The 288358-nt window shown below is 46.3% G+C and overlaps 3 protein-coding genes, 1 long non-coding RNA gene and 3 pseudogenes across 9 annotated transcripts in view; 4 read left to right on the forward strand and 3 right to left on the reverse strand.

Annotated features, from left to right (window-relative positions):
• LOC150005655 (uncharacterized) overlaps nucleotides 1–3282 on the forward strand; it is a 7652-nt gene extending 4370 nt beyond the window's left edge. The window contains exons 2-3 of the long non-coding RNA XR_016511694.1: nucleotides 2533–2587; nucleotides 2870–3282. This is a non-coding gene — a long non-coding RNA (uncharacterized LOC150005655). The remainder of the gene's footprint in view (nucleotides 1–2532; nucleotides 2588–2869) is intronic.
• A 54301-nt stretch (nucleotides 3283–57583) lies between these two features.
• On the reverse strand, nucleotides 57584–80105 carry SDC1 (syndecan 1). Of its 2 annotated transcripts, XM_090280940.1 has the most exons (6): nucleotides 80022–80105; nucleotides 78900–79076; nucleotides 60806–60887; nucleotides 59360–59829; nucleotides 58591–58717; nucleotides 57584–58400 (listed from the first exon to the last, which is right to left on the reverse strand). In XM_090280940.1, exons 1-6 carry the CDS (start codon nucleotides 80067–80069, stop codon nucleotides 58231–58233), a joined length of 1074 nt encoding a protein of 357 aa, XP_090137066.1. In that variant the 5' UTR covers nucleotides 80070–80105; the 3' UTR covers nucleotides 57584–58230. The 2 variants fall into 2 exon arrangements, with proteins under 2 accessions (XP_090137066.1, XP_090137067.1); XM_090280941.1 differs by lacking the exons at nucleotides 78900–79076; nucleotides 80022–80105 and adding an exon at nucleotides 77382–77734.
• Nucleotides 80106–94122: 14017 nt separating this feature from the next.
• PUM2 (pumilio RNA binding family member 2) lies at nucleotides 94123–185018 on the reverse strand. Of its 5 annotated transcripts, none has more exons than XM_090280943.1 (21): nucleotides 184967–185018; nucleotides 160749–160817; nucleotides 153160–153268; nucleotides 148788–148975; nucleotides 148062–148231; nucleotides 144996–145266; nucleotides 144669–144762; nucleotides 140622–140747; nucleotides 137313–137455; nucleotides 135539–135668; nucleotides 126354–126497; nucleotides 125950–126243; nucleotides 121617–121853; nucleotides 107073–107340; nucleotides 105562–105691; nucleotides 103690–103824; nucleotides 99695–99832; nucleotides 98976–99101; nucleotides 98654–98775; nucleotides 97662–97854; nucleotides 94123–97073 (listed from the first exon to the last, which is right to left on the reverse strand). In XM_090280943.1, the coding sequence occupies exons 2-21, from the start codon at nucleotides 160797–160799 to the stop codon at nucleotides 96942–96944; spliced, it is 3201 nt and encodes a 1066-aa protein (XP_090137069.1). In that variant the 5' UTR covers nucleotides 160800–160817; nucleotides 184967–185018; the 3' UTR covers nucleotides 94123–96941. The 5 variants fall into 5 exon arrangements, with proteins under 5 accessions (XP_090137069.1, XP_090137070.1, XP_090137068.1 ...); XM_090280944.1 differs by lacking the exon at nucleotides 184967–185018 and adding an exon at nucleotides 184651–184762 and having other exon boundaries at nucleotides 103696–103824; XM_090280942.1 differs by lacking the exon at nucleotides 184967–185018 and adding an exon at nucleotides 184651–184762.
• On the forward strand, nucleotides 128844–129342 carry LOC150005658 (charged multivesicular body protein 2b pseudogene; annotated as a pseudogene).
• Nucleotides 185019–193934: 8916 nt separating the features above from the next.
• On the reverse strand, nucleotides 193935–194878 carry LOC150005659 (sperm-associated antigen 7 pseudogene; annotated as a pseudogene).
• A 22269-nt stretch (nucleotides 194879–217147) lies between these two features.
• Nucleotides 217148–225270, forward strand: LOC150005660 (b(0,+)-type amino acid transporter 1-like; annotated as a pseudogene).
• Nucleotides 225271–246429: 21159 nt separating this feature from the next.
• On the forward strand, nucleotides 246430–248743 carry RHOB (ras homolog family member B). Its single transcript, XM_090280947.1, has one exon. The coding sequence runs from the start codon at nucleotides 246821–246823 to the stop codon at nucleotides 247409–247411; it is 591 nt and encodes a 196-aa protein (XP_090137073.1). The 5' UTR covers nucleotides 246430–246820; the 3' UTR covers nucleotides 247412–248743.
• Nucleotides 248744–288358: the final 39615 nt, after the last annotated feature.

A 288358-nucleotide genomic window follows, 5' to 3' on the forward strand; every position in this document is an offset into this window, starting at 1 on the left:
TTTCGATTTCTGTCCCCACCCCAATCTGGTCTTTCCCATCTTGATAAGTGGCGCCAGCATGAGCTCAGTTTCCCAAGACTAAAAGCCGTCCAGGACTCCCCCTTCTTCTTCCCAGCCCCATGAGCTTCGGCACCCAGTCCTGTACGTTCAGCTCAATACATCCCAACCCCAACTCTACTCTCCATCTGCATCACTGCCACCACCTCACCCATGTGACCGTTAGAGTCCCAGTCCTCCTTGTGTCCCCTACAATCCCTTCTGCCGTGACAGCCAGCATGATCTTTGAAGGTTTGCAATAAGACCATGTCACTTTCCTATTATTATTTGAATTAAACTAAGATGCCTTGCCGTGGTCAAAAATTGCATACAGAATGAGGGTCCCTACCTGCCACTCCGACCTCAGCTCTTCCTGCTCTTCCACTACACTGACCTTCATCCTGTTGTCCCATTTGGAGATAAGGGCATAGTGCCACCTGCTTAGAATATTCTCCCCCAGAACTTTGCCCCCTTGAAGAGGCATTCTCTACCCCTCCAGACTGTCTCTCTGCAGCACCCTGATTGGTTTCATTTATAGAACTTATCATCATCACAATGATCTGTTTCACCTATTTGTTTATTTGCTTGTTTTCTCTCCCCCCCATTGAGGTGGACACTCCATGAGAGCAGGGAATTTCTCAGTCATGTTCATTGCTATATCTTCTGCATCTGGACCTAAGCCTGCTCCATTAGCAGGTGTTCTATAAGTAGCTGGTGAATAAAAGAACAAATGAAGACCAGGCAGTGGGGATAATGCAAAATAGAATCTCACACGGTCCCAGCCCTGCAGGCTCAACTCTAGAGGCATGACGGAGACACAGAATGTAAGCACTTGCGTAAATGCCCGGATGGGTGCTGTAGGGTACCTGGAAGGGGTCTCTACCCAGAGCGTGTATGAGCATGTGTGGGGTGGGCTTCCTGGGGAAGTCATGGCCAAGCTGAGACCTATCAGATAGTAAGTGGGTATCGGAGAGGAAGAGGATAATGTCTCAGGTGGGAATACTTGAACTGGCAAAGAGCCAGAGGTGAGTGAGAGCATGGGGGGAGGGGTTCCGGAGCAGCACCTGCAGACCACCTGGCCCGCCTGGCTGGGAAAGGGCAGTTCTGCTTCCTTTCTGTGCTGCTTGGAGGAGGGGAGCCTCATCCAGATCAGAACATTCAATCCTTCATTTATTTCACACTAACACTAACCACTGGGCCCCTGCCACGTGCCAGAGCCTGTGCTGTGTGCTGGGGAGGTAGACATGGAAAGGCTCAGGTCTCTGTGAACAAAGGGACAAAGCTGAGCTCTGAGGGTGCAGGAAGTGCCAGCCCAAGACCACACCAGGAGACCCCAGCCACTCAGTGCAGAGGGCACTTCTGGGTCCCTCTGCACACACGTGCCTGGGCCTCCAGGCTGAAGCAGGGACACTCCCGCCAGCCCTGCAGGGACTTGTCCCTGAACTGGTCCTGCTGCCTGAAGAACCTGTCTTACTGCTCATGCTCTCTCAGTGCACATCACCTCTGCTCTGGTCACATACACACACCCACACCTGCCCTCGTGACCTGATACAGGCATGCACATCCCACACACACTCACCCACCCCATCCCGGGCAGTGAACCCAGTCTGCAGACACTCACAGGGTGCATAATGCACTCCTGCCCTCTGGAAGCTCCCACGCTTCTAGGGAGGACCACGTGGGTTCCAGAAATCATCTCTCCCCCAACTGTTTATAATATTACAGAAAAACCAGTATAAGGTAATGTAATCTGAACTCTGTTGTGTGATGGAGTAATTTATGCAGGCCTCTTGGAAGAGGAGAATTTGAGCCAGGTCTTGAAGAAAGTCATGGAATGGTGAGAATAAAGAGAAAAGGATTGGTTTTGTTTTTTAAAGACACTGACTTAATCAGGCTCTTTGGGCTACAAAAAAGATAATGTATTGATTGACTCATGGGACTGAAAAGTCAGGCAGTGCTGGATCCAGAGGCTGGTATGATGTTAACAAGGCTCTGTGTCCCTCTGGAGATATTTCCCAGCAGGGTTCTACCTCATGAGAAATCAGACTGACCTTATCAATTCAAGTGCACAGAAACTGTCTTCCCCAAGAGCTCTAGGAGAAAAGGCTTGGAGGACTCTCACTGGCCCCACTGGAGGCCACATGCTCACTTCGGAACCAACCCTTGTATGGTCACAGATATGGAATTGCCTGAGGCATGTTCCTACCGCTATAGCCTCACCCAACCCACATGGAATAGGTTTCCTAAGGGCAATAGGGCCTCTCTTATCAGAAGAAGTAGAGAATGGGCACTCAACAGAGGTCAAATATCCCTGCCTTACACTCCAGTCCCTCCCTTAGTTACAGTACTCCGCATGTTTTAACAATTCCACACAATTTACTCGGTTTGCTTAACAGGAAATAATCTTAAGCCAGGTACGGTTAGCACCCTTGTTTTACTATAGAGCAAGAGCACTTCCAGACATTGAACTTGATTATTCTGTTCTATAATTTTCAGAGAATCATCAGTGGGCCATCTCCTCTAGAAGAACTAATGACCTTGGAGCCCTTAGGTAAAGTCTCCCTCAGGATGGGGACAGGTAGGGGATGGGTGATTAGTGCTCGATGCTCTAAGTTTGAGGTGCCTCTGGGATACCCAAGCGGAAGTGCCCAGGAAGCAGTTGGGTGTATGAGATTGGCATTTCCCCTGCGATGGCCAGACACCCACTGCCATGCTGAGAGTTCCTTTCACCCTGTGCATTAAAGTGGCCAGTCAGGGTGCCTCCATTCAGAGGGCAGGGGGGCCAAAGCCCTGAGCCGGAAGATCTGCCTGCACTTGCCTCCTCTGTGCCCAGGAAAGCCAAGATCAGCCCAGAACCTCCCAAGCCCAGCTGAGGAGACCCAGAGACCTGGATGTCTTGGCAACCACGGATCTTTTCTCTCCTCGGTGTCTGAGCTGCCACTTCTCACATGCCACAGAGCTGTGTAAGCTGGTCCGCAAAGACGGCCCCAGCGAAGCATACTTCCAGGCACTCACGCCTTGATGCAGTCCCCTTCTGCGCTGAATCTAGGCTGACCTGTGACACACTATTCAACAGAAAGTGGCAGAAGTGATCCTCTCAGCATTTACGAGGAATGGCAGCTTCTACTTCCTCTTTCTTAGAAGGTTCACTTTTGTGACCCCCGAGCCACCATGTGAGATGTCTGGCTATCCTGCTGAAGGGACCATATGGAGGGGCCACGGGGAGAGGAATATGGGCCCAGCTGACCCATCGCCATAACTGAACCTCCGCTCACAGCCTTTATCTAAATGCACCTTCATGAGAGACCCCCAAGCAGGTCCAGGAGAAGAACCAGCCGGCTGAACCCAGTCAACCCACAGAACCACCAGAGATGATAAAATAGCAGTTGTTTTAAAGCCACCGAGTTCTGGAGTTTGTTATTCAGTGATAGATAACAAAAGCAACGTCCTTGTTGGGGACATTAGCTGATATGCCCGAGTCTTCTGCCACCTTCTTCCTAGCCCTCAAACCTGTCACGGTCGTGGTTAATGACCAAGAGAATAATCACGTTGTTAAGCATTCTGAGAAGGCAGACCAGTTTGGGGACAAGAACAGGAAGGGGACCACACATGCTGTCAGATTCCAGGACTGAGCTTCCAAAAGACACAAAGAACCCAGGTCCCACAGGGCTGGAGACCCAAGCAGGGGGGCTGGATGGCTTCCCAGCTCCGTCTCTGGGTGCTGGCCCCGAGAAGCAGAAGGCCAGGCTCAGGAGTCTGTCCGAAGCCGTTGTGTGGCTCTGAGATTGACGCCGATGGTATGATGGGACAGGAGGGTTGACCCTCCTCCCAGTCTGGCTCATGGGTCAGGGGGCCAACAGAGCCACGCCCTGCCCCCTTGACCTCACCTAGGTTCCCCTTGTACTTCCTGCCTCAGCAGGCTTCACCTCTTTGCTGCAGGCTCCATACTTCGACCAGCTCTTGCCTGATTCCCATTGTTTGGTGGCCTGAACCGCCCCTGCAGCTGGAATCACATCTCTGCTCCGGGGAGTCTTTCCTTCTCCTTCCCCCAGATCTCCAGGAGTATAGGGTTGTTGCCATAGGTGGCCTGAAATGTGTCGTGTATGACTCTTGGCCCACTACTAGACCATGAGATTCTGGACAGCAGAAACTACGGTTCATTCTTCCCTCTAATACATTCATTATGAAGCCAGTCAGTCACTCATTCACTCAACAAGTCTACCATGTGCCACTGTCTCCGTTCATTACCGGGACAGGAAGTGAAAACTATCGTCCCTGCCCTGGAGTCATGTTGGTCCAGTGGACAGAGAAGCATGTAAATCGGCAATAATTACACAGTAATGTAGTGCTAGCACAGGCTGTGTACCCAAAGCACTAGGAACACAGAGAAGTAGCCACATCAGATACAATTTACTAGTGATTGTTGTATTATTCTAAGCACTTCATTTATCTGTCTTTTTATCATTTTGAAGTGCTTAGAAGAGTAGAGTACTATTTTAGCATAGGTAAACATACAGACTAGACAAAATTTCAAAAGTGCTAACGCCACACCCTGAACCTGCCCAGAGGGGCCCGTCCTTGCCCACATTTTGTACCTTGCAGACATTCTGTATTTCATGCATAAGTCTGCACATGCACATGTGCATACGCACATGCCATTTTTACGTTAGTGGGTACACAACTTTTTGCATCTTGTTCTTTGTTTGTGTTTTCACCTAACATATCACTGTACAGATACCTCCTTTTCGGCTCATGCCTGCAAAGTATCATAGTATTCCACCCTATCAATGAACTAGCGTTTGTCTAACTGATCCCATGTCAACCGTTATTTGTGCTTTTTCTAGTTGTTCACTATTGCAAATCATGCTCCAATGAGTAACCTTGTGCCTAGGTGACCTTGAATGGGTCATATATTTACAGCATAAATCCATATCCTGTGGAATTACTGGGCCACGGGTAGGTGAATTTTAAGTGTGAGCTGTCCTCCACGGAACATTTCGTGCTTAGTAACAAACCACCAAGATTCACAGAGCTTTTCTACTCACCCCCTACCAGCACGCCCTGCTGCTGCGGCAGGGAGCCCCCAGTGGGCGAGGGGGAGGAAGGACACAGCACTTTCTTTTAAAATGCTTCTTTCATTCCTTCTTTATCTTTTTTTTTTTAAGTTTCTACTTTAAAAAAAAATTATTTATCTGTTTATTTGTAGAGAGAGGGGAAAGGAGAGAGAGAGGGAGAGAAACATCACTGTGTGGCTGCCTCTCACTTGCGCCCCCAACTGGGGACCTGACGTGCAGCCTAGTCATGTGCCCTGACTGGGAATCGAACCTGCGACACTTGGCTCGCAGGCCGACGCTCAATCCACTGAGCCACAGCAGCCAGGGAACTCATTCCTTCTTTATCTTTTAAATAGAATATAACAATATACAAAATCATATATAAATTTCATATACGTATATATCATAAATTTCATATACGTATATATTCATATACGTATATGAAATTTATATTTTAAATAGAAATACAATTTAGTGATACAATAATACAAATATGAAATTTATATATATATGTATGTATATATAATTTAAATGTAAAATGCATCAGGGGAGCATGTAATCCTGGAGCCATGGGCACCTGCCAAGAAGAGGGCATAACACCCCGGCCAGGCGCCCGTGTGGGAGTCCTGGATAGAGTGTCGCCGGCAGCTAGTCCAGCCTTGGGTTGCTCAGTTCATAAGCCAAAGTGGCATTTTTGCTTTTGCCCATTTGGGTCGGGCTTTTTTGTCACTGGGAGAGCCTGCCTGATGCCACAGCTGGTATGGGAGACCCAGACGGAGAGCAGGGGGAGCGATGTTTCTGGATGGGCCACCTGGAGGGGCTGGAGGGGTCAGCCAGGCAGCCCAGGGCAGGGAACGGTGCCCAGGGAAAGAGCCAGACGCGCGGAGGTGAGGAAGCAGGAGGCGCGCCGAGGGCCGCCGTGGCTGAGGGTGGCTGCAGCTTCGCCTTCGAGGCGGGGGAGAGGGCGCGGCGTGCACCACGCAGGCGCTGCGCTGTGGGAGGAATGGGAGGCAACGTGCGCTCAGATGAAGTGACCAGAGTGTCACCCTAGCAGGGATCACAGGTGTGATTGGACAGTGAACTTGCTGCGTCTCTGCTCAGGGTTCAGATCTCTGACACTCACCCCTCGGCTCCTCAGTCTGGCCGCCCTGAAAGGCAGTCGCCCTTGGAGACCTGGCATCAGACAGACCCCGCAGGGCCACACCTGGGGCACCTGGGAACGGGGAGGCTGAGAAGGAAGGCTGCCGAGGAGAAAGGTCATGGGCGTGCTAGAACCCCTCCTGGTGTGCCTGTGTGTGCACGTGTGTGCGTGTGTGCCCCTGTGTGGGTGTGCGTGTGCACACACAGGATGCCAATTACCCTTTCCCAACTGAGCCCTCAGGGACATTCTCCAGTATTTACTATTCCTCCAAAGTCATTTCCTTATCTCAGGGGCCCTTTGGAGCCTTTGACCCAGAGGTGGGGGAGGCAGAGAAGGAAAGAATGGGGCTGGGAGAAGAGAATTTGCCCTGTGTCATGTCTTCAGTCTCCAGGCATCCGTGGGAGCAGACTGTGACTCTCCGAACTGCCACTGACTGGGCCTGAGTCACATCACTGTCCCGCACACCTGTAGCAGGCCCTCTTGACACGATCTCTTAATCACTTCCCACCAGTCCATCTCCCACCACAGGGTGCCCCTGAAATGTCACTGACCTGTGCATAACTCTGCCTGGGCTGCCCTTGGGCTAAGGCACCTTCTTTTCTATGACTTAGGAGACCCTTTGCAGCCCTGGCCTACCTGTCCAGCCTCATCTGTCCCCTTCTCCCCTCACTCTGGGCTCCAGGCACAATGTCCCACAGCCCCTCCCGGAAAGCACCAGGGCGCACGTGGTCGTTCCTCTGGCCGCCGTAACAAACTACCACGGATGTAGAGGCTCAAACCACACCGTCCAAAAGTCCCAAAATGGGTACTCAGGGGTTCTGATCAAGGTGCCAGCCAGGCTGTGTTCCCTCTGGAGGCCCTGGGGAGAGATGAATTCCCTTACCTTCTCCAGCTTCAGAATGCTGCCTGATTCCTTAGTTCATGTCCCCTACCACTACCTTCAAAGCCAGCGGCATGGCGTCTTCCAATCTCTCTTGCTGACCTCTGCTCCCTCGGTCATATCTCCTGCTCTGGCTCAGACACTCCTGTCTTCCTCCTGTAAAGGCCCCTGTGATTGCATCCAGGGCACCTCCCATCTGAAAATCCTTAATTTAATCCTATCTACAAAGTCCCCTACATAGGCAGCCTGTCCATAGGCTCCAGGGATTAGGACGTGGACCTTTTGGGGGGAGTTATCACTGTGACCTTTGGCACAAGCAGCCCCTTTGGCACTGTGATAGGCAGAAAAATGACTAAGAGGCCAAGCTGGGACTCAGATCCTGGCCATGATCTGCTCACCAAGCTCACAGGCATGGTGCTGCCTCTGCCCAGATGGGGCACCTCTGTCTAATTTACACAAAAGTATCATAGGGGCTTCTGCCCCTTCCCCCCACTGACTGAGAGCTACTCCTCCTTGAAGGCTCAGCTCAGTCCAGGACATTTCCGTCACATTGCCAGGTTCTCCACCCACACTCTCAGCGGGTTAGTCACGCCCTCTCTGGGCTCCCACTTCATCCTGTGCTCTCCATACCCTGGCACCGACCGCAGGACTCTGGGAATGTCTGTCTAAGCGAGATCTGAGCCAGACCTGGAAGCCTTCCCCTAGAGCCTGGATCCTCCGCTCTGGAGTGTTCCTGCTTGGGCCTCCTTTGTCCTCCCTGGCATCACACGGGCCCCGTGGGGCCATACCTGGGGCACCTCAAGGAAGGCTACAGAGCCGCTGTGAGGAAGGCCGGAAGGAAGCAGAGGTGACCCTCACCTCCAAAATGTCCCCAGCCCCAGGGGAACCAGCCCTCTACCCAGGGGAGCCCAGAGCACACAGTGAGCAGTCTGAGGTCCTGCTGCCTGAGGAACTTGGGCTCTGGCTGAAGGAGGATCAGCTAGAGAGGCAGGAAAAGATCAGGGCGGGGGGCTGCATGGAAGAGGCAATATCTAGGCAGAGGAAAGGAAGGAGCAGAGAAGGAGGGACTCCTGGCTTCTACCTCCACTGGGAGGGACTCATAATGTGGAAAATTCTCCAGACATAGGAAAAGTGTGCAGAAGCTGCAGGAAGGCCACAGATAAGACAGCTGCTATTAGAAGGGCAGAGCAAGGTGACTGGGTGGAGTGAGTTATTTTCAAGCCCAAGGCAGCAGCTCAAAAAGCAGGACTGAGAGAGCTGGGCTCCCACGGACTCTGGGGCTGGGCTGGGGTTGGAGCAGGATCAAGGGGGGCTGGCTCCTACTCCCCCTCCTTCAGTCCTGCCCGGATTCACTCGCCTAGCCTGGGACCATGGCTCTGAAGCCACTCTAGCTGCTCCACGACCCTGCAGCCCTGCCCACCTCTCTTCATTCAACTGGCCACCCCTCACGCCCAGGAACCGTGACTGTGGCCTTGGTTCTTGTATCTCCCATCTCACCCTGTTGCCTCCACCCCACAACCTGTGTCCTCAGGCCCAGATGCCTCTCCCGAGCCCCGACCAAGGGAGTGGCACCTGAGGACTGTCACACTGGGACAGCTGATGGAGGCTGTGGCGCAGCTGGGAGAAAGGCTTTCTGTATGTTGCACAGCACCTGGGGTCTGAGGACATGCCTGTGAAGTGCCAGGCAGAGCTGGTCCCTGAGAGGAGGGCTCGGGGCAAGTGCAGCCAGAGTTTAGGGAGCACCCGTGGCCTCTTCCGGCAGGGGGCCACCCTAGATGACGACCAAAGGGCATTGCTGGACCAGACTGTGCACAAAGCTTTCAGGAAGTAGGCACTGCTCCCCGGAAGTCTGTCTGTCCTAGTGGCATCACCATCCTATCCGGCTGGGGCTTTGATACAACAGTGAGTCAGGGCCCAGAGAGACAGGGGTGGGGAGAGGAGAGGCTGAGCAGGGAAGATTACATTCTAGGATGCAGAAGTGTTCAAGAGCTTCCGAAGGAACCTCTGGAAACAAGGAGAGGTAGGAATCACCTGTAGCCTGTTTCTAACTCTAACCCAGCCTATGAAAGAAAGTGCCTTGCATGTCCCCAGCTCTGAGACAGGTCCTGAAGGAGACAGGGGTGAAGGGGCCCAGCTCTGTCATCCTGTCACTTCCACGTCCACAGGCCTCCCCTGCCCACCCTAGATCCAGATGGGTGCTGCTGGCAGCCTCTCCCCATTAACTACAGCCCCCAGGCCAATGTGGGGCAGGCTGGGGTTGAAGAGACGCCCCCTCCTGCATTCCACGGATGTGGTGCCTGGGGCCAGGCAGCCGAGGCCCAAGGGCTTGGCATGGGCCACACAGAGCCAGCCCTTCAGAGAGGTGGGGCAGTGGGAATGAGCTCATTCTTTCCTCCTCTGGGCGCTCTGACGCTGCGCAAAGGGCTCTCCCAGTTTCGCTGGGATTATGGTTGGGAACTGCAAGAGGCTGACCTGGTTTCGGCTCTGGCACAGCTCTGCTCTGCTGCCACGTCACTCCCCTCCCTTCCCCACCCACTTTACGGAGGGGCTTGGCCTTCACCAAGGTCCCAGGGAGCTATGGCAAGAAAGCAAAGGGGTTTTCTGAGAGGGTCCCCCCCAAAAGCCTCTTCCCCAGAGAGGGTCTCCTAGGAGAGGCCCAGGGTGTCTAGAGAAGGGACAGCCCCTTTGAGTCACCAATTATTCCACGTAGAATCAGGTGTCCTCTGGTCCCTAAAACTGCTCGCTTTTACAGATGGGGACACCAAGGCCCAGGAAGAGGAAGGGAGCAGTCACAAAGTGGGGGAGTGGCAGAGCCAAAGCTTTGATCTGATTTCTGAACTGCCCACCCCATTCATGTCCCTGTGCCTCTATGGAACAGCCTGGGAAAGAATGAGCCGAGAGCATTGGGGAAGGGGGAGAGGAGACGGGGGAGGAGGTGCTACCCGCCCAGGCTGCCCAGAGAGAACAGAAACCATTCTCCCCATGTGAGGCCCCGGACTGGGGCCACCAGACCCACCGGAGTGGCCTTGCCCCTAACCCTCCCGGCAGTGGAGTGGAGAGGCCCAGAGGGTCAGCTTCCCAGTGCCCTGCACCCCAGGTCTCCTAAAGACCCCCATTCAGCGCTCCCCTCGGACACCCCAGGGCAGCGAGGAGATAGATCTTCCCACTTTCCTCTGCGAGCCATGGAAGCAGACAGGCTTCCCACCACCCGGCTACCCCAGAGCCCTGAAGAGTCCTTGCCAACCTCAGAGGGCCTCTCCCTGCCCACGACACAGCAGGTCTCAGTGCCTTCGAGCCCTGAACGCCCAGGCTAAACCCGCCTCCTCCAGGAAGACAATGAGGGGAGGCAGAGGCTTTGGAGGTCTGAATCCTGACTGGCCACCTACAGCTTTGTGATCTCAAGTCCCTTGGCCTTTACGAATGAACTTTCTCAGGCTGTCAGGTGGGGCTTCACCCCTCCCTGCAGGTCTCCGTGAGGACTGGAGGTGAGCTCACGTCGTAGGCTTGTTAACTCACGGTAGCTGTCATTACTAAAGAGTCTAGGAAGTCCCGGGACACCCCGATCCTCAGGTCCCCAGGCCCTGCCCTTCCCTGGGGTCACATGGAGCTGTCACTGTCTCCTGCATGCTCTCAGGTCAGGCTCTGTCCTCTCCCACCCCAACCGTCTTGGGCAGGAGAGAATGAAGAGGACCCCTGGGTGGGAGACGCACACCCTGCTTTCCTGCTGCTTTATCCATCACCTCCCAAAACTGGGAAAAGCAGCCATGCACCAGCCGGGCAGCGGACACACTGGGCCGTGCCCATATGAGGGAGTGATGCTCAGTCATGACAAGGAGCACACTAGTAACACACCCAACCACGTGGGGGCACCTCAAGAGCACGACACTAACATTTAGAAGCAAAAAGAGAGAAGACAGACACGGAAGGCCACAGAGAATGCATGTTCACATACATGAACTCCAGCAAAGGCCCAATGAGCTACAGAAAGCAGGTTAGTGGGTGCTGAAGGGGTGAAGCGGGAGTGGGGGTTGGTTGCAACGGGGCATGAGGGGATTTTGTGGGGCGATAAACATATTCAATATCTTATCTGCTAGTAACTATATGGCTATTTTCATTTGGGGGAACCTTCTCCAACTATATGCTTCCAATGGGAGCATTTTGCCCTTGTAAACTATACCTCAAGAGAGCTGGGCGGGAAAAGATCTTCTAGTGTGGGAGATAGGACCTGAGATGCAACCCGTATCTTCCTGGGTCATACTCTACTTTGAGAACTCTTGAGAAGTGTCTGGTACTTAACGGAAGTAAGACATTGAATGACAGGGGAAGGCGAGGGTGGATCTGAAGGAATACAACGCCAGGCGTCAGAGAACAGCTGGCCTTCGGAAGACCCCACAGACAAAGGGCCTCAAGCCTCAGTGCCTTTAAACTGCTTTTCTGCTGGAAGTACAACCTTGATCTCTTACCTGAAATCCTCACTCCCCCTCGCTCCACCTGAAGGAATCTCAGCCATCTTTCCTGAATAATAAAAAGCTGTCCTTTAATAAACTACTACATATTCTGTTTCCCTTGACCCAGCATGAGGACGCACTGGCATCACCAACCCAGGATGCAGTGCGTCCCTCTCCTGGGCCTGCTCCCAAGCCTTCTCCAGGCCACCAAGGACGAAGGGGGCCTGCTGTCCTCCGGGCCGGGCCAACCCCTGCCTTCTGCAGCTGGCAGCTCTGTCCCCTGCCTCGTCATCTGCCTTCCCTGCCCCAGGAATGACAACGCCTTGCAGCAACTTTCACTTCAGAGCATTGGCTCCTGGATGCAAGGTTAGCACTCGAGAGCAGGAGCTTGGTTCTAGCCGCTGCTTGTTTTCTCCCTCCTGCCTCCCCCTCCTGCCTCCCCTCCCAAGAAAGCCCAAGGACGCCTCGCTGATGCCGCCATTCACGCTGCGGTTCGCGCACCCCCTCTGGGGAGGCCCAGCTCCGTCTCGCTTCAGCCCAAAGAGAATGTGTCGGGCCAGAGAACCAAAACGCCCTGGCCTTTTCAGCCACATTTAGATGTAGCTGGATTCGGGCACGGCCACGGGACCCTCTCAAGAGCTCTCCTGCCATTGTTCATGTTTGCTTTCCCCATCTTTCCTCTTTTTGTCTCTCCGACCCTCCCAGCTCCACGTGCCTCCCTCCCTCCCTCCCTCTTCCCTTCCCCGTTCTCTCCCTGCTTTCTGTCTCCAACATAAAAAAGCCCTCATGCAGATGGACACCCTGGACAGAGCAAGTCTAAGACTTCACAGCACGGATGAGTATTTCATCTGTTATTAGCAGTTGGGTTCAAATCCTGCTTTCCTGTTAGATTTACATCCTCACAGTGCGTGACACAGGGTCAGGCCCATGACGACCCCTAGAGGAAGGATGTGACCCTTAGACCGGAGAGGTCAGAGTGGAAAGGGGAAGAGGTCAAGGTCAGGGATGAGTCAAGGCTGGGGAGTGGCTGCAGGGAGGAGGGCCCCTTGGCGCTGTTAATTCTCCCCCTTCCAGGGCACAAATAAACTCTGTACACCCTCTGTCCTCCCCATAGACCCCTGTACCCCAAGCAGCATCAGTCACAGAGGCTGGAGCTGCGGTTGGTCAGAATGGGGTCCTGGTCAGCATCAGCCTGGCTGATGCCAATTAAGACCCAAGAATCCCCTGTCCCTCAGCCTGGCTCAGATCAAAGACCTTCCCCCAGATGACCATAAATCTGCAGGACCCAGGCCTCCAGCTAATGAGCTGCTCTGCCTCGGGCCAGCGGGATCCTGGATCCTGTTTCATTCCAGGGACCAGCCAGCCCAAAGGGAGGGGCCCGTGAGGCCTGATACCCCAGAGCACCCCGTCCCCCACAGTGCCCAGCTTTGCTCGGTAAACCCTGGGGACAATGTCCTGCAGGGGCCCTGAGGAACCCTGCTGCGGCCTCGGGGCGCCCCTGCTCCCCCAGACCTCAGAGCTGCAGTTCTCGGTGCCCATTGTCTGGCCCCACAAGAATTTTAACCACTAACATCTGGATTCAGGAGACTCCGGAAGAGCAAATGTCTTCACCTCCTTTGATTCCCTTCACACAGAGGACTTTTTAAATTTTAATTTGAGGTGACCTCTGACCTGAGTTCCCATTCCCATAGATTCCAGATATTTCCTGTGGCCTCAGATAACCTCCCAAGCCAGCTCTCACCTGACTAGAAGCCCCTGCTAAGAGGCACTGCCTCCCCCAACCATGGCCCAAACTGGCTAGAAAGTGCCCCCTACCCCCATCCTGAACCTCTAGTTCCCTCCCAATACACCTCTCTCCTTTCCCAAGGGCCAGAGATGCCTGAAGCCCCCCAAACCTCTCCCCAGGGCTCTGGGTCCCACTCAGCCCAGCCCCCAGGAATCCACACTTGGCCCCTGCTGTTAGGATTCCTGGAACAATAATAGTAGAACCGTTGCTGGAACACCTACACTGCACAGGTAACCTGGCCACTCAGGAATAATTGCTCCTAACTTACACGTGAAGAAATCAACAGTAGAAAAAAAGGAGGGGGACAGAAATAACACAGAGCTCGGGTGTGGCAGAGTCAGAACCCTAAACAGGGTTGGTCAGTCGTGAGCTGCATGGCCCCTGGGAGGGAGGCATAGGCCTTGTGCCCAGGGCTGCTTGGTCTTGAAGCTGCTGGAGCCCGGGGGCCTAAGAGGCCACAGTCCTTTCACCTGGGTGCGACCCACTCACCTCAGCATGGTGACCAGCCCTCAATGCACCAAGAGTCTCAGCAGAAGTTGCAGAGGGCAGAGAATGGACTTGGAGGGGGCGGGTGAGGGGGGCAAGGATCAGGGCCAGTCAGACTCTCAGCCTCTACCTCTCTTTCCAATAGTCTCTGGGCTAGACTGGGGAGTTGCCTCTCTGTGGGTCCCCGCTGTGTGCCTTGACTATGCTAAGCTAAGCTGTACAGGGGGCCCACCATGGTGCGGGGGGGGGGGGGGGGCTCGGGGGCCGGTCCTGGTTCCCGTCTACAAGGCACTAACAGTCAACAAAGAAACAGGCACACACTGGTGGGAAGTGGCCCCGGAACCGGAGCCCAGAGCTGAAGGAGTGAGGCGGGCTCCTTGCCGTGGGGTCTTCCCCCGGGGCCTGGTCACCCAGGGGCCTCCCATAGGCCCGCCACAAGGCCCGGGATCAGGGCCCCAGCAGCCATCCCTGCAGCATGGCCACTTCCAAAGAATAGCTGCCGTCCTCCAGAGCACGGAGCCTTGAGGATCCAGCCAGAGTCATGGCGGCCCACTGGCCCTGCCCCCTCCCCCAGAGGCTAAATGGCAGCATGAGGCAGCCTCACTGGCCCCAAAGCCCAGCCCCACTGCCAGCCCCAGCCTTCTCACAGTGGTTTGACCACATGTCTCCCCATGACAGCCTCCCCTGGCTCCCCATCCGTCCTCATCATGCCCAGTGACTCAGCTGCCTGCCCAGGCCCGGCTCACCACAGCTGACATCACCCTCGCCCTCATCCCTTTTTCCAGCAAACCCTATGAGTCTCCTCTTGCCTTTGATCCATCTTCCTCCTCAGAGTCAAGAACTCTAGACCTGGAACGGATCCTGGGGAGTATCTGGGGTGGCCTCACTCACAGTCAGGGAAACTGGACCCTGAGAGGTCCAGGAGGCCGTTATGGTCCATATGCTGCAGTGTATTTAGAACTTGGCTCTTTGAGTGAAAGGGGTTGATTTCAGGCTCCATCAGGACATTGGAGAACAATCACCACTCTGCCAGGAACTAAGCTCTGCACCCTTACACCTGCCCAGCAGGGCCTGGAAACCAGACTCCCCAGGTCTGTGCCTGCCCTTGACCACTGAGACCCCAGGAGCAGCAGAAGGTCAAAGGATCGCCCAGTCCCTCCCACTGCCCAAAGGGGAAGTGGGCAGCTCTTCCCCAGAGAGATGATCTGTTTTGGAGACAGTCACGCAAAGGAGGAAGGGTGTAAATCCTGCCAGGAAGAGGACAGTGTAACACAGAATCACAGAGGCCTGGAGGGATGGTGGGTGAGGGGACCTTCCAAGGACACAGAACTGGCAAAGAGGAGCAGCCAAGCGCTGGCCAGTCCTGGGAGAATGCCTGTGCTCCAGGAGGCAGGAACAGCTCATGGAGCAGTGGTTTTCAAAGTGTGGTTGCCGGTCCACCAGCATCAGTGTCATCTGGGACCTCGTTAGCAGCACAAAATGCGAATCTGCTATCCCCACCCCAGACCCACTGAGTCAGACCCTCAGAGGTGGGGCCCTGCAAGCCCTCCAGACGATTCGAATGCACGCTCAAATAAAGAATAGCCGAAGTGATGAGTGGGTATGCTACCTGGTCAGACCTTGCCCATCCCAGCCCCCAGTGAGGCTCACTGAGACTCCCATGAGCCCCTGCTGCTTACCCTTGCTGTGGTCCCCTCCCACCAAATCAGGCAGGACTTCTGCAAGCGGGACATTCCAGAGGGGTCTGGAATGAGTCTTATGGCCAGATATGTGCCCTGTTGGCATGGGTAGCCCCAAAGGCACATCCGCATCCATCTGCCTGCGATGTTGCCTCTGTATTACAAAGAGGATTCTGCCTCAGTCTCCCTGCCTCACACTCCAGCTCACCACTGACCTTAGAACTCTTCCCTAGACCTCAGCCCGTTCCACTGGGACCTGTGCCATGTTATGCGCTGTGCGGGTCTCCTCACTGAGGTACCACATTCTGCTGCTGCCCCTCCCAGTGCTAACTGGGTCATCTGTGGACAAACAACCATCCACAGCTGTACTGCGGCCGCCACCCAGGGCCTCCACATACAAACGCACAGGGTGTTTACGGACAAGCGCAGCCGGCCAAAGGAGCCCGTGGACCGAGAAAACCCAGCTCACATTTCACTTACCCGTGTCCCCTAGTGCAAGGCGGCATCCACCTGGTTGGGGCACCTTTGTGCGATTTGCACAGGTGCATAGCATGGACCAGTGCTTGAGTGTCCCATCCCCCTTCCCCGAGGCTCCTCTGCTTCGGAGCTGGGCACCCCCCCAGCGCCCCATGTGTCCATCAGTCAGACTGCCACAGATTCCTCATTCTGCACCAGCCAGAACCCCACCCTCCCATGTGCCCTAACTGTCTTCTCTCTTTGGAGCCCCTTGGCTGGGTGAGCTGTCCCACCTCTCTTCTTACTGCTCATCCTCAGGGACTCTCCTGTCATGGGCAAGAGACATCACAGCCAGCAGACAAAACATCCTTGTCGACTGAAGTTTGAGGTCATTTCATTACAGCACCTCCTAACACATCCCATTCATGGGTGTGCTGGAAAGGCCTTCCTTATAAGGCCCGCCTGATGTGTTGTCCCTGGTAATCCTGCACATTAGGGCCCTGGGCCCCTCCGCCCCAGGCTGCAGGCCGGCCCTGACGAGGGCTGCTCGTGCCCACCCCTTCGCTAGTCCGAGCATGGCTCAGTCTCTCCCATCGCTGCACGCCAAACTCTGCTGTGCTGATTCTAAGTGACTTTTCCCAGACAGTTGCACGCACACCAGTGGGCACCTAACTTTTCTACTTTAATCATTTGGAATTAAGAAAAATCTTTCCCAAACATAATATATTCTTCCCCCGCTCCTAGAACAGATAAATGCAGACATAATAAAGCCTTTTCTTGGGACCTCTAGATAACAGTTTTTGAGCCACTGTAAGTGTTCTTAATAATTCCTTATTATCATCGTAAAGAAATGAAAAGCACAGGTAAAAGAAAATAAAAAATTATACCACCTGATATCTTACCAACTAGAGGCAATGACATGATTTTTCGTTGTATAACTAACTTTCTGGACTTTTTCCTCAGCAAACACAGTTTTGCAGTTTGGAGCACAAATTTAGTCTCTCCTATTACTCAATAATTGCTGGCTCTCCATATGCTCATATGAACGAGAAGCCTCATCCCACACCCACTGTTATGTACCACCTCCCCACCCACCCACAAGAGCACAGGGAGCACACTGGGTCCCAGGGGAGTGATTCTGATTGCAAATGGCAGCTGGAGAGAAGCTGGAACACCCGGAGGCCCCGACTCCCACTGCTCTGGGCCAGCACGACGGTATCTCTATGGAGTTGGTCTTGCAAAGCCTGCTGGGATCATGCCTCGCTGGGCCAGCCCCTTGCCCAGAGTCAGGCTCCAAGGTTACCGCTCTTACATCTCACACTCCCAAGTTCAGCCACGTTCTCAAGCTGAGTGTGACCCTGGCAGAGGCAGCTCACTTCAGGGAGCTTCTGGGCTTGGGCACAGCGAGGCCCTGAGGTTAAGCCAGGTCACCAAGTCTGATCTCCCTGCTTTGGTACCATCCCCTGGGGGCAGAGCGCTCTCCGCTGGGGCACTGCATCCCCAACTTCATCAGAGGATTTCCACCGTCAACGTGATGGGGCCTTGTCCTCATCCCTTTCTTGCCTGACATTCCTTGGCCCCAAGCAAATGAGCTCCCTGCTCCTCCACGCGGGCACTTAGGGGAGCCTGCCTTTGTCAGGCCCCCAGGAACCTCCTCTATCCTTTCCCGGGGAAATCAGGGCGCACAAGCCTAACCTGTGCATGACCTAGAGGGGCCACTCAAGGGACGCGTCCCGAAACAAAAAAGTCAGTTCTTCTCAGTTGTCTAGATAAAAAAATGTCACCAATAGCATGTTGCATTAAAAAGAAAAAAAGATGTTTTGACCTACCAGGTTGCCGTACACCCATTCTCCAGATAAGAACATTGACATCTCCGGTACTTCTTGAGAGGGCGTCAGCCTCTAGCACTGAAGATTTTATCCCAAGCTTTCCTCCGGAATTCCTCTCTTGTGGGGAGGAGCTGACCTCCCCTCTGCCCACAACCCTGGGGCCATGTAACCACAGCTGACCTTCCAGCACTGCTTCCTGGGCCCCAGGTGCAGCTGTGAACACTCCTCGGGTCTAAGGAGGCGGGGATTTTTCTTTCAGGCCAGCAACAACTGCACTTTGGTCCTCACTTCCTGGGCCAGGGAGACATCTCGTCAACTTAGGGACATGGCGGCAGCAGGGTTGGGACAGTCCACGTAGTCAGTGCCCCCCATGGCCACTGTGAATGCAAAGGGTGGGCAGATTGGCATGCATTTATGTATCCATGTTCTGAGGTTATTGGAGACAATTTAAAGTATATTTTTCCCAGATTGGCAGGGGGCTGGAGTGCTTGGGAGCCGGTCCTTCTGCTCTCCAGCTCCCTCTCCCCATGGTCCTGCCCCGGCTGCGGACCACGTGTTTGGCATTAGAGCACCCCTCTGCATTCTACCAGGAAGCACAGCCAGTGTTGGAGGAGGAGGTGCCTTCATCTTCCTTCCCCTGCTCCATTTCTTGGGCCAACACTTTCTGCCTGGGGGATCAGGGGACATGGAAGGCAAAGACCTGGTGCCACCTGCTCACCTAGGACACTTCTGAAAATTTGGGCACTGAGGCTGGCTCAAATTCTGACCTTTGAAGCCAAACACATCCCGTTTTGGGCCTTCGGCTGGGCGGACAGGTGTCTGTCTCACCTGACAAGCTCTTGGAGGCAGGAGGCAAAGGCAGAGAAAAGACATGGGCAGCAGTGCCTCCTGTGGATCTGGAAGCTGGAGGAGGCCGGAGGGCTGGGACCTCCCAGGAGGTAGAAAGTCTCAGGGCAGCTGGGACGGGGCAACTAGGACAACTGGAGGAGGTGTCCCCTCATGCCCCTCCCAGGAGGCGTCCTGGGGTTCGCACAGGTAACAAACCAGCAGAGGGAACGGTGAAGACTTCTTGCACTTTACCTGCCTTCTCATTTTCCAGGCTCGGGCCTCCCCAGATTCCTCTGCCTTCCGGCCTCCAGCCTCTCCCTGCCCATCTACCCAAGCCTGCTGCTTCCTTCATCTCCTTAAAGCACCACTTTTATTAGGTGTCAGGGTTCTGCTCCCAAACCTGCCCTGGCTCCCACTCTTGAGGAGGTGAAGTTCAAATCCCGTAATCTGCATTTGAAGGTTTGTTTGTCTGGGACCGTCTAGTATATACCTGCTGCCGTGGCATCATTAATAATAGACCTCCTCTCATGCAAAAATGTGTCCCAGCATGGACAATAAATGATGTGGTCAACCTGTCGACCATCTACTCCCAGCCTGACGCTCCAGGCTAGTGGCCACTGTCTCTGCTTGAAATCTCCAAGCCCGTGGTTCGTAACTGGGGCTGCTCATTAGAATCACTTGGGAGTTTCTAATAAATACTCCTGCCTGGGCTCACCCTAAAGTAATCTAATTAACACAGAATCTCTAGGGATGGAGCCCAGGCTTTGGTTTTTTTTTTTTTAAAGCCCTCGGTGACTCTGATATGCAGCCAGGGTTGTCAACAATTGACCTAAGTCACACAGGTGTCCTGGAATGCTGTCCCTGAGCCCGTCTCAGACATTACTGTCCCGGACTTGCTCACCATTTTTGAACCCTACCCAAGCCGCCAAGCCCAGTTCCAACGCTGCCTCCTCCTTCATCTGTCCCAAACCCTGAGCCGGAAGGGGCCGCCCCCTCCACCCTCCCTGCCCTCCCCCTCCACAGCTACGCTGTATTAAGCCATAACCTAGGTCCGTGTGCTGCCCTCTCTGTAGTCTATGAGTTCCGTGGGGTGGAATCGTGTCTGATTCATCTCTGGGACTGCAAGGCTCAGACCCTGGGTGGGTGACTATCTCTACTGATCCTGAACTTGGGCACCACCACCCACCACCCAGCCAGGTACCATGCTGCGTCTCCGAGTTAGTGTTCTTTTCCTGTGTCTGTGGCCCCCCGTTCATTCATTCATTCATTCATTCATTCATTCATTCTGCTTTGTGCCTGATGCCATCATCCCTATCCCATTGTCTTGATTCCCTGCACTGTTGGAGAACTCATCTCCACCCCCCGGGCAGCCCGTCAGATTGTGTTGCACATAAACGATATGTACTCAGTGTGTATTGATTGATACCAGCTGATTAATGGACAAACCAAATGAGATGTTTTCTTATAACAGAATATTGTTCAGCAACAAAAATGATGGACTAAGACACACGACAATAGAGATAAGCCTTGAAAACATTATGCTAAGTGAAACAAGCCAGACACAAAAGGCCGTAAATCATACAATATCATGTATATCAAATGTCCAGAATCGGCACAGAAACAGAACGCAGTTCAGTGGTTGCCAGAGGCTGGGAGAGGGAGAAAGTGGGACTAACCATTAACAGGTATGGGGTTTCCTTTTAGGAGGTCGGAAAAGCTCTGAAATTGGACCGTGGTGATGCGTGCGCAGCCTTGTGACTGTGCTCAAAACCACGGAACTGTACGCTTTAACATGATGAATTTTATGGCATTTGAATTATATGGCAATTAAAAAGAAATATTGCTGGTGGTTTTTCCCTCCTTGACCCTGTTCTCAAGCTTTAATATTCACCAGAATCACGCGGAATGTTTGTTCAAAGCCCAGCTTCCTGGGCCTCCACTTGGAGCTTCAGATTTCGCCGCCGAGGGCAGAGCCCAGGAATCTGCGTTGGACGGTGGCATTCCAAGTGCCACTTCCCTGCTCCCCAAAGGACTTGGGTCAGAGCATTTAGGAACCAACCTCAGAACCCCAGAAGACAAATGAAATTCTTAAACCTATTATTTTAGAAAAAAAAAGAAAAAAGAAAAAGCTGAAGATTTCAAACACAACCGAAACTTTGTTTTTAGTCTGCTTCTTATTAAAAACAGACTGGGACCCAAAGAAAGCCCATCAGGGGTAGGTAATGAAGTAATGATGATCACAATAAAAGAACAGAATGGAAAAACTGCCTGGCCCCGAGCAAACCGCAGAAAAATTGTCTTCTGCCTCCAGTGCTCAGCCGAGCCGTTCAGATGAAAAAAAATCCCACGAGCCACATGGAGAGCTTAATTTGGGAAAGCAGAACGAGACATTAAAGAGCACAGCTCACTGCCCCCGTACAGACACAGGGTTACGGACACCCACCCCTCCACAGCCAGAATCCTAAGTTTTGGTATGTGCTCCGTGATTAGGGCTTTCTCTGGGGTTACAAGGGAGCAGAGCTGTAAATCGGTACGAGAGTGTGATCAAAAGGAATGTCTGTATGCAATTATTTTGTTTTGAGGCCAGCACTCAGAGGAACCGGCTTTCAAGCTCTGACTGGGTCACGTGGCGAGCTCTTGCACACACACGCGCCCATGACTTTGGTCCCCACAAGAGAGGGAAGACAAAGACTTGGGTTTTTTTTTTTTTTTTTTTATCATTATTGCTGCTCCTTTGTTCCAGAACGGAGTCTCACTCCAATAGCTCAGAAAGGACCCTCTCCACCATCTCTCCTGGCTGGCCCTGAACCATTACAGGAGGAAGTCTTGTTAATAACCTCTTGCCCCGGAAGCTAGCAGTTAACGTAATTTGAGAACAGACATCCCTAGCTTAACATAAATTCACTTAACAAAACTCCAAATTGAATAAGGGGTAAGTGAGTAGAAATAACATTTGTGATGCACATCTACGGAGTTCAGGGTGCTCTGCTGGGCAATTTCACATCCATTTTCACATTTCACTCAGTGAGCCGTCACAGCAACCCCACCATGGAAGTATTATTCTTCCCCACAGGACAGCGGAGAAGCCGAGGCTCAGAGCGATCATATACAATTCCCATGGTCACAAGTTAGTAAGTGGCATTGTTAAATCAAGTAAATGACCTTCTCTCAAAGGAATAACAAAGGAAAAAACATCCTGGGAGCCCTGGCCAGCATGGCTCAGTTGTTTGGAGAGTCGTCCTGTAACCAAAAGGTTGTAGGTTCAATTCCTGATGCTTCTTTCTCGCCTCAATGTTTTTTTCCCCTCCTTTCCTCTCGCTCTAAAAACAATGAAAAAACATCCTCGGACAAGGATGAGAAAACTTCTGAGGAAGGCGGGTGTCCTATGAGTCCATCTTGTGGTGGCTGGCTTGCTAAGGCTGCTGCCAGTTAGGCCTGCATGGGGAAAGCAAAACCCAGTTTGTCAGACTACATCGGAAGCATGGAGCACTTGGCCAAGCCCAGGGGTCCACCTTCACCAGTGGATTGTGTTTGGGAACGGAACTGTTAGCACAGATGCGTTCTGGTGACTGCATTATTGCCATCCTGAGTCACCACGCTCTAGTCTGGGCCCTTGTCTACCAGTCCAGCCTCATCTGTAGCTGCCTTTCCCTTGTTCTCTGGGTCCCAGTCAAACCGCATGTGGCTGTCCCTTGAGGACACCGTGTTCCTTTCTGCTGCAGGCCCCTGGCGCCTGCTGTCCCTCTGATGGCCCTTCTCCTGATCCCAGCTTCACTCATCACTTGTTACTCAAGGGGAGCTCCATGAGGCCAGGGATGTCGGCTGGCTCCTTCACCACTGCATCTCCATAGTCTAGAACAGAGCCTAGAACACAGTCAACACTCAATAAATACCTGTCAAGAGAATGAATGAAGAATTAAGAGTGTTTCCGACCTCAGCTCACACCTTATTTCCTCAGTTCGGTTTCCTCTGCATCACACCCCCCTTGTTAAATGCTCCGATTTCTAACCTGCCATTTTCTTTCTTGTTACATGCATTTGCGTGATTATTTGTCTGATGTGTGACTCTCCCACGAGACCTCAGGGAAGGCAGGGACTGTGCCTGCTCTGCTCACCATGACAGGCAGTGACAGTAGCTTTGTAGGTGTTCTGTAAATGTGTGGTGGATGAATACATGGCCAAGTGTTTCTGAGCTATTTTTATAATAAAGTACTCAGGGGGCTGAAAAAAATGGGTCAAGAATGAATATAGGAAAAAAGCAGTAATCTGATTTTTAAGTGGGCAAAAGAACTGAATAGACATTTTTCCAAAGAAGACATCTAAATGGCCAACAGGTACATGAAAATGTGCTCTACGTTACTAATTATTAGGGGTGATCAACAGGGATCATCAGGATGACTATTAATTTTTTTTTTAAGTCAAGAAATAATGAATATTGGCAAGGATGTGGAGAAAAAGAAACCTGTACATTGATGGTGGGAATATAAATTGGTATGGCTGTTATGGAAAATTGTATGAGATTCCTCAAAAAACTGAAAGTAGAAGTACCATATGATGCAGCAATCCTATTTTTGGGTGTGTATCCAAAGGAAATAAAATCAAGATCTTGAGGAGATTATCTGCACCCCCATGTCCACAGCAGCGCGATTCACAATAGCAAGGATATGGAATCAACCTAAGCATCTGTGAATAGAGCAAGAAAATGTGATAATAATAATAATAATATAATATATATTTATAGTACATAATATATATTTATAACGGAATATTATTCTGACATTAAAAAGAGGAAACCTGCAACAACATAGATGAACTGAAGGGCATTACACTAAGTAGTCAGGCAGAGAAAGACAAATACCGTGCATATAATTTATATGTGGAATCTTCAAAAAGAAAAAGAAAAAATGTCAGACTCATTGAACCAGGAGCAGATTGGTGGTTCCCAGGGGCTGGGGTGGGAGAAATGAAGAGAACAACCTTTTGGTTATAAAATGAATAAATTCTGGGGCCTAACATAGGTAACAATAGTGTATTGTATACTTGAAATCTGCTAAGAAAGTAAGTCTTCAGCGTTCTCACCACCACAAAAAAAAAAAAAAGGAACTATTTGAGGTGACAGATGTGTTAATTAACTTGATTGTGGTAATCATTTCACAATGTGTATTTATACCAAATCATCACGTTGTACACTTTAAATATATACAACTTTATTTGTTAATTATACCTCAATAAAGCTGGGAACAAAAATCACGTCTAAATTGCCAATTATTTTTCTCCAGAAGAACACATTCCTGATTTTAGAGTGCAAATCAGTGGGAAAATGTGGTGCATTTCAAAGCCCATCACTGTGTAGCCATTTTTGAGAGAGTACCTGTGCCCCATTAAATTAGACGACCTTCAGGAGATTAATTTGATTTACTGCTCCTGCATTTCCTAAAGCACATGCGGGGGGGCAGGGAGAAGATGTGGGCTGTGAGTCTGGAGGGATATATAAAATCTTCTTAGCAGCCAAAGGCTGTTTCATTTTCATGAGTGAGTTTGCAGGGCCGACCCCGATGGCGGCCTCAGCTGCGCGCGGCAGGCTCAGAGCAGGGACATGTGCAGGCCAGAGGCTGGACTGGGACAAGCCATCAGTGACAAGTTCCCCCACAGACCACCCTGCCACTTCCTCTTTGCTCACAAAAGTTTTGTCATCTGTGCCCACGTGGGGACTCCCTTGGTCCTGGGTGTGCTGACGGGCAGGGGAACCCTGAGTCTTCTGTGGGTCTGAGTCCTATAGAGCTCCCAGAAATGGGCAGAACCTGCTGGAGCCCAGAGCATGCAGATTCCGGGGCGCAGGGGCAGCTGATGCCCACCGAGGGCCCAGGGCCCCAATCATCCAACCCAGCTACTGGCTCCTAGGGCCAGATGTCTTATTTGTCACCTCTGTTTTGGTGTGGACTGGGAAGAGGGTATCTTTGAACCCAAGATAGGTTGGTTTTTTTTTTTTTAACCTTCCCTAATAGACTGGGTGGGTCCTGCTGTTAGCAAGAAAAAACAATAATAAAATCCCCTCACTCTTGTGTGTGTGTCGGGGGGAAGGGGGATGGGGAGAAAAATATACAAAGCATAACATTTACCATGTTAACCCTTTTTAATTTTATAGTCCAGCGATATTAAGTACATTTACAATATCGTGCAATCATCACTGTTTTCAGATCCTTTTAATCATCCCAAAGAGAAACCCTGTACCCACTAAACAATAACTGCTTAACCTTCCTCTCCCCAGCCCCTGGTAAACTCTATTCTGCTTTCTGTCTCTATGAAATCTTCTATTATAAGCATGCTATGTACATGAAGTCATACAACATTTGTCCTTTTATATCTGGCTTATTTCATTTAGCATAATGTTTTCCAAGTTTATCCAGATTGTATCATGTGTCAGAATTTCATTCCTTTATAAGGCTGAATAATATTTCATTATATGGAAGCACTACATTTTGTTTATCCATTCATCTGTTGGGTGACAGTTGGGTTGTTTCAGCCTTCTGGCTGCTGTGAATAATGCTGCTATGAACATGGTGAGCAAATATCCCTCTGAGATCTTGTTTTCCCTTCTTTTGGATGTATACCCAGAAGGGGGATTCCTGAATCATACGGTAATTCTAGTTTTTTTTAAATACATACATGTTGTTGTTGTTGCTGTTGTTGAAGCGTTAAGCAAAGTCATCAGCTGGATGGGAAATGGGGAGGGGATGGAGGAGATGTAAGGAGAGAAAAGACACAAAATAATCATTTTAGAAAGAGAATATAAATTACTAGGGAAACAGTTTAGGATTACCAGGTTGTGTTTCATGATCATTTGAGGTTTGTGGTCAAGGATTTAAAATGAAAATCACCTACAGGAACTGTGTGTGTGTGTTTACACGATTGGGATCTATCCTTCTCCATGTATTACTTCTCCGCTTGCTTTTACTTCTCCCACGTGCTGCACACAGAGGATTCATGGAACTGCGGCACCGGCTTTCAGGTGACTTCCTCTGGTGACAGGCAGCCAGGTCATTTCCAGTTTTTCACTATGATAAGGGAAACTGTAGTAAGGCCTCTACGTGCTGCCGTGGGCACAGAAGACTCTCCAGGGATGTGCCAAGAAGCAGAGTTTCTGGGTCGTAAGGTAAATGCACTTTAAAGTTCAATAGAGTCTTCAATTGCTCTCCCACGTGACCCTACCAGTTTAAACTCTCTCCAACAGAATATGAGATGCTACATCCTTTGCGAGGTTTCTTGCCCATTTGGGTTTCTCCTCTTATGAACTGTCCTCTCATATCCTTTGTCCCATTTTCTTTTTAAAGTTTTATGTTTCGTATTAAATTTGTATTCCATTTTCAGTTGATTTTTGTAGAAGGTGTGAGGTCCAGGTCAAAGTGCATTTTTTTGTCTGTGAATGTCCCATCGTTCTGACACCGTTTATTTCAAAGGCTCTCCTCCCTCTCCCAACTTGCGTTTGCACCTCTGTCCAAAACCAGCTGGTCCTATCTGTGTGGGGCAATTGCTGGCTTCTCTTTTCTGTTCCATTGGTCTATGTGTCTCTCCCTTTGCCAATCTTCACACAGCCTTCATTACTGTACCTGTATAATGTCTGGAAGACTGAGTAGATTCATTTCCACGTAAGTTTTCTTTTATAAAATCAGTGTAGCTAGTCTAGTTTCTTTACATTTCCATATGAATTTTAGAATACTTTGTTTATACCTATGATAAAATATTTATCTCACAAGCTTTATCACAGAACCATAAAAATAATCTCCTGTGTTTCCTAATTCTTTTGTAGTTTTAAAAAAATTCTTTGCCGTTTAAGTAATCTACAATTTTGTAATGGTGCAAAGTGGGGATCAAACTTGCTTTTCAAGTGAAATAAAGATATGATTAAGATTCTTTTTTAAAAAAAAAAAAACAAAAAAAAACCCAAAAAACTTGCTTTTCAGTTTTGCCATCATTTCTCCCAACAATTTTAGTTGAATGTTTTTTCACTTATCTGAAATACTAACTTTATTGTCCATTAAAGTTCTGTGTATTCAAGGGTCTGTTTCTGCCCTCACTGTTCTGTTCTGTTGATCTGTTTGTCTATTCCTATGTTGTTGGGGTGTTTTATTCTTTTCTTGTTTGTTTACCTTTATTTTTACCAGTGCTTATTTATGCCAGCAGCACTTTTTCCTCTTTTTTCATTCTATAGCTTTAAAATATGTTCTGATATCTGGCAGGATAAAAGTTCCCTGTACTGTTCTCCTTTTTCAAAATAGATTTTTCTTGTGTATTTTTATGTAAATATTAATAATTACCTTGTCAATTTTAATTAGAAATCCCAGCAAGATGGTCAATGAGATTACACTGAATTTATAAATAATTTCCACAATGGATATCTTCTTAACATTGAGACTTCCCGATATAGATCCTCCTCTATTTGGGTCTATTTTTATGTTCATTATGAAGTTTTATGGTTTTATTCACATAAGTCTCTCACATGCTTTTTAGGACTTGTCTTAACTATTTTGTGAGTTTTAATTGTGTTGTGAAGAGGATATATTTTTAAAAGACCTATTTATTTATTTTTAGAGATGGGGGGTGGAGAAACATTGGTTGCCTCTTGCATGTCCCCAACTGGGGACCTGGCCCGCAACCCTGGCATGTAGTTTGACCAGGAATGGAACTGACGGCCTTTGGGTTTGCAGGATAACACCCAGCCCACTGAGCTACACCAGCCAGGGTGTGCAGATGATGTTTTTTCATATGTATTTTCAAACTGGTCACTATCCTATAGGAACAAAGCCTTTTCAAATGTGTGTTCCCATAGGATACTCAGAAGGACCTTTTTATGTAAGAAGAAACTAGCGCTCAGAGAGGAAAGTCTGGGGTCAAATGCAGGTCCTCGGTCCCCACACCCCAAAGGGCCAGACACTTCCCAGAAAGCTTTGGAATGGGGTGGGGGGTGCGGCAGGACTGCAGGGGTCTCCGTCTTGGTTGCTGAGCGGGGACATAGCAGACAGCTCTTGGCTTTGTTTAACTTGCTCTAAGAAGACTTAACTGAAGCACACAACCCCTCTGCCCTCGACCACACATTCCCTATTGCTTTGAAGCTGGTCCACTTCTACCTGATTCTGTGACCAAGTCCTGCTATACGTGGGTCTCAGGGTCCAACCTGAGAAATGAAGGTGAAAGGGTCATTACACCATGGGACTGGTAATAGGAGGCAGGTCACTGACCAACCCCTGCAGACAAGGTGAGCGGTGCGCATGGAGGAGCCTGATGGGAAGGGTCAGAACACAATGCCTGGCTTGGGTAGCAAAGGCGGCCATGAAGAGAGGAGATCAGAACCTCACATCCCAGGGCACAAGATGACACCAGGCAACGGGAGGCAAGCCTGTGGCAGGAACTGAGGGCCTGGCCAGCAGCTTGTGAAGTAGCCACCATAAGAGGTGGAGTGCGGGGTGGGATGGCCTGGGAGCCTGGGAAGCAGGAACGTGTATCAGAAGTGGGCCAGGGGAGCTTCACGCTGTGCGTGAGCCTTGGCTTCTCTTGTTCAGGATTCATCATGGAGGCGCACACTCTCCCGCTTTTCCTCAAATGAGGACAAGCTGGGACAGAGCTTGGGGACTCTGGGACGTCACCAGGGCTGCCTACCCTCCACCAGGAAGTTGGGCTAAAGCTAATCAGGAAAAGTGGAAGGTCCTTGGGAGGCTGGAGAACCCACACCTAAGAGCAGCCTGCCTTCTCCCCGACCCCAGGGATGGACTCTGAAGTCCCCTGCCTCCCCATCTCCCAGTGGCTGTGATGTGGGAGGGGCCCACAGGGGCCTGGGAGAGAGTGTTGCTGAGGCAGCATATTACAGGCAGAAAGGATCCTATGGACACACAGGAGTCTGCTCTGTGACTTTAAAGGCTTACCGCAGGGACCTGAGCCCATAAACACTCAGACGGAGAGGTTTTATGAGTGTTGGGGCTGAGCCCACCCCTCCCTTACTCCCACCCCTCTCTCTGTCTACATTGAGCCGGGCTAGGGAGTGTGTCCCATCCATAAAAGAGTTTGAGTCGGAACCAAGTACTCCTGAAGTACAGGGGACTCTAGATGTGTCACTTTCCCCTTTCACCACCCTCTCTGGCCCTGCTGAGCAGGACTCTCTCTCTCTCTCTCTCTCTCTCTCACAAACACACACACACACACACTGTCAACCCCAGCAAAGCACACCTCATCACTTCCGTTCACTGACTCAGCTCTCTTGGGGGAGGCAGATGGATCTTCAAATCAAGAGTTTCAAGCCATCACCCACATCTCTGGGATGACAGAGCAGCTCGTTGGTCATTCCCAGAAACACTCCCAGCAGCTCCAAGCAGGAAGACGTTGTGGTAAGTACACGGGCCTGGATACCTGATTCCCGCCCCTCTCCTGCTGCCTCTCTATACTTGCAGACCCCACTCCAACTTCCCAGACCTCCAGTTACACTGTGGGAGAGTTGGCTTTACATGGCTTCACTCTGGGCGGCTGGAGAACATCATAGTCTCTAGGGAGAAAGGTCTCAAAAATCTGCGGGTGCTCCTGTCTGGAAAATGGTGGCTGTGAGTCATACCAGGCCAAGAAGAAAGAGATTCATGAGCCCAGTGTGCCTTCTGCTTGTCCCATGGCGCTGTTTCGCCCCATTACTCACACCACAGACCAGGGTGACACAGCCAGTGGCTTGTACTTACTCAGACACCTCTTATCCCCTCGGTGTCTGGCCCAGAGAGATGGAAGCCCTTCTGTGGAGGAAGACCCTCTTCCTTTGTGGCCCCAGGGGACACAGTAAGTGCATAATGGTGGCTGCCTGCCCTGTTTGGAGCTTCTCTGGCATATCCTGTTCCAACAGGGTGCACGTGTGTGTGGTTGGGGGGAGTGTGCACACATGCACAGACAAACCCACACCCTAGTCAAGTTGGGGCCCCACCTCTGCTCTTAATGGCCATGCTATTATTGCACACCCTACGATCCATCTGTGAGACACATACGGAGAGCCCCGGAGCGGACCCACATAGACCTTAATTTCAGCGTAATGGCCTCAGCCCATGCCGAGGCCTGTGTGGGAAAGTTCTGCCATGGTGCCTCCTTTCCATTCCTCTCACCCCCTGGTGCTAGGGGGCCCCTCATGGGACCCTCCCCGAGTGGTCACAGGGAGCAAGCCCCTCCCACTCAGGCTTCTCTCTTCTGACCCTTCCCTCTTCTAGCCGCTCAGACCCAGAGGCGGATATAACAGCGGGCGCATCGGGCATACGCCCTGGGCCCCAACTTCTGAAGGGCCCCACAAAACCCCAGCTTTACACTTTTTTCTAATGACACCAAGTTTGATTTCATTACTACGCTGCATAAAATATGGTTAACATGTATTTTTGTTTTCCCTGTCTCTCTCTTTTTTTTTAAGGGGCCCAATATTTTCTTCTGCACCCAAGGCCTCAACTGACCTTAATCTGCCTCTGCTCAGACCGTTTGCTGCTGTCCCCCTGGCAGGTGGCTGATACTTGGTCCCTCCACCACTAGCCTGTGCTATCAGCTGGTCTGTTCTCTAAATATGGCCAGAGGGAGGGAGTCGCACTTCAGATCCCATAGATAGAGATCTTCAAGACAAATGGTCTGCTCACTTTACCATGACGGGACACCTAGCAGCATAGATCCACTTTGGGGTTCTGCTTGGCATCTTTGTCTCTCTTCACCTTGAGTTCAATGCCCCGTGGCATCGGCATCTACCAGGGAAACAGGTGTTTACCAGGCCCCAGAAACGAAGATGTGGGCGATGTGGAAAGAAAATAACTGATGGCTCAACATGGGGACACCTGGCCATGGTGGGCACGCAGCCCGCCCAGCTCATCTTGCCTGGCCTTCCGGGTCTGAGCATGAGTTATGTGTTCTGACTGAAGGGGCATGCTCCAGAAGACTTGTCCCCAGCCTTGCAGAGGAAGGAGGAGACAGGAGCGCTGCGGCTGTGATCAGCATGATTGGACTGAGAAAAACCCTTCCCAGCCTATAATTCTCCCCCTACACCCAAACCTCCTCCTTCCTGGGAGCTCTGCAGAAATTTCAGGCACAAGTTGGCCGGGAGCAGAGGGCCCAGAGGGTAGGAGAGCCCCCTCGGGAGCTGTTCCCCTGAGATGCCCCCCAACTCCCACAATCAAGTCCATGCCCTTGGGGCCCTGGCACTCACAGTTTCGGGGCATAGCCAGGTGACAAAGGGCCCTGGGATGGTTGTGAGCCACACGCAGCCAGAGAACCCCATCCTCCTTGCTCTCCCATTTCCATTCCCACTAAGAGGCTCCAGAGTGAACAGAACACCAGGTTCAGTCAATCGACTTGTACTTTGGCTGCACCAGCTTTGGATCACACCCCATTTCCACAAAGACGTGGTCCCTGTCTGAGGAGCACATGACTTCAGGGCCCTTTCAGCATGGGTGTGGATGGTGAGGCATGGGTGTGTGCACCGAGGCATGGGAGTGACACACAGCACGAGACTTACATGGCTTTCCATCAAGGGAGCTCCATGGTATCAGAAGCCAAGACATCTTTGTGTAATGGGGGTGGCGGGATAAAGAAGAAGGTGTGGGGATGTTAAAGATAAGACCACCACAGTGGGGACTGACCAGCTGCTGGGTGCTCCTCCAACAGCCCAGACCTGGGTCTGACAGGCTGCTTTTATGTTGATAGTTAATGTTTTATAGATATTTCTCCTGCAGCAAGTTAAATCGCATCTGCTCGGGCAGACATCCAGGCCCAGGGCAGGCGGGCGGATGGAGCCGGCCCTGAGGCTCTGGCGGGCAGGCCTTCCTGCTGTAAAGCTCTGTGTCTAATAGGAAATGCAGGCAGGGGGGAGGGCAGCCTGGGTTCCTTCCTTTATGGTCTAAGAGCCTCTGACGACTCAGCCTTCCATTCGGTAGCATCTTCACCTGGATTCTGAGTTCTGGGTCTGGGCAAAGCCCCTTCTGGAAAACCAGCAGTCAGAGCTGATATCAGACTGTGGCTTCTACAGCCAGCCAGGCAGGAAGATGGAGACAGTCACTACCAGCTGTGATGGGACAGGGGTGGAGGAGGCTGGCCTAGCAGGCAGCAGCAGTCCCTGCAGTGGACAGGGAGTTGTTGGGGAGCCCAGCCATGAGACCCCCATCCCACAGGACTGGCAGTGCTGGGTGGGCTGCTGCCAGAGGATTGGTCATGGACTATGGGGCACGAAGCAGGACAGAGACCTCCAAGCAGGGCCTGAGGTGAGAATGCTGCCCCTCTAGGTCTCCTGTCCTCGTGTGGAGGGTGGGAGGGGCTCCCGCTTCAGCTCTCGTGGGGCCACTTCGCCTCATGGCCACCTCTTGCCATGGGCCTGGGCTACCTGATGAGATGCTCGGAAGCCTTCAGCACACATCTGTCGGATAGCTAACTCATGCCGGTGTGTGCATGAAGTTCTGGAGTTACAGAATAAAACACAGTTCCTTCCCTGCAGGGCTTCCCGGTTGTGAGGGAGCAGAGAAGAGACGACATAGTTGTGTAAGGATAACAGGATGCATAGCCTGTCCTTGGAGGCACAGAGGGGGTCCCCCAGTGTTGGGGTGAGGGCACAGGGCACAGATGGCAGGAGGTCAGACTGTGCATCCTACAGGGGCCACCGTCACCCAGCCCAGCCTCAGCCCCGCTGCTCCCACGCCCTCCTTGTTCTCCCCACCCATTACTGGGCAGCCTACCATGGCTGACAGCCAACAGGAAAAGAACAAGAGCTTGTTTCTGATTGGAGGACAGAGCCCCCTTTCCAAAGAACCAGCCAATTGGCTGGGCGGGGTGACTGACCCTTTACGCCTCCAGAAGACCCAGAGTGACTTAACTTAATTAAACAGAACCCGTGCCAGGGAGTAGCTGGGTTACCCTGTCATGTGACCAACAGTTGCACACCTGAACCCACTTTTCAGGTCACACGTATTCCATTTTATTGAGCGCCTACCATGTGGAAGCTATCATGCTAGGTGAGGCTTACTACTCCCTTGAAGGGAGGCAGGGCGTTGGGTTATTATCTAGTGCTGCATAACTACCCGCCCTAAAATGTAGTGGCTTAAAACAACAGACACGTTTATTTCACTTGTGAACGCGAAGTGATCAGGGCTCAGCGGGGCCAGCTGGTCTCGGCTCCAAGGCCCACAGCAGTAGGCACCTGAAGACACTCGCTCCTATGCCTGACTCCTGGCTGGGATGACCCAGCAGCTGGGGGCAGGAACACCTGGGCTCCTCACACCTCTCTCTGTTTCCCTGCTGTCACAGCTCCTGTCTCTCTCTCCAGCACCCCAGCCTCTGGGGAGCCAGACTGACACCTGGCCACAGGGCTCCTGTGTGAGAGAAAGCCAGGCAGACGCCGTATCCCCTCTTCTAACCTAGAATCTGGGGTCCCACAGCATTGTTCCTGCCTCTTTTAATTAAAAGCATCTCATCAAAGCTGGCCCAAAGAAGGAAACAACAATTAGATTCTGCCTTTTGCTGGGCAGTGTGTCAAAGAATGTGTGAACATGACTGTGAACATTTATAAATTCACCACAAAGGGCAAGGGTTCTTGTCCCGTTTTACAGGGGCCTAGAATAAAGTGGCTTGTCCAGCTCAAGCAGTGCCATAAATTCAGAGCCAGGTGAGAACTCGAAGCCACGTCTTCTGGCTCTGAGCCCAGGCCCCCCTTCAACCTACCACCTGGGCTCAGTGACAAAGGGCTCAGAGTCCCTGGGAGCATCTGATAAAATCTATAGACAATTTTCCCAGGAAACAATGCATACATAAAAATTTGTGTCTGTGAATTTGCAGAGGCACTTCCTGTTTCTGGCCCACTGTGTAAGATGCTACAAGTCACGCCTTCATCCTAACAAGGAAAGGCTGGATGAACTAAAAAATCAATAGTTCTTCTTAGATTGCTCAGAGGTGGGGTTACTGACACCCCCCGCCCCCCCCATTAGAGAGACCAGCGGGTGAATGCAGAGAATCTCAGCTTGCCAGAGCAGAAACCCACCAGCACAAACCTCCGTGGGACTCAGGGCTGGGCCGGGAAACCTGAATTGCAACTGACAGACTGCTGGAACCTCCGTGAGAACGAGGCTGAGAGGGAAAAACCTACGGGGTCACCCAGTCACCAGAGGCCCCCACACGCCTGTGAGTTTTCCCTCTGAGAGCTCACGGGACTCCCAGAGTAAATAGCAGAGAAAACCCCCCTCCTGCTTCAGTCAGGGGAGGGGTAAAGGAACCATTTTTAAATGCCCAGAGCTCTTTGTTCTTCCTAACAAGGCCTGCCCTCAGGAGAAACTAGTTAAGCAGCACCCAACTGACCTGGGAAGATGGAAATGGCCATCTCCAGCCCACTCTAGCCATCCTGACCCACCAAAGGGGGGGAAATCCTGAGACGCGCACGTGAAGCTCACAGTGCACAGATACAGGCTCGATGAAAGACGGAGACCCAGTCACAGAGACAGAACACGTCCCTGCCCCGCACATCCGGAGCAGCTGGGCCAGGGCCCCAGGGCGGCCACCCAGCAGACCCACAGGCCTCTCAGGAGAGGTTTGGGTTCTGCGTTTGACATGGGGTGGGTAGCATGGTGGGTCCCCGCCCTCCTTTCCTTCTGCTCTCGCACCTGAGAAAGGAACACATGCGTCAGACGCGGCAGCCCGTGGAGGATGCCATTGCATCCGGTCCCCTGGGCTAGGTTTGGCAGCTGCGTGGAGAGAGGGGTTATAAACAAAACTGAAAATAGCTTTGCTTCACTTCATTATCTTGAAATAAAGGGCCTGGCGAGGGCCTGGACATTAGCAGCTTACTTACCTTAAGGCCCAGCTGACAAAATAGGTACAAATTGGAAGGAGAAAGGACCTTGACATGAGGCTCAGTCCAGTGCGGTCTGAAGGGAAGGCTGCCCTGGGCTGGTGCCCCCAGTGTTCCGTCGCTTTGGAAGGCAAGCAGTGGAAGGAGCAGGTGGCAAGGGGGCCAGCAGGTGTGGCTCATTCTTGAACACACTTGCCACACAGTCGGGGTGAGCCCGCACTGCAGTGAAGTCCTCCAGTGGGTGGCAGGGGGTGGCGAGTGGCTATGCCCTCATTGCCTTGCGTGCACCCTGAGTGTGGTGGGAGCTGAGGACTTTCGTCCTCCCTGGGACACTGGCTGAGGTTTAACAGAGAGCTACGCAGAGCGCAAGTGAAGTTGGGAAGGGTGAGATGGTAGACCTCACGTTCGGTTGGGGAGGTAGCGTTGAGCTACCGGAAGTGCTGAGACACACAGATGGAAGTCAGGTCACTCCAGGGGAAGGGAGCACCTGCTTTGGGGACATGAAAATGCTCCACCTGAGTACGGTCATCGTAAGGGTCCTACAGGAATATCATAGGACTCTAAAAGGACATTTCGTAGGGCTTCTCTGGGGTTGCTGTAGGGGTTATGCTGGCATTACTGCCGGTCTTCTTCTAAGGGAAGAAAGTGTCCTTAAGGACTGGCGTAGACAGCCTCTGAGGTGTGACTTTATTTCCAGTATGAGAAATGGGAAGAAGTTTGTCCTCAGACCCAACAGAGGCTCAGGGAGAGCCTGGGTGTCTGCTTGTAAGAAGAGCCAGAGAAAAGCTTACCACGGCTTCCTCAGGGTGCCAGGAATCAGTGCCAGGGCACGCCTGCCAGACAACCTCATGCCTCACCGCCTTGTCGAAAGCAGCGGAACCATGGCTCTGCCTCGCATCTGCTTTCTAGAACGCCTTTACTTGGCTGAATGGAATTTGCCCCTGGAGCTCTAGCTGCAAGGGAAGCTATTAATGGAGCCTTATCTTTCTCCCGCTAGTAAGTGGGAAGGCACCTGAGGAGGTGGGAATGGACGCTCATAGCCTATCAAACTGTCAGCAAATCTGACACGTTAAGTCTGCATTTTACAGATGGTGACACTGGGGCTTAGAGAGGAGTCACCTGCCAGCACCTGGCAGAGCCAGGATTAAAAGCAGTGGGGCGCCGGAGAATGTTTACAGACCAGTTCTCCGCATGCTGTTCTGCCTCGCTCCAGCAAAGATACGGGTGCTCGCCTATACTCTCTTCCCAGCTAAACACCTTTAAAAAAATTTTTTTTAATTAATTTATTTTTAGAGATGGGGAGAGGAGAGAGAAAGAGAGGGTGTCCTGGCCCACAACCCAGGCATGTGTCCTGACTGGGAATTGAACCAGCGACCCTTTGGTTTGTAGACCAGTGTTCAATCCACTAAGCCACATTTGCCAGTGCTAAACACATTTTTTAATAAATATTTTGTTGTTCTATTACAGTTGTCCCAATTTCTCCCTTTTTGTTCTCCTCTGCCGAGTCCTCCCTGCCCCCCACTCCCACAGTCAATGCCCACCCTGTTGTCTATGTCCATGGGTCATTCATACATGTTCCTCGACTAGACCCTTCCCCTTCTTTCTCCACCCCCCTCCCCTCCGCTGTGGTCACTGTCAGTCTGTTCCTTGTTTCTATGCCTCTGGTTCTGTTTTGCTTGTTGTTCTGCTCATTAGGTTCCTCTTATAGGTGACATTATATGGTATTTGTCTTTTGCTGCCTGGCTTATTTCTACACACGTTTTTAAACCATTATGTACTTCACCAGTGACCAATTCTCTAGAATACCTCTATGCTAACTAATGAGTTTGGGGGAGTAGACTTAGATAACTGTTTGAAGCCCTTGTTACCCACTCCTAGAGTGTGAATTTTTTCAAGTGTTAACTAATCACCCCTAGAGCATAAATCACAGTGAACTCACACACAGACACACTCTAGGAACAAGAGAGAAGAATCCAGCAAACCTGACACCCAGGGACAGGTGCTCGGGGTGTGTTCCCATTTGGTTCTGGGTCCCCTTCTGGGCCCCAGATCCCCCCCAGCTCTGATAGAAGGCTCTGTCTCTTGGCCAAACAGGATGTGGGCTGGCACTGCTGACGGAACAGAGGTTCATCTTCAGGGCACTAACCTTCCCCACACATGGTGGTTGGCACACCTCGGGACAATGAAGGGGATGCTCCCAGGCTTAGAGGAGAGGGTCAAATGACTGTTTGGGGGCCTATCTGTTATTAAAAGTAAGTCATGGTGGCAGTATCTGATCTGAAATTTGCTTTTATTGTCACTTACCTCCCTGTAGCAAGGGCATCACCTGGAGACTCATAGCCCCCCTCCCCGCACCTAATCCTTGGGGACACCAATGTTTACCTAATCCTTTAAACGGCCAAGTTGACTGAGACCTGGAGGATGATGTGTGCAGAGGATACCTTAGAGGGATTAGACCTTTTTCATTTCCTTCAGGAACTTCCCGATGTCTTCCTCGTCCCTCCCTGGCACCAACACCACATGTCACACCTCACCCCATCCTGCCAGGGTCTCCCCCATGCCTCCTACACCTACATCTGTGGCTTCAGCCAGGGCCAGGAATGGGCACTTTGTGCCTGAGCCACGTGATGGTAAACCTGCAGGAGAGCTGCCTGACCTAGGGCTAGCCTCTGGGGCTGGAATTTGTCACGGTGGCCAAGATTGGTTTCCAGCTTCCCCTCCTCTGCCTTCAGCTGTAGCTAGGCACAAAAAAGCTGCCTCTGTGTCCCAGAAAGCCAGGGGCCCTGGCTGCTCAGAGACACACTTCCTGCCCAGAGCTGGGCTCCCTATCAGAGGCAGTGGCCATGCCTTTAGGGGCCGGGAGTCACTCAGTGAACAGCAAGAACATCCGGGAGGGGCCACTAAAGGAGCCTTATTTTCAGTCATCAACAGCTCAGGGGAAGTGAGCTTAACAGAACATATTCTGAGAGCCTATCTGGCTGGAGAGAGCTGGGGATAGGAGCCCTGCGCTTCTGAGAGGGGGGAAGGTGGGCGTTGCAGAGGAAGGATGCCAGCACCCCAGGTGGGGGGGCGGGGACCAAAGAGCTGGCAATGCCATGCACTCCACTAACATCACCTTTCTGAAGAGTATCACTGGCCTCGTTAGTTGGTCCTCAGTAATGAGCATGAGCACGCACGCACACACATGCACACACGGAGGTCCCCGGGCTGCCTTAGCTGGCCCCATGGCGGCCCTTTCTTTCACAAGGCCTCAGGTTACATGTCTGATAAGGATGACATGGATTCTTCCTAGCTGCCCATCCCGGGGTGTGCTGACTCCCAGAGGGTCCCCCAAATGCTCCCACCAGCCGAGGGCAAGCTCCCTGCCTCTCAGCGCTCTCCCTTGAGGGGCGCCCCTGAAGGAGACAGAAGGCTCTGCAGAGCGTGGAGACCCTCCCTGGAGGAACGCGCTCCTCTGCCAGGGTCATTCGGCCGTGTCTTGGGTACGGTCCTGCTGTGGCTGTCTTTGCCTCCATCCCAGACAGTCACTGCACCATGGGAGGCTCGGGGTGGGAGGGGAAAGCGGTCCGAAGCCTCTGGCCATCCCTACAGCTCCCCTTCCCCAACCATGACAAATAAACACATACTGCAAAAAGTCCAGTATCGGCCTTCATGGCCCTTTTCCTACCAGCTGCCACCCAGGCCCGGCCTGTCTAGGGGGCCCTGAGGGCCCCCATATCCCATCCCACAGTGGCGTGTGCACAACTCTTCCTGTCTGCTCCTCTGTCTGGGGTTCTCTGAGCAGGAGGACTGAGCTGGCCATTGGCGATCTCTGTCTCACAGCAGGACTCAGCCCAGAACCCCGGGGCCCCGCCCCCACGCTCCGAGGACGGCAATGAAAGTGTGTGCAGAATTTAATTGCCTGACAAGTTCAGATTCGCATCTTTGATCTGAGCCTGGCTGAGCTGGGTAGAGGAGGGAATGCAGGATTCTGGCGCAGACAGACCAGGCTTGAATCCCAGCATTGTCACTTACACCGTGTGACCTTGGACAGTAGCTTCACTCCCCTGAGCCTGGTGTCTTCTTGTGGGAAATGGGGGCGGTCAGCTGTACCTCACTCCCGAGGGACCATGTAAGGGGTGATTGCACAACGTGTGTAAACAGTGGTGGCCTGGTGGCTGCAAAGCTTCCCCTAGAGGCTTAGCTGAGCCCAGCAGCGAATGGTTTAGTCTTGGTTCCAGCACCCGGGTTTCTGTGTTATTGGCCTAGTAAGCACTCTAGCCATATCTTAATTGTCACCGTAGTCCTTTGAGGAAAGTATCATCATCAACGTCAACAACAACACCTTTTTATAGCCCAGGAAACTGAGGCACAGAGAGGTTATAAGGCTTGGCCAAGACCACACAGCTGGTAGGGGGCAGAATTGCTGTTCAAATCAACGCATCGGGGCATCTGGGCTTTGGTGCCGGTCCCCCTAGCTGTGTCACTGAACCACTTTGAGTTCATGCTAAGAGAGGACATCGACAAAGAAACGTTCTTTGCTGAGCTCCCCCTAAAGAATTAGGAGAGGTGCTCCCAGCCCCACCGTAAGGCCTTAGGGAATGGCTCCAGCCCCAGGCCTGCTGGGGAGCTTTGCTGAGACCTGGCCCATCACGTCTTCCTCCACAGCCCGTTCGCCTGGCAGGACATTCGAACAATGATTAACTGCAGCGGACAGGCCGGTGCAGGCTGGGACGGGCATGGCAGGTGAGCTCACCCCTTGCACAATGGCTGCCACACCTGCCTGCCAGCTCGGGGGCGACTCATGGGGGCAGGGCCAGGCAGGCTCCCAGAAACTGGGGAAGTGGCCCTGGGAAGGGCAAGGGACAGCCTAGGTGGACGTGAAGCGATCACCGCCACGTTCTGCACACGCCCGCCCCCAGCCTCCCAGCTCACAGAGCCCCTTCTGGGGGCTCCTGTGCACCCCCGCTGCTTCAGCCACATAACAGAGCACCCCACATTGGACTGGAAGAGGCAGGAGCTCACCCTTGGAGCCCCTACCCAAGTTCCAGAGAGCTTGCCCCTCGGCGCTCCTCCCCTGGCCCTTCCAGGTTCCAGGCAGAGCTGTTCCCGCGCACGCCAGCCCCCAGTTCCTGGAGGGGCGGGTAGTGAATTCACACTGGACTGGGCCGAGCCTGACTGCAGACTCAGCCATGTCCCCACACCCTCGGCCAAGGCTGGGCCTCGACTTGTTTGTGGAATGGAGCCCTGATGTCCTTTGTCCTAAATAAACTCTGTGCCCGCTTCAGTTCTGGCTTTGCTGCCCCAGAAGCCTGGAGAAGTCTGGGCTGCATGGATGGGAGGTGGTGTGGGGGGCAGAAGGTAATTCTCCCTGCAGGTGGGAGGGGGCTGTTGGGTGCCACGGGCAGGGTGACCCTCTGCCCACCCCGACTCCCATTTCTCAATGTTCCTGAAAGGCCAGTCACCGCTGGTCTAATAAGGGGTCTTAGTGCATCTGAGGGGGTTAGTCAGCCTTGCTGGGTGCCCCTCAGAGAGCTGCCCCCAGCCTCGCTACCGTCCGGGCCCTAAGGGAGGCCTGGGCCTAGCGGGCCTAATGGGGTCGCTCAGCCCCTCCCCACAACCTAGGGACATTGTGACCCCAAAGACTTTTCAGCAGTAAACAAAGGGTGGGCGTCTCCTCACTGACAAGCCGGGCCTTGTTTTTGTCCTGGTGTCACCTGCACAAGTTCAAATGCCCCAAGTTCTGGACCGTGTACCTGGGGTACCACATCCTGTTTATTTCTTATAGGACAAACCCACCGCCCTGGACTAAGAAAGCCGGGCTCTCATCCTCTCAGGGCCACGTGAGACCCCTGCCCAGACCCGCCTACTCCGCCACACTCAGGAGCATGTCCTCATGGGGGAGACAGACACATGACAAAATGGCAAAGTATAGCTCTGGCTGGTGTGGCTCAGTGGACCTTTTGGCCTGTGAACCAGGTTCGATTCCCAATCAGGGCACACGCCCGGGTTTCAGCCCAGGTCCCCATTTTGGAGGTGCGCGAGAAGCAACCGATTGATGTTTTTCTCCTCTCTTTCTCCCTTCCTTCCCCTCTCTCTGAGAATAAATTAAATATTTTTTTTAGAAATGACAGAGAACAGGGGTGACATCCCAGTACGCAGGCCTGTCCCAGCTGCTGGGATCTGAGCTCTGGCTCCCTCACAGCACCTCCTGTATAACAGGCCCCGTTCTCAGCAGGTCACGTGGATTTACTCATTTCTGTCACATGGGCTTCACAGCAAGGCAGGAAGTAGGTGATGTCATGACCCCCATGGCAGCTGATGCGGGAAAAACCAAGTTCAGGGAATGGAGGGTCTTCCCCGAGGGTGTAGTAAGTAGCAGGACCGGGCACCCGCGCTCCACGGCCGCCACGCGGGGCCGCCTTTGAAGCCGCAGAGTTGAGAGGGGCAGTGAGCGGCAGCTTCATGGACCACCTGGCCTGAGGTGTGAATAGAAAATTGTCAGAGAGGCTGTAAGGGACAACCTAGACAGAGGAAGCAGGATCTGCCAGGCTGGGAGCTGTTAACAGTGAGCACCCCAGGGAGGAGATGGGGACAGAGGTTCCCGGACCCCCAACCCCTGCACGATTTGAGTCTCTAGTATTCATGTAATATAGATGAAATTGAAATGCACCCACAAACACAATGAAGACTGAGTCGTCGCCTGTCAAAAAGCAGCGCCCTGATGCAGAAGTTGGCAAACTCTTCCTGCAAAGAGCCAGATGATAAATATTTGAGGCTTTGCAGGCCATACTTTTTCTGTCACAGCTACTCAACGCTGCCGTCAGAGCCCAGAGCAGCCACGGGTACTATGTGAGCATATGGGGGATGTGTACCAACAAAACTTAATTTGCGGGCATTGAAATGTTCCATGATTTCCAAAATAATATTCTTTAAAAAATTTTAACCGCGTAACATGTAAACAGTGTCTTTAGCTCACGGGCTACATACAAACAGGCACAGGGAGGGATTGGCCATGGGCCACAGTTTCCTGACCTCTGCCCCCAAGGTCAGTGTGGCGGGAGCACACGGGGACTGCAGAGAACTAGCTAAGCAGACTGACCAGAGCCCAGGAGCCTCAGGAGTGGGGAGCAGGCTTGGGACATGATTCGACGGGGCAGAGACCACCCCGAGGGGTGCCTTCAGAGCTCTGAGAGGAGGCGTCCCAGCAGGGCCAGCCCCAGGCTCAGGGTCCAGTGTCACCAGACCCTGGCGGCGAGACCCAAGGGCCCACCTCTCTGAGCTTCAGTGACCTTGCCAAGTCCTGCACAGGGGACCAGGTACAGGGTAGAAAGGCAGTGGCTCTTGTTAATTCATACAATTGTTTTGATTATTCTTGAGATGTTTAGGTGGGAACTTGTTCAGACGTGGGTTTTGGAAGCAGCTCCCTGGGTCGGCACCTGAGTGACACCAGATCTGAATGACACCAACTGGCCACCAGAAGCACCCTCCACCCTTCTCCCCTCTGCCCTGTGCTGGGAAAACCAGCCTGTGTGGGCAGCATCAAAAGGCGACTCTGCCCTCCCACTCTAGAGGGACTCAGCCACTGGGAGACCCAGGAGGAGGTGCAGGGGAGAGGCCAGAGTGATGTTCAAGACATTCCCTCCTGCTCCCTCCCTGCAGGTGCCCACAAGCTGACCGCATCCCTTGGGGAAAGCCACAGCACAGGGCAGCGGCAGACTTACCTCTCTAGTTCTAGAGGTCTTCCTGCCCCTTGCCCACGTCTTCACAAACTCTTTACAACTTATCCTAACTCGAGTCCCACCTGACTGATTGATTCAAAGAGCATGAGACAGATACCTCTTAGGGGACGATTGCTGTCATCTTCATGAAGAAGGGTAAAGCAGGGAGCCAGGACATTGGTGGTGACTGGGAAGGAAGAGCTGGAACTGAGCCGATTTAGAAGCAAAACAGGTGGGATTAGGAGCCTGATGGAGGGATCTCTGGGTGTGGTGCATTTCTCACTTGGGTACCTGGGAGGATGGGGACTCTGAGAGAGGATGCCTAGGGGCAGAAGCAGATGTTCGGAATGGAAATACTAAGTCTAGGTGGTGATGATAGGAAGGATCTCCAGGTGTACCCCCCAGCTTTGATTTTTCTAACCACCCACTCCCTGCAGATGAGCCGTAATGTCAGAAAGGGCCCTGGAAAGTGGTCAACGTATAAATGGTGGCTGGCCTTTTTCTTCCCTTTCAGAAGCATGAACTTGGCTGGGAGGAGGGATGGAGGCATGCTGGGGTCCCCAGGAAACGCCTGGGAGGACCCCATCCCCAGAGGGGCTGTGTGTCACCTAAATCCAGAGCAGCCAGACAGTGATGCTGACAATGGCTGCTCTGGCCCATCAGCCAGGGAGGCTGAGCATGATGAGGTACCCCCACCTGGGGCCAGGGGGTTTAAATCTTCATTTTAATCACCCGTCTGTGTGGCTTGTGGGAGTCAGAAGTCAGATCCAGGCTTTCCTCCAGAATGGGTCCTAGTGTCGGGGCAAAGCCACACGTGGGGGACAGGGGAGGAACGAGCCCTTCAGACATGCCCAGGTCTCCATCTCCTCCCTACCTAGACCGCCTTCCGATGATTACATTGTCCTTCTCCAAACAAGCACTTGATTGAATATTTCTCCACTGAGTCACCGTTCCGGTTGCCCTCTCCCAGGAAATCAAACACTCTGGTGTTGCCTCTTGACGGTTCCGACCACAGCCGGGCCGTACGCTGCCCTGGGGCAGCCATGCAGGCTTCTCTGCTCTCTCCCCGCCACACACCACGGGGCAGTTAAAGGCTGATCTTACGAGCACCACCTTGGAGCGGGCCGGCATTGACACATGCTGTCCTCCATTTGCCCGCAGTGAATTACCACATCTCCTTCTCCTGAGAAGCCGGCCTGCCTTCCAGCCCCCACCGCCTCCCCTAGCCCTGGCCCAGAGGTCTGGTATTCATTAATGTCTAGTCAAGGCCTGATTCAGCCCATTGCTTCACAGGCGGCCCAGCGGGCAGACAGCTAATGCTTTCGGCAACGCAGGTCTGACCAGCCGGTCGGTCAAATCCGATGGTCACACAGCTTAAGAGGAGCAGCTGGATGGGTTCGGTTCCTCTAAGGAAGGGGGCACAGGGGTCCCAGTAGAGTGTGGGCTTGCTCAGGCATGCTCAGGGAACCCCCTGAGGCCCCCAGCAAGCCCTGAGTAGGGGGCCTGGGCCTGGGCTCCCAGGGCACTGTTCAGGAACTATTTTCCCTGAGGAGAGGGGATGTGGCACTGAAGCCACCTTCTGGTTGTTGGGATTCCCCTGTTGACATCCTGAGCCTCAAGGCCACCAGGCAGCCTTTGCAGCAGCAACGCAGACAAGACCGTGGGAGTGGGGAGCCTGGGATCTGGTGCCCCAGGGTGGGCAGGGCCTGAACGCAGTTCTGCTTGGAGAGGGGCTGCCAGGGCTCATGCCGACCAAGCACGGGACGCTTTCAAAGGTCAGGAGCCCCAGGGTGGTTTTGAACAGGAAATCCTCCGGTCCCATCAAATGTCCCATGTCACAAAACCCCCATTTAACCCCTTTTCAGGAAGTCATCAGTCTCACAGGCTGAGTAGGGGAGGAGCATGACATTGTGACTGTCACAAGTCTGTGGCATCCAGCTGTCCCTCTGATCAGTGCACCTGGCAAAAGCACCGGGTATCCGCACTGGGCACCAGCGGCTGGGTCCCCGCAGCAGCACCCCCAGCAGCACGGCGGGGTGCGGGGGGAGGCCCCTTTGGGAGAGGATACCACTGACCCTAACATCACCAGGGGCTCCAGGGAAAAGAGCGGAGGGGTGGCTGGCGACAGAGGCCCAAGACACTGCTGTGAGAGCCAGGAGGGCTCCCGTGTTCAGGGTGGTGAGGGCAGTGAGGACACATGGCCTCGCCCTGCCCATCCCTGACTCGCGCTCCCTCTGGTTTCCCTGGCAGTGACCAGACCTGAAGACCCCACCAGGCAGACAAAATTCTTTGTGCCCCAGAGAGAGAGCTCCTCAGTCTCGTCCTGCCTTCTTCCCACTGCTCACACTGCCACTCCACACCCTCGTGCCTGAAGGAAATCTGCGGGTCAGCATGACGGCAGGGAACGAGGGTCCAAGCTGCTTCCGCTCACAGCCTCAGCCCTCCCCTGGAAGGCTCCTAGAAACTTCTGGCCATTTCTAGAGTCACACACAGGTCCTCCTGCACTCCAGAATCCAGTTCAGTGATCACCTCCTCCTGGAAGCCCACCCTGTGAGAGCTGACAGTCTAGAATCCCCTGCTGAGAAAGAAGCACTTGGGATGAGGAGGAGGGAGAGGGAGAAGCCACAAGGTCCATCCTAGGGCTCTTGCTCCCCAGGAGGTTGGTGCCCCAAATCCTGAAGATCCCTCTTGCAGGTGGCCACCCATGGAGAGGCAGCAGTGAGAGGGAAGGCCCTCCTGAGAAGGAAAAAGGAGTGTCTAGAAGGTCCTAGGGAAGCTGCCTCCCACCCCTGAAGAGGAGGTACGGGGTGGATGGGCAGGGGACACATTTCCTATGCTGTCTGAGCTCCTGCCTGGGGGCACCCAAGAACTCACTAACCCTCACAGGAGGTCATCTGCAAGTAGGGAGGGTGCGCTGGGAGTCAGGACTCACTGGGCCCATGGCATCACGGTCCCCTGAGCTCGTCCTGTCCTCGGGGTGGCCTGCTCTGGCCACTGCACCAGCAGCTCCAGGGAAACTGCTCCTGGGGGGCCAGCACCCACGTCAGCACCACCCAGAGAGGCCAGGGACCAGCCCACCCCCACCCTATCACCAACTCACCTTCCCTGTAGGACCTCGGCTCCCTAATTTCCTGTGTGTATGTGTGTATGCATGTGTATACACATACATACATCTCTATATGGACTTTTTCCATGGGGAAATTCTTCTCGGCCAAGGGCAAGAAATCTGATGTGTCTTCCCAGCAGGACTGGGGACGAGGGAACCCCAAGTACAGAGCACCTTGTCCAGAGGGGAGCTCAGGGAAAGACCGATCCCTCAGCTCCAGCCCCTCTGCTTGCTACCCTCTCTCCACTCCCAACTCTGCTGGCCTGGGGAGCTGGCCCCCTAAGAGCCCCTGGAATTCCCGCTGTGGACTCAGCCCTGCTATGGGCTGTGCAGGCCCTGCGGCATCCCAGCTTCCTGCAGGCTGCACAAACCTGGGGCCTGGTCTTAGCCACTGACCTTCTGGGAGTTCTCGGCAACTTGGTGGTCACTGACCGCTGCTCCTTTCCTTTCGAGGGAGTGAGTCAGTAATGGGACAAAGGAGAGGTGGCCTCATGTGACAGCTACAGTCATGGAGGGAGGGGTATCTGCTTCTGCTTCTCAGGGGGGACATTCCCCTCCCAGGGAAAGGAGGTCCCAGGGTCCATGGACCTGCAGGCGGAAGAAATGGCTTTCCAGACAGGCAGCCTGAGCAGCAGGAAGAGTGCTGGGCTGGGAGCAGGAGACCCGGGAGGTCTTGCTTCCCCCTGTGACTGGCAAATCACTCTCCTTCTCTGAACCTCAGTTTCGAGGGTGTGGTGCCAAGAACCCTAAGAATCCTAACAGTTGTGAAGAAATGCCGAGGGGCTGGCCATGTCCTAGAGGGTCCCTTAAGCGGCGTGTTGCATGAGCCCCGGCTGCCCGGCTGGCACAGGGACCCCGTGGTGCTGGGAGGAAGCCTGAAGCCAGGCGGCTCTGAGTAAGGTCCCGGCTCTGCCTCTCACTTGCACATTCTGTAACTTTCTGACCTGAGGCCCAGGAGGGAAAGAATGCACCCATCTCTAGGTCGAGTCCCTGGGCCTACTGGCTCTAGCTCTGTGTTGGTCCCCTCTTTCCCCAGAGGACACACCCTAACAGGGCGATGGTCAGAAGAGGGCTAGGCTGGAATGAAGGTGACCACCTCTGCTAACCCAGCTGACAAGGCCAGTTCCTCTATCCCGGGGCATCTGTGGCTACGCTGGTGACTCCATGCGTCTGGAGCGGGGGTGGGGGCCGGATGAGACCTCTTGGCACCAGAGGGAATTCCTGGGGGGCCTCCCTGGTGGTGGTTGGGGCCTCTGTCCTGCGCCTTTCATCTCCAGATGCCTGCGCCGCCCCACGTGGTGCCCAGAAGGAGTGTAGGACTTCCCCTCCTGCAAGTGGCCTGGCCTTCTGCAGAGCTGTCAGCAGGAGATCCGTGGTTAGAATGGGGTTCCGAGTGAGCGACGCCTCCTGCAGCCCTTGAAGTGGGTGAGGATTTCTGCCTTCACAGCACTCGCCCCCACCCTCCAAGTCCCTGTCATCCTTTTCGGGGCTGTTTATTAACCAGGGCTGGAGTGGCCCATGCATGGGGGACGGGCAGAGAGGGAGGTTTGTGTGCAGATGGAGCCCTCACCTCCGGCTGCTGGAGGGAGTGCTGGGGCCGGTGGATGCATCTGGGTGCTCTGGTCGCTGCACAAGGGCTGCGTCTGTTTGAAGGAAGTGCTTCCATTCGAATTGCAGTCAAGGCCACGTCTACTTACCCTGCCGTATGCCCACAATGCTGGATCTGCCTAGAGGGGGCGCTGTTGCTAATATGTACAGAGATGCTCCCTGTGTCCCTGATGCCCCAAGGCTGTACCTGGAGTCACCTGCCCCTGGGCAGAATAGGGGTGGGAAGGAGGGCTTGGAAGGTGTACAACAGACAGAACTCAGCTCATAAAGTGACATTCCCCCATAGCCAGAACAGTCTTTTTTTCCGATGTCTGACCCACCTGGTGGGTGACCACTGGCACTTGCAACCAGGTCAGTCCAGGGCCTGGGAGCCCCATGGCTGCTTCTGTACCAGCTCTGAACCATCCTGAGAAGCCAAAGAGAAATGCCACCTGGTTGGAAGTGCCTTCCCACCCAAGGCAAGTCCTGCCCTGTCAGTGTGTCCCTCAGGAGAAGGGTGGGTGGAGGGCCCGGAGCGCAGCCACCTGCATTGCCACTCCAGGTCTCCAGAAACTAAAGTCTGCGGGTCAGTTCTGATCGGAAGGCCAGACGGGGCCAGGCCAAGCCCTGATGGACTCTGGGACCAGCCAAGCCTCCCCTTTGGGGTCTCGGACACTCCTTCCCCCGTGCATCCTGGGATGGGGTGCGTTGCACTAGGAGGGGACTCAGCTTTCACCCTTCCTGCACGCTCACAGATCCATCCTCCCCCACGCAGGACTTTGGGACATGGAGACCCAGAACCTAACCTGGTTGTGGCTCTGACACTGTGACCTTGACCAGAGCTTTCATAGCTGAGGCCCCTGCACAATCAGTGTGTTGGCTCAGGGATCACCAAAGGGCCATGCTCGGTGACCCCATCACTGGGTCTCCTTTAGCCCTTTCCTTCAGCGCCCATTCTCCTCACCCAGGCCCCAGCCCCGCACCGAGGAAACACTTAGATGAGCTGATGAGCAAGCAAAGGAACGGATGGAGTGCAAGGTCCTTTCTTCTCCTCCTCCACGTCCAGTCCCCTGATCACCCCCCTTCCCCAGCTCGCTGCCTGGCTGGGGCAGAGCCCAGGTGTTTTTCATTAAGGGTTTTACTGCGGATTCTCAGGCTCCGGCTGAGGAAGGCTGCAGGAGCTACCTAATCCTCTACCCCACCCCCAGGCTGAGCAGAGCAGCAGTCAGGTGACTGAGGGGCCTGTCCTCTCCCACTACCAGCCCTTCTGGGGCAGCCCCCCAGGAGGTCACCCAGGGCCCAGCTCCAGGCTCCAACGGCATCCCCTCACGCCCACCCTTCGCACTGCAACAGCCAGAGCGTCCTTCTGAGAAACAAAGACAATTATTTCACATGTTTCGTTAAAATCCACCAAAGGCTGCCCTTTTTGTTTTAGTTCTTGGTTGTGCGTGTGTGTGTGTGTGTGTGTGTGTGTGTGCGCGCGCATGCGCTAAACAATTGGTTCTGATTTGTAGTGCTTGCCAGTTCCCATGGTGTAAATATTCCCACCATGGCCAGTTCCAAACGACCAACATGAGGTCACGGGACTCCGGAACAATCAGCTCTCACAGCCGGGAGAGTGGCTCCAGTTCACCACCCCCTATTTCCTTCACCCTTGACCTTGACCTACAAAGCCCTGCTCTCCTGGCCCCAGTTGTCCCTCCAGCCTTATCTCTCACTGCTTTCCCATCCTCAGCACACACACTGAACACTGGATGGCACCGGTGGGTCCCTGAGTGTACAGGCACTTACCCAGCACAGCCCTCTCCTGTCCCCGCCTGGCCAGCTCCTTTGAAAATATTCTATTCAGATGTCTCTTCCTCCAGACCTTCCCTCTAACTCCTCAAACTGGACTAGTGCCCTTCATCTGTGTCCCTAGTACTGCCTTGGACATTTCTGTTATTTAGTAGTGTGTGTCTGCCCTTGCTGTAAAACTGGACTCTGCAGAGGCCAGGGCTGTGTTCAGGGGCCTCTGGGTCCCAGAGCTGACCCAGAGGGCCCTCAGGGATTGTGTTGAGGGTGAGATGCACGGAGTGGTGAGCTCAGGGCCCAGGGGTGCAGGAGCAGAGCTGCCTCAGGGACCCCAGTTGCTCTCTGGGGCCTTTCCTGGCAGAGCCCAGTGCCACCTCCTTGGCCAGCTTCCTAGGAGAGCTGCAGGACAGGAATCTGGGCACCTCCCATGCTTACCTCCCTTCTAGGGGAGGGGACACCCCCTAGATCCTGGATCTGAGCTGCATTGGTGTCACCCCCAGGCTGCCCTCTAGCACAGAGGGGCACAGAGCTGGCCAGGACTGCGGGTTGGGGGGTGGAGGGGAGTGAGCTCCACCCTCTCCCAGTTGTTTGTATCCTCGTGACCACGGTTTCCTGCAGGGCAGGTTATCATTATTGACTTTGGCACCAGCACCCAGGCATTTCAGGGAGGCCACTGCTTCCCATGCCTGGGAATAGCCTCAGGGCTTGCTGGGGTGGCCTTGGCCTAGGAGAGCCTCCCCCATATTCTGTCCAGGTGGTCCTTTGTGACCAGAACAGGTGAGACAGGAAACAGCAGTGTCTCGGGGGAGTGCCATGGGCGGCCAAGTAACAAAGACCTGGGTTTGCATGTCTGTGCGGCCACTCAGTAGTAGTAAAAAGTAACCACTTAGAGCCTCTATTTCCCCATCTGTAAAATAGGGTAGTAATACCTACCTCTCAGGGGGTTTGTGAACATGATTGGTGGCATGCTTGCAAAGTGCCCACCGCAAAAAGTGGGTTTTGTGGTGGTTTACTCACATTATCTTATGTAGTCCCCCCTCAGCCCTATGACATAAGCCGTTAGCCCCATTTCACAGATGAGAACACTGAGGTTCTGAGGCGTTTATAGTCACACACCAAGGCTAACCCTCAAGCTCCTGCTCCTGCCACTATGCTAGTCTGTGTCCCTAAAATCAGAGGGTAGGTGTGTGTAGGGCCTGGCACATTCTAGGTGTGCAGTAAATGGTAGCTGCCATCAGTAATTACCCCAAATCCTACTGTCAGACAAGTATTAGGAGATGGAATTTTTAAAAATCTCTTTCGAAGTCTGCCCTTTTTCTCACTTATTTTGATAGCATACATTTGAACATTAACAAATTTCAGAACTTCGTGGCTATTCCTAAAGCGCCACCTGTGCTCCGGGCCCTCTGCTTTGCACAGAGAAGGGAGCATGACCCAGAAGCCCGTGCTCACTCAGGGCCACCATCCCCCTGGCATGTCCTCAGCCCGCGCCACCCCCACCCTCAGCGTGCATGCGCAGGCCCAGTGAGGCCCTATTTCTTCTCTTTAGGGCTCTGGACCGCTTCAGCCTAACGCAGACTGATGTGGGTCAGTTGGCAACTATGTGCTGAAATACTGGAATTTCTGAGACGCTTCCAGCGTTTATGGGACCATAATATTTGAAGTGGGAACCTGGGAACCGTCCTTGACACCTCCCTCCTCCTTGTCACTCCATCCTGCTCATGCCTCACACAGTCAGGGAAGTGGGGGTTGGGGGCACAAACTACCAGGCAGGTGGCCCAAGGGGGCTCAGCCCCAACTATGTGGCTTATGAATGCAAACCCTGTGTCACAACTTTTGGGGAGGGTGACCAGCACACCCAAGTGTGCCCTGGACTGTTGCACAAAAAATCAATCCACTGGCGGGTCCTGTCAGCCTTCCTTCCTGATGGTCTTCCCGGCATCCTTCCCCAAGGCCACCGCTTGCTCCAAGCCATGCTCTTCATAGCACAGCCAGAGTGATATCTCAGAGACCAAAGAGACTCCCTCAAAATCATTAGCACACTGGGAGCCCGCGCCAATCCGTGAGGAACAGACAAAGGCTCATTAGAAAAATGGGCCCTGAAATATGCAAAAACAGCTCCCCTATGAAATAAATCTGAAAGGAACCACGTGTTGTCATCTCCCTCCTCCCCTGCTGTGGAAAAAAGAAAATGGAACTGTGTGGTGATACAGGTCACGGTGACTGGTGAGGGGTGGTCCCTGGGACTTCACAGGCAGTCTGAGTGTGGCGACAGGGGTGGGAAACTGGGGAAAACTTATGGAGGCTGATGACCAAGAACATCCCTTAGAGGAGAACTCACTGCTCGAAAGGCACCCCGGTGTAGACTCCAGAGAGTTCACTGCGTCTGAATCAGACAATGCAATGTGACAGCTACCTCGTTCCAGCACAATTCCAATAGCAAAGCCTGGGTAGAAGATGTGCACCCAGAGGACCACCCAGAGGGAAGAGCTGGGTCCATAACCTCCGTCCGCACTACTACGAGCCCCGCAGACAGCAGGAAGAATGGCGAAGGACTGCTACCCGTGCTGAAATGGAACCAGAAAAGGAGCTGCGTACAGAACTGTTCCTTTGCTTCAGCTCTTTAAGAGCAAAGCATAGACTTGTGCTCACAAGTATGTGCATGGAAAAATGTCTGGAACCACGGGACGATGGCCCGTTAACTGGAATTGCCTTTGGCGAGGGAGCCAGGTGGAGAGAGACTTTCACTTTTCACGGTTACTTTTCTGTCCGGCTTGGATTTCTCATCATGGGCACAGAGTATTTAAGTTTTTAAAATGGCACCAGGAATTATCTGGGTGTTGGGATTTGAGGCTGATTTTGTTTTCTTGTTTAGACTTTTCTATATCTAAAAGATCAAAATCAATGTGTTTAGATGTTGCAAAACGAAAACTTTCCCTGTCCCGGGAAATAAAGTCCATTTTCCTGAACTCATGCTGAGAGGACCTGTGGCCCAGCCAGCTGCTGGGTCCTCTCCTGACTCCTGCGTCTCCCACAGCTGCCCCCACCCACCTTCCCCACCCCAAAGCACCAGCTCTCCCTTGCCTCTGGGCCTTTGCTGTTCCATGCTGGCCCATTTACCTGGAGTACTCTGCCCCGATCTCCCCTTAACTTTAGCCTGATGCCAGGCTCCCAGCACCTGGGCCAACTCTCCTAGCTGCCATTAATAAATAGCCTTTCCACTGGTCAGCCGCCTCACTGTCTCACAACAGCCTTGAAGGTAAAGACAGTGCCTGGGTCACCGAGGTCATCCAGGGCTCTGCACCGTGCCCGGCACACAGCCGGCTCCACGAGTATGTGCCCACTGAACTGACAGGTGACTCCTGAACTGAGGGAACGAACAGCTGGCACCCCCGGCTCACCCTGAAGCCAGCCGATGTTGGGGAGGGATGCCTGGGCCGGGCCCCAGACGGCAGGCCTCGGGCCTCAGAGGCCATCTGGAGGGGCAGACGAAGCTACGAGGCTGCGCCGCCCGTTCGGCTCCAACGTGGCTTTTATTTCCTCTTCTGCGGGTGCCAAGTCCCTGAACAAATATTTTCCTGGAGTGGAGGAGCGGCTCCGCTCCCCGCCTAAAGTGCTGGAAACACCGCCGGGTCGGGCAGGTTCCAGGAACCAGAGGAAGAGCGGGGTCTGGCTGCAGCGGGACGGGGGGGGGGGGGGGGGGGGGGGCGTCAGGGCTGCCCGCTGGTCTGTGCCCACCCTCCCGGCTGGTGGGGGAGGGGCCTGCGCAGTGGCTTGCTCTGGAAGCAGTGGCTTGCTCTGCTCAGGGGACTGCGCACAAGGCTCTTGCCCTGGGCCTCTCTGCCCATAAATCAGAATCCTCTGGGATCCCGAAGAAAACGTAGGCCATGTGGGCCGCCCTCATTTCGGCTGAAAAAGCTACAGTGGAGTTTAAAGGAACTAATTAGAATCTCAGAAGTCCTTTTATAAGCTTCCTCCACCCCCTTAACGTTCTCATTACAAAATAGCATACACAGAGTGCACTCATCTTAAGTGTATAACTTAATGATTTATTTACATATACATACACTCTTGTAATCACCGCCTGTATCAAGCCAGAGGACATTCCAGAGGACCTTTCAGAGGAGGTTCCTTTGAGTGGCTGCCTGGACAATACCACACCCCCAGCCAAGGAGCCACTGGCTTCTATGACCATCCATTCATGTCCCCTGTTCCTGAACTTGATGTAAGTACACTTAAGCAATATGAGCTCCTTTGGATCTGGCTTCTTGTATTTAATATGCTGCCTGTGGGACTTATCTGTGTGGTACATGTAGCAATGGTTTGTCCCTTTTAATGGCTGAGTAGTATTCCATTGCGCGAATGTACCACAATTTATGTATTCGTTCTCCTGTTGATGGACATTTGGGTTGTCCTGCGTGTGGGATGGGATGGACGAAGCAGCTGTGAACACACTCACGCATGCCTTCCGGCAGACACATGCGTACGTTCTGCTTGGGTCGTTGGGCAGGCAGCTGTTCAGCTTTAGTTTCCAAAGTGCTCATCTCAATTGGCACGCTTCTGAGCCGCACAGGGGAGTTCTGGTTGCTCCACATACCCTCCAACAATTGTCCTTCCTGGTGGGTGTGTGGTGGTGTCTTGCACCATTAATAAGCTTCTAAAGATGATCTGACTTTCACAGCACCAGGCAGCCACAGCGAGCACCCCCATAGGCAAAGACTCCCAATGGGCAGTGAGCCCCTGCTTCTTGCTAGTTCGTAATAAAGCGTCTGCCCTCTAAAAGCATCCAGGGTAGCAGGAGGCTGGCGTGGAAACGGACACCGCTGATGACATGATGAGAGCTGCCCAGGAGTGACCCCGAAGTTACACAGGGGACTCAGTGCCTCTCTCTAGAGAAGCTCCAGGTCCACCCTGGAAGCTGAGCAGGCCTGGGGTACAGCATTGCCGAGGGCCTGGCTCAGGGGCAGTCACACTCACATCTGTACACTGAGTAGGTGCAAGCTGGCGGGGCCCAAGGGCAGGCTGGGGGTGCAGGGTGCTGGGGAGTGGGGAGAGAGCCAGGCCAGGGCCATGTCCACAGCCAAGCAGAGCTAGCAGAACCCCAAACCCCTGCAGGAGCCCCTCCCAGAGCCCTCCCCGAGTTCCTGCTCCAGAAAAACCCCGAGCTCACCTCCGCTCCCTTTTCTCTTCTGCCAGGCTAGAGAGGAAGATGGGGTGGGCTGAGCAGAGGTGGACGGGGCGTGTCCCTGGTGGGAACACAGCCCTGGTGCCCCTAGCTAAGGAGCCGTCCCCTGCAGGCCCATTTAACAGACTTCTCTCCCAGGTGCTGCTTGGTGGCCCACCTGTCCACCATCAGTGCCTACCCCAGGAGCGGGCAGGAGATGCCCTGTGGAGGGGCCCAGCTCTGGGATTCCTGTCCCTCCAGACCCACCGCTGACTGCCCGGCTCAGAGGATAGCCTCAGCCCAGGCTCCTTTCCCCTCAGGCTCCCCTCAGCGCACCTGTGGGGGAGGGGGGCAAAGTGCCCGTTCCACCTCTTAACTAGATCTCAAACCCAGCTTCTCCCCCCACCCCTCACAAGCCCCCCCATCCCTCTGCCATTCCAGGTCTCCCCGCATCACCCCATGGCTGCTGGCTCTGCGAGGCTCTCAGGGGTTCCAGGGAGGTGACCTACAGCTTTCTCCCCACATTCCAGCCACACCTGCTTTCAGTTGACATCCAAAAGGAAGCCTCTGGAGCCCCTACTTCTGCCAAAGCTGTGCCTTCTTCCTGGGATGCCTTCCTGCCCTTATTTGAGAGGCCCATTTCAATCTGTCCTTCAAGACACCTTCACAGAAGCACCACTTCTGTGACCCAGATGCCAAGCCGGGTGGGGTGCCCGTCCCCCCACCAGCACACACTGAGCGCTGGCACGGAACCTGCCCTCACCTGTCTGTCTGCCCTGGACCACAGACTCCCTGAGAAGGGGCTATACATTTTTGTTTTGGATGTAAAACCCAGTGCTGTCCCAAGCTAGCAAGGCAGATGGTGCAATTGCAGGCAGAAACTGGTCACAAATGAAGGCGTTTAGAAAGTAATTTAAATGAAATTTTAGTGGAAAACTCAGCGAGTCCCTCATCCCTGTACAATGCGGAACACACACCCAAGCCGCAGGGATAGGATCCAGAGGTGAGGGGAAAATGAAATTGCGCTCATGGCTCCGTTTCAGGGGCGGGAAGAGAGAATCTTGGGAAAGCGGATAAGAAGGGAGGAGAGAAGGTCAAGTCACGGGAAGCGGGACAGCAGATGAGGCCTGAGATGGGCAGAGGAGTTCCTCAAGGTCAGGGTGCCCGAGGGACTTGAAGACGGGGTTTAAACTCCTTCATAATTTTGGTCTCTACACTGTGAGTCTCAAACATTCAGGAAAGCCTGGGGTACGCACCAGCGGTCTGGGCGGTACCCTGGGGACGGGACCAGGGTGTGACCCAGGAGGAGCAGGAAGCGGGAGGGCGGATTCAGAAGAGAACGGGGTGGGACTGGGGTGCAGTTTAACCCGTTGGGATGCGACAGGAGCAGGCTGCCCAGAAGGCTGGGGAAAACTTGCTGGTGGAGCGGACGTCCTCCCCCGTCTAGTGCGACCTTCAGCATCAGTGTGTGCGTGGCCCATTGTGGCCTCAGGGGCCAGGCTGCCCTCGTCCCTATCCCGACTCCACGGCTCATCGGCATTTGATCTTGGGGCGAGGTCCTTCCTTTCCCCATCGCAGCTTTTGTCTGTCAAGTGGGGATCATTACAGCCCAGCCCAGCCCACCCCCCCACCCCCCCTGCAGAAGCAGGAGTTTTCGGTAGTGATTTAACTGGTCCAGGTCCCATGTCTTGGCAGTGCCTGGCCCATAGTAAGCTCCATAAAAGCACTGATTAAACCCAGGCAGCCTCTTCCACAACTGTGCCCTCACGGTCCGTCCGGCCCAGGGCCTGGCGGAAAGCAAGCACTTGGTATTTCCAGTGTGGGTGGCATGATCTGAGGATTCTGTCCCAGCCTCCAGCTGCCAGGAGCCTGCAGTCCCTGCCCCACCCACAGGTGCAGGGCCCAGGTACGGTCCCTCCCGCTGGGCACCCAGGTTGCACCTAAGGTCTGGCATTAGGGGCTGACCAGCCCCCAGGGCCAGACTTTGGGTCAGATGCCAAAGGCCCCAGGTAGGGAGACCTGCCCTGAAGGGACAGCTGAGAAGCTGAGTGGGGGTGTCTACAGCCTGCCCGAGACTGGGTCAGGGGAGGGCCGCCAGGTGTCCTGAGAACACTGGGGCTCCTGCAGTGTGCTGAGTTCTTTCAACGCCCCCACCCCCAGTCCCCACTGCAGTTTTTCCCTAATGTGCAGGCAGCTTTTGTTGACCTTTGTTGGCACTTCAGTTTCCTAGTGAGTTTTTAGGAGTCCCACAAGGAGCACACAGCACACTTGAGTCAGGAGGGAGCCTTGTGTCCTTGAAGAAGGGAATGACCTAGAAGGATGGAATAAGGCAGAGCACCGCAGGAGGGAAGATGGGGAGGGCTGACACAGGGCGGGGCAGGAGGGCAGAGGTGGCCACAGCCTCCCTTACAGCAGAGGGACCAGGGCTTAGATCACCCCAGAGCCAGGCGACACCCCCTACGGAAGGTGGCAGGGAAGGACATCGCTGGGCCAAGAAGACACTCAACCACCACTGCAGCCCGGAATGACAAGTACCGTTTATTAGTTACACAAATGGGCCCAGCCACAGGCTCGGCACTGTCCCAGGGACCAGCAGAGATGAGCACGGTCACAGACCCCTTCCCCACCCCCGAGTCACGTCCAGTCATACATTCCGGGCAGAAGTCCCAGCATTGAACACGGGGCACAGGTTCCCTTCGTTTGGCGGTGCGTCTGAGTCACAGAAGTCCCCCCTCTCAGAGCGGTCAACAGAAAAGCTGGAACGTTGTCAAATTAAATAAGCAAGTACAGGAGTTCCCAGAAGCCCCCGGGCTGGGGCCTCTGCTCCTAACAAAGGCATGAGCGGAGGCCTGTTCGCGGCGTCTGAGAGGCAGGCAGGCCTTGGCTCCAGGCCTCCGTGGGGCCAGCGGCCTCAGGTCAGGCTGTGCTGGGGCACCACAGCTTCGGCAGCCAGTTAGGAGACTGTGCTTTGAGCTTGGCAACACAGAAATTTACATCAGGACTTAGATAACCTTGGCTGAACCTACCGAACCTCCAGAAGAACATTAGTAGAGACAAAAAAACAAACCAACCAGAAAACCTCTGGCTCCAGAATCCCTCCCCGCAGGCAAGATGAGAACACAGAACTCTGAGTTTCCCAGTACCGTCGTGTTGACAGAAAAGCCTGGTCACATCCACTCGGGCAGCAGAGAGAAGCGAAGGCAGCAGAGTGCACGTGACTACTTTATATTAAAGCTTATTACATTTGGAGAAGCTACTGTACAGGGGAAAACCCATTGGATTAAGTAGACTTTTGCCAAAAGCAAAAGACTATCACTCTTTGGAACATTCCAGATTCCAGCCCAGGGCAGGGCCACAGGAGCTAATCAAACGTGAACTTGGGCCTTTGTAGAGAGGCTCAGTGCCAGGTGTGCCTGGGACCCTTCCTGTCACCTTCCAGGAGAAAGTGTCTCCTAAGATGGTGCCAAAGAAAGAGCTTGGCCCGTGGGAGTCTCTGGGCCCACTGCCACCTCTCACCCCACAGTCATCTCTGTCCCCAACCCGAGATTCCACGATTCAATTCTCACGTGAGCTCCTAAACATCGTAGCAGCCCAGGCCACGGCCCAGGCCACTGCCCCGGCCCCAAGTTCAAGGACACGGAAACTGCTCAAAAGAAGTGACTGCCCATGGCAGCCGAGATCAGCCCACCAACGGGGCCACCCAGACACTCCATACCCTGTTGCACACGTGAGTGACAAACTCAAGAGACAACACATAAACTATATTGGCTTCCAGATTTGGTTTTTCTAGTTTAAAAAAAAAAAGTCTTCTTAACCCTGATGCTGCATCCTGACTGTAAATTAGGGAAGAAAGATGGGGACTTAACCAAATCAACTTAACTTACCTCAAAAGTAATAACATCTACTGGGCTATGAACAAAGAAACTAGAGGAAACATGTGCAAAAACGAGTTGATATCTAAATTAGGCCTCCCCACAACACCAAGTGAACTCGGACGGAGCCCTGAACTCCTCTCCCCGCCACTCAGCCATCAACGCCCCCAAGACTGTTGATCTCTACCAGGAAGTGGTACCACGTGTCAGCCCTCAGCCCCCGCATCTTCCAGCACCAGCGGGCCATCCAGGTCCGAGGCAGCGGGGTCCTCTTTCCAGAGTTGTCCCAGGTTGGAGAAACTGAGTCAGAATGGTGAGATGCCCGGTGCTGGCTGTGGTGGAGAGGTCAGCTGCAGGAAGCCCCTGCGCCCCAGTCTCCAGGAAGAAGTCAAAGAAGCAGAGGCGAGCCCCCAGCACGCCCCAGGACTCTGTGGGGAGTGGGGTGGAGGGGCTGGGAGCATCGGGGAGGTGGCACAGAGTCAGGGGACATGGGGCCTGCAATTCTTCACGGAAGAGGCGAGTGGGGGCCTAGCAAGTGGCAGGGGGAGGGGGAGGATGGCCCCTCCCGTCAGGCGTAGAACTCTTCCTGCTTGCTGGGTTTCTGGTAGGCCCCGCCGTTGGCTTGTTTGGGCTCCTCCAAGGAGTAGCTGCCCTCGTCCTTCTTCTTCATTCGGTACAGCATGAAGCCCACCAGGCACACGGCAAAGATGAGCCCCACCAGGCCTCCGGCAATGACCCCTGGGGGGGCAGACAAAGGCTGGCTCAGCTTGGCTGCACCTGGGGCTGAGCAGCAGCCCCTCCCCCACTGGACAGCCAGCCCCCAGAGGGGTCTTGGCTGTGGGCAGCCCCACACTGGGGCTAAAGACAGCCCTCCACATCGAGGGCGGCAGTTTGCCCCCCCACCCCACCCACGTGAGAGAAAACTCACCTCCCAGCACTTCCTTCCTGTCCAGGAGGCCCTGGGAGGCCCCAGGATCCGGTGGGGGCCCATTCCGCTGGTCAGGTTCCACAGGGGACCCAGCTGTGCTTTCCCCAGATACGTCAAAGGTGAAGTCCTACAGGAGGCCGGGACAGGATCAGGGTGGTGTGGGCCACAGCCGGCAGCAGCATCTGGGTCCATTTCGAGACCCAGAAGCAGATCAGGCTTCCTGGATCAGAGCTGCCACCAGCTCAGACCCACCCTAAACTTAGACCTCTGAACCCCAAAGCTGGGCCTCTCTCCCCACATCATGCTGGGCCATCGCTGGACTACAGCAGAGGTATATCAAGTGATCTGAAGCACGCATTTTTATATGGAAATAAATAGGCTCACTTTAGTGTCAAGTGTAAGACCACCATGCTCCTATAAGGTAAACATAAAACTTGGTAAAACGGTTACATTTGCAGCAGGAGGCTTGCCAAAGTTTGGGAAGCCCTCTTCCTGGTGATCCCGAAGGCTCACTTGCTCTGGTCTCCTTGCTTTCGTCTGTCCCACCCTGGGTTCAGCCCTGGGGCAAAGGAAGGTGGGGCCTCATGACCCCGACTACAAGGTGGGGAACAGGACATACTCACAGGACACAGGGTGTTGGTTGTGCCAGTCACCTACCACTGTCCTCTGCCCTGAGGCACTGTGCTCAACCAGTCAACAGGTGCCACCAAGCCCACTGGTCACCCGTCGTCCCAGGAAACGCAGAGGACTACAGTGAGCAGACACTTACCGGCTCGCCAGAGCCTTCCCCTGTTGGGAACTGGGTGACCGTCCCATCCTCAGCAGCTCTCTCGGTGGCAGAAGGACCCCTGTCCTCCACGCTGGGAGTGTGAGGGCTGAGCTGACCAGCTCCTTCGGGAGCTGATATCTTAGGGTGGTCAGGCTGCATGTCTCTGTGGGAAAGGGAGGTGACAGGTGCCCGGACAGTGGTGGCTCTTGTTGACGCCTGGTGGGTGGTTGGATGAGGCGTGGTCTCACTGGGTGGCTGGGTGGCCTTCTCCCGGGAGGTAAAGCCAGGCTCCACGTTGGCCAGGAACACTGCACCTCGCTCCTCGTCCCCCTCAACAGCTGGCGGGACGGAGGTGGAGGCACTGACGGTATCGATGCCAGTGGGCTCCGGAGCCGAGGGCATGCCTGTCAGGAGCCCCATGTCCTTCCAGGTGGAGGGAGTCCGCGGTGACAAGATGTCTTGCAGAGCACCTGCAGGGCCGGAAGCAGAGCCTGTTGGGGTGCAGGAGACCTCAGAGCATCCAGCCCAGCCCAGCTCGGGCTGTGGGGACGGCTGGGTGAGGACCCGTGGCGCCCGTTCCCAGGCTCACAGAGCAAACTCCTCCCGTGAGAGGCTCTGTCCCCCAGGACAGAGCCAGCTGGAGCCAAACCTGACTTTGGAAAATGAACAAGGAAGACTGCCTTTCCCTGCTGTTGGTGCCTCAGGACAGCCTGGTCTCTGCAGCCAAGACACTAAGCACGTCTGGGAAGAAACCTTTCCTGTAACGGCTGAAGCCTGCTGCCTGGCTGGGGGCACCCTCAGGGGCCCGAACACCTTATCCCCAGTGCACAAGCCTCTCTGGCCCCCTCCCTGTTATGCCGGTTCTCTCCCCAGCAGGCCCAGGCTCCTACAGAACAGAGACCTATGTCCTAGCGCCCAGCTCCTGGGCCCCCACCTCAGCCACTTTCCCCATGGATGGCTTCAGCCTTCTGAGGTCCAGCTCAAAAGCACCTCCTCTGGGAGGCCTCCCTGATCACCTCTAGCTCAGGGACTTCATTTCCCCAAAAGAACTGGGAAATGGGGACGATAAGAGACCATTTATAAAGATACACAGCCCCTCAGGCTCTGTGCTGCCCCATAGCTAGTTCCCAACAAACTTATGAAGCCAAGATATTATTCCCATTTTACAGATGAGGAAATAGAGGCTTGGAGAAGTCAAACAAGCTTCCAAAGGTTGCCCAGTGAGTGCAGGGGAGAGCAGGAGCTCAGGCCTGTCTGCAGCAGGTGGCCTCCGGGGCCTCCTGGGACCCACAACAGCCACTCCTCACCCACACATTTTCTCCTTGCAACTCAGTCGCCTTCCTTTTCCCCAGCCTCGCCCTTTGGGCCCAGCCAGGGGGGTGCCTGACCACGGTCCCGGCCCACGGCCTGCTGCCATGTCAGGGTGAAGCCCTCATGCCAGCTCACCTGCACCCGAGCCAGAGAAGCTGTCAGAGTCGTCCCCAGAGCCATCCTGATCTTCGGGTGGCACATTTGTAGCCGCGACTTGCTGGAAAAGGATCAGAAAAGGGTATGAGGGGAGGTCTGCCAGGGGGCTGCTATTCCAGGGTCCCCGTCCCACACAGCTGAGTAACCCCCTACCCCTCCCCCAGCATAGGAGAGAAGCCCTTGTGGGTGGTGCCGGACCCTCAGCTCTGGGCAGCCCTTTGGTCCCCACACACCCTCTCGTGCTATGACAGCACTGCCTTGTGTCAGGTGCTGGCGGTGCAGAAGCACATGACGGCGACAGGGCCCTCGCCCCAGGAAGCTCTGTCTGCTGGAAGAGTCCCAGGCCTACAGGTATGTTGCCCATGGGACCCCATCGACCCACTGGCTAGGGAGCTGCGAGGTCTAAGGTCAGGGCTTTCAAGAGCCACAACGCCCTGTCTCCCAAAGGGCAGCCTCCAGGCACGCGGGGCCCCAGGGCGTGGACACCAAGGGCCTTGCGTGGGGAGAACAGGGATGGGCCCGGGATGAGTCGTGGGTGCTGAGGCAGGTCTGGCCACAACGCTCCTTGCCACCGCTGACCTGTTGCCTCATTCGCAGGAAGGACAGGGTCGAGGCCCACTTGGGAACAGACTAGGCTGGCCCAGAAGGGACCCTGCACCAAGGAGGGGCCGACAGACGGGCCCTGCACACAAACGGCAGCCCCCGGAATGCCGCCTGCCCGTGCCAGCGGCTGGAGGTGGCAGCCTTCCTGCGGTGGGGGCCGCATGGGCAGGGCTGGGCCGTGGGCTGGAAGGAGGCGGGACACCCTACATACACACAGCTGGGTGAGAGTGTGCAGAAACACGGGCTCCAGGACACGGGTGGCAGGACAGGTAGCTAGAATATCCTTGACCCAAACAACCTGGTATAATACAACCCATTCAGAGAGGACCCCAATGTCAGGGGCCCGACAGGCTTTAGAGAACTCCTGACCTCTGCCACTTACCAACTGAGTGGCCCTGGAGACATTACTAACCCTCTTCTGGTCTCAGTCTCCCTGTCTGTAAAACGGGGTGATAACCCTAGCTACGTTCCAGGGTTGATGCAAACTTTCAACAAGGCCTTTGCGCATGAAAACTTAACAGAGCCTAGCCCACGGGGAGCACCCCAGTAAAAATGGTGGCTGCCGAACTCCGGGAGCAAGAGCCACTCAGCATGGGGACCGGGACTCTGGGGCCTGTCTGGGAAGAGGTGAGATAGAGGTGGGTCGAGTTTCAGGAGCAGAGGGGGCAGGAGGGAGCCAGTTCACAGGAGGATCTGTGCAGACTTGTCGGAAGGCAGGCCCCACCCGAGGCTGGGCTCCTCAGGCCACAGGCCACCACTGCTGATTGGAGCAGTGCAGGGAGGGACAGACAACTCAGGTGGCCCCCTCAGGCTGCCTGGGGCAGAGCTGGACCAGGTGGGGGCTTCCCATCCGGGGAAGCTTCAGACACATGTAGAAAGTAGAAAGAGCAAGGCTAGAAATACCACCGAGCTTCTTTAGAAGTGCACAACCCAAATGGTTCCTCCCCAACCGCTCCCAAGAAAAGGGTTTTGGCCCCAGAAGGGTCAGCCCGAGCTGTCCTGGCCCACCTACAATGACCATCGTCCCTGACCTCCACCGGCACCCCAGGCCACATCCGATCTCTATCTGTTGTCCCCCAGTGATGCTTCAGATACCTGCCCTGCCTTCCCAGAGCCCCAGCGGCCCCAAGCCTGCCCCTTCAGTAACAAGGACGACAAGGCAGGCGCAGAGTGGGCACCCACCCCAGCACACTCCCACCCAGGGCCAGAGCCGACTACTCCCAGCCCTGCGCCTCTGCTCACCCTCCCTGTCCCCCGGGAGGCCCTGGGGGTGAGCCCCGACCCCACCAGCCTGACCCCCTCCCTCGGAGAGAAAGCTGGACCCGGAGCAGGCATTCCGAGCACAGCAGCAGCCCCCGCTACACTGTAAAGACCACAGGATCTTCCCGCAGACCCCGGAGCCAACGGGCCGGGCCCTGTTTCACAGATGAGGGAACCCCGTGCACTTGGAGGCACCACCGCGACCCAGGCAAGTCCCAGGGAGGCCCATCCTCTCACCTACATAGAGAAGCCCCAACAGGTTAGCCATTTCCCAAGAGCGGGGCCTCTCTCATGACTAGATTAACATTTTGGATCTGCCCCATCCCTGAAAACAATGTTTCCTCAGCTCTGCTCAGCTTATCCCTGGTGGATCTCGTTTACACAGCAAGCTCTTAAGCAAACACTTTCTCCACTGAAACCAGCTCCCAGGCCTCAGGGCAGCTTCTGCCGCCAGGGCTGGGTCTCCACTGAGGGGGTGCGCTACAGTGACCTCCTAACCCTCAGGCACCTGCGCCTCGTGCCTCCGTGATGACCTCACCCGTCCCTGGGGAGGAAGTCAGCAGAAACTGCTGAGTTTGAACTTGGATTGCAAGGCCAGCTGACTCGCCTTCGGGGTGACACTTCCGGTTTCTCTGAGCAGTCCTGCTGTGCTAAGAACCTGTGGCCAGCTGGCTCAAGACCTCACGTGGGGCTCTGCTCAGCACCGCCTCCGACCCTGGCCCTTCCAAGAGACCACTGGCCATGACTTGGGGCTGCTCTGGGATAGGCTGGCCCGGCTTGGAACCCACCAGGGACAGGAAAGGCAAGCCAGCCCATGTCTTGAATGGGACCCTTTCACCTCTCCAAATCCCAGGAAAATCAGCTTTTCATACGACAGATCTGAACTCTCATGGTAAGTTAAGGTCTAAACTCCCCACATGTTCAGTTTGCTCAAAGCAAGGACCTGTCCGCTACTTCCCATCCTCAGCTCAGGCCCTTGGAGGCCCACCATCCCAAAAGGACCAGGCCAGGTTTGGCTCCGGTGGGGGGTTGGGGCCGTGGGGCAGACACACGGAGGCTGGAGGACACAGGGAGTGCCAGTCCCCCTTCTGTCTCAGCCACCCTGCCCTCCAGGCCACGGCCAGGGCCGCGTGCAAAGGGCCTGCGTCAGGCCTCCAGGGGAACAGGGAAGAGTTTGAAAGGAGGGAGGCCGCCTCTGACACTGGAAACTTTCCACCTGCTCCCTGTTTTGTTCCTGCAGGGGAGACACGCAGGGCTGAGATTAGCACCTCCCACAGCCAAGGAACTAAGTGGGACAAACAGGGTCGGGGACTTGCCCAAGGCCTGTGGGCAGCGGCAGTAAGTGTCCGCAGTCTTCCAGGGGGCACCTGCTCTCCTCGCCCGCCCCTCTCCCTCTCCCCAGCCCCAAAGGACCACCTTCCCTGGCTGCCCCTTCTGTTTTAAAAGAAACTCGTCTAAAGCTTCTCAACACTACAGGCTCCATAGAGCGTCACTGAGTAAGAATTCCTGACCTCTGCCCCAGGAAGAGGGGACAAAGTGCCAGCCCACATTCCAGAGGTGGAGAGGGGATGGCACGGACAAGCACAGGGTCAAGGTCACCAGGAGCTGAGTCTTCAGCTGGAGAGGCTTGCAGAGAAGTGTCAAGAGGCCACAAAGAGGGCCACCGTCCTGGGGAACCTCACATGAGCAGAGCCCTTGCCCTGGCTGCTGAGGGGACCTGGGGCTGTTTCCCTCCAAAACACCTTGGCCATAAGAGCTCCTTGGTAGGGTCACAAGGCAGGACACCAAGAGTTAGAAGGAGCTTCTAACTCTGGACTGACCACTCCTCCTACTTGCCCCTTCCCGCCACTGTATCAACTTCAGCCACACCCTGAGTCACTACCGTGTCACATGCTGCTTGACTTGAGTGATGGATTAGACACAGATCCTCTAAAAAGCATCACCGAGTTCATAGGATTGTGTTATTTCTCAGCCAACACCTGCTGGTCTTCACGTTCAAAACTTGGGGGACTACTACCATCCAGGGGCTTTGGGGAGAAAGAAAAGCAGGTAAGAGGTGGTCTGCTCCTGGCCCTAGTGGACTCCCAGGACCCTCAGCCAGGTGCCCCACTCCAGGAGGCTTCCAGAAAGGGGAGCTACGGTGGTAGGGGCACAGAAGCCACCCTACAGGGGACACTAGGGCCAGGCCCTGAAACCCCCAGGTAGGCTGAGGATAGGACCCCACTCAGCCCAAGTTGCTAACTTGGACAGCATTGGGGTTCCATGGCATGACCGAGGTTTAGGTATCTGTCAGCCATAACCGTCCTCACCGTGAAGCTGGGGGACCTCCTAAACTTCTCAGCAGTTCAAGAAGCAGGCTACAAATGTCAGAAGCATCTCTCCTGATGCTCATTTGGGCCTCCATCCTGCTGGGCCGGGGCTGAACACCACCACCATGCAGTCTTCTTCCTTCTCCTCCTCCCCCTGCCCCTGCCCCCTCAGGTGTTCCAGGCAGCTGTCCTCCGGCCCCCTGGTCTGAAGCAGTAACCAGCCTACAAACAATAGGAACTATTGGGGCAGCAGGGGGAGCAGGTGGAGCCAGGGCAGGGCTAGGAGAAACGCAAGGGTCTCTGGGAAAGGGCCAGAGCCAGGAATGTCACCAGGTGGCTGTCCCAGGGTCCAGCTCTATGATTCCTTGCTGGGTGACCTGGGCAACTCTCTGCCTCTCTGCCTCTCTCTCTCTCTCTCTCTCTCTCTCTCTCTCTCTCTCTCTCTCTCGTCCCCTTTCCTACCTTGGATGGAGAAACCTAAACTCCCCTGGGGCTCTGATGGGCTTGGCTAGGATTTGGGAGCAGACCCACAATTCCTTATCAGGGGGGCCAGAGTGGTGTGCGTGATAAGTTGGTGGCAGACGGTCATGCTGGGGTAGGTGGGAGAGACAGGCTCACAGCCCAGGGCCCAGGAAGACACCCAGGATGTCCAAGTAGTAGTGGATCAAGCAATCACTTCCTCTCTCAGGCCTTCTTTCCTAACTTGAGAGCTGCCAGGGTGGCAAGCTTAGGCCACAGAGGAGGCACAGATGTCCAGCTTTGGCCTCCAGACCCTGAAATCTATCCCCTGCCGACACTCCCAGGAGGGAGGGCCCCACTGTGCCTCGGGGCAGCACCAGCATTTCCGGCTTGACAGGCACAGTGATTTATCAGTTCAGTGTCTCTTCATAGAGAACCAAGTCAAGCTGGGACCTGCAGAGGGGGGTGATGGGACTGGCCCAGGGCGGGAGGGGCCTAGGGACCTGGCAGGTAGGCTTCCACTTTCACCCTGAGAATGTGCTTCCGTAAGGGCACCAAAAAGGCCCCAACACCTCCATCAGCACTTTCCCTGGAGCCTCCTGGGCACCGGACTCCTAGCCCCGTGCACACCCATGACCCCGCCTCCGCAGTCCCCAGACTGCCACCTGGAAACAGACATCAGTGCTCTGGGGGATGCCAGGGCACGGCGGGAGTGCAGAGCAGCATCTGTACTTATATTTCTCATGGCACCGAATGCCAGGCTTTACAGACAGGAAACCCAAAGTCAAGGTTGCAGAGCCCTTGTCCCTGCCCCAGGTGGCACACTTGGGGAACCCCAAGAGGCCAGGTATGTGTTGAGAGGAGATCCTGGCAGCCAATGCCAACCCTGATGCCCAAACCGGGTCAAAGCTGCCATCCACACCCCGATCCAGCCCTCCACAGAACGGGCGCTGTGCAGCCCACGTGCAGGAACTTGTCCCAGAGTGGGCCCAGCTGAGGGCTGGGGGTAGGGCCAGGAGCTGGAAGACCAGTTCCTCTGCTTTTCCCCACCTGCCAGAACCTGGGTCGGGTTGGAAAAGATTCCGCTCAGTGTTGAGCAAGGCCGCCCAGCCCAGCCCAGTCCTGCCCCACGCTGCTCTGGGAGCTGGGCAAGGAGAGGCGGGGGCAAGTGACCAGACCAGGTCCCTGGAAAACCTGGTTATAGCCTGGACTCTGTCCCCAACTTACTGGGTGACCTCAGAGACGACTGCCTCGGATCACCCACGGGGATCCCAGTTCCAAGTCTGTGGCAGGGGAATCGAGGCCCACTCTTGAGGGGCAGCCAGATGCAGCAGCTACAGCAGACTCCCACCTGCGGTGGGGAGGGGCATCTGATCATAGTGCTCTCAGCTTCCCGAAGGGGATCACGGCCTAGACAGAGTGCTGGCGATGTCCCAAACCAAGCTGACCCTGGGGATGCTAACTGGCAACCCGCACACAGGATCTGAGAGATCACCACGGCCTCCAGAGCCTTGTCTCTCCCCAGCCCTGGCTGTCCCAACAAGACAGCTGAGGCTGGAAGCTCAGGGCAGAATCCCCCAGACAGTCCCCCATGAGGGCCCCTGGGACTGCTCTCGGGCTGATTAATCCCTCGACTCCGCCAGGCTCAGGGGGGCTGTCACCTCTGGCACACGGGCTTGTAGAGACATCCTCCCCCTGCTCTGGCTCAAGTGTCTTCCGTTTCCCGGGAGGCAGAAGCTTGGAGCTTCTCACACACCTGCAGCCAGTCAGGGCTCAGCCGCGTGCGTGTGCGCGCGGAGGAAGAGGCGGCCTTGATGGCCCGGCTCCGCTGTCAAGTGTCCCTGCAGTTGCAGAGTATCCCCTTTAAAATAAAAATGCATCTGGGACGGCTAAGTGAGGGGTACAGGGGAAGGGATTGCGAAAGGGACGCTGCAAGATGCCAAGAACACATTTTTCCACCTGCCTTGGAATGTCACTGCCGGCCAACTCCACATGCACACACAAAAAAAGGCTCAATGAACTCCCTTTGCTCTTGCTTTGAGGCACAGAGGTCCATGGCTTTTCCTCTCCCACACGCAGGACAGAGGGCTAGTGTGGGGACCCACCTCTGGAATAAAAGTATAGTTCAGACCAGTCAGCACACTGAGGCTGTTGGAAGCCCAGACAGACCCGGGAAGGGCAGTGTCCTTAAGGGGGTCCCACGGCAGAGTGGAGCTAGTACTTTCTGGCTTGAGTGACAGAAGACAGAATTTTCTAGAGTACATATGAAAGGAGGGCCCTTTGGATGGGCAACCCTTCATCCACTGTTCTAGACACAGCCACTGTCCTGTGCCCCCGGCTCCCACAGCCTGCCAGCCCAGCCCTCACCTCCTTTGGTCAGGAGCCAGCCGCTGGCAGAGGTCAGGCGGAGGCGAGCAAAGTCTGCCTGCCAGGGGAGGCTCATGTTTCTGAGAAGGGGCAAAAGCCACGTTTGCAGACCCTGTTACGTCAGCGCGCTGGGGTTAAGACCAGCCTGCTATTGACACAAGTGACTACAGGCCCAGGCCAGGTCAGACTGCACCCCGTCCTGGTCATCGGGGCTCTCCCCAGGGCCTCTCCAAGCAGAGTAAGCCCCAAAGCTTCCCCAGACTTGCTCCTCTGAGCCCAGGAAGGAAGAGGCTCCAAATCCTGCCACACACATGGTTTCACTGGATCTTTTCAAAAGCCCTCTGAGGCAAGACATGGAAAACCCCAGTTTACAGATGAGGAAACTGAGGCTTAGAGGCAGATGAGGAACCATGCCTCATGATGGAGTCTGGTAATGATCTGGGTGGGCCAGACTCCACGCCCTGTGCTCTCCCCAGCCCCCCACACAGCACCTCGCTCTGCTCCAGCCCCAGGTGGCACTAACCATGGCAGGCCAGCCAGCCAGTTCTGGGTCCCATCCTGCCTGCCCAGCCCCAAGGCTTCAGGACCCCAGTGCATACCCTAAAGGTACGCAGACTCTAGATGGGGGCCGATCAGAATACTCCTGTTCCACAGGGGGCAGAGGGGCGAGGGCATGAGTTTGGAGGCTCTCTGTTCCTTGCACAATTAATTCTCAGAGCCCAGGATGCCTTGGCCAGTACTTCAGACTCACCATAGAGACCTCAGGGCTAGCTTCCTGGCTGGAGCCTTCCCAGAACTTTATAACAACCAGGCCTGTCCCAGAACACCACACCTGGGCTCACCCTCCAAGCCCTGGCCCCGCTACAGTGCCTGTGGGGGATGGGAAGGGGAGATGGGGGCAGGGCCTAAAGATCCTGCTCAGCCCCAGTGGGTGGGCCCAATCCCCTGGCCTGGCCCACAGCTCAGCCAGTCTTGCTGCCCAGACCTCCCCATATCCATCCCAGAGATGGGATCATGATGGCAGAGCCACACCCCAGAGGCTCTCTCTGGGAGAAGCTGGAGTGACATCAGAGGCTCCTCAAACACCCCGCAGCCTGGGGCCCTGCAAGCCCAAATCTGACCGCATTTCCGCCTGGGACACTCCCTGGAGACCGGACACCAGGAACGCAAGTAGTCCCCCGGGCAGCAGGGATGCTGAGAAGCTAATGGAGAGGAGAGCCAAAGCTGCTCCTGTGTCCCTGCCATGGATTGATACAGTCAAGTGTCCAAACAGGTCAGGCAAGGTCCCGGTCATCTGTGGCCATCGAGGTGGCGTGGAAACAGCCATCCAAGTCCCCATGCCCTCTGGTGCCCAGCACATGCTAGGTGCTGGCAGTGAACGGGCTCACCTCAGCCCTCCAGAAGTCCCCTCCCATGTCCCCATGTACCCCCCATGCCCTGGGCCAGGCCCCAGATGGCACCCAGTGAGGGCCAACAGGGCCACAGCAAGTGCCAGGTAGCCCCAAGTAGGAAAGATGGTGAATACAACATCACTGGGGGGGGGGGGGGGGCAGTTCTCAACCCCTCTGGGGATCAGTGGCACCCAAGAGTGGTCCCAGAGCAGAGCCAGCAGCCTATGCTGCTCTGGCTGTCTCCATCAGGGAACCCTTCTCCCATCTTCCCTAACACTTCCCATGGCCAGAAAAACGCCCTGCCTTACAGCCTGAGCTCCTGATCTGAAACTGCTTTGGGACTTCAAGATGAACCCATTTTCTCAGGCTAAATATGACTGACCTTCGGCCATCGCTGCCCCTCTGTTCTGTTGCACAGACTGACCCTCCTATCTGGTCCCCATAATGGCCACCTTCTCTTACACGTACCCCTGGACCAGGCAAGGACCCCCTCCCTATCTGCACAGGGCTTTTAGATCTGGTCCAGCCAGGTAGGGCTCACGACCCTCATCCTTGGGGCAGAACTCTCCCGGGGCAGCAGGAGCAGAGGCAGACCTCGCCAGCCCAGACTCCCACCAGTCCTGTGCCAGGCGTGAGACTTGACAAACAGCCAAAGGTATGACCTCCCCGTGGCCTCTCAGGCCCATCCCTCCCATTTCACAGATGGGCGCAGTGAGGCCAAAAGAGGTCCACGTACCAAGTCACTCGGCAGTGAAGAGGGCCAGGGCTGAAAGTCAGGCCTCCAAGCCCTCATCTGCCTCACAGAGCTCCCCCAACCTCAGTGGGCTCGTGGACAAGGCGGGTTGGGTAAATCTCAGGGGAGGACCCGTGGGCCGGCACCATGACTCAGCTGATGAGCGGAGTGATAAACACATCCACCTTCCCCACTGCCCCAACCTGCCCGACATGGCTTCCGCTCCTGCTAATGAGCGGCCCTGGGGCAGGTGGCCACGAGGCCTGGGTGTGTGCAGAGCATTTCAACTGGCCCCCACCCCCAGCCTGCCCTTGCCCAGGGGCCTCCATCCACCTCTGCTTCCCACACTGAGCTCTAGGCTCACCTCCTCCAAGCAGCTTGCCCTCACTCCACCCCTACAAACGACCCCTCAGGTAGCTAGCGCTCCCCAGAGGAACAGTGGGGGAGGACACTGAGCCCACCCCAGGTCTCCCAGGGCCACCTTCTTCCTTTCCGGAACAAGGTCTCTCTGCAACCGCATGGCTGTCAGAGCTGAAGAAGGGAAGGGAAGCCCCTTGAGAAGGTGGGGAAACTGAGGCACAGAGGGGCAAATGACCTGCCCAAGCTGCACAGTCAGGGGCCAAACTGGGACTAGGAAGGCTAGGTGTCCTGGCTGCCCTTCCTAGTTGGAGTATCTCCTGCAGACCTCTAAAGCCAGGGATGGAGGAGAGCACAGTTGCAGTTAAAAAGGGGAAGAGACAGCCAGAAAGGGAGGGAAAGAGGAAGACAGCTTCCTGCTTTCTGAGGAAGGAGTTGCAGACAGGTGATGCCCAGGTTTTCCTACAACCTCGGCCTACCAGCAGGGAAGCCCAATGGCAGCCATAGTCGTAACCCATGCTACGGGCTACCCCCACCCCCACCCTGTGTACACGCGCGCGCGCAGCGCACGCACGCATTAGGGCCTCTCATGGGGCTGCAACCCCCAGGTGACTCACTGGGAAGAGTTTTTCCCAGGGCTGAAGGCCAGAGGAAGAACAGCCTCCATGTATAATTAGGCAGCCCACGCAACCATAAACGCCAGGAGAAAGAGACCCTCAAGGGGCTCAGAGGCAGGAGGGACGCATCTGGAAGCCTCCGAGGTCCTGAGTCAACAGGAAGCATGACTGAGCAGACAACTGAGTCCAGAGGCTCCTACCACCAGCCTCCCCTCCCCAACCCAAGGGCCCCAGGCCCCAAGACTGCCTACGGTACTTTTCTTCCCCGTAAGCCTGCCTCTCAACACTTTCTGTCCCCAAACCTGCACAGCCTGACAGGCAGCAGGACACTTTCCAGAGGAAGGTTAGGCCATGCCATGCCACCCCAGCTCAGACCCCAGAGCACCAAGCCCACGTGAGCTGATTTGGTGCCCCTGCCTCGGGCCTAGGAATGCAGTGGACCTTTTAGGGCCAACACCTCACCAGTGCAAGTATCCTGAGGACAGGCAGAAGAAGTCGCATCACAAAGGTACAGCCCCTTCTTCCTGCGACTATGGCGAGGCTTCCCTGTTCATCCAGAGCTGGAAGGGGCAGCTGCCGAAGTGACCCTGAGCGCCAGGTCTTGCCTCCGTAGCCTCAAGCTCTATAGCTTGTGCCCCAACAAGCCTCCTGCATCAAAGGAGGGATACAAGCCGGCCCCCCACCCGGCACTGTCAGGGCACCCACAGCCCACTCAGAGAGAGGTTCCAGAATGCATGCTCCCACCCAAAGCCCGGCCTCTGCTGGAACAGCTGAAAGGGAAATGACACCGTGCTGAATCTGTTCCAGGGTGCAGGATCCTGGCGCCAAAAGCCCTCTTTCCAGACTCCCTTAATCCCATTCCTTCTCTCTAGACACACTTCAGCAGGCCCTGGGGGGATGGGGGGGTTTCAACCCCAGACTCCAAAATCAGTTGTTGAAAAGGAGAAAATAAGGAAGTAGTTCACTCTGTAAAACTACCAGGGTTCTGGGACTAGAAATCATTCAATGCCCAATTCCTCATGTGGCTGCTCCCGCTGCGGGAGCTGGAATTGGAGGGGCCAGGAGAGGGAACCCAGCCTGGGAGCCAGGAGGCCTGGGTTCCGGCAACCCGGCTTGGGCCATGCACCTGGCTTCCAGGCTTAAAAAAGAATCAGCTAACTCTGCAGAGGCCCCCCGCAACCCCATGTCCAAGGGCCAGCAACACTGAGGGTACCATCCAAACATGGGAACTGTATGCCCCCCACACCGGGCCTCGGGGGCACGCTCCCCAACCTGCTCTCCTGGGTCCCACTGCTTCCTGATCTCACCTTCCTGGGATGAGCTCTAGCCTGTCCCTAAGTGACCATCAGATGAACCTAACCGAAGCCCAGGATGTTGCCTAAATCCTTGGTTTGCCTAAAAAGGACTGTTCAGGTCAGCTCAGCTCACCCCAGTGACCCGTCCATTCAAAACACACACATGTATGGTTTTTCAGGATGGAACAGCAAATACCCATGAGGCCTTGCAGGATTCAGCCAGCCCCCTACGCTGGGCTTCATGGGGAAGACCTGACAGCCCATCAATTTATTCATGCCATGCACGTACACACACACACACACACACACACACACACACCCTGGTTCTGCCCCTTGGAGGGGGCTCAGCTCTACAGGCTTCATCCACAAAGCGGGGGGCAAATGATATCGACTGTAAAGGTTTGGAAAAAAGATTAAATACGTTAGGAAAAGCACTGAGCACTCAATGGTAGGCACTCAATTAAGGGTGACTCTAATTACATCGACAGCTAACTTTCCTCTGGCACTTTCATTACCAAACACTTTCCAGCATTCATTGTGACATGAATACATAAATGACAGAATGAGGACAGGGAGAACAGGTATGTTATCCGCTTTACACAGGACATGAAGATTTGGAAGTGAAGTGACTCACCCGAGATTACGTGGTGAATTAGTGGCCAGGTTGAGACGCAGTCCCAGGACACTGCCGAACCTACAGCTGTTTCTGGCCTGCCAAGCGGTGTGGGTGCACAGAGCCGGGACCCAAGCGAAGAACGAGGCCTTGGCCAATCTGAATTTATGGCGACTTAGCCTCCCTGGGTCCAGGATACCTGTCATTGGCAAGTCACTTATAACTCAAGCTCCTACCCAGAGGCCATTCATGTCTGTTCACCAGGGGAGCCAGCAGAGACACTGCAGAGGTCTCAGCTGGAGTCCACGAAGGCCCAAGAGCCACACATCACAGATCAGGAGCAGGAATCACAGGCAGGACCCTTACTCGGGGCTGAAAACTCTTGTCTTAGAAATCTTCCTTCTACCACATCTGATCCGTTTCTTAGAATGGAGAAAAGTGAGCCCTGGCTGGTGCGGCTTGGTGGATGGAGCAGCGGCCTGCAAACCCAAAGGTCGCCAGTTTGATTCCCAGTCAGGTCACATGCCTGGGTTGTGGGCCGGGTCCCCAGTGAGAGGCGTGCAAAAAGCAACCGATCCAGTGTTTCTCATGCACATCAATCTCTCTCTCCCTCTCTTTCTCCCTCCCTTCCCTTCTCTCTAAAATAAATAAAATCTAAAACAAAACAAAACAGAATGGAGAAAAGTGCCAGTTAGGACTGAACCGAAAAGCTGCTAACTACACTTTGACTGCTCCCAGACAGGGATGGAAGAGGAAAAAACAAAAGCAGAATTCAAAATGTAGCAACCTGGGGGGCACCGGGTACAAGGGCAAAGTACTCTTCGGAGCTCAATAAACCCAGGAGGCATATGGTAGCCAAATACACTGACAACAGCGAGGACTCTGGTATCCAGAGATTCAGTTATGGTTAGTGTTCTTCTGTTAATAAAGGGAAACAAGCATTTCAGAGAGCTCTGCCCAAAGTAAGGATACATTTGAGGGTAATACAGATTCTTAGCTCCCTGAAAAAATCCATACACCTCATTCCCAAGGGCTTTCAGAATACCAAATTCTGCAGCAGTAGAGAAGAGTCCTCTATAAAATTCTCCACAAGTCAAGCTTTTCACTAATTCTTTCAAGGCCACTCTCCTTTCCCATCCCTTCCCCACCAATCTGGGTTAAGAAGGTTTTACTGGAACCCACCATGAGCCACAGGTAGAGACTTAAACCAGCCCCACCCTCCCTGTGGAGCTGAGGCCAGGAGTGACATCAGCTCTGGGAGGCTCTGAGCCCCGAGAAGAAACAGTTAGCACCTCCCCTGCCCCCCACCCACTCAGCCAGGCAGTGGGGAAATGTCTCTACTAGCCCCCATAATTAAGGCAAAAAGGAATTTTATGCCTTTCAAGAAACAGAAGAGAGAGAAGCAGCAAAAAAAAACTATTCCAGAAGAACAAGCTATTTTTCTTGCATGGCAAAAACAAAAGACCACAGGAAACACACACGCACGCACACACACACAGACCTTTTTAGACAAACCTGCTCTTTTCTCTTGGGAATGGTTTTGAGCAGCCTTCCCTTGCCCATTCCAAGTCAGGTGCCCAGGGGTCACACCCTACCTCACCAGTCCCCAGGGGGGGGTTCTGACCTGCTTCTCCCTGGGGCCTAAATGAACCCTCAGACACAGATCTGTGTGACCCCAGGACATCTCCCGTTGGAGAGACATGTGAAGGTATTTTATGGCACTTTAGAGCTCCAGTTTCAAATCAAATCTGGAGGGAGAGGGCAGGGCTGGGAAAGAGAAAACAAATTAAACTTTATTAAAAAAAGAAAGAGAGAAAGAGAGAAAGAAAGAAAGAAAGAAAGAAAGAAAGAAAAGAAAAGAAAAGAAAGAATGAATACCTAAGCTCCCAGCCAGAGCCTTATCTCAAAGCATAGCACTTTCAGGCTCAACTACCCCCACCAGGAAGCCCTCTCAACACCTCAGCTCTAAGGAGCACCCCACCACCACCACCGCCTTATCCCCTTGAGATTCAATTGGCTCTTGGGCCATGTCTCCCTAACGTGTCAAAGTTTCCAGGTGAGAAAAAAATGCCCCATACTGCAGTATCTGTCCCTTCCCAGCACAGAAGAACTCTAAGAAATGTGGTTCTGCCCTGGCTGGTGTAGCTCAGTGGTTTTAGTGCCAGTCTGTGAACCCAAAGGTCACTGGTTCAATTCCCAGTTGGGGCACATGCCTGGGTTGCAGGCCAGGTCCCCAGTTGGGGGTGAGCGAGAGGCAATCACACATTGATGTTTCTCTCCCTCTGTTTCTCTCTTCCTTCCCTTTTCTCTAGAAACGAGTAAATAAAATCTTTAAAAAAAGAAAGAAAGAAATGTGGTTCACAGAGAATCACAAATCCCATCTGCCTGAGAATGGTTGTTCTGGGATCCAAACTCACAGGCATACCAGCCTCACCCAAGACAGTCAGAAACCATGGCTCTTGTCCTGGCCAGGTAGTTGAAGCGTTGTCCCGTACACCAGAGGCTTAGGGGGCAATCCCTGGTCTGGGCATGTATGGGAGGTAACCAATTGGTATTTCTTTCTCCCTTCCTCTCTCTCTAAAAATCAATAAACATATCCGCAGGTGAGGATTTAAAATTTTTTTTAATTAAAAAAAAAAAAAGAAAAAGGAACCACCACCCCTCTGGATTCTGGTGAAAAGAGGCTGATTGAAAATAGGCAGAGAACCCCACCTCAGCATCCCTGCAGAGGCCCCCTCTTGGGCCTGCAGAGAGTGGAGCAGCCAGGTAAGGCCAGGTGGGCAAGGAAAGGAAGCCAAGCACCTCCACGCGCTTCCCCAGGACATTAATTATGATTGAAGGTGCAAGTTGAGTCCCACAGAAGCCACAACCCCAAAGAGCAAAGGAGAAGACAGACGTCAAATTCTTAGATCTGAAAGTCAGGACTGCACCGAAGACTCTTATCTGTCCCCATGGCTCCCCAAATAGGGCATCCCACACACTCCAGCCCATCAGCAGTTCCAGAGGCATTAGAGACCCTTTCCCTGGACTTCCAAATGCTTCCAAGCACAACAGGCACCTGAGAAGGGGAGGGGGGGGGCGCGCACTTCACAAATCTGCCTGGAAAACAGCTCACCTGGGCCAAACCCTGTAAAATACCCAATGCTTTCAGTAACGGGGGGCTCCTACTCCAGAGGGAAGAGCTTGTAGACGGTCGGCATGGCTGAGAGCCTAGTCCAGATTCCACATTGCAAGTGAAGGACCCACCCCCGGCCGGCGCTCCTTCCCTGCCCACGTGCCTCCCTGGGCCAGAGCCCGGGAAGTCGAGCCGTCCAGATGTGGCCACTTCCGGAAGGGGAAGAGCCCCCTCCATCCCAGGGGGTGGCCAATTCGGACGGCGGGGAGGACCTCGGGACCCCAGCACCCGGTGTCAGGACTGGGGGGTAGCCTCGGGCACCCGGCGGCGAGCGCTGACACCTGGTGGCGGCCCGGGTCCCAGCCCACGTCAGGGCCGGCGCTGCGGGGCGGTTCCCAGGAACGGGTTACAGGGGCCGAGAACAAAGCGCCCCCATTGGGGAAGGCGGGCTAGCGGCCGGCGGCCAGGGCGGGACTTCACTTTCTGGGGACCCTCGGGATACTCTTTGTCGGACAGGTCCTTCTTTAGAGGGGACCCACCCCTCATCCATGGTGGATGCTGGAGTCCTACCTAAAAGCCTCCTTCAGTTTCGGGCTCCACGTTTGTCCCTCTTTCCCCCAGCTCCACTGGGCGGGCCAAGGAACCCGCCTTCCCAACGCGCGGCTCCAGCACAAAGCCGGGCCGGGGGAGGGGAAGGGCCATTCCGGGTCCACGCGTGAGGAAGCCGCGCGCCCACCCGGCCGTCCCCAGGGCGGGCACGCGCCCTTTCGCGGGCAGCCCAACTTCAGCCCAGAAGTTGGGATCCTGCGGCTCCCTTGCGCTTTGGGGCCAACTTCCCGAAACCTCCCGCTGCCAGCTCGGCCCGGCTCCCTTTAGACAGCCGACGGGAAGCCCGAGGGCCCCCCCCCCTCCGCCCGAGCAGCCCCGGGCCCCCGCTCCTAGGCAAACGCGCCCGCCTGCTACTGCGCGGGCTCCGCTGCGCCCAAACTTGCCTCCGGTCTCGGCGGGTCTGGTTTGAATTAGGGTCTGCGGGAAAGGAGCTGTGGCTGTGGTCACTGCCTCCTCCCGGGGCACCGGCGGGGGGCCCGGCGCCCACGGCGCCCGGGGTGTCGGGGTGCGAGCCGGCCACTCCGGGTGCTGCCGCAGGCTGGCGGGCTCCGGCGCATGTGGAGCCGTTTTACATAATTGAACGCTACGCCCCAGCGCAGGCTCCGTTCCACAGGCGCCCCAGTCCCCAGCCCGTAGCGGCGGGACCCACTCGGCGCCCACAGACGGCGGAGGCTGTTGGGGCTGGATCCCAGGTTTCGGGGTTCACCCTGGCGGCGATAGCGCGGGAAGAAGGTAAATCCAAGGTTCCCCTCCCCCTCCACGTGCATCTGCGGGTCTGGAAGCCCCAGCTTCCCGCCGCCTCCCGGCCCGGCCCCGGCCGCACTTACCGGGAGGACCGGCTGCAGGCGCAGCGCCAGAGCGCAGAGCCAGAGGCAGAGCGCCGCGCACCTCATGCTGCCCGGACCGGCGGTGGAGGCGCGGCGGGCTGCGCGGTGGGGGCTGCGCGGACTGCGCGAGGCTCGGGGCCGGCACCTCCCGGTGCGCTGCACTCGGCTCCCTCGGGCGATGCCCCGCGTGCGGCTGTCCCGGGATGGGTCTGCGCGGTCCGCCGGCGGCAGTCTGCTCTCTCCTGCTGGATGCCTTCCCACTCAGCTCGACTCCCGCCCGCACCTCTCCCGCCGAGCTCCGCCTTATAATAAACCCACAGGCCCTTAGCCGTTGCAAAAACTAGCCCCCCACCCCCAGCTCGCCGGGTCTCGGGCCGGCCCCAGTCCCCACCCCCCAGGACCCCGCCCACGGAGCCACCCAGCCCGGCCTCTTGGTTCGCCCCACCCCGAACCCGGGCACCGCCCCCCGCACCGCCCCTCCCGCACCGCTCGGGTAGAGCCTCACGGGTCTGCTGAGCTGTGGGCCCTGCGGGCAGGGGTTCCCGGTGTTCCAGCTCCGCCGCTCCCGGGCAGTGGGGACCCGAGGGCACCCGCTTCCGCCCGGGTCCAGGGCGTTGAGGCGCTGTCCGGGAGGGGGGCCGGAGGGGAGGTAGTTGATCCTCGACTGAGGCCGCCAGTCTGCAGCGCCCTCTGGGCGTGGACCCAGGGCGTTCTCCAGGTGCGATCGCCTTGCAGGTCCTGGCTGGAACACTTCGGGGGGCTGTGCGGCACCCTGAAGTGATGGTGCCTTCAAATGGATCCCTCTCCCGCCTGTCCTCCGACTGCAGCAGGGCTCCTACGCCCGCCCTTCCCCCAGCACAGGTTCCCCCGATGCGCTCGCGTTCTGCCAGCACAGCGTGCCGGAAACTCCGGGCCTTACTTTAAACATCTGATCATGCTCAGGAGAGTAGTAAAAAAAAAAAAAAAAGAAGAATTTTTGGCGTCTTTCTATGGAAGACAATGCCCTCTCCATCCTCGGAGCTAAAAGGAAAAATTAACAGCTTTGTTTTCAGGTGATCTCTCCTTTGACCTGCAGATCTAAGAAGCACTCCTTGGTGTTCCTGTTCCTTCATGATTCCTTGAGTGGCCCTGGGCCTGGCTGTTTTCCATCACCAGTCAGGCACCTCCGTGCAGAAGGCTATGGAGCGCCTATGGGCGCAGTGCAAGGGGCCTTCAGAGAAGAGGGAAGAACCGCCTGGGCCTGCCTGCAGCCTGGTAGACAGGAGAGGGTGCCAAGTGACCTACGGACCTGGACACCAAAGATGGTGGTTTCCCCATCCACCCTCCCCAAGCAGAGGAGAGGGCTGGCCTCAGTTGGTCTCTCAGATGGTCTCCAGTGTTTCTCTTTAAATGGATTAAACATTGCTGGGTCCTGGGTCTTGCAGATGGGGACAATTGGCCTGGGCCCCACCCACCCAGAAGCCTCCCAGGTCCCCTCTCAAGCCACACCGCCCTGCTTTTGCCCCTGCTCCTGAATACCTGTTGGACCTTAGGCAACTCTGCCTTCTGGAGTCTGTTTCCTCCTCTGTCCATGGTGGAGACTAGATCCTCATCAAGGGCGTTGGGGCCTGAGGTGAGTCCCTGCCTGTCTCCATTTCTTGAATCATCCAACAACGTGGCAGCAGCAGGCAGGGCCCCTCTGGAGCTCAGGGTGTCCTGTTGGGTTAAAAAGTTCTATTGACAGAAAGCCATGAATGTGTCTCCAGGGACTAGCTCTACTGTCTGAAGTTGACTCTCTGGTCTTTTTAACCCAATATGGAGAGAAAATAGGTCAGTTTGGAATCTTGTCTTTCTCTACTGCACAAAATAAAGAAAACTGGAGTCAGGGAGGGTTTGATGGAGTGTTATATTATAAAATATTACCAGTTTAGTGTTTCTTTCAATCAACATATTTGCCCCAGATCAACATGTATTTCTCTGGGCAAATTAGGATGAGGCAGGGCCCCACGGATGACTATACAGAGAAGGGAAGTAGAAGGTCAGGGCTTGCCTGGACCCAGTTGACCCCTGGCCTGCTTCTCCCAGCCCAAATTCCGCAAGATTCCTTCTAGAAGCTTTCTTGGGGTCCCACCCCTCAGCTCTCTACAGCCCTTTGGAATGCCACTGTGACATCAGCTCCTATGCACTGGCAGGACCAGCCCTGTCTGCACTTATCCGCCCCTTCCCTGGGACCTCCTAGACCTTTGTAAATCTTACTAAAGGTTAATGTCTGGCTGAGCAGGGAGCCTCCAGCTTCCCATCTGGGGCACTAAGGCAGAGCCTCCATCCTGATTTGTATTCCTAACACAGGTTTTTAAATATCTCCAGTATTGTTCCTGGTGAATTATTAACTGCCTTGAACGTTGCTTCCTTTTCCTGGAAGGAAAGAAGAAGGCCCGGCCAGTGTCTCCTCTCATTCTTCCCATGGATACAAGGGCTTCATTCTGGGAGAAAGGCACGACATGGCCAGGGGGTGGCACCTGGAGGGAAGCAGGTAGGAGGAGGCCAGCAGCTGTCAGGGGGACCCTGGGTGTAGGTTGCCCTTTTGACCCATTAGGCACCTAAACCTCACAGACATTCTCTGCGCAAGTTGCCATCCATCAAAACTTAAAATGCACTTACCCTTGAACTCAGGCGTTCTGCTTCAGGAAACGTACTTTCCAGAAGCATTTTCACCAGTGTCGAGGCATGTTTAAATGTTCACCCATAAAGGAAAAGTGAAATCAATGTGAGGATTCCCACACTGTGGAATACTATACAACACTTTTAAAAATGAAGTAGATAGTTAAATCCTGACACGGAACGTTTTTCAAAACCTATTTTTAGGTAAAAAGGAGCAAGTTAAAGAGTGATCTATATATTGTATGGCGAAAATTTTCTTAAAAACGTGTAATGTACGTAGACTCTATATGTACTAAAAAAGGTCTAGAGGAGGAAAATGGCATGGGGGGAGTGAAGGACAGCATTTACGTTTACTATGTATTCTTAAGTGTTTATATTGAGAATATATAACTTAATTTTTTAAATTGGAAGTTATTTGCTGATTCAGTGAAGATGCTTTTGACCTCAAGTAACAACTTCCCTTCAAACGGCTTGAAAAATAGGATAATTATCACATATGCCTGTACCTGCATTGTCCATAGTACAGCCAAGACCCCACAACACGGGAACTGAAGACCCTCCCACCCTTCCGGTCTGCCATCGGTGTTGCTTCATACTCAGGACGGTGGCCAGATGGCACTGTTTCCAGCCACCACGGCTAACAGAACTATGTCCAGAACATAGGCCACCTTCTCCTAGTGTCTTTCTTAGGAGTGAGAAAATAGTTCCCAAAGACCTCCTTACACACACACACACACACACTTCTTTTCCCATCTGGCTGATCCGAAGTGGGTGCTGTGCCTTCAGGAAATCATCGCTCAGAAATGGACCTTGGGTATCAGCGTGGGTGTAGATTAACCTCCTCGGGGCTTGGATATGGGGGAGCCAAGGCCACATCCACTAAATATTTTGACTTCTTAAAGAGTGTAAGATGCACGAAAGGACACTTTGCTTCAAGGTCATACAAAACACAACTTCTTTTCCTCCAACTTCTTCCCATCACAAAGCATTCTAAGACAGTTAATTGTTTTATTGTGAACCACTTCAAACATATAGTAAAGAATAATGTTCCTCAAAAAAATTAAAAATAGAATTATCATATAATCTGGGAATTCCACTTCTAGATATGTACCCCCCAAAAATAAAAGCAGGGACCTGAAGATATTTGTACACCCCTGTCGTAGCAGCATTATTTATAATAGCCGAAAGGGGAAGCAATCCAAGTGTCCACTGACAGATGAATGGATAAACAAGACACGGTATACACAATCAATGGGATACCACTGAGTCCTAAAAGGCAGGAGGTCCTGTCACATGCTACAACGCTGCTGAGTCTTAAAGACTTTAAGCTAAGTGAAGTAAGCCAACCACAGGTGGACAAATACTACCTGATTCCACTTATATGAGATTTTCAGAGTAACTCAAGCTCAGAGACAGAAAATAGAAAGGTGGTTGCTAGGGACTGGGAGGAGAGGGAAACGAGACATTATTATTTAACGGGTATGGAGTTTTATTTTGGGAAGACAAAAAAATGTTCCGGGTATGGATGGTGGTAGTTGCACAATTCTGTGAACACGCTTGATGTCAATGAACTGTATGTTTAAATGATTAAGATGGTAAATTTTATGTTAAGTATGTGTATGTTTTAAATGCAAAAAACCCTCAGTCGCTAAAAAAAAAAAAAAAAGGTGAAATAATGAACATCTGTGCAACTACCACCCAATTTATCTAATTTAACATAATGTCTTTAAAATTTTTTTATGAAATGAAACATTACAGATTCAATTGAGTCTCCCAATTTATGTTTTGAGATGTATCCATGCTACTCACATGGCTCTGGGCCATTTATCTTAATTGCTGTACTATAACTCATTACATGCATATACCATGATTTATCCCCCTCTAGACATTTTCAGTATTACACACAGTGCTGCAGTCAGTCCTGTACCTTTCTCCTTGAGTGCATGTGAGACTTCTCTAGAAGTGGCTAGAGCTGCTGGGTTTTAGTTACAAACATCTTCATCTTTCTTAGGCATGGCTCGAAGCAATTTCTCTAAATACATCGCTTTCCAACGGGCTTATAGCAATTAACATTCCCAAGAGGAGCAGTGAGAGTTCCCATTTTTCTGCTTCCTCTGTATGACTTGGCATTTACTGGACCTTTCCTACTTTGCCATTTGAGGTTGAATGGCCCTCCCTTTATGAAACATTTTGCCAAAGTCTTTCATTGCCGACTGCTTGGGCAGGCACCACACCTGTTTTCCTCCCCTTTTTCAACAAAAAGAACACCTGACTTTCAGCTGGACTCGTGGACACCTGAGATAAAGACTACTTTCCCAGCATCTTTCGCAGCTGCGTGTAGCCCAGGATCGGGGTGTCGATGGGAGGAGAGCAGAAGGGGTGTCTGTCCCTTCCAGGAAGGGTCAGAGGGAGGAGGCACGCCCTGCTCCTTTCCTTTTCTCTTTCCTCCTGGCTGGAGTGTAGATGTGATGTCTGCAGCTGGAGCAGTCATCTTGGACCATGACGTGAACTTGAGAACCGAGGCCATGCGTGGCGGAGGAACAGGTTAGACGGAGCGTGGGCCCGTGATCCACGAAGCACCCACTAGCCCTGCCTGCCAGACGTGTGCCTGATGGAGAGAAAGACTCCGGCTTTACTTCGGACACTTTTTTTTCCTGTATTTCCCTCCCCTGCCAGTGAATCTAATCCTAGCAATTCACTACCACCTCGGTCTTCTTGCCTGGGGAGGAGGGCAGATGTCATCAATTGATGGCAGATGCCATCAATAAACGCCTGTAGGAGGTGACCTAGCCAGTTTCCTAGTCTTGGACTGGGTGTTAAGTCTGGATTTGACTCAAGGCACCTAATGACCTCTGTCCCCAAAAGCAGTGAAAGCAGTGCAAACAAGAAGGGTCTCCTTCAAGAGGGAGGTGTTTTCCATCTTCAGCTCATGTGGGCCCTCTGTTCTTCTCCTGCTCCTCGGGACCGCTCTCTCGGGTGCAGGCGGCATGGCCTGACCCACCTCCGTGGGGCTGTCTCCCCCATGCCTGCTGTGGGGCTGTGCTGTGTCTGCTGTGAGACATGAAGAACAAAGGGCTGTGGGAAGTTGTTTCTTTTAAGCAACTAATGTGTTCTTATAGCTGTGTGTTCTGTTTCCACTTGCATGCTCAGGTAGCTCAGAAACCACAGATGATGCAGTTATTGCAAGTGTACTGAACTTTAAAGATTTTTAAATTTACTTTTAGACAGAGGGGAAGAGAGGGAGAAAGACAGGGAGAGAAACATTAATTGGTTGCCTCCCAGGCCTGTGCCCTGACTGGGAATCGAACCAGCGACCTTTCTGTTTGCAGTCCAGCACTCTGTCCACCGAGCCAGGGCTGTGCTGAACTTTACATCCTGCTTCTCAGTTCCCATCCTCACACCCTGCCTCCTGCCCCTGAATCCTGTCCATTTCTCATGAAAAGTTTCCCTCCCCTTCTCAGTTGCCTCTAATATTTGCTAGAATGTCAGCAGGACCAAGAGAGAGAATAAATACATCCTTTGTAAATATCGTTGGCATTTATACATTCAAATCGGGGAATTTATCTCCCCTAAGTGATCCCCTCAGGAGAGAGATGCTGCCCATCCCATCACCCTAGGATAGCTTTTCTTTTCTTTTTCTTTCTTTCTTTCTTTCTTTCTTTCTTTTTTTTTTTTTTAAGGAGGATGGGGGATGTAGTTTATTCCCTTGATAAATAAATGTGTCCAGAGCCATAGTGATGCCAAGCGCCAGGAAGCAGCACTGCCATTGCCTTCCAGGTAAGTTGTGGTCCTTGGGTTGTGCTCTCGGAATTCACATCTGGTGGTGCGGAGCCTGAATGGTGCCCCTGGGACTGGGCGGTGCACCAGTGTGACAGGTGCCAGAGGACTGCTGGGACCAGCCCCCAGCTGGATGCTGGAGAACACAAGTGAGAACATAAGATTCTCACATCCAAGGAGGTCACTGTCTTTGGAGAGAAGCAGATACAATCTTTATAAAACAAAGAAGCGCCCCTCATACCAGTCTATTTACTAGCAGCTGGAGGGAACAATTGATTTGAAATGCAAAGAAAATACTTCACAAGATTTCAGGGATGAGGGTAGGGCCCGGGGTGAGGAGAAGCCATTAGAACCTGTTCTTAGATGAAAAAAGATGGTTTTGGAAGTGTGTTAAGTTTCCTGAGGCTGCTGTAACAAATTACTTACTACAGATTTGGTGGTTTAAAGTGTGGACTGAAAGGGGCCACACCCTGGCCAGATAGCTCAGTTGGTTAAAGCATTTTCCTGATACCCCAAGGTTGCAGGTTCGATCACTGGTCAGAGCACATACAGGAATCAACTAATGAGTGTATAAACAAGTGGAACAACAAATCTCTCTCTCCCCCCTCTCTGTTTCTCCCTTCTCTCTCTCCCTCCCTCTCTCTAGAATCAATAAATCAAAAGAAGGAAAAAGAAAAGGGGCCACATAAAAACCTGACAAGCTCAGGGGAGGTCTGTAGGGCAGCCTTACAAACTCAGAGAACACAAGTAACTTCACAGGATGGTCCAAACATTACAATTATTGTACTAACTAAAGGCAAGTCATAACTGGTAGTCACATCGCAGGCCTGTAGCTTCCTTGACAAGGTCAATCTTTACCTGAAGTATGCCAGTCTAGTCTGTTTTTGCATCAAAGATAACATACCTCAGAGTTATCTCCTTTTCCAGACCCCTCAGGGCACAGCCCCCAGAGCAGGAGACCACGGAACCGCGCATTGTTACCTTATTCCCGGAACACCATCTGTTTGTGCTGTAAATGGTAATTATTAACTATCCTGTACCCACCAACGTCAAAGAAGTATGTGCTTCCTTGTTTTACTTTGTATCCAATCCCAGAGATTCCCCTCTTTGCTTTCTCCCACCTCCTTAACCTACCACCAGTGGATTTCAGGTAAACCCCCTTATGCCTCCTCCTTTGATCCTAATGTATAAAATAAGCTGCCAAACTTCCATTTCCCAGAGCATCTTCTCAACTCCTTGAGATTTTTACTTCCTGGCAATTGTCAGTTCAGTTCAAGTAAACTCTTAAAATTTTCATACAGGTTTGGACACTTCTTACATAACCAAAATAACACAAATTTATTCTTTTACTGTTCTGGAAGCCAGAAATCTCAAATCAGTTTCACTGGGCCAAAATCAAGGTATCTGCAAGCTTCCACTCCCTCCAGTGGCTCCAAGGGAGAATCTGTTCCTTACCTCTTCCAACTTCTGGGAGCTGCCAGCATTCCTTGGCTTGCGGCAGCATCACACCTACCTTCAGTGCAAACATCTTCACATCTCTTCCTGCTTCATCTTCGCATTGCCTTCTCTTCTGTGTACTGCAACCTCCCTCAGCCTCCCTTTGATAAGAATACAGGTGATTACGTTTAGGGTCCACCTGGATAATCTAGGAAAAATCTCCCCATCTAAAAATACTTAACTAAATCACATGCTGCAAATCTGCAAAGGCCCTGTGCCCCCCCCCTTTTTTTTTTGCCATGGAAGGTAACATACACAAGTTCCAGGGATTGGGACATAGCTACTTTGGGAACCATTATTTAGCCAACCACAGGCAGCTGGAGAGAGGTCATTCCAGGTTGGACACCCAGCCAAGAAGAGGCCAGAAAGCAAGAAAAAGCCTCAGAATGTTCAGGAACTGGAGGGAGTCTGGGTGGCCTGGACAGGTCAGAGCACAGGCCCCTTGGCTAGAGCTGAGTAACCTGGAGACGGCCTGTGCAGCTTTGGGTGCCACTGATGGATGGGCCTGGGTAAGCGGAGTGACTGACCTTTCTGAGCAGAGGGGGGACCACCCATCAGTTCTGCATGTTCGAAATATCCTGTCACTGCAGGGAGGAAGACTGCAGGTGGGGACGCAGGGAAAGCCAGCAGAGAGAAGGACCAAGCCTGACTTGAGGGGGGTGGCAGTGAAGATGGGAGATGGGGGTGGGGCAAGATGGAAAACTGTGGAAGAGGTAGAACGCGCGGTACCGCCGGGAGATGGACGAAGGAGAGGAAGTCTGAGATTTTGAAAATCAGTGCAGAGACGGATTAAGGTCGGTTGAGGCCCCGGGCACAGAAGAAAATATTGGGCCCCTTAAAAAAATAAAAGAGAGAGACAGGGAAAATAAAAATACATGTTAACCATATTTTTAAATAAATAAAAAATATGTGCTATTAATGTTTTATTTCCAATAAAATTTGAATATATGTATAATATAATTAATAATAGCATAATAATAATCACAAAGTTTTGAACTAACAGTTGAACACGAAAGTGTAAAGTTGCGGGGCCCTTCAGAAGTCGGGGCCCAGGGCGCACGCCCGCCGTTAAATCCGCCTCTGAATCAGTGGTATTATCTTTCCATCTGGCGTATGTTAATAGAGGCTGAAAAGATGGTGCAGTGGCTGCTGGGACTAGGGCGGTGCTGGGCACTGAAGTCTTTCTTTGAACTCCCCTCTGTGGCTCCTGACTCAGTTCTGGGCCATCTCCGGGGCGGCCTTTGTTAGAGGGTCAGACAGGAAGCTGTCCCGCAGGCGGGTGTGCCAAGGCCAGTCCCACCCTCCCAGGTGTAATCAGGCTGATTCACCCTGAGACACTTCCTAGGGCGGGGCTGCTTGCTCCTGGCTCCTGACCGGGTGTGTGTGAAGCCTCGGGCTCTTTCGGACTTCAGCCCGGAGCTGGGGGCGCCGATTCCCAGCTTCGCTGCCCTGAGGGCAGGTGCACCCTCTCAGCTAGCAATTGTAGGCAATTTTCTCTTGCAAATTCTTAGCGCTACTTTAGCTGCGTGACCTTGAGCATGTAACAGCGGCTCTGTGCTTTAACTTGTTCCTCTATGAATTGGAGAAATACTAGTACCTACCCCAGAGAGTTGTTGTGAAGATTAAATGAGTCCTGTGAAGGGCTAGCGCAGTATCTGGCGCACAGGTAAGTGCTACCTGCACACATCAGTGATGTTGAAGATGTGACGCTGGGACTGGGAGAGGGAGATAGACTTGGGTTGCAATCTCAGCTTGACAGCCTGCTTCTGGACGCAACCTGGGGCAAGTTTCTTAAGCATTCGGAACTCAGGCTGTGGAGATTCAATGAAATAATGCGACCCCACTTAGCCCCTTACCTGGCATCTGACCAGGTGAATAGGAATAATCCTTGGAGAAGGTAGGCATTCTCAAGCCCCCCAGGGGAGACTCTGGAGCGGGCTCCGAAGGGATTCCTGAGCTCACAGTAGCCAGGCTGTAAAAGGCTTGTGTTGTGTAGGAGCAAGGTAGCTGTGTGTGGCACACATGTGTGCATGCACACACACACACACACACACACACACACACCCCACACACACAGGTGAGCCTCACCTCCAGCCCCAGGATAGGCCTGCAAAATGACTGCATCGCTAGAAGGTGACTCTGCGTTCCCTGGCTGGGATTGACTATATGAGGCAAACATGGCGCACTGCTAGCTCCTAGGGCTGCATTTGGCCTGGAGACATTGGCCCTCACAGCGTTTAAAAAGGGGGACTTCCGTAAGGAAAACGCACAAAAGAATCCAGATTTCTAATTTCCGAGCAGCATCACAAGAGCTAGTAACGCTGGACCCATCCCTATCTGTTCACCGCAGGCGGGGGTCTGAGTTCCAGAGACTGCACAGCCCTTACCTGCGTTGGCTCTGTCGTCAGACTGGACTTGAAACCTGGCCCTTCTTCCCTGGACAAGTCACAACCTCTCTAAGTCTCAGTGTCTTCATGTGTAAAATGGGTGTAACAGTAGCTTCCTCGTACAGCTGTTAGGAGGGTGAAGTCAGATCATAGAAGTAAAGCGCTTAGCGCCTGGCCCTCTGTGAGCATTCTGTACTTTCTGGCTGTGCTGTTCCTACTGCTTCTCGGACCAGCTCATGATTTGGGGATCAAAGCTGATTGTTATGGGCTCTGGAAGGGACTGTCCTTAATTTGGACAGCTTGTTTACCTCAGGTCTCACCCCTGCCAGCTGAACGTCCCTGGGGGACCACACAGTAGGAACCAGAACGCTGTCCCCCAACCTGATGTTTCTATGTTGTGTACGTGATGCCCGCCCGCCCAGTCTCCCAGTGCACATACTTTTTAGGCGTAATCAAGAAAAACACTGCTGCCCCCGTGAGCTCTCATGGGTACCATATTTGGTTTTTCTCGTCCTCCTTTTGGACTACAGGTGAAGCTGAAAATGAATTCCTCTAAATATAAGGACCAGGCTGCGGGGGCATGGGAGAAGGAGCCTGTCTTTGCCTTTGGGGGGCCTCCTCCCCCATCTGAGACAGACAGATAGGCAAACAGATACTCATTCAAGATACTGGACCCTCTAGGAGCTAGAGCATGAGGCCAGAGAGTTTAGAGGAGGCCCCTGAGGAGGTGGGAGCCTGTAACCACAATGACAAGTTGGGCTTGTCTCCATGACAATGACTAGTAAGGCAGAGGGCAGCATGTGAGCAAAGTGGGAGATGCTGGGAGGGCCCTGTTTTATTGGGATCCAGGTTACCGGCTCCTGTTAGTTGGGAAGGTGGGCTGGACTGTGGCCACAGGGGGTTGTGAACAGCCACTCTGGGTGCAGGACTCGCACCCACAGCTGGTGGGGAGCCCTCTCTGATGAGAGGACAATTTCCCTGCGCTTCTGGCCTGCCCGGGAGGGCCTGGGCCTCCTGCTCTCTTTCCATAGAGCCCTCATGGCCGAGGAGATAGGCGAGGAGCGAGGGCCTCAGCCTCCTGCCAGAGGGTTACCGTCCCCACCTTACTGACCCCTTCAGCCCTTCATTCATTCATTCATTCATCAAAACTTCCCTTGGGAAACGGGTTTTATTGTTCTAAGGACAATGTTCATATTTGCTTGTCATACAGCATTCCAACAGTTCCAAAGCAAATAAAAAATGTAAGAGCTCTCCAAGTGCCCTGCTCAGGGGTGACCATTGTTAACAGTTTGCTGTGGAGCCTTCCAGGTTTTTCCTACGGATACACCATTGCATGTGCGTATTACTGTTGGGGTTAATAATATACATTGTGCATATTTCCAAACCCACATTAAAAAAAAAAAAAAACTGTAAGTAAGCCCTGACTAATGTGGCTCAGTTGGTTGGGAAGAGTCTCAAAAAATGAAGGGTCGCAGGTTCAATCCCTGGTCAGGGCACATACCTGGTTTGAGGGTTCGGTCCCCAGTCAGGGTGCATAGGAGAGGCAGCCGATCGATGTTTCTCTCTCAAACCAATGTTTCTCTCCCTCTCTTTCTCCCTCCCTTACCCTCTCTTTAAAGTTAAATAAAACCCTTGAAAAATACAAATAACACAAGTGCCTATTTATGCTATAAAAAATTTAAACAATATAGAGATAAAGGAGGAAAGAGTAGAAGTCCCTCCCCTGGTCTTTGCTACCTCTTCCCCTCTCCTCGCCCCTTCCTAGTATGGTGAGGTTTATTCAGACCTTTTCTTACGCATTTGTACACATAAATGGTGCTCATACATACGACTGTGTGTGGTTTTTAAACATTTTCTGCAACTTGCCTTTTTGGCATAACATTATGTTTTAGAAATGTATCTATAACCAGACCCAGCCTTGTTAACTATTGTTGAGATGCCCTGGTTTGGCTATAGCTGGTTTAGTTAACCATTCCCTTTCTGATGGTGTCATTTTGAAATTCTTTGCTATCCCGAACAAGGCTGCCCAGAGTTCTTGCCCAGACTTCACGCAGCCTACAAATCTTCCTTGGGATGCAAGTGGACAGGCTGCACTGGAGATTGGTCTCCCGAAGGCTAGGCTTCCACGTTCCTTCTGTGGGCTTTTAAAATTGTGCCGAGTGCACGTTCCCAGCATGCCCTGGCACAGCTCTTGGCTGGTGGAGGAGGCAGCAGGGGACGATTTGGGAGCCAGGGGGCCCCGACACTGGGGGTAGGGCAGCCTGCCCCGAGGTGGTGACCCCCACTGCTGAGTACCAGTGTGCCTGGCAGAGGGGCAGTGGGCAAGGCTGCTCCAGGTGGAGGAGGGCTCAGCTGGCCCAGGTGTGAAAGGGCCAGGTCCCCTTAATGCTTAGGTATGTGGCTGAGGGCTGTGGCAGGAGGCGGGGCTGACAGTGAACGGCCTTAAGTGCCAAGGTGGTCAGAGAGGGTGTTAGACACGGAGGCCTGAACACACATGCATGCACACACAACTGAAGTCTGACCCAGGGGAGTAAAAGGAGAAAGAGGTCAGGTGCCCATTTGGAATGTGTGTTTCCTAAGAGCTCACCACGAACCTGGCCTTGTGTGGGGAGCGGTTTTCTTCCCCTCTCTCCTTTTCTCCCCAATCCCTTTTCCCCTAATTAAAAGAATTTTTTTGTTTTGCTTAAAAAACATTTTATTCATGTTTAGAGAGAGGGTAAGGGAGGGAGAAAGAGAAACATCAGTGTGTGGTTGCCTCTTGCGCGCCCCCAACTGGAGACCTGGTCTGCAACCCAGGCCTGTGCCCTGACTGGAATCAGACTGGCGACCTTTCGGTTTGCAGTCTGGTGCTCAACCCACTGAACAACTCCAGCCAGACCTAGAATATTTTTGTTTATGGCACTTTGGGTTTACAGAAAACTTGAGGAGGAAGTACAGAGAGCTCCCAAGTACTTCCCCTTGCCCTGTCCCCCGTTTCCTCTATTACTAATATCTTGCACTGGGGTGGTACATCTGTTACAACTGATGAACCAACATCAATGCATCTTAACTAAAGTCCGGAATTTATGTCCAGCTTCACGCTTCGTGTTGTCCATGCTATGGGTTTTGAGAAATGTATGTCACGTATCCACCCTTATAGTATCGCACAGAATTGTTTCACTGCTCTGAAAATGGGGACGTGATGTACAGCTTGTTGGCCGTAGTTAATAAGCCTGTATTGTAATAATTTGAAAGTTGAGGGTGTATCTTAAAAGTTCTTATCATAAAAAAATTTTGTAACTCTGTGCGGTGACTGGTAACTAGACATATTGTAGCGATTATTTTGGAATACAGGGTGGGCAAAGGTAGGTTTACAGTTTGAGTTTGCACAAGTTTATTCTTGTATTATTATTTATTGTAAACCTACTTTTGTCCACCCCTGCACATATAGCAAATAGATTTTTTATAGCTGAAACTAATATGTCAGTTATATACTAATTAAAATTTTTCTTTAAATCCCCTCTGTTCCACTTAAGTTCCCATCGTTTCCGTAAGCTCTCTCTGGTCACGACCTAGGGTCTGGGTACACAGTGAAGTCATGGCCCGAACTGGAAGAAAGCCTCCGACTCGGCTGCATGGGCACCAACAACGCTCCTGCAATGTCCCCCGATCTTCTCAAGCAGCCCTTCCCCAGCCCGGGAGGGCGGACACGGCCTGTGCAGGAAGCACTGGGCAGCCTTGCGTAGCTGCAGACCCTGCGCTAGTCGGGAAGGGTTGGGTGAGCCCCTCTGGGTACCGAGCTCTGAACGCCCACCGCTTTGCGTCCTGGCTCTGCTGACCAGGCAGACGTGGAGGGGAAGTGCTTCAGAGGACCAGCAGGCCCGTTCTTCTCAACCGTGTCCTTGCTATAAGCCAAACTGGCAGAGATTCCCGAGGAACGTTTCCGGTGGCTCCCTTCACGGGAAGGCCACACTGCGCGTCGGTGGGATGAGCCCGCCCACACCGGGCTTTTGCCCTCCTGGCTGTCACCGCGGCCCAGCTCTCAAAGCAGACGCTGAGCAGTGACCCCAGGTGGCTCTTCAAGCAAGCGCTCAGCAAAACAGGGATTTGTTGCCAGGCTCCCCGTTGACCACAGCATAACAGCAGGTAAAAGGGCTCTCTGGCTGCTCAGGATACGACGCCAGGGCTGGGTGCGGGGAACGGCGAAGTGATGGCCCTGAAACGGAGTCTGTCGCGCGAAGTTTCAGCAGCTCCCGAGTCTCCCCCTTTTCTAGCGCTGCGTGCCGGCACCTCGCGGCCCTTCGCTTCCTTGCCGCCTCCACAAGCACCTCAGAGCAAAGCTCCTATTACTTGTGTTAGTACTAAGAAAAAGTATTGAAATGCTGTCAAGTTAACCATATCTTCAATAGCTTCCCTAGTGACTCAGTTTCCTGCTTCGCTCAGGAGCTCGTTTGCAGAAACATAAATGAGCTCTAAAGCAAATGTCCCGAGGCTGTTATTTAGGCAAATGAAACTTTTTAGTTAGCATTTTACAGCAAGGAGGCAGTGAGTGCTCATCCCCCCTCCTCCCCAGGTTCCATACAGTCTCACCAAATCCTCACAATCTTAGGAGATGGTTACCATGTCCGTTACCTACACCATGAGGATACTAAGGCTTGAAAGATAAAACTGCCTGCCTAACAATGTAAAAGCTAAAGGGCTTGGAACCTGGGCAGTCGTAATTCCAGAGTCCAAACTGATCCATTACACTGATGTCCAAGAAAATTTGAACTCAGGTTAATCTAGGCAATTTCTTAACCTACCAAGTAGAATACATGGCAACTTCATCTGATTTAAGATCCTGGTAAAAAAAAGAAATTAGAAGAAAATTTTCTATGACTGGAACATAGAAGTGAGAAACTGTTAACAAAATTTGGAGGTCATGCTGTTTAAAAAAAAACAAATTTAAGCTACTCTGATCTGTCCTGCAGTTACACGTCAGGCACCCCCAAGATCCAATGATCTGTGGGCAGTCAGGATGTTATTCCTGCCTGACAGACAGGTAGCTTGCAGGCCGCCAAGGTTAAGTTAGCCCAAGATCACACGGCCCACATTTCTCAGCCCAGCCTCCCCGACTGCTTCCCTCCTTCCCAGCGGTCCCCGCAGCCTCCCCTTAGCGAGCACGGGGCGACACAGAACCCCAGTCCTTCTCCCCCAAGTTCACGGATGAATTCACTGAAGGTCGGGGGCACTGAAAGCCCCTCAGATGTTACGTAGGTCCCGTCCTTCCGAGTTAGGCAGGTAAGGTAGACGGTGAATACTGCTCCTTCGCAGTTTCTCTGCCTTCCCCACCCTGCCTTAACCTTTCTGAGAAACTCCACATGGGGGGACCCATACCAGCCCTGCGGCTTGTCTTTAGGTTGGTGAGCGAGTGGGAGGATGTGGTATATACTTCCCTCTGGGAATCTTTTAAATTTTTATTGTTCTGTTTTTTAGAGGGGGAAAGGGGTAGGAGGGAAGAGGAAACTCCCAGACCAACTCAAGGGTCCGTAGGAGCAAGGGAAGCAGGGGAAAAGGTGACTTGCGGTTCACCTCGCAGACCTGCAGCAGCGAGAAGGGGAATTAAGAAGGGGGAAGGGGAGAGGAGGTTAGGAAGGGGGAGTGGAGACTCCTTGTTACCCATGTGGCCCGTAGGAATCACCTGCCCTTTGAGAACCTTTTAATTTTGTCATTACCAAGAGCAGTAGGTAGGCCGACAATTGCAGAGGGGCCGATTTCGGCTCCTAGGAGAGCCAAACCAAGATAAAAATTCAAATTGAAGGCAACGTGTAGGATGAGAATTCCTTTTCCTATTTAGTTTTACATAATCCCCATTTTGGATGCTATCAAATGATGTGTGGCTTTTACATCACGTAATTATAGAAGGTACAGGAAAATGGAAACAGTGTATTAGTTGTGAATTAGGTTCTAGGTATCTTTCTATCTTCTCAATTCTTAAAATCATGGAGGATTTAAAAACAGTTCTATCCCACAGTAAAGCTGAAGGCACTGAAATCAGAGTTAACATGTCCAAGTGCACACGGTTTGTAAGTAAGCAGGTAAACTTGAAATCCGTGCCTGAACTCAAACTGTACTTTTCTTTAAACACCGTCTCCTTAAGTGGGGGTGGAAAGGAAGCAAACACCTGCCGGTAAAGATTAAGTATTGATTTAATCTCCAAAAAACCTTAAGATCATTTCATCAATAAGGAAACAGCCCTAAAAGTTTCATCCCATGAAGCGTGTAATCACTCTATGTAATCAGACAGAACCCTTAATCAAAAGATAGGATTAATACCATCAGAGCGATCAGTGGCCCCAGACTAGTGTCCGGGTGATAAAAAAAATTTTTGTTTTCCTAAGTCAGAGTAAACTTGAATGGGCAACCTGAATTATAATTGAAGTACAAAGGGGTATTTATCTAGAGAAAAACACAAGACCAGGTTTATTTCATACAATGTTATTCACACATTTTTCATTTTCTAATTTATACATAATATACAAAGAAGTGAAGGTAACATCATTTCATATGAACCAATAAGAGCCAGGACTTCGATGAACTGGTCCAGAAACAACCCATGTCAGGAGGAGACATTTGAGAGGAAAGCCTAAGTGGTCCTGCCCAATTAAGTTCCTTTATTCTGAAATGCCATGTCATCAAAACTCCATGCCAACTGACTAAAAGGAGGAGTCAGAGGTGGGCACTAAAAATGGCAGACTATGGAAGTCCTACCACAACACACCTGTCTAGAATTGGGATGCCTGGGTTGTCCACATCAGGACGCGTGGGGCCATCAGGACCCTGGGAAGAGGGCAGGTTCCCAACGTGCTCTTCTCCGGGACTTGCCCCATCTGCAGCAGTAACTGCCTGTGCCAAGAGAGGGTCAAGATAAAGGAAAATCGGGAATACGACTGTGTAGATCCAGGGAAGTCCCTAGCGATCTCCAGCAAGGACAACTTGGAGATCTGAAACCATGAGCTGACTGATACTGGGAACAAAAGCTCGACCTGGGGCCAAGACACTCTGGGGCCGGCTTCGGCAAAACGAAGCCGGGAGGGGCGGGAGAGCACAGCTTCCTACGTGGGGAAGTGCTGCTGCTGTGCCTCGGATGTGCTGACGACCCAGTGTGACTGTGAGAAGTGACAGCGACAAGCACTTCGACTGAATGGCCTCATCATGGAATGCTGGGTTAAAGACTAGAGTAACTCAACATCAAAGAGAAAAAAGTATGCCTGGCACCCCAAACTTTATGCCATGATTTTTAGGGTCATGATATTAGCAGCTAAGTGATAAAACCTTGATATTCAATATTATGCTCAGAAGATCTCTTTTCTTCTGCCGACTTCTAATAAATCCCTTACATGTTCAATCTAAAGAGATAACATGGTTCATTAGTTTTCAGCACTAAACATAAGTGGGTCAACATAAATGTTTTATACAAAATACTGACTTCAACAAAATACAAAGCACTTTCTTTATCTTTCAGAAACTGAATATACAAAGCAAGTTTTTTCCAAAATATTTTCATAGGCAAAGGATTAAAAACGATTTTAATTATACACATATGGTCACAATTTTGCCTTAAAAAGATCATTGGGAAATGTACATAAGGCCGCTTGTAAATGTACATCATGTTACTGTTATGTCTTATGTCCAGAGAAAAAAATGTTATCATACAGATTTGCTCTTACTTGGGAGTAGGCTATCCAAAAATACAGTACTCTTCTGTACAAAGAAAAAAGTCACATCATGTTTAATAAGATGGAAAATACATTGGCCTGCATGGTAACCAAATATCTCAGTCCAATACTTTCTATTATGCATAATACCCTGACTTCTTGAAAGTGATCTAAATCCTAGCATGTCCATATTAACAGAGTCAACTATGTTATAAAACAAAATGTTTCTCACAATAAAAAGAAAGGTGGGTCATACTTCTGAAACCATATAAAGATAAAAAACTTTTAAAAAATCACTCTTGATTTGGAGAAATAAATTTACATTATACAATACTATATGCCAGGTCAAAGAGGGCAGGGACATAAATGTACACTAAAATGCAAAGGCTTCCCAAAGTGATAAAACAAATTCCATTTACAGCATGAAGGTTTACAAATGTACACCTGTACAACCAAGGAAAGCATTACTACTAAATTAGCAAGGTTTTTATAATAAACATTGAAACGAGATTTGCTTTCAAAGTGTAAACTTACCATCTATTACTACACACACAATGCATATATTTATAGGAAGCAAAAAAAGCTATCTGAATATGTAATCATGCTTAAATGCTGAGCTATCAAATTCACTTTTCAGTGGCCCCCTTTTCACCTCTATCTGGTTCCTACTTTCTGAATCTACTAGGAAAAAGCAAAATAAAGCTCAACACTTCCTCAACACGTCCTTATAATTCTATAAGCAAAACAATATACAAATTTTCACGTTCTCATTGCAAACCAAACCAAAAAGTTAAAATGGGGCTTAACTTTCCGTTTGGTGCACTTAACTGGATGGAAGTGTCACCATGATTTTGTTTTTTTTTCTACCTCTTACAACAATTACATATGTAAGTATATACAATGCTTCTGTACGTCGCCAGAGACGTTTTAGGGCAGTATTTGTATTAAATCACATCCACTGCAAATAATGTTAAGTTCTTTTCATCGCAAATCATTTAATCCTTGTCCTACTTGCCAAGTTTTATTTGCATGATAGTTTGTGAATTACCAAAATACAACTTAACTTTCTTTTTAAAATATTAATAATATTTATGTAGTTGATTGTTAATCTGTTATAAAAAGCTTCACACAAAGGACAAAAAAATGACTATATTTCTATATACATCTCTATAAACCTGTTGTGCTATGAGGTCTGTAGACCTACCAGACTGCAAGCCAGTTTATTAAAAGAATACTGTACTTTTTCCTTTAAAAACTATTTTTGTGACTTTACAAGGTAAAAATTTACAAAATATGTGACAGTTTTTTTCTGATACAGTTACATCATATACAGGCATTCTGTGCTTTGCCAGCAATCCAATCTGATAGGTCTCCACTCAGGGCGAAATATAATTTATAATTCACTGCTCCCACCCCCCAAATATACACAAGAACCTTAAAAAATTTACAAATGGATGAGTAAAGTCAATAAATAGTTTTGCTTAAAAAAAATTTTTGAAGATTCATAGTTGAGTTGTGTTTTGATAATTCACAAAATAAACGTTCTTTTCACACGGTTACATTATCTTCTTTCTCTTTTTCCTTTACAGCATTCCATTTGGTGGTCCTCCAATAGGCCCTAGATCTGGGCTGTTTTTCAAATAATATTTTTCCAACTTGGCCAGTATATGCTTCCCATACGTATACTTGCGCAAAGTAGTAATGTGAGGTCGAATCTGAAAAACAAATAACCTGCTTAGGAAATCTAAGTTATTTTAGTTTCTGATTTCTTTAAAGAGCGTTCTAAATCCGAGTAATTTAGAATAATAATTGGAAATCTCAAATCCAAATCCAAAGAAAGTTGTTTGCAAAAGCAGCTCCGTCCCATGCAATCTGCCCGAACTTCTCCTCTCAAAACTGTTCAGTGACTGAACGAACCACAATCTGTGACCCACTGCCCATGCAAACAGCAGCACAGGGACCGCCAGCACCGCAGGGAAGTGTAACCAGTCTGTGACTTTAAAACCAATGTCTGACCCATGTAATACTGGACAGCAAGTATACCTACATAATACGGAGAAGGAAAAACAATGCTAAAGGGAGATAAATAGATGAGAAATCAATGTGATTTTATTGAGCAGACTACCCTAAGAACTTAATAAAAGGGTACACCATACCTGTATCTGCCAAGTTTTCCATTCATTTTAGATCCCCCCCACCCAGTTATAACATATATGAAAAAATTAAAGCCTAGGGAAATTAGATGCATAGCCTAAAGTCACACAGACTGAATCAAGTGTTTTAAGCGCTATAAAATGTATTACCTTGTGCATGATTATCTTCCTCTGAGCAGGTTCAGCCATATCAATCATCTTCTGAATCACGTAATTGGCATACTGGTCCTTCATCATGGTGTATAAGGCACTGTGAGGACCATCATTCTGGCAGCAAACTTCATCAATAAGTAAAGCTCTCTCAGCACGGGAGGCATGAGTAACACACTTTTCTACTACGTTGCTGAAAATTAAAGTACATACACAAAAAATTGTATTGTTACTTTTTTCTATAGAGCAAAATTTCCTTGACTTTTCAAAGACAAAAGAATCAAGATGGGCCTCTCTTGTAATTCTCTACAATGACTGCTTTAAAATTTTATTTATTTATTTTGAGAGAGAGAGAGAGAGAGGAGAGAGAGAGAGAGAGAGAGAGAGAGAGAGAGAGAGAGAGAGAGAGAGAGAGAGAGGGAGAGAGAGAGGGAGAGAGATGGGTGTGTTGTCCCACTTATGCATGCATTTTCTGGCTGATTTTCCTATGTGCCCTGACTGGGGATGGAACGTGCAACTTGGACCCATCAGGACACCCTAACCAACTGAGCTACTACCAGTCAGGTCAGGGCTTATCTCTACAATTACTTTTAAAACAGAAACTAATATCATAGGAAAACCCATATTGAACTTCCATTAAGTTTAATTATAGACCTCTTCAAATTATAATTAAATTGTAATAAAAATTATAATTTCAAAAAGCAGAAATGTGGTCATTAATAAGGTCTGCAACTTTCATAAACATGAAATAAATTAAATTTGCATTTATTCACAGGACTTGGGGACAAATAATTTTCTAACTACAGATTTCAAAACTAGAACATGTGGGCAAACCACTTTGTCATGTAGTTTAAGAATAAAAGCAATGTTCTAGAGTATTTTTTGACTCTACTAAAGATAATATTCCAATGTTACATTCTACATGCATATCTGTGCTTACTAATAAAAGAGCTGAGGGAATAGATGCTTGGAATTAGAAAATATTGCAATACCTGGCAAATTTGTGCTGACTCAGGGCTAAGACCTTTCCTCTGATTTCGGAAACAATTTTGCTCTTGTCTTCAGGTCGACCGTGTTCCAGTACATGCTGAATAACATAATTGCCATACTGATCCTAAGTAGAGATATTTAAAAATTATTTTCCTGAAATTGTTCCTTAAGAATAATGATTATTCTTTAAAAAGATACAGGCTTTTGTTTCACTGTGTCTCTACCGTATTCATTAAAAAATATTATTTCCTTAAAAAAAAAAAAAAAAAATCAGAAGCGCTTCCACACCCACACCAACACCCGGAACGAGCAGGGCGCGCGCACCTGCACCAGCTGCTCCGTGTGCTGGTGGAGCTCCTCCAGGACGGGCGCGGTCTGCTCCGCGGTGCAGTGCTCCAGGATGCGCTGGATCACTCTGCAGCCGTAAGGGTGAGTTGAAAGCACAAACACCTTGAAACAATTGGGAGAATTAAATTTCCATTCGCTGACATTTCTGGAAAGATCTATAACACAGACAGGTTTCCGATGCCATGCTGAATTAACTGAAACTAGAAGGGTGGAGGAGTCACATTTAATTAATATGACCACCACCACGGGGGTGCTCAACTTAGGAGTTAACAGGCATTTTGATTAAAAGGAACCCAGACTGAAGATGGAGGACACATAATAACGAGAAGAAATGCATTGTGGGGTGGGGATAGTGCACACTGTAATTAGGTACTATTAATTACTATGTATTAGTTACTAATTAATATTTACCATGTCTTTTATTATACAGTTCTAAGTCTTCCTCCCTCCTCTCCCAAGAATTTTGGAAAATGTTAGGTTTACAATTCTAACAGAGGTTATCTTACTTCTTAATGTAACAGAATTAAACACATATTTCTACTTCACAGCTTCAAAAAAATAAAGCTATAGACTCTATAAGAGGCAGAAATTAATGCACATTCATTATTGTCTCCTATTTTTGTATGAAAAATGTGTTAACACTCAAAATCAAAAATAATGCCTTGCTAACTAGGTAGAAGCCAAAAAAATCTTACCTGTCCTTTGAAAGCATCAATGATGAATTGTAGTGACTGCGGCTGAACACATTCAATACATTTCTGTACAACATGGTTCCCATTCTGATCTTTCACACATTTGAGTACATGACCGTCTAATTCCTTTACCATTTCACTCTGCAAAAGAGAAGATGACATTTAAATAACTGACTAATTAAACAACGTAACAGGATTTAAAATACTGAGATAAGAACAAAAGTATATTCAAAATTTTATGAGCGATTTTTATATGTATCAAATTAAAATCCTACCCCCAAAGTATAATTAGCAAAAGCCAATAAAGGTGAAAATTACTAAAACATATGCCAAGATTAAAATGTAAATTATGCTTGCTGAAATATAACCTAGTGATCAACTGGATATTTAAACTACTATTCTCAGTGTGTATATCTTCCTTCCACTCATTTTTCTCAGCTGACAAATAACTCATTCAGAACCTTCTCTGTACTTAGCACTACCCTCCTCTCAAATAATAATTATTTTTCTATTTTTAAGATTTTATTTACTTTTGGAGAGAAGGGAAGGGAGGGAGAAGAGAGGGAGAGAAGCATCAATGTGCAAGAGAGAAGGAACAATGTGTGGTTGCCTCTCGCTTGCCCCCAACCAGGGAACCAGTCCGAAACCCAGGAATGTGCGCTGACCAGGAATTGAATCGGTGACTCTTTGATTTGTAGGCCAGTGCTCAATCCATGGAGCCAAACAGCCAAGGCAAGAATACCTTTTAGTAAAACAATTACATTTTTTATTATTATGTTTCATTGTAATACTTAACCTAGTCACATACAAAACAGTATCTGGGGTTATCAATATCATTTTAATAATCTGTTAATCTCATATGAGAACCACAATAATTAATGATGCTTCAGTTTAAAAAGTTTAGCACATCAGCATTTATCCTCATCCCCTTCTCCCTTTAATATTCTTATCTATTTAAAAACTTAAAAAAATTATTTTGATCAGTTAACAGAAATATTCCCGTGAGTATGTGATTCAAATTGCATTAATCCTCTAACTTAAAATATTTAGACTTTCCCAAGAACATGGTGTATTTCCCAACTAATTTTTAAAAGATTTTATTTATTTTTAGAAAGAGGGGAAGGAAAGGATAGAGAGGGAGAGAAACATCAATGTGTGGTTATTTCTCGCACTTCCCAAATTGGGGGCCTGGCCCACAACCCAGGCATGTGTCCTGACTGGGATTCAAACCAGTGACCCTTTGGTTTGCAGTCTGGCATGCAATCCCTGAGCCAAACCAGCCAGGGCTTTCCATTTAATTTATATGTATTTTCTTTTCTATCGCTTAAAAGAACTTATTATAAATCTTCTTAAAAGAATTCTTAGGTTACTTTTCTTGTTGAGTGAGATTTTTAAAAACTTCATTTTATTAAAGTATATTTTATTATGTTATACACTTGTCCCAATTTTTCCCCCTTTGTCCCTCTCCGCCTGGTACCCCCCCCTTCTCTCCAGCAATTTCCCCACTTAGTTCATGTCCATGGGTCGTGCATGTAAGTTCTTTGGCGTCTCCATTTCCTGTATTATTCTTAACTTCCTCCTGTCTACTTTGTCCCTACCAATTATGTGTCTTAATCCCTGCACCTTTTCTACCTTTCCCCCCTTCCCCCTCCCAGCTGATAACCCTCCAAATGATCTCCTTACCTATGATTCTGTTCCTATTCTGGTTGTTTACAGTTTGTTCTCTTAGATTCAGTTGTTGGTAGTTGTGAATTTGTTGCCTTTCTAATGTTCACAGTTTTGATCTTCTTTTTCTTAGATAAGTCCCTTTAATTTCATATAACAATGGCTTGGTGATGGTGAACTCCATTAGCTTTACCTTGTCTGGGAAGCACTTTATCTGCCCTTCCATTCCAAATGATAGCTTTGCTGGATAGAGTAGTCTAGGTTGTAGGTCCTTGCTTTTCATCACTTCGACTACTTCTTGCCAGTCCCTTCTTGCCTGCAAAGTTTCTTTTGAGAAATCAGTGGACAGTCGTATGGAAACTTTCTTTTTTTCTCTTGCTGCTTTGAAAATTCTCTTTATCTTTAACCTTTGGCATTTTAATGATGATGTGTCTTGGTGTGGTCCTCTTTGAGTCCAACTTGTTTGGGAATCTGTGCTTCCTGGACTTCTATGTCTATTTCCTTCACCAAATTTGGGAAGCTTTCCTTCATTATTTTTTCATATAAATTTTCAATTTCTTGCTTTTCCTCTTCTCCTTCTGGCACCCCTACAATTCGAATGTTGGTCCATTTAAAGTCCCAGAGGTTCCTAAGCCTCTCATTTTTTTTCTTTCAATTCTTGTTTCTTCTTGCTGTTCTGATTGAATGCTCATTTCTTCCTTATGTTCCAAATTGTTGACTTGAATCCTGGCTTCCTTCCCTCCACTGTTGGTTCCCTGTAGATTTTTCATTTCATTTAGTGTGAACTTCATTTCTTTCCTTCATGTTGTTGCCATACTCAATGAGTTCTTTGAGCATCCTGATCACCAGTGTTTTGAACTCTGTATCTGATAGGTTGGTTATCTCCATTTCATTTAGTTCTTTTTCTGGCGTTTTATTCTGTTCCCTCACTTGGGCCATATTTCTTTGTCTCCTCAATTTAGTACCCTTTGTTTGTTTCTGTTTATTAGGTAGAGCTGCTTCTGGCTCCCTATAAAAGGCTTGCAAACTGTGTGGGGTGGAACCTTAGGTAATCGCCAGGGTGGGGCAACCCTCTGTGTGGGGGGAGGGCTTGGAGAGGTTCCTGTACCACTGCCTGGCTTCTGGGGTTTGCCCGGCACTTGCTCTATTTCCAGTCACTACACCCACTCCCCATATGCACTGGACACCTTTCCAGCTGTTGCCCTGGTGCTGAATCCCAGAGTGGGTGGGTTTACATATGTTTTAAGACCATGTGGGCACTTTTAGCAAAGCTTCCTGAAAATCCATCAGTTTCTTTAGCTGTCCCAACCCCCAGTGGTTTTTACAGCCAGAAGTTATGGCGATTTATGTCCCCAGTGCTAGAACGCTGGGCTCTGTGGTCTGGCCTGGGGCTGGGATTGCTCGCTCCCAAGCTCTCCTTCCTGATTTGTATGCACCACATGTGAATGTGGGACCACCCACGCCTAGTCCTTCACCACCACTGCCACTCAGTGCCACACCGCCTCTCAGTGACTCCACCCCTCCTATTCATTTGGACGAATGTGGCTTCTTTAAATCCTTGGTTGTCAGACTTTCATACACTTTCATTTTCTGACAGTTCTGGGTGTTATTTGTTTTGAGATTTAGTTTTAATTCCTTTTTGTGGTTGCGTGAGGAGGCAAAGTGTGTCTACCTATGCCTCCATTTTGACTGGAAGTCCCCAACAGCCTAAAAATTTTATATATAAAAATATGTAATTGAGCCCTGGCTGGTGTGGCTCAGTGGACTGAGTGTCGGCCTGTGAACCAGAGGGTTGCCTGTTTGACTCCCAGTCAAGGCACATGTCTATGTTCTGAGCCAGGTCCCCAGTGTGGGGTGTGAGAAAGGCAACCCACACACTGATGTTTTTCTCCCTTCCTCCCTTCCCCTCTCTCTAAACATACATAAACAGTTTTTAAAAATAAAAAAAAATATATAATTGACTCTTAAAATTTCATTCTTATGAAAGAAATGTTAAGTACAATTCAAATACACATTGAAAACAGTAACATGTATTCCTGATATGATGGAAAATCAAAAAAGGGGTACCAACAATACCCATCATCTCGCACTCTGCTTGCCACATTGTCATTGTAAGTACTGAAGTATCTTCATTTAGAGATGAAAAGATGAAGAGAATATTTGAATAGAGGACACAGCAAAATCTGTTGTATAACTTTTAATTAATAAGTTAGTGTTTGAGACAAGATCTTAAAAAATCTTTTAGTTTAACTGTGGAAACATTTAACATTTCATTTGAAGGTTATTGAGTTAAAGAAAGAATAAAGTAATACAAAAATTTTGTCTTAACTTACAATTACCTGCTGGTCAGAGGAAATAGACTCCAATGCTTTCTGAATAACACGGCAGCCGTACATCTGTAAGGCCAAGGGCAGAACGTGACCACGGATACGAGTAGCCAGGGCTAATTTTTGATCCAAACTTCCAAACTGACAGAGAAGAAAATAATATTACTAAAAAGTGGCCATAATGTTACTTTGTTATACTTGAATAATCCAGTGCTTGCAGCCTACTGAATCAAATTTTAAAATATCGTACTTGGGAATTATGCAGGGAGGAGGCGTTTAGGTAAAAGCTAATTAAGATAGATCCACAGATGCTTAAAATGCTAACTGTCTTTGGGGTTCGGTCATACTATCAAAACTTTCCTGTTACTAACTTACACCTTTCACTTTTCATTTCAAACAAACAACCCTCATCTTTAATATAATGAATCTGAGCCATACATTAAGACTAGATAATTCTCAACTATATTTTGACATAAACTACAACACAGATGTTAATCAGATAAATCACACACACAAAAAAACTACCAAATCCAAATAAAGACTACATTATTATTTACTGCTTCATCTAAGACTTACTCTCAATCCTAAATATTTTTAGATATTAATCAGAATATTAACCATCCCTTTTAAAGTAGGCCCACAAACTTTTAAAAGCCCTTTTGTGATTCCTAAGGCATACAAATGCTGCATCGCTGTTGTGCTGTATACCTGAAACTAAGATTGTATTTCAATACTTTTATGTAAAACTTTGTGGTAAAATATATAAGATCATTTTAACTATTTTTAAGTGTATAATTCAGTGGCATTAATTACATTCACACTGTTGTATTACCATCAATTACAATGTTTCTAAACTTTTCATTGCTCCAAACAGAAATGCTGTGCGCAGTAAGCAGTACGCTCCATCCCCTGCACCCGGTAAACCCTAACTTACTTTATGTCTCCATGGATCTGCTTGTTCTCGATTACCTCGTGGAAGTGGAACCCGACAATGTCCTTACGTATCTGGCTTATTTCACTTAAGCTTTACTTACGTTGTAGCATGTATCAGAACCTCATTCCTTCTTATGGCTGAATAATACTCGAGTGTATACATATGCCACATGTTGTCTGTTCATCTATCTGTTGGACATTTGGGTTGCTTCCACCTTTTGGCTGCTCTGCATAATGCTGAAACGGGCACTTCAGTGTTTGAGTCCCTGTTTTCAATTCTTTTAGGTATATACAGGGCGGGACAAAAACAGGCTTACAGTTGTTCATATGGAAAATAACACCATAATTAATAAGTAATAATACAAGAATAAACTCTGTGTTTTGTGTACTCCAACTGTAAACCTACTTTGCCCCGTCCTGTACACACCAAGGGGCAAAACTGCCGCGTTGTACAGTAATTTTATATTTAGTCTTTGAGTAACTGCCAAACCGTTTGCTACAGCAGCTGAACCATTTTACAGTCTCACCAGCAAAGTACAAGGCTTCCAGCTTCTTCACATCTTAACATTTGTTGTTTTACTTTTTTTTTTAATTGCAGTCATTCTAACAGATGTCAAGTGCAATCTCATTGTGGTTTTGATTTGCGTTTTCCTAGTAACTATGGACATGGAACTTCTTTTCATGTGCTTATTGGCCATTTGTATATCTTCTATGGAAAAATGTCTATTCAAGTCCTTTGTCCACTTTTTAATTGGGTTGTCTTTTTGAGTTTTAGGTATTCTTTAAATACTGTGGATATAATGTCTTTATTTTATATTACTTGCAAATATTTCCTCCCAAGCTCATATATTTTTATGTGAAAATGACTCTTACCCAACTTCTAGAGCTTTTCTAAGCATAAGGCATATACCTGGATAGATTATACAAACATGTATTGGTGCTTACCTCAAAAAACTTTTGTATAACATAGTTGCCAAAAACATCTGTCATTAACTGATACGCTGCTTGTAGAATTTCATTAAATACCATCTGCCGCTCAGCTGGAGTAGCTCTCTCTAGTTTTTGCTGTATGAACCTTTGTGGGAAAAATTTTAAATGCTACGACAGTACATTGAAAACAAGCTCCTGCAAAATCTGTATCTGACTTGAGCATTGTACACCTCCAATCCGCACGAATACAATAATTTCAAGAAATAGCATTAACACATTCTCTACTGTGGACAGTCAATACACAACAAAAAGAACAAAAGTTACAAAGCATTTCTTTTGTAATATCTTAACTTAAAAACTACAAGTTAGAAAGGCAAAAATATGGATATTAAGATGTTTAATCCTTCTTAAGTTAGTTCTAACTGCATTATAATCAACGAAAAAGAAAATTACAAACATTTTTACTGGTTATTCATGCATTTTTCATAATATACATACAACATACTATATCTTTTTACAACATAATTTTAAAAATCCTTAGAAATAAAGTCCAGCAAACACAACTGAGTAACTTGTAAGCTAGTCCTTTTGAGTGATACAAGGTTCATTTGCTACTCTAACTTTCAACTATAGGGAGATAAAATTTATATGCAGCTATCTAATCAATAACTATTTTTTTTTTAAATTTCAGGTTTACCTTAAAACAAAAAGAAAAAAGACCTCAGATTTGATGTTAGAATTCTACTTTTCTTCCTGTGCTGCATATTGAAAACACTACCTCACATCTACCTGAAGCATTACAGTGCACGTATTTAATGTCCAAACGCACTGAACAGTTCTCTAAAATATGGTGTCACATTGAATACAAATCTATAAAGGAACACAAAAATATTTAACGGATTTTTAACTCTTTTTTTAGACAATGTATACATCAGGGATGCTTAAGTCCACAAATGCAATTCAGAATATTTTAAGAAAAATTTACAGATGTTAAATGTATTCCGAGTTAATGTAATAAAAATAATCCAATAAAAATGCACTGTTATATTTTAATTATAAAAAAATTTTCATCCCTGGCTGGTGTGGCTGAGTGGATTGGACTGAGTGCTGGCCTGTGGATAGAAAGGTTGGTGGTTCGATTCCTGATCAGGCACAAGCCTGGGTTCTGGGCCAGGTCGCTGGCTTGGGGCATGGAAGAGGCAAGGGATCTATGTTTCTCTCCCACTTTGATGTTTTTTTCCCTCTCTTTCTCCCTCCTCCCTCTCTCTAAAAGTAAATAAATATTTTAAAATTCTCACTATAGAAAACTGGAAAAGCTTAAGAAATAAATTTAACCTGTATTTTTAAAAACCATCTATCTTATTATAAAAGACAAAATATAATCCATATTAAGTATTTATTTTTTAAAAGCTTCCGACTTTTATGCAGATCAAATGATTCTAGTCAAGGAAAATGTAGGCTTTTACAAGGTAGCGGTTTCCAAAACAAAAATACAGTGGAAAATATCAAAAATCATCATTACTTACCTAGAACCATGCTGGTCTTGAGAAAACTCCACTATGTGTCCCATCAAGTCTCTAAGTTGAAGATTTGGGAAGCGGTTATTTCTGAAATCTTCTAACAATCTACTTCGGCCAGAAGGCATAATATCAGACCTATTATACCGAAGCCGAGAAGGAGGAAAGAGCTGGCTGCTGGAGCTGAACAGACTGGAAGTGCCTGAAGCACTCCGATATTTTGCTTCTGCTCCAGGTGCTGCAGAGATATAGCGACCACTACCATTTGTCAGTCCTCCTACAACAAAGCAGTTGTGGTCAGCAAAGTTTTGACAAACTCATTTCTCAAATAAAAGTTACTTAAAACTTAAACTAAAAATTCAGTCAGTAAAGAAATAGCCACCCCACGAATTCCTATATAACATGAAATTAAAATCAGAGGGGAAATCTCACACATTCACTTAATGTGTGCAGCTATGAGACTATGGGGGGGGTGGGGGGGATAGACTAGAAAACATAAGAAAAATCTGCATTTGTTCCTGGCAGTTTACAGTATAATTATAACATCTGAAATCATACACAAAACCTGTATTTATTCTTGGAAGCTTGGTTTAAAACAATTATAACAACTAATGCCATACATACTAATATCAATACCAAAATACTGAAACCACCAACAAAACTTGCAGTTACATTGCTAAGCAAGGTACAAATAACTAGCCAACTCAAGGTTTTAAGCCACTGAAATAGAGTTTGACTAAAATTTACTCGCAGTGTTAATGGAACACTGAGGGCTAATCTGTATTTTTTGAAATCTATTTAAAAATGCATTAAGTCATACATACTTGTATGTTAAAAAATAGTATCTTAGTTAACACGCTGATTAAGTTTTTGAAGTTAACCCCTCCAATACTAGACAATAAATTCAAATGACACACTATTTTAAAATATTTTATTTAAAAATACTCTCCATAAAATACTATTTACAGATAAGAAATCACAATAATAGCATTTATTATTCTTAGATCTCTAATGCTGATCATTTAAGACAATGAATACAAATCCTCTTTAACTTACATCCCTTTCCAAACAAGAATAATAAAGGGCAGTCAATAAAAACAAAAATATAAGCAGAAAATTGTTCTTATTACAAACAATCATTTAAAAGTACTTGACAGTGTCCTTTTAAAAAGAAAATGTATAGAAAATTGCAAAATGCAGACTTAGTAGTTCAGCTAAACAAAGCCCACTATTGGCTTTATGCTACTGTATTCCGTCTCATCGAGAACAGTGCTTTGTATACAATCCAGGCCACAGGGTTAAGATGATGCCAAGGACACACTGTCGGTGCCAAGTTATACAGAGGCGTTAACGGCCCAAAAGAGTTAAAAAGGACAAGAAACAGTGGAAGTGTTATAATCCCAGAGTGAACTGGGTGAGAACACCCCTCTTTGACTTTTAGTCCCCACTGCCCTAGCTTTATTCTACATCCAATTTCCCAACCACCTTTATATACACATACACATCCTTATTATTTGATCCTCAGCTCCCTCTACAATGTAAGTGTCATAAAATTACATTCACCTACATGACAGAAACCTCCTTCCTAACACATCTGACAGTTAAGTACATAATAAATATTCATGAATATTTTATGTAACATCAACTGCCTGAGGGCCAGTTCTATAATATCATTCCTTAGAAATGTGTAATTTAACAAGATATTTATACACCAAAACCATGAACATCAGATTCTGTTTATTCCAGTCCTACATGCCTATCTCAGTGCTCAAATCTTTCACTAAATAGTGAAAAGAACCCAGTGTCTTAATTAACACGTGTCTCAATTTCCTCACTATTAACCCTTCTGGTTCGCTATTATTTCTACTTATATAGTTCCATTAACTGTTCACAATAACTGGTCACTAGCCCATTCAGGTCTCTTAACAGTTCTTAAACCTTTCAGCAGGATAGGGGTGCTCTAGTTATCATTCCAACCTTTTTCATAATTTTATCTTCCCATTCAAAGGGCCACTCTGATGATGTCACTTTACACTAAAAACCTACAGCACCCTGCTAGAGTAGATCCTCTATATTCTTCAGCCTGGTTTTCATGTCATTATTCCAAACCCATTTCTTACACAAAGTTCCTAGAAGGCAGTACCGTAACTGTTCACGTCTCCCTTTCTTAGCTCTCTCAGAATTGTTGCTTAGCATTACCTCAAACATAAAGCCTGATTTTCTCTTTTATCCTTAACACATAAAAGATTTCCAACATCAAATTCAAAATACATACTTACCCCAGGAAATAATACTGCTAGCACTGCCTTGAGTTTAAAAAAATCTCAGAATTTCACTTCTAGAAGACTAATTAGCACTTTCACTTATAAAACAACACCACTAAATCACTCATGGCAGGATACTTTCCTGTCCTTACAAAACAAGAAGCATTTAAAACCCAATCTGCAATATACATTAAACATTTTAAATTTTGTTTTCTAAACATTAAAAGCGTGTCATCCAAAATCTATTTGGGACTGAGGGACATTCTACAAAACAAATGGTCTTCAAAAATATTGAGGTCACTTGATAGTATTGTTATTGTTCATCTCCTCAGCCCCCTTTGATAACTGTGGTTTTATTTTTTAAAAATGTCCTTATTTTTAGAAAAATACACTGATATATTTGTAAGGGACATTATGTCTGCAACTTCCTTGCATAAACAGGGGAGAGGGAGATGCAGAGAGGGGAAGAGAGGAAAAAATGATAAAGCGGATGTGAGAAAATAACACATGGAGGATCTCGATGAAGAATATGGTGCAATTGTTTTTGGATTAGTGTTACAACTTTCCCATAAGTCTGAAATCATTCCAAAGTTTGTTAAAAACATACAAACGGGTCATCTATATTCATACCACTGCTACTGGTAGTCTAAAAGCAGAGGTGCTCTGTACTAAAAGGGTTAAAGGGATAACAGTCCCTTCAATTCATCACTGACATGCCCCCATCATTTACCACCTCTGAATCACTACCTGAGTTAGGGTGTGTGGGATGTGAAGATCTGTACTATGATTTCACAGATGCAGTCACGATGGACCCAAGTCATGTGCCAGGGCTTGCAGCTAGTCAGCCAGGACTCAGACTACAGCTCCTTCTATGCTACTTACACAGCTACAGCTATCTTTCAAGTTCATTTATGAAACTGAAGGAAGGTAAACACCTTACAATTATCCTAGGACAAATAATATGATTTTATAAGTTTTCATTTAATTCACTTGAAAAGTCTATTGTTTTAGAATCCTTCCCTACTAAATACCAGGATTCAAAAAGATTTTAAAATACTGGTTAAAACACAGGGGAGAAAAACAATGAAACAACTGAAAACAACTAGGAAATAAATCAACCTGTCTTTTTTCATTATTTTCCACCTCTCTAAGATATGGAAATTATAGTTCCTTGACCTATTAGGCCTGTGCATTCTTTTAAAAATACAGATTCCTCAATCTTGTTTAGGATCTACTGAATTAGCCACAGTGGATAATATTTATTTAAAAACAAAACAAAACACAGTATCTTAAAATTATTCTGATAGAAGAGTTTGGAGGTTAATGAATTAAAATCAAGATAATTTAAGGTTTCATTTTATAGCAGGTTGTCGATGACCAATTTCAAATAAGAATCATAATCCAAGTAGATTTTGGGTTCTGAAGAGAGTACAATTACATATAGGCTACTAGGCAGAGTACATTTTAGAAGGCAAGGTTCTGAAAAGGTCAAGAAATGGTAATATGATCATGGGAAATGACTAGTTAGTTAAAAGTAGGCAAAGAATCAATGATATAGAATGGAACGGATGCTGAAAAAAAATCAAAGAAGATAGTCTTTTATTTTATGGTATTAACTTCAGTTACCTCTAGCCCATAAAAAGACCCACTTAGTTTTAGTTTAGTATTTTTTCTCTGATCAGTTTTCAAAAGAAGTATAGTATATAGAATGTTCAGCCTCGGGTAATCTGACTTATTAGTACATTTATCAGCATGTCGCTAGACTTTAATGGGGGAAAAAAAAAGACTTCAGAGCAGTGCTTCCTGATAGGCGCATGCATCACTGTGAGATATTGATCATGCATTTCTAATATTAAAAGATATAATTTTTCAAAGAATGGACAGACCTTTGTCCTAAGTCTTTGGCATCTCATTTTAAAATAGGTTTTACGTACTCAACATAATCAGTTTCTTTATCTACTTTACAAAGCTCATTTAATTAATACTCAAAAGTGATACCAGATGTGAGATCCTGAGGACCCATGGCATGCATTATTTTGCTGAAAAACAAAAAGCAAACGATCTGATCTATGAGCCTAATTCAAAGGATCTGCACATTAACATGGTCTTATTATCTTCCTGCACACAATCACATTTTCTAGAAAGGCAGCTACCATTTACTGACTACTCTTTCTTGGACATCGAGACAGTAAACTGCACATAAAATGCTGTACCGTGTTGAACTGCGTCCTCTTGAAAATTTATCTTTGTTTAAAGCCGCTCAGCTATGGTAACTTGCCACAGCAGCCCCAGAAAACTAATACAGATTGTACAGATTGTGGTGCTAAGAATGCGGCACTACTGTAACAAATGTCTAAAAATGTCTAAGTGTCTCTGGAATTGGGTAATGCGTAGAGATTAGACAAATTCTGAGGTGCGTAACAGAAAAAGCCTAGCTTGCCTCGAAGAGGCTCAGACAGATATGAGGACCATGATAAAGCTTCCATCATTGTGGAGAATACATACATCATCATGAACGATGTTGGTAGAAACATGAATGAATGCTAAAAATTCTCCAAGTGAGATCTCAGAAAGAAATGAGAACATGTTATTGGAAACAGGAGGAAAGGCAATCCTTGTTACAAAGTGGCAAAACCTTTGCTGAAATGTGTTATGCTGGGTTTATAAGCAGAACTTGTATGGGATAAACCTGGATATTCAGCTGAGATTTTGAAGCAAAGTGCTAAAGGTGTGGCCTGGCTTCTAGTTATCTACAGTAAAATAAGAGAAAAGAATTTGAAGAAAGAATTGTTTAGCTTGGGGGTGGGGGACGACAGACCCAGCACTTGAAGATCTGAAAGAGTCTTAGCTTCTTCAGACAGAATGGGGAGGAAGCAGAGCCAATGAGTATGGCCAGAAATCCCCCAAGGTTAATGAAAGACCAATAATGTTCTTGAGAATTTTCTATCAGCAAAAGCACTGCCATCCTGAACTGAAAGGGACAGAGAAGAGACAAAGTGAAGGACGATTCTGAGGACAGTTACACACAGAGGCCAGAGAATCTAGCCACAGATGAGTATTTTCAAGTCCTGAAACCAAACGGAATTTGCCTCGCTGGGTTTCAGACTTGCTTGGGACTAGTAACCCCTTTACTGCTGCCATTTTCTCCCTTTTGGAATGGCAATGTCTATCCTATGCCTATCCCACTACTGTATTTTGGAAACAAGAGGACTTATTTTCTAGGTTTCATAGGTCCATAGGTGTAGAGGAATTCCGACCCAGGCCAAACCATATCCAAAGTCTCACCTGATTTAGAAGACAAGACTTAGAAGATGAGTTGATGCGAGAATGGGTTAAGATTCTTGGGGATGCTCTGATGGAGTAAATGTATTTTGCGTATGGGCTAAAATATAAATTTTGGGGAACCAGAGAGAAATAGTACTGAGTTGAACTACATCTCCACAAAAGATATGTTTAAATCTTAGCTCTTGGTACCCGTGAATTTGACTTTATTTGGGACAGGGTCTTTGCAGATGTAATCAAGTGAGAGTGAGGTCATACTGGATTAGGCTGGGCTCTCATCCAAAGACTGGTGTCCTTATATGCGGAGGAAAATCAGGACAAGAGACACACAAGGAGAATCTCATGTACTAGTGAAGGCAGAGATTGGAGTGATGTTATCTACAAGCCGAGAATTGTGCCAAGGATTGCCAGCAACCAGCAGCAGCTGGGAGGAGGCAGGGGAGAACTGTCTTCTACAGCCTCCAAAGGGAAAATGGCCCTGGCTAACACCATGATATGACTCCTACCCTTCAGAACTGTGAGACAATGAATCTGCTGTTTTAAGTCACCTAGTTGTAATAATTTGTTAAAGCAGCACTCGAAAACGAATACATGTCTATTCCCTTAACCATCCTATGCAACAAAGAATCTCCATTTTACTTATGACCCAATAGGTTTAGAAAAGCTAAAATACTTTATTCAAGGATGCAAAGCTAACAATTAGACTAAGGGTCTTTTCTTTTTACTATTATGTCTTAATAATTTATGTAAAGCCAGTTATACTCTATTACCAAGAACATTTTTAATGACATATGTGATTTTAAAAATCTGGGATATGCTTGAGGTTACATGGGGAGCAAACTACATAAAATATTTCTAATTATTATTAACTACATATGTGCTACAGAGGGACACAGAAATTTTACTGGGCAAAGAATAAGGCTTTGGTAAGTTTAAAAACCAAAGTGATTTTAGTTAAAAATACAATTTTTCATATGATATTAATGGAAGACTAATATAAAAAGCAAAAAGCATCAACATGTCAAGTGTGCTACCTTGAATTTGTACATTTTATGACAATATATAAGCAAATAACATTAGATGCAAACTACAGACCAAAGTTTCCATTTCTATTGCTTGATAAGTAATTGTACCTTTTATCTTCTACTGCCTAAAATTTTTCAAAATATAAAGGGAAGGGAAGACCATCTGCACAGAACATATTTAACACTGTTCCCTCATTCATGAAAAAGCATTTAAAGATTGAATTTTTAACATATGAACTAGTCTTCAGACTAGTACTACATCATTTCTATGACTTTGCCAATTTCTATTATTCCATCAAGAAAGGCTAGTTTTTGTATGGTTTTAAAAATTGCTTGAATCTTTTCTCTTTAGTGGTAAGTAACTACCTCTGTGACTGTTGAACACGAGGACAACTTTAAAAACTAACCCCCCAAAAGAATAAGCAGTGGGCTGAACTTTACCGGCTGCCTAATATGAACAAATGAGCAAAAGTATTTCCCTGCATGTATCAAAGCACCCTCTCAGATTTGACCTGAATTCCTTTCTTTGGTTAATACTTTTGGTGACAGTGAATAAATGAGGCTATATCTGCATCTCCTTTTGAATATTCCTGTTGAGATTTCCCAGCCAGTTGCCTTTTCTGATTGCGGTAAAGGAAAACTGCAGGGCTGGGATTTTCCTCTACGATCATGATTACTAAGGATTTATGCAATCATAAGGCTTGCTTAATAAATTATGAACATTGGGGAGAATAATCTGATCCCAGACAAACATTATAGGGACATTTTCTCTCTTGATGGGGTTGCTATGGAGGTAGAAGAGGGCTGAATTGGGAAGGTAATGGGAAAGAATTATTTTTACCCAGAAAAACATACAGCAACCCCAAGTCCCAAAACAAAGCATACAAAAGTAAAAACTCTAAAGGTGACTGTCATAAAACTTTTTGAAGGGTAGTATTCTGAAGAGCATGATCTTAACACACTGATCGGGAACAGTCAAATAACGCTTTAATGTAGAAATCTATGTAGGATGTAAAACAATTTTTTAAACAAGGTTGCCAATAACTGAATCGATAAAATATAAAGGAAAAACCACTCAAATTCATTTACACAAACATTTGTTGAGATTTGAATACTCTTAACAGCTGTGATATAGGTCTTGGCTTCCACTGCTTTTAATCTTTTCTTTTTCAAACTCACTTTTCTCACCAACTTGTAATAGGCTAAATTCTATTTTACCACAATTTTATTAAATGTTCACAAAAATTCTAAGTGCAGGAGTAAGTACATCATTGAATAAGCCAGGGAGACATGCCTGGCCTCAAAAGTTTTTCCTCCTTACTAACTTCATGACTATAAAAGCAAGTTACTTAATTTATTTGAGAATGAAAATTGTGTTTGTGTGTGTGTATGTATGTGTACACATTATAAAAAAGGAATCAAAAGTTCATTTCTCCCATTTGGATATTCAATTGCTCCAGTCCAACTTACTGAAAAGACTATCTTTCCCAAATATACAGGAGTGGCACCTTGGCCACAAATCAGGTAACTCAGTAAGTAGGTCTAATTCTGGATCCTCTATTCTATCCAACTGGTCTATTTAACTATCTTTGTGCCAATACCACAATTATAGTTACTGTAGCTTTATAAAAGTTTTGAAATCTGGCAAAGTTATTAAGTTCTCTATATTCTTCAAGATTGTCTTACTAGAATTATTGGGGGTGGGAGGGTGTCACTTTGGAAATTACGTATTTGTCCAACTGCTATCCTGTACACCTGAAACTAATATAAAATAATAATGAATGTCAACTGTAATAAAAAAAAATAAGATGTCTGGACTATTCTTGGCTCTATTTTTCCTTTTATATTGTTTAAAGCATGTCAATTTCTTAAAAAAGCCTAGAAGAGCTCTGGTTGGTGTGGCTCAATGGATTGAGCACTGGCCTGTGAATCAAAGGGTCACTGGTTTGAGTCCCAGTCAGGGCACATGCCTGGGCTGTGGCCAAATCCCCAGCAGGGGGTGCGTGAGAGGCAACCGCACATTGATGTTTCTCTCCCACTCTTTTTCCCTCTAAAAACAAATAAATAAAATCTTAAAAAAAAAAAAGCCTGAGCAAATTCTCACTGAGATGGTGCTAAAGCTATACGTACATAAACCAGAAGCTGGTATTTTTATTGCTAAGTCCTTCCATTCTTGTCTCCTTTAAGTTATCAGTGTTTTACAGCGCACAGTATAAGATCTTGCCCTTCTTCACTGGACTTACTGCTGGGGACATTCCCACATAACGCTGAAATATTCTTAACACACACGCCACAAAGCAATCTTTGAACGCCGCCATGAGATCCACGCTGCTTTCATTTTTAAAGGCTACTTGGCTAAGGCTGCGGATCTCACATACAGCACAACTGCTTATATTTTAAGAGCTATTGTTTAATTCTATGTTTAAGGTACATAGTGCATAAACACAGTGTATAATGTAAAGTCTATGTGAATTATTGGCAGATGAAGTATTTTCTAGTGACTATCTTAAGGGAATTAACTGTCATTAGAACCACAACATCAGAGGCCATGTTATTAAAGGATGATGAGTAGACTATGGGGGTGAAAATGAATCACTGTGGCCCTAAATTATAACTCAGATCAATAAATTTGTGTACAGAAACGAAACATAAATTGCTTCATACAAGTAATTTTAGAATTTCTTCGCAACACATTTCATACTCAGCAACAAATAAGTGGCTTTTAGACACACCAAATGGCTGAAGCAGTGCGTAATCTACGCCACCATGAGAACGTGTAAATAATATTTTGCTGAGGGCTGGACATGCTGTCTGTCCTGCAGCCAGTCCTTGAGTCACCTGACAGATCAAACATTCTTATTTCATGAAGTAGATAACATACTTGAACTTCAAATGTCTAGAAAAGAATTGTTCTATTAATCTCAATGGTAACCAAAATGAGACAGGTATCTGTATCTAGAAGTCTAGTAATCTTATATACAACTTAAAAAAAACAACGCATGCCAATGTGAGATAAACAGTTTCTAAGAGGTTGATTAGAATATTGTTATTTACACACTTTGTCAAGCTGTTCAGTTCATTATAAAATAGCTTAACAGAAAAAGCAAAGAGAGTAACAGGAGTCAGAACACTGTTCTGGCCTCAATTCTGTCATTTATTGCCTCTTGGGCTCATATGACTTAGAATTTTCTCATTTTCAGTGGGCATACCACTCAGCTAGTCTATGTTAACAACCAGGATGAAATGAAATAATGTACATGAAGGTGCTTTATAAAACTACCAAATGCTATTCAATTATAAGGAACTTAATACTTAAATAATAACAGCATTTCCAATACAAGCTGAAAAAAAAAAAACCAGTTTTCTGCTTTAAGGACCAACTAAGAAAAACTGGAAACAGCCTTGCAAGCAATTTGAGCATATTTGTTTTAATTCTTAAGTATTTTATTCTAGAGAAGCAACTGGCTGCATCTGCCAAAGGTTAGCAATTTTAACAGATGTAGCTACTACTTAACAGAAAACAATGATCCTGAAAGTTAATATTATCCTGTCTATACTTAATATAAAATTTGTTGTGATTAGGAGAGAAAAGAGGTTATAAAATTTTCTAATCCATATCAAGCTTAAGTACTATTTGATTACTAAATACATGATGTTAATGAATCTTCAGAACCAAGAGCCATCTTTCTGTAATAAATTTCACTAAATACAAAGCTTGCGTTATACTTTTTGGTGCCCTTAAGAAATAAACAAGCCTGTTCAAGAATTAAAAAGGTACAAGGAAAAAACCTGTTAGTTTGTCATGTCCAAAATTAGATAAAAATACAGAATACGGCTTTATTCCCCAAAAGTTCTATATCAATCTAATTACTAAGAGCATAAAGATCAGAGTAAATAAGAAATCACTAACATATTTAAAGTTTACTAAAAGAAGAAAAAGAAAGGAAACAAGGAAGGAACAAACTAGTTAGCTAGCTCCAGGTAGAAGAATAAAATAATATTGGAAATTTTTAATGTTCTATCACAGGGAGTAAAGTATCTTAAAATAAGACACTGACTTCTATCAGAGAGAATGAGAAAAGAAACAACGGCAGGTAGAAGATTCCCCCCCATTTCTACACATCAATACAACATGAGAAAATAATTCACTTACTATTTAACACTGAACCTGATACACCCAGAATTTGACGCTGCTCTTTGCATTTCAAATAAAAATCACTAATCTTAAAGTTCTCTTTCCTTGATATTTTCACTCGTTTTTTTGACCCTCTCCCCCTAGTGATTTAAATACTGCTCTTAAAGAGCTGCCGTCAACATGACAGCCAATCTGAAGGAGCTCCAAATGGCCAAAAATGGCAAAATTTTCGGATTAGAAAAGGTGTAAAATTGATGTCTTAGACTGTAATGGACTGACACATATCAACTATCATAAAATCCATCAATCTGCAGGTACAATGATGATTACAAAATAATTGGAGTCACCTTTAGAAGTTGCTAGGACACCAACTCAAAGTTAGAAAATAAGAAAATAAACAAAAAGAAAGAAATCAAGCATTATCCTAATTCATATGTGAACTATGTATTTCAAGGTAACCTCACAACTGATGAGGCAAAGTTCCTTTTTATAGAAAAGTTCCAGCTAATAAATGCAGAAGGAATGACAGAATTAAGAGTATCACCATTTTATAACTGCTGAAGAAATATTTAGGCAATGACCAGACTGACAACCTCAAATGGAGACACCAGACATGTGCCTCCTGATATGGAGCAACAGAAAGGATACAGGACCACAATTTCCCCCAAGTAACAAACCAAACAACAAACAGTCAGACCAAGCCTCTAGGTTTAATTCCATTTTACAGAAAATGCAGAGAAACATGTTAGTATAGAGGAACATATTAAACACTATCATGGGGAAGCAATAAGCAAGGTCAAGAATATGGTAAAGTCAACAGGACAAAGTTTCATCAAGAAATACATGGAAAGGAAAACAAACCAAAGAGAGAAACGGTTCCCCATTAGAAGAGACGTCAACTAACGCAATGTATAACCCTTATTTCGACCCTGATTCAAACAATACGACTGCAAAAAAGACATTTAAGTAATAATGACATTTAATTAATAAGTAATGAGGAATTATTAAAATTTAAAAAGGTATAATATTGTTTTTTAGAAAGGAGTCCTAGGTATTTTATATAAGAAAAGGGAAAAACATTTTTTTCCATGTTCCTGATTTCAATGTATTAAAAAAAGTAACAAGACAAAATCCTAACAAATTTTAGTTTATAAAAAATGAACAATCAAAACCTGTCAAGCCCTGGCTGGGCGGCTCAGTTGATTGGAGTGTTGTCCCGTGCACCAAAAGGTTGAGGGTTCAATTGATAGAGGTTTCTCTCTCTATCTCTACATCAATAAATATATCCTTGGGTGAGGATTGAAAACAAAAAACCTATCAAGTAAAAAAAAAAAAACAAAAAAAAAAACCTATCAAGTGAAATACTTGTACTTTAATCAAAAAGTGACTACTAGTCATACTGCTAAAAATACTGATGTTAATCAAATAACTATTTATAATGTGAAACATCATTTTTGGAAAGCTAGAAGTACCTCATGTTGCCATTAGGCTTTTTCTGTGAATCAAATAACTAGCACAAACAAAGAGGAGTTGATGAATAAAAAAGGTTAACTAGTATGTTTTATCCAATATTTTATGAATGTAGACATCAAGGCCTATCATTAACTGTGATGATTGTATGTCTGTCTCAAAATCTCACAAGAAAATAATTTAGAACCAATTCCAACCAATTCTAATGAGACTGAGAACTTATCTCCATCTCATATTATACTCTTAATATGTGAGCTCAGTAAAATTATTTGAATATGTAAATTCATTTCCATAGGTATTTTACAAATCACCTCAGCCTTGGTAACTTGATTCATTAAGAAATCTGCCTCAAGGATATACAATCTGAAGTATGTTTGGACTACAGAGCATAAGTCTTTCATGGTGACTGAATCACAGGAGAGCAAAGGACCGGTTATTTCCACGAACACTATGTCAAGAGAAAATTTATGAAATTTACTAAATTATTTTCAACCCAGCAGTATATTCCTTGTTAACAACATTGCCTGTTTGCCTGTCATACTACAACTAAAACTGAAGTAAAAAAAAAAAAAAAGGAAAGAAAGAAAGAAAGAAAATAATCTACAGATAATTCTAATCAGAGGTGCACTGAAATACCAACATGTCAAGCTGAAGCTAAACTAAGGAGTTGAACAATGGGTACCAAGGGTCAGGAGAACGGAGAACTGCAGGCCCTGTGATTATTTCTCATAACTGACTAGAATTCCTTCCTTAAGAATCTGGCTAGATTCTTTACCTTCTAAAGACAAAAACCTAGATTGCTGTTAAATCATAGAGACATCTAAAAAATCATTTATAACCCAATTTCTAAATAGTCTACGTAGAATAATGAATGCCATTTACACAGGCTCTAAAGCAAAAACATAAGCAATAACAGTTGACAGGAATCTGACCTGAAACTTACTTATGAAAAAAATGACAGGCCGTGACAAATATAATCTTAACAAATAAAACATAAAATTATTATGAAAGGCCGATTCTTAGGTTTTTTTATGTTCCAAATTTGTGTGTCCATTTCAAAGTTTCAAAGGCATGTCTTATATAAAGGTGGTGGAAACAGGTCTGAACATAAAGAAATCAGGAACTGAGCTGCTCCTATGACTAAGATGATGATAAATGAAGGTGTCAGACTAAAAACTGATACATTTACACAAATAGTGCTGCAAAACAGGTTACAGGAACCCACCTGAATAAATTCATTTTGTGTGTGTGTGTAGTATATATTCAATTGCTAAAAGAACAAAGGCACAGAATTTGGGGTGAGGGACCAGTCTTTAAAAAAAGAATCTGGCCCACTTTGCAATAACATAACTCTGCATGATGACTACTACAAAAGGTACCTTCGTTACATGGACACTTAACTGTGTTAATGAGCTTTGGGAAAAAAAAATACCTATATGCTAATGGGGGGGTGTCCAAACATATCTGCTTACAATGACAACATTACTTTTAAAATCGGAAGCTGATTTAAATCTTTCCAAGCCCATAAAATTCACAACAGAATCTCCCACTTTCAGTTGAGGTAACTAGGATTACAAAAAATCCAAAATCTTATTCTAATAAAATACTTTTTAGAGGAGACAGGGATTCATACAAAGCCCCTGATAGCCAAAAACCCTTCAAAATATATTGTTAACTACACGAATAAATACTTCCCAGATAGGGAAAAAGGTAACCACTAACTCAGTAACCTTTGGGTAGAGGCAATTTCAATACACAGATATAAACAGAAGTTCTAAATGCTCCAACAAGGAAGCAACAAGCCTAATCATTTTTTCCTAAAGCTAACAACATACTTAAAAGTGAAAGAAATATATGGACCAAACCCGTAAGATCCTTTAACTCACAAACATATTGATTTCTTATACCCTGACATAATCCTCTAGTAAAATGGCCAGGCAGTCACAGGCCAAAGTGAAAACCATTGTACAAAGCTATTTAAAGTTAGATAACTATGTGACTGATGTTTTTCTTTTGGTGTGCAAAAACTTTTGATAGTGAGAATTCTTTCATTATCATGTTTAAATAGTTGACTTTTCAGATGATCTAAAACACACACAAATCAAAAGCACAGACAAGAAAAAACACACCATTGTATTTCATAAAAGAAACAAGATACAATAGGGGTCTTTACCTTACTGTACATCAGACCCTCACTGTAGATTTTCATGACAACAGAACTTTTTCAAAAGGCTAGTTCTAAAAGCAAAAGCAATTTGGCATGTTTTATCCAACAGTAAATATTTTACATATATTATAAACACACACACACACGCACACACACACACTTACATGTACACATACAAATAAAAAGGGTTTTGGGTTGTTGTTTTTTTACCTAAATGCAAACTGGATGAGGATCCATGTGATGAAAGTGATGGCGGTGGCGTAAGTGAATGTCCTGGAGTTTGGCTTGGCAGAGGCATGCCTATTGGACTTGGAGAGGAGGAAAATCCCAGACTATTGTAAAATGGTTGCCCTATGGGTGCTAGGCTGCTACTAGATCTTTTGTACAAGTCAGAGCTAGTAGATAGAGACTCTCTCCTTGTGGCACTACTACTTGCAGAACTGCCAACTGAAGAAGAAATAAAAAAAACCCTAATTACATACAGTGTTAACTGAATAAAACCTATCCCCAACTCTTGCTGGGAAATAACAGAAGTGATCACAATAATTATTTTTAGAAACATTATGGAGAAGATAATTACTGTGATAACTATATATACTAACTTATTAATCATAAAAGGGTATAAATGCACCCCAATAAAGTAACCAAATACTTAACATAGCAGTCATTATGTTCATTATTTCACACATATTTACCACTGACACATGATTACTGTGCTTTAATACCCTGGTATGATTTATAACCCTGGAATTTTAAGTCATCTGCTTTATGATATGCTGTAGTAAATTCCATTAAGGTTAAATTTTGGTAGTGTTCTAATCTCTGGAGTCAGTTCTTAGACTTCAACTCAATGCCAAGAACAGATTATATTGACAAATAGAATATTAATGTATTTCCCTCACCATTCACATTTAATTTGGCTTCTACCTTGGGCTCAAACCACAGTACTTTAAGTCCATATTGGCCCGAATAGGAGTCAGCTGTGAAATATAGGCAGCAGCTTCTTCCTCGGTACTTTTCACACTACACATTCTCCTGATCCTTCAACAACTAAATTGCAAAATACATATGAAAAAAAACTAAACTTTTAGGAAATAGCTCTCATTACTGTTATCACATCAAAAACATGCTTTCACTTACCCCTCAGGATCTTCCATTCCTAAGATTTTATTATTGGCGTTGTTTGCCCCTTACTCAGAGAAAGACTGATCAGCCTTTTAATTTTTTTCTTAGATAATGTATAATTATTTTATACTACATCCCTTATTGTCCTACATAATGAATTCTTTTTACTTAATTCCAAATTCAACTATTAACCTTCTTTTCCCTTCTGTGCTCCACAGAATTATAAGCACATGGACTCACATCACCATGTCGCTGTGCGTGCAGTGCTCAGAAAGCAATCCAAGATTTGGCTGTTAACATATATCTGGATAATCAGATTCTTTACCACGTGTTTGAAGAGGCTGTCCAAAACCCCTACTTCTAGTCCCACTTACTACCCACATTTTCAAGTATGCTTCTCACTTATTCTAAGCACTGTCCTTTTTAAACCAACTGCCTTTTTCATTTAAGGGAAATTCATATTACTTTTCTTAACCTGTCAAGTTTTTTAAGGACATGCTCTATATTCGGACCAATATGATAATTTGTTTCAAAAGAATTTTAAAGTTTCTATCCAAACTTAGTTTTCTAACCTCAAGTCAATTATGAGTAGGTCATAAGGGTACAGATTAAAGAGAAAACTTAAGCAGAGCACATGATGGGACAACCAAGTTAAGCTTACGATACAGGTAAGAAACTTTAATTACACTGGTTCTTGCCAAATTCAAACTTCTGTAAAGGAAAAACACCAGGCTCCTACTGCGATATTAGGCAAAATATTATAACAATACTCAACCTTTTATATCTGCCAGTGTAGTTTTTGAAAGACTGATAACATGTTTTATTGAAAATTTCACATCTTAAGATATAATAATAAGGAGATACTAGGGAACTATATGTATTTTAATAGCAAAAAAGAAACATAAAAACTAATGTAGTAAGTAGCTCTTCATGAATTGGTTTGGCAAAATTGTCCATGTATGCTACATTAACTATGCTAATTTAAAAGGACACTGTCAAAGTGATTTTTGTAAGCCATGGCTACATTTTAAAGTCCTATTTATTTCAGAAACAATTTAACTGACAAAGACAACAGCTCTCTAATGAGAGCAGTAGTACTATCATTCCCCTGGCACATAATCAAATAAACCATAGTTTTGACACATGCAGTATTATTTTCTTCCAAAAAAGAAAAGCTAAACAAAACATTTAAAAGTAATTCAGAAATAGTTTTAAATATAAACAGGCTCCTTAAGTTTTACTATGTGCCTAAATTATCTGCAACAGTATGACTATGAAATATAAAACAGTCTACCTAAAATATCTTAAACTAGACAGGCAATGGAGTCACTCACTAATCATTTACCAACTGTGTATAAAATGTTAAATTACAAACTTTCAACTGTAATAGTACTTTCTAAATAATGGGTATCAAAAGGATGATTTAATCACTATATTACAATGGTTAAGCTTCCTAGCCAACTCTTTTATAAATGAGGATATTTAACAGTTAAACATTAATAATTTCATCATATAGGGAAGAGAATGACTGTGTATACATTACTATGTGTGTAAATGTGCACAGAACCACAATATATTTTAGATTTCATAGTTGTGGAACTGCCATAATGTGAAACGGCAACAGTAGATTTCTAGCACTTGAAATCAATTCTCACAAAATGTGCCAGAGGAGGGAGAAATAAGACCATTTACTGGCATTTGGGGTGGCAATCATTAATACCCTCTGAAGCAAGATGAGACAGAGGTACCCCAGACTGAAAATCAGAATTGAATAAGCCATGCTTATAAAAGAGGCATGAAGAAGATAAGTTTTGGGGAAAGAGGCATCAGTAGGGGAATTTGTAGGGAACAAAATGCTCATGCCAGTTTCTGAATGCAGGAGGAAAGCTCTTCAAAAACTAAGAGACGAATGGGAATTTGGAAGAACTGGGTAAGGGGACCTACAAACCTATACCAGACCACCAGTAACATATTTTATTAGAAAAGGGTACATAAGGTTTATCAAAGCTCTTCTCTATTTTCCCTGGATTATTTAGAGTCTATAACCTACAGTTTAGAAACTAGTTATTGCTACAGTTTTTCAGAACATTTAAGATTTGGGAAAAATGCTTGTCAATTGTGTTAGAAGCAAAAAAATAAGTCCCACGAGAGTGCTCGGACTAGAGATAAAATACTAAACTCCAAAAGGAATGAAAAACACAGAAAAATTAAAACAGTGAATGGTCATCATGGTCACTAGATTTTACCTCAGAACCGGTGCTCATTCTTTAGGTAGTTTTGTTAGGCAAGTATGATAAATCCCTATAGTATTTCATTATAACAAAAAAAATTTTTAGAAGTATTTTGCATCTAATAGTTTATAGCTGTTCAAGTCCATTCCTCTTATAAATATTAAAAAATTTAGAAGACACTTCCTTAGAAAACTGGCAAGCATATTAATAATGATTGACACGTGTTAGTTTCGCCATTTTCCACACGAGAAAAGACGGTAAGTTCATGTGGTGGAAAAACAGATGAGGAGCAGTTATTAAAAGTTTTAGAATGTGAGAGAAACAGGAAATCTCCAGACGTCCAAATTCGTAGGTAGCCCTGCCCCTCATGAAGAACCAGCTGCCAACGGCAGCACTGACTGTGGGCACGCCATTCCCCTGACGCTTCCTGCGTCCACTGGAAACCTCAGAGTGAGTAGCACAGGGTGTCGTCAACAGTGGGCATCTTTCTCATCTCACTTGGCTCTTCCTTAGCTACAAATCAGTCTGTGTGGGTGAATTATTTATTTTGCGAAACTATTTAACATTTGTATTTCTCAAGTATTATATATAAAAGTAGGGCGTGGGAAAAGCATCCCTTTAAAATAAGTTGTTAGTGATAAAGGCTAAATTACTTAATCTAAAAGACAAGCATACTGGTAAGTTTCTTAGGGGCTTCTGTTTAGAACATTTCATTATATTTTTATGTATTATACAAAATAAAGAAAACCGTAAGAATTGGTAGCATTTAATAAGAATAAATAATCTGATAACACAAAGAAAATTATTATTTTAATACACCAGAAATTTAAGATGGCAAAACTATTTACTTCCTCTAACATTATGTACAGAATAAGGAAGAGCTAGTAATTTGTGTAAAATATATTGCTCCAAACAAACCTTACTAAAACAAAAATTATAGTAATATAATTCTTATACTCAGGGGGAAAATATATTATATTTGAGAAAAGGACAGGCTGCTTGAAATGAGTTAAACATTCATAGATGTTTGCAGGAAGTAATTTTTCTTCTACAAAAACCAATAAACCAGTATTTTAATCCTGTACTGTCTACACTACAAGCTATTTATTATTGCTTCTTTTAATATTAAAAACATACATACACCTCATATCCTCTTAAGAGTACACTCATCTTAAAAAGAAACTTACCTGACGAACCAAACCCACTGAGGGCTGAGCCTATAGCAGCCCCCAAAGAGCTACTGCTTCCAAAGCCAAGAGATGTACTTCCAGGCTGGCCAGGTCCGTGAGAAAATAAGGAACTGCTCTGGGAGCTATTAGTCAGAGAAGAGCCCCCGTAAAATGAACTGGACTGCAGGTTAGTGCTTGGCGGCTGCTGCTGCTGCTGCTGCGGTGGCGGCTGAGTGCCAATCGGCCGGAACAGACCATTTGTGCTGCCCGAAAGACTGTTTGCAGTTCCCCCAGCTGCTGCTGCTGCTGCTGCTGCAAAATAAAGTTCAGACACTTCTGAAAACTACCCCCAAAATGACTGTTTTTAAAAATATCTCAAATACCAGAAAAATATTATCCCTGAAAACGACAGTTACACTTACCAGCTTGTGCTGCCGCTGAACTAATTAAAACGGGTGTTGGAGCCATTAGTCGAACTGGAGCTCCAAGGCCAGTTCTCGCCCCAGGGCCAACCACTAAGGCACCAGTCTGATCATAATAGGCAGTTGGAGCTAGTACTTGATAGCCTAGATGATATAAAAATAAACGTTTACTAATGAAAACATTGTAGAAAACATGCATGTTTATTTACCCCCGCATTTGTGTTTTTATCAATCAGAAAACACAGCTATTGTATACTATTAATATAAAACCCTTAGTTACCATATGAAAAGCAAACACATTTGAATGGTATTACTAAATATATGAAAATGTAACAGAGCACAGATTGTTTTATTGAAGATGCCTTTGACATAGGAACCATAAAATGCTATCATATTTTCCTTGATATAGAAATTATAGGCTATCAAGGGCTGATAAAAATATCTCTACTTATTTCTGAGAGGAGGATGGATAAAAGACTAAGGGAAGTGAGGAAGAACACTATAAAGACATGTATGTTACATAATTTTAGTTAAGTTCTAAACCAAGTGCCTCATTACAGCATTCCCTTAGATTTTCATTTGTAAGCATCCCTTTAAAAACTTCAATCATGACATAAACAGGTACCTAAAAATCATAAGGTAACAGTCTATTTGTAAAGGCTCTCAAGTTGGAATCTGATTAAAAATCACACGGGCATTAGTTTCTTCATAACCCTGAACACAAGGCAGGCGACAATTTGCATGATTCCAGGCTAGGGGAGAGTGATGTTTACCTCTCAGCAGCCCTCCTCAGCAGGGGTTCCTCATCCGAACCACAGAACAGAAAATGACTATTTTGCCAATTTTCCCAAGGAGGATATATAACCAGCATCACTGCAGATGCACAGGAGAGAAGTTAACTACGTATAGTGGATACTTGAGGTCAACAGGGGTTAGTTCGCGCACAGAACTCAAGAAAAAGGCTTCCCATATAGTAACAAGGACTCAGGCTCAATAGTCTGAGACAACCACCTGAAGAAAGGTACTGCTAACCTCCGATATTTCAACTTTAAAACTAAAACCACTAAGTCCAACACTTTCATACGCAAATGTTGTTTATAATTAAATCCAGTAATTCTGACTGTTTTACAATTAGTTACAATCACTGTAATAAATGTAAATTAGGAGGACCAGCCAAATGAAGAGATGCAAAGGGCAAAATCTAAGAGGGAACACAGAGCATCCAAGGCCTTTCCTCAACAAATGAACTCCTCATTGAGCGATAAATTTGAGAAGATTCTTAGATACCCAACTGGAGATGTCAAACAGGAAATACAACTCTGAAGTGTAGGAGAGCGGTCCAGGCTGGAGTTATACATGTGGGATTTGTCAACATAAAGATAATATTTAAAGCTGTAAGATAGGATGAAATCACCAAAAAAATTAAAAAGGGGTCTCTGTATTGAGGGTACTTTCACATTAAGAGGCTGGAGAGAGGAGGAATGACGGAAGACTTGGAAAGACTCGCCAATAAGGAAGAAAAACATGTAAACAATGTGGTCACGTAAATAAATCTCAATGAATGCCGAGTGATCAACAATGTCAAATGCTGCTAAAAGCCATTAAGAGTTGAGAACTGAGCAATGGAGTTAGCAACCTGGAAGTCATTTTGGTAAGAGACAAAAGCCAAACTGGCTAGTTTAGTAAAGAATGGAACGGACAAACCAGTAACAAGTACACACAATGCTTTTGAGGCGTTCTGTTGTAAAAAGGGCCAGAGAGGAGCTAGAAAAAAGGGGGTATTGAGAGTACTTTTTTTCTTATCCAGAAATTGTACTTTATTAGCAGGATGCGTTACTTGTTTAAAAATTTGTTGTGAAATAAAAGTCAAAAAAGTACAGTATGTATTAATGACTGTAACATCCAAAAGTGGAATCACCATTCAAGTCAAGAAACAGAAATTGCCAGTAACCCCTGACTTCTAATGTCCCTGGCTCTACCACAATCTTCTTTCCCTTAGAGCAACATACTATTTTACTATTCATAACCACCACCTGATTTAGATTACTTAACCATTTTTGTATGATTCACCAAGTGCTTGTATGTATACAGACCTGCCTGGTTCCCCTTTCCATCACTGTACAGCACCTCACTGGACAGACACCAAAATGCATGTGTCCGTGCAACACTTATACTGTCCCCAGTTGTCAACAGTACTGCTATACGCATTTTTGCATGTGTATCCCGGAGCGTTATGTGTACATATTTCTCTAATATAACACATAGACCTACAGTAGTTGACATCCTGAGTCACAGAGCATGCATATTATTTTCACTTTGGTAAATAATGCCAAGCTACTTTCAAAGTGGTTGTGCAAATTTACACTCTTACCACCTTGGTATCAGAGTTCCCACTGCTCCATGATTTTACTTCACCACCCCAAACACTCCAAGAGCCTGTCCTTTCCGAGTTGTGCACTGGACCTGGCTACCTGGGCACCACCTTGACCAATGTGCCCCTCTAACAAGAAGACCATGAATGATGTAATAAAGGAATAGAATCGAGCATTAGAGGTACACAGAGGGGCTGTAGGGAGAGATGGAACAGCTTTAGAAAACAAGAAAAACAGCTGGAATTAGAAATTAGGAAAATGACTAAAATTGGTAGTCAACTTGCAGAGTTCGAGACAAACAGCTTGTACAACTACAGAAACAGAAAACAAGAACTTTTGCTGTAAGTTCAAAGGTCACCACTATGTCCACACAAACACAGATGAAGAGGAATGGCACAATGTCTCCTACAGTAAAGACAATGCAGGCAGTTAACAAGATGAATCCACAAAAGACATTACAAGCAATGCCGAATTTCTAGAAGGAAAACATGAAAGTGAAAATGACTGACAATATGATCAATGACACAGCTGATGACATCCTTGACAGCTCTGATGATGAAGAAAGCCAAGATACTGTGAATCAAATTCTTGATGAAGAACAATATAGGAAAGGGTAAAGCCAGAGAACTTGTATGCATGACCCATGGGCATGGACTGGGGGGTGGGGGGTGGGAGGGATTGCTGGGAGAAGGGGGGCTGCTGGGCAGAGGGGAGCAAAGGGGGAAAAAATTGGAACTACAGTAACAATATAATCAATAAAACATACTTAAAAAAAAATCTTGATGAAACTGGAATTGAAATCTTTATATGGCCAAAGTTCGGTCAGCTCCCTGAGGCTTACCACCTGACTCTACTTCTAAGCTACAATCTCCAGTAAAGAGACTGAACAACAATTCAAAGTTTTAGGAGTAGATTAGTCAAAAAAACCATAATATTTTGCTCATTTGTAATTATTAGCTATAATTATATAACAGGCATATTGCCAATTCCTTTTATAAAACACATTTGTTCTGCAAAAAAAATGAAGCTCATGAGTGAATAAGTGCTTCCTAACCATGGCTATTTTGAATCTCTTGCCAAAGAATAAAAACAATGCAAATGGGATCAGTTTGGATTTTAATTAGAACTATTTAGGAGTGATGATGTGTAAAAAAGTTGATGACTTTTTTACACAGCACAGAGAAATTGTATTCGTTACTTAGTGTAGTTTATGTTCTAAAGCCTTTTACACCAAATACAAAAATCTTATTAAATGCCACTAGGCACCAACCTAGTCTTTGTAAGCAATATGTATTATGATCATAGTGCTTTAGTTGTCAAATCATTTTTAAATGATCAAAAAGATGAGGCTATTTAAACATCCATCCTAAAACAAAAACTGTCATGAGCTTTTCTCTATATTTTTTTCCTTTGGAAGAACATTTTAGTTGGTAAGCTTATTATCTTTTATAATGTGCTTGGCACCTGCCTTAAACAGCACAGACATATTGTGCATATCTTTTTTGTTTGTTCCACTTATTTGAGCATTCATTGGTTGCTCCTTGTATGTGCCCTGACAAGGGATTGAACCTGAAACCTTGGTGCATCAGGATGATGCTCTAATCAACTCAGCTACCCAGCCAGGACTTCATTGTGCACATCTTTAAATTATTTTAACTGAAAGGGAAAAAATTACACTTTAAACTAAAATTGAGGCCTCTTACAAAAATTATCCAGGTTGACTTCTGTTAAGCTTAAAAATGTGAATTGAATATATTAACAAAAACAGACACTGAATAATATTTTATACTACTAAAATGATATATTTTGGTCTTTCTTCCAAGAAATGAAGAAATGAAATTTGTTCCATGTAAATAATTTCTATTTAATTTTGAAGTATATTAATATGACTATTGAACCCTCCAAATTAAAACCATCGTTCTCAATTAAGTAACAATATTCTAGATAAATGTTAAAATAAAACATTAGCACTTTTTCCTTGGTAAAAAAAATACAACATTGTCAGAAATTACTGCCTAAATATGTGTTAATGTCTCAGCAGTATTTATTTTTAAAGGTAAAATTGTTTGGTATTTAATGTATGTATAAAAGCAAGAAGAAATGAAGTAGCAGGTAACAGAATTTAGAATTAGGTTGGTTTTGAAAAAATGATGTTATAATATATGGGTTCTAGCACATTCCACCATAAAAACCATGGAGGTTACATAGGTATAAACTGGTTAATTTGGGATGATGGACATTTTGGACAAATACTGACAATATAAATACATTTTAGAACTAGTATACCTGTGGTAGATGGATGGGTAGAAAAGAATGATAGTTTATAGTCTTTAATCCATTTTGTAATGTTTAAAGATAAGGTTCCATTATTAGTAGTGTTAATTACCCTGAACACTGATGGCTCAAAAGATTTTACTGGATTCTGGAATGCTAATTCAGAACTTGTTTTGATTCTACGATGTACATAGTAATGCCAACTAACTTTATTTACTTTCTTGTTTACATGTGGGGGCTTCTGTCTTTAAAATGTGTTTACAAAACTCCAATAAAGATTTATTGCTATTATGCATTTAAAAAATTTTGGCCAATTTGGAAGATATGCAGAAGTATTTTGTTGTGGCTTTGATTTTCTTTCCACTTAACTAAGGAGGGTGAACATCTGTTCATATGCTAATTAAGCGTTTTGATCCCACCCGCCCTCAGGAAAGGCCCATTCAACTCTCACCCATTTTCCTAGTGGGCTACCCTTTGCTTATTGATTTATAATTCTTTTCTGGGGGATAGAAACACGAGGGAGAGAAACATTAACTGGTTGCCTCTCCCACACCCCCAAACAGGGACCTGGCCCGCAACCCAGTATGTGCCCTGACCTGGAATCAAACCTGAGAACTTCTGGTTCATGGGATGGTGCCCAACCCACTGAACCACACCAGTCATGGCTGATTTATAATTCTTCTGTTTCAGGCATCCAAGTTTTTCACTGTTTTCCCTTGAATTTATTGTTTATGCTATTACAGTTGTTCCTGCTTTCTCTTCTCTTCCCCACCTCCACCAGTCTCACCATCTTCCTTCCGTAAGTCAATCCCCATTACTACTGCCCATGTCCATGGGTCGTACATAAATGTTTTTTGGTTATTCCTTCACCATTTTTCATCCAGTCCCCCTACCCTAGCCTGTACTGCGCATATTTTCTTCAATTCCTAGCCTGACCTTCAACCCCCTTTACAGGAACTTCTCAGGTAATAGGGTTAAATTTGTTATTTCCTTTAAATTTCCTTTAATGAAATTTCCTATATTATCTTTTAATAGCTTGAAGATCCCACTTTTCACATACAGGTCTAAAATCCAAATGGAATTGATTATTGAACACAGGTTAGATCAGGGGTTCAATTTCATTCTACCAACCAACCAACGAACCAACCACCACCAATCAACCAACCAACCAACCGATAAGCAGGTGGGAATCCTTGTGTGCTGGAGGGTCTGCTTAAGTTATAGATGAATTTTTGACTGAGAAGGTGATCAGTCCTCTGGCCTTTGCTTTGAGGAATCAACTAGTCGTGTTTCATCTTATTTAAAAAATTAGTCACTCCTCCCTCCTCCTTTGTACTGTTTTCTTTGCTATTAATTATAATGGTGGCTGTCCGTTTCTTTTGGGATTTCTCTATTAGGGGCTCTATTCTATAGTATTGGTCTGTTTGTGGCTCCACAGAGTAATTTAACTACAGTTTTAGAGTAAATGATACTCTAAAGTAAGTCAGAACAGAGCAAATCCTACTAATTTTTAAAGTGTTCTGGCTAATTTCGATTCTTTTCATTTTCATTACATTGGGCATACAAATACTAATTCTAGTAAGGCCCCTTTAATGAAAACAAATACCACATTAAGAAACTGTTAGAAGTTTTGATTGGGAAAGCATTGAAAGTACAAGTTAATATGGGGAGAACTGACATGTTGAAAATACTGAATTGTCCAATCTGTTTATTTGTGTCCTTTAATATCTAAACAAAGCTGGTTCCTATAGAAATCATGCACACTTTTTGTTAGATTTATTCCTAGGTATTTGCTACTGCTGGAGTTAATTATTTTTAAAATCTTTCATTTTCAAACATTATGCTGTTGGTTAACAAAAGATTTTTAAATTGATGTTTTTATATCTGAAAACCTTAACAAAAACATATTGATTCTAACATTTACCTGCATATTCATTTGTAAAAGGCAATGAGAAAGGAGGGAAAAGCAGGAGAGTAAAATATCACACAAGTGATAGCAGAGATGAGTTGCAGAGAGTTGGACAGTCACTATGGTAAAGTACAGCAAGAAACTGAGAAAAACAAGGACAGGAGAGAAGCCCTGCTTTGTGACCGCCACTGTGTTAACACACTATGAAGGAGTCACGGAGGCCAGGTGTCAAAGAAGTGTCGGGTAGAATGTAAATTTTGACAACTAGTCCCAGAGGGGACCACAACAGAAAGAGAAAGCTTCTTAGGACGAAGAGACAGCTTAATGAGCACAGTGGCTGTAGGAAGGGAGATGGCAGAGGGAAAAAGACTGAAGACACGAGACTGAAAAACAACAGATGGCACAGAGGATCAAGCTGGATAAAAAAGTCTATAATCGACGTAGTACAAGGGTCAGGGGTCTGGCAGGTGAGAGCCAAAGAAGGATACAAGGTATAAAAATTAACTGAGGCAAAAACCTTAATTTTCTCGTTAACTCTTTTATTAGCCCATTACGCTTTATATCTGTAATATTATTTGAATAAGGAAAGTGAGAATTATTTCATCACAGTCCTGGGCAGAAATAAAGAAGGCATTAGAGAAAGTTTTAGAGTGAGGGAATCATGTGAATAGTCAACAAGTCACCTGGGCACACAAATACTAATTCTAGTAAGGCCCCTTTAATGAGAATGAATTTTACATTTATACTTGTAAAGGGACTAAATGTTGTGGCTCAGAAGGTTAGGTAAAATAATGTGTTTTTTCACCAGTTTTTAATTTTATCATCACTCTAAAGATATAGTCAATTCTTTTTAGACAAATATAGTATAAAAGGTGGCTTTCTTTTAGGGATACCAACATAGGGTTCACTGTTGAACAAAGCAAAACAAAACAAGCAATAAAGACCTCTCTCATAGGATGGAAGTAAATATAAAAATAAATTTTGAGAAGACCAAAGTTAATAAAATTAATAGCAAAATAATTTGATGTTTTTAGTAAATAAAAAATGAGCTGGATATGAAGAAATGGAGCAAAGGCGTTTATAAGAAATGAATACTAGATCTAGCACCAACAGCCTAAACAAGATTAGGAACAGTTATAGCCAGTAGAAAATACACACAGGCCAGAAGCACTATCTTCAAACAAGGTCCTACTTAGGGTCTATTAATGTAGGGCCATTGTACTCCATAACACTTCTCCCACTTCCACTTGTAGCAAAACCCCAAGAGAAACAAACCCACAGTAATCCTAGCAGCGGCTCTCATAAACTCTTGGCTCAATTCTTTTTAGCCCTGTCCCCATGTCCCTTCATGGGCCTACAACCTCAGCTCCACAGTCCATTTCTCAAAGGGCTGCGTTTGCCAGGGTATCTAATCCACAATGGTTCCAGGACAGTAGCTTCTGTGAAACAAGTGTACGTAGCTAAAAAAAAAAGGAAAAAAAGAGAATGCCCCCATTCTATTATCATTTGTACTTTGGGGAAAGCAGTATTAACATCTCTTTATCCAGTGGCCTAGATAAGATAAAGCCAGACCTTAGAATTTCAGAGAACAGAATAAATGCAATTATTATAGAAATCCTCAAAACAACACACAGAGGTACTGAGCAGCACTTAACACATGAAAGAAACCCTCTATCATTTAAGTCAGGGTTTTCTCCAAAACATTAAGCACATTTCCTAAATGATCTGAATACAAAATTTAACTACATTACAATTAAATGGAAAATGAAACTCATCTTTCATTAATAGGTAATCTACATAGTGGTAGGAGTACTGCTCATATACTAAAGGTAAAAACATTGGATACTTAAAAGAAAGTGAGTCTTCAGGAGGGAGTAAATGAAGGAGTAAAACAGAAAGTGATCCACTACCTACTTATATTCAAACGCAGTCTTTAAATCTCACTTTCAGAACATAACAAGGCTGCTTTTTGTGGCTCAAAAATACTTTCCTCCTTCCATTATTATTAAAGTAGTAATTTTTTTATCTAGTTTTATAAAAATCTGCTTAACAGAAAAATGTATTTTGTTGGCCCTTTCTAAAGTTATATTGTGGCAATGGACAGAAATTAAAAAAAATTTCTATTAGGCTTGCATTAGACACTGTTGCTTATAGGTTATAAATATCAATAGTTTAAAATATTGTAAGTGGGCTAAACAAGACAGAAAATGTTCAAAGTGAAAAATGTTAGATGCAAACTTCTCAATATTACCTAACTAAATAACCCATCTTATAAGGCAGAAATAAATAGTAGATAGGATTTTATTTCATATGTCAGCTCTAATCAATTGGTTTTATTTTTTAAAGGACTGCATTAAGAATTCTGGACTACATTCAGTTGTAAAGATGCTATAATTTATGCCATAGAGAGAAAAAATAGTTGTGTTGAAAATTCTAACAGGTATTTTCCATCCCTGTCATTAAGTCTCATAAACAGTACTAATTTCAACTCTTGGTATCCAAATTCTAAATAATTTATTGCAAGGGAGGCAAGATTTGAAGATTTCTCTTGATTTTTTTCACTCTTCAGTGTGACAGTGTACATTTAATTTTAAATCTATTCAAATTCCTACAATTAACCAACTGCATACCTGGCATGCCAGTAGCAAGACCCTGACCAAAAGCCAACGTTGGATTTGCTGCTGCAAGTGATTCTGCTTGCTGCCCTTGCTGGCCCTGATTGGGAGTAAGAGGGCGCTGACCTGTTCCAGCACGAAGAACCTACAAAGGACAAATGATTTCCTTAAAAATGAAATTATACAATAACAGATTAAATCAATTTATCTCAGACAACTTTGTATATATATCATGAATAGCCTTTGAATAGTCTTTGAACATAGTTGCATGCAATGAAATGTAGATTTAGCATGAAATAACACAAAGTACTTAACATCAAAACACAAATCACCAACTCTTGACAACTAGAACAATCTATGAAGTAACGTGGATGTTTTTGGTCTTTTGGAAAAATCATTTCTAATACTTATGCTCTGTAACTTACAGAGAAAGTTTTAATGGGGAGAGGGTACGGCAAAATCTTAGATGAAGACAAAAAATTTAATTTAGGTTTTATTATTCTTTAAGGCTGAAAAATGAAACACAGGAAGCTCAAGGAATAAAGTATCATTATTCAGTTAAGTCTGTTATGAGACTGTAGTAGAGTGAAAATTTCAAATTGTATCAAGTTTTCAGAATTCAGAAGCTTTAATAAAGGTGAGTAGAAGTTGCTTTACAGAGTAAAACCTTGGGGTGAACAAAAGAACACAAGATTACATCAAAATAAGGTGAAAACTCTCAAGGCTGATCAAGTTTTACTACTTTGTGATACAGAGTTATTGAAGTGGTTATACATAAGCATAATGCACATTAATTTTACAAAGATAAATATTTAAGTAATTCAGGATAAGGGGGATTCATTGTAAGACCATCCTATAAGCATCACACCTAGGTGTACTGTTCAGGTAGTGTATTTTTTTGTTTGCATGAAGAAGATAAAAAATTTAGATTAAAAGATAATTTACTAAATGATGTTGTATCTGCAAGGACTAAGCCAAAAAAGATTCAACAGAATATCAACAGAGTATTAAACTACATGAAAGGAAATTTAGAATACAATTAAACTGCTAACTATGTAATACTATATTTGTCATTAAGTTGCTTCTTTGGTATAAATATGCTGAATTTGGCAGCCAGAAATTTGGTATTTGTCAATAATTTTTACATTTACCAAAATAGTTCTAGGAAAGTGGTCTAAAAAAAAAAAACTTTGACATAAATATTTTGTTTGAGGAAATTACATCTAACCTTTAGTGAAAATATTTCATCTTTTTGTCCTTAAGAATATAAAGTACCCAGTAATCTTTTTTTTCTGGTCAGAAATATATTATGTTAATTTTTAAAAGAGTTATTTAAATATCCAGAAGAAAACTGAAAGACTGAAGTGATAATTACTTTGATAGGAACATTATTAGCATATTTTAGGAACGGAAAAGAAAATTTAAAAATTGCAAGACTTCAAAAGAAATGTAGAAATGGAATACAACCTGAACTTTAAATTCATATAATTTAATACAAATCAGAAAACAAAAATTATCTATTCAAGACTTGTGTACCAACTATACAGGAGTTTGCAGAAGTAGGTTCAGTTATTCATAATTGGAAAAACACATGCAGGTTGATTATTACAATAGCTTTATTAACTCAAAAGAATATCACAATCAAAGTAAACCTACTTTGCCCACTCTGTATACGCCATGTATAACATACTAAAGAAGATTAAGAGAGAGAAAAGAGATCTTGAGCACAAGGAGCTCACAGAACTTCAAAGACGCTTCGCGCATTAAGTACACGGAGGCGGGCCTCTACCTGTTGCTGTCCGGGCTGAGCTGGAGACGCGGCCTGCTGGCTGGCCGTGCTGTTTGCCGCGGCTGCAGCTTGTTGCTGAAATAAATTGGCTGGATACACCCCCCATGGAACACCGTAATACTGAGGTGGAACCACTGCCGGACCTAAACCCACACCCCATGCGGGGGGGAAAAAAGGGACAGTGCGTGAGACTCGGAGCAGATGTCCCCACAATGTCTATCCACTTGCACTTGATATACCCATTTGGTTTTTTCCTATTCTATTAGGGAGAAAATCTCATTACAGCACTGATTACTAAGTCAATATTGAGGAGCGACAGCAGTAGCCTTACTGAGACGGGAAGCTAAATTTAAGGGGAACACTGAATTGACAGGACACTTAACTACCCAACATTCACTGAACGCCAGTTTATCGGACTGATCCTGGCAAACACATAAAACTATATTCAGAAAACAAAAGACAGCACAGAACAGTAAGATTCTTTAAACTCATTTCTCTTAATATTTTCTGATTACTGAAAAGAATTACAAAAATAAAATTAAGCACTCGTATCTTCTGATTTGTAACCTATAACATGAAACTAGGAAACATTCTGGTACCAAGCTTGACACAACTATACTTGAATTGCAAACCTTGATTTTTAAAATATTCTTCATACTTGAAATAGACTCAGTCACAGTTCTCACAACAACTGAAAACCCTACGAAAACAGATGAAACACGAGGGTTCACGTGGTCAGGAAACAGGACCAGTGAGTCGGGACAAGGAATAACCAGTTAATACAAGCACACAGAAACGTAAGACTAAGAAAGCAAACCAGTAAAAACAGAACTGTTCTTGCTCTATTTTACTTAATTCAAGACAATGTTTGATTCCTGGAGAGTAAATAGCACCATGTACAATAAGCCCACCATTAAACTAATAAACATGTCCAAAAAGTCCACTGATCTGGAATTTAGTGTAATTTGTAGATTTTTAAAAGTCAAATTCTTGGTTTCATTTTTGTTTTGGAAGAAAATAAAGCCCAGTATAATTCACTGAATCACAAAAATGAAAAGCTGTAAAAAGTTTAAAAAAAAATAAAATATATTTCTAAAGACAGTGAGCATAACCTACAACGAGGACTGTTAGAACAGTGAACAGGACTCATGAAGGGCGGATACAATGTCAAACAAAACAAGGGCCAGACGTCTACCAAAAACCTCTCTGTTGAAAACAGTAGCCAGAATGCATAATAGCTATTAATAATTAGTGGCTACTTAATAATTAAAAGTCAGATAGCTTGCATTGAGATGTACTGTGAGTATATAGTCCATACAGGATTCTGAACTTAGCATGAAAAAAATGTAAAAATATCCATTAATAATTTTAAAATATTGATTATATATTAAAATGATAGTATTTTAGAATGTTGGTCTTAATCAAACATCACTAAAATTAATTTTATTTTTTACTTCTGTAATGCAGCTAAAAGCAAAATTTTAATTACATTATCTGGCTTACATTGTATTTTTGCTAGATAGCACTGGTCTTAGAAAGCTAAAGTCCAGAATGCCTAGCATGCTCATCTCAAAACTCATGACCTCTTGCCCTGGCTGGTGTGGCTCAGTGGATTGAGTGCAGGCCTGTGAACTCAGTGGTCACCGGTTTGATTCCCAGTCAGGGCACATGCCTGGGTTTCCGGCCGGGTCCCCAGCTGGGGATGTGTGAGGCAACCAGTCACTGTATCTCTCATACACTGATGTTTCTCTCCCTCTCCCTCCCTTAAAATGAATAAATAAAAAAATCTTAAAAAAACAAACTAATGACCTCTTAAAGTTACTTTTCTTTCAATTCGATAGCTTAATAATTTCCTGTATGAATGATGTACCAGCACTTTACACACTAATATCCAGTTAAATGGCACCAAAAAAAGCTTACAGGCTTATGGAATCACATGCAGATATATATCAAAAACTACCAAATGTGACAGATTAGTTTCAGTCTGCAAACTAAGATATTAAACAAAAATATAAAATTAACATTTTTTCACTTCTTAAACTCCTGAGTATTTAAAAAAGAAGTCCCCAAACTCCTAGGCAAAGACTATTCTATAGTTATGTTAATATATAACTACCAGAAGTAGACTGAAAATTGTCTAATTGGTCAGTGACAATCCATTTCAGTAAACTTATCTTCGAAAGAAAAAAAAAAAAATCTGTAACAGCCTGGAATTAAGAAAGTCAGCCCATCAGCAGACTCACTCCAGTGAACACACTTCTGTGGCTGGCATCACCCTATTCCTGCCTTGATAACCAATATAAAAACCATGACTAAGACGAACTCATTTCTGTCCTTGCAACTAACTCACCCTAAAACAACCTCCCACAAAAACCCTATAGAATATCAGCAAATTGCTTTGCTCAGTAAGACTGTGCCTGACCAGCACAGAAGTCTAATAAATACAGCTTCAGTTTAGAAAAACATTTCCCCCCAGCTTTACTGCAATACAATTGCCATGTAACACTGTGTAGTTTTGGTGTTTATTTCCGTTTTTGGGTGGTAGTTTCAGGATTTGACAGTTTTTAATTAAGTTCTAACTCTACCCCATTGTTTGTCCCTCAGCTTGCTTGCACATTTTAACATTGCTAACTAAACTTTACTTTTATATACTCATACTCTCTAGATAGCAGAAGCACTTTACCTTACATTCTCCCTGACTTGGGTATTTACAACACTTACCACAATTTATTATTATCATTTTTAAATCCTCACCCAAGGACATCCTTATTGATTTCAGAAAGGGGAATGGAGGGAGAGATGGAGGCAGAGAGAAAGAGGGAGACATACATCAATTTGAGAGAGAAACATCGATCAGTTGCTTCCCATATGTGCCTTGACCAGGGACCAAACCTGCAACCCAGGCATGTGCCCTGACTAGGAATTGAATCCGTGACCTTCTGGCTTATGGGACTACGCTCCAACCAACAGAGCCACACCAGTCAGGGCACCTCAGTTTATTTTTTGAGAAGTAACTTCATTTTGCATTGTCTCTGTGGATAATGGGATTGGTCACAACAATGAAGATTTATGAAACTAAAGAACTAAAATGTAAACCAATTATTGTATGTACAGGAGAAAGGTGATCAGATTTACATTTCTCCCATAACATTACACTGAAAAATAAACTAAGTCTATGGAAATTTCAGCCCATTCTGTATGTTTCAGTTGTTCCTATCAACTTCAAGTTGCCCAAACACGCCAAAATAAAACATATACCAACATTAAAATTAAATCCGTAAGAAGTAACAAGGATGAACAGTAAGTTACCTGCTAATGTCGCTGCTGCAGCCAATCCCGCTGCAGTATACGGATCGGTCCCTGGAGGAGCAGCACTAATAATATATGGATTTGGCACAAAGGCAGCTGGAGCAAGGCCTGCTGAGAATACACCAGCTGCATTTAAAAAGGGGAGAAATAATGAATGAAAATGTAAAGTATGATTTTCTTCATTAGGTAAAAACATTTCCACTTTGAATGAGGTGGAGGAGGAGAATGTATATAGTGGTTTAAATTCTTCATGATCTTGGGCATGTAACAACCTGACTATAAGGTTCTTCATTTATGAATTTGGTATATTTTATAGGATACTACCAGCACACAACAGGCAGATAATAAATGTTTAGAGCTAGAACTGATATTATTTAATAGCAGTTTTTCATTCACTCTTTATTAAGACGTATTATGAGCAAGGGGTTCAACAGCAAGGAAGACAGATAGGATCTTCCCTGACAAATCCACCCAGTGAGAAAAACAAACAAGAAACTGGCAATTATAATATAGTATAAATGGTATGGACAGAGAGGAGGGGCATCTAACAAGCTTTGGAAGGGGAAGGTAGGATGGAGTGGGGTTGCATTGTGTAAAACAAAACCGGAGCTACAATAAGAACAAAGATCAACTAAAGACTTCCTGGATTTTAGCCTGAAAGCAATACTAAAACTATTAAGCTTTAATCAGAAGAGTAAATTTAAGCCCAGTTCTGAGAATATATGTCTGTAAGGATTCAATGAAAAAGATTTGTAAAATATGCATTTGCTGTACTTATTACAGAGAAGAAATTACTGGTATCGAGGAATTATTGTGTAGACCTTTTACCATAAGCTACTAAAATATTACTTTGAAAATGTGCTGCTGGAGTTGCCTCTTCTGGAAAGGTAGAAGGGAAGAAATAATGAAAATGAACGTGTTTAAAGTTAAAGGAACTAAAAAAAGGTTCAAGAATAAAAGATACTTAAAGGGGGGGTATGGGTATAAAAGCATATGAATGTAAAGTAACTTTTTAAAAAACATTCAAAATAAGCATTTACCTTAAACGAAAGATTCAGAAACTTAATTTTAACTGTATTATAGTGGCTTTCAAGTATTCTGACAGTGACCCTAATATGAGGTATTATTTATATTGACCTAGTGTTCATATATACACATACACATCACGATAAGTCTAAAAAAGATATTTATCCTTATAAAGTTCCAATGCACTCCATTTTCTATTTTATTTTTCTCTTTATTAATGTCTGGAATTTATTTAATTTTATAAAATACTGGCCACAACTCAAAACACTACTTTCATGCCAGGCACACATGGCCATTTCAAAAATCTGCTTTTAATAAAGGAAATAAGACCTAAACAGAGGGTTCAATAAAATCCTTGTATTATTTAAAATATCATTTGCTCAGTTACATTCTTAAACTATGCCCCAGGTCAAAGGTTTCAAGATTCTCCCCCGGTCCCTCTCTCATGAATCATCTTTATCACAAGAATAGCAAATGATGTATTAGTATATTCATGTTTAACTCATACCAGCACAAAACCTAAAAGCCAGAATATAATATTTTAATAATCTCTATTTTTATGATTAAAAAAAAGACTACTTAAAAAAACTCAATACTATCGGAGTGTAATAAACTGGAAAGCCAAAGTCCTTATATAACTTTTACTGACAGCTGGTTTATAAACTTCTAAAATTTTTTTCAATTTTAGAAATGATTTTAATATAGCTCTCTCCATACTTACATTATAAAGCAGATATGAAGTAAGGTTTCAAATATTTGAAAAACAAGGAATTAGTTTGACCTAATGGATATATATTGAAACTTCTGCCAAAAAAATGGAGAAACACGTATTTTAAGCTCACAGATTCACTTAGAAGTATTTACAACATATCAGACACGAAATAACATGCTCGTGTGTATACACATAGATACATCTTTGTATGTTTGCATGCATACATACATGTTTTTATCTGTTTATATATGGATGTATGTATAAATACATATCCTTCTAAAATTTTAAATGCATACACACACACACACACACACACACACTCTCTTTCATACATTTTATACTCTAGGCTATCATGGTACTTTAAGCTTTTTTCACTTGGCAACTAATCATAGTTTCCTATCTCAACAGATACCTATCTAGTTCATTCTTTTTAATGGCCACATAGTATGCTTTCCACCATATAGAAATAACATGATTTAACCAGTCCAGTATAGATATATAATTTTTGGATGGTTCACAATCTTTTGCCAAAAGTGATGGTGCTATTATTCTTTAAGTATACAGGCCTCTGAATTATCATTACATCCTTATGAAAATTCACTTAAATGGGCAAGTATATGTAAATTCTTGATTCACATTTCCAGATTTTCCTCCAGAAAAGTTATACCAATTTATACTCCTGTCAAGAGTATGAGACTCTACTCACACTCTCACCAAAGCAAAACATTATCAAACTCTTAAACAGCTGTCAGTCAAAAGAGGTAAAATGAAGTCTTACGCAGGAATAATTGTTAGAAAATATCATTCATAAAACTTAATATATACTAATTCAGAGGTTTCAGAGATACCAATTTGAAGATATAATAAAAAATACAAGGCCATTTAAAATGATAGCAAAAGATAAAAATACATAAGACCTTATCAAGAAATATGTAAACTTTCATATGTGAGAAAAATTTTAAAGCACTCATAAATAACACAAAAGCAGACTTGAACATATGTAAATGTAAGCATGTCCTGGATAAGAATATTTAATATCATAAAGATGATTTTCCCTACACTGATTTATAATTTTAACTTGAGCTTTGAATTGTGTGGCACAGTGGATTGGCATCATCCTGCAAACCAAAAGGTTACCAGTTTGATTCCTGGTCAGGACACCTGCCTGGGTTGGGGGGTCAGGTCCCCGGTGGGGACACACAAGAGGCAACCTATGTTTCTCTCACGCATTAATGTTTCTCTCCCTCTCTTTCTCCCTTCCTTCCACTCTCTCTAAAAATAAATAAAATCTTAAAATAATGAAATTTTACCTTAATCTTCTGGAAGTCAAATAAGTGAATTCTAAAGTTCATAAGCAAGAACAGAAAATTTAAAACTCCTAAGAGCAATAATGGCTGTACTAGCCTGTCACATATTAAAACATACACCATAAAGCCTTAAGAAATAGTGTTGTGCTGCCCATGAACAGACAAAATTCAGTACATTTCTAAGAAAGAGAGGGAAGGACTAAGTATAGAGATAAAGGACACCGGGGCAAAGAGAAGAGAAACAGGTCCAGCATGCATGCTGCTATGAGAAGTCATCTAGAAATCTGTGGTTATCTTTGATTAAAGCCAAAAATAAAATCTGGGACCTAGGAAGCCTCTTGGAGAACAATACAAAGTTAAGGGAAGAGAAGCAACTTAGCATATCCCCCTTTCAGGGATTCTGATGTAGAGTATTCACAACTTTTCCAACCAGGAAATAAATCAAGTTTGACCAAAATCAGAGAGGCATAAAAATGGTTACATGAATCTACACATGTGATAAAATGATGTAAAATGATATAAGCACATTTATCAATGTCATATTCCTGGTTTTGGTACTGTACTTCAATTATGTAAGGTGTAGCTGGGGAACCTTTGCACTCTTTTTGCAACTTAAAAACCTCAACACAGACAACACATACTTGAACTTGAGTAGTTAACAAATGTGTCGTAATAATTTACATTAAAGACTAAAGGTCAAAGACCTTAAAAAAAAAATTTTAAACCATTTTAAAAATAAACATTCTGACTTGGACATAATTAATTTGAACTTCATTGAGTTACAATTATTTTTATTTAACCAAGGATACAAATAATAATTAGAAACAATTCTTCCCTACTAACTCTTTACTCCTACCATTTAATTTATTAATCCTTGATCTGAATGAGATGTGTCAAAGAGTAATGAAATAACACCATTCTGTAAAAGAAAAATAAAGCATCTAAATACTTTAACAAAGAATTTTCTAAGTATAATCAAAATGGTAACTTACAAAGACTCACCTATATGAGGCTGCTGAGCTGCGGCTAATGCATATTGCTGCTGTTGAGCTGCAGTCAACTGCTGAACTGTTAGTGCATTAGTCCTTTGAAAGAGCTATTAGGGAAAATATTTAATACAAAGATTAGTCTCAAAGCATTACATTTCTATTTAGAAAACTGGAAAGAGAATACTCTAAACACTTATTTGAATCACCTTCTCAACTACAAGGACATTTTACTCAATGAAACATCAAGTGTTCAGGAACCACCCCCATCAATGTCTCACAGCACTTCAGGCTCTACCAGTACAGGCAAGAGGAGCTTCTTTAAACGAGGGGCATGCTTTACCTGCTGCTGGGAATTGTAGTCAAAAAGGCCTACAGTAGCTCCCGAAGAGTCCATTGGTACCTGATTACCAGGATAGTCAAACTGCAAGGAATCCAGACCAACTTGTTCCATGGCATCCAGATTCTGAGTTTCAGGATTTGAAAATTCTTCAACAAGTGGTTTACTAACTGTAGGATTAGGAAGAGGCCCCAATCCTTCTGAGGGATTAGTATTGGGGCCCAGGCGCTCAACTACTTCAGTTGGAGAGGCTTGACGACTTCCAGGAGTACGACTGGATAGAGAAAATAGAAAGGCATTGTGAGTAAAAGTAACAATTTGAGTCAAAAGTTGAAATGGGAAAAGAGGAAAATCAGAAAAAAAAAAATGTTTGTAAAATAAAAGAGCAAATCAAGCATCCCAGGTCACTAACCATTTCACTTTATATATTTTTTCTGTCTAATCTAAATTCTTCTCAAGAACCGACACGGTTTTATTTTTAAAAATTATTAATGAATATTCTCCCCAATTTGAAGAGCATGAAGATATAACTCAATTTTACAGATAAAAATAGCCAATACCACAACTTAACGCTTAGATTAGCTAAGCAGACAAAATGAATAGTAGGTATAAACAGCAGACTGTAAGTGATAAATACAGAAAAGCTCAACACTGACACCCACCACTATCCTCCTGTCCTGCTCACCAGCAGCACAAAATTTTGCCATAATATCCTGCTTAATACTATTTCAAAAGCAAACTGGACACACAGGATCGTTAAAGCCTCATGACTTAAGGGTGTAGAATGTAGAATACAACAGAAAAAGGGAGTTGAACTAAGACAAAAGGCTGACTCCTAACTTTGGATATGGTTTTGAGCAAATAATTTCATCTTCCAGGCTTCAGTTTCCTTACTGAAGAGACAAAAAGAGATGACCTTGTGGTTCCAGCTAATAGGAACAAACAAAAAACCCCCAAAACAAACAAACAAAAAAGACCCAAAAAAACTATTTTGTGAAAACCCAGTATGATAGTTCTCCAGTGTGGTAGCATCTTTACAATACCAAATTGTTCCAGTTTAGTTAAATCATCAGAAAAAAATGAAAATGTATAACATTTATCAAAAGTATTTTTCTACTGACTAGCCTCTTTAACTTTCCCCCAAAATTAACTACCATTGAACTAAATTTAAAACAATGACTCCTTTTTTTAAATTGAAATCCCTCATGGTCTAAACTTTATTTTTAGACTTAATCCTCATTTACAGTCTGTTTTCTTTTACAGAAATAGTTTATATAAGATCCTTACCTCACAAGAAATAAGTTGTTTTGAGGAACCATGAGTTCACAGTATGTTCATGAGTACTATATAAGTGCACTGAACAAATGGCAATAGCTTTTCCCTGGCTTTCAATGCCACTGTTACACTTATGTAACTCTGCCCCCCATCTTCATGTACTTTACATTGGGATAAATTTGCTAACACATACAGAACATTTTACAAAGTGATTACGGAATTACATATAAGAATTATTTCCCAGATAATTAGGTGAACTTACACATTTTATTTAAAAATTAACTACTGCCCATACATTAGAAGAAATTTCAAACTCCCTTCCCCTTTAACCATATCTAATTTTCCATGTGAATACTACAAAGGTTTATTATTCAGAATACATGGGGTGAAAAAATCAGCCAAGTAATGAAAAAAAAAAAGGACAGCCTGCTACAGTTCTTTCATTCATTTCAGTTCTACTCTTGTAATATACATATTGATGACTGATCAGTTACTGTACATATTAACAATATGCAGCATCAAGACCATATGGCCACAGTCATAGGTCAAGTACAATACTGTATCAAAAATAATCCATAAACAATTTAAATACATATTGCAAACTTAAAGGAATAAAATTAAAATTCTAAGTCAAGTTCATATTAATATGGAAAAGTACAGAAAAAAGTCACTGTGCTATTAGTGGTGCTCTTTTCTTGCTATAGTTAATGGTGTATTAACACTTCAATTATAAACGTATACACTGAAGGGTTTATAATCAACTCAGTTTTAAATGCATGCCCTTGACCAAAACTTAGATTAGGTAATAGCAGAAGGGCAAAATTAAGATAAGGTTCTAAAACAAATAGACTAGCATTAACTTTATTTCTTGTCAAAAGAGGTTTACTGGTTTTGGATGCTTTTTTGCACTTAGAACAAATATAAATAACACTTTTTAAGAGCCATTGTTACCCTGCTTTTGATAATTAAGGGCAATGAATGTAAAAGTGTAGCACCCACATGTACCTACATTAACTGAGATCCCATGGTTCACAAAATTTCAAAAGAAATGGCTCACTTTTAGGTACACACCCCAAAGCATCTGACTACTGAAGTATAAAGTGTAGAAAATCAGTACGAAGAAACAACTCCATAATATTTAGACAAAGGTGTGTTGCTTAGTCTAAGACCAAAGACTAGAAGAAAATACTTAACTACCATAGAGACACCTCAAAACCTACAACTAACAGAATTCCGAGGTTAAAGCTAACTTTTTGAAGTCTCTTAATATATTCCCCACCTCCCAACTGCAGGGATGTTAAGTATTAGTACAAACTCACAGAAAGGTTACAAATCCAAAGAGCTAATTAATTATGTTTCCTCATTTCCAAGATTAAGGGTAGGAAATACAATACAGGGATAAAAAGAGGAAACTCCACAGAAAGGTGCTCAAGAGCAACCCTAAGTCTTCCAGGAAAAATCACAGAATAAACCTAAAATTCATATTGTAGCAGGGAAGAAAAAGTTAAAATGGAGACTACCGTATTAGCAGGAAGGTAACAGCAGCTTCTAACATTACTCCTTCGATGGAATGCATTATTTGAGAGACTATTTTGAAGAATTATTTTTTCAAACAATGGCTCAAAATCATTACTATCTGTATAAAAAAATTAAATCTTTCTCCAAATTAACACAAGGTACAAAGGGAAATAAAATAAACCAAAATTGAAAAAAATGTCTACATCAGTCACATTAGCGAGTAGTAATAATCTCTAAAGAGATACGCTTTTCTTCTTGAGAAAGTTAAACTCTTACTTAAAATCTTTGCAATCGGCATCCATTCCATTGGGCAAACCTCTGCCGTTTATTTTAGAATCATCATCATCTCCTTGTTTAAGATCTCTGTTTTGATCCTCCTCAAATGGAGAAGCCTTGCCTTTTTGATCTCCTTTCTCAGGTCCATCTGTTTCAGCATCTCTAGTGCCCTGAGGAAAAAGAATCTGTTTGATTCTGAGTATGTAATAGAACACACAAAAAAGGGCACCGTAAGGTGACCTGAAACTACACTATGGTGCAAGTAAACAATAAAAGCATTGAGTCTTACTTTAATTTTATAGTCAACTAATTTATGAAAGGCCAAAAAAATTGAGTACAAACCAGTGATTTATAACAGAAGGGCTAAGGCAACCTTAACTATAGCGGTGCTGGAAAAGCAGTAACACCACAAACAAGATTAAAATTCTATTTATCGCATAGATGTTTTGTTAAGTTACTTTCAGATTAAGCACTACCACAAATAAGCCATTTTAATCTCAAAAATTATGTACTGTAATTAATACAGTTTGATTTTTGTAACATGGCTAAGACAACACACATTCCCGGTGGTTCTACTGCCCGTGTATTTCAGGAAGTGGCCGAGAGAAGACGGCCAGAACACTATCAGCTACACACCTTCCTTCAGCTCCAGGAAGATAACTGACTTAAAGATCACCAAATAACCACGAAGCAATTATTAAATATTTCTTTATTCAAAATACTTACAAAAGTTCCCTTCCTAAATCGAGAATCCAATTTATCAGCAGGAGAAGAACTTAGCACATATTCTACCATGCTCACGCCAAGGCCTCCACTTTCTGATCGCGGAGACAGTATTGCATTTACTTCACTGTTTCCATGAAAACCCTGTCCAGATCTTCTCTGTACCATAATAGGCTGGGACATTGAATGGTCTGTTTGGAAGAAAGAATGGAATTACACATTATATTTTTAAACTAACCAAATGTCACTTACATACTAGAATAAGGAAAATAAATATATTTTTTTAAATTTTGAATGTTATTATCATCTTTATAAAAAGGTTTTCATTCTTTGGAGACTCACTTGCCTGGGCACATATACAGAGCCAATATAAAGAGCCTATTGGTAAAGAACAGGTAAAAGCTGAAGTGAAGTTGTTGTTTTTGTTTTTTTTTAAACATGTCAACCAAAAAGGTCACTGGAGAAACATTAAACTGAAGGCTCAGTTGCCCATAAACACCTTATTAAAAAATTAAGGTTCTTCAGCCCTGGTCGGGTGGCTCAGTTGGTTGGAGCGTTGCCCTGTACACCAAAAGGTTGCGGGTTCAATGCCTGGTCAGGGCACATGCCTAGGTTGCAGGGTCGATCCCGGGTCAGGGTGTGTACAGGAGGCAACCTATCAATGTTTCTCTCCCTCCCTCCCTTCCTCTCTCTCTAAAAATCAATAAAGATGTCTTCAGATGAGGATAAAAAAAAAAAAAAACACCTAAGCTTCTTCAAATTGATGGCTGCCAGATGGGGAGGGGAAATGGGTGGAAAAGGTACAGAGATTAAGATGTACAAATTGCCAGCTATAAAAGTAGTCATGGGAATGTAAAGTACAGTAGAGGGAATATAATCAATAATAATGTAATAAGTACATACGGTGTCAGAAAAGCACTAGGCTTATTGATCACTTTGTAAGTTATATAAATATCAAAGCACTATGTTGTATACCTGAAACTAATATAATATTGTATGTCAACTGTAACTGAAGAATAAATTCTTTTGGTGATTTTTAACATTTCAAAACAAAAACCTTTAGAGACTGATTCTAGAATAAAGATAACTCCTCCCAAACAGGCAGAAGCACGTCCAAAGCTCACTGCTACGCGCCGGACAGATGCAGAACACATGGCTGCGCGGCGAGGAACACAAACACTGCAGTTGGAAAAAACTAGTAATAACACAGAATTTTCTATTCTTGGTGTAAAAACTAAGTCTTACCTAAGGAATATTTTAAAAATATCCCTCCCACTGTAGTTTAAAAGTCTTCCATTTCCTATTTTTGTTTAACAAAAATTTATTCATCCAGTACGAATACCTTTTCTACATATTTCTGTGACAAAAGAAAAGGCAGTATTTAAGATGTGAGAGTAAACGGAATACAAATATAGTAAAAAATTTGAGGCAACATTCACACAGATTTGAAAAAACAATTTTTTTTTGAGGACCTAAAAGGCTGTCAGCTACCTTTGACTTTTTTGTGAACATGTTCAATACTGAATATTAGGTCTAGCCTCAAAGGGCTGAACCATATCGCAGAAATACTCTGTCATCATTTCATTAACTATAATAATTTTAAAATGATTGCTACTTTTATTATACTATATTATAACATTCCTATTTCAGTACCTTTATCCGTAAGAGATTAGTCATTATTTATTTGCTCATTCACCTATTTATTCACCCAGTTCAAACACTGATTTACTGTCTCTTCTATGCAAGAACAAACAAGACAGTCCCTGCCCTCAAAGATTATAGGTTTAATAGAAGGCAATCACAATAGAGTAAAAGTGCTCCAATAAAAACAATGCAGTATATCACAAGAATAAAATGGTCCTGGCCAGTGCGGCTCAGTTGGTAGGAGTGTCCTCCCATCAACAGTAAGGCCATGGGTTGGATTCCTGGTCAGGACACAAGCTCTAGGTGGGGTCCTGGTCGGCGAGGGGACCAGAGGCAACCGATTCAAGTTGCTCTCTCGCGTCTCTCACATTGATGTTTCTCTCCCTCCCTCTAAAGTCAATAAGCATGTCCTCGGATGAAGATTATTTAGGGGGAAAAAAAAAAAAAGAACAAAGGGATATCAATACTTCTCAGTCTTAGAGTGAAACACAAAGGGAAGGGCAAGAATTAAAGGGCGGGAGTGGCGGGGAATTGGTTTAGTTGAGGGTGGAGTGAGCATTTCAGTTAAGAGAAACAAGCCATGTTCAAAGACCTGGAGGTGCCAGAACAAAATGAAATTTAACAATCACGAGTAGTTCAGTTCAGCAGAGAAAAAAATATGTATATTATAGTCTCCTGTAGTCATGGAAAGAAATCTTTTTTAGAATAACAATTCCCTTAAAACAGGAATGTGTTATTCATATTTGTACACGCTTGGTATTCAATAAATGTTTGTTCAGTAAATAAAATAATTCCATTCATTTCTCATGTCTCCTAATAAAAACTAATATTCATCTTCAAAGTTTATCCATAGAACAAAAATGTTAAGTTGAGAGGGCACAGTACAAGGAATTAACTAAAATAGTAAATTTGACATTAAAAAGAAATATAGGGAACATATGTGCTCAAGATGATTTGCTTTCAAATAATTTTAAAAATACTTGGTTCTGGTAAATAAAGTAATTAGTTATTCAACTCCTCAAACAAGTTTTCAAGCACATGACTTTTAGCAAAGTAAGTGCCTTTTGTGGGAAAAAATGTATCCCAGTCCACAGAACCGAAAAATTTATATCAAGATTCTAATCTAATACATGTTGATTAAAATCCAAACAAAAAATTCCTTGAGGCAAGGATCATATCTCATTTATTTCTGTTTCAGAATACAATACCATATTGGTTGAACTCAAAGAAAATTCCCATTATTTTAAGGAAACTTTAGTCTAAATTAGTACCAAAGCTTTCAATCTTTTTCAATTTTAAATGTAAAGATTACTAACTGATAGAGAACAGATTGATGGCTGCTAGTGAGGAGAGGTTGGGGAGCTGGGTGAAAAGGTGAAGGGATGAAGGACTACCAACTGGTGGTCACAAAATGGTCCCGTGGTGCAGAGCACAGAGAGGGAATCCAGTCAATAACACTGCAGTAATTATGTACAGTGCCAGCTGGGCTCTTGAAATATCGTAGGGACCTCGTTGTAAAGTATATGATTGTCTAGCCACAATGCTGTACACCTGAAACTAAAATTCAAACAACAACAAAAGAGGTCCCGGTCGATGAGCCTCAGTTGGTTGGAGTGTCGTCCTCTAAACTGAAAGGTCACAGGTTCAATTCCTAGTTCAGGGCACATGCCTAGGTTGTGGGTCGACCTGGCTGGGGCGTGTACCAGAGGCAACTAATTCATTTTTCTCTCTTAGATTGATGTTTCCCTCCCTCTCTCCCTCCCTTCCTTCCCCTCTCTAAATCAACAAGCATGACCTTAGGTAGGGTTAAAAAAAAAGAAGAAAAATATAAAGAGGATTAATGGCTAAAATTTTCAAGCATTTCCTAAGTTTTGGGCAATTATTTTAGTTTCAAAGTGCAAAGAACATTAAAATCTTTTAACATATTTTAATGATTTGGAAAATAAAAAACTACCTGGTAATTTACACTCATAATATATGGTTAATTTGATAATTATTACCCACAAATTTGTTTTTATGTTACTTTGGTCATTTTCTATAGCTTTAGCAAGCTGCATTAAACTTAGTTATAAAAAAAGTTATCGGTAAAATACATGTTGATAGCTTCAAGTGTACATCTCTCAAATTTTACTAATCAGAAACATTTAAAAATATAATCAATACTATTTTAAGAATGTAACTATGCTCTTGAACTTATCAATAAATACTGCCACTCCTGTGAATTATACTCCTTACATACCAGTTCCTTTTCTCTTAAAAGTTTCTTGTACCTAAGTCTCTTTCCCCTACTTATAGACATCAAAATATTCAAAGTCTGCTCCCTTTCTGGGAATTCTACCCTACTGAGGAAGTTTACTTCCTTTATGGATGTGGTTGATGTCTAATAAAACTAGACTGAACTACACTTAGATAATTCAGTCACTGTCCTCTAATACAATTAAAAATGGAAAACCTCTATGGTTAATGTATCCACTACTTTAATGGAAATTCGGAATTTTATTATCAGTTTTCACTTCAAATAAAAACTTAATAAAATCTTATTGACAAGTACTTCTAATCAATAAGTGAACCATTAAATAAGGGTCAAATTACATAGGAAAATGTGCGTTATAATGATTAATGAAATCTTCAACAGAGACATCACAGATTTTTAACTACTGTCTGGGAGTAGGCAGGGTTTTTGAAAAATTCAAATAAATCCATAATTCTCACATATACACTAAAAACTTACGAGAAGTTCCCCATGCAGTCTCTCTCCATTCATCATCTCCAAGAAATATGCCTTTTTGTCCATCTTTTGTTGAATCATCAGGTTCCCAAAACTTTTTGGTAGGCAAAAGCTATTTGGGAAGAGAAAAATATTAATTTAAATTTTATTCTAATTACAAAGAACTAACATACAGAGGAAAGCAAACTTACCACCCATGTGTACAAGTTAGTTTCAATGCTAATGAAAATTCAGAGTTACCTATTACCGAAATTTGTCTCAAGAGGAAAACAACTTCCTACTTACCGGCTCTAATGATTCTAGATCTAAACATTAAATCAAAGTCAACATCCGATTTGTCCTGATTTTCAACATTTTAAAAACACATATTGGTTGAATGTCATGTGATTTTCTTTATAAATTTTTCAGTTTCATCTAAATTCTAACTCAATACAGATTATATGATAAAAATACCTATACAATGATAAAAATTTTCTTTTTTTTCCAAATACAGTCCTTAGATCACCTCCTATCCTATAGCTTCCTTGACGGAAAATATATTTTCATTCTCACTTAATCAATGGAAGTGAACTTCACTACTCTTCCTAGGTCCTGAATACTAGTAACCTATCAATTCTAAATCAGGTAGCTAGAGATAGTGGAAGAGACACATAGAAAAGACCCTCAAATACCCTTGAGATAACAATCTCAAAGCTCTGTGCTCTATCTATTCTATATTGCAACATACACAGCACATAAAAGCTGTGCTGATACAGCCATTCCCTGATTACTCAAAATATACATTTGGCCAATTCCTAATGATACTTTAATATCCATCCAGCTCTTTCCTCTTTACCTTCCCCGACAATCAGGAACTGTATTATGAATATGTTTATTTGAAAAGAACAGACTGGTTTTCTGAGATGTGAGTTTCTCATTTTAAATAAGCACTTGTCAGGCTCCCACGCCTCTCGGCCCAGTCTTTCGGTGCTCATAATTAAACCTGTATATACCTCTATTGACTGCACACTAAATGATCTGTTTCCCTCCTTGAGGGCATGGAGATCTTATCTTCAGAGAATTCAGAAACATGTAAGTTAACTATAATAAAATAAACAGTAAGAGCTGACTTGGGTCTGAGAGATAAGACTGTGTGTTGGGGGTTCCAAGCGTGAGTGGAAGGTGAGGAGGACAAAGGAAACCATAAACAAAGGCATGACGTGATAAATGCAGTGTGTGTGGAACAGACCATGAAAGAACAGATGGAGGAAGGCTAGAGTTGATGCTGATAAAACTACCCAGGTCAGATTATTAGGAACCTTGTCGACATGCCAAAGAAAGTGCATACTACATTGAAGCCAAAGAGAATCGAGTGGCTGGCAAGAGTGACACTATGTTTTAGAAAACAACTCAAGTTGTAAGTCATTAGGAACAAAGGATACCCTAGAGGTGAGGAGGTCAGTGTAGAACTAAGACACAGGGTGAGGATGACAAGAACTGAAATGGCACCGTCAGAAGAACCAAGGAACTAAAATGGATATGAGAAACATCTGACGGTCTATGAAACATGAATGCAGTCAGGGGAGGGGTGTGATAAGGACAAAACTTGAAAACCTGGGTGACAAGCTGAATAGTGGTACTATTAACTAACCAAGAGCAAAAGAGGAGCTGCTTTGAAGAGTGGGGAAAATTCAATTTGGGCATGTTCCTAATCTACAGATCTTTCTAAATTTTCGTTTTTAATTTTAAAGGAAATTAACTTCTGCTATTTTAAAAAAGATAAGTTTTTCCATGTTCAGATCTTCCTGGGTTGCAAATAATATGTATTTAAAGTTTAGATATTTTAAAAAATAAACTCCTTTACCAAGGATCCCAGTAAAATACAATCTCTGTTCCTTCAATTTAAAAAACTCATGACAAAGGTTTCATGTAAATATGGAAACAAAAAAACAAAACCAGTAATACGATACTAAAACACCGTACTTAATGTATTTAAATAATCGAATCTTTATTCATAGTATTATAAAACCCAAGTTAACCCCTTAAAAATACTGTGTAAATGAGCTACTTTAGGAAGAAGAAAATGACAAAATGGTCAGAGAATAGTGACACGCTTTTATCCCGTACTCCATGAAGAAAAATGCTACAACATCAGTAAGAAAACAAGGAATCAAAAATAAAGTTGTAACAGTTTAACAGAAGCATTTATCACAGACATAGAAGTGGCTAGAACAAACTAATCTGGGTTTTCTGTGTTGTAAAATCAAAGTCCTTGGGGATAAGGCTCTGTAGAGCTTCAGGCACTGACCATCGCTTTAAAGCACACACTGCACAACTACGGGAGAAATCGACGTCAAGCACCAACCCAGCGTGCCCGTTTTTTGCCAACCACTGTGCTATAAACATCTCTTAAATTTGCAAACATTTCTAAGTTATCACGCACAGGAAAATAATTTAGTAGTTAATAAAATTAACACTTCTAGCAAAGGTCTTTACCAACATTCTAGAAACAGCTTTCTGTGACAGTTTAGACACTGATTTCAAATACTTTTACAGAAACTAACAGCTGGTGACCAAGAATAAGTTTAAAGGACTAAATAAAGATAAAGGCAACAATTCAGGATAAAAGGTTAAAAAAAAAAGATTAAGCGGTACACTGGCTGAAACTGCAATAAAAATAGATATTTGCCCCTGGAGACTCTTTTACTGTAGTAGAAACAGGGAAGCACATTACAGAAAACAACAGACCTTGAAGATCTGCAAAATACACGATCCCATATCACTTCGTATTAGTTCCCTAATTCACAAAAGCTCTAAACCAAGGTCAGGCAACTCAGTATTTTTTGTCAACTCACTCCTCCTGTCCTTCCAACTCAGAAAAGATTGGGTGGACATACAAATTCATTGCTCCACAATCTGCCGTTTTATCAGTTCTTTTCTTCAAGAAGCACTTATAGCTTGCCCTCTCCATCCCCAAGAAATCAGTCAAAACCATAGTATACTGTCTCAAAATACACTCCAGCTAGTCTATGATATGAAGTGCACTTAAACTTCAGATTTTTCCAGTATAATTTGCTATGTAAAATCAACAAACCAGCCAAATTAACATAATCCTAAGAATTATGGGATTTAAATGCTGTATGTCTACATTATGGTGTTTTAAATTAAGGTGTTCATAAACTATACAATCTAGGACAGTTTTGAGAAAGGTGGGTTTTGTTTTTTTTTAAATCCTCACCTGAGGATATGTTTATTGATTTTAGAGAGAGGCGAAGGGAGGGAGAGGAAGGGAGAGGAAGGGAGAGAAACACTGATTGGTTGCCTTTTGCATGTGCCCCAACTGGGGACCAAACCCACAACCTAGGCATGTGCACTAACCGGGAATCCAACCTGTGACCTTTCAGTTTATGGGCTGATACTCCAATGAACTAAACCATACAGGCCAGGGCAGAAGGAAGGTGTTATTAATAATTATGTCATTAAAAAAAAGATATGTATCGCCCTTGCTGGTGTGGCTCAGTGGATTGGGCATTGGTTTGTGGACCAAAAAGTTGCTGGTTCAATTCTGGGTCAGGCCATATGCCTGGGTTGCAGGCCAGGTCTATAGCTGGGGGTGTGCGAGAGGCAACCGATCAATGTTTCTCTTGCACATTGATGTTTCTTTCCCTCTTTTCCCCCCTCTCTAAAAATAAATAAATAAAATATTTTTTAAAAAAGATATGTATCTGGACTATCTGGGCAAATTAGAATGTAAGGTGACTATAACGGGAAGTTCATGAAAGACAGGCACAGATGTTAATAATTAAATGTGTAGAGGACAAAAGACACAAAGTAGTTCCCTAGTAAGCCCCAAATGGTGCTTTTCTTAAACTTTAATCTTTTCTGTTAATAAAAGATCAATGCTTCTTAATTTTTTCAAATCATACCACTTCCCCAAATCTTCTCCATTCCTAATATCCCTTAATGTCACCAGTAAATACTTCCAATGGGAACCAGTATTACATGCGTAAATAGTCAAGGTACACTGAGTCCAAATTGCCATTCAAACACTATTACATGGTCTTGGGCAAGTTAACTAACCATTTGAGCTTCAGTTTCTTTATTGGCAAAGAAAGACTAATAATAATAAAACTACTGTCAGAGTTTCTAAGAGGCTCGAATGAAGTCACATAACTGTTTAGAATAGCATCTAGCTCATAGCAGACACACACGTATTAGGTTATATCCATTACCAAAAGTGTGAATTCTTTAATACAGGGCAGGGCAAAAGTTGATTTACAGTTGTGAGTGCATGAAACAGAGTTTATTCTCGTTTTATTTTTATTAATTATTGTATTATTTCCTACCTAAACTGTAAACCTACGTTTGCCCCACCTGTATATAGCTAGTAAATGGCAGCATTGAGATTTGAAACCAGCTGTTGAATGCTGAGGCCTACTGTCTTTACATTTAACTACCACCGAAGATGGGTCTTTTCAATCCTAGTGTTAATTCATTATGTTTCTGAAAATGTCCAGTAATAGGCCAGCACTAGATATAATGAATAAAACAGTTTAAGGTATTATCATGATATTCAGCCCATATGTGGGTACTCATGATAGTGGATGAAGTTTAAGATTAAATTAAGATAGGGATTTATGCAGACAAAACTATGCTCAGGTATTTAAACCCTATTGGAAATAGCTGGTTTCCATTCTACTTACCCCTAAAAGCTCAGCTCAGAGCTAAAGCACTGAGTGAAACAGGTCAGTCATACAAAATAATATTCTAATTACTATCATCAAAGAAATCATTCTTACTCGAGGTCATATAGCTCTAGAGATAGATTTGAGAGAAAACAGAACTCTTCTTACTCTTTTACATAATGTTTTCTATTTCACCACACTACCTGGGATCTGAGTACATACATTAAAAAAGTTTTCTTTAAATATTGTTTCAGAAAACAAAAAAGAAAGCAACATTTATGATAGTAAGCTATAAAAATACTCCCATAATAAAACACATTTAATTAACCCAGTAATTTAAATTCTGGGTTCCCTAAAGAATTCCAGGTAGGGGCCTCTTTCTTTTTATCTAAAAAAGAAACAAGAATTTAGTATTTATATGTCAAGAGTGTGTGTATGTGTGTGTATTATAGATATATATATATGAAAATAATAGGTATGTGCTTCTGCAGTAGTTTGAAACACTATATGGATTAGCTTTGCTCTTTTTAGGCCACATGACATAATGCAAATAGGTAGGTTTTTTGATGATAATGTGTCATGGAAAAAAAAATGGCAAGAATGAGTTTATGAATGGATGAATACAAATCTGTTTCTATTTCTGAATGAACAACTAGAAGAGACTGCCCTTCTGATGGGCATCATCTACATAAACCAATACACAGCGAAAATAGGTCTGTAAGTAATGCAGTGCTTTGTACATTAGAGATTGACAACAACTTAAGACATAATAATGACACTTTATTTTTTAAAGAAAAAGTCAAGAATAGGCCAATCCATTCAAAAAGGATGTTACATTAAAAAAAGAAACAAGCAATTTCAGAAAACGCAAAAACCAGACACTCAAGGCTGTTTTAATTTATTAAAATGGATTCTGGGAGAAAACAAAAACAAAAACACCTCACCTGTCAGGAAAGGAGGAGAAGACTGGTGAGAGAGAGACAGGCAAAGAAGGAAATCCCAGAAGGTTCCCTGCTGCCTGTGAGATGAGGGGAGATAATAGAAAGGCTTGTGGGAGAGAGAACCCAGAGACAGAAACCTGGCAGGTTTCTGAGCTACGTCTTAGAGGTAACAGAATTAGTTTGTAAACTGTTAAGAAAAAACTTAATTAGTGAATAACAGCTTATTTACAGGTACATTTTTAGTAGACGAAGGTCAAAGAAGCACTGACCTGCTGCTATATGCCAAAAAAAGGCAGTCTAAAAGCAGTCTAAACCTAGCCACTTTTACTCTGCATTTGACATTTGCATTAAGAAAGCCTACATTTAAGCTTAGATCATTTAACATAGTATCACATACTATTCATCCCCCACTTCTCTCTTTTCCAAAAACCTCAGATATCCCTCCTCTATCCTCAAATAACTAACTGAACTCTTTCAACTACTGTTCTGACAATGACATCTTTTTAAAGTGCAAAGACATCTTAGGATTTACAAACACTATTCAGAAAAGGAGGAGAAAAAACCCAATTTGTAAATATATTCACAATGCAGACTTGGGAAGTGCTGGGGGCGGAGATGCCTAAATAGTATTAAGGTAAGGGTGTGACTTGACTTGCTCTTAAAAAAAAATCATTAAGTTCAAGTTTTCACAGAGTAAGCTGAAATACTATTCAAAGTGGCTTTTAAAATATGTTATTCTGTTTTCTAAAGACCAAAGAAAACAAGCAGCAGGGAAAACAACAAAAGCCCTTTTCGACTGCTCCTTTTCATTCACCCACAGGGTAAATGATGCCTAAGCAGCCTCCACTGCACTGCAGCAAACCTGCAGTTCTAACTAAAAAAATTATTCCCTCTCAAGTTTTTGTAGGGCCCAGAATTTTAGTTATGCACTGAACTAACAAATTTACTCTGGCAATACTTATGCTTAAGCACCTTAACTCACCCTTAAATCAGTCCTCTGAAAATGACAAACTCTTTGGAAAACGCTGTTCTGGAGAAGGGGAGGGTTAGCTAGCTGCAGGGTGCCCTCTTGTGGTCCAGAGGAGTCACTAGACTCTTTTTCTGCATCTGAAGAGCACAGCATTGGATGGAGTGAGTCTCATGAAGGTCTCTAATCTACCAAAGTAAAATAATCTCCAGGAGCAAGCAATTAATTACACATTTTAGGGTTGTTCACCATTATTTTCTTTTATCAAAGTCCACGCTATGTGAGTTCTGTAAAACATGACAAAATAAGGATGTGACCACAAGGGTTTCCATCAATTAAAATTCTCTAAATATTCGCTAGGTATGTAGAAAACTAAGTACTTTTGATGTCTTACATTATTTAATGATAAAGTCAAATGGGATGCCCCAATGAGTCATAGATTAACAGGACTGATAAAAAGCATTTAGAGAGCCCACTGTGTGCTAGTCATTTGAAGCTATCAAGCTACTAAGGAAACTAATATAAAACAATAAACTTTAACCAGTAATATAATAAAGTATAAATAAAGGGCTACAAGAAGTCAGATGAAGAAGTATAATTCCACTGCAGATAGCAATGGGACAACAGATAAGCATCTTTTTAGTAATCTTGTGGAGTCTTAGAAGTTTGTTAAGCAAAGAGCAAACACCGAGAGATTTTTGGAAGAGAGAATAGTAAACAATAAGTATGGCTAAAGTGAACAGCATACATATATAAAACAGAAGGACAAGAATCAAGGCTCTTTTCAGAGCAAAGTATTTATAATTCATTACCAAAATATAATACATTATTTAACCAAGTCAACCAAATCAACTAGGCACAAATTTCACCAAAAAAAGTTAATCACATTACATAATTGTATAATCTCAGATTTAAAAAACCTGCACCATTAACCACTATTTTCAAGATTTACAGTTTAAAGTCTCAATGGCTCCAATAATCAAAGTGAATTAAACATTCTTAACATTCATAAATATTTACCTCTCCCATTCCCCGAGATTCTAATGCAAGAGCTTGAAAATCATGATTCATTTCATCCACAGATCAAACCTGTTGAATAACAAAAACAAAAATTAGTAGAAAGAAAAATGTAAATAGATGGCGTCAACTATTTTTATATTATATTAAAGCTACTACTGACAGCCTGAGCTAAGATGGGCGAGAAGACAGGTTTTCCTAAATAGAGCATGTGACAGCAATCTGCACTGAAATCTGTGGGAAACCTGGGGAGGGATCTTGGGTTATTCTGTGTGCCAAAAGAAACCCTACTAGTTTCCTGAGCGAGATGGATGGTGCCAACTGTGTCGCAGCCACCACTGCTCTCTAAGGCCAGCGCTCACCGAGCTCCAGCTGAAGGAGGAGGGAGGTAAGCAGAGAGGTCTTTATAATACCATGGCTCACACAAAGCAGGCTGCGGCAAATCGCAAAGTGACTGGTGGTAAAGCCCCAAGGGAGCAACTGGCTACCAAAGCCGCTTGCAGGAGTGCGCCCTCTACTGGAGGGGTGAAGAGACCTCACCGCACAGGCCTGGTACCATGGCGCTTCATGAAATTAGACGTTACCAGAAGTCCCCTGAATTTCTGATTCACAAACTTCCCTTCCAGAGCTGATGTGAGAAATTGCTCAGGACTTCAGAACAGACCTGCAACCCCGAAAGTGCAGCCACTGGTGCGCCGCAGGAGGCAGCTGAGGCCTACCTGGCTGGCCTTTTGGAAGACACCAACCTGCGCGCTACCCATGCCAAATGTGTAACCATTATGCCAAAAAATATTCAGCTAGCACATCACATATGCAGAGAACGTGCTTAAGAATCCACTTTAAAAAAAAAAGTTTTTCTCTTCTTCCTGTTCTTGGTAGTTCTGAACAGTAGGTATTTTTTCCCCATGGGGTCAAAAGGTACCTAAGTATATCACTGCAAGTGGAAAATAGGGAACAGAAATAGGGTATTTGCAGCTGTTCCATTTTAACTTGTGTGTGAATTTTTAAAATATAAATGCAGGGACATAAAGCAACAATGCAAGTCAATACGTTTCAGTTCAGTTCAACTTTATAGCAATATAAATAAACCTGTTGATTTTTTCTGGATAATGCCACCATTTGATTAAAAAAAAAAGAAGTAAATGTTTTATTGATGACAATTACAAAATGGTGTCTGTAGCACTTTTATCACACAGTAGAGTCCCTCCACTCACTATGCTTTTCTAATTTGCACTAAATGCAAATACATATGTTGAATATTGTCTGTCTTCTGTGCTGTTCCTGTAAATGTTATTAAAATAGTTAAACTAAAAAAAAATATGGAAAGTAAAGAATAGAGGAAGCGAACTCAAGTACTAAAATATAGTTATCTTTTTTGTTGCAGTTCCTATTACAAATTATTTTCCAAAATTTCTCAGCGTTTCCTTATTTTTGGATATTATACCAATAAAAATTTTCACTGAAATTATTTAAGTGATGCTTCAGTTCTACCTTAAAGCAACATATAAGGTAATCAGCTGTAATTTTAAGAGTCAGGTTTCCTGAAGAATAATTCCTTTTGCTTCTCAAACTAAAACTAAAACATTATTTCTATTTTTTCATGTCTAACAAACAGTTTAAATTGCTAATTGCTTTTTATCTTTTATGTGACAATGTGTTCTTGAGTCAGAGGCCCTGTGCCTCCTAGTGTTTAATACTGCTGGAGAAAATCACTTAGGTATGAAACAAATGCACAGCCTTCAAAATGTGGGGCTCTACATTACAATTCTGCTCTTTTCTCCCGTCAGTTCTCGCTTTCTAAATTCCCCGTAGCATTTCGATGTTACAAATCACTCCTCCCCCCTCCTGCAATACAGCGCTCTGTTGCTACTTTGTCCTCCATGATAATTCTTTTTTTTCACTTACGTGTCTAGTTGCTTCTTCTCAGTCTCCTATTTGTCACCTCAATTTGCAAATAAATGTTAGTGTTCCCTTAGCATTCTACACAAGGAACTCTTCTCTAACCTTTGTCCTGAGCAGTACCATTCACTCTGTTTTAGGACCCTTCCCCCCCATATTTGGACTTATAAACCAAATCTCTCCCCTCTTCAAAATTTCCAACTATCTTCTTCCTCCTATCCCTGGAAACACCACAGGAAATTCCAACTTTATTCCTCTTTCTTCCCCACTTCTAACTTAATTCTTCTCATACCAATATCCAATCACTAAAGTCAACCTCTTACTTTACTTAAATCTATCCATTTTTCAGTTGTCTGGTTGTTCAGACCACCATCATCTCTTATGTAAAATACTGCAATCCTCTCCTGTCTTCCCATCCTACAATCTAATCTCCAAAAATGTAGTCATCTTTCTGAATTGTACTCTGATCATGTGACTCCCATGTTTTCATCCTTGGCTTAAAGATAAAGCTCAAACTCCTTAACATGGCTTACAAGGGAACAGTAATGGATTCAAATTATAGTTCTAGCAGCTAGTACTTCTACGATTCTGGACAAGTAACCTAAACTGTTTCTTCTCAGTTTCCCCAAGGGAACATAACTCCAGCAGCTGCTACATGGATTGTTGCGAAAACTGAATTAGGTAACATAAAACACAATAGTACCAAGTGCACACACATTCAAAAGTTAGATATTAAGAAAAGCTCTTCAATCATTTTATCAAATGGCACTTCAACAATTGGATGTCCATACAGGATGGGCAAGAGTAGGTTTACAGTTGTTCATATGGAAAATAATGTAATAATTAATAAGCTAATTAATAATACAAGAATAAACTTTCGCGTACAAACCTACCTTTGCCACACCTCATTTTATGTAAAAAAATGAACTCAACACATACTTTACACCTTAATATAAAAATTAACTCACAAAAGATTATATACATACCTAAATGTAACACCTAACCTTATAAAACTTCTAGAAAAACAGAGAAAAGCTCTGTGAACTTGTTTGGTAATTAGTTTTTAGCTGAACATCAGAAGCAGAGTCCAAGAAAGAAAACCTGATATCTAAAAATTTGATTTCCATAAAAGCATGCTCTACAAAAAAAAAAAAATCACAGACCAGGAGAAAAATATTCACACATTACATATGCAATACAGGAATCGTATTCAGAATATATTAAAAACTTATTAAAAAGTAAGAAGAGGACAAACAACCAATTAAAAAACAGGCAAAAGATCTGGACAGATACTACATCAAAGATATGTGGCAGCAAATAAACTATTCTTCTTTCTTAAATCTTGTTAGAAAAGCTGCTTCATTAAGAGTTTTCACAAAATAAATATTTCATTCATCCTTCCATTAATTCAGTAAACTTTTACTGGGTATCTTTAATGTGTAAGATTTTGTAAAGAAAAAATTGAGTTAAAATATGATCTCTGGTCTCAAAGAGTTTAAAATGAATCTGATGTTTCCTGGTAACTGGAAGAGGAGCTCCTACTAGACCAAACCCTTCTACAGATAATGATAAACTCTGGACAATATAAGCAAAAATAAAAATATAATTAAAAATAAATAAAACACCTTAAATTCCTATAAAAAAAAAAAAGTCTTAAAGGCTTGAACATCCAAAGGACAGAGTTTGGGACATGCACAACAGCTGGAAATGAAGAAGTCTTACAAAGGAGGCAACCAAATTCTGCTTGGATTTTTAGACAATCCCTGAACTACACACGTGGGATAGATTCCAAGAGCCCAATTAAGGCTAAAAGAACTAAATTTTGCTGCTAACCACCACGGAAGTCAGAGTTTGAGTCCCATGAAAACAAAAACAGAGCCAATATTCTCCATAAGCACATAGAATCCAGAACATCTTCAATATAAACATGTATCTGGAACACAATACAAAAATTTTAAACATAAAAAAAAAAGGGAAACTCAATTAATAAAGACGAATCCCAAGATGACGCAGAGGTTAGAATTAGCAAGATCTTAAGTGACTACTACAACCGTGGGCAGAGATGAATGAAAGAAAAAATTATGCTCCATAATGAAAACAAAACAAAACCAAAAAACCAAAAAACAAAATTCCAGCAAAGCACAACCATACAAATAACCAAAAGGAAATCCTAAAACTGGAAAATATCTTTAAAAAAATTTTACTGGATGCACTTAACATCAGCCTGGAGATAAAGGGTCAGGGAATTTGAGGCAGATCAACAGAGATTTCCCATCTGAAAAAAGAAAATGAGAGAAGAGAGAGAACGAGGTGGAAATTTGAAAAAAAGGCCATAAATTTCCCTAAAATTCATGAGCAAAATTTACAGACTCAAGATGCTCAATGAACCCCAGTCAAGATAAATGGGGGGGAAAAAAACCCAAAAAACCTCATACCCATGGAGATCATAATAAAAATGCTGAAAACCAATGATAAAAAGAAAACCCTGAGAGCAGCTGGGGGTGGGAGGGACATTACATAAAGGGGGTGGGGGGGAATGATATAAATGACCCCTGGGTTTGCACTAAAACAATGGGGACCAGAATATAAAGTGCTGAAAGAAAGAAAAAAAAGCCAAACTGGAATTTTATCTGCTGGAAATACTCTTCAAGGATAAAGGCTGCCCTGGCTGGGTGGTTCAGTTGGTTGGAGCGTCATTCCACATCCCACAAGGTTGTGGGTTCGATCGCTGGTCGGGGTGCACATGGAAGGCAACCAGTTGATGTTCATGTTTCTCTTTCCCTCTCTCTCTTTCCCTCTCTAAAAGCAATGAGCATATCCTCAGGTGAAAATTTAAAATAATTATTAAAGGCTAAATCAAAGACATTTTAGATAGAAAAGTTCATTACAACAGACTTCCACCTCAAGAAATGATTTTTAAAAAATTCTCCAGGCTAAAAGAAGAAGATAACAGATGTAAATGTGGATCATCAGGAAGGAATAAAGAACACCAAAATGGAAGTATGTGCGTAAGTACAAAGGACTATTTTTTCCTTTTAATGTCTTCAAAATGCATATGCCCATTTAAAGCAAACATTCCAACACTGTATTATGGATTTTACATTTGAAGATGATCTAATTTACACGCACATTCAATATCCACTACAATAACTATCTCTGGCCATACCATAATGATACTGGGTTTTTAGAGCAAAACCCAGTTTGAGATAAAAATATTCTTTTATCACATGACACACACATAAATAAAATTTCATATACAAATATACCATATATGTTATGGATACTTACATATAACCACCAATTAAAAGAAATCTTGGTCCAAATGTGTCCCAACACATCGTAGTCATACAATCTAAGTTCTCCATCTTAATGTGACACACTAATGTCTTAGTAGTTTGCTTTAGCAATCTTTGATTTCTAAATTTTTCTTTAAAGTTCCCTAAATTTGGATAAAGTATACATTCATTATTCTATAAGTACTTCATAGGATTTCATATTGCTCTTGACTCTACGACCTTTACACTTTTTATGCATAGATTTACATTTATGATCTCAATTTCTCTTAAGCCTTGTATTTATAGCCCCTATATTTCCTAGAACTCTCATTACAGCCTCAACTTTTTCCAAGCATTAACTGCTTCCCAAATCTACTGGTGAATCATACAAATGTTTCAGGATTGTTCTATTACTCAGGATGGAAATGGCTCAAAAATGGATTACTATTCTGCTATTATAAGTTCACAGTTTGACTTTTGCAAGGTAATCCCTAAATCTTAATTTACTTATCTGTTGTAAAGAAATGAGATAGTGTATTCAAAAGTGCTTTGTGAGCTACTAATAAAAAGTACCCACCAAATACTATTTATCATCAAGAGCATCATCACAGACTACTCTAGAAAGAACTGATACTTTGAGGTTCTTCCGGCGATCAGTGTTCGTCTCTGGAGTCAGCTTTTCAGAGTATTTCAGCCTCCTGCCCTGCTGTTAGGTTAACTATCACTGAACTTGAAAGTAACAGTACCACTTCTAACCTAATTTCTAATTAGGTTACTTTTAATTTGCAGTAACCTGTAGCCTCAGATATCCAAGTACAGTAGACTTGTAAGATTAAACAGGCTCTAATATTTATCGCTAATAAAAACAAAAAACACATTCTAAAGGCACAATGCTTTCTTAGGAAAACAACTGGGTATCATATATATAAATGCATATATCTCATGAATCAGTCTCCCCAACTTTGGGAATCAGGCCTAATGATAAAAATCTAAATATAAAACAGCTTTTTGTACAAAGATATTTGTAGTAGTGTTGCTTGCAATCCTGAATTTATAACTGCATACTGTCCCACAGTAAGTAATCATGAGGCAATTAAAAATATTTGAGTTTGTAATTAAGAAAATGCTTGTATAGTAATGTTAAATACTGAAAGGAAGAGACATCAAGCCAAGATGGAGGTTTAGGAAGACATGCATCGCCTCCTCGCACAACCATAGAAAGAATTACAACTAGATCTCAAAACAAATAACTCAGAATCATCAGAAAATCGAGCTGTATGGAAGTCCAGCAATCGAGGATTTAAAGAAGACACATTCATCCAGATGGGTAAAAGGGGAGGAGTCACGAAGACAGGCAGAAAGGTGGCAGCGGCAGCAGCACAACAGACTGTCCCACATTTACATATGGTGAATAAAAATTGGTAGGGATACCTTTGCAGTGGGCTACCCCAGCCCCAGGCCAGACTGCACAGCCCAGGTGCCCAGTGCTGGGAAGATAAATCCCCATAACTTCTGGCTGTAAAAACCAGTGGAGATGGGGTGGCGGAAGAAACTGCCAGATTTTCAGGAGACTCATCTAAAGGGCCTGCAGGGACTGAGAAGGAATGCAAACCCACCCACTCTGGGATTCACCACCAGGGCAACAGCTGGAAGGGAGCCAGTCACATACAGGAAATCAGTGAGGTGACTGGAAACTGAGCAAATGGAGCGAGTGTGGGGCAAACCTCCAGAAGCCAGGCATTGTCCCCCCTCTCCATGCCCTCACCCCACACAGAGCCACAAAGTGGAGAAGTGGGTTGCCCCACCCTGGTGATTACCTAAGGCTCTGTCCCACACAATTTATAGGTGCTTTTTCTACAATAGACCACATTACTAAGACAGGGAGTCAAAGCAGATCTATCTAATACACAGAAACAAACACAGGGAGGCTGCCAAATTGAAGAGACAAAAAAATACGGCCCAAATGAAAAAACAGAACAAAACACTAAGAACTAAACAAAACAGAGATAAGCAACCTACCAGTTGCAGAGTTCAAAACACTGGTGATCAGGATGCTCAGAGAACTCACTGGGTATGGCAACAATATAAAGGAAAGAAATGAAGTTTACACTAAATGAAATAAAGAAAAATCTACAGGGAACCATCAGGGGAGGGAAGCCAGGATTCGAATCAACGAATTGGAACATAAGGAAGAAATAAGCATTCAACCAGAACAGCAAGAAGAAACAAGAATGCAAAATAATGAGTATAGTATAAGGACCTTCAGTAACATCTCCAAACATACCAAGGTCCGAATCATAGGGATGCCAGAAGAAGGAATAAGAGCAAGAAATTGAAAAGTGATTTGAAAAAATAGCCCTGGCTGGTGTGGCTCAGTGGATTGAGTGCCAGCCTGTGAACCAAAAGGTCGCCAATGCGATTTCCTGTCAGGGCACATGCCTGCATTGTGGGCCGGGTCCCCAGCTGGGGGCGTGGAAGAGGTAACCGATCGATGTCTCTCTCACACATTGATGTTTCTCTCCCTCTTTTTCCCTCCCTTACCCAGTCTCTAATAAAAATAAATAAACTTTTTTTTTTTAAAGAAAAAGAAAAATAATGAGAAAACTTCCCTAATTTGGCGAAGGAAATAGCTATATAACTCAAAGAAGCACAGAGTCCCAAACAAGTTGGACTCAAAGAGGACCACACCAAGAAAATCATAATTAAAATGCCAAAGGTTAAAGATAAAGGTCTTAAAAGCAGCAAGAGAAAAGCAGTCACCTACAAAGGAGTTCCCATAAGACTATCAACTGATTTCTCAAAAGAAACTTTGCAGGCAAGAAGGGGCCGGCAAGAAGTATTCAAAGTGATGAAAAGCAAGGACTTATAACCAAGACTATTCTATCCAGCAAAGCTATCATTTAGAATGGAAGGGCAGATAAAGTGCTTCCCAGATAAGGGAAAGCTAAAGGAGTTCACCATCACCAAGCCAATATTACATGTTGAAGGGACTTATTTAAGAAAAAGAAGATCAAAACTATGAACATTAAAATGGCAATAAATTCACAACTATCAACAACTGAATCTAAAAAAACTAAGTAGACAACCAGAACAGGAACAGAATCATAGGTATGAGGATTATTTGGAGGGTTATCAGCTGGGAGAGGGAAGGGGAAGAATGGGGGAAAAGGTGTAAAAATGAAGAAACATAATTGGGAGGTACAAAATAGGGGGAAGTTAATAATAGTATAGGAAATGGAGCAGCCAAAGAACTTACATGCACAACACATGGATGTGAACTAAGGGGGAGACTGCTGGAGGGAAGGGAATACTGAGTGGAGGGGAGTAAAGGGGGAAATTGTGACAACTGTAATAGCATAATTAATAAAATATTTTTTAGAAAGACATAATGAAAGGAAATAAAATCCATAACAGTCCTTACATGATCAGAGTACACCAATTTTTTCCATCTATTTATCTGAAATTTTAATAGCTTTCTATAATAAATTTGCATAATAGATGAATGAGAGGGAGATTTTTATTAAGGAAAAGTATAGCAGTAGACTTAAGAAATTTCTAAAGAGTAAAGCACTGAAACTTAATGAAAGTCTTTTTTGCTTATTCCAGGTTTTATCTGTGGTCCAAATAGAAGAGGTCATAAGTTAAAAGAACCTCTGAATAAATGTGAGAGGTCTCTTACCACTATGGATCAATTCTTTCGTTTGCCCAGAGCAGGGATCAACAAACTTTTTCTGTAAAGACCTAGACAGTAAACATTTTAGGCTTTGTGGACAAACAGCCATAACAATATAAAAATGAATAAGCATGGATGTCTCCTAATGAAATGTTATTTACCAACAGTGAAATCTGAATTTCATATATTTTTCATGTGTCGCAAAATTATACTTTTGATTTTTTCCCATTAAAAAAAAGTGGGTTTTGTTGTTGTTGTTGTTGTTGTTGATTGTTTTTTAGAGAGAGGGGAAGGGTGGGAGAGAAACATGGACTGGTGGCCTCTTGCACTCACACTGACCAGGGACTGAGCCCGCAACCCAGGCGTGTACCCTGACTGGGAATCAAGCCAGCAACCTTTCGCTTTGCAGGATGATACCCAACCAATTGACCCACTTCAGTCAGGGCTTTCCCAAACATTTAAAAACCTAAAAATCAATCTTAGACAGTGGGCCAGACAAAAATGGGTAGTGAGCCAGATGTGGCCCATAGGCCGTAGTTTGCCAGCCTTTCCTATAGTGTTTTTACTCTTTTGACTACTTCAATATGAAGAAACCAAAAGTTAAGCATTAGGGCTTTGCTTTCAACTTGTTCAAACATACTATTTACATGCATTTAAAGGATTTCAGATTCACATTTAACCAAAGGTGATTTTATTATTTTCTTTAAATAACCAAGTAGGTTACAGGGAAGACTTTAAAACAAACAAAAAACCCCACACAAGACTCAAAATCAGTCTCTCAGTCTGGGGCAGAGATTTTCAAGAAGGTGTGCCACAAGAATTGTTAAAACATTCAGTATCTGACTATTTAGTAAGGAGCATTAACCTCTTTTCCATTAAATTGTCAAATAAAAAAATGACAATAGCCAACACAACAATAGCCATCTGGTGTTAATAAAAATTATATCTATTTTTGGGGTCAGATTGGCAGAACTTTAGCAATTAGTTTATGTGTGCCATGAGATGAAAAAGGTTGGATATCACTGGTTTAGGGTGTTACCACTTATTTCAAACATGAGGAAAAGAAGGGAGAACAAGGTGGAAAAAAGGGGACAGAAAGAAAATAAACACTGTTTCAATGCTCCTGTAATAACCTCCATATTCCCATAATGAAGTGGAAGGGGCATGGCAGCACATATGCCACTAAGCAGGACTCCCAAAATTTTTGCAAAATGCCAATCTTCTATGTCCTATGCAGCTACAAATGTTGATATTATCTTGATGGGGGAGGAAAAGTAGGGGAGTAAGAATTTGGACATAAATGTAACAACTTCAGATCTTAGGGAGAAAAAAAAGAACAATCTTTTGCCGCTGGCCGCTGTGGCTCAGTGGTTTGAGTGCTGGCCTGTGAACCACAAGGTCCCCAGTTCGAGTCCCTGTGAAGGCACATGTCTGGGTTGTGGGCCAGGTCCCTGAGTGGGAGCCTGTGAGAGGCAACTGACTGATGTTTCTCTTGCACATTGATGTTTCTTCCTCTGTCTTGCTCCCTCCCTTCCCCTTTCTCTGAAAATAAATAGAATATTTTTTTAAAAAGAACAATCTTATCTTCTAACAAGCAACGGAGTATCAAGCAATCAGTTACATAATATTAAACTATGTTTACTTACAGAAAATGTATCCAGGAGTTATATATAGTACACAGTACTGCTTGGGGTGTAAATGAAACTTCCCAATGTTATTTCCTTTAATAAACAATTAGAATTTACTAATGCAGAAGATACATAATAGAAACTCTTCTGTGGCCTAAAGTTAGTTAAAAAAAAAACCAAAACATTTTTATTTATTTTTAGAGAGGGGAAGGGAGGGAGAAAGAGAGGGAGAAACATTGGTGCCTGTTGTACTTACTCTGACCTGGAATCTCCCTGATGGGGAATCAAATCCCATGACCTTTAGCTTTGCAGGACAACGCCCAACCAACTGAGCCACACAGGTCAGGGCTGAATTAAAGTTAGTTTCTGAAGTTATGATTCTGCTTTCTAGCAAGAACTAACTGTGTTTTATTAAATTCTAAAATCTGCCCTGGCCGATGTGGCTCAGTTAGTTGGAGAGTTGTACCATAACTGAAAGGTTGCAGGTTGGGTTCAATCCCTGGTCTGAGTGCATATGATCAATGCTTCTCTCTTGCATTGAAGTTTCTCTCTCCCCCTCTTCCTCTCTAAAAGCACCGAAAAAATGTCCTCCAGTGAGGGTACAAAAAAAAAAAAAAAAAAAAAAAAAAATCCCAATATTATAAGCATACACCATTTTATTGCACTTTCTTTTATTGCACTTCAGATGTTTTTACAATTTGAAGGCAAGACCCCTTATCAAAAAAAAAAAAAAAAATTACCACTTGTCTAATTGTGATACTTGCTTTATAGTGGTGGTCTGGAACCAAACTTAAAATATTTCCAAGGTATGCCTGAAGCTAATTTTTCTGTAAGCTGCATTGTTACTAATTATGTGGGGGAAAAAAACTAGATAAAGTACAGTGAATAACTTGATTAAGTTCTGTTAGCTTTCATATGCACTAATGTAAAATCCAAAGGTTTATAAATAGTTTGTGCAAAGAACCAATATGCATTAGTAAGTACATTTCTGTCATTAAGGTACTTATTATTCTCTTACAGCATCTGAACCAATTCCCCATCACATGCCTATCATAAAAAATAAGTTAGGAGGAAAACTCATTTAGAACTACAATAAATGGTACTGAAGTACTTTCTACCACCGTATGATACTAGTCGCATTTTCATATTATAAATTAGTTTTAAGACAATTAGCTTTCAAAGATTTAACATTAGAAGTTTCTACTAATCACTAATATGTAGTAATCTGTTGTTTTACTGGGGTATGAATTGAATCATACTTTTCTAGTGGTGTTGGACAAGCCACTAAGCTAATGGTTGAATCAAGATCCACATCAATATTTTTTAATATCTGCTACTTGTTTGTCCATGTACTTCATTTGGGAATTATGTATGCTTGTAAATTTTACTAGCAAAAAGAACAGTATTACTTACTCAACTACACTGAAAAAAAATTCAGTTTTATGTTTTGAATGTAATTTGGCAAAAATGTGTTATTAATATACAGACTCCCAGAAAACCAGAAATCTCCAGACCCCAGGCCAAACTTCCCAGATTAGAAGTTAGATTATTCCAGCACCAGTATTTAAACATCAAATAAAATTTTACCAAATATTTCTATGTAAGAATGCTTTAGCTCTTTGAGGAAAATGTCAGAGATAATCTCGAGGAAGCAAAATAGGATAAATATACATATACAAATACTTACGAATATGCCAATATAAGGCCAAGACATTTTTCTGTTAAAATTCTCTTAAAAGAGAACCTCCATATATTTGAGTCCTTACAATATTTCTTGTATTAAAGTCATTCTCTCAATTTAGGATTCTCTCAAATACTGCTTAGGAAAGTTTCTTTATTCTGAGAAACAAAATATTGTTTCTACATACAATCTCAATCAATGCCAGTTTTTGATGCTTTTAGACATTACCTGAGAGAAGCAGGTCAAATAGTTAAGATACTAATAAAGATGATGTGCTTTATAAAACTCTTAAGATAACACAAAGGTGCCTCTAATAAGACAAAGGTACATGTGAAGTGTCAAAGATATATTATGAAATGAGCCTCCCCAAAATGGTGTTTGTAAATTAACATTATTTTGTTATTTACTATGCCATTATCTTAAAAGTGGAAGAAGCATTGTATGCCTAATGATGTAATATAATATCAAACAGCACTACCACCTATGAAGAATTATTGCCTAAAAAAAACCCATTAAGCTTTTATCTATCTAATGAAGCTGCTAAATCTAAATAGTACTGGTTTATCAGAAATAGGACAGAGATAGAACAGAATCAATAGATGACACAAGAAAGTAATTACTCAATCCAGAATACAGGGGGGAAAAAACACCACAGGGTGGATGGGGAGGAAATCACCTAGGTTCACCAACATATCTATGACATGAAATTTAAAAAAAAAGATTTTATTTATTTACTTTTAGAAAGAGGAGAAAGAGAGGGAGAGAAACATCAGTGTGCGAGAGATACAATGATCAGTTGCCTCTCGCATGCCCCAGCTGGGGACCTGGCCCTCAACCTAGGCATGTGCCCTGACTGGGAATCAAACCGGTGACCTTTTGGTTCACAGGCCAGCACACCATCCACTAAGCCACACCAGCCAGAAGTGAAATTTAAAGGGAGAGGAGGACTAATATATACAAAGAGGCTCAAATACCAAATATACTGTGTAAACCTAGTTTGAATCCTGATTCTGACAAATCAACTATAAAAAATCTTTCTCTGAAAATATCAGGGAAATCTAAATACAAAAATGGGTATTAGATGACATTAAGGAATTCTGTTATCTGTAATAATAGCAAGAGGATTGTATTTTTTAAGTCCTCATCAGTAAGAGAACAAAACAAGTATAAATTGTAGCTTGTAAAGGGGTTACTCTCCATAAAGTTAAGTGACTTAAAAGTCCAAGCTTTTGTATAAATTTAATGTCATTTATTACTTCCGCAATCATTATTTTTGACAAATAATATATGAATTTTTCAAATGAGCACAAGTATCTTTGGACCAATTTTATGCCAGAGACGATACTAGGCATGTTACATCTAATTCTCACTACAATCCAGAAAAGTAGGTATTGTTTTCCTACTTCACAAACAAGGAAACTGTACCCAGTTTTCCTACCCTAATAGCCAAAGCTCCTAAAATGGCAGAGAATTCAATACTACCAACTAAGCATAAACCATCACTCAGCTGATATGTTAATTATACAACTCTAAAAGTTCATTCCCACCCTTCCTTCTGCTCAACCTAACCCAGTCCCTGGAGAGCTCTTGCCCTTTCTTTACCTCTTCATGTGCCAATCCTACAAATCTTTCCAAGTTTGGCTCAAATGTCACTCTCTTCACCGAAACCTATCCCCAAGCAATCTTTTCCTTAATTCCCATGGCATTTAGTTGGTATTTCTCAATATAGTAATAACATCATCTATGACATGACCATTAGACTTTAAAACTTCTCTACATCAGAATTAGGATAGAAGAAAACATGTAATGTCATTTTACAAACTTATGGTTATGCCACTGTTCAATGAAATGTTAACAGGAGGAAGGAGCTCAGAAAGAAGAATACAAAGGATACTGCAACAAGGAGGGAAATGGACAGTTATCAACTATGCACCCATTAAAAAGCACAAGATGGATGTATTTATGCACATACGGGAAAAACTGCAGGACACTAAGTAAAATGGCAAGGTGAAAAACAGTTTGTTTCTATCATCCCACTTCTGTAAAAACAATACAAACATACATATTTATGCATACCAGGAAAACAATAAAAAATGACACTTAACTGTTAATAATGGTCATATATGGGAAAAGAGCACATATGATTTTAATTTTACATTTTATACTTCTTTATTCCTTGAATATTTCCCACTCAATCCTTACATTTTTGAAAATATTTAAAGTATACGTGTTAAAATGAATGGATAAAAAAGTTACGTGTGCACATACACACAAAAAATGGAGTACTATTCAGCAATAAAAAGAATGAAATTTGTTGTACAGCTGAAACTAATATAATACTGTATGTTAACTGTACTTGGAAAACATGGAATCTTGCCATTTGCAACATGGATGGACCAAGAGGGTATTATGCTAAGTCAGCAAAGACAAATACTGTATGATCTCACTTATATGCAGAATCTAAAAAAACCAAAATAAATGAATAAACAAAATACAGACAGACCCAACTATATAGAAAACGAGCTGACGGTTGCCAAAGGGGGGCAGAGTGGAGAGGGGAGGGGACAGGAATAAAAATAATAATAAAACAGCCCTGGCTAGTGTGGCTCAGTGGATTGAGTGCCAGCCTGTAAAGTAAAAGGTCACTGGGTTCGATTCCCAATCAGGGCACATGACTGGATTGCGGGCCAGGTCCCCAGTTGGGGGCAAGCTAGAGGCAACCACACATTGATGTTTCTCTCCATCTCTTTCGCCCTCCCTTACCCTTTTTCTAAAAATAAAAATAAAATAAAATATATATATATATGTGTGTTAAAAATCAGTAAACACATTTATATGGTCCTTAGTACAGTCAAGTTAGTTTGGAAATCAATGGCCTTATATATGGTAGAATGCACGTATTTCATAAATACACCTATACACAACAGCTATGCATTATGGCATAACCTAGGCATCACTTAAAAGAGAAATAGTCTCACTAGTCTTATTTGTAAACTTCTAAGGGTTTTTAAAGCACTATAAAGGGATTTACATGTATACCCAATACCTGCTATAGAATATATCTCTAGCCACACCTTCATGACACTTTGGGTTTTAAAAAGCAAAATCCAATTTGTAGATCTAAACATTCTCTCACGACCCTATTTAAAGGAATCGCACGTATGTCATTAGCACTTAGTTTTCTAACCATTTCATCTAGGTTAGTTCTGCCCTACTCTTTGATATGCTCCTCAAAGTGTAAAACAAAACAAAATAAAATGGAGTCAACCGACCCATACATTTAAGACCCAATGTATGTGACAGTGTGCTGTGATAAAACGTGATTTACATATTTCTAGCTTTCAAAGTATTTCGTAGAATTGCTCTCTGCTTTGTCAAGTATTGTCAACAACAGGTTAGAGATGATGTGAACTGGGATAAAAAAATTTTGCCATTGATCACTCGTTTCACTCAAGACTATCACTGATCTGAATTCAGAAAATTGCAACGGAAACCACAACACTCCAGTTCTGTGCAGCTTCACTCCTAACAGCAATGTGAATAAAAAAGGTTAGTTACAAAAGGAGGTTAACCCTAAGTTTGGTGCCTTGAAGGTCTAACCACCTGGAATAAAATACATATTATGATTTGGGATGGATCAAAGGTAATGCCTTTCTTATTACAGATAGTGAGGAACTGTTTCCCAGAAAACAAAATGTGCCCCTCAGGGACAATGAGCACACCTATTTTAAGGTCGTTGGTTCTCAAACCGTCACAGTACATTGGAATCTAGGTAGAACATTTTAAAAAACTACAAATACGTACTCAGATCCCACCCATTCAAACTTTTTTGAATTAGCCTGGGCAGGGAAATAGGTGGTGATGCTTCCTTGTGCAGACTGAATTGAGGTCCTTACCTATCACCACAGCACCTATAGCTAAGGAACATATCCTTAAACTCCCGAATGATTTTCTAACTAAAAGTCTGATCGTTCATCAGAGTAACAGAAACCAGAATCAAAAACCTAGAATACAGTTTCCTGCTTGTCTCTGGCTGAATGAACTCAGACCACTTGAACTCTCTGGTCCTGTTTCTCCCTTCGCAACTGAGAGTAACAATGATTCCCTGATAGGGTAATTGTGAAGACTGAATGAGATAATGTATGAATGGAAACATATGTGCTTTCCAGAGTATTAATTACCCACCATAGTGAGTAAACATATTTTTCTGTTTAAAAATCAATATAAAATCCTTTGATCCAGTAATTTCTTTTCTGGGAACTTACCTCACAATAAACAAGAGCACAGCATGATGGAATGTCCTGTGTGATTTTTTTTTTTTCTGCAAGACTGCTTATAGTTGTTAAAAAATAAAACTAAACCTAAGTTCAACAGAAAAATGATCCAGCAAAAACAAAAAGCTATGCATTAAGTATTGCAACTTATTAAAGTTATATTACTAATAAAATGTTCATGATAGTAAATAAAAATACCAAGTTGCCTAAGGTATAGCATTATGATCCCATTTTTGTTTTTTTGTTTTTAAAAAGGGGGTATAAAAAAACCACACCCAACTTTGGTAGGAGAGGAGGAAGTGCTGGCTTTCTCTTTGCATTTCTCTTGTTGGAAGGCTTGCTGAAGTTAGCAAAATAAAGTTTTCTTAAAAAGGGTCCTATATAAACAGTTTAAATGCATCACCGTTTACAGAGGTTTTATCACAGAATAGAGTACCAGCGATCTTTGCGATTTTTCAGTTCATGTTAATACTACGTTGAATGCCCAACAATTAAAACTTGTCTCAAATGGTTATCTGGTAATTTAAAAAAAAAAGGTTTTATTTATTTATTTTTAGAGAGGGGAGGGGAGGGAGAAAGAGGAGGAGAGAAACACTGATTGGCTGCCATGCTTGCAGCACAGGCAGCGGCCTGACAGGGAATTCACCCCGCAGCCTTTGCTTTGCCGAGGGCTGAGCCAGCCAACAGAGCTGCAACAGTAAGGGCGCTACCTGGTAACTTTTAACTGATACACATTATCCATTAGCATCAATACAGCACCAAGGAGAAGTAACTCAAGTGTTAATTAGGCTGTAACAGGACTAAAGGAAGTCATTTGAATGCGCAGTCTGACACAACCTGGGGAAAAAATTAAAAACCCCTAAGCAGCAGATGTTAAAGCAGGTTTAAAAGGATTTTTTTCCTTTATAATTTTCCGAAGTGTGTTCCTTAAACACCTCCTCACATTTTTCTAAGAAATAAGAGGCTCCCTGTCCAATAATTTAGGATATGCTGATCCTCAGCATCCACTTGTTCTTTTGTAAGCTGAGCACATGGTCATTCTGGAATTCATTCTCTGTCATTAGCATAGTAAAGGTTGTGACAAGTCCTATAATTATAACTGCTTACCTTTAACCCAGTGATATCATAACTTTCTTCTGCAAATATGTTAACACAAGTAAGATATTTTGAAGCAGTATTTTGAGTCATGTCCAAGGAAAATAAAGAAAAAGGAATGCATGAATTACATAATATACTCATATTTCAACTTTAACTTTTGACTAAGCCATAACTTACTTATAAGTTAAGTTTTAAAATGTTTAGATTATCACTATTATGAAGTCTAATAAAATATGTGAGTTGTACAAATCTTTGAATTAAGCAAGAGGAATCTTTTAGGTGATAAATATAAACTGTGATTTCTAAAGTTCCTCAAATATTCAAGACTAAGCCTTGAACAGGCGATCATTTGTTTTCCAATAACTTTAAGTGATATGACCAAACCAATTTCCTAAAGATATTAAAGTTTAAAAAAATTCTAAATTGTTGTTCAGAAAACAAAAAACCCCGAACACCTGGACAGCAGTATCTGAAAAGAGAAACTAAATCTATGTTAGTTTCAAGGAGTATTAAAGTTGCATACTCCAAAAAGGGTCAGTGGTAGAAATACTGAGTATAATTTAAGTAAAAATTATTCTGTATTCATTTAAATTAAAAATCTGAAGAAGGCACACTAAGTATCTCATAGAAAATATACACAATAAAACAAAATCTAATCTTTGAAAATAATGAAGCAAATATTGAATAACAAAAGTAGTAAGTAAACTCTTAGGTTCAACTTCTGAAGATACAAAAATAAAAAGTATACAGTAAATTACATACAATTCTCATCCATAGAAAGGAATCATGCCAATTCCTTGGAGGCCACCTTATTTTCAGTACAAAGCTCTAAAAGAAATTTCTTATAAGGGGTTATTGTAGAGAACACAGAGTTGTAACACAAAATATCTTCAACAACATTCTCTTAACAGATGCCAAGGTATCATAATCTCATTTTTGTAATAGTCAGTCCCTTAAGGAAACTCCTGTACCTAAGTCCTAACACAATCCAGAGAAAATGAACACACAGTAATTCTGTAAGGATACCATGACAATATAGTCTAAACCTTCTCAAGTTATAATCTTGGATTTCCAGAGTCTTTCAGGATTGTCCAAAGTAGATAAAGCCCTTAAATCTGCTGGACCCCTACCTTTCTCTCCAGTCCTATCTTTCCAATTCCCTTCCTTACCTCCACTTTAAACCCTGCCATCTCCCTATCAGGGTCACTACACATACTAATCCCTGTGGCCAAACACCATTTCACCCAAGTCATCTAAATTAACTTCTCTAAGCCTTTTTAGACTCAACATTACCTCTTGTGGAAAGCTTTTCCTGACCCTGCAGTGTCTACCTATGTAAACCAACAGCGCTTCGGTGTAGTGCACTATAAACATGAGTTTAATCATCTGCCTCTCCACTTCACTATAAACTCCCTAAGAACAAGGGTTATTTTACCATCAACACCTAAGGACAGTGTAGCACCCAACTGGCATGCAAAACTCAAAAAATATGTGCAAATTTTGGTAGTTGATCTTCATGAAAGGATACAACTTAAGAATATTCGTAGTAACAAATGGACTCAATGTTCACCAAATATTACTCCATGAGTATCTTCTCAACCAGGCTTATGATAAACAGCAGCAAACAATTTTATCTTCTGCAAGATCCTAGAGTACCACTTTTTGGTAGTGTAAGAGCCACATATTTTACAGATTAAATGAAGGCACTTAAGACCTCCCTTCAAATAGAAGCAATCAATTACAGTTCAACTATAAGGTTGGTCCAAGAAAGCATCTGTAGGCAAAACCTGGAGCTATCATTCTCTCTAAACTTCAAATCTTAATTCTGTGTATGTTGACTTTGTTTAAATATTCAGGTTTTACCATTAAAATACAATGTAGATATTAAATGACCTAGTCACCAGCAGCTCTTTATCTGTATATAATTCTTTGTTGGTATTTAACAAAATCATACAATACTTTCCCATTTTTCTCTATCCACAATTTGCCTCATCTGACTGCCTAGCAAAGACCTATATACTATTTAGGGTCAGCTTGACTCTACCAGTCATTGATCTTCTTTAATGTTTGAATAAAAAACAAACAACAAAAAAAACCCAGCACTACATCTTGTACAGTCACTTAAGATTACATCTCACTGATCACTAAGAAGTCTTTCAGAAACAGTGCCTAAAATCAGAGATCACCACTTTGAGATCTAGAACTTCCTACTCTTGATACGATGTCTACTACAATAGAAATCACAAAAATCTACCCTCAAACTAGCTTCTCTACAGTTACCGGTGTTTTCTTCAGGCGCACGCGCAACCTCCCCCCATTTAACACCTGGCAGTCAATTGCAGGTTTTATTGTTCTAGGCAGGTGATGGATTAGCCATTTTGTAGTGTCATTTTATAGCGAATTTTACCAACTCCCTTCCAGGAAACAGATTTGGGGAGGGTTTTGAAGTCCAAAATATACATTAATATACATTTTACCCTAGACGGGTGATAATGATTGCCTTCTTTTTCTGTCCCACTTGCAAAGTACCTAATACTCCAACTACCTCTTCTCTCTTCTCCTTTCACGCTTCGTCCCCTTTTTTCCTACTTGGCAGCTACAGGAAATCCTGAGATATGCACACAAGGTGCACACATCTGGATGTTTTCCAGTACTCTACTCTAAAATCTTTTCTCTCTCCACGAGAGAACAGTTCAGAGGATCAGAACTTAAGTGAAAAACCTGTGATATGTGAGCTGAAAATGGATGGGATTGCAGTGGCTAAATTTACAGAAGTAAAATGAACTAAAGAAACTATCCATTTGCCAACATGCTTGAATAACCAATCCTATTTGATTCCTTAAAGTACTTTAGAAAAATATAAAAAGGAGCCAGGCAAGGGTCAAAAAAAAAAAAAGGTGCCCTGGCAGGGTACTCAGCTGGTTAGAGCATCCTCCTGATACAACAAAGTTATGGGTTTTATCTCCCATCAGGGCACATAGAAGAATCAACCAATGCATGCATAAATAAGTGAAGCAACAAGCAGGTTTCACTCTTTAAAAAAAGAGACACTGTTTATAAAAAAAAAAAAATCACCAGAAATACAAAATTTTCCACTATAAGAATTAAAATGACTCGGGAAGGTGACGCATGTTTAATTAGGCAAGTCTTCCAATTTTTCATTTTGAGTTATTAAAAGAAAGTCACTAGGAAAAAATATAGTATTAACCTTATGTCTCTAAACACACTGCTACCTGAAACTCTGAGAAGAAAAGCAACTTATCATGTACCAACCTATGTAATAATGCTATTCTGTGTTTCATTGGAAAAGCTTGAAAATATTTCTCTGTAAATCCAATTTTTCCACTACAAAAGCAATATATTTTAAACAAAAAATGTCTTCTATCCCTATTACTGAACATAAAAATCACTTTAGCCCTGGCAGCTGTGGCTCAGTGGATTGAGCGTCGGCCTGCGAGCCAAGTGTCGCTGGTTCGATTCCCAGTCAGGGCACATGACTAGGTTGCACGTCAGGTCCCCAGTTGGGGGTGTGAGAGGCAACCACACAGTGATGTTTCTCTCCCTCTCTTTCTCCTTTCCCTTACCTCTAATAAAATTTAAAAAATAATAAAAAAAGAAACAAATAAATTATAAAAACAAAAACACCCTAAAACTATGAAACTTTTAAAAAAAAATCACTTTAAATATTAGCATCTGAGAGATTAGGTTTTGAGGAAACCCTTTCCAACCACATCAGAATTCAGGAGACACACAGGAGTTAGACCGATGGCAATCCAAATAGCCCCTTTATTACTGATAAAGCTACCCAGGAAAGCAGAATTTAGACCTAGGCCACACCCCATAACTATCCCAGGCCCGTCACAGGTAGCACTGGACAACCACAGTCCTCCAGAAAGGGGCAGTGTCTCCCTGGTGGCCTCCTGAAGCAGCAGAACAAAATGCGTTCTGCAGGGGGCAGATTCCCAAAGAGAAAAAGAAAAGGGCAGAGCCATAATTGATCAGTTCCTCTTACAGATTCATCAGAAGAAAGAGTGGGGAGATGGAACAATAGGAGCAAGGACGACTAGTTTTATGCCTTCTTAAAAAACAGCAAGAAACTAGTAGGTCACAAACCAACTCACCCAGTTATAAATACAATTTTTATCTCAGTCTCAGCTGTCAGTAAAATGGCCTCCAACTGTGAATGTAAGCCAAAGCCATGAGATACAAACATTCAAATATTTAAAATATCCTTAAGTCTTAAGAAAAACAAACAAAACAAAAACAGAAACAGAATACTTTCCTATCTTAGAAAACCAGCAAGTTTAAAGGTCACTGAGTAAGGAAGCATGTAGAACTTGAGTTCAGGAGACAGGAACCAACCTCCACTTAAAATAATGAAAATTCTGCCAATGTCTATAAAAAGGAAATGACAGTTTGGTCACTGAGAAGATGGGGTTTGCATTCATACCTGGCCCAAACCTCTGATCATAATTATAATTACTGCTGCCAGCTAGGGTAAGCACCTGCACAGGAGGACTAATTATCTCTCGCCATCAGAAAGATTTATAAACAAGTACAAAAGGTTTAAGAGAAACAAAACCCTAATATCAGTATATGTGTTAAGACTGCATTACCGTATTTGCTTTATATACGTTCAATGCCTAAGAAAAACTGGCCTATTAAAGTGACAACCTTGTAAGTTCAATTTAAATATAGCAGTAATTTAGTTTTTTTTTTAAAGTGTAATCTTACTAAACATTGTAACACCTAAGAGAACTCCGGACTGAAACTAAGTTTAAAAAACTATGTATTAAAGTTAAACAGTTTACGTTATTTGAAGATGTCCAGGTTTTGTTAGCAGCAAATCTAACTCGAAGATGAAACAGCTAAAACTGTGCAAGAAAACTGAACTTTAAAGAAGCTAAACTTAAAAGCTTAAGAACCTTGGAACTATTGTAACAATATAAAATATACTTAAAAAATAAATAAATAAAAGCTTAAGAACCAGGATCCCGATATATGTTTAATTTTAAAAATCAGAGTAAACCTTTTCTGGTACAAAAACCACCCTCAAGGACACCAAAAAATTCTAAATAACTTACTTTTACCAAAAGTGGGACTTTTAAAGACATTCCTGCAAAAGGGAAAGGCCAAGATCTATTTATGATGGCTGTGCAGATGAAACAAATAATTTCTTAAACCAGAATACTGAACTGCTAAAATCAGAATCTTAGCCAATTAAAAACATTTATCTTTATATTAACAGGAGTCCTGGCCAGAATTCCTTAAAATCATCTTCGAATACTCCAGGGTCACGTGGTGTAGTCATCTACCAAACACGACTCTCGGCAGTAAACGTGCTTCTTCAGCAGTAGACAAGCTTTTCAAATCCTTAGGTAACTCCCATTATTAAAAATTTTGATATACAATACCTTTACAGGTATTACATTTCTCTTAAGCTTTTGAAAGCATTTTTCTAATAACGCTTCCCCTGATAACCTTTACTGAAAGTATCTGTCACCAATTTTAAGTTAAAAAGTTCACAAAATGCCGAGCCCGATCAGATTTTAATCGACGTGATTGTCTTAACACAAACACCATTACGTCCGCAATACGGCTCCCCACCAAAAAATGTTTCAGTGTGCGTTAGAATGAAAAATTATAAAAAGTGGGGTTTCCCTAGCTATGTTCTCAAAAGCAGCACTAACTTTTTTACAAGCGTGTTTGGCCATAAAGCCTTAATTTCAGATGGAAAACTACTGCTACAATGTTTGAAGCCTCTAAATCTTTCCTTTGATCTCAACTTACACGTTTCTGAGTATCAAAAATCTGCTACTGTAACAACAACACAACCTCCCTCACTAACGGTACCCAGCACGTCGACCCCAGATCGCTGCTTCTTTCATACCCACACCTGTCCGCCGCCAGCTTTTCCCGGACACTCGCCGGCCCCCGAGAATTCCCACGCTTGTTTTCACAAGCCCACGGCTTCCTCTTCGCCCACTTGCAGCGCACACGCTTCTGCGATCCACCCGCCTCCCCGCCCCCCCTTGCGAACGCCACGGCTGGGCGCACGGACAGCTCGGTCTCTAACGCAAAGCGCGCCCGAACCCCAGAGCCCCGGTGGGCCCCCGGCGCCGCGAGGCTTTGGCCTGGCGGAGGGATGGAAGCGGGGAAGCCAGGAGAACCCCTAAGCCGGGCGCACACCCCCTTCCGGCACCCCTCCCCCTGCATTGTGCGAGCGGGCCCCAGGCCGCAGCCGTCCCGGGCACCCCACGGGCTCCGTCCGCCCTCCCACCGGCGGGCTGCTCCCGCCGAGGCCGCCACACAAAGCCCGGGAAGCAGCCCCAGCGGCGCCAGAGCACGGGGACAGGGAGCAAGCGCGATGGACTTACGGGGCTGCTGCGGCCGCGCTGCCTCAGCCGGGGACACCGACCGTTGGGCACACGGCGGCGTCGCTCTTAGACGTCCTCCCCTCCTCCGCCTTCGGTGGCGGCAATATCTTCTTTCTCCACCTACCTCCCTCCCCCCCACCCCACCTCCTCCTTCTCCTCCCCCTCCTCCTCCGAACCACCGAAGTACCGAGGGCGAGACACAGAGACTCACAACAACATGGCTGCCGCCGCCACCGCCTCCCCTCCCCTCCCCTCCCCCCGCCCACCGGGCGCCCGCAATGCACTCCGGGAGAAAAGGGAGGAAGGAAACACTCACCGAGGTGCGGCTCCGCTCAGGGGCTTCCGATGATTCTCCCGCGCTCTCGGCGCCGGCCGCGGGGGCCGGGGTGGGGGGGCTCTGCGCGTGCGCACGCTCTCGGCACTCGCACGTTTCGTCCGTCTCTCCGGCGTGCTCTCCCCGCCCTCACTTGCGGCTTCGCATCTGGGTCTGGGCTTTCCGAGGTCCCTGGCTGGAGTGAGCGCCGGGCTTGGGCGGCGCGGCCGGAGTGTTTTCGAACGCTGCGTTCGGCTGTCTTCCCGCGTGGGGCCTCGACCTCAAAATTCGCTTCCCCTCCACTTCCTCCCCGGTGGCTCGCTCTCCCCCAACTGCGATGTCCTTACTGCTCGCACTCTGCTTCCGGGGTGCTGACACCCACAGGACTCGTACAGCGATCCAAGCCTTTAAAGGTTCATCCTTATCCTTTCCCCGTGGCAAGACTATGGAGACACATTTTGGGTGCAAATGTGGATCTTTTAAATGCACTGTCGTTCTAGTCGTTGCCTCCTGGGCAAGTGGAGGCAGCCCAGCAAATTGCGGGCCTACAGTGCGTGGCTGGGATGAACACAAAGGAAACTGGTCGTTCTCTTGCTTGGCCAATGATTGTCACCCGTGGCTGATTTTGATCACCTGCAGTCCGCCCTCGCCAAGCACACTCCCCTCCGTGCCTTGGGTAGTCACAATGCCAGGCTCGAGACCCAGCAGGTGCCCTCTCCCTGACCCACAGCTGTAACGTGGTAGGGCGCTGGCACCCTATCCGATTTGCGTTCCGTGTCTGCACAACTCCTGGCTCTCCTGACATTCTGTACTTGGAAAACATGATTACTTTGCTAATCTTCCTAGGCGACCGTAAGCTCCACGAGGGCCTACGAGGACCCTTTATGTGTTTCCCAGTGCCTGGGCCACAGTACGGTTTCATAATCATGTGTTGAATGCATGAGCTCTTTAGTATTCAATTCTTACCGAAAAAGAGTGAGATTGAAATCAATCTCAAGCCTTTACCTGTTGCCTAAATTTCAGGCTTCTAGATAATTCCACTGACTGTCCTTCCTGGCACCAAACGTTAAAAACCAGCCCCGCCCCGAACTCCTGCATATTTCTACAGTTGGTAGTTCACTGCCTATTCAGTTCCCCCCAAATTAGTCCTTTGAACCATCCTTGTCTCTTCCTCGTACCCCTCTTCCCATAAAGCCTTGCATATTTTTATTTCCTAAATGTTTCTGGAGATAGTCTTATTCTGCGCTTCCCAGGTCTGGAATTGCGTAGCAGGCTCTTAACGAGCCTTCCTGTGCTCAGTCTCACTCTCTTCAGTCATTCTGAAATGAAAACCTGATTCCTGGCACTTACGTCTTTCCTTCAGCTATTCCATTGCTTCCTTTTACCCACACCTATATTTTCCAAGTATGTTCTGGTCAGTGCTAATAGATGTTACTTTAAGAAATTTCGCATGATCAATGGGAGACACTGGGACATGCATATTGTGCCTGCTTTCTCCTTCCCCCTCAGTTAGGCCGATGATAGCAGAAGTGTTTGTATACAGTTGTTTACTCCAGGTGAAAATATGTGGAGCCATCAGAGACCCTTCAGAATTTGAAATTGGTGCTAAGATACCCCCCTGGGAAGTCTCTTGAACCGCAGGGATCTCTAGGCTGACTTATCCCACCAGGTGGATGGGGAACCCATAGAAAAGAGTGGAATTGAGAGAGAAAAGGAGAATCCTGACCATGTTTCTCTTCTTTCTTCCTCTATGTTGCTAGCTGCTTCTACCTTTGGATTCTGTAGCATACTCTTGGATCCTCATAGTATATTCTGCTTTTATGCTTAAGTGAAATGAATTGAGTTTCTGTTACAACCAAGAGTCCTAACTAAAAGCTGTGTATGTAACAGTTATTATTTATTTAGTGCTTACAGTATGCACGCACTGAAGTACTTCCCATACACTGTCTCATTTAATACCTCCAACGTCTCCATGAACAGGGCAGCTTCATGGGCATGTGGCCTGTGCAGTCACACCAGGCCTCAAGCTTTAGAAGGGTTCTGCAATTGGTTCAATGCTCTGTTGTCACCATCTAGGAAATCTTAATAGTTTTTGGAAAAGGAGCCCCTCATTTTCATTTCACTCTGGGCTCTACAGATCATGCAGCTCATTCTGTTTATGAAATACTATATTTGAGAAAAGGCTTTTTTACTACCATCTTCTTAGTAATATGTATTGTAAATATACAAATGAGGGACGTGGTATGCAACATTTCCCAAACAAATTTGACTCTAGAAGATTTTTTTTCATGGGAAATCCCTTAAGAAGTTTTGTGCTCTGTAGAACACAGATTAAAGCCCAATCGTTTAGCTCTGGCCAGGGTGGCTCAGTTGTTTGGAGCATCGTCCCGTAGACAGAAAGGTCACATACCCAGGTTGCAGGTCGATCCCCAGTAAGGGCATATAAGAAGGTGGCCAATCGATGTTTCTCTCTCTCTCCCCGCTTCCTTTCTTTCTAAAAACAATGTAAAAAAAAAAAAGTCCTCAGATGAGGATAAAAAGAAAGAGCCCAAGCCTTTAGTGATCTGACTCCTCCTATATATCTCTAGCTCCTGATTCCCTAGGCAGGGGGAGCAGTTTCTTGCCTCTGAGCCTGCATATATGCTTTGCAATCTGGTCTTGCTCATTAAGCACCTTCTGATTATAATTGGTTTCTCTTGTAGATTTACCTCCAAGGTAAGCACTCCTCAGCTACCATAAGTATTAGATAGTTAAGGTGGACAATGTGAATGAGCCTGACAGCTATTCTAATCGCCAGGGATCTTGTTTGACATGGAAAATCTTGGTCCTACTCCAGACCTACTGATTCAGAACCTGCATTTTAACAAGATTCCTGGGCAAGTCTTCTACATGAAGAAGTTTAAGAAGCATTGGTAAACCAATCACAGTAATTTCATTTGGCTTGGTAGGAACTGGCTCTGTAATGGGTGTGTCATTCATTTTTGAGCCAAGGAGACACAAAGGGGTGCAACTCAGAGCATCTGGGGTAAAAAGCCAGACTCTCTTTCCTTCTGGATGTAAACAAGAAAGCACGTTGCCCCAGTTCCTGCTGGCAGGCCTCTTATGACCCCAAGGAACCCAGACTGTGGCCAAGACTGCTAGTAGCCTACACCATTCTCTTCTTGTTTAGTAACAGGCCCTGTGGGCAGGAGGAGGCATAGGATGGAATGAGTGTCCTGACCTTCTGGCATCAGAAATTGCATCTAAGGAATGTGTCTTCATGGCCTGTTGAGACAAGTGGTTCTCAACCACAGTTGCATATCAAAATCAACTGAAGAAGATTTAAAATATATCAACTCTCTCGCCCTACCCCAGAGCTTTTGATTTCATGGGTGTAAGCTGAAGCCTAGATATCGATATTTTTATTTTTTAAAGGTTTTATTTTTTTATTTTTAGAGAGAGGGGAAACGAGGGAGAAAGAGAGGAAGAGAAACATCAATGTGAGAGAGAAACATCGATCGGTTGCCTCTTGCAGGCCCCCCACCAGGGACCTGGCCAACACCCAGGCGTGTGCTCTGACTGGGAACCAACCCAGCAAACTTTCTGTCCACAGGCTGATGCTCAATCCACTGAGCCACACCAACCAGAGCGATATTGATATTTTTAGAAAGCTCCTCAGTAGTTTCTAATCTGCAGCCATTGAGAACCACCGGTTTAGACAGATTGCATCTTAGAGCATAATGCCATTTTAATATTCCCTATGCAAATGTCTCCTTTCCACTGAGACTACTTATGCGACTTCTTTTAAAATGGAATTTGTCTTTAATTTTTTTATTTAAAAGCAGGCTTTATTTTTTAAATATGTTATTTAATTATTTTTAGAGAGAAGGGAAGGGAGGGAGACAGAGGGGAGAGAAACATTGATCAGTTGCTTCTCCCATGCCCCCAACCAGGGACCTGGCCAACAACCCAGGCATGTGCTAGGAATTGAATCGGTGACCCTTCAGTTGCAGGCCAGCGCTCAATCCACTGAGCCACACCAGCCAGGGTGAGACTTCTTATAAATTCATTTTGTAACTTTTTAAACAAGAAATACAAAAAAGTTCGAGTCATTCCAATTTTAATATCACTGAAATACTAATATCCACATTTGGTGAACACCATTGTTACCTGCATAGATACAGGTAGAGGATGGATAGAGAGCTACATTGACAGAGTGATGGGAACAGAAATAGGCTCAATCTGTACATGCTATTTTTAAAATACAGTGTTGAATTGGGGCTTACTTGAATTTAACAAAAGAAATAACTGAAGCAACTGCTTAGATGCATGTTTCTTCATTGCAAGAGATTGATTCATTAAAGGTTTCTCAAAGGTTAAACAAAATTATAGATACCTTTAATAGGACAGAGTACCTTGATCAAACTCTATGATCAATATTGAGTTTCTCTTTTCTTGTGGAAAAGTCTAAAAAGTATGAGCGTTTAGCAAGTACACTTACTTCCTTTTGCTTCTTCCCTGTACATCCTAATTTTTTGCTTATGTTACTTTTCACTTTGTCAGGGCTTATAACATTTACATCCTATTTTTATCCATCACTTAGCTACTGATTTTTCATAATTTCAGTATTTATTCTGTCTTTTGCATGTTGTGCTCCTCCCCACCTCTTAAGTCTGTTTGCCTAATGGAAAGGCCATTTTTTCTTCTTGGTACTCAAGGTTACCTTAGACAGACCTAACACACTTTCTTTCTGCTTTGAGCTAATGAGAATGAAATCTTTGACAGCTTCCTCACTCATCTGGGACAAATGTGTCTTCCCTTCAGGGCTATAGTTTTAGTATTGGCTATAGTTTAAAGCCAATTTTCTGTAGCCTGAGCAAACCACGGTGGGGGAGGGAAAGATCTTATCACTAAGTTTAATTCTTGCTGGAGGGCCTCGATTCTCTTCACTCAGCTAGACATTCTCTTAAACATTCTTTGCTAATACCCAAACCATCCAGCCAAGGGGCTAACTCTTCCCAGGGGTTTTATCTTATTCTGTCAGCTTAGAGTGTCCTGAAAGATGGCAAATTTTGGTGACATCCACTCTGCTTCCTGGCTCATCCTGTTGTAGCAGCTTGGTCTTTTATAACCTCCTCTCAGTGCTGAAGCCAAGCAAGAGCCCTGACCTGTTTGTGCATAGCTGCCAGAAGCCCCCTTCCCCTTCCAGGACTGACCCCAATTTCTTAAGGAATTGCATGTTTGTGGAGGCTTGGTTTATATCAATTTCCCATTGTGAGAATTATGAAGAGATTTTTCTTAGCTGTCCTTAGTCTGGTGACCTTGCATAACACAGAGTAGTCCCTTGCTCTCCAAGTGAAACATCCAGTCTCAAGTCGAGTATTTCTCCAAAGATGCTCTTTTCAATCTCAAAGCCCTTTCCACAATCTCCTTCTGTCATTCTGGCAGTATTCTAAAGGGCAGTATGGCTTGTGCAGGCTTGAATTCTACTCCCTTGCCCTAGTAACTTTGCAAAATAAAGACCCTACTGAGAATTAAACCTTGACCATCTATTGTTCTCCTGTGACAAGCAATAAAACAATGGTGATCTGGACTAGGGTATGTTTTGGGTTTTGGAAAGAGCTGCACTGTCCAGTACGGTAGCCACCAGCCACGTGTGCCTATTTGAACATTTTAATTAATGGAAATTAAGTAAAATTAAGCATGCAGCTCCTCAGTTGCACTAGCCACATTTTAAGTGCTTAGCAGTCACATATAGCTAGTGCTACTGTATCAGCACAGATAAAGAACACATAGACCAGTGCAGAAAGTTTTATTATAGCTGTGTTCTAGAGTATCATTCAGGCGATAAAGTCACTCTCTTCACACTATGGAATTGGTGAAACCCTTATTGAGGTGTGATTAATGAAAACATTTCCGTCTTGGTTGTGTTCCGGGAAGAGTTGTTCTAGCTTGGATAAGCGATGGCGGATGTGGGCTTGTTTGCTTGTATTCCCTGAATGCTTGTGTGTGAGGCCAGTGCTATAGTCATCTTAAACGTTTTATTGACCCCCTAAAGGAGGGGTTAACTGAATATTAGAGGGGAAGCCAGAGGCATTTTCTTGAATATAAACATGCCTAGATAGGGTGGGGTTCTCCCTTCTTATTATGGTTTCCTAGGGGGAAAATTATGGCTCTTCCTCAGATTTGGGGATGGTGGAGAGTAGGGCTTTTCTTGGCTGAAAATAAGAGAGTTTACATCCTAGAGATAGGGTGATCTGCGACTGTCCAATGTCTCTGACTAAGACAAGGACAACTCTGGACCAGGAGACTGCACTATCTCAGACATGCCACACTTCAATAATTCCCAGAGGATGACTTGCATACCACTGGAGTGACTCTGAGACTGTGAGAAGGTGAGTCACAGAGTCAAATTATACTCATAAATTCAAAAATCACCATTCGTCCATGATGTCAAGAAAAATCTACTGGTATCTTGTACTTTACAGACTGCCAGGAATGGAGATTTTGAAAGTAGATTATGGTTTCTCATTTTATCATTAAACTAGAGATGCATTCACACAGGAAAAATATATACGAGATATTATAGAAAATTTCCCAGTAGTGTAGCAGGCTCACTGTGATATTGTGATTTATAATGTGGAAGAAAAAGGGGTGCTGTAATAACCCAAGGTAACCTCACAGGGTGATTTGGTCATAAATTCCTAACTGGGCAGGTCATGGTGGGTAGTCATGCCTCAGGCATAGAACTTCTTTAGTAAAGCTTTAAGCAAGCCCTCTTCCTTGTTCTTGTGCATCTAGGTTAACATACCTTTGAAATGCCCACCTCCATGTAATCTTCCTTAGAGTTCCTCCTTCATTCTAAACTGCAAAATTGTCATTCTCTAGAGCATTTAAGATCTTGCCTCCTGGGATAGTCATTAATTTGGCTCAGATAAAGTCCTATAAAAGTTCTTTACAGGTTTGGATGTTTCTTAATGCCAACAATAATACGAAATATATATTCGGTCTTCATTGCCATTCCTGGCAGAGAGCTCCCAACACCCTTGGAATTTCCTTAATGTAAGAGAGATAAAGGTTTCTTTTGTTCATAACAAATCTTTTTGAAACTACACTTGAGCTTACGTTAACACGGTGACTTTGAAAAGCTGCTAAGAATAGAGGTGCTTGCCTGAGGAACCAACCAGGTAAATGAGAGACTTGGAACTTTCAGCCCCATCCCCCACCTCCGGAGAGGGGTTGGAGGTTGAATTAATCACTAATTGCCAATGATTCAATCAGCCAGGCCTACATAATGGAGCCTCTATAAAAACTCTAAATAATAGAGCTCTGAGAGCTTCCGGATTGGTCAACCTGCTCCTCCACACCCCTTCCTCTACACCTTGCCCTACGCATCTCTTCCATCTGGCTATTTTGACTTGTGTCATTTTATTTTACTTTTTTCAAATTATAAGTGGAGGTTTATTTGGAAAGTTACAGGGGTAGTAAAAGTGATCCCGCGGGGCTGCATGGCTGAGGAAACAAATTACAGAGGCAAAAAAAGGGCCCTTGGAGTTTAGGAAAAAGAAAGGCAAAAAGAATGCCTGGCGGAAGAAGAGGGGGAAGAAGGGGAGACAGCGTGCTTCAGCGAGGGAGAATGTACCTGCGTTGTATCCTTTTATAATAAACCCATAATCTAAGGAAGTAAATGTTTTCCTGAATTCTTTTTTTTTTTTAAGATTTTATTTATTTTTATTTTTTAATTTTATTTTTTATGGATTTTATTTATTTATTTTTCGAGAGAGGGGAAGAGAGGGAGAAAGAGGAAGAGAAACATCAATGTGTGGTTGCCTCTCACATGCCCCCAACTGGGGACCTGGCTCATAACCCAGGCCTGTGCCCTGACTGGGAATCGAACCAGCAACACTTTGGTTCACAGGCCGGTGCTCAATTCACTGAGCCACACTAGCCAGGGCCTGAATTCTTTCTTTAAGTATATTTTATTGATTATGCTGTTACAGTTGTCCCAATTTCTTTTTTCTTTGCTCCCTTCCACTCAGTAACCCACTTCCCTCCAGCAACCCCACCCCCCTTAGTTCATGTCCATGGGTTGTGCATATAAGTTCTTTGGCTTCATCCTTTCCTGTATTATTCTTAACTTCCCCTGTCTATTTTATACCACCGATTATGCTTCTTAATCCCTGCACCATTTCCCCATTTCTCACCCTCCCCCCTCCCAGCTGACAACCCTCCAAATGATCCCCATACCTATGATTCTGTTCCTATTCTGGTTATTTGCTTAGTTAGTTAGTTAGTTTGATTTTAGGTTCTGTTGTTGATAGTTGTGTTTGTTGTCTTTTATTATTTTTTTTAGTATGTTTTATTGATTATGCTGTTACAGTTGTCCCAATTTCTTTTCCCTTTGCGCCCCTACACCGAATTACCCCCCTATCCTCCAGCAATCCCAGCCCCCTTAGTTTATGTCCATGTGTCATGCATATAAGTTCTTTGGCTTCACTCCTTGTCCTATTCTTAACATCGCCCTGCCTGTTTTGGGCCTACCAATTATGCTTCTTAATCTCTTCACCACTTCCCCCTTCCCCCCCACAGCCCCCCTCCCACCTGATACCCCTCTAAATGATCCTCATACCTATGTTTCTGTTTCTCTTTTGGCTGTTGGCTCAGTTTCTTTTTGTTTTTACTTTTCAGATTCTGTTGTTGATAGTTGTGAATTTGTTGTCATTTTAATGTTCATAGTTTTGATCTTCTTTTTCTTAAATAAGTCTCTTTAACATTTCATATAATAATGACTTGGTGGTGATGGACTCCTTTAGCTTTACCTTGTCTCAGAAGCATTTTATCTGCCCTTCCATTCTAAATGATAGCTTTGCCGGATAGAGCAATCTTGGTTTTAGGTCCTTGCTTTTCATCACTTTGTTTTTTTTTTTTTTTGGGGGGGGGGGGGGGTCAAACAGTGTTTATTGAATGTAAAGTAACCCTATCCCCATGGGGAAGAAAGTTCAAAAGAGAACAGAGAATAATACAGATTAAATACCCACCTGGGCATTCACACTGTCTTGCATACACACATACACACACCACATACATATCCAAGCTCTAACAGTGACAAATCAAACACCTGCTTCCTCCAGCCTAAGTAAGTGATGGCTGTTAGGAGGTGGTTCAGAGGTGGGGCTCCAGAATGGGTTCTAATAGCAGCAGCCTTGTCCCTCTCTGCCCCCGTCCTGCCCCAGGGAGCTGGGGCGCCTAGGAGGTAGGTGGCAACTCTTCCCCACTCTGCCGCAGACGCTTCTTGGCTCGGATCTCATTCATGGCCTCTTCAATGGAGCGTGTGTCCCTCTTGTTGGCCACAGGCACACAGCCATAGGTCTTGTTGGCCTGTAGCACATGAGCCGCCTCCTTGGCTGCCCCCTTGCCGATGAGGTGGCTATACTTGTCCTTGTAGTTGCTGGGGGGGCTCACCACCACAGGCCCCTGCCGAGCTTCTTCCTCCTCCTGCTGCTGAGCCAGCTCCTTCAGCTTCCGTTTCTCTTCAGCTTTCTGAGGGTCCCACTCCTCTCCATGACGATAGGAGTCCAGCTCTTCATCTGAGGGTGCAAACTCCTTTTTGAAGATCATGACATAGCGACATTCGTCATCTTCCCCGAAGGAGAAGGATGTCAGGCCAGCCACTTCGTGTAATATGCTCCTCTCTATCTTGTTCATTGGCTGAAACTTTTTCTTGATCTGCCCACTGTCTTGGATGAAATCTGACACCTCTTTCTCCATCCTTTTACGAAACTCCACTTTCTGTTGTTTGTCTTGCTCCTGTAGCTTCTTCAGGCGGGCAGCCTGCTCTCGGGCCTTGCGCCGAGTCTCCTGGTCACCGAGGCTGGGTGGCTTTTCCATGGAGCTCAGGATGGAGCCCAGTAGGTCCGCCATCTTGGGAGTGACAGAGAAGGGCGCTTTTCATCACTTTGAATAATTTTTGCCTGCAAAGTTTCTTTTGAGAAATCAGCTGATAGTCTTATAGCAACCCCTTTGTAGGTAACTCTCTTCTTTTCTCTTGCTGCTTTGAAGATTCTCTCTTTATCTTAAACTTTGGCATTTTAATTATGTGTCTTGGTGTGGTCCTCCTTGGGTCTAAGCTTGTTTGGGACTCTCTGTCCTTCTTGTACTTGTATGTCTATTTCATTCCCCCAAATTAGGGAAGTTTTCCTTCATTATTTTTTCACATAAGTCTTCAATTTCTTGCTCTTTCTCTTCTCCTTCTGGAACCCCTATGGTTTGGATGTTGGCACATTTAAAGTTGTCCCAGAGGTTCCTAAGCCTCTCCTCATTTTTTTCAATTCTTTTTTCTTCATTCTGTTCTGATTGACTATTTATTTCTTCCTTATGTTCCAAATCATTGATTTCAACCCCTGTTTCCTTCCCTTCACTATTGGTTTTGTGTGGATTTTTTTTAACATAGCCTTCCCTTCTTCCCTTCTGCATATGCCATACTCAAGCATATCTGTTTAGTCTGTGAGCATCTTTATCACCAGTGTTTTGAACTCTTCATCTGTTAGGTTGGCCATCTGTTAGGTTAGCTCACTTAGTTCTCTCACTGGAACCTTGATCCATTCCCCGTTTGGGCCATACTTCTCTGTCTCCTCATTCTAACAGGCTCCTGTGTGTGTTTGCCTTCACGTCCCAGGTAGAGTGGAGCCCTAGGGATTCGTCAGTACAGGGTGACCCGTTTCACCACGTCGTGGCGCTGTGTGGGGGGAGGGGTCTGAGAGGGAACAATGCCACTTGCTCAGCACTCCAGGCATTTCTCCCACTTCTGTATGGGACTGGCACCTCTCTAGCTGTTGCCCTGGCTGCTGTTCCCAGGTTGGGTGGGTCTGCGGATGTTCTAGGACTGTGGAGGCCTCTAAACAAGCAGACTCTGCTGAGAAACTGGCAGCTTCTTCCACCGCCCCCATCCCACTGGTTTTCACAGTCAGAAGAAATGAGGCTTTATTTTCTCTGGTACTGGAACTGTGAGCTTTGTGGTCTGATCTGGGGCTGGGAGTGCACCCAGGTGTCCCTCCCAGCTTTTATGTGTGACCGCACTTTCTGCTGACCGGCCAGAGCTGCTGTTGCTGCCACTGCCACAGCTATCTCCATACCGTGTCCTCTCTGCCCTGACTCTGCCCCTCCTACCTGTCTGGATGAGTATTTCTTCTTTATATCTTTGTTTGTTGGACTTCCATGCGGCTTGATTTTTGGAACTTCTGGTTGTCTCTAGTTTTGAGGTAGTTGTATTCCTATTTGTGGAGGGAGACACAGGGTGTCTACCTACTTCTCCATCTTGGCCAGAAGTTTGTTTTCCTGAGTTCTGTGAGCCTCTTCAGCAAATTATCAAACCTGATTTACAGTCAATAGGTGAGAAGCCCAGGTGACAATCCAGGCCTGTGTTGGCCTCTGAAGTGTGTGTGGTGGGGCAGGGGAAGAAGCCTTGTGGGATTAGCCCTTAACCTGTGGGGTCTGCAAGAACCCCAGGGAGACAGGGTCAGGACTGAACTGAACTGAATTGTAGGGTACCAGTTGATGTTCACAAGGAACTGGAAAATTGCTTGATGTTGGTGGCCACTAACTACATTTGGTGACCAGAAGTGAAGTATTGGAGAGTACTAGAGGGAGAAACAGCATTTTTCCCCTTTTAGTTTGTATAGAAGGGGAAATGACGAGTTTTTTATACTCTCTCACACTCAGCGTGAGGTCCCCTGTGTGCTGTGTGTGTCAAAAGGGCTCTCCCATCACCAAACCTCACCATGGAGGATGATCTCAGAGAGAAAACACAACCTAGCACAGGAAACAGAATTGCCCCACTATGCAGCCTTCTCAGGTTGACAAGTGGAGGCAACGTTCAGCATTTCATAGCACATACTAGAGAGAAACAAATCTCCCTTTGAAATACAGACACAAGCAAACTCCATGAGTCCTTGATCGTGCATAGTAATTGTGCACGGAGGATGTAGCTTGTACCTTCTGATACATGCCGGTCCCAATGCACACTGTAGTGTCACCCTGCATGCACGTAGGTAGCCAAGGGCTCACCTGCATTTGCACCCACGTCCCCACTGTCAGTGTCACGTCCTCATCGGGCCCCTTGTGTACTTCCATGCACGTCAGCACACATATTTCAGGGTCACCCTCTTCAGCAGATTATGATCACTGGGTCCAGATTCTTGGTATGTCCCTTTTTTAATTCCTGATTTTCATTCTCTTCAGAGAAATATAAGATCCCAGCATTGAAAGCAGTTTTTTGTTTTTTGTTTTTCATGGTAGCTTCATTCTTTCTGTCTGCTTACATCAACATTTGGAGTCATCCAGGGGGTCATCTGTGATTTTTATCTTTCTCTAGTGCTGCACAGGCAATCCATCAGAAAATCTTGTGGGCTCTGTCTTTGCAGTATATCCAGATTCCATTCATTTCCTACTATTTCCATCACAGCCTCTCAGCCAGATCACTGCAAAGCCTTGTCTCCCTGCCCCGCCCTCGCCCAGATCTCGTCTATTCTGCACCCAGCAGCCGGTGCGCTCCTTTTATAACTCAAGTCAGATCATGTCTCCCCTCCACGCAGAACCCTTTCAATGCCTTCTCACGTCACTTGGATTAAATCTAGAGTCTTTGCCATGACATTTGTAATCTAGATCCCTGCTGCCTATCAAACTGACCCCTCTCACTCTCACTCAAGCCACTCTGGACACTTGGCTGTTTCTGAGACACACCAGCCACTCTTGCTTCAGGTTCTTTGTGTTTTTAATTCCCCGGCCTGAACCATTTTCCTGCAGATTCACACACAGCTCACTTCCTCCACGTCTTTGCTCAAATTCACTTTATTGGGAAGACCTTCTCTGAAGACCCTTCCTCGGATGACATACACACAATGTTCTTCCCTGCCATTCTGTATCCCCTTACTCTGACTTTTTCTTCTTGGCCCTCAGCACCTCCCTGAGCATTATTTGTTTGTTTACCGTGTCTTCCCACACTAGAATGTAAGCTCTGTGAGCTCAGGGGCTTTGTTGTGTTCGCTGCTGTACCCCAGCTGCTAGAACAGTGTCTGGCGTGGGGAGAGCACAGAAGAAATAAGTTTGGAATGAGTGAATAAACTCCTCATGGGAAAGTGGCTGCTCATATGTGTCTAAGTATTTCTGGGGAAAAGCTTTGCTAGGGATTTCCTCCAGACCCTCTGAGGGGACATGGTCAAGAAGGGTGCTGCCTGGCCGTGCGTCTGTCCTCCCCAGAGAGGCCAGCTGCCCCAGGGAAGTAAGGTTGAGCTGTGGGAGAGATGTTTATGTCTTTAGAAGTGCATGCCCGTGAGTTGGAGTCATCCAAACCAGTCTGACAAGAGTGAGGGCAGGATTCTGGATTCTGCCCAAACTAGTAAAAATGCAAGAGTCACGGGGGCCTCCCAAGCCTTGCTTCTGTCCATGCCCAGTGAGACCAGCAAAGTGGACACTGTGGCCATCCCATAGAGCTCTTGCTGAAGGTCAGGGACTGAGACAGGGATGGCAATGGGGCTTGGTCCCAATACACAAAGGATATAGAAGCTGCACCCTGATTTGCCATAAAAGCAGCAGCTGTGGGTAAGCAGGCCTCCCTTTCAGAGCCATCCATTTGTTTAGCGAATATTTGCTACCCAGGTGCCAAGCATGGTTGTAGGCCTTTGAGGACTATTCCAGAAGCTGGGGATTCCTGGGTCATGGACCACACGGCCACAGGGAGGGGCCAAGCTTGGCTCAGGAGAGTGCCCAGACCCCCTCTTGTTTACGTCCTCCCTTTTTCTCTGTGGGGGAGGCAGCTGCAGCAAGGATCAACACTGCCTGTGTCATCAAGGCTGCTGGGGACTCAGGGAGGCACTGGGCAGCCTCTGCAGGCTCTCCTCACTACCCCTCCTCATGAGGACCTCCTCAGCACCCCCGACTGCTGCTAACCCTCTCAGGGAGAAGAAATGTCTCCACTACCTGCTGCCCACTGTTCTGGACCCAGAGCTCCACCTGCTGACAGGCTCTCTCTCTTTGCCACCCTGGAGCTGCCTTGGGCACTGGCTCTGTGGCTTGCTGGTGGTGGGGGGCGGGGGCATCGGTGGGACAGGGGTGCAGCCAGGAGGATAGCTATGCCTAACGGGGAAGCAGAAAGTGAAGATGTTTTTTCAGGACAGGATATTTGGGTGAGGAAATCTCCAGTAGAGATATGAGGGGTACAAATGATAAGTTAGTTGTGTCTAGAATGGAGCTCAGGCCCTGAAACTGGGGCCCAGACCAGTCTGACACTGGCAGAGGTCCCCTGGGTGTCAGGGCCTGCAGAGGAGCTCCGCAGGATCTTCAGCAGGGCATGATGACCCTGAGGTCTTACAGGTTGGCCTCACCCATTCCCCGTGAGCTACAGGGGCCACAGGCTCAGCTCAGACTTCCAGTAAGACTCTGGGAGTAGCAGGGCTTCTGTGATGACTATCTTCTGTCTGGCAGCTGGAGGGGGTGAAGTCCCCTGTTAATACTCGATTGTCTATCTGAAACAGCTGGGTGAGGCTAAGAACACGCAAGGGCTGATGTGCCTGGCCCGTGCAACCCATCCTGAGTTCCGGTAATGACCAGCCCAGGGGGGCTGGGACTGTCCTCACACATAGAACTATGGCGTAATTTTGGGTCATCTCTGGGGATGCTTCCAGTGCTGCTGTCCTCTGACTCAAGGGAGGAGAGATGTGTCTTATGGGCTTGTAGACTTTTCAGTTTCTTTATAAGAACACTCTGAGCTTGGAGTGCAGCACTTTGCCATTGTCAACAGGGTGCATCCGTGCATGGAACTTCTGAGAGAAGCCAGGCCCACTGTGGAGCTGACCAGAGGTCAGCATTTGTAGAGTCTGGGCACCAGGAATGGCCCTAAACACCAGTTCTCCAGGCAGGGGAAGCTGGTGAGTGACGAGGAAGAGTAAATCGCAGGTGGCATAAGCATTCTGGGGGCCTCAAAATACCCGAAGGGAGGTGTCGTCAATGGCGCGTCCACCTCAGAAAGATAAAGGTGGGGGTAGAGGAGGACCTCATGGTTATTAAAAATTAGGTTAAATTAAAAAACAACAACAACAGAGAGCTTACTTGGCAGCCACAGGTGGCTGAGGTCTGGGAATTTCGGTGGGTAAAGTATTTCACAAAATGAGGGAAATTTCTGCCTGGAGGCCAGCACTTCTGCCTCTTGACCAGCAGCTTTGGAAACACAGAGAGAGTGTTCTTGGGACAGACGTGGCATTTTCACGAGGGACACTAGTGATGAGATGGGGATGAGGTGCCTTTGCTGCAAGGCCACAAGCAGGGAACGAACAGGGTGAAGATGGCTGGTTTGTGAGCACCTGTGAGGCGCTTCCTGAGAACGTCCCCAAATACTCGAGGGACATTTGCAGCACCCTGGAGCCTAGAGAGGGCAAGTGGGAGCCAGGGCAGGAAATCTGACTTGTGAGTTTGTTATCAGAGAAACTGGTTCTTTTCCTCGATACAGTAAAGAATTACAGATCAGCGAGCCTATTAGCGTGCACGCAAAGGTTATTAGTGACCGGGAGAGCAAAAGCAAGGGTGGCCCAAGGCCAAGGCGGCAAGCTCGCCCTAGGGTGGCCAGAGGCCCTGAGGTCAGAAGGCCAAGAGCACCAAGAGCACCATGAGGGCCAAGAGCCAAGACAGCGAGTCCTTTGTTCTGAGGATGTATATAGTCGGGGAATGGGGGTGAGGGAGTTCCGTTTTGATTGATGGATAAAGGTGGAGCCAGCTTTTCTCCAGGGGGTGGGGCATGACTACCCAAACTTAGGTACGTGTGGGGGTCTGTTAGCTCTAATCCTTATCTCGCTGCAGACTCCATTTGTTCATCTTGTTGTAAAACACGTAAGTGAAGGGAGGCAATAAATTCAAGTTGGGGCAGTTACCCAAAGTTATTTATGGGCTCTTTCTGTAAGCATTAGGGACTCCCTCATAAAACAGATAGTGACCAGAGGTAGACAATTAACCAAAGTTGGTCTATGGGTCTCTTCCCTTTGGGCGCCATGGGACCCTCTCCTGCCTTTCTGGCCTTGGGATGAAAGCACAGTTTCAAAGGCTTCCTTTCCCAGATAGTGGGAAGGATACAAAGAATTTCAAGGACTGCCCTCCTCCTCCCGTGCTAACACAGTGTTTCTTGTGATGTTGGAACACCTGGCAGTATCATCAGACAAGGCCTGGGACTGCTGGGTCAGCGGGTGATACATGTCTCCTGTTGCTTTGAGCCTCTGTATTAAGTTCTCTGTTAGACTGCACGGGTGAGGACCCTGCCTTTGTTTCCCCTCTGGTACTCATTTGATTGTAACAAGTTGGCACCCATGGGCTGATGGGATGTGGTGACTCTGGGTTTATATTTGCAGGACTCCTGCGAGATACTAAGGATTTCTGTTTAACAGAGGGGGCAGCAGCCGGCGAGGCTCATTGGAAAACATGGTGTCTGAAGCAAATTAACCTGGTTCTGAGGCGCTCTTCTTCAGCCTCTGCAGCCCCTGCTGAGAGCAGGTGGGGCCACAGGCGTGACAACACGGCAGTGGCCTCACAGGGACCCCCACTGAAGCTACAGGACGCTTAGGCCTGACACGTGGGAGATGGCTCTGGGAGGGCTGGTTTGGGTCAGTCCTAGCCAGCAGGCCTCAGCCTCCCCAGTCCTCTCAGACCAAGGAAGCCCCGACCTGGCTCCTCTCCTTCCCCATTATTTTCATGGCAATTTTAAGCTCTAACCTTCCTTTCTACTTGTCTCTTCAGGGCAGAGACCCCGCTTACCTATGGGGTCAACCGACCTCATATCCCCACCTTCCAACTGGTTTATGGGTCCCAGAAGAGGACCGTGTTGCTTACACATTCATAAATTCTCACTAAAGGGACCTGAAAAACTGCTGGTTTCTTACCTCAGATATCAGATAATTTCCTGTTGACCTCATTCTGTCCCCTCATTTCCCATCTATTCTTTCTTACCCCAAGTTTGCTACCCTCACTCTGCTACTCCCTGAGCACAGGAAACCCCATGGGTGTTGTTCTGAAAAGAAAATGCCACCTCTTCTTCAGGGCTGTGTGATCGGTGTTGGTGGGGAAGGCTGAGTTAGGGATGGGATCACGGGGAAGTTCCACGCCACTGGAAGCATCTGCACGGCACTTGACCAATTCACAGAGCCCCTTTATAACACCAAGAACAAATACCCAGGTAGCAACCCATCATAACTGTGCTCCAATCTTGCCTATCTGGAAGTGGTTTCTCATTTGCTTTGCCTACTTCGGGCACCACCACCTGGACCATCGTTAGCAGCTGAATTCTCTTACCTTGCCTAGATACGACTCCAGAGCCCTGCAAAGTTGACTTCCATGCGTTAGGAAGGGTTCTTTAAGAATTTTATCTATACAGAAACAATTTTTTGATTATCTGAGAAAACTACCAAAATAACTCACACAATATACCGTCAGTCAATTACATAATGACCATCAATTCTAAAGAGCTTCACTCTCCAGTACGGTAGCCACCAGCCACGTGTGCCTATTTGAATATTTTAATGAATGGAAATTAAGTGAAATTAGACATGCAGCTCCTCAGTTGCACTAGCCACAATTCAAGTGCTTAGCAGTCACATACAGCTAGTGCTACTGTATCAGCACAGATAAAGCACACATCCACCAACGTAGAAAGTTTACTACAGCTCTGTTCTAGAGTGTCATTTGGGTGTTAAATTCTCTCTCTTCACACAATGGAATTGGTGAAACCCTTATTGAGGCATGACTGATGAAAATGTTTCTTCCTTACTTGTGTTCCTCTCTTCCTCATCCTTAATTCTGAGGCTTGGTTACGTGTCCGCCATCCCAAGCTGCTGACCTGGGAGGAGTGTCTCTGGATAACTTTGTTGATGTGCTCCTGACATCCCATCGCTGTCTTTCCATCTATAATTGCTTAGAGTTTACATTTTAACTGCAGAATCCTTCTCAGCTAGTTCATACCAACTGCCTTAGAGGGAAAGTACCAGGAGTTGGCCTGAAAACCTCTCTTTTCCCGAATGGGGCTGAGGTGTCCTGCATTTACATGAATCTGAGGCAACGAGGTGCCAGACACAGCTGGGGCCAGAACCGGGGACTTCAGAGCAGCCTGCTTGTCCTTTGGTTCAAATGTCCCTGGGCTGCCGTAATGATTAACTTTCGCAGAAGGCTCAGATCCCTCACCTCTGATAAACTAAAGGTAGTTTCTACTGAAGTTCTGAGATGCAGAGAAGTAAAGGAAAAAAAGAAAGTGAGAGGGTGGTGGCGAGAGCCCAGCGACAGGACACAGGGGAGGGGGGGAAATGGACCAGCAATGCCCCGTGTCCCTGATCCTGCCTCTGCAGTGGTGGTGGTCCCTGTGGACAGCTCTGGGGCCAGCCTCACGGTCTGGGCAGCTGCGGCCTCCTGGTCTTACCGAGCAACGTGGGCTCTTCTGAGGTGGGCACACTGGTTCCCAAGTGCGGGAATGGGAGGTGTTGTTAATCTGCAGCTTACCTCCCCACGGTTCCTTGTCTGCCTTCCTTGTCACCCACACATGGCCCTGAACACCTGCTGTTTTTGAGCTTCGCTAAGTGTGTGCAGCCCCTTTACCCTGGCTGCTCCTCAGAGCCCCACGTCACGGTCAGGCTGCAACAATCCGGGCCGGACACGTCCCATCCTGCCCTGAGGCAGGCCATTTTCACGTGGTCTGGGACCCCAACACCCTGGGCTGAGCTGCCCCACAGCAACGCAGAAGCCCTCCTCACCCGTAGGCTTTAACACGCCATGCCAGACACTTTCCTCACCCCACTTGGGCTGCGACACCCTGCATCAGCCAGCTGTTTCCCATGTGGCCCTCTCCTTACCCACGTAGGCTCCCACGTCCCAGAACAGCTCACTCTTTCTCTTAGTCAGTTCTGGCTGCTATAACAAAGTAGCATAGATCGGGTGACTGATACACAGCAGACATGCATTTCTCACTGCCCTGGAGCCTGGAAGTTCGAGATCAGGGTGCCAGGTGGTTGGGTTCTGGTGAGAATTCTCTTCCAGGCTGCACACGGCCAACTTCTCACTGGGCCCTCACGTGGTGGGAAGAGCACCAGGGAGCTCTCTGAGGTCCCTTTAATAAGGACACTAATCTCATTCACGAAGCCTTCACTTTCGTAGCCTAGTCACCTCCCCAAAGCCCCATATGCTATACCCGTCACTCTGGGAGTGAAGACTTCAAAATAAGAACTTACACTCTTCTACCCAGACATCCTTCCTCGGCCAAGGCTCTGACACTCCTCTTTTGGGGACTGTGGCAGCCCCTGTCCCTCGCTCCCTACATGAGTGCCTATTTTGCTTGGCGCCCCCAAGTGACTGTTGGGCTGAATTGATTAGAAAGGAAAGGGGCGGAGGGAAGAGGAACAGAAAGAGGAAGAAACATTGTTTATTTTTAACATCTACTAAGACCTTGCAGTGATCATTTTGTGTCGATTTCTCCTTGGGCGAGTTTTTCGACTTGCCTTTTATTCAGGAACATTGTCTGGCACTATCTGTTCAGCTCCCTTGTCTTGTCTTTCTTCTTTGGAGATTCCACGTATCTTCTTGTTGCACCTGCACTGTCTTCTCCATGTATCAATGTTTTAATGAGATAGTTAAAAGCTGTAGTCTGTTTCATTTTCTACATTTGTTTCATTTCTGCTCTCCAGCTCTCTTTTAAGTTGTATTCTTAAAATACATTTTTAAAATTGATTTGAGAAAGAGAAAGACACATTGATTTGTTCCATTTATTTTTGCATTCATTGGTTGGTTCTTATATGTGCCCTAACTGGGGATCAAACCCGCAACCTTGGCATATCAGGGTGACATTCTAATCAACCAAGCTACCTGGCCCGGGCGCACGCTCTTGGTAACTCCTGCTCATTCTACTACTACTCACAGTAAATGGGAAGGTTTTCCACACCAAGCAATTCTTCAGTTGTCAGTGGGCACCAACGGGGTGTCCTGCAATTTAACTCAATTCTGACACTAGCTGCCTGGAGTTAGGGAAAACCCCACAGTTTAAGAACTCACTCTCATGAGACTACCCCCACTGCAGATGCTAACTGCAGGTCCCAGCTTATCACTTGTACTTCTGACCTGTTGGCTATCAATTGGGGGTTCCCATGCTCCCCCCTCGTGTTTGATAATTTGCTAGAATAGCTCACAATATGCAGGGAAACACTTATGTTTACTGGTTTGTAAAAAAGGCTAGAGGAAAGGATACAGAGGAACAGTCAGATAAAGCTATATTGGACTGGCCAAAAAATTTGTTTGGTTTTTTTCCGTGAGATGGCTCTAGTAGAGCTTAGTTGTCTTTAACTTCATCCAAAATAATGCTGTTAGATTATAGGGTGATAGCTGTCATGTCAGCATGCATTAAAAAAACAAACAAACAATTTATTGCCCTGGCTGGTGTGGCTCAGTGGATTGAGTGCCAATCTGTGAACCAAAGGGTCGCTGGTTAGATTCCCAGTCAGGGCACATACCTGGGCAACCACACATTGATGTTTCTCTCCCTCTCTTTTTCCCTCCCTCCCCTTCTCTCTAAAAATAAAATAAATAAAATCTTTAAAAATAACTTACCAAAAATGGTGAATTTTTGTGTAGCCATTTTCATATTGAAGATGGAAGAAAATATGAGTGCAAGATCTGGAAGGGTCCCCAGTGCAGGAGTTCCTGTCCCCGTGGAGTTGGGATGTGCCACCTGCACCAACTCATGCACTCCCTGAAACCCACACTTTGGGAAGTTTTGTGGAGGCTTCATCACATCCTCGCCAGCACTTGTGGTTTGTTAACTATTAATGATGGTGGGAATGCAGTCACTGTGGAAAACAGTATGGAATTCCCTCAAAAAACTAAAAATGGAACTGCCTCTTGATCCAGTGATCACACTGCTGGGATTATACCCAAAGAATCCTGAAACACCAATTCAAAAGAACCTATGCACCCCTATGTTCATAGCAGCATTACTTACAATAGCCAAGTGCTGGAAACAGCCTAAGTGCCCATCTGTAGATGAGTGGATCAAAAACTGTGGTGCATTTACACAATGGAGTACTATGTAGCAGAGAGAAAGAAGGAATGAATCCCTACCCTTCTCAACAGCATGGATGGAACTGGAGAGTATTATGCTTTGTGAAATAAGCCAGGCAGTGAAAGACAAATACCCTATGATGTCACCCATAAGAGGAACCTAATGAACAGAACAAACAAACAAGCAAAATAGAACCGGAGGCATGGAAACAAGGAACACACTGACAATGACCAGAGGGGAGGGGGTGGAGGGAAAATGGGGAAAGACAGGAAAGGGTTTAGTCAAGGAACTAGTATAAATGAGCCGTGGACTTGGACAACAGGGTGGGGATTGACTGTGGGCATGGGGTGTGGGGTGTGTGTATGCAGGGCAGGGGAGAGCAACAGGAAAAAATTGGGACAACAATAAAGTAAATAAATAAAAGAATAATAAAGAAAGAAAAAAACAAAAAACAAATGATACTCTTATCATCCAGGAAAGTCCTGGGGGATTTAGTTCTGTATCAGAGGCTCTCATCATTAAATCACTCAGGAAATTCCAAGAATTTTAGGAGCTCTATGTCAGGAATGGGTCAAAGACCAAATATTAGAACAAAAGGTGCTCCTAGCACCTCTATCACCCTGAGGATTGTGAGGGTTTTGGAAACTCTGTGTCAGGAACCGGGGTCAAAGATCAAATATCAGCAGAGACTGGGGACAGAGACCAATATACGTATTTCTTATTATTTCACATATATCGTTCTTCTTTTGCCTTTTCAGTAGTTTTATGTTGTTGACAATTCTTTACGTTAACTTTTTCCTATTAATGAAACCACTGTGTGGTTTCTCTCACTTGGTTGGGCTCTGATAGATACATTATCGTATAGCTTCTGGGTTTTGTGATAAAAGACAAAACTTTCCATACTTTCTTGTAGTCCTTTTAGGATTTTTATTATTACATTTAAATCCTTGATTCACTTGTTAATAATCTTGGTAAAAAGCATGGTATGGACCTATCCTAATATGTTTTTGCAGATGGCTACCTAGATGTGTCCACACAATTTATTGAAGAATCTGTCTTTCCTTCATTGATTTGAAATGTCACCTTATCATTAACTACATTTCCATTGACATGTGCATCTATTTCTGGGTTTTTAATTTTGTTCCATTGTTTATTCATGTGTCAATATTATACTTTTAATTAGTTAAGCTTTGTAATATATTTTCATATCCCACAACGCTAATCTTGCCTCATATTCTTTTATTTTTAGAATTTCCCTGGCCATGCTTATTTATTTGATTATTTTCCATAGGAACTTTAGAATCAGCATGTCTAACTAATTAATTAAAAATTAATTAATTATTAATTAATCTCTTAACCTTGATCATGGTTTGAATTTTCATTTGTTCCGTTTTTTTCAGTTTTCATCAAGAAAGTTTAAAAACATTTTAAATGAATCTTGTTCATTAAAGTTTAATTTGCATTCCTATACTTGTTATTAAGGTAGAGCATCTCTATCTTTTAATTGGCCATTCATCCCCCGCCCTCTTATTTTGTGAGTAGCCTATTTATAACTTACTGCCGAAGTTTTACTTGGGCTATTTCTTTTCTTATTCATTTATAAATGTTGACTTATATATCTTACATAATCTGGATACTAATTTTTTGTCAGTTATAATAATTGGAAATATCTTCCCCCAGTCTATTATTTGCTCTCCATTGATACCACTTGATTTTTAAAAGTTTAACTTTAATATATAATAATATTTACCAGTTGTTTTGTTTATGGTTAGTGCTTTCTGGGCAGGGTTAATAGTGAAGGACTGGCTGCGTGGGGTAACTCTGGCAGGCTGTGGGCTATCGGGGTGGTCTCAAGGTGCCTGGCCCTGGGCCTGGATGATCTAGGGCTGGGGACATGTGGGCTTGGTATATGGGAGCTGGATAAAGGGGGTGGTTGGCTTGCCTATGAGAAGCATGCTCCCAGGTAGGTAGGTAAGTTGTTTCCTAGCTTTAGGAATTAGCTGGTCCTGAGAGAGGCAGTCTCTCCCCGAATGTGTAAAGCTCCCAAGTGCCAGAGCATCAGGAATATAAAAAACACAGTTAACAAAGATACCAGGTCTTAAGGATGAACTGTGAGTTTCTGTTTGCCTTCTTGTGCTTTTGCCTTGTGAACAGCATACCCCATTGGTCTCAGGAGAATAAGAGACACAGATCAGAGCTGCCCAGCCAGGCCTCAGGCCTGTAGTCTGAAGTCCAGCCAGGCCAAGGGCAGGTCTGCTGAACTCCAACTGCTTTCGGTGTGCGGGCGAAACAAGCGATTGCTGTTTCAAGCCACCGAGTTTAAGATGTCGCACAGTGTTACTGTGGTGATACGTTACTGATACAATTCATGTGTTTTATAAAATGACACTTTCTAATTTTTTTAAATGGAATTTATTAGGTCACATTAATTTGCAAAACCATATAGGTTTCAAGTGTTCAACTCAATAAAACATCTGCACACTGCATTGTGCTCCCACTGACCCAAGCAAAGACTCTTTCTGTTCCCATTTCCCCCCCTTTGCCCCCCCACCTATCCCCACCCCGCTTTCCCTCTGGCCATGACCCACATGTTGGTAGGGGAAATGGCACAGAGAAGTTAAAGAACTTGCCCAAGATCACACAGCTAATAAGTCAGGGTTTAAACTCAGGCAGTTGGACTCCAGGGCTTTTCTGTTGCCCCCTACACTCTGCAGAGCTGGTGCTTGTGGTGTTGTGTGTGTTGGGAGGAGGAAGGACTGAAAAACTAGGTTTGAGGACTACAGAGGCAGAAACCGCATTCCAGATCATAACATACACCTGATGTGGTGAAGGCAGCGGGAGAAACCCTGAGGCTTGGCTGCATCGCTCACCCCACTGAGGCAAGTACCCGTCAGTACCCCGGGAACTTCCACCGCTGCCGACACTCACCGACCGCGCGGGGTTTCTGCTTCTTCACATCGCCACTTTCTGATTCAAGGTTTAAATGCATCTGATTGGCGGAACCGAGGCCATGTGCCCCCATACCTAAGCTGAAAGGGAGTCTGAGGAATAACTTAGTTTCTTTAGTGAGATACAGATTCTGCTTCATAACGTGAGGATCTAGTATATACAAAGATGTTCAAATGCTGGGCAGCTAGAAATAATGACAAGTGCCAGTATACTAGATATTTTGCTTGTGTTTTTCTTTTTATGGAAAGGGACTTTGTGTTATCCTATTGTATTCTCCAGTATTATTTACCAGGTGTTGGGGAGGTGATTAAATTTCTCACTTAATATAATGATGATTTCTCATGGTAGGTTGATGAACCATATCTGAAACTTTCAGAGAGGAATGAAGATCACTAAGAAATCTAGACTCAGCAGAATGTAGTGACTGAATGTAATTCTTGGTTGTTTCCCTTTGAGGAGTATGTTAAGTGTATCAGGTAGTGTTTGCTGTATAATAAGTTACCTTAACATGGTGATAATATATTATTTAATGATTCTGTGGGTCAACAATTTGGGCTGGCTCAGTTCCGCTGGTCTTGGCCAGGCTCACTCAAGCTTCTGAGGCCTTCTCCAGTTTTGGCGGCTTTCAGTCAATGGCTCTGCCCCCCGCCCCTCATTTCTGACTGTTGGCAGGGGTGAACACAGCAATTGGTCATGTGTCTCTCACCATCTGGCTCATTCACCTAGCTCATCCACATGGCTGAAGGCAGGGTTCCCAGTAGAACAAGTGAGCGCAAGCTTCAATGTGCAAGCCCTTTTAAGTGTCTGCTTGCTTCAAGTTTGTTGTTGCCACATGAAGGGACATGACGCCAAACCCTGAGTTAGTACGAAAGGGGACAATGGCATGAGAGCTTGAGAGCCGATTGTTAAATTTCCAGGAACTTCACAAGCCAGTTGTTAAACTGCTCATAGCTTGAAATTGGCCAACATGGGATGTTTACCCACAGAAATTGGTAAGTGCTATAATCCAGGGCTTATCTCTCTCTCTCTCTCTCTTTTTTTTTTTCTTCGGAGAACCAGTTTACCACTATGTCACTAGGACTGTCTGAGGACATGGATACCCAGAAAGGAATTACTGCAGCTGTTTTTGAAACTGTCATAGTGAATGTGGTCTTTCTTTATAGTTGAGACTCACAGTTCTCAAGCACAACCGTTACTGGAATGGTGTGTATACAAAGATGGGTTGTGTATGTGTTGCTCTGTCAGAGGTTCACATGGTGGTGGTCATTTATGTTTTTTAAAAGCATCCTTTAGCGTTTTCCAGTATGAGACCTGCCTGAACCAAGCTAAGCCACTCTTGGTGACACAGTGATTTATCCCAGGGACAAACCCATAAACCAAGCGAATTCAGTCAGAATAATTCCCCAGGGTATTTTTCCACACTGAACTTGGGACAGGAAAGTCCCTCTTAGAAATTGTGTTGATGTGAGCCAAGGGCTGCCAGCAGTCATAATTACACTGCTGTGGGGGGCAGTCAGCCTAAGTAAGAGAGAACAGCTAATGTACAGAGATTTGCCTGAAAGAGAGGCAGGCACAGAGAGAAGGAGACCGAGAGAGAGAAAGTTGGTTACGTCTAATACAATGCGTATATTGTCTAAAGTAGATTCAGCATTCTGTCACTTACACCCAAACAGTCCTGATGAATGCACAAACCCGCGTATCTTGTTGCAGAGGTGGAGAAACTAGGGCACGGGAGGGATAACATTGCTGCGCAAAGACAGGATCTGGGTCAGGGCACGGAGCGCATCCCTGGGGGGTTAAGTCAAACAAAGGAGGGCATTGCTAATATCGCACGAAGGGCTCCTCTGAGATTTGTAATTCCCTCTCTCCCCCGCCCCCTGTGTCAGTTCAAGGTGTGGTTGAAGATAATGGAAATGACTCCGGACAATTGAAGCAGAGCGACGCGTACTATGGGGAATTAGGTGATTACAGAGTTGTCGGAAGGGCAGGAGGCTGAGCTTCCAGGAACGGTTCCCCTGCCCAGGAAATCATGATCCCAGCGCCTTGCTTCGGGATCTACCACCTTGTCAATGGCAATTCACATAAAAAAAAAGGAAAGCTGTGTGCTGTCTCTCTGCAACCACAAAGCTAGCACCCACCACTGAGATTCCTGTTTCTGCAACCACAGAAAAAACAAATACCCCCTTGACTGTGCTTGCTGGCAGAGACGCCTGCAGCCATGGGGCAGCAGCACTACCCGCCCCCTGGTCTCACTCCTGAGAGGCAACAACATTTTCTTCTGTATCCTTCCAGAAGATTTCCAAGCATACACGAACATACATGCTTGTGTGTGTATGCATACATACATGTATAAAACAAATGGGATGACACTAAATATTGGTCTGAATGCTGATTAATTTAAAGGACCTCTATTTGGATACCTTCTCTTTCTTTCTTTCTTTCTTGATGCCTTTTCTAAGTAGGAACAAAAGAATAGGACTTGGTTTCTTTTTTCATGACTGGGTTTCTTAAACAGATCACTCTGATCCCTAATTTTAACATGGAATCAGAGTTCTTAGGAATAAATTTAAAATATTTAGGAACAACATTAAGAATTAAATAAAGGAAGAGGCACATAACTTGAAAATCACTTTAAAATGAAGTGTCTTCTTGAAAGGAAAGTTTGGATTTGTATACACACATCTTTTTCATTTAAAAGCAAAAGTCCTTATAATTTATAAAGATGAAAGTGTATATTCATTAACTTTAAAAAAACAGAATTTTATAGTTCTATCTAAATTCTATCTCAAAATTTATAGAGCAAAGAGCAAGTACATTGTTCTTTTAACAACACAGCAGAAAGGGCAAAATAAAAACAATTTAAAATAATCCTCCAAATGCTAGAAACTAAAACAATCAAACAAACAAAAAAACTAAAAATGTATTAAAAAAGGAAGAAAAAATTCTGAACCTAAGAGTAAATAGCATTTATGGGCTTGATTTCACATAAGAGATCATCAGATAAATATATCACCTAGTCAATGCCACTAAATCAGACTCTATGGAGTTCAGTGACGTAAGACAAAGAAAAGTCTAAATGAGGGAAAAGAGCAAGGAAGTCACTTGGCAGAGAAGAGCACTGGCCTCAGTCTCACTTCTCGCTGGGCACAGGCGGGTCCCACTGGCCCTGAGGGGCGGGGCGCGAGGGGCAGGGGACACTGGGCAGTCCTGGGTTACTGCCTTTGTGTGGTGACCTGCTGCGGGAGCCCCGTCTCTGTCTAAGATTCATCGATCCTGGCGCCACTCACGACTGTTAATCATCAGAGGCCCAGGAGTGGCCTCTGAGTGTGAGCCTCACACAGGGAGAGATTCCACCCCGTCTCTATGGGCAACCAGTCCGCTCTAAAGTCAGGTCACCCAGCCTCACGCTCCCACACTGGGGACGGCCCCCTTGCCAGCTGTTCTGGGAGTGTGGTGGGGCCTGACTGGGTGGGCCAGGGAGGATGGGGGGCATCAAGTGAGGGCCACTGGGCTCAGATAATGGGGGGCCCCCCAAGGGAGGACTTGAGGCTTGAGTTCAGCTGCAGCTCTGGAGAGGAGAGGAGAGGAGAGGACAGTGGCGCTCTGGAGCATGGCTCTGGCGCCTTGTGGTCAAGGACCGAGGACCAGAGCAGCTACCCAGGGGACCTGGGGTGTGAGCAGCAGGCCTGGGGGGCGCGGATGGATCTGAGGCTCACAGCAAGGGAGGCGGGGCCTGGTCTTCCTGGCTGCAGGCGAGGGGCGATGCCAGCCCTGGCTCTCAGGGTTTGAATCCTGGTGACCAGGGATTGCAGGTGGCATTCCCTGGAAAAGGGTCTCTGAGACAGAGGCTCACATTCCAAAGATTGGTTGGACAGTTCTCTTGGGCTCCCTCTGGGACGGAAGGGAAGGAAGCAGCACTGGGAATACGGAGATGTTGCGGCACACCGGAGCCTCGTTGGAAGGCTCAGCCGACCCTGCTGGGATGGCCTTGCAGAGCTGTGCCAGTGTCTGTAATGGGACTGGCTTTCACGTCCCACAGTGATGGGGGCCTCCCTGGGGAAGGAGTGGTCTCACCTGAGGGGGCTCCTGCACCTGAGGATGCCCAGAGGGGTGCTGACAGCTGGGGCTCCCCGCCAGCAGCACTGTCAGCAGTTGGAGCGTTAAACCCATCATTCCTGAGGGACCGTGGTGGCCTGTCACAGTGTCTGCCACAGTAAGGGGACATGGTAGGGCTCATAGCAGTGGGCTTGGGGAAGGTGATATGTTTCGGACATGCTGAGTTAGAGGTGTCTAAGGGATGGGCAGGTGGGGCATCCAGTGGACTGTGAGTGTATAGGCCTGAGGCTCTGGGACAAGGTCAAGGACAGAAATACAGATTTAGTGAAAACGTAAAAATGGAGTGGAAGTCAGAGGAATTGACGGGGCAGTGAGCTCATTCATTTGGCAGCTGGTCCTCAGAGGGTCCTCGAAAGAGGAGGCACCTGAATAAGACCAGCGGAAACCAGTGGGTTCAGGAATTCCCAGCCCGGCTGGAGCTCTGGAGCTGAGTGGGAGCCCGGGTCACACACAGCCTGTTAGAGCTCTTGGCGGCTGACCTGCCCATCAAGTGGGAATACTGACCGCATGATGAGAAACAGCACCGCCCAGGGCATGGGGATGCTCACGCGGAGGCCTCTCCCTTCAGCTCCCTGCAGCTCCCACATCCTCCCTCCGCCATCTCCCTCTGCCAGTCCTTTACTTTGAGGTCTCTCTCCCCCTTTCTCTCCCTCTCTCTCTCCCCTGTCCAGTTCCCTTTCCTTCCCTCCCTCTGAGCCCACTAGAGGGCAGCAGCTTACAGTCCAGGCCCCAGCGTCCACTCTTAGCCTTTGCCTGTGCTCTGCCCTCTAGTGGCGGGGTTGGGGGGCAAGCACCAAGATTGTCTCAGGTTCTTGGGGCTCCTCACCCAAGAGTCAGGCCTCTTGTCTGGTGGGAAATGCCATGTTCAGAAGAGGGCGCAGGGATTGCTTCTTCTTTGCCCTGCTTTGCTGAAGCATGGAGATACAATGGCCAGCTGCCCCTGACTTGAACAGGTGGGGACACTGAGGCTCAGAGAAGGGCCAGGACCTACTGTAGATCTCTGAATGGACAACCCCTTTTCCCTGCTTGCTCATGGGACTGGATCTTGTTCCTGCCATTTGTGTCCCAGGGTGTCCTTGAAAGGATTGTTTTTGGAAATAACAGGTTTTAGCATCGTCCAGAGAGTCAAAGGCCCAGTGCTGGTCCCAGGGCTGTTCCATTCCACCTCACCTGGAAGCCCCACCTAGGCCGGGCTGCCTGGGTGTGTGAGTCCTTAGGGATTCCTGAAAGGCCTCCTTGTGACCGACCACAAGTCAGAGGAGCTCCATCTGAGCAGGGGCCTGGGCCTGCATCCTGAAGCCATGGCCAGGCCGAGAAAGACCAAGTTCTACCGAGTGAGATCTCAAATAGGAAATAACTTGGTTGGCGAGGGTGTGTGCTGGGTTTAAACCCCAACAACAGCAGGTTGGGGACCAGTGTGCTTGCCTGGAGTTAGGACCCAGCTGAAACCCCCGCCCCCACCCCCCGCCCCATTCATACGTACAATAGGCCAGCTTCAGAGCTGGGACCACTTAAGGGGCCGCCTCCGCTCCTTTGGGCCCAGAGAGCAGCTCTGGTCAAGGGGAGGTTTGAAGAGCCAGGCCTAGGAGGGCAGGGATTTCAGTAGCAAGTCACTGCCCCGACCAGTGTCCTGCAGACCTCTTGGTACTGGGATTCCTTCCCTGAGCTCAGCCACATCGTTCTGTAGAACTAGCCCATTTCACCTGCTTCTGCTGAGCTGGCTCTATGGCTCCTATTCCTTTTGAAGGGAGATGGAAACCCAGCAAGAGGTGAGGCCTGGGTAGTCCTAAGAAGGACCATTAAAGAATGGCCCTGGCTGTAGCCTGGGAAGGCCAGGAACAGAGCTCCAGGTGGCTTGCAGCTCTGTCCTGTGCCCGCAGTCGTGGGGCAGTTCCAGCCTGGTGTCTCTCTCATCCCCATGGCCTCCTTTTAGAGACTGTCATGAAGACCCTGACGGAGAATCAGGTCCAGAGGTTTTGTGGACATCTGGTTTCCTTACATTCACTTTTTGTTTGTTTCACTTCAGTTTTTCCTCTTTCCTTAAATTTACCAAAACAGAAGAAATGCTATTATTTATTCCAGTCATTATCTTTCATCTGACTCAATGCCATATCCTCCCAGGGTTGCCCAAAATAGGGAGCCCTGGCCTGTTGAGATGCTCCTAGAGTGTGGGGGGATGAGGGAAGCATTCGGGGATTTTAAAGCAACGTCTTTGGTAACCTCTACTTTTCGGCTCTCCTCTGCTCTCATTTCAAAGGTAAAACCTGATGAACGTGCCCCAGAGCTTCTCCCATACAGAAGTCAGGTTTCAGTTCAGTCTATGGCCGCCCCTGGGCCCCCCTTCCCCAGGCAAGAAGGGAGACGTGTCGTGCAATGGATTTCACCCAGACTGGAGGTAGATAGCTCACTTCTCGGGCTCAGTGGGATGTAGGAAGAATGACAGAGAGACAGGAGAAACGAGAGATCAGACAGGTGTGTCTGGATTTCCTCTTCCTGCCCCACATCCGGTAGGAGTGTTGTATAGACAAATAGATTAAGGGGAAAACCAAAAGCAGAGGGGCTTTCTACCTTACTCCCTGTTTGCAACTGTGGGAAGAGACCGGTGATCAGGGTGACCTTGACAGATGGGGACAGACCCTGCAAATGTCCATGTGGTACAGCGTTTAGAAGCAGGACCTGAGTTAGTGCCTCCAGGTCCCCATGTGGAACGGAAAAGACCTAGATGTTCTTGCATGCTTCATAGCAGGACGTGCTTGGAAACTCAGTGGGTGGCCATTGCGGGGAGGCAATCTGGGGTACCCAGGGTGACTGAGAGATGGCTAGCCTAAGCTTTGGGCCAGGTGGAAAATATGGCTGAGCTTCCGCAGGTTCTACACTGCGGAAGTGAATCAGTCGGAGTAGAACCATTAACACCTCCCAGAGCCAGAACGGGCTAAAAATGTACCAGCTGTAGACCAAGGTGAGGAGTGTCTGCATGACACCAGTGTCCAAGTAGACAAAGGGCGTTGTGAGGAGGGCAGAGGGCTCAGGGGCAGAACGCATTCTTTATCACACTTCTAAGGCCCTTTGCCCCATGGCTGTGCAGTCACCTGAGACCCCACTTTGTACACAGAGGAGCAGACTAGAGAGGAAGTTTGGTGTTCACCTGAAGAGACTGAATTATTTAAACATATTGTTTTGTCTAGAAAAACTGGAGATACCAATAACAAGCAAATTTAAGTTTTTCCACCCAGAAGCATGGGGTTATCTCAAATAAAGAAAATAAAGAAGCTACATTTCCTTGACACAGTTAAAGAACAGCTTGTGAATTTGTGACCTGCCACACCTGGTAGGCAGAATGTTCTGGTCTAGAGGGGCAATCTGCAGTTTTTTTTCCCATGGGGTTGCCTTCCTCTACGGTTGTTCAGATCAGGGGGTACAGATGAGGTTTTATAGAACATTGATCTCTCTGCATGTCCACTTGTCTCCAGAACACTGACTCCAAAATGTTATTTTTTTTCTGAAGCTGGTTCTTTTCCAAGTATATGTTATACACTGGATTCTCTGGATTTAGAGATTAAGGGGAAGGTAATTTATTCACGTATTTTCTTATTAACACTTGTACTCACTTATTCATTTATTTCTAATCTATTTACTTATTTGCTTACTCATTCATCTGTTCACTCACTCTCTCCCTTGCTCACCCATTCTCTCACCCCTCCAGAAAACATTGTCTGGTCACCCTTGCTGAGCTCCACTGTAAAAAAGGTGGCAGCGAACTGGAATGGTTTCCATCTTCCAGGAGCTCCCCTGGGGAGAGAGAAAGCTAACAGAAGGAAGCAAGGAATTAGAAAATGAAAGAGGAGGTGGTAAGGGCCAGAGAAGGTACAGAAGCTCAGAAGAGGCGGAAATCTCTGGAAGGGCAATCTCACGTGGATACTTTGCTCTTGACCTGCTCTGTTGGGAGTGGAGTCACCGCCCAGCATGGCGGGAGTCAGCAGCTGGCTCTCTGGCCTGGCCCCCACGCTGCCTTACTTTGTGCTTCGGTGTTGTCACCGTGCAGCGGGATGGTAGTGTTGTCACCGTGCAGCAGGATGGTGCTGGGTCAGCTCATCTGCAGGGCCTGCCAGCACTGTGCCTTCAGGAGCTTCAGTAGGGGGTACATTTGTGCCTCACTGGGGATAGGGTTATATTTAGCTAGTCTTAGATAGAAAGTCTGCATTTATAAACTGTCTCTCCCGCATCCACAGCACAGTATTTTTTGGGTGCTTGGTGTTCTTTACGCAGTGAAGTGAGCCAGCGCCAGCAGATGGGGCTCCCCAGAAGCTAGGAGTCGCGGGATCCAGCCTAAAGCGGCATGTCTGCCTGTCTGCTCTCCCAGCAGAGCAGCTGATAGATGGGAAGTCTGGCTCGCAGACCCGGGTAAGCACCATTGCAGTGCCTGTGGCCTTGGGGATAGTGGAGGGACAACCACAGGGAAAGACTGGACTTCTTGCTACCTTGGTGCTGAGGATGCAGAGACAGATTTCCCTTAAAGGTACCAGAACTCAGGCTTTGGGACCCTTCACTTGCACAGATCTCTTCTAAAGCCCTGTAGCCAATCATTTTAAATAAAAAATTGAGATAAAATTCCCATAACATTAACCATTTAAATTATTTTAAAGGTACATTTCGAAGTTTTTTTTGTATATTCATAATATTGTGCATTCATTAGTACTAGCTAGTTCCAGAGTATTTTCTTTGTCCCCCAAAGAAACTGATTCTCATTAAGCACTCACTCCCCACTAATCCACTTTCTGTCTCTCTGATTGACCTATTCTACATATTTGATTTAAATGCAATCACACAACAGGTTTCCTTCTGTGTCTGGCTTCTTTCACTTAGCATAATGCTTTCAAGAATCATCCATGCAGTTCTTTTTAAGGTTAATATTTATAATATTCCACTGGATGAATACCCCACATTTTGTTCATCAGTTGATGGACATTTGGGTTTTTACCTTCGGCTATTTGCTGCTATGAAACATTTTGTGTAAGGTTTTGGGTGAACATATGTTTTTTAAAATCCTTGTGGGTTTATGCCTGGGAACGAAGTTGCTGGGTCATATGGTAAGTTTATGTTTAAATGTTTGAAGAACTGCAAACTCTTTCTACAGTGGCTACACCGTTTTACATTCCTAACTACAATGTATGAGGGTTTAAATTTCTCCACACCTTCACCAACGTTTCTTATTTTCTGTTTTTCAAAGACAGCCATCCTAATGGGTGGGGGGAGGGATCTTGTTGTGGTTTTGATTTGCACTTCCCTAATGACTAATGATGTGGGACATCTTTCCATGTGCTTGATGGCCATTTGACTATCTTCTTTGGAGAAATGTGTATTCAAATCCTTTGCCCTCTTTAAAATTGGATTGCTTGTCTTTTTGTTGTTGACTCAGAAGAGTGCATATACTCTGAGTACTAGACTCTTATCAGACATAAGATTTGTGAATATTTTCTCTAATTCTGTGTGTTGTCTTTCACTTTCTTGATAGCGTCCTCTGCTGCATAAAAGTTTTAAATTTTGATGAAGTCCAACTTAGCTCTTTCTTTTGTCACTTGTGCTTTGGGGGGCATATTTCAAAGTTCATAAAAATTTACAGCTATGCTTCCTTCTAAGAGGTTTATAGCTTTAACTCTTACACTTAGATCTTTGAGCCATGCTGAGTTAATTATTGTATGTGGTGTGAGATAGAAGTCCAAATTTAGTCTTTTTCATGTTGATATTCAGTGTCCCAGCACCATTTGGGGTCATCTTCTAAATTATATAGAAAAAAAGAGGAGGTAAAAGCAAAAAATACGTTAATATTGTCTTTGATAGTTACTTATGTTGCTACATTTACCAGTGTTCTTTATTTGTTCATGTGAAGTTGAGTCACTGTTTAGTGTCCTTTCATTTCAGCCTGAAAGGCTTCCTTTAGCACTTCCTGAAGGACAGGTCTGCTAGCAGTGAACTATCTCAGCTTTTGCTTAACTGGGAACGTCTTGATTTCCTTTTTTTTTTTCTTTTGAAGGATAGTTTTGCTGCATATTGAATTCTTGGCTGACATTTTACCCCCAGCTCTTTTATATGTCATCTCACTGCCTTCTGGCCTCTCTGATTTCTGATGAGAAATTGGTTGTTAATCTTGTAGAAGAACAAGATGGATTACTCCTCTCTTGCTGCTTTCAAGATTCTTTCACTGTCTTTGACATTTTTTTTTCCTTTTTAACAATTTTATTTATTTACTTTACTTTCAGAAAGAGGGGAAGGAGGGAGAAAGAAAGGGAGAGAAACGTTGATGGGTTGCTTCTTGCAAGCCCCCAACTGGAGACCTGGCCTGCAACCCAAGCATGTGCCCTGACTGGGAATCGAACAAGTGACCCTTCAGTTTGCAGGCCAGCGCTCAATCCACTGAGCCACACCAGCCAGGCTGTCTTTGACTTTTGATACTTTGATTATGAGGTGTCTATGGCACCAGGTTATGAGGTGCTCCTGGCATTTTCACAGGGATGAGGTGCCCTCAATAGAGTGTCATGGGTATAGGACAGGGACCGCAAGTGACAGCCTGTGGGACAAATCTGGCCTTCTGCCTGTTTTTCTTTCCTAATGGCCTGTCTGCTAAGAATGGTTTTAGTATTTTAAAGAGGTTTAGAAATCAAAATAAAAATACTGTGCGACATGGGAAAATTATATAAAATTAAACTTCCATTGTCCATAAGTAGAGTTTTGCTGGAACATAGCCACACGCATTCATTGACAGATAGTCTATGGCCCTTTTCTCCCAGCAATGGTAGAGCTGAGAAACTGAAATAAGGGCTGTATACCCCGAGAAACCTAAAATATTTACTGTGTGTTTCTTGACAGAAAGAATTGTCGTCCCTTGATATCAGGCGCTGGCAGGGAGAGTGGAAGGAGGAGGGAGAACAAAGTGGATGCCCCATATAGACTGAGGCCGGTAGGCTGGTTTTGAGTGCAGGTGAGCTGTTTCCCACAGATTCCCTAACATACTAGGGCACGGTCCGCAGGGGTCTGGAGATCATGCATGATCAACAGGGCAAGAGCGGGAAATGTGAGTTTTGATGTGAACATAACTTCATTCATCTCCATAGGATGGTGGCAGGTAAGGACTTTTGGTTTATCCTCATGAACACTTTGGTGGGAGAATCACTGGCCCCCTTTTACTGATGGGAAATTGAGGCCCTGAGGATCTAAGCAAAGCACAGTGATGTAAGTCACAGCTGTCTGGTCCCTGGATGCCAAATTTCTTCCTGCTGTGCATCCATTCTTCTGAGCCTCTAACAGTTCACCTCTGCCACTCCTATTACCTAGGGTGGCAGCCCAGGGATATCATAAGGGGGGACCCTGCTTTGGAGGGTCTCAATCCTCACAGGCAGGCCTGACCCTGGAACTGAAGGCCATGCTGTGTCAGAACATGGAAGGGCTGCTGGAGTGGCTAAGTGAAGCCCACAGAACCTCAAAGTCTCCAGTTCTCCCCACCCAGGAAACCCTTGAGGTGAGCCCTTCCCCGCTTTACTTCCATTTGTCCCCTTCTTCCTTCCAAGCTCCTTAACTTGGCATTTAGGGTCCTTGTCTTTAGACACACCGCTTGACAAGATGAGGTATTAAGAACAATCTTTATGTTCTCATAGCGTTCCTCAGCCACAGGTGCCCCCGCATCTGTGTGGTGAAGAATTAAACCCTGCGCGTGGGGAGGTCTGGTCCTTGCCCTCAGCTTCCAGGAGGTGATCTCTAATACCCTGGGACATCAAGCTTGATCACAGCATCTTTGTTTGCCTCGGAGCCTTAGGCTTGCCTGATAGTAACAACGTGATTTTGGATGAGAACTTTGGTAGGAAATCCCTCGCCTTTTCACCTGCCTGAATATCTTCCATTCTTCAAGGAGGCCCCAGTGTAAGGACCTGCTCATTCTGGAAGCTTTGGCAATGGCTCCTCTCCCCTCCCCACCCTTGTTAGCCCCTCTGTACCTCCACTGCTCTGACTGGTTCGTGCCCCTCCCCACCTCCCAGCACATCTGCCTGTTTGTGTGTCCATGCTGAGGGTCTCTGAGCTCATGGAGGAGGGACATGTGTCCTGCCAGGATGAGCTCAGTGCTGTGCTAAGGGGCCCAAGAAGGACCTCACTGGCTAGTACATGGCCTCTGCTCTCTGACTCAACAGCAGAACCTGGGGTGGGTGCTGATGATTGCCATGCCCCTGGTCACAGGCTTGCACCTCCTGGTCAACATCAGTTACCTGCTAGTGTTGTCACTCAATGAAGTCCTTTCCTCTGATGCTATGGCTATGAGCTGGGGGTGAGTGAGCATGTGACATGTTCCTAGGCCTCTGGGCGGATGATCAGGATGGGGAAGGAGAGAGTGCCCCGTGTGAACTGAAACTTGCTCCAGCAGCTGGCTTGCTTGGTTTCCTGGGGGCCCTTGTGGCAGTCTTCCACGTTGCTGATGGAGCTCCCTCCCTCGATCCCTCTGTCGTCCTAGGAACCAGGTTCTGGGGGCCTGAGCCTCGCTGGTGCACTCTTGACACTTGGCTCTGCCAATGTGACATTCTTCAGAGGAAGCCATGTGTGCTATATGGCCGCAAGAGAGGGCCCTGTGGTGAGAGATGGGAGCTTGGGCTGGCAAGGTGGTGGGGGCTGCGGACGGGGCACTGGGTAGGACTGCAGGCTAAGCTTTCTCCTGCTGGAAGCCTAGCATTTAGCATGAAGCAAGGCTTCCCCTCTAAGACGCAGCCCTCTCTCCTTCTGAGAATGGGAATCGAGCCTTCCATGCATCTGATCCGAACTCCATCCAATCCCTTTATTTCAGGTTTTGGGTGATCACCATGTTGGCTCAGACTGTGGAGGGTGTGGGTGATGGGGACGTTTATGCACGGCAGTGGTGTGGGGGCAGCAGGAGGCACAGAGGCACAGCAGGAGCAGAGCCAAAATGTATCCTGCGGGCCACTCCCCACCCTGGGCCACTCTCTGCCACTCTTAGCTTTTGCTGTAACCATGCAAAAGAATAGGCAACCCTCACATCTCAGGGTCTTATAACAAGCAGTCCACGTGGCCATGAGTCAGTGGGTCAGCCATGGCTCGGCTCAGGCTGGGCTTGTGTCTGGATCTTCTCATTCCGACTGTGAGTCCTGGGGGCATGTTTTGCCATAGCCATTGGCAGGGGCTCAAGAGACCAAGCCAAAGCACATGAGTGTGTGTAGAGCCTCTGCTGTGTTACTCCTGCTCGCAGTTCATTGGCCAAGCCCAATGTCCATGGATAGGAAACTCGATTTCTCTCCCAGAGGTGGGGGGATGGAGACTGTTTGCTGAGAAATAGAAGTCTATCATAATAGCCCGTTATCCCTCCCCATGCTCCAGCCATACCCGTCCTGCGCTCTCCTCCGTCCTTCTCTGTGTCTCCCCCACCCCGCCTCTGTCCCTCTTCCTGTCCTGGGGGTGAGCAGTACAAAGTCAGAAGACCTGGCTTGGCATCTTCTTCAGTCTCTAGGCTGCAGCCCCACCCCGCAAGCTATTTGGGTCTTGGTTGGCCCCTTTAATGTGTACTCTGAGCCTGGTCACCCCAGGTGAGACACAGACCTGGGAACTAGGGACCCTTAGGTTGGGCACACTGGTGTCCAGAGTGGGTTTGGCAGGGGAAGAGGACTGGCAGCTTCCTGGGGCAGACGTCCACTGTGGCTCCCCTGGGGGCAGCCTGACACCTGACTTGGCCCCCCAGCCCCGACTTCTGTCCATGGTTCACGTGCATCACCTCACACCAGTTCCGGCCCTGGTGTTCACCCCAGCACTGGCTTTGGCCCTGCTCATCCCAGGAGACTTCAGCACCATCATGAACTCCTCGAGGCAAGCGAGACTGTCCTCCCAGGCTCAGTATCTTGTGGCCCCTATATGTACATACTCACATATGTGTACATATGCATATATGCATAAATATATACATGCACACTTCTGGAAGTCCCCTGTGCGTGTGCACACACACACTTCCAGAAGTCCAGGCCCAGGGGCCCTGTATTTGCGCACACACTTCAGCCATTCTCCTCTAGTTATGTTTCCAAAGTTAAATGTGGCTCCCTCCTCTCTTGCTCTGTTTACAGAAATTTAATGAGACAAATGTTTCACCAAGAGGCAGATGAGTTAAAGGCTTGTGTTGTCTTTGTCACTTCTTTCTTTTTTTTTTTTTACTCTGTCACTAAGGTAACGTTAAAGGGTATTCAGGATTTATTCCCAATACCGTAGCCCTTGGCTCTGGTGTGATTTTTCCTTTGGCATCTGGTCTGTGTTCTGGAGTCTGACATATGTCTGTTGAACTCAGGGCAGACCCACAGCCAAGCACAATCAGTGATTGTATCCAAGTGGGGAGGTGACCTGACCCCCTGGAGCACCTTCTCTGGGGCAGAGATGATGGGCTGCTGTGCTACCCAGTTGTAATTTTATAGCCTCATATGAAGCTGGTTTAGTGGGCAGATCCTTACACCGACAGGCCAGCAGAGAGTCTGGGTGCAAAGGGAGTTCTCAGTCATTTTTCTAGCATCGCATGTCTCTTCTGTTGTCATAAGTATAATGAATCTTCTGGAACAGGCTACACAGTGCTCGATGTGACTTTCTTCAGAACATGAAGTAACAGACACAGTTTTTCCTGTCTTTGCCTGTGAGAAGGAACAAAATCATTCTGCAGTGAGAATAAAATCCAATCCATGGCGACCGCAGGGGGTCTTCAGCCTGAGATGGGGGAGCGTGGCTGAGCATGTCCCAGCACAGTGTGAGAACACTAGGAGTTCATTTCATCTCAGCTAGGCCCCAACATCTGCGGTCTCGACCACCTCCAGAGGTGGCCTGGTCTGGACGCTGCCTCCAAGTTAGATGGGGTTTTCATCAGGCCTATCAGCCACTCAATGACCCACTCTGGGAAAGCGGAAGTCAGCAGATTGGGTGCTCAGTGACCACCCATCACCAGCTCTACACTGGGGGGATCAGCTATGAGGGTGTGGTCCCTGATAAGAACACAGGTTTCCTTGAGATTCCATCAGACTCTCTTTTTTGGGGAAACACAGACACTCCTCCCTCCCTTTGAAAGTTATCCCATATTCAGCCAGAGGCGGTCAGAGGCTTGATTAGGAGCCACGTGGTGACTGCTCTGTGCGGTGCCCCTCTGTGCCTGAAGGTGGAGGCGGCGGGAATGGGTCAATGTTGGCCCTCCGGTGCATCCTTGTCCTCACTGTCCCCGTCTCGCCTTCTGTCCTTGTCTGCATGCATCAGAGGAGCTGGAGGTGGCTGCCAGGCCCTGGATGAGCTTGTATCTCTGCGCCACGTTTGCACCCAGTAGGCCAGCTTGTGGTAGGTCCTGGTAGTGAGCAAATCACGTTTGCCTTTCAGCTTCCTTGCCTTTGTCATCTATGGATCTAGCATCAGCCATCTCCTCTATTTGCGGATAAAGAAGGAGACTCTTCCCACCCTTACAGGGTAGACTTCGGGGCAGTCATTGGGGTTTTTCAACCCTAGGCTATTGCATGAGGCTGGTCATCGGACCACAGCCTCTTTCAAGACACAGAAGAAGAATGTGAGGGTTGGCCACTGTCATCTCTGGCAGAGAAATCTGTATTTCCTGGGGCGTGAGGGACGCCTGCAGCACAAGGCATCGACTCTGCTTGCTGGGGACTCATTTCTCCTCTGGCAGACCCCACGGGGGAACAACGGGAGACAAATGCAGGAGGAGGCCCACACACAGCTGGATCCACAGAGCTCAGAGGGGATCAGGCTGGTCTCAAAGTGTCTGCTCCCTGAAGGATCCCCTGTAGCCCAACAGGAGGCTCCTCTGGCCAGGCAAGGTATGGTGATCATGGCAGGGAGGAGCTGGTGGCAGGTGAACGCAACAGGAAGCAGGTAGGACGGCCAGCCCAGGGGTCATATACCACCTCCCGTGCACGTCTTCACCATCCAGGTCTCTGCCCATTGCAGGGCCCCACCATCATCCCTGCCATCATGCTCCTTGCTTCCCTCTACCTGGTGCTGGCACTTATCAGCAGCCATCCCCAGACGGAGCTCCTCTACATCTTCCTGTTCCTGCTCAGTGGCTTCCTGCTCTATTTCCTGTCAGTGCCAGGCCGAGTGTTTTCAAATGGCCACCTTGCCTCTCCAGCTGCTCCTAGACATTGGTCTATGCCCTGCAAAATGTCAGCTGAAGGGCTAGACAGGTCTGCTCCGCCCTCCTTGCTGCAGACGGCCCAGTCCTCATGCAAGGGGCCTGGCCAGCTTCTCTGTAGTTGGCTATGCATAATTCTAACACGCTCCTCAAGTGCGTGACACAGCTGTTCTGGAGTTCTGGGCTAGTCACCCAGCTCAGTGTCCCCCTCCTCTCCCCTGCGTCTTCCTGAGAACTGCTCCTTCTGCCATGCTGAATGGGAGAGTAAACAGCATCTTTAGAGCTAGTTTCCCACTAGAGACGATTAGACCAGGATATTGCCAGTGCTGGGTGATCTGGTCAAAGATGCACAGGCAGAGAAACACTCAGAAGGTGAGACAAGAACAGGGTGGGAAGGGCCACTAGACAGAGAAGAGCACTGGCCTCACTCTCCCTTCTCACTGGGCCCAGGCGGGCCCCACAGGCCTTGGGGGCTTGTGAGGGACAGAGCCTGGCGCCACTCACGACTGTTAATCATCAGAGGCCCAGGAGTGGCCTCTGAGTGTGAGCCTCACACAGGGAGAGATTCCACCCCGTCTCTATGGGCAACCAGTCCGCTCTAAAGTCAGGCCACCCAGCCTCACGCTCCCACACTGGGGACGGCCCCCTTGCCGGCTGTTCTGGAGTGTGGTGGGGCCTGACTGGGTGGGCCAGGGAGGATGGGGGCATCAAGTGAGGGCCACTGGGCTCAGATAATGGGGGGCCCCCCAAGGGAGGACTTGAGGCTTGAGTTCAGCTGCAGCTCTGGAGAGGAGAGGAGAGGACAGAGGCGCTCTGGAGCATGACTCTGGCGCCTTGTGGTCAAGGACCGAGGACCAGAGCAGCTACCCAGGGGACCTGGGGTGGGGGCAGCAGGCCTGAGGGGCGTGGATGGATCTGAGGCTCACAGCAAGGGAGGCGGGGCCTGGTCTTCCTGGCTGCAGGCGAGGGGCGATGCCAGCCCTGGCTCTCAGGGTTTGAGCCTGGGTGACTTGGTGAATGTGTTGAAGTTCATGGACATAGAGAAGTGGGGGGCAGGAGCAGGTCTGGAGGAAAGGGAGGCATTTTACTGTGTTTGGTTGGAAATGCTGTGGGATCTTCCTGTGCAGATAAGCAGGTGAGTTTGTGTATCTGGAGCTCAGACACCCCATGGAGGCTGGAGACGCATACACAGGTGTAAAGGTGGGAACAGAAGCCTTGGGACTGCATAAGAGTACTGGAGACATACAACGTTTGATACCATAAATAAGCTGTTCGAGGGAGGGACCAACCTCATTGAAATCTACCAGGCCTGTTTACAATGGTCTGCACCCCAGCACACACACACACGTGCTCACTTCCTGCACAAGGTCACGGTACTCACATCCCAGGCTGAAGACTGGAGACTGTGCCACTCGGAGGAGCTCTCAAGGAACTGTCCTCATAACATGGGGGTGCGGCTTGGTTCACACCAGCCCCCGGTGCCCCGAGGGTACTCAGCTCCTTGCTGCCTGGGGAGCCTTCGCCGCCTCCTGTCCCTGAAACCCCTCCTCTCCTTACCCACCACACTCAGAGCCTTGGCCCTGGGTGCGGCCTGGGTGGGGGCGCAACACTCCATCAGTGCTTGGGAGCCTGAGGGGATGTTTGGGTGCTTTGTTTCCCAGCCTAACACCCCTGGGCCTAGGCCCCTTGGGGCTGGTCCCTGTCCCCAGCTGCCCCTTTCTGGTACTGAGGGACACAAGGGCCATCTGACCTTGCCTGTTGTCCCCTGGGAACCTTCTTGATACTACCTGCCCACTGGTTTACTGGGTCGCCCTGCCCTCCCCCATCCCCATTTCCAGCCTTTCAGCTCCTGTTCTGTATCCATTGCTTTCTTGTGGCTGCCTTCCTCTGAGGATGAAGAGAGCTGGCATTGTCACCTGATGCTTCCAGGTGGGTGGGCTCTTGCTGGGCAGAAGCTGGCAGGATGCCCCGAGCAAACAAGAATGCCTGCCGGAATGCTTCTGGTGCCCCCCATCGGCAGAACCTGCCAGGAAACCAGATGACAAGGGCGACGCGGAACTCGCTGAGCTCCCGTGGCGCAAAGTGAAGTACGGGCTGGGAGCTGAGACGCAGCAGCCTGCGGGCACAGCGCCCTCTCCCAGCTCCGCGAGCTCCGCCTGCCCTCTGTCTGCGTCTCTGCGCAGGGGCGGTGCCCTCCAGGCCGCTGCCTCTGGATCCAGTGCCCGCTGGGCTTTCCCACGAACCCCAGGCCCACTTCTAACCACCACAAACCAGCTTGCAGGGAACTCGCTCTTCACATGCCTGCCTCCCTCCCTCAGCGGCGGGCTTCTGGAGGAGGGAAACTTTATCTGGCAACGTGTGAAATTATTGGGGCAAACCGCACAGCGCAGTAAGGCTTTGCGGAACCATAATTTCTGAAGCTGCAAGTGCTCTCTGGAAGACAGCTGGGGAGTAGGTGAGGAGCTTTCTCCCCAGTTCACTCTCATACGGAGGTTCTTGCCTGGCTGGCTTTTCTCTGACAATAATAATGATTAGCATTTGTTGAACACCTGGCTGGGACCAGGTGAGCTCTTTCCACTCCATGTGTATCAACTCATTTAGTCTTTACAAACATATAAACTGAGGCACAGGGAGGTTAAGCAATTTGCCTAATGTCGCCCAGGTAGAAAGTGGTAGAAACAGAATTTAAATCCAGGCAGTCTGAGTTCCAGAGCCTAGGCCCTTAGACACTCCTTTGCCCAAGGATAATGGGAATTAAGAAAATGTGGCTGACTTATACTGATGCCAGTGGTAATAACAATACTAAAATCAAACAATACTTCCATTGTAAATACCTCCCCATACCCTTACTCCACTCTAGGAATAATTCCTCTTTTCTTTTGGGGGACTGAGCCTCCCAGTTTGCCAAATATGTAGTTATAGAAAAGGCTGCAAGACATAGTACCCCATCTCCATGGGTGGACACATGACCCAAGTGGGACCAATGAGAACCTTCTCTGGGAGTTTTCAAATTGGTACAAATAGATGAGGGGAGTTCCTCTTGGCAGGAGAAGCTGGCAGATGCTCCGGGCTAATGGGGGAAGCCAGACTGACAGAGAAGGGAACTGGCTGGCAGGGAGCTGCAGGGGTGAGAGAGAAAAGCACCTCCTTTCCCTGTCCTGGATCTCGATACTCTGGGTCAGTCAATTCCTCTTCATCCTCATCTGGTTCATATCTGGTTTCTCACACTTGTGACCGCAATAGCAACTTAAGAGTTTACCAAACCCTTTCCTAGGAAATTGGTTTTTATACTAACCTGGGGTGTCAGGCAGGATCAGTATCACACTGTTATTTCTCCAAAGGGCAACTGGGGCAGCTAAGTGACGGGAAGTGTCCAATGGCTCCCCTTGGGTCAAGGTTCTCTATTTTTCCATTTGTGCTCCCCTGGGGTCCAGTGGAGGGGGGTGGTCTCACTGCACACCTCCCTCTGTGTTTGTCCCTCACTATCCCAGAGCCTGGGACTCCAGAACCCACCCACCCAGCACCTCGTCCACTTCTGGGCATCTTGATAGTTTGCAGGGAAGCTCCTCCTCTTGCCAAACCAGATTTGGGGTGCTCTTTCTGGTCTGGGCCCCAGCACGAGGCGGCAACTGGGCATAAGTGTCTCCTCTGGCCTGGGGGCTGGAAAATGGGAGGTACCTCTGGGCTGGGAGCTTGGCAGTCCAGTTTAGGATTGCCAAACACCAGCTACTATTTTGAGTCCTAGTTTAGAATCCTTTCTAAGGATGTCAAGAAGAAAGCAGGGGCGGGGGAGGAAACTTCCTGTTTGCTGCTGGTGTCAGGGAGACAACCTTCTGTGGTTACTGCAGCCCAGACATTTCCCACCCTCCCCTCAGGGTGACTTACACCCACCCGCCTCCCCCCCATCCAGGGTTAAAGGCCGCGTTCCCTTCAGCCTAGGTTTGCTCTTCTCCCTGCTGTCCTGGAAGCCACCTGTGATAAAAGCAGCCTGCCTGGGGCTTTCTCACATGCCCATGACTTTGGTGGCACTCATTTCACAAAGAAAGAAGCTAGGGTTGCTAAATTGACTAAGCACTAAAATATAAGAGAGGATGCCTACTGGAAACTTGAACTTCAGATAAACAACAAATCCTTTTTAGTGTAGGTTTTTATCTGTGAACTCTTTAAGAAGTTCAAGTCCAGGGAGGCGGTGGGGCCCAAGGGGCTGCTGCGATGGCGGGGAAGGCCTGTGAACCAGGAGCACTGATGTCCCGGGGCAGGAGAGGACAGGCATCTCAGCTCGGGGACTGAGCAAACCCGCTCTTCCTCTGTTTCTCTGTTCCCTTTAGACTGCCGGTTCTCAACCTTCCTAATACCACGACCCTTTAATACAGTTCCTCATGTTGTGGTGACCCCCAACCATAAAATTATTTTCGTTGCTACTTCCTAACTGTAATTTTGCTACTATTATGAATCATAATGTAAATATCTGATATGCAGGATGTATTTTCATTGTTACAAATTGAACATAATTAAAGCATAGTGATTAATCACAAAAACAATATGTAATTATATTTGTGTTTTCCGATGGTCTTAGGTGACCCCTATGAAAGGGTCGTTCGACCCTAAAGGGGTCACGGCCCATGGGTTGAGAACCACTGCTTTAGACCCTCAGCAGATTGAATGATGCCTTATTTGTGAGGGTGAACTTCTCCCCTCGGCCCCAAATCTCTTCTGGAAACAGCCTCCAAGGCACACCCAGAAATACTATGTAGCAACTGGCCAGGCATCCGTTAGCCCAGTTGAGTTGATACATAAAATCAACCTTCACAGGCCACGGTCCAGCCCCTCACCCCCACAATTTCTAAAAGCCTTTATTGTGTAGTTGGGGGCACCCAGTGTTGTTTTATTGGCTTTATCTCACACTGTGGAGCATTTTTGAATGAATCTATTCACCTCTCTGTGCCTCAGTTTCCTTATCTGTAAGACAAAGAGCTTAAGCCTTTTTTCACAAGGAAGTTGGCAGGATGGAATAAGGAAGTGTTCTAGCATGCTTCACTAATAAATTCGCTTTCACTTTAAACTCTAAAAAGAAAAAAGAAGAAAAAAAGTGTTGCGCAAACATCTATGGACTTGAGCACCTGGCAGGGGTTTGTTAACGTTGCATGTTAGCTCCCTTCCGGTGGCCTCCATTGGGCTGGGAAAGGCTGTCCACGGGACAACACGAAAGGGCGCTGCGGCGGACCCTGGCTGCAGTCACGGCGCCTCTGTCACTCGGGCTATCTGGTCTGCTTGTCTTTTGGTGGTGGTATTGCCAATGGTGGGATAAGATGCCATGAGCAGTTTGTGGCCTGTCCTGATGGGGGAACCACAATGCAGACTGTTGGGGTCCTAGAGCAAGGTCATGCCTTCTGGGATAGAGAACTAAATGTCTTTTGAAAAACCACCTCTGGCACATGTCTGGGCCTTAGGACAGACAGACCCTCTGAGCACGGGACACCAGGTGACCACGCAGCTGGAGCTTCCCATCAGGAGCTGAGTCCCGTCAGAACGACCGGGTCATCAGGTTGAGTGGGCCCAGCCAGCATCCACAGTGGGATGGGATGGGTGCGTTTCTGAGCGTGAGTGGGACCAGTGGGCACAGCCAGCAGGAAGCTCAGAAACCCTGTGGCACCCACCGCGGCTGCACCGGTACCCCGCCCCCCATGCTCGTGGCCATAGAGAGGATCTGAAACGACCAGCTGACGAAAGAGGAAAAAGCCTAAGCCAGCTTTATGGGTAGGTTTCCTTGGTTACACAGGAACCTCTAAACAACAGCCTCTCCACAACAACCTCGCTTGGAGCATAATGGAACTTTCTGTTTATTCATTCACTTCCTCGCATACGGCGGTCCCTCTCTACATCGCGGTTCACTTATCGCCTCACTGTATCGCGGGAGTTAAAAAAAATATTATATATAATTATTTATTGTGGATTTTTCACTCTATCGCAGGATTTTGCGGTACTGTAAATACTAAAATAAATGTAAGGTTCCTAGTTCGAGGATTTTCACTTATCGCGGGGGGTCTAGAACGTAATACCCGCGGATAAGTGAGGGATCACTGTATACATCAATTTCATCCGTTCATTCCATCCATTCCCACCTAAAGCACCTGTGCCTTGGACCTGTGCTTCCTCTGACAGGGCCTGACACTTGTCTTCCCTCCAGTGTATCTTCAGCACCTACCTTTACATGGCATTGTTTCCAACAGCATTTTGAAATGCTTCATTCCCTTTTTATAAGAAAATAAGATGTAAACTTTCTCAGAAAAAAGAAAAAAATCGAAGTGCAGCTTTACTTCCCTCTGTGTCTCTCGCCCACCTCTCCTCCTCTCTGCACAGCCAAACCTCTTAAAAGGACCAGGACCTGCTATCTCAGTTTCTTCCTCCCCGGTATCCTGAACCATCCCTTCCGGGTAGGCCTCTCTCCCCTCAGCTCTCTCTGAATGGCCCTTGCCTCCCACATCTCTGTCCTGCCCCGCTTCTCCACTTCTTCACTGCCATCGGTCTGACGCAGGCCACCCTGACACAGGTGTCTGTGATAGGCTCCTAACGTATCTCCAAGGAACAATTTTCGTTCCTTAGGTCCATTCCTACATAGCAACCAGGATAATCTTTGAAGAGCATAAATCTCAGTATTTCACATGCTGTCTTAGTCAGCTAGACGTCCATGACAAAATGCCACAGACTGGGTGGCCTGAGCAACAGAAATTTAGTCATGGAGGATGGAGGCCCAAGATCAAGTTGTTGGCACATCTGGTTTCTGGTGAGAACTTTCTCCTTGGCTTGCTGCTGGTGGCCTCTGTCTGTTCTCATGTGGCTTCCCCCCTGTGCTTGGTCTCTCCCAGTGTTTCTGCTGCATCGTATGAGAACACCAATCCAGGACAGGCCCAAACCCTTTACGTGGGCTACAAGGCATGATCTGCCTCTGGCCCCTTGTCCAGTCGCATCTGGTCAACTCTCTCCTTTCTTCTATTTTCCGATATCTCAATTCCTCAAACATGCAGGCTTCTTCCCTTGCTAGGAACTTAGTACCCACTGTTTCTTCTGCTTGAAATATTTCTTAACCACACTCCCCCACTGTGTTAGCCTGTGTAATGCCTATCGATGCTTCCACAACTAACTCGCATGTCTTCCACAAGGAAGTTTTCCTTAATTCCGACACCCGGTCAGGGCTCTCACTTATATGTTCTCTCCACATGCCTTTCTTCTTCTGTGGCACTTATACCATAGGAATTAAATCTTTAACTGTGCAATTAAATGTTTCATGCCTCTTTCGTTTCTGTAGACTGAAATCTCTGAGACAGAAGGAACCATACCTCTTTGGTCCACTGCTGTGTCTTCTGCAGCTAGCACAATGCACTACTCACACAAGGTATTTAAAAAACAGTCATTTAAAGAGCTGATTCACAAAGATCAAAGGGAGCTTCCTTATTGGACTTTCAGGTGAAGAGAAGAACCAGCAATCATCAATAATTTAAAACCTCTGTCCCTCCATGAGCCTCTTTCTTGCCAGCAAAGCCAGGCTGATGAGAATGATATCATCTTGACCTGTTTTGGAAATTGCACAGAAGACTCTAGTTAAAGCCTCAATGAGGAGTGTTGAATTTCCATCTCTGACCTAATTGCTCCCTTGTGGGAGGTTGCTTTCAAAGATGGCTGAAGCAATTTGTCCCATGCTTCTTTGCAACGTCCCGTGACTTTGCTGCTCCTTCTAAGAATAGGGGGCATCAGCTTGCCCTGCCCTTAAATCTGGGCTGGCTTTGTGACTTGCTTTGGCCAATGGAACTGGACAGAAAGGGATGCTATGTGAGTTCCAGGCCTTGCCTGAAAGTTTTCATAGCATCTGCTTCCTCTCTTGTAGAGAGCTCCCCCAACACCACCGTAGAAGGAAGCTGGGTTAGCCTCTTGGAGGGGAGTCAGGGTGACTCAGCTGATAGCCGGCACCAAGTCCCAGACATGTGAGTAGGACCCTTTTGGGCCTTTCCATCCAGCCAGTCCTGCAGCTGCAACTAACTGGGTAAGGAAGCCCAGGAGAGACCGAAAAAGGAACCCACTGGATTGGGAGAATAATAAATCTTTGCTAGGTGGTTTACAACCCAGGAATAGCTCCGTGGAACATCAGTCATCCTGATTTCCACATAAGAATCCTATTTCCCCTTCTCTAAACAGTCATGCCCTCTGGCCTGACTCTCTCACTGTGAAGTTCAGTATGAACCACAGAGCACACCAGAATGCTGCTATTTCCAACTGTAAATACAAAGGAGAAAACACGTAAGAGAAACAAGTCACTGCAGGGTCTATATGTACAACTTCAGCTGAGTCTGGATGTAAGGGTGTTGTTGGGGACCACATTCTTGGAAAGGTGGCCACATTCACCCACCTGGGACATGGGACTCTCAAGGTGAAAGCTAGAGACACATCCCATATGCCCTTGACTGCAGTTTCTAAACTTGAAATGCAACCGAGGATTTTTGTTATATTTAAAGCTCCCTTCTATGACACATGTCTATCTCCCAGAAAGTCTCCCACACGTGCACCGTGCACATTGGCCTAGCCAGTTGCACCATTAATCATCGCAGCATTGTTTGTACCAGAAAAACATGGAAATAACCCAAGTGACCATCAGTAGGAGAATGGATACATATTCACAAAATGGAACACTGTACAGGTAAAATGAGTGAACAAGAGCTTCACTAACATGGCTAAATCTCAAAAAACATGGAGTCAAAACAGCAAGCTGTAGAGGTTATGTAAAGTATATGATTAGTGTAAAAATCTGAAACATGCAGAACCATAACTCTTTAGGACACACACTATTATATAGTAAATGTATCACTATGACCATGGGGATGATAAACAACATACTGAAGGGAGGGCAGGTGAGGGGAAGAATTGAGAGGGGTACACAAGCGTTTTATCTGTACTGAAAGGGGTTGAAATAAATACGGGAAATTCAAAGACAGGCAAAGGTGGGCAGCGGATATTCTCTATGTTTTTCTTGTGCTTCAATCATTATGTGATTAGAAAATATAAAAGTCCAATTTCTTCAACACTGCCTTGCTGGCAACCCTCCTGCACTTGGGGAAAAGTCATCCAACATAAAGAAATCCATGGCGGACTTCTGGCCAAGATGGAGGTGGAGACAGACATGCTGCGTCTCCCTCCACAATTAAGAAGGACTACAACTACCACAAAAACTAGAGACAACCAGAAGTTCCAGAAAATCGAGCTGCATGGAAGTCCAACAAACAAAGATATATAAAGAAGAAATACTCATCTAGACAGGTAGGAGGGGAGGACGCGCTGTGGTGGCAGCAGCAGCAGTGGCAGCAGCAGGCCAGTGGAAAGTGCAGTTACACATTTTAAGAAGTCAGGAGGGACACCTGGGGAGCGTTCCCAGCTCCTCACCAGACCGCGAAGCTCACCGTGCCAGCACCAGGGAAAATCAAGCCTCATTGCTTCTGACTGTGCAGACCAGTGGGGGTTGGGGTGATCTCTCAGCATAGTCTGCTTGTTTAAAGGGCCCCATGGTCCTAGAACATCTGCAGACTCACCCACTCTGGGAACAATGGCCAGGGCAACAGCTAGAGAGGCACCAGTCCAGTGCGAAAGTGGCAGAAGTGCCTGGAAAAGGGGCAAGTGCTGAGCAAGTGGTATTGTTCCCACTCAGACCCCTCCTCCACACATAGCGCCACAACGTGGTGAAAAGAGTCATCCTGTACTGATGAATACCTAAGGGTCCACCCCTTACAACATAACAGATGTGACAGCTCTACTTAAGACTCAGAGGCAAACAAACACAGGAGCCTGTCAAGATCAGGAGACAAAAAAGTATGGCCCAAAAGGGGGAACGGATCAAGGTTCCAGTGGGAGAACTAAACGACGAGGAGATAGCCAACCTAACAAATGAGGATATAGCCAACCTAACAGATGTAGAGTTCAAAACACTGGTGGTAAAGATGCTCACAGGCTTGACAGATATGCTTAAGTTTGGCAAACGCATAAGGGAAGAAGTGAAGGCTATGCTAAATGACATGAAGGAAAATCCACACAAAACCAATGGTGAAGGGAAGAAAACGAGGGTTCAAATCAATGATTTGGAACATAAGGAAGAAAAAGACAGTCAACCAGTACAGAACGAAAAAATGGGAATTGAAGAAAATGAGGAGAGGCTTAGGAACCTCTGGGACAACTTTAAAAGTGCCAACATCCAAATAATAGGGGTGCCAGAAGAGAAGAGAAAGAACAAGAAATCGAAAGCTTATGTGAGAAAATAATGAAGGAAAACTTCCCAAATTTGGCAAAGGAAATAGACATAGAAGTCCAGGAAGCACAGAGAATCCCAAACAAGCTAGATTCAAAGAGGACCACTCCAAGACACATCATAATTAAAATGCCAAAGGTGAAAGATAAAGAGAGAATTCTAAAAGAAGCAAGAGAAAAGCAGAGTTACCTACAAAGGAGTATAAGACTTTCAGCTGATTTCTCAAAAGAAACTTTGCAGGCAAGAAGGGACTGGCAAGAAGCACTCAAAGTGATGAAAAGCAAGGACCTACAACCAAGACTACTCTATGCAGTAAAGCTATCATTTAGAGCAGAGAAAGTGTTTCCCAGACAAGGTAAAGCTAAAGGAGTTCATCATCACCAAGCCATTATTACATGAAATGTTAAAAGGACTTATTTAAGTAAAAGAAGATCAACATTATGAACATTAAAATGACAACAAACTCACAGCTATCAACAACTGACTCTAAAAAATAAAAACAAAAACAGACTAAGCAAATAACCAGAACAGGAACAGAATCATAGGTGTGGGGATCATTTGCAGGGTTATTAGCTGGGAGGGGAAGGGGGAGAAATGGGGAAATGGTACAGGGACTAGGAAGCATAATTGGTTGGTACAAAACAGAGAGGGGAAAGTTAATAATATAGGAAAGAATGAAGCCAAAGAGCTTATATGCACGACCCATGGACATGAACTAAGGGGGTGGGATTGCTGGAGGGAAGGGGGGTACTGGGAAGAGGGGAGCAAAGGGAAAAAAATTGGGATTACTGTAACAACATAATCAATACAATATACTTTAAAAGAAAGAAGAAATCCATGGCATGCTTAATTTTATTTCATGACAATAGAGCTTGAAGTCAGAGGGTTTTAGAGGGAAAGGAAAGAAGTTGCCTCCAGGGGCGCTGTTTTCCCAATATGGGCTCAAGAGATGTTTACGAATGGAGTGAATGATTTTGGCAGGACTCCCTGACCTAACTGCGCTTTGCCAGGCCTGACGGCAGGTCCCAGGGTGATCTCACTATTGCCCCATTTGCATGGCCGATTGCATTTCTTTAAAGCGAGTCAGCCAGGTTCCAGGAAGAAGCATTGCAAGAGGGCAAGCTCCATGGCGCAAGTGCTTCTCAAGCTGCAGCTTGCATCTTTCTTATGACTCATGGCTTAAGCTAGTCACGCGGCCAAACGCAGACCCATCATGGGAGGGGTCTGCCCAGGAGATGAATATGTGGAGGGCGGCATGTAGTTTGATGAGGGTTACCAAGTAGCCAACACCGGCAACTCCTGCGGCGCACCTGAAGCCAAGCTGTATTGACTCCGTCTTTCCCTTGGACCCTTCAGTTGCGAAGAGAGGGGGGGTCTGCTGCATGGGCAACAGCAGACCCTCCATATCACCCTGCCCAGGCTCTGTAGCTTCAGCGTCATCGCAAGATGTCGATTCAACACGGGAGGAGACAGATACCGTGTCACTCCCGAGTCGGACTGCACAGCCATTCTCGGCGGTGCAGATAGACTCTTAAGAAGCTACACCATCGTCTCTCGAGACGGACGGCTGCCGTCGACGACCAAGTAGCCATACGCCGCTCACTTCAAACTTTCTCTGACCTCTTCAGGCCCCGCCCCCGTGCCTACCCATTACTGCACTTAACCACACTCGATGGAAACCGTCAGTTTGAATTGTTATGACTGTTATACAGTATTGCTATTTGTATGTATGAACTGGAGCTCCTCTGAGGACAGGGACTCCTTGCAATTTCTCCGTGTAACGCACTGCTGGCACAAAGCATGTTTGCATAATGAATGATTGAATGAGAACAGCAGTTGTCATCCCGTCCTTCATCTCTGCCAAGTTCAAGCCCTGCCCCTACCTCATTTAGATGTAGGCAGTTTAACAGCTGTTTGAGGCCAAGTATGTTAAATCCCTGAGCTCTGTAAAGCATGGCAGCTAGGGCCTCTACTGAGGTTCTGATGTACAGGAGGCACCTAACACGTTAGTGGAATGAACGAATGAGTAAAATTTCTAGGCGTTGCACTGAGATTTCCAAAATATAAATGCATCAACTCCATTCTTATACTGACCAAGCTGAGCAGAAATTATACAACTCCACATTCCAGAATTGTTCAAAAGAGATTTTTTGTGCTCTCCTTTCCGATTGAGGATCCTGGAGAAGAGTTTCTTTAGCTGAGCCGTGTTCCACTGATCTGTGTGGCAGGAACAGAAGCAGAGGTCCGGGATGGTGGGCTGAAGTGTATCCATCACAGCCTCCCCATGAATGTTTCCTGCTCCTCAGATTCCCTGGTTCTGAGCAGTGTCTCCTAGCAGAGACTCCTTCCTGTGCTATAAATAGCCACAGACACATCTTTGGAGCACGGAAACCCATTGTGAATTCAACTCCTCCCCTATTGCAAAATTCTGACATCATAAGAGAACAGAAGAGGTGAGTCATCTCTGAATAAAAACGTTGATTAGATTATTTGCTTTGCTTTCAAGACTAAAAAAGGGAAGAGAAAAAAACTTGGTGTTATTGCCCTCTGGACTGACGTAAGGAGGTAACACCCTCCACCCCACTGAATGCCAAGCCCCTCTCAGCTGTGAGAGTAACTTGTTCTTACTTAAGACCACAATTCCCTAGGTTTCATCCGTTGGAATACAGTAGTTCATCTTCTGGACCTCAGTGTAAGCAACTCAAGTAAAAGAAGATCTTGAATAATAAAATTAAAGGGATTTTTTTTGCTCTCTAAAAGTATTTTTTCTACTTTATAAAAAAATTAATCCTTATTTTCTGCAGGTGAGTCCCCTTAATGTGTTAAAAATGAAATTCACCTAGTCAGGGACCCCAAACTGGTGCTTCTGGCCGAATGTAGTCTGCTCTGCCTGTGCCTTTTCTGGATAGCACAGCAGTTTGTTTTGAAGTTCTGGACTTCTCTGGCTTAGCTATGGCACATGTTTTGGTACTTCAGTTTCCACTGCAGCCTAACGTTTTGCTACCTGTGGGTCCCCTGTGGACATTTCCACTCTCATTTTACAAGTGGGGAAACAGACCTAGGACAAATGATGTGCCCAAGGCTGTACAGCTAGGAACTGGAAAACCTAAAATGCAGGTCCCCAGCCTCCTGGCACGAGGAGCTGTCTCTTCCGCTTACTGCATCTCCACACCGCCCGCCTGTAGTTTTAGCAGAGTTAACAAACACATGTGCAATTTCTGCATTTGCCACAGAACCGGCCAGCATTGGCTGGGGTGGATTTTGTAATGACAGCACTGATGTAATGGTAAATTCTTGTGCCCTCCTTCCTCCTCTCTCTCTGCCCTCCCATTCCTCAGGCCACACAGACCTCACCACAACGCTCACGTGGCAGGAGGAACAGTTTTCTGCTTCTGCTTATTGCTCCTTCTCCTTTCCCCTCAGATGGCTTCTGATAAAAATCTACACAGTGAATGTTGTAGGTGGTGCAAATGGCATCTCCTTCTTCTGCAAAGATCCTACTTGTTATTTAAGGCCCTTCTCAAGTGTGACCTTCTGTGTGAAGCCAGCTCCACCCTTCATTTCTATATTAGTGATAACATGTCCCACAGTGGTGTGTGAGTGTCCTTATATGTTGGTCCTACGTTTTACTTTTTATATTTTATTATTTTTAAATTTTACAAAGTTTTCAGTTATGGCTGACATTCAATATTATATTAGTTTCAGGTGTATAGCACAGTGGTTAGACAGTTATATAGCTAATGAACTGATCCCCTGATAACAACTTACCTTTTGTGCTTTTACCTGCCCTTCCTCAATCTCCCTCTTAAAACCATGTTTGCTGAATTGAATTGAGAAGATTGGGGTTGATAAGAGTGTTCTAGAAAACAGTTGACAAGCCCCACTTTTCTATCAGAATTGGACAAGAATTAGATTTTGACTCTCTTTTTTGGAAAGGAAAATAACTCACCAGGCAACAAGGCCTGAACAACCTCTACTGTTCCAGACAGCCTAATTGTAAATTATGTACATAATTGTCTAACCATTATGCTGTACACCTGAAACTAATAAAATAATATTGAATGTCAACTGTAATTGAAAAATGAAATTAAAAGAGAAAGCACCCAGATGCAAAGCACTGGAGGTGCTTGGTCTGGAAAGCAGTGACGGAAAGTGGGGACGAGGAGCCTCCAGATTGCCCCAAACCACAGTGTGCAGCTGAATGTCTGCACCCCTCTGAAACCCAGCATCGCGTTTAGGACGGGAAGAAAATCACACCAGTAGGAGGATGAGTGTACCATAACTGAGCAAGAAATGGAGGCTTGTCTGCCTGTTGCCACAGAAGCCAAACCCATGAGGCAGAAGCTGGTGCAAAATGAAAGAGCTTTTATTCAGGTGCTGCATGATCTGGGAGAATGGCGACTCCTGTCTCTAAGCTCATCTCCTCTTTCTGCCATGGAAAAAGTCCAACCATCCTCAGCGAGGCCAAGACGGTCTAGAGTTCCTGCTCCATTTTAAATAGTCCTTTGGAGCCCACAGGTATCTGCTAAGTGGTCTCAGTCCCCATCTAGGTAGCTTCGCTGATTTCAGGCTTCCTCCTGGAGCCCGTGGGCGGCGCCCGCCCGGTCCTGGGCCCTGCGACTGCCAGGACTGCATGGCTGAGCACTCCTGGATGAGAGCACCCGAACCTACCAGCAAGTGCATCACCAGGTGGGTGAGAGAGAGTGAGAGGCACCCTCCGGGTGGCCCATGAAGAGAACGGGTGAGTGCACCATCTGAGTGCAGGTCATGAGTCTGAGCCAGCTTCTTTGTTCCCCTGGGATTATATTAGCATGGACGTGAAATGGACCAGGTGCTCTCTCAAAATGACCCAATAACTTCCCAAACTTCCACGCACTTTGGGTGGGCCTACCTCCCAACCAATCCCTCCTTTTCTCACGCAGACTGACAGGTCTTTTTGGTCCAGCACCTCCCCCAGCACCATTTGACTTCTCTGGCACATGTGCCTGCCTTCTCCTGGTCTCACCCCCCAATCTGGTACTGGAGGAGCGGAGAAGGGCTTTTGTTCTATCCAATTATCTTGCTAGCCTTTCACATGCTCAGTCTAAGAACCTCCCCCTGCCTCCATCTTGACCAATGGGGGAGACTCCCGGGACTGTTCCAGGGGGTTTATATAAAGCTGACTCCCAAGAGGATGCTCAGTGAGGGAGTAAGTAGCTAGTGAGCCACGTGAGCTTGTAGACATTTTAGAGCAGAGCTATTCAATAGAAATATAATGTGAACTTCATGTGTAATTTAAAATGTTATAGTTGTCACATCAAAAAACATAATATCAAATAACTTGAATTATATATTCAACCTATTAAATCTCAGATATTTAAATATGTCTTCTATACCCAAAATATTATCAGGTCAACCTGTAATTAATGTAAAAATTATAAATGAACTTTTTTTACATGCGTTTCCATTTAAGTCTTCAGATTCTAGCATTTATTTTATAGTTATAGCACATCTCAATTTGGACACTAAATTTGCACAGAAAATACTCATTCTGTGTTTAGATTTCATAAACTTTCCAGTAGGAAAAAGCAGACTCACACACCCAAGTTGTTTCAAACATATATAAAGGTTGCCCAATAATTGAATCAAGTATTATTATTTATTTATTTTTTTAGTGATTCGTATCAGTATTCATTTAATTCTTTTTTTTCCAGGCTGCGTTGAGATATAATTGATGTATGACATTGTATAAGTTTAAGGTGTACATGTGTTGATTTGATACGCTTATATATTGCAAAATGATCACCACCATGGCTAACATCATCACACCACATGATTCCAGTTTCTTTTTTGTGATGACATTTAAGATGCACGTTTGTAGCAACTTTCAAGCATATTATACAATGTTATTAACTACAATCACCATGCTGTACATTAGGTCCTCAGAATTCATTCATCTTATAACTGGAAGTTTATACTCTCTAACATCTCCCCATTCCCCCCACCCTGAATATCAGTTTTTTAATCTAATTTTTAATTAATTAAAATTAGATAACAGTAAAAACTTAGTTCTCCGGTGGCACCAGCAGCATTTCAAAGGCTCAACAGCCACATGTGGCTGGTTACTGGGTGCGACAGTGCAGTTTTAGAGCCATCAGGACCTGCCCAGTTGCCCACTGCCTACTCCCCTGGACAGATAGGGGGTCTGATCAGTGTTCAGTGCCCACATTCTGAAGTTCAATGGTCTAGCTATGGCAGTTCTTCTGTGAGTCCAGTCTTCTCTGTCTTAGGCCCAGGTTATACTGGGTCACCATCTCAGGGCAGGCTGTTGCTTATAGCTGGAGACTCTGGAAAGTAGCTTGATTGTTTAATTATGTAACTCATGGTTGAACAGGCCTCAGACTAACCAGGTGGGACCATGTTGGTTTTCCCATGAGAAATGGTATGGCTAGTTCTAGAAGAGCCTGTCTCTTTTTAAAACTCATCATATTGAGACAGAGGTTGAAAACCTTCCAAGAGACTTTAAGCTACTCCTTAAATTAGAAAAAAATTAAAAATCAATTGGCTATAAGGAATAGCTCTCAGTAAATGCTCATTGGTAAATGAATTATTATTACTTCTAATTATAACAGAATATCCAATAATAGCATTCTTAAAACTGTGCAAAAAAGCAGTTTTTTGTGATTAAAGTAGTTTTACATTTATGTGCATTATAATTAAAGAACAATAGAGTCCATTTTAATCTAAACCACCAATAGCCTTTATCTATTTCTTCAACTCTCTTTTATGTTACTACTTATTTTTTAAAGTGTATATGAAGAGTTAAATGTGTATAAGTATATATGTGAAGAATTTCTAAAAAATTAAAAAGAACCTTTAGAAAAGATCCAAGATGGCAGAGGAGTAAGTGGAAGCTACATTAACCTCCTCCCAGGACCAGTTTGGATTTACAACTTAATTGTGGAGAAATCATCTGGAATAACCAACCGAACACCAGCTGGAGAGAAGTCTTATAACCATGGAGAGACAGAAAAGGCCGCTACATCACAACATGACAGAATACAACAAGGATGCCAGCCTGTTAAACCAAACATTATGTTGTCTGGGGACAGCCACCTGATCTGGAGCCTGCAAGATTCTTCCCCATGTGGGAAGGCCACCCTCCCCTCCACACACCCACTCTTATTAGGGACTTCTGGACCCAAGGGTAGGTAGGACAATGACCATGCACAGCTTGGAGCAGCTAGAGGAGCTCGAGACCTTAGCCCATTGTCCTTTATAAGATTATAAAGGGTCTTAAGTCTGAGAGGGGGGCATTGTTATTTTTTATTGTTAAAAAAATAAATTAATTATTTAAAAAAAAAGAATGGTATAGGAAAGGGTGAAGCCAGAGAAGTTGTATGTACAACCCATGGGCATGGACTGGGAGGGTGGGTTGGATTGCTAGGGGAGGGGTGCTGCTGGGCAGAGGGGAGCAAAGGGGAAAAAATTGGAACTATTGTAACAATATAATCAATAAAATATACTTAAAAAATGCAACTGAAACATAAAAAAAACTTTAGGGTTTTACATTTCATGAAATAACTCAAAATAAAAATAGTCATAAAGTGCATGCTTTTTGGTTAGATACGGTTTTTCATAATCATGTATGTACTTTTTTAAAGAAAAAAAATGTAAAGATTGCCACAAGGTGGCACTAAAGTCTAATAAACATTCCAGTCTCTGGTTCTTCTGTGGGAGTAGTTGGGGGGTGATTTACAGGTCTGTAGGAGACACTGAGCAAAATACAGGCCAAATAAATTAAGATGAAGATTGGAGACAGATTAACATCCTTCTTTTGTCTGAAGGATAATCTCCCTCTCTCTCTGGTGTGCATATCTGTCATACAATGTATCTATATTAGTAAAGTTCATTATTAAAATGACTTGTTCTCACAGACAATCCATTTTCTCCTTGCTTTTCAGTGGGAATGTACCAGGAAGGGAGGAGACTGGCACATCACCTAGTTTGGAAAAGTTTATCCTGTGAGTGGAGCAGTCTTTGAAGCAGCCAGTCTCCTCAGAACTTGCCTTAGACAGAAGTATCCTGGACTAAAAAAAAGAAAAAAATCATGAGAAGAAGTTGCTGCAGAACACAGGTTTTTCCATATGTTTCCTTTGGCACTTCGGCCAACTGAATATTTTTAGAAATTATTTTGATATGGAAATTCAAGATTGGGACACCTTATATGATATGTCTGAGAATCAGAACATGAGTGAATCAAATCATCTTCCTGATTTTTTGTATTTCAGTTTTTTAAAAATACATGGCACAAACTTTTAATGGTCTGATTTCTTAAAATGTTTGAAGCTTAAGAACATGGCCAAGACTTCCAACCTATGTTAAGACCAAGGAAAGCAGTGCTAATGACACGGCTATAAAAGGTTTTGACTAAAAAAAGAAAAATTCAGATAAGAGTTTTCTAATAGGCTCACAAAAAAGAAAGAAAGAAAGAGAAGAAAGAAAAAGGAAGAGGAAAAGAAAAATGTCCAGACTGGAGCCCTCATGAAACTGAAGGTCTTTATGACTTTGATTAAATTTAACTTTAAATCCTAGCTGTAGAAATCATAATGCAGTCTCTCGCTATACCCCTTAGAGACCCGGCCTTTTCCCCAGATAATCAGCAATCCACAAGGCAGCAGAACACAGTGGCCGGACCTGATGGTCACAGGTCTGGACCTCTGCAGGCTAAAGGCAGCATCTTGACCTAAGTTATGTTTCAGCTACAGAGCCCTAAGGTGGAAAGACTCCCTGGTTACTTTCCCATGAAACAAGACAGAAGGACAGATGAGTTAATGGATTTCAGAACTGTCTTCAAGACCTGAAGAAATGATTTATTACCCTACCTTCACCTCTAACCAATCAGCTCCCAGCATGACCGCGAACCCCCTAACCCACAGTGTCTTATCCTCTAAAATCAATCTGTAACCTACACGTCGCCGGGGAACAGGGTTTATTTATTTATTTATATCATTTATTTATTTATTTATTGAGTGTTAGCTTCCCATTCTCCTGGGTGGCACCATCCATAATAAAAGAGCCAATCTCTCTTCACTGTGATTCTCGGTGTTTGGCTCTGCTAGTGCAGGATGGACAAACCGTTTCTGTTGGACAATACTAAACTAATGATCAAAATAGCTTACTTTCTCCCATGGGATCCCACTGTGGAAAGATTATTTACTTGTTGACAGTTCAGTCCTTTAGATCTGAAAAACAAGAGCAAAACAAAACAAAAAAGCTGGGCATTGTGTGGAGCTAATCCACTGTGAAGGAAGCGGTTTGGTCCTTTGAATGAGTTGCTCTCTTTAGGATGGGCTCTAGGGGTTAGCGGCATAACGCCTTATTTGACCTGATTTCCTATCTGTGGTGTCTATATAGAGACCTAGATCTCAATTTATGAGTCATAGGTGAAAACATCAGGGCTCAGTTACAGCTGGTGGCATGGGTTTGTTAGGATGGTTGTTAGAGAAGCGTCTGGGTTGGAGGTAGGAGACCCCCAGAAAGTTCCCAATGAGTTTCTGAACAGTTAGGTGAATTCTCCAGTCATTTACAGATTCTTGCAGTGTCAGGCATTGTGCCAGATCTTCAAGATGCTGAGACAAGAAAGAATCCTGGCTCTCCAGCAGCTTCCAGTGTTAAGAGAGGGAGGCAGAAACATGAAGCAATAACCTGATGTGGTGGGTCTCTCCTCTGCTGAAAAACCAATAGGCGTGGCCCTGCCTCTACAATCAATGTAGACCAGTCTGCTCGATGAGCCCTCCGCCAGCAGCCCCAACCTGCGTTTCGACTTTCTCCATCACCTGCAGCCGCACTAAGCTGGTCCCTGTTTGGAGAGTTTGTCCTACTCTCTCACACCTCTGCTTTTGTTCATGCTGTTCCTCCTTCCTGGAAGGCCAGCGCTGCTTCCTCTCCCCACTTCCTACCTGTTCTGTCCTTTGAAATCTCTTGACTTAGTTCTTCCAGATCAGATGTAGGGGTCATCTCCTGCAAGATCGATGGACGAATTAAGTGTTGGTGTGTGACAGGAGACTAGGGACGCAGCACCCCACCAGGCACTAATTTGCTGTGTCCCCACCTTTAAGTTTCCTCCCTTCCCCTTGCCCAGTGGGGTGTGGGGTTGTTACATTTTATTGTACTGTCTACTTCAGACGACCAGGTTCCGAATTAATCAGGCAAACCAGGGCCCAGGCTCTCTTTTTTATTTTTGCTTTGTAACTTCCTCCAAGTGGACATAAAGTTCTGCAACCAGCTTCATCCTTCTCTTTTCACTATTCCTCTTTCCCCTAATACCATCTAGAGACTCAGGCTGGGGGAGGAGGAGGGGGTGGGGGAGGAGGAGGGGGAGGGGGAGGGGGGGGAGGGGATAGGCAGTAGGACTTGGAGAAGCCGCGAGGCTTTGCTCTGGTCCAGCCAGCTCACAGTGACCTCGGGTGTGGGTGTGTTTGTCTTTTTACTTAAAAACAAAACTACGTTGAAGGAGCCGCCTAGTCCCCCCCAGGTCTGGCCGTCCTCTGAGAGTTTGCGAGGAAGAGGGGTATTTTGAGTGAAAGGGAGTTGTCAGCACCCCACAAAGTGCCGCCTCTCTCAGCACCGCTCGCCCAGGCCCCGCAGACTCCAGGCAGCCAGCTCCAGACCCCTAGCACGGAGCGTAAAGGCTGCGGTGAAGAACGGAACCCTGGTGTCCCCAGAGCCCCGCAGCGCTCGCCGGAGCGCAGACTCCTTAGTCACCGCCTCTCCCAGCCCGGCGGCCTGGGCCGTCAATCAAGTTCGTCCGGCCCCGCCTCTGGGCCGCAGCAAAGGGCCAATCAGAGCCGAGCTCCGCAGCGATGAGCTCAGTCGGCTCGCTTCCCATTGGGCGGCTATATTAAGAAAGTGGCCGAACTCTTTAAATAGCGGGCGCTAGGGCCGCAGCCTTCGTCTGCCACCGCAGTCTGGCCGGAGTCGTGAGCTTTCCTGCACACTTGGCAAAGCCTAGAGGGGCCCGGTAGGGACGTAGGCCTGGTCCGCTGCTTGAGCTACGGTTTGCTCACAAAGGCGCGACCCCAGTTCCGAGGCGAAAAGAGCGGCCACCGCCCGGGAGCAGCGCTGAGACACACGGTGCGCCCTATGCTCCCGCGCCCCCACCGCCCCCGCCGCGGCAGCCGGAGCGTACAGCGTGGACGCGCCACCGCAGGGCCTGGGTGCAGCTAGCGACCCTTGCCCCCAGCGCGCAGCCCGAGGTGAGCAGTGAGCGGCGAGCAGGACGGCAGCGAGGCGTTCGCGGGCCCCCTCCTGCTGCCCGGGCCCGGCGCGCTCATGGCGGCCATCCGCAAGAAGCTGGTGGTGGTGGGCGATGGCGCGTGCGGCAAGACGTGCCTGCTGATCGTGTTCAGTAAGGACGAGTTCCCCGAGGTGTACGTGCCCACTGTCTTCGAGAACTATGTGGCTGACATCGAGGTGGACGGCAAGCAGGTGGAGCTGGCGCTGTGGGACACGGCGGGTCAGGAGGACTACGACCGCCTGCGGCCGCTCTCCTATCCGGACACCGACGTGATTCTCATGTGCTTCTCGGTGGACAGCCCGGACTCGCTGGAGAACATCCCAGAGAAGTGGGTGCCCGAGGTGAAGCACTTCTGCCCCAACGTGCCCATTATCCTGGTGGCCAACAAGAAAGACCTGCGCAGCGACGAACATGTCCGCACAGAGCTGGCCCGCATGAAGCAGGAGCCCGTGCGCACGGATGACGGCCGCGCCATGGCCATGCGCATCCAGGCCTACGACTACCTCGAGTGCTCGGCCAAGACCAAGGAGGGCGTGCGCGAAGTCTTCGAGACAGCCACGCGCGCCGCGCTGCAGAAGCGCTACGGCTCCCAGAACGGCTGCATCAACTGCTGCAAGGTGCTATGAGAAGCGCGCCCGCCCGCTTGCCCCTGCCGGCGGGGCCCCGCCTCCCGGGCCCGTAATCCCAAGGACACCACCGGACTGCCTGGAGTTGGCCTTCCCGCCCGGTAGCCGTGGCCTGGCGGCTGTGGCTCTAGCGCCGCGCCGGGAATCGGCGTGGGAGGCACCGGGCGCCCCCTTTCCAGTTTCCGTGTGCGTCCGGCTGTGTTGCACAGGCCCAGGCGCCCCACTGAGTGCCAAGGGTCCCCTGAGCACCCTTTTGTGAAGAGCCAAGCCTCTTCAGAGTGTGTGGCTGTGTGTATGTTCCGACTCCCCTCCCACCCCGTCCACTCCCTCCCTCCCCGCACCCCACCCCCCACCTCTGGTCCCCGGATTCCCGTAGAGGAGCTTGGCACGGGGTGCAGCCGCGCCCCACCAGATAGCTCCTGCTATCTCTTGTCTGTAACATAGACCACGGGAACTGCGGAGGGCGGGGGCAGCTGGGGCGGGCGGGGTGTTATATAAATATAGATATAATTTTATTTTCGGAGGTAGGATGGTGTTATTTAATGGTGGTGGTGGGTGGAGTGACAGGGCCTAGAACAGCCCTAGCCCAGCCGGGGTCAGGCGCCCATCCAAGCATGAACAGGACTCGGTCGTCTTTCTGACCCCTGGGGAAGACAGTTGCAACTGACTTGGGGCTGAGAGGACACAGCTTCCAGATTCACGTCTGCTGCACGCCGGCCTCCAGCGAACCCCTCACCACCTGTGGGCAGGAGGAGGCAGAGTGCGCTGCGGGTCGTTTTTGCCATAAGCGAACTTTGTGCCTGTCCTACAAGCGAAAATTGTTCAGTCCATGAAACTGATGTTGTTTGATTTATTTAAAGGCGAAACCTTGTTGGGTTTTTTTTTGAAAGAATTCTTTGCACAGTTGTTTCATTGTTTGACATTTAATGCACTTGTCATTTGCATAAGACAGTAGCATTCTTACCACACTTGTACGCTGTAACCTCATCTACTTCTGATGTTTTAAAGAAAAGTGATGATGACTTTTAAACTAGGAAAGGAAAAAGAAACCACTAATTTTATTTTAAAGTGGCAACACTGTTTTGTGATTTTATTTGTGCAGATATGCGCACTATTTTAATAAAGGGCAGTAACAAGTTTTGGGGCCTCTTTAACCCCCCCATTTTTTTCACAAGGCAGTCTCAAAAGCTATGTGAAATTTTCTCTGCATCTCTGTACAGAGAATGAACTTACCCCTAGCCTCCTTCCCCTCCCTCCCTTCCCCACCCAGTGGTACTTCTACTAAATTGTTGTCTTGTTTTTTATTTTTTAAATAAACTGACAAATGACAAAGTGGTGAGCTTCTGATGTTTACATAAAAGTTCTATAAGCTGTGTATACAGTTTTTTTATGTAAAATATTAAAAAATTACGATGACATTTATAAAATGGCTCCTGTGGTTTAATAGTGTGTAAAAATAACCTAGTGAATCGGGGGCACGAGGAGAACTCTGCTAGGCGAGGTCTTTTCTTCCCACGGCCTCCATTTCCCTGATTGTATTTGTAGTAAGTGAGGATGAAATTCCTCTGGGGACGGGCTGGGGTTGGGTGGCCATGGGAGACCAGAGTGCTCCTGTCCAACTCCCAGAGGAAGGCCAAGTGGGTTACCCAGGCACCCAGTGTCAAAGCTTGACCTAATGTGTACTGTCTGTAGGTCTTAAAAACACGCGTCTTGGTGGGGTGGGGTGGGGGGGTCCTTTGCTCCCTATTCCTTGAAACTTGGAGTTGTCATTTGTGCATTTTGAATTTAAAGAACATTTTCCCACTAATCACTGGTGTGGGCCCAGGCTCTCTGTCTGGGTTTCCTTCAGCTGCTCAGTGGGTTTCACTAACCCATGAAATTGTAGGTTGGTACTTGGCGGCTGGAGCTCCTGGGTAGGGCCCAAATCAGGAACTTTCATCTGACTGTGGGTCCATAAGGGACCTAGAATACTTGATAGTCTTAAGTGCCAAGAGTGGCCATGTTATGGCCAGAACACTGGAGGTTTTGGGCGGCTGTTATTTAAAGTTGGAGCAGCCACATTTTGAGATTTAATCCTGATGAGTTCTAATTTCAGACACTTAGCTGGCTGCAGGGGGGGTCACAGGACCAGACAAGGCAGATTTATGCTTGGAGACCGTGAAAATCTTATACAGACATGATGGCTCAGACCTGCCAACTCTCAGCAGCTTCTAGAGACGGTAGTTTGATAGTGCCAACCTCTACCAACTCCCTAAGAAGTGTGGTTTTTTTTTAGGAATCAGCACTTTCTGGGTTTCCAACACTTAGTGGCTCCCCCTCCTACCCTCTCCCCACACCCTGGGCAGAGACAGACAAGATCCTTTCTGAAGTTTGCTTAAAAGCTTGAGGCTTCTGTTTCCCTGTCTTTCCCCAGACATCAGAGCTTTTGTTGAGTGAGGCAAACCTGGTCGCTGGTGACCTTTCACCCACTTAAAACACCCGGGGAACGGGGCCTCCTGTTCTGCCAGGCCCGTTGGCCCACAGAGCGGGGAATTGTCTGGGCTTCTCCAGGCGCAGAGCAGGCAGAGGGCCCCACTCACCTTCCACCTCCCGGCCTACATTTTCCCCTTCATTTTAAAGACAGAACTTCCCATTGAAAAACAAAATGTTGACTTGCAGATTTTACAGCTAGCAAATCCTTCCGTACCAGGGAGTGCAGGACTCTGGAGAAGAGCTCAGGCTTGGGCTCAGTGCCCAGGACTTAGCTTTGCAACCAGCCAACAGCCTGGAGACCCAGCCCCCTGAAAGGGCCTTTTCTGGTTTTTCAGCCTGCTCAAAGGTGCCTGGTACCTATAGCTATCTTTTTTTGGGGGTGGAGGGGGGGGCTGGGTGGGGGGAAGACAACCACTCAGATGATGCATGGCAGCCTGAGTCGTGCCTGTTTTAAAATACATGGCATTTAATAATCCTGCCGGAACACACTCTTCTTGCTGCATTAGGACCCAACTGCAAAATATAAAGATGAATTGCTGTAGGCTGGAAAATCAATTAGGAGAAAGAGGTAAAAACATCTGGTGTTACTTTTCGGATATGAAAATTCATTTTGCACATTTAAAATAAATGTGCTGATTTCATTTAATTGCCTGTTGAACTGTTTCATGGAGAATAGTGGGGGGTTTCATTGATCCTGGGCATTTTATAGCAAGAGGCATTGGCTTGAGTTCTCATTTACTCTTAAATTTTAAATCAATCTGGATTGTATTTCCAAGGTCTTTTTTACGTGTGGTTCAGTGTACTTAAAATGGTGGTTTTCAAACTTAGCCGTGCATCAGAATCACATGGACGACTTAAAACACAGATGGCTGGGCCTAGCCTCCAGGGTTTCTCAACCAGCAGGTCTGGGATGGGGTCTGAGATTTGAATTTCTAACAAGGTCCTAAGTGATGCCTATGCGCCTGGTCTGGGAACCACACTTTGAGAAACACTGGCTTATCCTCAGGTAGAGTCCTTGTCAATGCACAGAGGTGGGAGGTCATTGGGTTGATAGTAGCTCCATTTCCTCAGATTTTGGGTGGTGGGGTGGCACATCCTGCAGCCCTGACTTCCTTAACCCAGGGAGTCAGTGAGCTTCCCTACAAGGGCCAGCCACAGAGAATCCTTATCTTCTCTCCATATTCTTGGGCAGAAGGGAGTCTCATGCCTTCTGGAGATTCATTTCTGCCACCCCCCCTGCGAATGCAGAACCCAAGAGCACCCTATTTCACTAAGCAATGGCACCTGCTCCATCCGGTCTGCTGAGACAAGAGATACAGAAGCAAATAAGTCGCAGTCCTTTGCCCTGGCAGGCCAGGCAGGTCCGGGAATACATGCACCAAGACCTCAAGCACAGCATGCTCAGATGAAGGCAGTAGGCCCAGGGCCCAGCGGGAGCAGGGCAAGTTGGGGGCAGGGGCGGCCCTTGGAGGAGGAGACATTTGAACTGAGTCTTAAAGCAGGAGCAGGTGATGTGGAGATGGACGATAGAGCTCTGGGGAACAGCGATTGCTTGGATGAGAACTACCTTCTACTTTTAGCCCCCTTGGCATACATTTCTCCTGTCAAGAAAAACAATGTTATCCAAGCAAGTCAAACACAGCCTCTCCCTTGCCCTCCCTGTCCACGCACTTGCCAGGAGAGCAGGTTGGTGGCGATGGTGTCATTGTTTTCTCTGTGCCTTCCAGGCGGACACAAGGGCTAGCTTTGTGTTGACTGTGTTTCTGGGAAATAATGCAGCTTGGGCTCAGGAAGGCTGCGACATCACAAAGGGCCGTTGTACTCCAGCCTGTTGGGGGTTGGTCCCTTACCACTTTACTTGGTGTCTCTTCTGGTTGGACGGAGGACCTGGGCATTCAGAATGTTCTCCCAACTTTCTGGCCCAAGATATAAGAGCCTGGAGGACTCTAGTTCATTCCTCCTATTCTTTCTCATAGTCCACAAATACTTACTGTTGACTAAAGGACTCTGTACCTAGCATTAGGGCGGAGCTTGGGACCCAGTGGACAAATAGGGAGGCATAGTCCGTCCCCTCACAGAACTTTCCACCTATTAGTATGTCTAAACAAGTAATTATAATGATGATGATGATAATAGCTAATGTTTATTGACTGTGCATTAGGCATTATTCTAAGCCCTTTATCTGTATCGCTTTATTTAATCTCTGTATTATCTATTGTTGCATAACAAATTATCCCCAAAACGAGTGGCTTAGAACAACATTTATTACCTCACAGTTTCTGTGTGCCAGGAACCCATGCACAACTTAACTGGGTCTTCTGGCTCAGGGTCTCTCTTTAAAACTATAACCCACGTGTTGGCTGGGGCTGGATTTATCTCAAGGCTCAGCTGGGTAAGGATGTGCTTCCCAGCCCACTCACGAGGTTGCTGGCAGGGTTCCGTTCTCAGTGGCTGACGTCACCGTTGGCTCATTGCCATGTAGCTTCTTCACAGGGCAGTCACAACACGGAAGCTAGTTTTACGAGAGCGAGCAAGAGATAAGAGCGAGAGAGAGAGAGAGAGAGAGAGAGAGAGAGAGAGAAAGAACAAGACAGAAGTCAGTCTTCTATAACCTATTTTTCGAAGTGACATGCTATCCCTTTGGTTGCATTCTATTGATTAAAAGCAAGTAACTGAGTTCATTCTCATTGGAAGGGCATGACCCAAGTCACATGGGTCAGACACCGATACAGATGGGTTATAAGGCCAGTGTTTTTTGGTCCTCCCCTTGCATATATTGAGTGTGAGGAGCCTTTGGAAATGAACACTGTTCTCATTCTCCTCACCTTTCTTATCACACCACGATCTTGGTGTGCTTTTTGTACAGAGTTAGATTATTTTGTCAGGTCATGAAGAAAGATCACGATCTATATGGCTGAGAGAAGTCTCCCCTGAAGGGAGGAGATGTTTCTGTGATCAACCTTCCTTGGAAGAAGCAAGTCCGGAGATAGGAACTGTGGTCTGAGAATGTGAACCTTGGACAACAGGTAAAAAGTCTTCTCCTCCTCTCTAAGGACGAGGCGAGTTCACCATATTTTTGGGTGGTAATGGGGTGTAGGGAGGGGAAGCGACTCCTGCTCTAATTGGGTAGCCAGTATAGGCAGAGATCCAATGAGGACCATCCGAGCCAGTGGGCCCCAGGAGAAACTATAGCCAATGGACAATTCGAAGTTATACCCAGGGGGTAATTAATTCCCTTCTATTCTTTTGGGACCTTCAGTAAAGCCCTGCTAAATGTTTTAGCCTGGCTTCAGCTCGGCTGGGGAAATTTAAGGGAGAAATGTCATCCATGTCTGGGTAGGTGGGAAAGAGAAACAGCACTTCTAAGGTTTCCCTCATGATGGGTTTAGTTGGGACCAGAGCAAGGCTCCCCAGGACAAGGGCAGTCTGGGATAAGAGTTGTGTTCAACCACATCTCTTCACATGGAGACTGGTTTCCTCACTGCCAACCCCAAGTCAGGATGCCTGCAGGACATTGTCCAGCACACAGTTGGATGGGCTTATGGGTCAGCTGAGCAAAGAAGGTGCTGTCAGGGCACAGGTGACAGGAGAAGCCTTGGAGAGGGCATGAGATGATCTGGGAAGAGTATGTGGAGTGAGCGGAGACTGTACGTTGGATCATAAGCTCCACCATGAGCCTAGAGGCCACGCCTGCTCCATCACTGCTGGGTCTTCCATGCCCAGGACAGTGCTTGGCACATACTAGGACCTCAGTAAGATGTAGTAGAATGAATGAATGAATTAGAGAGAAGGCAGAAATGTAGAGAGGACCAACATCTAAGAAACTGAAGGGTGTGACGAAGGTTGGGAACAGCTGCTGTGCGGAATGAGAAAAAGGCGCGTGAAAGAATGACTGGACTATGTGGAAGGGTCAACAGCCTCAGTTAATGGGAAAGAATATAGTAGGTGAGTCACCCTGTTTTGACATGATTTATGTGGAATGCAGCAATGACAAGTGACCGACTGTTTTCATTTCAGAAGCTGAGTCCAGGGAAGCAAAATCGCTCTACATAGCAAAGCTATCATTTAGAATGGAAGGGCAGATAAAAGGCTTCCCAGACAAGAAAAAGCTAAAGGAGTTCATCACCACCAAACCAGTATTATATGAAATGTTACAGGGTCTTCTTTAAGGAGAAGAAGAACACTGGCTGGTGTGGCTCTGTGGACTGAGCACTGGCCTGCAGACTGAAAGGTTGCCAGTTCGATTCCCAGCCAGGGCACATGCCTGGGTTGTGGGCCAGGTCCCCAGTGGGTGTTTGTGAGAGGCAATGGATCAATGTTTCTCTCCCTCTCTTTCTCCCTCCACCCCTCCCTAAAAATAAATTTAAGAAAAATTTTTTTAAAGAAGATAAAAAATATGAAACATGAACACTAAAATGGCAAAAATTACATATCTATCAACAATTGATCCTAAAAGAACAAAATAAACAAACAAGCAGAACATAGAGAACGTTTTGATGGTTGCCAGCCGTGAGGGAGGTCGAGAGGATGGGCAATAAAGATGAGGGATTAAGAAGTACTAGTTGGTAGTTACAGAACAGTCCTGGGGATGCAAAGGACAGTACAGGGAATAGAGTAGCCAGAGGACATACATGCATGTCGCATGGACATGGACAATGGGTGTGGGGATCGCTTGAGGGAGGGTGGGCTGGGTAGAGGGAGGCAAAGAGGGAAAAACTGGGACAACAGTAATAGCATAGAAAATGAAATACAATTAAAAAAAAAAAAGAAAAGAAAGTCTTCCTATAAGGCCAGGCTTTGGCTGTGATTAACACCGAATGAGAGAAGGCCTTCTTTAGACCCCCACCCCTGGCGGAAATCACAACGTGATTGGCCCAACCAGGTCCCTGGGGAATTGCTGTGAGTGGTCCTGGGATGAGCAGCCGTATCCAAGGCTGCAGACCACCCTCCAAAAGCGTGGCTGTGGCTGGATGCGCTCAGCTGCTATCACTGCGGGTTGAGCTTGGCGTGTCGGTGGGAGGAAGCTGGGCAGTCCTGGGTTCTGGGTTGGGAGCTTGGCACAACTGGCCCCGGTTTTTCATTTTAGAAATTAGGGCCTGGAAGTGCAATTCGAAGGACTGTGGAATCAGGCCTCGGGCTTTTATGACTCCGCGTGACCTCTGTCCTCTGGCTGTCATTGAAGCTATTTTCCTTCTCTCTTCAACCTGAAAAAGGAAGAAACCAATGTTACCAGAAGCACATTTCTCATCCTTTTGTTAATGATTGATCTTGTATTATTTCAGGACTTGTCTGGCTTTTGGATAAACAATTGAAACCTGGAGGCACCTAAAAGGAATGCAGGAATGCATTTGCTATTAAATGGTAGAAAGATTATAAATGGGACTCTGACAGAATAAAAAATGTTATTTATCTAAGTGCTTAAAAAGAAGTCACTTGTAAAGTATACACTCTCCAGGGAAGGCCAAATATGGGAAAGTGTGATATCTGGTCACAGAACCAGGCAGACTCTGTAACTGGGAAGATCCGTCTCTCCAGCCCCTGTTCTCTAGGTTGAGCAATCTAGTGGCTAAAAATTTCCTCCAAGGGCATGTAGCATTATAGGCCAAATGGAGACCCAGATCCCATGCCCAAGACAACACCAACATAAATGAGCCAGCCTGGGCTCCTGAAGGTATGTTTCGCTGGGCCAAAGGAGAGTTACAGACTATATAGTTGTAAGAACAAATAGAGATGGAATGCAGTGAAGGCATGAACAAGTCAAAGGAAAAAAAGAATAAAAATGGGGCGGGAAAACCAGGAGTTTTCCAGCAGGCTGACATGCTCGGATCTCCTTCCATGTTATAGTGACCAACTGGTGGGCGGTCTCACCTGTTAACCAAGGGAGTTCAGAAGGCCCAGCACCATCATGAGTGAGGAAAAGAGGAGGCCTCAGAGCCAACATCAGCTGGGACCATGGGCCCACCCTGGGCGGGTGTAACCCTCTCATCCTCAGCTGGGCAACGGAAGAGACAGCAGCTCATGGAGTTTGCCAGGGACCTCAAGAAATGGGGGTGGGAGGGTAGCAGCGAGAGTATGTCTCCCCCCTCTGTCTTAGTACCGATCCTGCTCTATTGTCAATGTCCTTCAGCAGCATGACAGGTGTGTCTTTGGTGGGAGAATCAAGGATTACAGGCCCCAGCTCTGTCTATCACAATCTGTGCATTCATGTACCAGTTACTTTTACCTTCTCCTGCCCCAGGTTCTTTATTCGTAGAATGGAAATAATTTTGAAGATTAAACAAAATCAAACCAAGTACTTGGCACAAAACCCAGCTCATCTTAAGTCTTCAACAAACCATGCTTACCTTCCCTCTAGTGGATTCATCTCAGTACCTTCAACAGAAAGTACAAGTGTAATACATTTTGTTGAGTAAGTAAGTGAGTGTACAATAATAAAAACCCTTTTGTTTATTCAACTGGTAAGCTCCTTAGGGTATTACATCATACTCATTTCTGCAACCCCAGCATCTAATACAGGGTCTGGCACATAGTAGGTGCTTAGTTAGTACTAAGTGACTGAATAATAGCTCAAGTTCAGAGAGTCCTAGATAAACTGGAGATTCTCAGGATAGCATGGGATGAATTGGCACTCAGGGAAGAAGTGCCTACCACTTGGATCCCAGAAGATGTGGAAGCAGAAATTGAGCTTCCTGAGTACTGAGAGGAAGGCTACAGGGATCTGGGAACCAGCAGGGTTTATTCCTAGGAGCATGGTGTTCTTGAGTCCTAAACAGGGGCTGGATGGGCTCTATACCAGTCTGTTGACCCAAGGACACATAAGAGGAGCAAGGTGGCCAGGATGGAGAGCCAGGGAGATCCTGCCCAGCCTCACCTTCTCACCTTGCTGACATGGCCACAGATAGAAGGAGAGCTGGTAGCTTCTCCAGGTGAAGTGAATGCTGGGAAAAATGCTGCCAACTCCTAAGTGATCAAGGAACATGCTCCAGAAAGATCCAGCCTTTAGTTCTGTGTGTGCGTGACCCAGGAGTCAGCTGCTGAGTTAGTAACCCGAGAAAGCAAGTCTCTGCCTATTATGCAGCTCAGCAAAACCATCAGACCCCAGCATGGAAAGCGAAAACAAAGAAATGAGGAGACTTGATCATCTGACTACAGCACCTCTGAGAACAAGAGCTCTATTTCTGCAGGAGTTTACCAAACTCATTGCCAGTGAGCTGGGCAAACTGGTTCTCCTGGCACAGAGGTAGGAGCTGGGCTTAATTGGGCTGCAGGATTAGACTGGAGGAGAGCCCTTTGTTCAGGGTTGGCTCCAATTTTTTTTTTCTTTACTTGTTAAATAAGAACAAAAAATTGTATGATCAGGGACAGAAGCACAGGGCAGGGGTACAAGATGGAAATTCTCATTCAAGAGTAAATCCCTCTGTGTTCATCCTTCCCAATTTTCAGCTTTTCAGAAAGCTGACCTTGAACACCAGTTCCTGGTAGTACTTGACCATGATGGCATGTAGGGCAGTGTCCTGGGGAGGCCTGGCTGCTGAACGGATGTTTGGCTGTTCCCATCTCATTGTGGCAGGTTTTCTCCACGTGACTTGGAAATAGATGTCTAAATTGACTCAACCGTGCCAAATTCCAGGTTCTGAGAGTCTGGGCCAAACTTGGGGGTGGTCTGTGGCCTGATGACCTCCAGGCCTGGGGAGGTTGTGCACTGGAGGTCAGTGGTGGAAGGCGAGGCCGGGGATGGTCCCTTGGCTTACCTCGTTTGAAGGCCAAAGTCTGTTTTCAGAGGCTGCGCTGAAAATACGCATCTGGGATGGATCCGTGAGTTGGCTTTTGACATATCTTCTTCAAACTACACTAAGATTTTCAGGCTCCGCTTTGGTGACAAGGCCCAGAGTCAAAATGCCATTGGAGTTCAAGGACGCAGGCTTGCGCTGAACCTAAATGTGCTTCCTGAAGGGCAGTAGGCTGACTACTGGTGGCCCAGGCATTGGTGAGCTAGAGGCTCATCTGCTCAGGGCCACCAGGAATAGGGTCAGGCCCTGGTGAAAAACTTTCTGGGCACCTTCTTGAGGACAGACAGACTAAAGAGCTACATGCGGGATTTGATCCGGCTCCTATGTGGACCCCGGGGCCCTGGGCATTAGTAGGGTTCCCCTAAAACCATCAGCCCTGCAACCTGCTGGGGGCTGGCGCTACTGAGCAGGGTGAGGAGGCAGGTTTGGGGTGGGAGACAAAGGGTGGGCTCAGAATTCAGAGCCAGGGGTGTGTGAATGCCCTTCCTCAAGGACGGGCCAGGCTTCCTTTTTGGGGGAGATCTTCTGCCTCTTCTCATGTGCAGTCATTATGCCTTCAGGAGAGAAAGCCCATCTCAGTCTAGCTGATCTTCTGGGGCCTCTGCTGCTCTGAGCCCAGAGCTGGTGGGAGGAGGCAGCATGAAGGCATGCCCTCCCTCACCAGCTGCTTAAAAGGAAGGTCTGGTGCCCATGCTGTGCTCCCCTCCCCCACGTCTCTTACCTTACCCTGGCTTCACCAGCCTTTCACGGCAAAGCTGACTGGAGAGCATCTGACCCCAAGGCTTCCTGGTCCATTCTACACACATGGGTTGTACACCTGCTGTTTGCCAGGTCTGTGTGAGCACATGCTGGGGGAGATAGCAGAGCACCCAGCTAAACACCCCATCCCCAGATAGTATTTGTGGAAATGCTTCCTTCTGAATCTGGGTATTTCAGTAAACAGAAGAGGGGGCAAGGCTGCCATAATTCAGATCCTTCAATATTTGTCTCTTGGAAACAAACATGTGCTTAAAGGGCAATAGTCTTTCCTTCTTGCGTGGCTATGGCTGTTTCTCTGAGACGTTGGAGCCTAGGAGGTGTTGCTGTGCAGGCTTTGGGGTAAATATCACTTCCTATGGAAAGCCTCTCCTTGATCTCTCAAGACCAGGTGGGACAGCCTTGCTAGGTGCCCTCCAGCACCTTGCCTTATTTGCCCATATCCCAACACTTGCTCTTCATATTCCAAAAGCCACCCTCCAGGTCGTGAGCTCCTGGGGAGCAAGACTGTGCTCAGCATGCCGGTTGGGACACAGAAGGTGTGCACTGAGCATCCGGTGAGTGAATGAGTTGATTAGTCAAGTCTGTGTGGGGCCCCAAGGGCGGAACCAACAGGATAAGTTCAAGAGGCAGATTTTGTCTTGAAAGAAGGAAGGCCACTTTAGCAACCAGAACGGTCCAAAAAGTCATGAGCGAAAGGTCAAGAGCTCCCTGTCATTGAACATATTCATGGCACAGTTGGATGACCCCAGTCTAACATGTCGTGGAGGGAATTCAAGCATCAGATGGGTTGCAGTCTCAAGAGGCAACACCAGATGAAGGTGTTCCCAGGTGCTGGGGAAGCATGAGAGAAAGGGAGGGGAGGGGGCCTGCACTTAGCTGGGGGGTGCTCCTTCGAGACGTCCCCACGAAGAGACAAGACTGGGGTTTTCACTCGATCTCCAAAGCAGGGCCCAAATGTTGTCAGTCTTTCCTGACTTCCTCTCTCTTTCTTGTGCTCAAAACATATAGTTTCTTCTTTTACTGCCTCTTTATTGTAGTCGTTAATTAATTATATGGCTCCCATCTAAGAAATGATCTCTGGGCATACGAGGACCTATCTTATAATTCTCTTTCTCTCTCTCTTGTTTTTTTCTTTTCTTTTCCTCTCTTTTCTTTTCTTCTTTCTTTCTTTTCTTTACTTTTCTTTTTCTTTTTGTTCTTGGACTTGTCTTATAATTATTTGTGTCCCAGCTGTCTAGAGCTGGGCCTGGAACCTTTGAATGATGGGACTCAATGAGGACCTTCTGTGTAAGACAAAGAGCTCATGGGCCTGCTCTGGTGGCAAAAGTAACACATGTGAGAAAAAAATTCAAGGAACAATTTAATATTGAACTGTATGCCTTTCTGGGGCAGGAGTTGATTCATGAAGGAGCTCACTTGGAGCCTGCTGGCCTGCAAGCTGTCTCTGAAAGGCGCTGATGATGAACTTGTCCTCAAAGGACTCACACAGACTCGCCCAGTCCCCTGAGACGGGGCCGGACTCATGGGCATGAGAACCTGTGCAGCTGAACGACCCCGGCATTCAGGAGGGCCCTGCATATAGTTTAACACACAAAGCTCTCGCCAGTTTGAAATTCTTAATTTTTGAACAGAAAGCCCACCCTTCCATTTTGCACTGGGTCCACAAATTATTATTATTATTTATTCCTGAAAAGGTTTTTTTACACACAGAGAGGAGGGAACTCAGTCTTTCTTGGCTGCTGCTTTCCTCCTGGCTGCTAGGATGTTGCTCAGCAACTCGCCCCTCTTCTTGGTGAGGGTGTGTGTTCCACCCTTCTATTGATGAACTTGAAGGCCTGCTTGTCCTTGGAGACCTTGAGCAGCTCCATGGCATGCCACTCATAGGGGTCAAAGCCACCCACCTCTCTGATTGCATCCTGCCTGGACTCGGTGTGCTTTTTTGGGGGCTCATGACCACGGGGCATTGCAGAGCTATGGCTGCTGCTCTTCAGTAGCTGCCATGGCCCCCACAAGTTATGTAGCCAATTCTGTCCCCCTAAGTGGACACTGTCAATCTCCAGCATGGGCCAGCAGGTGCAAGGAAGAATCTTTGGTTCCAAACACCCACCTGGCAAACGGACTTGCCCCATGGGCTCTGGCAGCCGTGCGGGTGCTGTGTCCCTTTCTTGCCTGGCCTGAATCTGCAGCTGCTCCTGTTGCTCAGCTCTGTCTGATTTAAAGTGACCTCAGGGAGTGGCGGTGCAGCCACGGCCAGTGACCTCACACCTCTTGCTGCTGCCAGCATGCTGTCACGGGCATGGGGAGGGCTCTCTCCCTATGAGTCGGGCAGTTTTATGGCACAATTCATAAACAGCATGCTTCTCACAGCAACTTCCCACCCCACCCTTTCAAGGAATTTGGGGCATCTCGCTGGCTTGGTTGGAGGACATTAAATGGTACCCCCAGAGTACCCTTTGCCTACGTCAATCATTTTTCCAGTTCTTTAGGGCTGAATCTGAGGAATGTTCTAACTAAGCACGAGTTTATGAACAAAGTTTATGGAGCACCTTCTCAAGGTGGGGATGATTTTTCCTCCCCCTCTGGTTCGAGGACTCTGATCTTGGTGGGTGGGGGCCCTCCTGCAGTGCCCAAAGCCCTGTTCACTTTTCTTGGGGAGACCCCCAGGTTTCATGCCCCTGGGGTACCTGGTGGCAGAGTTTCACAGGGAGAGCACTTTTTCACCCCCAGGATCTGTGCCTGCTGTATGTCTGGCAAGTGGGCTGGCCACTGGTAGCGTCACACTCAGCCCTGAGAAACCACCTGACAGGTAGGGTGGCTGGGTGTTGGCAAGGGGACCCTGAAGCCACCCCCATGATGCTTAGCTTCTGCTGCTGGTTGTGTCTCTCGGCTCCGGATGGAGCCTTAGATGGAACCAGCAGGGCTCACGGTCTCCTTGAAAGGCTGCTTTGTGAGTCTCCAGGTTTTTTCAGGGTGTTCAAGGGACAGTCACCGGCACTGTTCTTCTGTGAACTCTCCTGGCTGAAGTCAGGGCTCACTAACAGGAGAGGTGCACATCAGACTTCCAGAGGCACTCATGGGTAGTTCTTAACCTTTTGACTGCTTCTTGAAAAACAAAAAAAATGAATAGAAAACAAAGATTGTGCCCTGGCTGGGTAGATCAGTTGGTTAGAGCATCATCCTGATATGCCAAGGTTACCAGTTTAATTCCTGGTCAGGGCACATACAAAAAAATCAACCAAAGAATGCTTAAATAAGTGGAATAACAAAATCAATGCTTTTTTCTCTCCCTTCCTCCCTCTCTTTCTAAAATCAATAAATAAATTTAAAAAAGAAAGAAAAGATTATGAAGGTAGAGTTTTACAATTTCAAAGTTGATGTCATGATCAGAATTAAGATTTTTTTTTCCTGTAAGACACTATTGTTTTTAAATTGTGTACACTGCCAGAAGTATGAAGGAGACAAGAGGTCATTCAATACAATGCCCTAATTTTAAAGATGGAAAACCGAGGTCCCGGGAGGATGGGGGGCTGCCCAAGGTCACAGAGCTCATGAGGAGCAGAAGTAAGAACACAGGTCACTTCCCCGTGACCCCACGCCTCTGTTCTTTCTCAACAAAGAGTTCTTAAGATATTTTAGTTGTTAACTAAACAGTCACAGTTAGAGATGTGAGGAGTAACTGGAACAGGGTGTGATGCGTTTTTAGTACATGGGCGGTGTGACCTCAGGAGGTTTTATGGGTATTGTTCTTTTCTCATTCATTCACCACCAACTCTTTATTGAGCGACTTCCTTGTGCCAGGCCCTGTGCTCAGTCCTAGGAATACCAAGTAAAATCATGTATAGTTCGTGAACTTGAAGGCAACTTTGACTAGGAGTACGTGTGTGCGCGCGTGTGTGTGTGTTGTGTGTGTGACCCCAGCTAGAAGCCCCGTCTGTAATCCCTTGCAAGAGATCACTGTGCCTTAGCTTCAACATGTCCAGTGAGGAAACCTGCTTTGAGCTCTCTTGTGAAGTGGCTTTGAAATCAGAGGAGGCAGCGATGACAGTGTCCCATTAGGTAGAGATGTCTTTCCCTGCTTTATTTCAAGCCAGAGGTGGAGGCAGAGTCATTGGACCTGACCCAGTGGCTGATAGCGTGTCTACACAAGTGATCAGACATGACTGATGTGAAATCACACACATACACACACTATGCAGAGCCCGCTAAGAGCACAGAATGTCAGTTCTGGATCATATGTTCCTTCTTTGTCAGATGAGAAAATTGAGATCCAGATCATTTTAACCACTTGCTTCATTAGCTAATGAGTTAATCCAGATAGCTAGTAGATTCCTTAAATGATTTAACCTTTTGGTTTATTCAGGAACTGAAAAATGGGAAGGGGCTTCCCTTAGGAATGACTTCCTCTGAAATGTCACTGCACTTCAAGTGACATCTTGGAGAGGTGACAAGGCAGCTGTGGTCTCCTGCAGTCCCACGGCTCTTATGGAAGTCAAATCCGATGGTCCCAGATGCCAGTTGCCCCCTCTGACAAAGGCCTGAGACACCCCAGCTGGGGCTGGGGCTGGGGCAGGTGTTAAGCAAGCCTCCACACCCCTACTTCCAGCCCAAGGGGTCCCCAGGAGTTTGCAGGGTGTCGGGAAGGATCAAGTGTGTGTTCAAAGCCCAGGGTCCCAGCACAAGATGTTTTGGTTTAACCATGGGATTACTGTTCTCCCTTCAAAGCCCAATGATAAAAGCTGCTCAGGAATGCCCTGCAGGGGCAGCAGGCTTTGATGCTGGGGAAGGCCAGGACCCTCCCTCCACCCTCCCTCTATAAGTAACTCAGCCCATCCGTGCACTCAGAACCAGGGCTTCTGGAGTGCGAGAGGCCTCCAGGATGACTGAGGCCAACTTCCCACTGATGGTCTCTTTTCAAGTATTCTGACCCTGCTTGCACTCCTCCAGAGAGAGAGAGAGGGAGAGGGAGAGAGAGAGAGAGAGAGAAAGAGAGAGAGAGAGAGAGAGAGAGAGAGAGAGAGAGAGAGAGAGAGAGAGAGAGAGAACACATGCTCCTTAAAAAGAGTACCATTTCCAGCTCTGGAGAGAGCGGCCTTCTCTTAGGGAAAGGCTGCCTTCCTGTAATGTACTTGGGGGTCCCAGCCCTGCAGTCTGGGGGCTCAATGTGCTCTCTGCTGCCCTGATGAGTTGTGAGTCTGATGTCTGCTATGCTCCAGGCCAGTCACCCACAGGGAAGTGCTTGGCCACCCTTCCCAGACGTGGCTGTGAAGCTTTGGACCTCCTCTGCCCAGGGAGCTCCTGAAAGGGTGAGCTCCAGAACTAGTGGGGAACCCAAAGCCCCAAACTCCAGTTGCAGACTGACCATAGCAGAGCTAAACAAGGCTGTTTTCCCCCTGGCCTCAGAGCCTACTCAACAACGTGGAACATGGAAGCCACAGTGTCTGGGATTTCCTACCAATTGCCTTGGAAGCTCTGCCAGGCGTGCCCAGGTTATGTCTTCTGTCTTTGGGGTTTGTTCAGCCACCCCAGAGCTGGGCTCTATTCTACTCCTCTCTGAGTCCTTCTGTCTCAACATAGATTCTAGCTGGAGGCAGAGAATCTTCTAGATGTTTCAGAAACGGGTTTCATGAGCTCCAGCTGGGGACCAGGGCCCTGGGCTCACTCAGTACTATGTCCTGGGAATGTCCCCATTCAGGGCTGTGGTCATAGGAGCCTGTGGTAGCGGGTCAGTGGGAGTCGGCGGAGACCTATGGGCTGGGGTAGGGCTCCCAACTCCAGTGTTATCGCAGGCTCAAGCATTAACCACAGCCATTAGGCTTGCATCTGAATGAGAGGCCAAGGCTGGGCTGGGTTGCAGGGTAGCTGGGGGAGCTCTCACATCCCTGACATCCCCGAGGTGACCCTGACATCCCCAAAGTGACCCCAGAGCACTGGGCAGTGTTCGCCTGGAGTGTTCCTTAATGAGCTCACCCAGGCGCATGGCTGTTCCGTTTCACCTACTCAGCAACATTTATATTCAACAGAGTAATCCTGATGAAAATGATTCTTTCATTACCTCCTAACTGGATGAGCCAAATCCCTAGGGGTCATTTGGACAAGAGTATAAACGATCTCAGGAATGTGACCTGACCTAGTAAGTACAGGGGAAACTGAGAAAAGCTTGGGGATTAAGTGATGAGCATCAGGGGTGGGTGGGGGACTCTGTAATGGGTCCTATTTCTTATGCATCAAGAGGTCCCCCATCTTAAAACAGGAAGAACAAAGGGGCACTCACTTGCTCTGCAGCCAGCTGGGGGAGCTGGGCAGGCTGTGCGCGACAAGGAAAATATTGTTTATACTTCCCTTCGACACAGGGTAATGATGCTGGGAATTAATGTTTGCACTTGGTGTGTGTGTGTGTGTGTGTGTGTGTGTGTGTGTGTTGAGCTGATCATTATCCATCTGATGGCCTGAAAGAATGGGGAGTCTGTTTGCCCCATGCACTGGTGGGGAGACCTAGAAAAGACCCATATGTAGTGTCCCGAAGCCCAACGTAAATTATCCTGCTGATCAGTAGCCCACATTGAATTGTCCTGCCAGGCCAACGATGGTATTGGACTAGAACTACACTAAATAATTCAGACTGCGAAACAGACTGCCAAGGAGTCTGGTGTCTCCCAGATTACCTACCCGGAGAGGAAACTGGAAGAGGCGGATCACCCTGGGGTCTGACCACTTGGGTCTGCTCAGGGGGACAGCTTGGGGCTCCCCTCAAACAGGGAAGGAGAGCCCCTGTAGACTTGCTCTCAGGGAAGTCATAGATCTGAGCATGAGCTCTGATCAGCTTGGGCTGTGTGTGAATAGGAAAAACCCATCTGATTTCAGCCTCTGCCTCACACAGGGTGAGGACCCTTCCCCAGTCTGGGGACCCTTTTTAGTGGCAACTGCCTTCTCTTGATTGGAGCCACACAGCCCAAGGCTGCAGTCCCCGTGCCTATTTCCCGAGGAGCAGGGAGGTTAGCTACTGTGTCAACGAGCCCTGCCCGAGGTCTGGGTATCTGCAAACCTCCCACAGGCCAGTCAGGGCCAGAGCAGAGCGAGGTCACTGTGCAGTTCGGAGAGCTGGTTTCCAGGAATCCTTAGTGACCTGGTTTCCCAATTTTTATCTCCAGCCCCTAGAACTGAGGCTGGGACAGTCTAGACCCTGCACACATTTTTGCTGAATGGACGCATCAGATAATATGTAATGAGCCAACTCCTCTGCCTCGGTAAGCAGAGCCAGGCCAGACATCACAGACTTTCTTTGGTGACTTCTCAAATTGCCGGGGCCTGAAATAACCATCATTAGCAAACACTGCTGAAGAACATTCATTACATCACAATACAACACTCTAGTTAAAGGTGGCCTTTTCATTTTGGCTTAACATCTGTTTTATTGGATGGGAAGCAACAATGTTATCTAGAACACAATTTTATTGTTGCTTTTATCATTCTTTTTAGAGTTCTTTATGTGTTCATGTGTGGATATGGCATCTGATCTTTGCCACAGCCTCGGGCGACAGGCAGGATGGTTCAGCTTTGGTATTCCCATTTCACTACTGAGCACGCTGAGGCTGACTGTATTCCCAGACCCACACAGCTGGGAGGGGGCTGACCCCAGATGCCACGCTGGGGGCCTTTCTACTGCCCCAAGCTGGGGAAGCCGGGCCATCAAGAGTGTGTAATTTTCCTTTTGTTCCACCAAATGAGAGGTGGCATTAAATCTGGTCCTTATGGAAATGCTGTTATAAGCCAGATGCAGGCCCTAAACAGCTCTGCAATTACCAGAGAGAGGGTATAATTTGGGGAACTCGGCCTGGGTGGGCTTTATTCAGGAAATCTCACTGTGATTAACTCTGCTATTATCAGACGAGATTATGTGTGGGAACCAGTAACGGTGGTCCGACTCTGTCCCTGGCTCACAGTGAGGCTGTCTGTGCCCCTGAGTCTGTGTCTAAGGCCACGCTCTTTGAGCTCAGTGTGAAAGCTGCCAGGGGAAACCCCAGGCATGATGGCCCCGTGGTGACCTATGGCCCCCGGGTCCTGCTGATGGCCACTTCCCCTCCTCCCTAGGGCCTGGGCAGGGTTCCAGCCCAGGGGAGCTGGAGCTAAACCTGACATTGGGCCCATTTGCCAGCAGCGAGTTGCCACTGGGGGATGTTCCTTTCAAGTGCCAGCTCTCATGGGCTAGGCTGTGACTTCAAACAGGAATCTCACGTGCAGCTTTGGTCGGTGGCTATTTTACCTCTGATTTTCACCAAAATGCACTGACCTTTTCTATCCTAGTTTTCTAATCTGTAAAACAGGTGTTGGGGCAGCTGCTGCATGTGATACTTCCGTGGCGTGCCATGGAGTTTGGTACGTAGCGAGCTCCGGCTCTGGGTGCCAATTAATCTGATTTATTCTTCTAAACCACCCTCTGGGTAGATATCATACCCCCATTTTGTGGATGAAAAATTTTATGCACGGCAAGATTCAGTAACAGGCAGGAAAGGAAAAGAGAGCCGCTCCCGATGCTGTAACCTCATGGGGTTGGGGGCACCCAGAACATTATGAGGAAGCGTCTTGAGCATGATTTGTGTCTGAACGCGGTTGCTGCGTTCAGCCCCTTCAGGCCACCTGCCAATTGCCCTAAATATTGGTTGTATCTCCTACCTAAAAATCTACAATCTTCCCCTTTCATCCCCACTGGGTCCAGGATAAAATTCACCTCCTTTTCTCCTATTATTCCCCAGAAAGCTTTCCTTTGTGATCCAATTGGTTCACTCACTGGACCCCAAACTCAGGGGATCTTCTAATCACGCTGGTCTCCTGCCTTTGCTCAATCCCGTCCCCTCTCCTGGAATGCCTTCTCCACTTCTCCTGACTAGTCTAAATAGTGCGCCTCTCTCAGGCCAGCCAAAATGTTCTCTCCTCTATGAAGTCTTCCCAGAAAACTCCAACCTAAGGTGACCTCTCACCTCTGACAGGTCTTGAATTATCCCTTTGCAAAACAACGAATTTCCACGATCCAGCATTGACCCTTCATCATGGCCTTGACCAGCCATTTTCATGTGTTCTCTTACTCATTTCTCCAGGAAAACATGTCTCCCTGTAAGACATTGAACTATCCTGGCAGGGTCAGGCTTGGTGTCCCAAGAAGTATCCTGAGGGCCCTTTGGGGAGCATCTTTGCGTTCCTCCGTGATGTGATTTATTGGGCCAACCTGGAAAAGAGAACCTGTTCTCCTAATCTCAATGAAGTTTTGGCACCTTTGGCTCCTTCAGCTATTGAACAGAATCAAGCCAACTGCCTTAGGGGAAAGAGGTAGCATTTTTCACTGTTGAGAATACATTGATCCAACTTCCTTTCTTTTTTAAGGAAAGCAATATATCAAAAGGAGAAAAGGACTCTCTACATGATTCTGTCTTGGTTGTCTGGGAACAGTGAGTATAACCTGGCCTCAGTCCTAAAGAAGAGAAGAAAGTGTTTTTCAAAATGTTAATGACCTTACAAATTGAGATCTGTGTGTGGTATGTGTCCTGATCTGTGTGTATCTAAAGGTTTGGTCATACCATTCTTGAACTTTTCTTAAGTGGAAAACAGACCTGGAATGGTACAACCAGAACTCTGCAAGGAACCCACCAGGCCAGCCCTTCATGGTGCGGGGCAGGACGCAGACCCACGTGGAATGGGACTTCAAGGGACACAGTGATCAGCAATGCCCTGACTCGATATCTTTAAAAGGCAAGTACAGATCCCACAGGAGTAACCCCTGCTCTTTCTGGCTCCCAAGGCCAAGGATGTGCCCTGGAGAGGAGGGATCCATGGCACACTACGCCAGGCTCAGAGGCCTCTGAACTACCCTGCTCCTTGGCTTTCTCAGCTTCAGCAACAGCAAAAACCACAACACTCCCCCGCCCCCGGCAGGCTCAAGAGTCCTGGGCTCCAGCCCCTTCTGAAAGTCCTTTTGTCTACCTGAGCACCAAGTCCAGACCTTGAACAATGTCCATTCTCTTCTGGGGCTGGTTTGGTCTCTCCTGTTAGGTCCCTCGCCTTCCTAAGACAGCAAAGAGGAAACAGAAGTGCCTATCAGGTTGAAGTGTGTCTATTGGCACTTTCTCTTGAAAGCCCTTAACCTTGGGGTAGGAGGACTTGCACTCATGTGGGGCTGCAGGTTCAGCAAGTGAGGAGGGATGCCTGAGCCCCAGCTGGCCGTGGAAACTTGGACTTTATGCAGGAGAGAGGCTAGATGGGGTTCCCAAGGGCTCACCTCAGGATGAGGAACCCACCAATTCTGCTTTTGCCCCTGCCTCTCCCTGGGTCTGGGAATATGGGCATATAGTAGGGGCAGTCAGAGAGGAGGTAGATGGCTATTCTGAGCAAATGCTCCAGCAGCCAGGCCGTGTGCTAGGTGCCCACACATGCATGATCTTCCAACCTCCGTGATAGCTGAGCAAGGAAAGGAGCATGCCCTCTTTTTGTAGTAGATGGAGCCAGGCTCCATGAGATAAATGCCTTGGGGAGGCTAGAGGGTGCTCCTGTTCACTTGTGACTGTGTCTGGTAGCATCTAGAAGGACCATGCTACTCATCACGACAGCAAAAAGGAAGTCGTAGCTGTAATGTACAAAGACAGGCTCTTAGGATGTGTGGAACTGGGATGGAGTGTACCAGGGAGTCATCAGTGTGGTCAGTGTCAGGAGGGGTGTTGCTCTGGAGATGGCCCTGTATCCGGACTTGTCCTGTCCTGCCCCAGCCCTGGTATCGCCTCTGATTCTTTCTATCCACCAGGCAGAACAAGTAGAGGGCCTGACGCTCAGGAAAGGGGTCCAGGATGGAGATGTGTGTTTGGGAAGAGAGAGCAACAAGCTGATATGGCCCGTTGTGACTGAGGGTTTGTGTCTCCCCAGTTCCAGTGGTATTTGGAAGTAGGGCACTTGGGAGATAATTTGGTTTAGATGAGGTCTGGGGGCAGGGCACCCCTGGTGGGTTAGTGGCCTCATAAGAAGAGGAAGAGACTGGAGCTAGCTTTCCTGCTGCTCTGTGAGGACATAGTGAGAAGGTGGCTGTCTGCAAGCCGGGAAGAGTGCTCTCCCCAGAATCCAGCCACACTAGCACCTGCTCTCAGGTTTTTATCCTCCCGTGAGATACGCTTGTCTGTTGCTTTAGCCAGCCACTCGCTGGTATTTTGTTATGGCGGCCTGAACTGCCTAAGGCATGGCCCTGTCATTGGAATTTTGGGGACACTGAGCATGCGGGGGAGGGTAGCTATGGAGCAGACTGGGCTGGTGATGGTGATCGGAATGCACCCAGACTCTTGTCTGGGGGCTGCCAGCTAGCAATCTTCTCCCTGCCTGGGCTGGCAGAGACAGGTCACTTCCTCAGACAACCTGCTTTGGAGGAAACGGTGATTTCTGGGCCAGACGTGCACTTTAGCTCCCGCTGTGTAATTAAAGTATGAACCAGCAATGAGCAGCCGGGCCTGCGGCTGCCCTGGCTCTCGCTCTCTGCCTGCGGTGGTGTCTGGCCTGTGTCTGGCCACGTAGCCGCTCGGTGGACCTCAGGCACAACCCCCCCCCCCCCGCCCCGCCCCCAGAGGTTGCATGCTTTACTCCTAGAGAGGAGGCTGAGGGGCAGGAGTGACTGGGTCTCCTGTGTGCACAGAGCCATCAGATCCACCCTCGGCCCTTTGCCTGGGAGCCTTCTTCTGGCTTCTGCTGGTGCGTCCAGGCCATGTTTCCTATTTAGCTGAATTTCTGGCTGATTCGTCCTTCCATGCCAGAGACCAGGGCTTCCTGACTATGGCAGGTTTGGCCCCATGTGGTGTCGGAGTGTTGACTTGGTCCTCAAGGTGGGGTCATGGAAGGAAGCAGTCTGGACAAGACCAACAGCAAGGAGTGTCGGGGAGTCCCACAGCCTATCATGGAGGCCACCAAGGGATTTCTGTGCAGGCCCTCCCAGCTGGAAGGCCCTTGTTCTGTGAGCCTCCTCTTTTAAGGGGCTCGGTGGAACTGCTTTCCCACTCCGCTGATCTGCAGCCGGAAGACGCTTTCTGTGGCTTGGAGAGTCTGAGCAGCCTGTTTAAAGCTGCCTTTGAACAGCTGATGGGGGTGGTGAGGGTGAGAAGAGGGAGAGGAAGGGAATGGAGGGAGAGGATGGAAGAGGAGGATGCTGACATTGAGAAGGATCTAGCTCAGACATGGGGCTGTGGACGCCTGGGCAGCCCCAGCTCTGCGCCTTCGCAGTAATGGTTTCGATGCCACAGGTACATTTTAGGAAATGAGAGACGCAAGAACTCATACATCTGGGCAAGGGGCTGGGGCCCGCAGAAGGAAGCCTCTCTCAGCACTGCAGTGGCCCAGCCTTCCCTCCCCACAAGTGCCCACCTCCGGTCCAATGGGTGGGGGAAGGAGGCCTTCGCAGAGGGAAGTGCCCAGCAGAAGTGCTTGCCTGTGTGTGTGTGTGGGGGGGCACGAGCTAGTTAGAGCTGAGACCCTGTTCCCCAGAGCTGCCTGAGAAGTCAGGCTGCAGCCTGATCTGTCAGGCTGCATTTTAAAACTATCAGCACAGCTTTTTATCAGTCAGATGAGGTGTCCCACCAGGCCTATCCAAGTGACCCATCACCTTTTGGGTTGTACAGCTAGGGAGACTGAGGCTGGGAGTGGCCAAGGGTTCTGCTCAGGGTCACACGTCAGGGTAGGAGCTCCTCGGCCCTGAGATTCCTGGGTGGCAGGCAGCGTTTTTGCTGCTGAGGCCAGGTCACTTACTATGATGGATGCTCCTCCATGCTGAAAAGGCCACCTCTTGGGTGTCCTGCTGGTCCCCTCTCTGCGCTTATGGGTCTGGGGTCTCAGGGTTGCTGTCCAGCATTGCAGAGCCAGACTCGGTTTGCTCAAGGCCTCAGCCTGACATCTAGTCCAGGCACGGAAGTGGCAAGGATTCTGCTGACCCCTGTCCATCTCCTCCACAGTGTGGGCTGTGGGTCCCACGTGACCCAGGACCCAGGCACCCTGCAGAATACTTTCACTGAAATGTGAAAGGGGCAGCACAGTTAGGGGGGTGTGGGAAAATGGGCTCGTTCCCTGCTCTGTTTCAGCCCATCTTATAGCCTGAGGTGCATCTGGATGGCTGCAGGCTTCCATTTTCATCCTCCCCCCGCCCCCCATTCCCGTAACACTCCCAGGTAACAGTTTGAGCAAACCAACAGAATCATAGCCCTTTTTACTATTTCTTCTAAACAAAGTTTTAGGCCGAGGGGAAACCCACTTAGTGTGCCCCTTTGTCTTTTGTTAATTCCTCCCTAATCTGTCTATTAAAACACAACCTCAGGCAGGATTCTCACTAAATGGGTTTTAAGCAAGGGCATTAGCCTGTGTGATCCGTTCTCTCTCGGGGCAGATATGCAATTTATCTTTCAGCAAAGCGCACGGTGACTTCACACACCAGCCTAAGAACCATGGTCATCGGGCCCATCTGTCCCCATGAGAAAGAAGAGGCATTTCATGTCAGTGCCAGGTGCCCTGACCCCATTAGGGACTTCTCCAGGGGAGCTCCCATAACTGTGACATCTTAACTGTGGATAACATGAGTTTGGAGAGGCAGGCAGGGGGCAGAGGCACACAATATGGCCTAGGGCTGAGCATGGAGGAGCCTGTGCAGATTGGTTCAGCCTCTTTTTCTCCTCACTGGCATCCCCCAAGCCTCCTTCCGGATTGCTGCAAGGAGGCAAGGGCCTCAGAGCAGGCTGTTCACCGCCCCATGCTGTGCTGGGTGCAGCCGCGGGGCTGCCTATAAGTGGTGGGCGTAAAGGGGGTAACATTCTGTGTGTGGCACAAGGTTGACCCCTATGGTGCTTCCCTGCCCCACGACCACTGAATCGTGGGCCTGCATCAGGCCACGGACACGGAATTGCATCCATCCTTCTTTGTTTTCAGAGGAAATGGACGTAATTGCCCTTCCTCAGCCGAACTTGGCAGAAGGCTGGTTCCTGCCCTGGACTTGCCTGAATGCTCACAGCCCCAGCCCCTCACCTGGGCCAGGCCTACTCTGCTTGGCCACACCGTGTGTGCTCAGGCTTTTCCTGCCAGCCCAGGGCACCACCCACTGCTCCCTGCTCTGCCCTGGCCCTGCATTCGGAGGCCCAGCGCCCAGGGATCTGTACGGCCTGCAGTGGGGTGGTACCCAGAGCTGAATTATGAGTTAACCTTCCCAGAAACACAGAACCTCTTGGGGGAAAAAAAAAAACACTTAGCAATTTAATGTGTTCTCGTGTTGATGTAAGAAATGTCCAAACCTGTAAGAATTTTAATGAGTTTATTTGAGCCAAACTGACGGCAATTGTTGGGAAGTGAAATCTCAAGGGATTGAGAAAATGCTCCAGAGGATGCCAGTTCTGCACCTTATTTTACACGTTACACTCAAAGGCGGAGGTGTAAGGGGATTACAGGAAACCTACTGGTGATAGATTAGGGAGGGGGGAGAAAGCAAAGAGGAGGGGTGGAATCTCTGGAATTGGATAAAAAGTAAAATAAATAGACACAATAGACACAAACTTCTTTAACCTGGGTGGGCACAGGATAGTTAACAGTCAACTATTTACACGGTAGCAGTAACAATGAGGGATCCTGCAGTCTCTGCTCTGGTGGTGATTGTGCCCTGAGGGGTCTGGAAAAAGGAAATTAGCCAGTCATTCCAAAGGTATGTTATCAAAAATGTAAAAAGACAATAGGCAGGCTCAGTGAAGGTAAAGATGGACCTTTGTCAGGGAAGGTACAGGCCTGGGATGTGACCATCTGCCCCGACCCACTTTCAGTTAGCATGTTTTAATTTCAGGCCATCCTAACCCTAGTCCTGAGCTCAGCTTGTCAGGTTTAGTATGTGGTCCCTTATTTTTCGTCCCCACCGAGAACCATGGAATCATGGAAAAAAAGAACCTCAAGTTTGAAAAAGATTTTTAAAGTAATCTACCTTCTGCCAGTCCAGTAACCTCAACTGTCTACCTTCTTTCCTTCTTACCTCGTTTGCTCTCTCTTTGAAAGGGAGACATGTCCTTGTGGACATGTGTCCTTGGGGGAGCCATGCCTGGGGCTTCTCCTTCTCTCCCTGGGTTTGCTGGGACCACACTATGCAGTAGCCTTGCAGTTAGGAAGGGCCGAGGGGCATTTCTGGCCTGGGTGTCGCTTCTGAGTGGAGGCAGTGAAAAGGCCCTGTGTCACTCTCCAGTGTCCCCACATTTTTGTGTTGAGATGGTGGAGCCACAGATCAAAGCTACCTGAGTCACCAAGACATTGCATAGTGGACAGTGTCCTAGAGAGAGGCCTGAGCTACAGCAGCCTTTATGTGAGCAAGAGGTAAATGTGTTGAAATTTGGGGACCATTTGTTACCACAGCATAATGGAGCCTGTCCTGGCTGTGATGTTGTGACTTATAGCAAGAACTACCTATTAGATCTAAGTCCCAGTCCTTATTTCTGGCAGGGCTTATAAATCTCTTGAAATTTCCTAAGTGATACCAGGTAAAAAGTTGTCTTTGTTGTGTTGGTGACCTGTCACCCAAAGGATGGGAACTAGTTACCAGAGGATCCAAACATTTGATTAGAAGGCTGGAATATTCAGTCCCACCTCTCAACCTTGCGGGTGGAAAGAGAGGCTGGAGATTGAATTTGATCACCAATGGCCAATGTTTTAATCAATTGTGCCTACGTAATGAAGCCTCCATACAACCCCCCAAAGAGGGGGAGGGGCCCAGAGAGCTTCCAGGTTGATGAACATGTGGTGATCCAGGGAGAGAAAGTTCCATGCCCCTCCCCGCCACAAGCCATGAAAAGAAACGGAGGAGCCTTAACTGAGTATGACCAAGTGACGCCAGTCTGAAAAGCCTACATGTTGTATGAGTCCAACTCCATGGCATCGCGAAAAGGTAAAACCAGAGAGGCAGTAATGGGATCAGTGGTTGCCCGGAGTTAGAGGGCAGGGAGGGCTGACCAGGCCGAGCCCAGAGGATTTTCGGGGCAGTGAAAACACGGTGTATAATACTGTAATGGTGGGAACATGTCACTACGTGTCTGTCACAACTCATATAACGTACAATACAAGAGTGAATGAACCCTAACGTAACCACGGGGTAGCGGGGATAATGCTGTACCACCGACTGTAACAGATGTACCATTCTGGTGGGGGCTGTCGGCGGTCGGGGAGGCGTGCCTGAGTGGGGGTGGCGTGTACCTGAGAATTCTCTGCACCTGCCTCTCAATTTTGTTGTGAACCTAAAACATCTCTAAAAAATAAAATCTTTATTAAAAAAGAAAAAGCATGCCTCATTCCTCCTCCCAGAGGGTGATAAGACAAGACAAGGAGCTGGTTGTGGGGGGTGGGGTGGGAGGGTGCTCTGGCTATTCCTGTAAAGACCCAGCTTGGCAAGCCCGCGCCTGCGCTGGGCTGCGTGGTGACTTCCTCTGCGCTCACCCAGGCCCGTTCTGACTCCTGGGAAGGCTCGTGCTGTCTTGATTTTTGCGGACATAGACAGACTAGCCCATGCTTGGCTGCACTGCAGATAGTGTAGGCTCTGGCTTCCCGGGAGGCGGGCTAGGCCAGGTCCTCGCTTTTCCGCCCTGAATCTAGGTCCGACATTTCAAGGCGCTGCCTCCTGTATCATGTGCCTGAGGGTGGGAGGTGGGGAGCGGGGAGAGGGGCTCCTGGAGATGCGGCAGCCAGAGCTGGGACTGTGATTCCATAAACACTGGGCACCCCGTCTGAGAGAGAGCCCGGCAGCCCATCGCCAGGTGGGGCCACACCAGGAGCAGCCTGTCAATACACGACTGCTCATATTCAGGGTGCAAGGCTCCATGGCTGACTCGGAGGTGTCCTGCCCTGTCCCGGGAAGAGGGCTGACTCTGCCAGAAGTCTGTGACGCCTCAGCCCAGCTGTGTAGTCCTGGAAACCAGGCCCTCCGTGAAGGGACCCTCTGACTTTCCAGGTGCTTACTCAGAACTTGTGGAGAAATAGACAGCTTTGGCCTAAGGCCTCTCTAGGGCCAGCACTGCTGTTTAAGCCTCTCTGGCCGGGTCCCCACTGTGGCCAGTGACATGCTGAGCCCAGGCTCCATGTGCTTAGATCCAGCCTTGTCACACACATTCTTCCTCCTCCTGCTTTCTCTATTTAAGAAATTTTATTACGAAAATGGTTAAACATATAGGAAAACGAATATAATGGTATAATAAATCCCTGTAGCCATCACCTAGCTTGAGCAATTACTACTATTTTGCTATATTTGCTCCATCTACACTTTTGCCTGAGGATTTTGAAGCAAACTATTGATATACCTTTTACACTAAATATTTCAGTCTACATCGTTAAAAAGAAGAAGAGTTTTCTACATAACCATCATATCATTATCATGGCCTTCAAAATGAACAATTCCTTAATATTGCCTAACCTCAGGTCTGTATTCAGATTTCTGCACAGTCACAAATGTGTCTTTTATGGTTGGTTGGTTGGTTTACTGAAGCTAGAATTCAAGCCAGATTCCCACGTTGCATTAGGTTCTTTTATCTCTTAGGTATCTTTTGAAAGTAGGTCTGTACCACCCTTCCCATGATATGGGAAGGTTGAAGAAACCAGGCAGTTGCCCAGGTCATACCGAGTGGGTTTCCCAGCAGGTGCCAGGAGAGACCCTGCACTTCCTGGGCCGTGGGAATCCCCTGCAGGCATCACACTGAATAGGTTCAGGGGCGCTTTTGGCCCTGAAGTATTTCTTCTTTGAAACCCAGAACCCCAGAGACCCTGTCCCTCTTTGGGGAGCCGCTGTGACATACAGAAGGGGCTGAGGAAGATGGCCCAGAGCAAGAATAAAGGCTTAGAGACACTTGTGGTCATACCAGGCCTGTCAGGGAGAGAAGGATACATAGTGCCTCTGGGAAGAAACTTTGAAAATGAAGTTCAATGACTCCAAGGCCTGTGGGGCCATGACTCCGGTAGCTCTGATCCCTCTCTGCGGGCGGGGCCTGCTGGAACCCTGGCAACCTCCCACCCACACTGTTTCCTTTGATGGATGCTGGGCCCTGCTTTGGGCTCTCTGAAGGTCCTCTCCCCGGGAGCAGCTTCTCTTCTGCTCCATTGTGTAGCAGCTGCTGCGGCAGCAGCTGTGACATTGTCCGGATTCCTGCCCTGCTCCCTGCGGGGCTGTGTCTCCTGCCTTGCCCCCTGCTCCCCTTGCCTACCTCTTTCTCTGGGCATGTTCACTGCAAACAAACAGAACTTCCCAAATCAGTCTGGGCACTTGAACTCACAAGGAGAAGCCAGGCATGGCTCAGGGAAGCAAGCGTGCAAAATTTCCCCTTTCAGATGGGAAGCATTAATTTAAAAGTTATAACGTTCAGTGTTGCCAAGGGTGTGGGAAAACAGTGTCTTATTTTCTTGGTAGAGTATAAATTGGTCCACCTTTAGGAAAATAAATTGGCCACATCTTTCAACATTAAAAATGTACATTAAAAAGAGATGTCTTTTCACCTATTTTTTCATTCAACAAATATTTACTGAGTTCCACTAAGTGTGGACACTATTCTAGTGGAGTGTTGGGGATACAGAAGTGAATCTGACAGATAAGGTATCTGCTCCTGTGAAGCTTATATTTTAGTGGGAAAAGTAGATCATAAACAAAGCACAGAAAAGTTAAGTCGCTTGCCCAAGGTCACACAGCCTGTAGATGTAAAAGGTGGCATTTGACTCCACATTCTGACTCCAGAGTTTGTGCTCTTAAACATTGCACTGTATTAACAGATAGGCCCCGAGACTCTAATTTTCTCAACGTACATTTTCTATTTCGAGAGAGGAGTCCTGAAAATACCCCAGGGGCATTTTGGCATTCACTGGAGCAAGGACAACTGGAAATTCCTATCTCTAGCCTCCTCTGTGGTTGAGGAGCTAGCTCTCACTGTACTGGGATGGATAGAATAATCCCTTTGCTGTCCAGCTAATGCCCACGGTGACACGTTACCACACTGCAGGCCTGGGAGCGGCTTCGGCAGGGTGAGTGAGGCCATTCTAGGTCTGCAGCTTGGTGGTGGTAGTGGGGGGAGGGGCATTCCGGGAACCAACTACACGGAGCTCTTCTCTCTCCCTCCCTCTCTTCCTGTTCTCTTTCTACTTCATTAGGATGACAAGACAAAAGCAATTCCAAGGAAATGTAGCGGAAGTGGCCCTCCAGTTCTGCTCACACCGCACCAGGCTCTGGGGCTGGTGCCCAGCAGGAGACAGGGTGGGGCCGGGGCACCATGCACTGCTTTGGGGTCACTGTGACGCCCCAGGAAGCCACCTGAGGTGTCTGGCTGGGACGCAGGCTGCTGCCAGGCAGCTTTGTGCATGCGGTGGCTTCATTGGAAACTCTTCCAAAGCTTGGCACAAACACATCCCTCCTCCAGTGACAGCTCACACTTCGGAAGGCATCAGATTGCTCTGAAATGTGATAATGGCTTCTGTCAATTTCTGCACACAGAACGATGCTTTCTACAGCAAGAATATTAGCCTTGGCCTTCTGAAACAGTTTGGGCTTCCAGACCAATGGTCCCCCACTCCCTGGAGCAAGGTCGGGTGGTAGATGGGGCCTAAGTGGATGAAGTAATGGGGTGGAGAAGAGCTCATAGGGGCAGCTACCTCTCCACACACCATTTGTGGGGTAGGGGGAGGGGGAGGATTCTGGGACATTCCTTAGCCAGGCAGCAGGCACAGCTGTGACCAGCAACAGCTGCAGAGCACCAGAATGGGTCTGAGCGTGGCCTCTCCCTCCTTAGGCCTGGCAGACAGCCTCCTGCTCCCCAGCTCCTTTGCTGGCCATGGGTGGTAGGGCCAGGGCTGTCACCCCACCCTGCGGTGCAGTTTGAGCAGGTGCAGAGGGGGAGGCTGCCGTAGGAGATGAAGGAAAACGGGGACAGAGGTGCCAAGGTGGCATTGTGCCTGGTGCTGGCGGGGAATGAAAGGAGGCCACATTCATTGTTTTGATGTGTTTGTGACTGAAGCCTCGGTGCTGGGATGGGGCATGCATGCAGGGGGGCTGTGAAAGCGGAGAGCTAAGGACACATGGAAAGGCAGGAGAGGGCAGGGGCAGGTCAGGAGGCAGGCCTGCCCGCATGGTGGAGGGAAGCTGGGTGGGGCACACACACTGAGGCTGTGCAGTGGTCCTCGTCCATCAGCCCCTCCTCTGAGCAAGACCTGACCTGGAGGCCTGACGCAGCCTCCTCGGTTGATTTCCGAGATAAGGCTGCCTCAGCTGTGAAATGGGCATGATGCGTCCTCGCCTCTGGAGTTTTAGTGAGAGGAGATGAAACAGGAACTTGACATAAGTCCCACAGGACCTTGTCAGCACTGCTCTCTCCCCTGGCGCCTCTCATTAAGGCTACTGGTGCGTGAATTGTTGGCAGGAGCTGGCATTGCTAGTGAGTGAGTCCCCTGTCTCCTGAGATCCCACTTCTGACCCAGAGCAGCCACCAGCTTTTGGGCTTGGATTTGGTGAGAGCCTATGGAATAGGAGGACTGGGCCTCATGCGCTGAGATGACCCACGAGCCAGCCCAGGAAGCTAGGAGCTGCAGTCTTGGCTGGACCCTGACCCACAAGCTCACCTTCCAGCCAACAGCCAGTGCATGAGTGTTACAGAGCAAAAAGGGGTTCTTTGACATGGCGCCTTGGTGTAAAACCCAACAACTGGTATTGAGGAAAACAGGTCTTTATTTATAATTCCAACCTGGGGAGGACAGTGAGCACTTCAGCTCAGAGTCCTGTTCTCCCACGGGACGCAGCACTTCCCTTGCTCCCCAAAAGGCTAGAAGCCAAAACCATGCCCAGAAGTTCCCCACCCCTTATATGTCAGCTCTCTCTGTCAGGATCTGGGGTGCGATGTCATCAGCCTCCGTGTAACAGTCCAGGAAAACATGTACCGTGTTGCACTGAATCACGCATGGTTCTCCTTTTGCCCTTTTAAAGCCATGTGGTATTCTCCCTTCTCAAAACCGCATGGTGTTCTCATAGCCAAAATGTCTGCCACCTATTTTTAAACCCCTGACTGCGTCCTATGATGCAATGGGCATGGTAACCAGTTCTGACGACTTACAGAACCCTGCAACCCTGTGCAGGCCCTGTATCCTCTTTCCTCACCATTCTATGGTCCAAAACCCCTCCCATTTTCTTGGGGCCTTGGAAGTATCAAAGCCATTTGCGTAATGAAGACACTACTAGCCACTAGCCACAGGCAGGTGAAGGCATCTTAAAAGCTGTTTCCTTTCCCCATCCCCCAACCCGCAGGCTCTGGGGATTTTTGCACACCCCCACTTTGCAACATGAGAGTCCCAGTGAGAGTCAATGCCATGGGAGAGGGTCCCCATCTTCCACAGGGAGGAAGAAGGAATGGAGGGACAGCAGGTGCCCAAGGCCGTAGTAAAAGCACAGACTGGGACCCAGACCACTGGACTGTCCTGATGTATCGCAGCCAGTTGCTCTGAGGTGGATCTCCCATAACTACCTCTTATACAGTATATAATGGTGTATAGTATATAACAGTACATAGTACATAACAGTATATACTATGTAATAGCATATAGTGTATATCAGTACATAGTACATAACAGTATACACTATATCATAGTATGCAGTATATAACAAACTTTTAGGAAAAAATATAAGCTAAATTTTTGTGATCTAAGTCTAGGCAAAGGGTTCTTAAACTTGACAATGAAAGCATGATCCATAAAAGGAAACATTGATAAAGTGGACCTCATCAAAATTAAAAACCTTTTGTCCCACAAAAGACCCTATTAAGGTGAAAAATTAAATTAAAAACTGGGAGAAAATATTTGCAAACTACATAGCCAATGAAAGACTGACAGACTCCATAAAGAACTCTTAAAATTCAACAGTAACACACACACACACACACAATTCGATTAGAAATGGGTCAAAGACATGAAGAGATATTTCAGAAGAGCGTACCTAGAGGTGAAGAATACATCTAAGAAAAGATGTTCCTCACCATTAGCCATTAGGAAATACAAATTTAAAAAAGAGAGCACATAATGAGATATCTCTCTATGCCTGTCAGAATGGCGAAAATGACAAATAGTGACGACATGGTCACACAGCTAGAAAGGGGTCTCCTGGAGCCCAGCCAGAGCTGTTCTGAAGTCAGGACTGGAGGATTCTCCAGCGCGGACCCTCCCCTGTCCGGAAGAGCCCGCCTCTGTGGCCTGGGCAGCTCGCCCCAGCCTCCCAGCCCCACCACCCGCAGTGTGGAGCCAGCCGGGGTCAGGCTGCCCACAGTCCAGCTGAAAGCCAGGCTCCCAGCTCCACCTCTCTGGACGACTCAGGACAAGCTGCTTCTAAAATGAATTTTTTTGGAACTCCCAGCCTGGTAACAGGCCAGGATTTCATGGGGACCAAGTGACTACTGTCTTTTCTTTAGTCTTAATTTCCAGTCATGCTACTTTTGAAACAAAGCATACAATTTTACAAAGACAGATACAGGTTTTAAAATAATCTTTTATGCTTCTTAATCCCTGCACCATTTCCCCCATTCTCTCCCTACCCCTCCCAGCTGATAACCCTCCAAATGATCCCCACATCTATGCATGACCCATGGGCATGAACTGGAGGGAAGGGCTGGGTACTGGGCAGAGGGGGGCAGAGGGGGAAAGACTTTGGACAACTGTAATAGCATAGCCAATAAAGTACATTTAAAAAATAATCTTTTCAACTCTTCTCAATCCAATAAAATAATAGCTTGCCTGTGTGTCAGGCCAATACCGAGCACTTTATGAGCATAACCTAACCCAGCTCTCCCAACCACTTCGTGAGTAGGTAGGCTGTTCTCTTTTCACAAAAGGAGCAGTCGCTTCAGACAGGAGATTGAGTAACTTGCCTGAGGTCACGCAGCTAATATGTGGCAGAATCAAGACGTGAACCACGCCATACCTCATTCCAAAGTCTCCACCCCCTCCTGCCTCCAGACAAAGCAGATGAAATGCCGGTGTTACTGTTATTAACTCAGGCAAGGCTTATTGCTGGAACATGCAACTCCACGTTTCAGCGGTAAACACGTTATTCAATTAGTCAGAACTTAGTTGCATGAGCTCTACCTAACTGCAAGGGAGGGTAGAAAATGTAGACCCACTGTGTGCCCAGGACACAGGAATTCGTTAACACATAACAGTGTCTCAGTGATATTTTTTTCTTCACCCGAAATTATGCCCGAAGTCAGTGTCAGGATGGCCAATCTTTGCACGATGCCATGAACAGAAAGGCTGCTTTTTGTTCCCGGTAGAGCCAGGGCAAGGCGCCACAGTTTCCTGCAGAAATTGAAAGAACATATTTTTAGTTCCCTTTGTCCTGCATCCTTTCTTGTCCTTATGTAGAGGTGTTTTGCTGGCTACTCTGGGCTGGAGGCAGGAGAGGAGAGGAAAAAGCTTCCACTGCCCTCTCCTGCCTGGGCATTGGGCTCATGCAGGCTGACTAAGGGCCACTCCTCACTCACTACCTCATCCCACCTCTGAGCTCCTTGCTCAACTTTGCCAGGCAACACGGGTGAGCAGCTCGGACCAGCTGGGCACTGACACTAGCGTCACTGGGCACTAGCTGCCCCTTTGTGCCCGCCCTGCCAGCTGAGGGCATGCAAAGGCCTCCAGCAGCCCGGGCAGAGGTTCCACGAGTTGTTTGCTGCTGCCTCCCTTGCCTCTGCCTTTCTGACCAGGCAAGTCAGCCTATTACACAGACAACTCAACTCTCAGAGACACCAGGAATTTGCACTAATTCAGTTAAGCAATTACCCTATGGAGTGGCAGGAAATAGGACTGTGGTCCCAGTTTTTGTTGTTTGGTCTTTAAACGGCAGTTAGAAGCGCGCCCAGATGGTGCCAGCCTCCCTCCTAGGGTGTCTTCCAGAAACAATGACTTGTCCGTGAGGATCACCTGGTTCGTATATTTTGTTAGGCATGGTGGGCACAGAGCTGGGAGCTGGCTCAGTTATGGACTCTTTGTGACGCTGGAGAAATCCTTTGTGAGCTCTGGGCCTCAGTTTCCTCACCTGTAAAATGGAATAACTAAGGCTTGGTCTTCCCATCTTTCAAGGTTATTGTGGACCATTTCGGGGGGAAATTGTAAACAGCAGCCAACATCTACAGATGGAAAACTTAAGGTCATAATTGTCCTTAGGACAGACTGTCGGATGGATGAGCTGACAGTCACGCCCATCCCTTTTGTCTTCCCTTCAGCTCTCAAGGCTAACAAGGCGGCATCCTCATTGTCTTAGCCTGCCACGGGTAGCTAGGGGTGGCCCCATGATGGGCTCTGGCCAGGGTGCGCTGGAGGCTCTGGGAGGACTTTCACTCTCCTGACTGGAAAATGATAACAACAGAGCAGATGGAGCTGACCTGGCGCTTCTCCCCTCCTGCTTCTTTCTGCCTTGAATTCTGAAGAGATGCCAGGAGCTCAGGTGGCACTTGGCACCATAAAAAGCTTTAGGGCTTATTCTTATCAAGTATTGATTAATTACATCTGCAAAGACCCTGTTCCAAAGAAAGTCACATTCTGGGGTTCCAGGTAGCCATGAATTTGGGGAGGATGCTATTTCATCCATTACAACCTCCCTTCCCCAAACCTAATCCATCAGCTAGTTCTATTAGCCTTACCTCCTAAATACCTGCTGGACCCCGCCCTTCTCGCTACAGTGACTCAGCCAGGCTACCCCGAAGTCCCATCACCTCTGACCTGCCTCTGACCCGCAGGCTCCTTACAGCTCCTGGGTCCAGGGGCTGTGATGCATTCTGCTCCCGGCCCAGCCCCAAGTCCATTGGCTGTGTCATAGTGCCAATAGCAGCCGTGAGAGCGCTGCAGCTGGAATCCCACTGGGCATGATCCCCAGCGATGACAAGGTCAAGGAGGGAGGACTGAACTTCCCTAGGACATCTCGGCAGATGTCCTAGATGTGTGTACACTTGACTGTCTCTTGAGAGTGGACTTGGACCTGGGTTGAGTGGGAGAGGTAGTGTGGGAAGGTGTCTCCTCTGCCAGGAGTCCTGGTGAAAGAGATGAGAAGATACCTGTCCTCTGGGGGGAGGGGTCCCCAGGTGGAGGCCTCCCCTTCTTAAAATTGACTGGGTTTCTGAGCTCCCTGGAGCTTCTTCTGTGACCTGCTGGTGACAAAGACCCTGGTAACTTGATGGTGGAACCACGCTTTGAAGCGGCAAAGAGTGCTAAGCAGCCACAGGTGATTCCAAGGTGGGCCAGCTGGTAAGTCAAGGAGAGACTTTGTAGTCGGGCAGGCTGGGGGGTGCATGGGCCAATGCAGGCCAGCAGGATCGACTGAGGGCCCGCGTCTGCCTGGCAGTGCGGGTTTGTGGGTTGTTTGCAGGCAGAGCAGGGAATACCAGCCCGTCCCTGCAGAGGAGTGAGGAGGCGGTGGTAGTGAGGTGGGAGGACTTGAACCCCAGGCAGGAAAAATGTCAGAGAGCCGAGAGGGTGTCCCCTCTACACCTGTGACTGCAGAGAGTCTTCAGGCGTGGGTGATGCACACAGAGGCTGCTGTAGCTCCCAGGCCATGGGAACCTAAGTGAACCTACTAGGTGGGCACAGGCCCTTCTCCTCAGCTGTCAAGGATGCTCCTGCCTAGAGGCAGAGGACTGTCAGAAATGACTGCATGGGTCCTTCTAAGCCCAGGGAGACTGATTCTAAAAGTCGATAAAAAAGCTCTAAGTTCCTGGGGTCTCTGCCTTCCCAACCTTGGCCAACGGGTTCATGGTGGGATTTGGATTTATTCTTAGAAAGCTGGTAATATTAAGCAGAGTTTCTATTTTAGGGGAAAACACTTTCACAAGGGATCTTTCAACATTTTCCACATGATAACTTATTTCAGGAAACGTCAAACAGTCTCTTCAACCACAGCTTGGGAGAGGAGACTTTCTGCACCGCCCCCACACCCCGCCCTCACTGGACGGAATGTCCTGCGCAGCCGTACTGGCTTCTCCAAGGTTCATCATGGCATGAGCAAATGCCATGGGCCAGCCCCACGTGTCAGGTGGTCCCACCTTTCTGCTCACTGCCTGCCCTCTGGCTGGGTCACAGCCAGGAGCAAGTACCTGCTGGAGAGGCCAGGAAGGGCTGGGTACCCCTGCAGGAGCCCCCAGGAGGACTGTGGTCGCCAGGGCCTGTTGACCTGGAACCCCGATCCAGATCTTCTGGCTTCAGACCCCATGTACTTGTCTTTGCACGGTATGCTTCTTGAGGATGAGTGAATGAATGAGAGAAAAATAAGAAGGAGCAGTCTGTGAACTTACTTAGTTAAGTCTTTACCCACTTCCAGCACCAGACTCAACTCTGAAATTCCAGAAGGAAAAGAAGAAATAAGAAGAAAAATGTCACATTGCAAATGGTTCCCACAATGACTCATTAAGGAAGCGGGGTTTCTGCCTTTTTAAAAACAGAATCAATACTGTCTTTCATGAAAACAGCCCTTCTTTCCCCTTCAGCTGCAGCCCTGACCCACCCTTCCTGGCTCTGCGCGGGATCAGAGAGGGGAGCCGAGGACCAGCTCTCCCTGTGGGCCTGGCGGCAACGACAGGACAGAGCCGGAGAGGGTGCTCTTGGAGGGAAAGAAGCTGGAGCGACCCTCTTCTTTCTTCAGGAGGGGTCTCTACTATTGATAATTCCACCCCCTTTGAATTCCAGGCCCTCATCTGACCCAACAAGGCCAAACACCAAACAGGGGACTCTAGAGCGCACTCATATTCTTGGATGCCCAAATGGATCCCAGCACCCTGGGGAGACATTGGGTCTTCCCCCCAGAACCCCATACAGGGGAGAATCAGTGGGCAGTGTAGGCAGTGGCTTATGAAGTCGTTCATCCCAATGTCTCAATGATTCTTTTCAGGGTTGCGGGGTGGGGTGGGGGGGATGAAGAAACTCAAATGTCTGTGCTCTGTTTGCCATCCCTCCAATAGCAACACACTTTGGAGCAGAGTTAGAATATGTGCACACTTGGAGCACTTACCTTGGATTGGAAAATTAAACACACTTAGGTCCATTTATTTCCCCCATTACCTTTAATAATTTCGTAGGATGAGAGGTATGTACCTCCAAGAGGGGCACTTCATTCTACCCATCCACCCACTGAGTGTCCTCTACCAAAGTTCACCTGTGTTTGAGAAGGCAAAGATGCTTTCCCAAAAGACAGGAGGACAGTGTTCTGTGCAAAGGTGCATTGGAGCCAACAAGCTTGGTCTGCTTGGGACCTGGCAATGAATTCAACACTGCTGAGGCACAATGTCCCATGGGGTGGCAGGGGCTAGAGGGGTCAAGGGCAGACTGTGCAGGGTCTTGTAAGCTACATGGAGGAGTTCCAACATTATCCTGGGGTGCATGGGAGCTCTGGAAATGATATAAGGGGGGGGTGAGCTTCTGAGAATGACATTTTATAAGAAATCATAAATTCTCCACCTGGGAGTACATCTGAAATGTTCCCATTTCTCCAAAGTCTTAAAATGCTTCTCAGATCATAAACTGAACTGAGATTATCCAGATGACAAAGGGTGATTTACCAAATCCCCCATGGGGAGAGAGCCCCGGCTGGCCTGTGTCTCTGGCAGGACCTAGCATGATAGGCCATCTAAGCAGATGCCACAGAGAAGGGGTCCAGCCTGAATCCCTTTGTTGACAGCTATAGCCAAGTACAGTCTTGGCAAAGTGGACCCCCAGGATAATTTCATATGCGAGTAGGCCCCAGGGGAGAAGGACTTATCCCTATTCTTGGGCCATTGAGTTGGGTTGAGTTTGAACTTGGCCAGGACAGATGATGAAGAAGAGAATAGAAGGACAAAAGTGGCTCTGGACACAGGGGTGGGCACAGAGGTGGTACCGCCCTTTTCCCAGCCTCACATTTTGTGCGCTAAGACCCTGGGAGCTTTCCCAGGAGGCACTCAGAGCCCCAGAAAAAATTCCTACCCATTCCAGAGCTATAGACCCACACATTAGCCATAAGCCCACACAACTGCTACCATAGGTTAGTCCAGAGGCTAGGGCTGGTGCCAGTCCCTGTATCCAGGGGCCTAGCACAGTGCTGGCAATAAAGAGGGCACCTGGGGCAAGTTCGCCAATCACCTGGATGGGGACAGGCTCCCTCTTCCTGGGCCTGAGCCCTGGGTCTCAGAGACCCTTTTGGCCACAGGACACAGCTCTCGACCCTCCTTGTTTGTAGGCCTTTGGGCATATGAATCACCACTTGGCCAAGAGCCACATCTGCCCTCCCTCTACCCTCGTTCCTACCACTCACTTGCAATTGTTTTCTTTTCTTTTTCCTGCTGCCAGAACATTTCCATGTTTTACCAGGAGGGAGACACTCCTGTCCTTTCTGCGCCCTGCCCCTTCCACCAATTTCCTTTGTAGATGAGCTTTCTGAGGACTCAGCCAGGACCCCATCAAGGCCTGTCCCTACCTCCCCAGGGATCAGTAGCCCCTGGCTTCGCAGGGCCTGGAGCCTATTTGGTTATATCCCACCCAAGACAGAAGCCCAGGCCATGACTTTCTCTCCCTGGGTTCAGAACCACGCGGGCCTGTGTCACTCTAAGTAGCAACCACACTAATAAGAACACCCTCCTGTGAAGCTGGCAGGTGCCTCATGAGGCAGCATGGGAAATCTGAGGTGCAGGGGCTTGAAAGATCAAAGTCGATCTCTCTTTTTGGGGTGGAGGGGAGATCAGGTTTCAAAGACCTGAGAGAGGAAGGAATGAATCCTGCCTTTATTTGGCTGCATCAGGGCTTTCATTCTGGGCCAGTGGTTTCCGGTCCTTTCTGTAGGGGCTGCTTCCCCACATGCAGAGCAAGTGTCATTTTCTTACCATGAAGGAGTTCAACTCTGAATGGGATACAGTTCCCATTCTGCAGGGAAGAGGCAAGGCATGTCAGCCCCCCACAATGATGCTGCTTCTTATACAAGGTGAGGCCAAGTTTGATTTCCCTTGTTGCCAGGGGGATAACTCAAGGCCAAGTTCTGATCTTAATCTCAGCTCCCTGGGGCCAGTGGTTGGCTGTTCACTCCACTTTGGGATGCTGTTCACCCTCCTGCCAAGGAGCCCACAGTCTCTGGGACAGACCTGTTGAGCATGAGAGGAACAAGGCAACGGACAGTGGGAGAGCGATCTGAGTTCCAGTCTGGCTCTGCCATCTAAGTAGCTGTGTGACCTTGGGCAAGTCACTTCTCTGAGTCCATTCTTCAACATCATTGTGATTTATGTTATTTACTGTGTACTATTCGCCAAGCAAGTATTATCTTAGGCAACTCTCACACAACCCTATAAATAGATAGTATTCTTATTTTAAAGACAAAGAAATTAGGTTCAGGGAGATCTCTAAACTTGCGCAGGATCAAGCTTTGTTATTAAGCAATGAAGACAGGATTTTCACCTGGCTCTGTCTGATCCCAAAGACTGCATGTAATATGCTGAATGGTGGCCCCCAATAAGACATGCCCCCAATAAGACAATAAGCTTCAGAACCCATGAGTGTGAGTTATTTAGAAAAAAAGGGTCTTTGCAGATGTCATTAAGTTATGGATCTTGAGATGAGATTATCATGGATTGTCCAGGTGGGTTCTAAATCCAAAGACAAGTGTCCTCAGAAGAGACAGGAGAGGAGAGGACACAGAGAAGATGAGAAGGCCATGTGAGGGTGGAGGCCAACCTGGAGTGACACAGCCACAAGCCAAGGAGCTCCTGGGGCCACCAAAAGCTGAGAGAGGCAAGAAAGGAGTTTTCCCTCGGACCCCCCGAAGGGAAGGCAGCCCTCCCATGCCTTGATTTTGGACTTCTGGCCTCCATAACTGTGAGGGAACAAACTTCTGTTTTAAGCCACTCAGTTTGTGGCCATTGGTTATAGCAGCCCAGGACAGTCACACGCTGGACAATGT

The sequence above is a fragment of the Furipterus horrens genome, unplaced genomic scaffold, assembly GCF_987537825.1.
Source record: "Furipterus horrens unplaced genomic scaffold, mFurHor1.1.pri manual_scaffold_6, whole genome shotgun sequence".
Lineage (NCBI taxonomy): Eukaryota > Metazoa > Chordata > Mammalia > Chiroptera > Furipteridae > Furipterus > Furipterus horrens.

Coding starts and splice junctions, on each gene's coding strand:
- SDC1 (XM_090280940.1), bottom strand. CDS start 80,069: ATGCTTCTGGAAAGTACGTTTCCTGAAGCAGAACGCCTGAGTTCAAGG. Junction 59,830..60,805: donor CTTCTCTGGCTCGGGTGCAG/GTGAGCTGGCAT, acceptor CCGGCCCTGCAG/GTGCTCTGCAAGACATCTTG. Junction 58,718..59,359: donor GGGAAGGCTCTGGCGAGCCG/GTAAGTGTCTGC, acceptor GGCCTCCTGTAG/GACTTCACCTTTGACGTATC.
- PUM2 (XM_090280943.1), bottom strand. CDS start 160,799: ATGAATCATGATTTTCAAGCTCTTGCATTAGAATCTCGGGGAATGGGA. Junction 153,269..160,748: donor AATCTCGGGGAATGGGAGAG/GTAAATATTTAT, acceptor CTTCCCAAATAG/CTTTTGCCTACCAAAAAGTT. Junction 137,456..140,621: donor TGCAGCAGCGACATTAGCAG/GTAACTTACTGT, acceptor GTGTGGGTTTAG/GTCCGGCAGTGGTTCCACCT.
- RHOB (XM_090280947.1), top strand. CDS start 246,821: ATGGCGGCCATCCGCAAGAAGCTGGTGGTGGTGGGCGATGGCGCGTGC.